This window comes from Pinus tabuliformis, chromosome 4_1 (assembly GCF_031772625.1).
Source record: "Pinus tabuliformis cultivar Carrire ecotype Pingquan chromosome 4_1, CPIR1, whole genome shotgun sequence".
NCBI lineage: Eukaryota > Viridiplantae > Streptophyta > Pinopsida > Pinales > Pinaceae > Pinus > Pinus tabuliformis.
This window is the reverse complement of record NC_142303.1, coordinates 149,937,203-150,225,560: the sequence shown is the minus strand read 5'-3', so window position 1 is coordinate 150,225,560 and position 288,358 is coordinate 149,937,203. Positions and strand designations below refer to the sequence as shown.

Here is a 288,358-nt window from a genome sequence, read left to right as displayed (position 1 = left end):
ATTTCGATACGATACAGAATTTTTGGTTCATGAAATGAGTTAAGTTAATTTCTCCATTGCAGGTTGCGATTCTGAACAACTGAGCAGAGGGTACAATGCTTCGCTGCAATATTTTTATTTCCTATTGTTAATAAGCAAGCAGCCATCATAATAGTTAATAAGCAAGCAGCCGTCGTTATATAATTTATGCATTGTTTTCCACTACCGCTGGCGATTCTGAATAGCTCAGCAGAGGGTACCTTCTGCTCTGGAGAAATATTTGAGCAAGTAGCCATTACAATATATAGAAACATTCGTTTTACAGGAGCATTTATATATATAGAAACATACAACTAACTATCGTAATATATATAGAAACATCCATCCCATAAGAACATCTATACATATATAGAAACATCCATCCCACATGAGCATTTATACATTCATAGAAACATATTTTATTGAGCATTCACAAGTTTTACCAATAATTTATATATTAAAAAATGTTATGGAAATTTTATATCTAAAATTTTCAATTATAAAATAGTAAATTCTTTATTAAAAATGTTGCTTTTGTATTAAAAAATTATAAAAAAAATAAGTTTTATATTTTAAAAATTGTAAAAATTTTAAAATATAGTTTTAAATAAGAGTAATTATCTAAATTGGTTATTAGGGTTTTACTAATAGTTGATTTGAAATTCAATTAAAGTATTTATTTTTTGTGATTCATCACAAAAATTAATCTACCAAGTTATTATTGAATAAATTTGGATTCTAATGAGAATTAGTAATCTTTTTAGTTTGTGGAGATTATTTAAATATCCAATATTTCATTCTTTACATTCAAAATCAATTTTGAGTTTTTGTTATTTATATTAATATATTTTATTTAGATGTTTTCTCAATTGGCAATACAAATAATAGATTATCTTAAATAGATTAAAAAGAATAGACAGAAAAAATTAATGCTGGAAATAAGGAAATAAAAGTATTATTGTATGGAAAATTCATTTTAATTTTATAAAATTTTGAAAATAATAATAATAATATGTTAATCTATATAAGATGTATATTCTCGAATTTTTTTAGTATTGAATTTTTTCAGTATGATATAGTTCGTATTCGAATTCGAATTCGAATTTGATAACTATGGTGTTTACTGCTATTTCAAACTATTTTAGCCATAATGACCAAATTCCATCCCATTGAACCAAAAATTTTGAAAATATACATTAATACGCCAATTCGAAATTTGGTATGTCAATGTATAGCGACAACACAACAATTAAGCAATCAGAATTATCGATTTCATGTGCCCATCTGCTCTTCATAAACCTTTTCGCATCCATGAAATTGGATATGTATAGTATATTATCAAATTTAAACAGAAATCAATAGTGTAGTTATGTACAGGTTAAATACAAAAATTTTCAGCATCTTTAATGTAAGATTGTGTATTTTGTTTCTTAAACGAATTTTTAAATGTTTTTGGAAATATTTTTTAAATTTTTAAATTTTCTATATTATATTATATATTTCAATTTTTTAAATATTAAAAAATAATACATTAAATACTTATAAGAAGCTAACTCTCTAATTTTTCTTCTAAATATTAAGCAATTTAAAATTTAAATTCGAATTCAAACTCAAATTTGATAACTATTATTATCTAAAATTAACTTAATAACTATTATTATCTAAAATTTAAATTCGAATTGGAACTCAAACTTGATAACTATTATTTTAACTAAGAAAGTTTGACTGGCAATTCAAACTGCATCCGTAGTTGCAGCACCTACCGGGTTGTTTCATATGATATTAGCGTTTCAAGTCAACAAAGCTTTCTTCGTCAAAACGTAAAGCCACATGCTGAAACGTTGCTAGATGACTTTCTGCGATAGTCTTCCTTATCAAACGGCATTGGTTAATTTTTATATCGATAGTAATAGGTTCAAAATATTGGATTGCAAACAAATAAAAAATAATTTTTTTTTAATAAATTCATTAAAAAAAATATTAAATAGTAATAATATAAATTCATAAAAGTATTAAATAGTAATAATATAAATTTTATTTTAAAATAATTTATGAAAATATATTTTTATTTTTATTTGGTTAAATGTAGTCAAAGTATTACACATTCAAATAATCTCAGTATTAACATATATTTAACACCTTATAATGGAAAATTCTATTTTTTTTAGAGGTTTCATTATACTTTATAATGGAAAAATTTAAGTTTTTTTTAGAGATTTCATTACATTTTATAATGGAAAAATTTTAAGTCTTTTTAGAGGTTTCATTACATATAATTTAGTAGCTGAAATACAATGGGTCGCTAATACCATGCACCCAAAAACCATGACAATAGTCTCAACTCATTTAATTTAGTCAAATGTATTTAACAATTCCCCTCTAAACTTGACTTGGGGAAGGTGATTTGACTCTATGAACTAGTCAATTTTACCTAACAGTCTCCTTCTAAACTTTGACTTGGGAAAATTGTTCAAAGTCAATCAAAAAAATTTGCATGCCCAATCTCACTCAAAATTATTAAAGGTATGCATGCCTAACCAAGTCTTTGTTAGGTCCCAATAATACTAGTGTACTTCCCTTATTGTTATTGTTGTGCCCTTACATTATTATTTTTATGCCGACTTTGATTATATGGTGACCCCTTAGACCCCTGTATATATTAAGGAGGTCTTATCATTTGTATCATCAAATAATTGTTTATTTATGTAATGTAAAGGAGATTTCCCCTTCGAAGAGGCTAATTTTTAAGTCGTTAATATATCTTTTCCTCTATTTTGTGAGTTGGTTGCATAACATTTCGTATTAGAGCTTTGGATTCTAGAGTTTCACTTCTTCAAACAGGTCATCTTGGAATTTCTGTTATAATGTTTTTTCTACGATGTTTCAGAAGCTAAAATTGAAAACATGTGGAGCAGAAATATTGGTTAACATTATGTAAGAATTTCAGATCTTGGTTCACTGTATTTTCAGAGGTATGATCTGAAGAAGTTAAGGTTTTTGAAGTCTCCAAAATTCAATTTCAAACAGGTGACCTAGGGAAAATCGTTATAACTCTCTCTCCGAGCATCGGATTTTAATTTCGTAAAAAGTTGTTACAATTGCACGGACTTTAATTTTTTGTATATAATTTTTAGGGTCAAAGGATGAAACAATGACATGTGACACTCCATACAAGTTCTCCCTACTGAACTAATTGATAATCAAGTCATCACGGGAGATTGGGCATAACTCTTTCTTGAAGAATCCAATCTCAATCTGACTTGTGGGGTTGGAAAGAAAACTCGGAGGGCTACCACAAGCCGAAATTTCAAACCTTGGAGATCTGAAATTATAGAGATACAAAAGTTTCAATATCGAGCTCCTAAAAAACAAGAAAAAGGTGTGTAATTTTTTTAAATTTTGCATAACTTTTGTTTGAAAAATCAGTTTGAAGTGATTCAAATGAAATAGAGAAGCGTATATATTATTGTTTGATTCCAAAATGCCTCGAAACAAAAAAATGGATACACCCAGTAAGCAACCAAAAAGTTCTTCTTTGACACATGAAGAAGAGGAAGAAATGCAACATGATATATCAAAATATGAGACCAAGTGCAACAAATTTCACTCTCACAAGAGTAACAAAAAATGAATTGGAAGAAATTATGAATGTTAAGATGGATGGTTTAAAAGGGAACATGCATGATTTAGAATATAAATTGGAAGGTTTGAAGGATGGTTTAAAAGTAAAAATGTAAGGTTTGAAGGAAGATTTGACAAAGTTGCTACAAGAAATGCTTCTTGATGGCAACAAGGTATTCCATGAAACTCCTAATGAGAACAAAATGAACATTAATCATGATTTTAAAGACTCTAACTTTGGGTTTAAGACTTACCATATTCCAAAGATCAATATGAGGAAGTTTGATGGCAAGGATCCAGTAACATGGATACCACAGATGAAGCAATATTTTGATCTACATGATGTGCAACCCTCACAAAAGGTACATATTGCATCTTTATATTTAGAACCCAATCAATTTGTATGGTATGGATGGATTTTTTCTCTTAAACCACTTGTCACCAAGTCATTTTTTATGGAAGAAACAATAGCACATTATGAAGATACAAAGAGCAACACCTTCTTTAAACAATTGATAAATATCAAACAAAAGGGCTCAATGACGAAGCACATTGAAGACTTCCAAAAACTGAATATTAAGGTAACTAATACTCCAAAGGAGTATAGTATTGATGTCTTCATAGGGAATTTGAAGGATAACATCTAACATGAGGTTCTCCCTTTGGGAACCTGATTCATTGGAGAAGGCAGTCAGGGTGGCAAGAAAATTTGAAAGAAAAATAATGGCAACAAGGAAGTATACCACTCACAACTATAAAGTCGGAAGTGTTGTTGCTCCTAGGCTTCCAAAACCTACAAGGTTGACACCACAAAAAGTGGAGGAAAAAAGAGAAAAATGGTTTTGTTACAGCTGTGATAGAAAATACACTAAAAGTCATAAGTGTGCTGAGAAGAAATTATTCTACATAGATTATGAAGATGAAGAAGAAAAGGGACAAGAATCATAAAAAGAGGATGATATACACCATAAAAAAACTTGAGAGAAAGAAGAAATGAATCTGACCATATCTTGTAATGCATTGGAAGGAATTACCACTCCTTAAACTCTCAAGATAGAAGGATATATCAAGAAAAAAAAAGTAATAGTTCTCATTGATTCGGGTAGTACACATACTTTTATTCATTGTAAGATAGCCAAGGAATTGAATTTCTTCCTATATCCAACACTAGAGTATCAAGTGATGGTTGCAAATGGAGGAACTATAAATTACTCTAGGAAGTGCCATAATATCAAGCTAACCATGGGGGAATATGTATTGAATATTTCAATGCTTTCCATTCCAATGGGTAGTGTTGATGTTGTACTAGGAGTCCAATGGTTACAATATTTGGGATGATAACTTTTAATTTTCAAGAAATGTTCTTGATTTTTTTGGGAAGTAAAGGAATTTGAATTAAGAAGTATCACATGGAAACCAGGAAAGATAATCATCTTTATTGGCATGACAAAGCTTCTAAAGAAACAAAAATGGGGTGTAATTGTAAAATTATGCTCACTAGAGGCTCAAACATCGAAAAAATCTATTTCTTGAGATCTCCAAAAAGTATTGGACAATCATTCCAAGGTATTTGAGATGCCCAAAGGCCTCCCACCTATTTGTGATCAAGATCATGCTATTCATTTGATTCCAGGAAGTGTTCCTCCAAACATCAGACCTTATAGATACCCCTATGCCCAAAAGAGTGAAATTGAATGTATGGATGCAAAAATGTTAGAGGCTAGTATAATTCAACCTAGTCAAAGTTCTTTCTCTACTCTAGTAGTATTGGTGTACAAGAAGGATGGATCGTGGTGTATGTGTCCAAATTACAGGGAGATGAACAAGCTCACTATTAAAGATAAATTTTTCATTCTTGTCATTAATGAATTGTTGGATTAATTACATGGAGAAATTTACTTCACCAAGTTGGATCTTCATTCAAGATATCATCAAATTAGAATGAAGACTAAAGACATTCTGAAAAAAAAAAAAAAAAAAAAAAACATTCAGAACTCATGAGGGTCATTAGGAATTTTTGGTCATGCCTCTTGGCCTTACTAATGCACCTTCCACATTTCAAGGTTTGATGAATTCCATTTTTAAACCCTTCCTTAGAAAATTTGTTTTAGTATTTTTTGATGATATACTAATCTACAAGAAGTCTTGGAAGGATCATATTTGACATGTTGACAGGGTGCTAAAACTATTGGAGGAAAAACAATTATATAAAAAAACTCCAAATATTTCTTTACAGTACATGAGGTGGAATATTTGGGTCATATTGTATCTCATGAGGGTGTTAAGGTAAACCCTAAAAAAATTAAAGCCATTAAGGAATGGAAAATCCCCACAACCATAAAACACCTTCGAGGATTTCTCGGGTTGACAGGGTATTATCACAAGTTTGTTAATAAGTATGGGAGAATAGCAGCACTTCTAATAACATTACTGAAGAAATACACATTTTCTTAGACTCTAGAAGAAACTAAGGCCTTTGAACATATTAAAGAGGTAATGTGCGAAGCACTGGCCTTAGCTACGCCAGACTTCACAAAATCCTTTATTGTGGAATGTGATGTCTCGAGAAATGGAATTGGTGTTGTTTTAATGCAAGGAAGACCCATTTCTTTTGAAAGTAGTTCAATCAAAGGAAAGTATTTACTCAAACCTATTTATGAGAAGGAAATGTTGGCAATACTACATGTACTAAAACAATGGCAACCTTACCTAATGGGAATACACTTCAAGGTAAAAATAAATCATGATAGTCTTAAATACTTTTTGGAACAAATATTATCTTTAAAGGAACGACAAAAATGGGTCACAAAGATGTTGGGTTTTGACTTTGAAATCATATACAAAAAAGGGAAGAAAAATGTTTTTGTGGATGCACACTCAAGAAAGGATGAGGATGTGGAAGCATTGCTTTGTGTCATTTCTATTATCCAACCTAATTGGATAAGTAAAGCAAAGGATGAATGGAAGAGTTATGAAGAGGTGTGGACACTCATTCAAAAGTTGCAACAAGGTCCCAGTACATTTGATACATTTAATTGGAAAATTGATTCATTATGGTACAAAGATAGCTTATATCTTTGTAAGAATTCCCAACTCAAGAAAAAGATTCGTTTGGAATTGCACACCTCCCCCTTAGGAGGGCACTTGTGAATTTTAAAATCTTACCATAACATCAAGAAGGATTTTTTTTGGGATGTCTTTAAATCTAATATTCAAAATTTGTGGCAAAATGTTTGGTTTTCCAACAAAATAAAGTTGAGACAATTATGACCCAGGGTTTGTTACAATCTTTAGCCATTCCAAGTCAGCATTGGGAGGAGGTCTCAATGGATTTTATCACAAGTTTACCCAAGTGTGAAGGAAAAGAGTGTCATCATGGTGGTAATTGATAGACTTACCAGGTATACACACTTTTGCACATTATCTCATCCTTTTAAACCTAGTACAATTGTTACTTCATTTATGGAAACAATTCAAAAGCTACATGGGAACCCAAATATTATTGTAAGTGACAGAGATCCCATTTTCACTGAAAATTTTTGGACATAATTATTTTCTTGTCTTGGTACTCAATTAGCTCATAGCTCATCTTATCATCCTCAATCAAACGAGAAAAATGAGATAGTGAACAAATGTTTGGAAGTATATCTTCGTTGCTTTAAGTGTCCAAGGGTGCTTTAATGGTCATGAAGGCTACGAAGATAGAGAATCGTTACAAGCTCATGGGAAGTACTCATATAAGGGAAGAAAAAGTGGCATCTGAGGAGGAATTTGGGTCCACTCATTTATGGCATCAGCGACTGTGTCATATGACGGAGAAGTGAATTCAGGTATTGGTTGACTACAAGTTACTTCCAAATTTGAAATCTCTAAATTTAAGTTTCTATAAACATTTTACTTATGGGAAACGACACATAAACAAATTTAAAATAGGAAGTCATAGCGGTAATGGTATTCTTGACTACATTTATTATGACATTTGGGGACCATCCCCTACTGTTTATTTTAGAGGATCATTGTATTTTTTGTCATTTATAGATGATTTTTCTAGAAAGGTATGGGTCTATGTATTAAAAAGAAAAGCTGATGTGTTTAAAAATTTTAAACAATTTAGAACTATGGTAGAGAAGAGAACTAGCAGGATAATCAAATGTCTAAGAACATATAATGGAGGTGATTTTACTTCTTTGGAATTTGAATAATATTGCAAGGATTTTAGGATCGTTGTTAGGATATTCCGACACATAGGAAATAGTTAAGTATAACTTGGTCTAGTATAGAGTTAGGTAAATTGTGTTAATTTACTATGTACATTTTGTAACTTACAATCCGACGGTCACGATATGTAGTGATCCGACGGTTCATTCACTCCTTGGTATTATCGACACTTGATCTGTGGCTTAACACCCGATTGGTCCATGTTAAATTCGAAACTAGGGCCAAACTCCATGTGGGTCGGCTTATTTATGGCAGCTGATATTTTTATTGGATCCCTCTCATCGAGAGGTGTAGGATTGATCCAAAGATCATCCGATTCCGATAAGTATTTATGGAGATATGAATTTATTTTGTTTATGTAATTATTATCAAGCCGACCAGCTCTTATGTAGGCTCTAGAAGCCCAACCAACGTGTCTATTCATCATCCTCATTGTGGTATAAATAGATGAGGATTTGGAGTCATTAGCACAACATATTCTTGAGGTAATCTCCTCCTCTCCACGTCTTGGGTTTTTGGAGAAGGAGTGAGACATCAAGAATAAGATGCTAGCCTATGATGCCCTAGCTCTAAATCACAGCTATGGAGCAGCCCTAGAAATTGTCATACAATTAAGGAGAAATATCTCATTACAGTCATTGCCAAGAAGAAGCCTACGCTGGTATGGTAGAACATGACAAAGGTTTCTAGCCGCAGTCAAAACGTAAGGCATAGTCCAAGTATAACTCGAGTATCCGCATTGAGTTGAGTAGCTACAGTACTATGAAGGGTAGCCGCAACAATATGATGAAACCTTATACGCTGGTCATGAAGACTCATACGCAGTCTTGGGGGCCACAGTGATCACGCTGCAATGATGAAGAGGTCATTACGTATGATACAGTTACAGAGGAAGCACAACATTCACGATATATACGACACCTTAATTATGCACAGCATACAGTCACGCAGGAAGTATATACGAACTTCATGATACATCACGCAGGAAATTATGTATATGCCATGCTGTCATAACACAATATATATATATATATATATATATATATTGGAATGCAGTTATATATAATATACCACGCAAAGTCAGCCGCAGTGAAGGAAGGAAAACAACGTGGATGTATACACGTTGTCATACCACGCAGCCCTAATCTGTTTTGGTCATAACTACATTGATACGTTGGTTATGAAGAATGTTGGACAGTGATACGTTGGTTATGAGAAACGCATACATGACAACGTTGGATAGTCATACGCTTATATAAACGCTGGACGTTGATGTAAACACTGGACAGTATTACATATATGCTGGAATCATGGTCTTACATATACGCTGGAATCTTGGTCTTATATATATGTTGGGCAGTCAAATGCTGGTCAGCAAGACAAGGGTGCCACTATCATCCAAACAGCAGCATTTAAATATGCATTAGGACGCAGTCGTTAAAGACCTCAATCCACAGTTGAGAAGCTCTGTTCAAGGTAGGCTGTATATAACATGGTTGTTGTCCTGTAAGAAGCCTTGCACAGTCATCTAGTTGTAAGTAACAACATGGTTATGTTTTGATATAATATGTTGTCATAATATCATATTTTTGTAGGTGACAGCATGAAATTAGAAGGATAGATTCAGATGGGTCTGCTGGAAGGAATCTGAAGTTACAACCTAGCTGCTTTGCTAGGCTGCAAGCCATAGCAAGCAGCTAAAGGCTGATATACTCATTGCTGCATACATAAGACTACATGGTGATGTAAAGGGCAGCATGATCAGTAATGGGCATGGGCAGCACAATGATACATGGACATATAGGACAGCATAATGATGATGCATAGGAAGCATTATAAGATCATAATCATGAAGGGAAGCAACATGATAAGATCATGTGCATGGGCAGTACAATAATACATCAGCAGGGGCAGCAGCATGATGATGATGCACATTAGTTTGAGCAGCATTATGATGGATAAGATCATGGACATGGACAGCCGCATGGTGCAGTATGCAGTGGTGCAACTAGAGAACCAGATGCAGCATGATGATAGGTATCAGTTGAAGCAGAATGTCTTCAACTGATCTCATCGTTATAGGAGATGATCTATGCTTAGATCTAGATAAGTCAAAGTGTTGACTTTTGTTGTAAATGTACTCTCTCTCTCTCTCTACTGAACTTTGAAGATAAAAGAAGATTTGATCAAAGGGTTTCCCCACACATTGTGGGGTTTGTCCCTGGCTCGCGCCACATCTTGTGTCCTCTTGTCTTGGCTTGTCTTCTGCGTTTTATATTTATGTTCTATCTGCAGTTTATCGTAATGCTGATGTGATTGCTAACTGTGGAAATTTTAAATAAATTGCTCTAGCATAGAACATACCTAATCTTAACATGGTATCAGAGCTGAGGTGAAGACAATGCCCAAGCAAGAGTGAAAGAGCAATCACCGAAGACAGTTGGGACAAGACAGAAGGATCAATGGGTTCCTCATAATTCACCTAGGGTGAAGTCAAAGCAGAGAATGTTATCAGAATGGTGCAGCGGAAGATTATGATGGTCCATCTTAAGATCACTTCATTGGGAAGTTCGGATCTAAGGGTGGAAGGAAAGGTGGATGCCTTGTTGAAATAAGTTCGGCCATTATGCGAAGGAGTGTTCGAATGGCAGAGACACATCTCTTGATGAAGATAACAATCATTCTTGGGACATCTTCAATGATCAAAAGAATGACTGGTAATGCAGGTCATCAAGGAAATGGTCAACTCTTCCAGGAAAGCAAGGAACCCCAAAATCTCTTTTATGTACCTGATCGAACCTGGTGTCCATCTCGGAAATGGAAGTCAAAGGTTACAGGGTGGCACTTATCGATGGAAAGGTACGTGTTTGAAAATAGATCTTTTAAAGATGTTTTTGAGTTCAGGGTTGTATCAAGTTGCAGGAAATCCACTAGGGACCATGTCCATTGACTCAGCTCCAGAGGTCTGTGAGTCAGATGGTGACTAGGATGCCTAAATTCAAAAAGAAGCATGAAGGTACATGTCTGAAATGTACCGAAGGAAAATATTATAAGGGGACCATTCCCCTCATGCAGCAGGTTCACAGGTTTGGAACAACCCAAGGAGTTTGAGAATCATGATCAAGGAATCTCATGTATATAGGTGGAAGAAAGCCCTCTATGGCTTGAATAAAAACACCTCGGGCATTGTATGAGAGGATTGATAGCTGTCTAATGCAGTTGAGATTCACTAGGAGTGAAACCAATCCAATCCATTACTCAAAGGTTGTGGATGATAAACCTCTCGTACCGGCACCTATGTCTGACAGGTGCAGACCCTCTCATTTATAAGAGACAGAGGGAGTTGGATTCTGAATGTGGGAAGATAAGCTACAAGCTTGTGACTGCCTCGAGGATCTTAACTTTCAGAAGTTGTATGGTAATGATGTCGGACCAGATTTGGGAAATGCCTCTGAGTTTCATAAACTCATTCGTGTTGATGTTTTTGGAGAACCTCTATCCAGACATCTGCGTTGCAGTTAGCATGGTGATCTCATATTTGGTTGAGCCTCGGTAGATTGGTGCCAAGAACCTTCTAAGATATCTTCAGGGCACAATCTCTCATGAATTGAGATACACTGCCGGAAATATGAAACCACATGATTATTCGAATGATGAGTGGGCATGCAGTATGGAGGATCACTAGAGCACTTCTCAGTGCTATTTCTCTTTGCAATTTGCCTCGATATCCTGGATGAGTAGGAAGCAGAAGTCAGTGACTCTGAGCACCACCAAGGCAGAATACATTGCTGATAGCATGGCCTTCTGTGAGGCAGTCTGGTTGTTGAAACTCTTCAGTGAGTTGTTTGTACACATGATGAATACCACTGTGATTCTCTGTGACAACTAGAGGTGGGATTCGATTATTGAGGAATCTCATATTCAACAATTGCTCCAGCAGATAGACATCAAATACTGCCTTATCTGGGATATGGTAAGTCGATGATCAAGGAGGCTCCATCGCACTAAGATGATGTACAGGACAAAGCCCTAGGAAAGATCAAATTTGTGATTTTCCCGAACGGCTTGGAGTCATCGAGAGACCTTTGTAAAAGGGTCCTGCATGTTGCATACATTGAGCTCTGGGAGCTCTGGGGGGCTTGCAGTTCTATTGGAGCAACATACGACCACAAGGTGACTCACCCTCCCCTGGTGGTGCGTACTAGAACAAGATGATTCGCTCTCTTGTGGGACAAGATGATACGCTCTCTTGTGTAGCAGGATGATTAGTTCTCCTGTGAGGCCTGGATTGATGTGTTCTCCATGGCGATTGTAGCAGGATTGATCTGTTCTCCTGTGAGGCCTGGATTGATGTGTTCTCCATGGCGATTGTAGCAGGATTGATGTGTTCTCCTGTGAGGACAGGATTGATTAAGTTCTCCTGTCGAGGCATCCTACCCATGCAGTTTGGGACTAATTGGAAGTACCTCTCATCTGATCAATGAGTAGGGAAATGAAGTTAGGGACCATAGTAGTACCGATGGATGCATCGTTGTATCTACCGTACTCCCTACGCTAGGATGACCTCCATTGATCTAGGATCAATGATACTGGTCTGGGACCAGTGGTAGGAGTTGTACATACTATGACACTGACTTCGGGTCGGCTGAGGCTGGTCTGGGACCAGTGGTACATACTCAGAGACTGACTTCGTGCCAGTGCAGTACTGGTCTGGGACCAATGAGAGTCGTACATACTATGATACTGACTTTGGGTCGGTTGAGACTGGTCTGGGACCAGTGGTACGCACTCTGAGACTAACTTCGAGTTAGTGGAGAATGATATGACTCATTCTCAATCAATTCTTCTTCTTCATAGTTCAGCAGAGCAGAGCTAGCAGAGCTGAGCAGAGCAGAGCTACCAGAGCCAGCAGAGCTGAGCAGAGCAGAGCTACCAGAGCCAGCAGAGCTGAGCAGATCAGAGCTACCAGAGCCAGCAGATTTGAGCAGAGCAGAGCTACCAGAGCCAGTAGAGATGAGCAGAGCAGAGCTACCAGAGCCAGCAGAGTAGAGCAGAGCCAGCAGAGCTGAGCAAAGTTGGGCAGAACAATGCAGGGCACTGATGGCAGAGATAGTACAGTCGAACTTATGGATCAATGAACGGAGTTCTCTCTAGTTGAGAGGGAGTGTTAAATTGGAAACTAGGGCCAAACTCCATATGGGTCGGCTTATTTATGGCAGCTGATATTTTTATTGGATCCCTCTCGTCGAGAGGTGTAGGATTGATCCAAAGATCATCCGATTCCGATAAGTATTTATGGAGATATGAATTTATTTTGTTTATGTAATTAGTATCAAGTCGGCTAGCTCTTATGTAGGCTCTAGAAGCCCAACCGATGTGTCTATTCATCATCCTCATTGTGGTATAAATAGATGAGGATTTGGATTCATTAGCACAACACATTCTTGAGGTAATCTCCTCCTCTCCACGTCTTGGGTTTTTGGAGAAGGAGTGAGACATCAAGAATAAGATGCTGGCCTATGATGCCCTAGCTCTAAATCACAGCTATGGAGCAGCCCTAGAAACTGTCATACAATTAAGGAGAAATATCTCATTACAGTCATTGCCAAGAAGAAGCCTACGCTGGTATGGTAGAACATGACAAAGGTTTCTAGCCGCAGTCAAAACGTAAGGCACAGTCCAAGTATAACTCGAGTATCCGCATTGAGTTGAGTAGCTACAGTACTATGAAGGGTAGCCGCAACAATATGATGAAACCCTATACACTGGTCATGAAGACTCATACGCAGTCTTGGGTGCCACAGTGATCACGCTGCAATGATGAAGAGGTCATTACGTATGATACAGTTACAGAGGAAGCACAACATTCACGATATATACGACACCTTAATTATGCACAGCATACAGTCACGCAGGAAGTATATACGCACTTCATGATACATCACGCAGGAAATTATGTATATGCCATGCTGTCATAACACAATATATATATATATATATATATATTGGAACGCAGTTATATATAATATACCACGCAAAGTCAACCGCAGTGAAGGAAGGAAAACAGCGTGGATGTATACACGATGTCATACCACGCAGCCCTAATCTGTTTTGGTCATAACTACAGTGATACGTTGGTTATGAAGAATGTTGGACAGTGATACATTGGTTATGAGAAACGCATACATGACAACGCTGGATAGTCATACGCTTATATAAAAGTTGGACGTTGATGTAAACACTGGATAGTATTACATATATGCTGGAATCATGGTCTTACATATACGCTGGAATCTTGGTCTTATATATATGCTCGGCAGTCAAATGCTGGTCAGCAAGACAAGGGTGCCACTATCATCCAAACAGCAGCATTTAAATATGCATTAGGACGCAGTCGTTAAAGACCTCAATCCACAGTTAAGAAGCTCTGTTCAAAGTAGGCTGTATATAACATGGTTGTTGTCCTGTAAGAAGCCTTGCACAGTCATCTAGTTGTAAGTAACAACATGGTTATGTTTTGATATAATATGTTGTCATAATATCATATTGCTGTAGGTGACAGCATGAAATTAGAAGGATAGATTCAGATGGGTCTGCTGGAAGGAATCTGAAGTTACAGCCTAGCTGCTTTGCTAGGCTGCAAGCCATAGCAAGCAGCTAAAGGCTGATATACTCATTGCTGCATACATAAGACTACATGGTGATGTAAAGGGCAGCATGATCAGTAATGGGCATGGGCAGCACAATGATACATGGACATATAGGACAGCATAATGATGATGCATAGGCAGCATTATAAGATCATAAACATGAAGGGAAGCAACATGATAAGATCATGTGCATGGGCAGTACAATAATACATCAGCAGGGGCAGCAGCATGATGATGATGCACATTAGTTTGAGCAGCATTATGATGGATAAGATCATGGACATGGATAGCCGCATGGTGCAGTATGCAGTGGTGCAACTAGAGAACCAGATGCAGCACGATGATAGGTATCAGTTGAAGCAGAATGTCTTCAACTGATCTCATCGTTATAGGAGATGATCTATGCTTAGATCTAGATAAGTCAAAGTGTTGACTTTTGTTGTAAATGTACTCTCTCTCTCTCTACTGAACTTTGAAGATAAAAGAAGATTTGATCAAAGGGTCTCCCAACACATTGTGGGGTTTTTCCCTGGCTCGTGCCACATCTTGTGTCCTCTTGTCTTGGCTTGTCTTCTGCGTTTTATATTTATGTTCTATCTGCAGTTTATCGTAATGCTAATGTGATTGCTAACTGTGGAAATTTTAAATAAATTGCTCTAGCATAGAACATACCTAATCTTAACAGTCCATGATCTCTATTTAAAGAGCATGGAGGGTCATTTGTAGGCTAACCGTCCATGAGAGAAGCATATGTAAATTTTCATTCTTTTAGTAATAAATTTCCTGAAGTGGCCGCGTTGGCTCAGGCCGTGGACTGTTTCCCACTTTGAGGGTTTTAACCACGTCAAAGTACTGGTGTATTGATCTGCGATCTGTTTGTGAGCGGTGTCCTTTGGTGTTCTGTCTGAGGAACTTACCCTGTAAATTCCTACATGGTATCAGAGCTATTTGAGGGCTGCATCTGTTGGTGATCCAAATCTGAAGCCGGTAGAAATGCATCCGACTTTCGTTTCGTAGATCTACTATTTCTAACTACTTTCGAGCCGAGAGGACTGCTCTATTGTGTTGGTAGCATCTGTTCGAGTGAGGAACCCCTTTCGTTTCACGCGAAAAGGTTTCCGATAGCCATAACTTCTTCATCCGGAAGCCGTTTTCAGAACCGTTTTTTTTTTTTAAACAGCCTAATTTTTCGAGATCTTTCCATTGGAACACTTAGTTTCAACATCTATAGCTTCAGTTTCTGTTAAAATGGAAAGTCCATGCCAAGTTATTCTTGACAGCACCAACTACTTCCAATGGTGGTCCTACATTGTGGATTTACTTAGAAGTAAAGGTCTCTACCGAATAGCCTCAGGCCAAGAAACCAAACCGAAAGATGAAGATAAGGCAGCTAAATGGGAAAATAGGCAAGATCAAGCACGTGGGTTGATAGGGATGTCTATTTCTCCAGATCTTAGATTCCATATTGCGGAACTTGATACTCCTGATGAATCATTGAAACATATTACTAAAGTCTTTGGAATAAAAAATGAACTTAGAGCCCATCAACTTGAAAATGAGTTGCTTACATTGGACCCAAATAATTTTTCTTGCATTGAAGATTTTTAGTCCAAGTTCAAGACCCTTAGACTTCTCTTGGAAGGTGTTAAGGTTAAGAAAGAAGATAGTAACCTTATCTATTCCATTCTTACTAAGTTGGGACCAGCCTACTCTGTGTTTGTTTCCACCTTCCACTCTACAAGAGAAGCCTTCATTTCTCAAGGACAAGACTACAAGTCCCCTTCCTTTGATTCTTTTTGTGATTCTTTAATAAGAGAACAAGAAAAACTCTTAAACCTTGGTCTTCTTAATCTTGGAAACTCTTCTAAGAAAGCGTTAGCCGCCCAACAGCAACCAAATCCAAAGAATCCTAAGAAGTTGTATCCTAAAAGGAATGGTCCTAAACCAAACCAGGGTCCTAAGCAATCTTAGCCTCAAAATGAAAAATCATTTCAACAAAATGATAAGACAAATAAAAACAAAGGGAAGAAGACGGATAGACATTGCAACTTTTGTAATCGAGATGGCCACTTAGAATCCAAAGGCTTTAAGAAGATGGAAGCCTTGGAAGCAGCAATGAAGAAGCATAACATCCATTTGGAGCACTCTTCAACTTCAACTTCATCTTCAGGAATGGCACTTTCCGCATGTGGTTGTCAAGCATCTCGGTCTGGCTATGCACTAAATGTATCTTCGTCTTCTCATTCTCATGAGTGGCTCATTGATTCTGGAGCTTCTTATCACATGGCCAAAAACAAAGCCATGTTTTCTTCTTTGAATGATTGTAACACCAAAAATATATATGTTGGTGATGATAGATCTCTTAGTGTTGTAGGGACTGGAACTGTTCATATAGACAATGGTCAGTTTAATGATGTATTATGTGTTCCAAACTTATCCTGCAACCTTCTATCTGTATATCAGATAACTCATTCAGGTGAAGGTAAAATCGTTGAATTTTCACCTCACGATGTTGTAATTAAGGACCTAAGAGATCCTAGACAGATTTTAGCTACTGGCATTGCTGATGATTCTACAAGGTTTTATAAGTTTCACAACTTTGGGTCATCAAATCTTCCCTCAGTATTTGTTGCTCATAACGATGAAGTGAGCAAACTTTGGCATGAGCGAATTGGTCACTTAAAATATCGCTCTCTTCAGAATCTATGTAAAGAAAATATGGTGACAGGTCTTCCAATGGTATCTTGCAGAGATGGTGTTTGTTCTGGATGTGTACTCGGAAAACATCATCGAGACAGTTTTGAAAAACGTGCCTCTTGGCACGCCTCAGCCCCTTTACAGCTCGTGCATAGTGATTTATGTGGTCCACTTCCAGTTGTTTCATTCTCTGGCTACAAGTATTTCTTAACTTTCAGTGATGATTTCTCTAGACGCACTTGGGTATACTTCTTAAAACTCAAGAGTGAAGTATTTAACATCTTCTTGGCCTTTAAGGCCTTTGTTGAAAAACAATCTGGACATTAAATTCTTAAGCTAAGATCTGATAATGGCGGAGAATATGTTAACAACAAATTCATCAACTTTTGCACTGAGAATGGAATTCAAATGCAACATATTGTTCCATATACTCCACAACAAAATGGTGTTGCTGAAAGGAAGACTCGCACCTTAAAGGAAATGGCTAATTGTATGCTTCAATCGAAAGGACTTAGTCTTAATTATTGGGCAGAAGCAATTAACTATGCAAATTACATAATAAATCGCACTCCTTCTAAGGTTTTAAAGAATATCACTCTAGAAGAAGCATGGAGCTCAATCAAACCAGATGTAAGTCACTTTCGTGTTTTTGGAAGTGAAGCATGGGCCCATATTCCAGATGAGAAACATAAAGCTTTAGAACCTAAGAGTGAAAAATGTATTTTTGTTGGATATTCTGAAGATGTCAAAGGATATAGACTTATTCCACTTAAGTCCAAGAATGTTATCATTAGAAGAGATGTAAAGTTTGTTGAAAATATATCGGCCTACGAGCCTAGTTCGGCGGATGTGCCACCTCTTCCTATCTCTTCTACTTTTGAAAATATTTCTTCTTCAGATGATCCTCCTTCAGCTCCTCAACTTCCAAAATGGGTCCGTGCTACTCGGGATGCAGCAGGTGATCTTACCGGTGATCCTACAGGACGTACATGTTCTCAGTTTGATAGAGCCTCTTCTTTACTGGCTCAAGCTTCAACGAATTATGATCCTGACACCTTTGCAGAAGCTTCAGACCATCCAGATTGGGAAGCAGCTATGAATGAAGAATATCATTCATTATTGGCAAATGATACATGGGATCTTGTTCCTCTACCAAAGGGATGAAAACTTGTTAGATGCAAATGGGTTTACAGAACCAAGTATGGACTAGATGGGAAAGTTGATAAACATAAAGCTCGTCTTGTTGCTAAGGGTTTTTCACAAGTTGAAGGCATTGACTACACTGAAACCTTCTCCCTTGTTGTCAAAATGAACTCTATCCGCCTTGTTCTTTCCCTCGCTGCCTCTTTCAAATGGGAAGTCCATCAGATGGATGTTAAATCTGCCTTCTTGCATGGGGACTTGCATGAAGAAATATATATGGAACAACCTATTGGCTTTATACAAACAGACTCCAACCTTATATGTTGGCTTAAGAAATCCCTTTATGGTCTCAAGCAAGCTCCTCGAGCTTGGTATGCCAAAATGGATAACTTTCTTTTAGAAAATGGCTTTTCTAGGTGTCATTCTGACAATACTCTCTACACCAAGACAGTGGGAAAGTCTCTTATCATTCTTGTTCTTTATGTTGATGATTTTATCCTGACTGGTAGTGATCCCAACCTTATAAACCATGTGAAGTCTAGCCTTAAAAGGAAGTTTGAAATGACAGACTTAGGACACTTACATTATTTTCTTGGTCTTCAAGTCTTGCAATCCAAGGAAGGTATTTCCCTTTCCCAGTCCAAATATGCTTGTGATATTCTATGCCATTTTCACATGGAAGACTGTAAGCCAGTGCCTTCTCCCTTTCAGTCTGGAGTCAAACTTTCAGTCACTTGTACTTCTCCTGAAGTTGATGCTACCTTATACCGTCAACTTGTAGGAAAACTTTTGTATCTAACCCATACTCATCCTGACCTTTCCTTTGTTGTTGGCCTTGTTGCTCGGTTTATGAAAAACCCACGTGAAAGTCATTGGAAAGCAGCTAAAAGAATACTTCGTTATGTTCGAGTTACAGTTCAGTTTGGGATTCATTACAGTGCCAAAGCATCTCCTCTATTGGTTGGTTTCATTGATTTTGATTGGGCTGGTGACCCTGATGATCGGAAGTCTACTGCAGGTTATGTGTTCACTCTTGGTTCAGGACCTATTACATGGGCTTGCAAGAAACAAGGTGCCATTTCTCTTTCTTCAGCAGAAGTAGAGTATCGTGGTGCCATAGAAGCTAGTAAGGAAGCCTTGTGGCTTCGTTAGATCCTTTCAGAGTTTGGCTTTCAGCAGCAGCATCCGACTACACTTTGGTGTGATAATCAAAGTGCCATTCAACTATGCAAAGATCCAGTCCAACATCAGCGCAGCAAACACATTGAACTGCACATGCACTTCATCAGAAAGCTCATCCACGACCATGTTCTTGAAGTGCAATATTGTTCAACAGATGATCAAGTTGCAGACATCTTTACAAAGGCTCTCACAAAGGCGAAGTTCACTAAACTTCAATTTATGGTTGGAGTTCAGGAAGTTGTCACTAAGGGGGGATAGGCTCTAGTGCCTCCTTCCTTCTCTGATTGTGTCATATTTGTAAATCCTTCAATCCTATCCCAAGTTGTTCTTAAGGGGGGATGTTAGGATATTCCGACACATAGGAAATAGTTAAGTATAACTTGGTCTAGTATAGAGTTAGGTAAAGTGTGTTTCTTTACTATGTACATTTTGTAACTTACAATCCGACGGTCACGATATGTAGTGATCCGACAGTTCATTCTCTCCTCGGTATTATCGACACTTGATCCGTGGCTTAACACCCGATTGGTCCATGATCTCTATTTAAAGAGCATGGAGGGTCATTTGTAGGTTAACCGTCCATGAGAGAAGCTTATGTAAATTTTCATTCTTTTATTAATAAATTTCCTAAAGTGGTCGCGTTAGCCATGGACTGTTTCCCTCTTTGAGGGTTTTAACCACGTCAAAAGTACTGGTGTATTGATCTGTGATCTGTTTGTGAGCGGTGTCCTTTGGTGTTCTGTCTGAGGAACTTACCCTGTAAATTCCTACAATCGTAAGATGAAAAACCACAGTTAATATTACTTAGAAAAATGGTGTGGAAAATGCATGAACGAGACTCTTTTGGAAAGAACAAGGAGCATGCTAAGCAATACCGATTTTCAAAAAGAGTTGTGGGTAGAAGAACTTAGTACTACTTGTTATATATTGAATCAATCACCATCTATTGCAATAAACTACAAAATTCTTGAAGAGGTATGGACATGTCATCCATGTGATTATTCAAATTTAAATATTTTTGGTTGTGATGTGTATTCTCTTATTCCTAAGAATCAATGTTCTAAATTAAACCCTAAATCGAAGAAATACATTTTTTTTGGTTATGATGATGTTGTTAAGGTATATAGGTTATGGGATCATACTTCCCACAAAATTGTATTTAGTAGAGATGTGATATTTGATTAATCTTCTCTTACTAAATCAGATCATGTAGAAGATGTTGTGAAATAGGAACATAAATCAAATCAACAAATTCTGTTTTAGACAGAACCGACCACAAACACATGGAAGAAAGAATAAGCTTATGGAGATAAAGAAGTTTTAGATGTTGAAGGCACTCAGGAAAGTGTTAAAGTTCCAAAACCTACACCAAGAATATCTACACGAGAGAGAAAGTATTGTAAAAGGTATAGTAAATTTGTTTCATCTACTACTTTGGTTAGTGATGTGGAAGAAACTTTTTGTTATCAGGAAGCAGTAAATTTTACCAACAGTGAAAAATGCAAACTTATCAGGAAGTAGTAAATTTTACCAACAGTGAAAAATGCAAACAAGTGATGAAAGAGGAAAGGGATTCCTTGGACAAAATCGATACATGGGACCTAATAGTGCTCCCGAAATATAGGAAGGTTATTGGATGAAAATGGGTCCTCAAATTTAGAAGACGCAGTTGATGGTAATATTGAAAGGTATAAGGCTAGAGACGTTACAAAAGGTTACTCATCGATGGAAGTTATAATTTTCCATGAAATTTTTTTCCAGTTGTTAAACTTGTTTTCATTCACATTGTGTTAACACTAATTTTTTGCTTGACTTGGAGTTAGAACAATTAGGTGTTAAAATAGGTTTCTTGCATGGAGATTTGGATCAGGAGATTTGTATGGAATGTCTAGAAGTTTTTGTGAAACATTGCAACTGAAGATTAGTTTTAAAGCTCAAGAAATCATTGTATGGCCTAAAGCAGTCACCTAGGAAATGGTACAAGAAGTTTGATGCCTTCATGATGAGCCAAAATTATACTAGAAGTGAGTATGATCATTGTGTGTACTTTAAAAGTTTGAATGGAATATTCATTATCTTAGTGTTGTATGTTGATGATATGCTCATTGCAAGTAAGAACATGGAAGAGATCAACATGTTGAAGGCTCATATGGCTAGGACATTTTATATGAAGGATATAGGAGCTGCAAAACAAACATTAAGTATTGAAATACACAAAGATAGGAAAAATAGTAAGCTCAAGTTTTCATAATAGAAGTATGTAGAGAAAATAGTTGAGAATTTTGAGGTGAACAATGTGATACTCGTTAATATCCCTTTCACTTCTCATTTTAAGCTTTCTTCCAACTTATTTCCTAATAATGAACAAGAAAAGGAGTATGTTTCTCGTGTACCATATGTTAGTGTAACAGGAAGTATGATGTATGTGATGCTCTGTACTAGACATAATATTTCACATGTAGTGGGTGTTTTCAGTAGGTTCATGGAAAATCTAGGAAAAGAGCATTGAGTTGCATTGAAATGGGTTCTTCAAAATCTTAGAGGAAGAAATTATTATTGTATCACTTTTAATGGTTGTAAATAGTATGTCTGCAAATATGCTGACTCGTATTTTGCAAGTGATTTGGACAAGAGGAGGTCCACTTTAGGATATTTCTCTACTATTGCAAAGGGATCATTAATTGGATGTTGAAGTTTCAAGAAATGGTTGCTTTATTCACCGTAAAGGTAGAATAAATTGTTATCTAAAATGCTTGTAAAGAAGTGATCTGGTTGCAGGAGATTCTAGTTGAAGTTGGGAGAAAGAAGAGTAACGTAACTGTATTTTGCGATAGTCAAAGTGCACTACATTTGGATACGAATCCATTTTACCATAGCAAGGCCAAACATATTGATCTAAACTACCATTTTGTAAGATAAGCTATTGATGGAGTTGGAGTGAATCTCAGAAAGGTCCACACTAGAGAAATATGTGTAGACATATTTACAAAACCAGTGGTGATAAAGAAGTTGTGATGGTGTCTCGCTTCACTTGGTTTACAAAAAATGCAATGAGACTTTGGACATGCATTAGGAAAATTGTTGTCAAGATGGACATTATTAAAATGGAAACAATTAGTAAATGTAAATTTTTTGTTTACTCAAGTAAATTTTGTTGTGATTATTCAGTTTTATGAATGAAAACATAGTTACCAAGATATTGTAACGAAGCCTACTTCATATATGTTTTGAAAAGGTTGTATGGTGAGTTTGAATGTAATAAATCTCCTAAATAATAAAACCTAATTTCCTTTCCTGTGGATGTTTCCTTGACAAGTTGTCAAGGTTTTACCACGTAAATCATGTGTATTTTTGTGTATAATTTTGTGTGCCATTTTATTATGAATGATATAATTTATAGACTATGAATAACAGTAATAGTTGGCTCCAATTATTAAAACACACAATCTGAAATCAAAATTTATGAAAGGGAGTATTCACGAACTTATAGGCTACCACATGGAACAAAATCATCTTTCGACAAAAAATAATTACTTTTGAAGGTCATTATAGCCTCGCCTATCATTGTCACATAAAATTTATGCTTCACCTTAGGAATCATCAGATATATAACCTATCATTTTTCCTATATGAGAGCATTTACAGAATGGCCATACTAGCGTAAAAGAAGAAGGAATGTAGGGAAATGTTATATCACCATGGAATTATGAGGATTATCTTAGTGAATGAGCTATGTGAATGAGAGTAGGATTAGATAAATTCATTGCTTGATGAATCTTAGATAGGGAAATAGGGCCAGAGTATTATCCCCTCTTGATCACCAAGGTCGACATAAACAAAATCAAGGCAACGCATCTACTGGGATAAGTTCCTCTTTCTTTGGGATGCATGAACCATCTGGAGGCGCTCAATACACGTCAAACCATCTTCTAGAATGCTCTAGAATCGACCACAAGTAACTTTTTTGAAGTAAAACTCGCGCCTTTTGACCTTTACAGGAGTACGCACCCACCCCTTTACAGACAGAGCGTACAAGTACGTAGGTATTATGTACTTGAGGTGCGTACACGCAGGTAAGAGTAAGAGAAACTGCATAACCAGAGTTATATTGACTTTTAAAGGCTTTCTCTCTTTTTTGGAGTTTGACATGAGGAGCAGAGGTATAAGACTTGCCAAGGAGGATAGTATGGTTATTGATGGAGCCATACTAACTGCAAATAGTCATGGTGACAAATTTTAGTGTAACAAATTGCCCCCTAAAGTGCGAGGTCTGTAGTAGATTAGGGTTTTATATCATCTAGGAAGGGTGAAGCACTTTATCATTTCGATGATTATCTTGTGGAGAGCCCAGTCGGAACCTGCAAATATTCAACACAAAATACATATATGAGATCATATCATCGCTGAGGTAGGCATTCCCATACTCAGATCAAAAACTTTAACTAACAAACTAACTACTGCTCTGATATAGGAATGATTTCGCAATACATCATAATCATAGACACATGTAGACACAGTATGGACGCAGCCATCTGTTTATGAATAGTCCACAACATAATGAATACAAAATTCCTCGCAGCCTGGATGGTAGAAACTAGATCCAGGGTCTTCATTTCTACTTCCCGAAATAGTACGATTCTATCCATGCGAATAAATGAGTTGATGTCGAACATGGTAGAAACCACTTGATTACCAGTCAATGATGTAAACTGTTAACAAGTGTGAGAGAAACCACCAGTGATGTCAATGGCTCTCAAAGTACACAGTACAATCCGTGAGATGTGAATGAATGTGTTGATGTCGAACATGTCACGGAATCCTTCGATCGAAAGTCAATGATGTAAATTGTCGTCAAAGGCGAGAAACCTGCCATTGAGGCATGCAGATCTCAAGGTACTGACGATTTCTAGATCATCTTTCTAGATAATGTGCTGATGTCGATACAAAGCGACCCGTTGTAGGCAAGCCCACAACACGAAATCATAAATCAAGTTGGACAAATGTAGCTGTAAGGACTGACTCAGGGATGGTCAAGATGGATGACAGGTATTTTGCAGATGAATGGTTTATTTGCAGTGACCTCTTGAACACATAACGACACAACAGATGGCTTGGTGACAATTGACCCAAAGTTAATACCCAAAAACCGGCTGAAGATTTTCAATGTGGTTTGATCAACTGTTAGGCAAAGGATTTCCCAACCCAGGTGAATGAAAAGTGTCGTGTTCAAGAGTGGTGATAAGGTTTTTCTGAGAAAAAGGATAACAAATAGGCTCATTTCTCTCTCTTTTCCCCCACCATTTCTGGCAAGTACCTCTTTATTTTTTACAAGCTTGAGGAGGATAACATTTGCTTGATTATAAGCTCATCCTTCAGATGAGTCCAACTTAGTTTAGATTCGAACCCTAAGAAGGAGTGGTCCGTTCCTGTTTGTAATCGAACAGGTCCTTTACTGTGAAATTTTAACGAGTCCAGTATAGGAGAAACTCGGCGTTTTTCAATTTTAGAGAGTCTGAAAAAACTTAAGAAGACTCCAGGGTTGAACTTTTTCGTAAATTTGTGTCTCCCAAGCCCGAAAAAGTATAAAATAATACTTGAGAGAACCGCTTGATCTTTACGACCAAGGAGTACTTTCATAATTAGTGTCTTTGACCTGAAAAGTAAAAAGCGATCAAGGACACGTCATTTTATTTCCAATATCGAATTTGAAAAGACAAAAATCCGGCAATCTTTTCATGTTTTTACGGTCAAAAAAGGGCTATAAGAGGACCATCTTTTAATTTCGTTTTAACGAGTGTAAAAGAAACGCTCGGCAATCTTTTCATATTTTGAGAGTCTGAAAAGGGCTTAAAGATGACTCTGATGTTTCACTTTTTCGTAAGTTTTAACGAGTTTGAAAAAATGATAAAAAAAAGTACTCATATGGTCGACTTTCAATTTAATTTACGAGCAGGAAAAGACGGAAAGAACTCGACATTTTCATTTGTTTTACGAGAATGAAAGATAGCAAAATAATCTCGAGATTTTCATGAGTTTAACGAGTCTTGAAAATAACTGAAATTGACTCGAGATAGGTTTCATTTTTACAAAAGCTTGAAACAATGAAAAACTGTGCTTCATAATAGTTTCATTTTTGCACAAGCTTGAAACAGAGAGAAAACTGTGCTTGATACCCCCTAAGCATAACTGCTAGAGCGCATGCCCCCCCAGCTTCATTTCATTCAGCTAAGTACAAGCTGGATGGAATGAAGGTTCATGTACGAGATCATTTGAAAGACTCAACCTAAAACTGTAAGAAAATTATGTAAAAAACTGAAATAACTAACCTAAATATACAACTTAACATTTGAGATCTAGTCAAACTCTCGACTCAAGTAGAGGAGGATTTGTTTCATTTTTTAACGAGCTTGACACAGGAAAAGAAATATGCTCGGATTCGGTTTCATGTTTACGCAAGCTTGAAACGAAAAACCATGCTTGTTATAAGTTCGCATGCCCCCAGCATAATGACGCAAATCAAGGTACATGCCCCCCAAGCTTCATTGAATTCAACCAGGTGGATGGAATGAAGCTTTACTTTCAAGATCTTGTAAATATTCAACTTGAAAAGGGAGTTGTTTCATTTTTTTATGAGCTTGACACAAGACAAGGAACTATGCTCATAACTACTCTCTACAATCTACCTAACAAAGATCTATAATCTAAAAATCCTTGATTCATTTTTTAACAAGCTTGACACAAGACAAGGAACTATGCTCTAAAATCCTTGATTCATTTTTTAACGAGCTTGACACAAGACAAGAACTATGCTCATGACTACTCTCTACAATCTACCTATATAACCTACTATCTAAGTTAAGGGTAGACACCAATCTACTCCTTACTTTCATACAGCAAGGCCACAGATTGAACAATACAAAAATCAAATAGAGTGGCTACCAAATACTCTACAGGAACCAGAAGAGCAACAAGTGTCTACTTCTGCAGTGCATACACCTTCCCTGCAAGAAAAGAAGACAACAAAGAGAAACAAAGAGGAAGTGTCTCCCATGGAAACTGACATCATCAGCTCAGGTTTTAAACTTATGTATAGGAAAAAGGAAAAACTCAGTTCAAGGCTGAACCTCAACAAAGATTCAGAACAGCAACAACCTAATACTTCAAAGGAAATTCCTGAAACTACATTAGGAGAAGAGCAATCAACAGATCCTCCTGTTACTTCAGCACCTTCTCAAAACCAGCAGTTTTATATCACACAAAAAGAAGCATCTTCATCAAGCGAGCCTGAGAAAAGCACAATGGACATCTACAAAGAAATCAAGCTAAAGAATGAAGCTTTAAAAATCAATATCTATAATCAATTCTGGAAGCAGACATCTAGCACACAGAGAAGATTGTTAACTGCCTTTGATTCAGAGAAAGGAAGAATGCACATGGAATTTCTCCAAGCTCAAGTACCTCAGCCTAAAGGAGAGGCAAATTACAAGAAAGCCACTCTTGAGTTTGATATTAAGGATGTGCATTTAATTGATCAGATGGAAATGCACAAATAGTCAGGAGAGATGATATTTTCCTCTGCTACTAATACTACCATGACATTGTCTAGATTGCAGGCCACATTTGCCACCATTCGATCACAACTCAACATGGAGAAGATTTCTTCTCATGCCAAAGACTCTAGGATTAAAACACTAGAAGACCTGGTAATCAGATTGGGTTATGACCCTGCAAATGTTAAAGCTGCAGAGGAATTAATCAAAAAGAAGAATGCAGACATTGTTGCATTAAGGAAACAACTCAAACTCCCAGCAACTGAAGATCCTTTGGCTAAGGAAATGAATGAGACAGAGAACCAAAAGGCAGATATGATGAAGCTCATTATTGAGCAAAATTCACAAATAAGACAGATGGAAATCCAAGTAGAAAGACTCATTGAAGAAGCCAAGAAATCAGTTGTTCCTCTACAAGCACTTCCAGTCACTGCTATTCCTTCAGCTATACCTACCACAGTCACTAAAGGAGATGTTAAAAAACTAGCCCAAGCAGTTCAGAAGATGACACTTCAATCCGAAGAAATCCAAAAGTTGGAGAAAAAGGTGAAGTAGGTCTGACACCAATCATTTAGTAGAACTCCAACCAAACTCGGATTGAGAATTGGAAGAAGTCAGCAAATGAAAATGCCATCGGCACTCCCTTTTCTCAGGTTAAACAAATCATTTGGGATAACATCATCAATGAAATGAAATAAATTTCGCCCTGCATCCAGATTATGTTTGAACAGATTGAATTGGTAGAAAAAGCCAAAAAAACTATTTCTGAAATAAAAGATCAATTAGGAACAATGCTTGCAACAGCAAACAGAATCATTAGATTCTGAATTCCAAGGATAAATATGAGTTGGAAGAATTGGGAGTAGAAGACAGAATTGAAACAATCCTTGAAGTAAAAAAGGTTCTTACTAAGAAGAACTTAGTAACACAGCTAGAAGAAAAATGCCATACTCTGGAATTTGGTATTAACAGGTTTCTGTCAAGAATTGATGCATTAATTAAGAAAGGATTGCCTTTTATTTTGTGTTGAATGACAAGCTGATGGACAGAAGAGATTATATTCAAAGACTGCAAGAAAAGATGAAAACCTCCATTGCGGAATCATCTTCAATCAAAGGATCAATCACAGGCGGAGCTTTGTATCAAGCAATTGAAAATATTTGCTTTATTCAAAATGAGATTCAACATGTTTTTCCAGTAAAACCTACCTTTACTAAACACACTGAGGTCGATGAAATCTACCGAAAGGTTATAAAGGTAACAATTCCAAATTCGGAACATTGGGAGAAATTGAAAGAATATCAAAATGAATAAATTGTGCCAGTATATTGTTCCAACACCTCCAGCACATCACTCCATCACAACAGTCAATTGCCAGCGTATCCAGAAAAAGAGGTGACTCAGCAACAAATTCCAGCAGAACAAGGCCAGAACGCAGATGCATTCTTCCTAGATCGAATCCTTCAATTCTATTTTAGTTTTAGATATTTTAGCATGCCTAGTCAATGAGGCATTAATTGTAAAACTCTTTTTGTATAAATACCTCATTCTGATAAAGAATTAGAGGTTGCACCTTCGAATTAGTTTTTGAACAGAATTGTACTAAGCTGGAGATTTTTGAATGTCAATAAAGGATTCTGACTTATCTGCACATGGCTTGTCTTCTAGTGAGTTCTTCTTTGTGTTTATCATAATTGTTTTCTTCATATAATTTATCTTATAAACAGTTATCCAATTAAAAACCTTAATTGAGTATCAATTTCGTTTTTAATTCGTTGTGACTTGTAATTTAATTAAGAGACTAAGTTACAACATTGTTTGCCTCTATTATTTCCTCTTGAAAGTTAAATTGCATTAGGCTTCTGTTATAATTTAGTTATATTACGTTAATCATTAAAACACACTTTTAATGATTTCCTCTTGCAAATGATTAAGTATTCTATTTGAGTATATGATCATTTACATTTCCTTTTTCTTTAAAATCCATCACACATAAAATTTTAACTACTTTAACAGCCCTTCATTTATATTTAAGATCTTTCTAAGTTTTAGAAGCACCTGTTTTAACTAACTGTTCTTTGGTCATCCACAAAATCAAAAACTCCAAAATATTTTAGATGCTTTGGCATAACCAACTAACCTAGGGTTATCTCAAAGGATAACATCAGATTGGCGTCGTTGCCAGGGAGACACAATTTTCCCTGGGACAACAAAATTCCTATTCCTTTAAGGTGACCAAAGGTCTAGATAGGTCAAAATCTTTCACCTATCGACTCCATTGTACCAAACTGGCACCTTTTAAGCACACTAGATCACATTCTGAATCTGAAACAGTTAGTCCTCTGTCAGATCCAGAAAGACTTGTGAGAAAGGCCAATTCTAGAAGAAGACATCAACCATCTTCTTCTACTTCAACCTTGCAGTCTAAAGATATATTACAATTTGATCCCTATAGTAACATTCCATCCAATCCAGAGTACACTCACTTATCACCAAGGGTTGCTGAACTTTTAGATAGGGGAGTTGATTTCAAATCAGCTTTCCTTATTCATTCACTTGAATCTCATCCAGAACCCCCACTTCCATCGGGATCAGCTAAATTTGTGTCTGACCTCAGTGTTTATTTACCTGAATACAAACCTACAGACTTTATATCCCCCACCACTTATTCATTTCATTCCACTTCTGAACAACCTGAATCTTCTACTTCTAAACAACCTGAAGGGACCTTTGCTATATATTCAAATCAATTCTTTGAAACTGAAGAGGATATAATTTCTAAGGTCCACAAGTTGGTTATTAAGACTCCTTTAAAATCATTCAGGACATCTCCACCCTCTTTATCTCCTCCTTCACCCCCACATAGTAATCCATCCCTACCATCACCATCTTTCTCTTCTCTATCATCATCCACTCATACACCCAATACTCTTGCTATCATGGCTTTTCAGCCTATTGTGTTGGCAACATATGCTGCACTAGTCCTTCCTCAGAATTTGGGCAATTTTCCTAATGGTCCCTATCTCATTTTCGACTAAGGCCTAGAATTCCAAAAACTTGGAATAGACCTCATCTTTATTCTTCATGAAATAAATCCAACACTTAAGGGAAAAACCGTCAATGAAGATCACATAGTACTTGTGCTTACCAAGTGAAACTGTGGAGAAGGGGCCACAACCATCAATACGAACTCTCTCCATAACGGCTCCATCTCTGCTATCTCGACCTTGAAAGGAAGATTTGGCATATTTTCTTAGGAGGCCCATTTTAGACCTCGAAATCCCCCAAATGCTTGTGCAACATATTTGAGGGTTTTATTATTATGTAGTAGTCAAATATGAATACATCTTTGGAAGCTTTCTCAACAATCCAGTTACAGAGAATAATCCTGACATAGACATTTTTGAGAATACCTCACATTATCACTAGGAATCTTGGTTGATCGAGCCCCAGAAAGATTTCCCCGGCTTATCTGTTTGCCTTTGCGCAGTGTCTGCATCATCCCAGCATCAATCTCACTGGGGACAGCATCAATCCTCTAACTATTTGATTTTCTACCTAGGTGATTCGATTTCTGCCTCCCAGTCTCACACCTTGGATCCGGCTTCTGAAACTCGAATTCCCTCTGCAAATTTCGGACTTCCTCTTGGCTTATGCGCTGCCTCTACGTGGCTCTGCATTAGCCCTTCTAGCACAGCATTGCCACTGTTGGACCTCTCTCTGCCTTATCTGTTGAGTATTCTCTGACCAGGAAATATTTCCCTTTGGATATTATCCCTACCCCTCACTGCAAAAGCTCACTTCGAATTCCTCTTCCAGTAGCTACCCTGCTTCAAAATTCGATCTTCTGAACTCTATGTGTATCTTCCAAATGGCCCTCAAGCCTCCTTAAATAATCTTGTCATTGACATTCAATGACCTAGATTAGAAGCTAATCAAATGCTAAGATCATTTTTTTTTGATCCTCGTCTTCTTCTAGAAGTTACACCCACGATTAAATTAATACTCATTAATTATTTCATTTTCCTAAGTTTAGACTTAGGGTCCCATTAAAAATAATTAATTATTTTAATAAAACTGTCTCCGGGTGGAATTTCCCAAAACGCTTTGTGTTTTTTCAAATACATGTGCCCAAGCCTTCCTGCAAAATTTGAGGCTTACAAAACATTCGATGCTACCAAAAATCAACATGGCCAAGGACCTGCTGCGGACCCCAAAATAATGTCGTTAAGGGCTCAAAACTGCTACAGAAGTTCACGACCCGAAAAACTACTAAAACCAGTAAATGATGTCATAAATAAGGAAAGTGATGAAACTGAATGGAGGCCTAGGTGGAATAGGTGGCTGACCACCAATATCCACCTAGATCAATGTCATCCTCAACACCCAAAGACCACAACATGACAAATCATGGCTTGGCTACATAGGTGAATCATCCAAATCAAAGGAGAACAATAGCGCTCATCATGAAGAAATACCAAAAGGTTGTGTCGATGCTCTTCGCAATTATCAAAAAGGAGAGAACCAATTCCATCTGAGTTCCTTACAACAATCCAATGAATGGGAAGAAGCATTTTCCAGAGAATGAACTCATATCAAGACAAGGCTATGCTAACAGGTATCAAACTATTTTCCTTGGTCATTGTTTCCTTTGCAAAAAAATTGCTCTCCAAGCTAAGCATTGCAAGGCTTATGGAATCAACAAGAATGTTAACTCGAGCTGGTATAGGACCAACTTACCAAAGAAGTTTGTTGATTAAGGAGACAAGATCAGATCAAGACTTATAACTCGTTTGATCATTTGTCAAAGTATAAAATTCTCCACTTGAGCCGAAAGCAAAGTTTTGGAGAAGGAATCCACTACAGATACATATGGTCTAGCTTTGTATGCACAAAGTGAGGAAAAGAAGTGTTTTTAGATAGTGGATCTTTTAAGCACATGACTATTGACCAAAAGAAATTTATCTCGCTACACAAGAAGGAAAGAAATGTGACTTTTGGAAGTGGATCTGCTAAAATCGCTACTAAAGGCATAGTAAGTCTCATCAATGTCAAGGGCAAAGAAAAAACATGCACTATTTTTTGAAGGACTCAAGCACAATCTTCTAAGCGTCAGCCAAATTTGTGACCAAGGACATGTTATCATTTTTGGTGCCAACGATTGTGAGATAAGAAGGTCTTCTTCAAGAAAACTTGTGGGAAAAGGAGTAAGAACTACAAACAATGTATATGTTCTCAGTAAAATACAAGAAGAAATATGGTATATCAGTCAACTAGATGAAATTTGGTTATGGCACAAGTGATTGGGACATCTAAACTTTGATAATTTGTTAAAGATCAGTAAAACTCAAGCAGTGAGAGACATTCCCATAATTTTGAAACCTGAAAAGGTTATTTGTGCACCATGTCAACATGGAAAGCAGACAAGGACCAATTTCAAGACCAAGGAATGCTCAACATCAAATCCTTTGGAGATCATCCATGAAGATCTATGTGGACCAACTAGAACTCCAACTCTACAAGGACAAAGAATTTCAAGGCTCTTGTCAAAAATGAAAGCAAATCAGAAATCAAGTGCCTTAGTACAGATAGAGGTGGAGAATTTACTTCAAAAGAATTTAATGAATTTTGTGAATCACATGGAATCAAAAGGGAACTCTCTATTGCTAGAACTCCAAAAAAAATGGGATGGTTGAAAGAATAAACAAATTTGTACAAGAGACTGCAAGAACAATGTTGCTTGCAGTGAATTTGCAGCCAATATTTTGGAGAGAAGCAGTTGGGGCAACAATATATAATATGAATAGGGCACAACTCTGGATGAATAGTGACAAAACTCCATATGAATTATTGAAAGGAAGACCTGCTTCAATAAAATATTTTATAATATTTTGAATTAAGTGTTTCATGAAGATCAATGATGATTCACCAAGCAATTTCAATACTCGAGTTGATGAAAGATTATTTCTTGGATACTCTACAAGAAGCAAGGCTTACAAATGCTACAACAATCAATTGCAAAAGATAGTCGAAAGTATTGATGTAAAGATTGATGAATCTTTTCTTGAAAGAGAATTTGAAATCAATGAAGAATATATTATCCTTGGAGATCTAGAAGAAGATGCTAAAAAGGAAGAAAAGGAGACAAAAAGTCAAAAGGAACCATCTCAAACTCCATCAAGGGTAAAATTTGTTCAAAAACATCATCCAGAAAATAAAATTATTGGTGATATAGATGATGGGACACATACTCGAAGAAATCATCCTTGGAGATCCAGAAGAAGATGCTAAAAAGGAAGAAAAGGAGAAAAATTCAAAAGGAACCATCTCAAAATCCATCAAGGGTAAAATTTGTTCAAAAACATCATCCAGAAAATAAAATTATTGGTGATATAGATGATGGGATACATACTCGAAGAAAAATGACAATTCCACCAAATAGGAATAATATTGCTTCACTATCCATGATAGAACCAGAAAACGTCATGTTGGAAATAATACTGAGAGGGGGGGTGAATCAGTATTATCAAGTCAATAAAACTTTTTCATTTCCATCCTTTGAGTCATATATGTTGCTTCAGTTAAGAATACCCACGTATATTCAGTAAACTTATGATTCAGTTAATTGATCTTCAATGAGTTCATTAGAACATTATTAACCATATTAACAGTAAACAGGTGCAGTAAAATAGAACAGATCATCACACATAAGCCACACACATAAACACCATGATATAAGGTGGAAACCCAATGTGGGAGAAAACCACCTGCTGCAAGTCATCTCAATCTTCTTCTTAATAAGAAAATCCTTTTACAAAAGTTCTATACTAGTGCAGTCCTTTACCAGTACGCAGGCTACTACCTGCAGAGAGCTACAACCCTCTCTCGTTCTTCAGTCTCTCCTGGAAGGGAGCTACAACCCCCATAGTTCTTGTACTAGCCGATCCATTTACTAGTACGCAGGCTGCTACCTGCTACGATGCTCCAAAGTTTTCAACTGCTACTGGAAGGGAGCTACCAACCCCTTAGCTCTTCTACTAGCTAAGATACTAGTACGTAGGCGCCGGCCTACAATCTTCTCTCCTCCAGGTACCACATTTCATACATTTTCAGACTAGATACTCCTGAAGCACAACACTATAATCTGAAGGCCACGTTTCATCCAATTTTCATACTGGACCCATCAATATCATTGAAGCACAAAACAATCAATACTAGCATCATCACTTTCTGAATCACTGAAACACTGAAACCCTGTCAACAACACAGTCACCAGAACACATAGCAGACTACAGAACTCTGCAATAACAATCAAACCCAACTGCAACTTCAAACATCATACTTCATTATGTATACACTACTACGATGAATCAAACCCGCGTATAGATCTATACATATTCAATCATGACTTTGCGGTTGTTTCAGACATCAGTCATACCCAAATCATAACATCCATACAATAAAACATGCATCAATAATTCATATCTAGTCTATCCATAATCAAACCATATAAAGATGATTCATTCCAAACCATTTGATCCCGATCTATCCTTAGATCTTGTTCTCCATCAACCGGTGAGATCTCTCTTTAGCTCATATCCAGATCTGCACCATAACCCAATCACAGTATTCCAGATCTAGCACTTTATCAGATATTCAATAATTCAGATGATGCTTTTCCAAATGATCTCCTTCCTCTTTTATAGTCTTAGGCCTTTCACAATACCACGGTCCAAAACCATAATAACACAATACCACGGACCCAATACTTGGGATCAAAACTTTTGGATGCAATACCACAGACCAAAACCATAGGATCAAAAATTGTCTGACTAATACCATGAACCAAACATGAAAGTGCGTGAGATCAACACTTTTGGATGCAATACCACGGACCAAAACCATAGGGTCAAAAACTGTCGGACTAATACCATGAACTAATCATGAAAGTGCGTGAACTTTTATCTTGCATGAAGGGAACTTTTCTCTGCATGAAAGTGCGTGAACTTTTCTCTACATGAAAAAAACTTTTCTCTGCATGGAAGTGCGTAAACTTTTCTCTACATGAAAGAAACTTTTCTCTACATGAAAGTGCGTGAAATTTTCTCTACATGAAAGAAACTTTTTTCTGCATGAAAGTGCATGAACTTTTCTCTACATGAAAGAAACTTTTATCTTCATGAAAGTGCGTGAACTTTTCTCTACACGAAAGAAATTTTTATCTTCATGAAAGTGCGTGAACTTTTTTCTACATGAAAGAAACTTTTATCTTCATGAAAGTGCGTGAACTTTTCTCTACATGAAAGAAACTTTTATCTTCATGAAAGTGCGTGAACTTTGTTGCACTATAATTTATCATTTGAGATGATTTGCCATCAAGGAAAACACTTGTCTCATAATGCCAACAAGCTCCCCCTTTGGACTTGATGGCAGCGCTAACCTAAGAACTATCATCTGATTCCTTTGAGTTGTCCGGCATCCCATGCACTCTGTCACATCTGATATCTCTTCTGTAGATTCATCTAGATATATATAAGTGAGTTGATCTTCTACCAGTTGGTTGCCATCAAGTACAACACATGCATCATAATGCCAACAATCTCCCCCTTTGGACTTGATGGCAACAATACCAAATCACTCTTCCCCTTTGACATCAAGGGCACAAGGCGGACCAAGATATTCTCCTCCTTTGCTGTCCATACTCCCCCTGAGTACCTGCTGAAATCTCTGAATGAGCTCCCCCTTTGTATATGCCATGGTGCACCAATCTGTCCGTGCTCTTTTTTAGAACATGTTGAAATCTCTTGTCTACTGAAATATGCTTGATCATGCTCCCTCTCACTGTAAGCAAGGTCTACAAAAAGATGTTCTACAAGAAGAACATGACTCTATACATCATAAATGACCTTCCTATCACCAAAGAGTCATACATACATCTATCTCCCATCACAATGGTGATATACCAAAAGTTTACATATGATGACCAAAGACTCATACATACATCTATCTCCCATCACAATGGTGATATACCAAAAGTTTACATATGACAACATAAGAGAATAACATCATTCATCCCAGGCATAGTGGGGAAACCAACGTAGGTCGTTACATGACCTGAAGAGATCTCATCAAATGACTGCAATAGATAGAGACACACTATTACATCATGAGTCTTGATATGACCTTTACATCGAATGATATTCATGACATTTATAACAGAGACAAAACACCTAAATAAGATCATGATAAACATCAGCAACAACACTGTATGATCTGCTCCATAGCATCTGTCAACAGCAACTAGACCAGCAGCTTGTATTAGTGTATAAATCATTAAGGTATGTCCGTATCAACTCATCCTTTTGAACAGAAACATTCACATTCTATCATATGTGAGAAACACCATAGCCATCCAGATCTGCATGAACCAAGTATCATCAATTGGGAATATCTGCATCAATCAACATATGTACGGAACAACTTATCATCATATAGGTAAGAACTCATCATCATCATGTCTCCAACAATGCAACTTTGAATAATCATCCATGTATCCAGCCAACAATCCTCATCCATATATGTGCCAAGAACAATAGGAATCCTGCATCATAACTGTAATATATGATCTTTATGCATATGACAGCAACAGCATATGAGTGACTCATCATCAAGTAAAGAAGATGTGAATTCAAGTTATGTACTTCTCCTTATCCTTATGAAGATCACCATGTAAGAACCATTAAAGAATCAACCACAAATCTAATCTAAATATCAACTATGTAACCCCAAGAATCATCTGAACAACTCATAACCATATCATAGCAAGATGAATCATTTATCCATATAAGCATCATCACCAAGGACTATTAACCATAATGCCAACAATGCATTAAAAGCATATGCTCCCCCTAAACATGTGCCATCTTGGTTATTGTCAGACCTGATCATGCATATCAACAAGAAGTATCAAGACATCATCATTATCAAGTTAGAAACAAAACACTTCTAACCATCAAGTCATTTCCACAAATCATCAGCAAATTGTAACCATTATCAAACAGCGCAAATAATAAACCGAATCATAATTGATCATTTTCCTCAAACAATCATATACGGGACTATGCCATAACCAACTCGCGTATATACGTGACTTCTCTTTAAGAAACTTGCGTATGAGATTTAGGACACTGAAGTTTTACACTTCCAGCTACCTCTGATTCTGTTATGTCTGTATGTTGTGATGTGCCACCTCTTTCTGACTGTACTTCTTTCTTCTTCCACATCTTCAAATGTGATGATGATGTTTTCTCCTTTTGGTATGGTGCCCATACTTTGTTCCTACATTCCTTAGCTATATGTCCAAGCTTGTTACATGTGTAACATCTTACATGTCTCATATTTCTTCTATAGCAATCAACAGCTCTGTGACCAAACATATTGCAAGAAAAGAAATATCCATTAAAGTACCTTGAATGTGATGATTTTTCTGCATAATGGTCTTGAACCCTTCTTCTTCTACATCTCGCTGCAACATGTCCAAGATTATGACATACATAACATTCAACATTATTCAAAGGAGGAGTAAAAGAATTTCTTTGAAGAATTTCTTTCCTCGGTTGATGATGAGATTGACCTTTCATCTCCTTATTGAGCATTTCAGATTTTGCAGTAGAGTCCCTTGTCTTATTTCCTGAGCTAAATTCACCTTCAATATATTCATGAAAACCAAGACCAGTTTTGATAGCAGGAGACCTTTGACTACTAAGAATATCATCCAAAATCTTAGTACTATCTTGAAATCGTAAGATCTTATCTTTTTCTTCTAATTTATCCTTTAGAATGGTTACCTCAACCTGAAGATGCTCTTCCATTTCTCGATGCTGCTTCTTCATGTCTTCTTCAGCTTTTCTTTCTTCTTCCAACTGATGTCTTAGATTGAGGACTTCATTTTTTTGTTTTTCATACGCTTGGAGAAGTTCGTTATTCTGCTTCTTTGATTCTTCAAGATCTTCCTTCAGCAAGAGGATCATAGCTTCAAGACTTTCATAGTAACTGGATCTATCTCTGAGTTTCTTGATTGTTGTGCTCTTCTCACTGACTTCATCTCTTAGAGATGTTACTTCATCCTGCAACTTTTGATATTTGTCCTTGAATAACTTCCTTACCTTGTTTCCTTCCTCTAATTGAGCTTTTAGTTTGGTAGCTTCTTCTTTGAAGGCACATTCCCTTCTGTTCAATAGATCTTGTTGATCTCTAATTTTGTCTGTAAGCCTTTTGAATTCTACCTCTATTTGATATCTTTCTTGCTCACCCATAAGAGCAAATTCAGTTGTTTCGTTATCACTTTCATCTTTTCCAAATGGATAGATAGCTGGAACATCAGATGATAACACATTCATACCTGATAGTTCATCTTCATTCTGAAATGATTCTGAATCTGAAATGCTTCTTCCACATAATCCCCAATCGATTCTCCCACTGTCATAGTTCTTCTAAGATGTCTTCTTCTGCTTAGGCATTTTCTTCTTAAGCTTCTTTCCCATTGTTCCACGGATCTCCTTCAAGCGATCAAGCTTCTACAAAAGGACCTGCTCTGATACCAATTGTTGGAAATAATACTGAGAGGGGGGGTGAATCAGTATTATCAAGTCAATAAAACTCTTTCATTTCCATACTTTGAGTCATATATGCTGCTTCAATTAAGAATACCCACGTATATTCAGTAAACTTATGATTCAGTTAATTGATCTTCAATGAGTGCATTAGAACATTATTAACCATATTAACAATAAACAGGTGCAGTAAAATAGAACAGATCATCACACATAAGCCACACACATAAACACCATGATATAAGGTGGAAACCCAATGTGGGAGAAAACCACCTGCTGCAAGTCATCTCAATCTTCTTCTTAATAAGAAAATCCTTTTACAAAAGTTCCATACTAGTGCAGTCCTTTACCAGTATGCAGGCTACTACCTGCAGAGAGCTACAACCCTCTCTCATTCTTCAGTCTCTCCTGGAAGGGAGCTACAACCCCCATAGTTCTTGTACTAGCCGATCCATTTACTAGTACGCAGGCTGCTACCTGCTACAATGCTCCAAAGTTTTCAACTGCTACTGGAAGGGAGCTACCAACCCCTTAGCTCTTCTACTAGCTAAGATACTAGTACGTAGGCGCCGGCCTACAATCTTCTCTCCTCCAGGTACCACATTTCATACATTTTCAGACTAGATACTCCTGAAGCACAACACTATAATCTGAAGGCCACGTTTCATCCAATTTTCATACTGGACCCATCAATATCATTGAAGCACAAAACAATCAATACTAGCATCATCACTTTCTGAATCACTGAAACACTGAAACCCTGTCAACAACACAGTCACCAGAACACATAGCAGACTACAGAACTCTGCAATAACAATCAAACCCAACTGCAACTTCAAACATCATACTTCATTATGTATACACTACTACGATGAATCAAACCCGCGTATAGATCTATACATATTCAATCATGACTTTGCGGTTGTTTCAGACATCAGTCATACCCAAATCATAACATCCATACAATAAAACATGCATCAATAATTCATATCTAGTCTATCCATAATCAAACCATATAAAGATGATTCATTCCAAACCATTTGATCCCGATCTATCCTTAGATCTTGTTCTCCATCAACCGGTGAGATCTCTCTTTAGCTCATATCCAGATCTGCACCATAACCCAATCACAGTATTCCAGATCTAGCACTTTATCAGATATTCAATAATTCAGATGATGCTTTTCCAAATGATCTCCTTCCTCTTTTATAGTCTTAGGCCTTTCACAATACCACGGTCCAAAACCATAATAACACAATACCACGGACCCAATACTTGGGATCAAAACTTTTGGATGCAATACCACGGACCAAAACCATAGGATCAAAAATTGTCTGACTAATACCATGAACCAACCATGAAAGTGCGTGAGATCAACACTTTTGGATGCAATACCACGGACCAAAACCATAGGGTCAAAAATTGTCGGACTAATACCATGAACTAATCATGAAAGTGCGTGAACTTTTATGCATGAAGGGAACTTTTCTCTGCATGAAAGTGCGTGAACTTTTCTCTACATGAAAAAAACTTTTCTCTGCATGGAAGTGCGTAAACTTTTCTCTACATGAAAGAAACTTTTCTCTACATGAAAGTGCGTGAACTTTTCTCTACACAAAATAAACTTTTATCTTCATGAAAGTGCGTGAACTTTTCTCTACATGAAAGAAACTTTTATCTTCATGAAAGTGCGTGAACTTTTTTCTACATGAAAGAAACTTTTATCTTCATGAAAGTGCGTGAACTTTGTTGCACTATAATTTATCATTTGAGATGATTTGCCATCAAGGACAACACTTGTCTCATAATGCCAACAATCTCCCCCTTTGGACTTGATGGCAAAGCTAACCTGAGAACTGTCATTTGATTCCTTGAGTTTTCTGGCATCCCATGCACTCTGTCACATCTGATATCTCTTCCGTAGATTCATCTAAATATATATAAGTGAGTTGATCTTCTACGAGTTGGTTGCCATCAAGTACAACACATGCATCATAATGCCAACACGTCACTCAAGCAAGGTCAGGATTCTCATTAAAGAAAACCAATGGAAAAAGAGATGCATCAAATTGAAAAGAATGAAACATGGGAGATAGTACCTCGTCCAAAAGACAAGAATGTTATAGGAACCAAGTGGGTGTTCAAGAACAAGATGAATGAAGAAGGATAGATCATCAGAAACAAGGCAAGGTAGGTGTCCAAGTGGTACTCTCAAATTGAAGGAATTGACTTTGAAGAAACCTTTGCTCATGTGGCCCGATTAAAAGCTATAAAAATGTTCTTGGCATTTGCTTGTTTAGAAGGCTTCAAATTTTATCGGATGGACATAAAATCAATATTTCTAAATGGAGACCTAAAAGAAGAAGCTTACATTGAACAACCAAGGGGGTTCGATTTGGTAGAAGAAAAAGACTTTGTTACAGTAGATTAAAGAAGGCATGTATGGATTGAAACAAGCTCCAAGAGCTTGGTATGCTAGACTTGATCATTATCTTCAATGACAAGGTTTCAAAAGAGGAGTTGTTGAGAGCAATCTTTACATGAAGATAGACAAAGACAACTTTTTAAACACACTTGTGTATGTTGATGACTTGATTTTTGCCAGCAATAATGATGAGATGAGTCATGAATTTGCCCAAAATATGTCAAAAGAATTTGAAATGTCAATGATTGGTGAGTTATCTTACTTTCTTGGACTTCAAGTAACTTAAACCAAAGCAGGTATGTTCATATCGTAAGCAAAATATCTTAGAGATATTCTCAATCGATTTGGAATGGAAGAATGTGCCATTGTGAGCACACCTATGACCACAGGTTGCAAACTAAGTAAAGATAATGAATCCCCCATGGTAGATGCCACTCTTTATAGATCAACGATTGGAGTCGTCTTATTAGACCATCTCTTTGTTATCGATTTCAAAGGGGGAGAGCATGAACACAGGGGGAGCAACATGAGAAGCATGATAATAGGGGGGAGCAACAATATGATGACAAGAGAAGTAGTTTATGAAAAGTTGTTGCCATCAATAACAAAGGGGGAGCTTGTTGGAAGTAAAATTGTTATTGATGTCAAAGGAGACATCATCTCAAGGAAATGAGGTCATAGGCTCATAGAGGACATTATGCTCTTTCCAACAAGCATTTATTTGCCTCCTAACTCCTCATAGTTTGAGAGAAAATAATTTTACAAGTTGGAAGATTATATTTTTTTAACCTAGCTAACATAAGCCTACATGTGCAAGTTGGCTCTTCCTCCAAGAGATGGATCTCTTCGCAATAGGTCAAAACGTGTATAAATAGAAGGATTGAACTCGTCATTCTATACATCCACTTGGTCTAGATTAGAAGACAAGCCAAAGAGGAGTAAAAGAGTTCACAACTCATGAACGAGAGGAGGAAAAGAAGACAAGGATTATTTAGACATTTTTCTGTGGGAGAAATATGTATTGTTTCTTGCAATTTTCTGTGGTTGGATCTTGGCAATTGCAGACCTCAAGTGCAGACCTTCTACACCAAATTTGTGACCAACTAGAAGCTCGATTTGTGAATCTGTTACAAAGTAACTAAAGCTCGTATATGTGGACCTATTACAGAAGTATTCGAACATGTTGCAATAATTTTAGACGTGTGGCACTAGTTGAAGCTTGGACCTACCTGTGGCACAGTTGTATTTCGGACTTGTCGCAGTAATCTTAATATTTGGACCTGGACTTATGGACAGATCTACATTATTTACCTTGTGGAGACCTCTATCTGGACAAAACAAGAGTCTTGGACTTGTGAAGACCTTTGTAACCTCAGACCTGTGGATAGCAGTAACCCCGTATTTGTGGACAGTAGAAATCTCAAACTTGTGACACAGTGAAGCTTGGATTTGTGCCTAATTCAGGAAGCTCAAACCTATCATTATGTTGCAATAGCGGACTTGTGCCTAGAGAGTGTGGCTCGAACCTGTGGGCTTGTGATGACCTGTAGCATTTAAAAAGGATCTCAGACCTATCATTTTTGTTGAAGTTCAAACCTAAGTTTATATTGGATAAGTCCTATACTTGGAGCATACTTTTAACAACTTGAACTTGTAACCCTTGGTTTGAAGTCTGAACATCTCGTGAAAGCAAGCTTTTGGACATTGTTTGGAACAAGATTAAAGGAACCTGTGGCAGTTTTTTGCGCTTTTGAGCGCAGTTTATTGGGCATTGTTTGATACGATTTGAAGTCTTGTAGTCAAAAGTTTTGGGGTATTTGGAGCAGACTACAAAGAATATTTGGGAGGATAATGAGGAGATTTTGAAGACTAATTGAGTGAATCTATTGTGCATTCTTGAAACAGTTGTAACATTATTGAAGAAGTCCTAAAGCATTTGAAAGTAAGTCTTTTGTAAAAGAAAATTTGACCATGTTGGAGCTTGGACGTTGTTGAGAGGATTAGAGACCTTGTTTTGACCTAGCAGGAACATGAGTTTGTTGAAGGTTGGAGCCTGATTTACAAGAGGGTTGAAGTTCTCATTATTCTAATTAATAAATTTATTTTGTTTTACCTCTTCTGTTTTTTTTTCATTTTGTGATAAAAATCTTCACTGACATAAATAACAATTGAAAGAAATATTGATTAAACCCCCTACCCCACTCTTAGTGTTGCGAACATGTTGAGCTCTGGTCTTAACTACACTCGACTTCATAAACTTCTATTGTGGAATATTATGCCTCAGGAAATGGTATTGCTGTTGTTTTAATGCGAGAAGGTAGACCCATTGTTTCTGAAAGTCGTTTAATCAAGGGAAAGTAGTTACACAAACCTATTTCTAAGAAGGAAATGTTGGCAATACTACATGATGCCCTGAAGCAATGGTGCCCTTACCTAATGGGAAGACACTTCAAGGTAAAAACAGATCATGTTAGCCTTGAATACTTCTTGGAACAAAGATTATCTTTAGAAAAACAACAAAAAGGGGTCACAAGGTTGTTTGGTTATGGTTTTGGAATCATCTACAAAAAAAAGGAAGCAAAATGTTGTTGCAAATGCACTCTCAAGAAGGGACAAGGATGTGGAAGCATTTCTATATGTTATATCTATTATCCAACCTGATTGGATAATTGAAACAAGGGAGGAATGGAAGAATGTGTGGACACTCATTCCAAAGTTGCAACAAGGTCCAAATGCATTTCATACATTTATCTGGAAAAATTATTCATTATGGTAGAAAGATTGCTTATATCTATGTAAGAACTCTCAACTCAAACAAAAAGTTAGTTTGGAATTGCACACATTTCCTATTGGAGGGCACTTAAGATCTTTAAAAACTTACCAAAAGGTTAAGAAGGAACTTTTTTTGGATGGCCTTAAATCTGATATTCAAACTTTCGTGACAAAATGATTGGTTTGCCAACAAAATAAAGTTGAGACAATTAAGATCCTAGGTCTTTTACAACCATTAGTCATTCAAAATCAGCGTTGGGAGGTTTCAATGGATTTTATCATAAGTTTACCCAAGTCTGAAGTAAAGAGTGTCATCATGGAGGTAATTGATAGAATTGCCAAGTACATACACTTTTATGCATTATCCCATCCTTTCAAAGCCAATACAATCACTACTGCATTTATGGAAATAGTGCAAAAGCTACATGGAAACCCAAAGATTATTGTAAGTGACGGATCACATTTTCACTAGAAATTTTTGAACAAAATTATTTTCTTGTCTAAGTATTCAATTAGCTCATAGTTCATCTTATCGTCATCAATTTGATGGGAAAACTGAAATAGTTAAGAAATACTTGGAAGGATATCTTTGTTGTTGTGTATCTGATAAGCAAACATAATGGACTCTAGCAAAATGGTGGTATAACACTTCCTTCCATACCACAGCGAAAATGACCCCATTTATGGCAATTTATGAAAATCATCCACCATCCATCACATCGTCTTTGAGAGACAACTTTAAAGTTCAAGCAGTGGAATATCACATCAAGCATCAACAACAAGTTCTCCAACTCTTAAAAGACAACCTAACCTAACGCAAAATTAAATGAAACAAGCAAATAAACTTTGCAGTGAAATAAGTTTTGATGTGGGGAATTGGGTATTTTTATGACTACAACCATATAAACAAATGTCCCTCAAGCAAGCTAAGGATAATAAATTATCACCCAAGTACTATGGTCCTTACAAGGTATTGCAAAAGATTGGCATTGTGGCATACAAATTAGAGATCCATGCATCTTCGCGAGTACACCCAGTTTTCAATGTTTTATGTTTGAAAAAGGTTATAGGTGGCAAGCTCCCAGTTCAAACTATATTGTTATAACTTGACAAGGAAAGAAAAATCATATTGGAGCTTGAAGCAATCACGAAGACAAGAATCCAGCAGATATAGAATCAATCAATTTCATAGTATCTCAATAAGTGGAAGAACTTACCTATTAAAGGTTCCACATAGAAGGATGAGTATTTCATACATAAGCATCCATAACTAAAGCATTGATGACAACACTTTTTTAAAGGAGTGGGCATGTTAAGTCCATATAATACTTGTGTAGCCCCATATTGTTATTGTTGTGCTCCATAGAAGCCCACTATTGTTATTGTTGAGCCCTTACATTATTATTGATATGTAGGCCCTAATTATATTTTGACCCATTAAACTCCTATATATACCAAGGACGTCTTGTCATTTTAATCATTTAAGAATTGTTTATTTATGTGATGTAAAGAGAGGTTGCCCCCTCAAAGTGGCTTATTAACTAGTGGTTGATTTGTCTTCTCTTATGTTTTTGTGCTATTTTGATCTGAATACATAACACAAACATAAGGGGGCATTGTAAGACATGTTTTAGTAGCTTGCAAGAGGAATACGGATGAATCGAGTAGGTAGCCCACGAGGGGCAACTCAATTGGTGATTGTCATGTTATTAAGTATTATGTGAATTGTGAGATTCAAGGTTCAATCCCCCTCATGGATGTTTACCCCACAAAAGCAAAAAAGGAAGAATTGTGTAAGCCCAAAGGGCAGCAGAATGATGCTTTCATTAATAATAATAAAAAAGACATGTTATGAGGCACCTTACAACCACAAACAAGTCACCATAATAGTCAAATCATTGGTCCTGAGGTTGTAAATAACTAGATAGAAGCCCCCAATGTCATCTCGATGAAGCAAGGGAGTAACAACCATCTTTCTAAGTGCATCACAAAAGCACTTTGTTTGTAGTGGCTTTGTTAAAAAAAAATTACTGACAAAATAGTTTGTAGTCATCTAAATAGATCTAGTGAAGACACACTTTGTATTCTTTTGGTTTGTTGGCGAAAACCAACATATTTTTGTTTTCTTAGTCTAAAATAGAATATATACACCTCTATAATTTAAACAGTGTAATTACTACATAAAAGGAGTCCGTTGTTCCATAAACAAGGGGGTCTCCTACATCAATTTGAAGCCTAGTTAAATTGTGGCTTAAAATTAGAATATTATTACTATTTTCCTTAGTGATTTTTTGCATCTTGTAATCTAGCCATATGAGTATTGAACTTTTGTTAATATAAACTATCATTATTGTAAAATATTGGAAATTATCCTATTTTACAATACAACTCAATAGTATCAAATTCCAAAGATACAACCACATGCTTCAAAACCCCAAGGGCAAATTCAACCCAACCCAACCCAAACTAATTAACTATGACACCTCCAAGGGCATATCCAACACAACCCAAACCAAATTAATACACTATGAAAATGTGGGTGATATGTTGTTATATAAACTGTATATTTGTTTCTGCAAACTCTAAAATATTATTAACTAGGTGTATTTCCCTTCATTTGAGTTTCCTTTTATTTCACTTCCTTCTCAAATTAAAATTGCTTGAGATATCTAAATAGTTTTTATCTATCTATCATGAGCTAAATTATTTCATAGACATTGAAATGAGTATTGTGTCAAATAGATACTTTTAATTTGATCAATTCAATTTAGAAAATAAGTTTATTGGAACCATCTATTAGTAATGCCTCTCTAAGTAGTGCAATCACTATCACTACATTAAGAGCCCCTTTTCCTTAAAATCATATTATTATTATTAGTCTAACATTTTCTTAATATCAAATATCAACATCATTATTAAAAATAAAATAAAAAATTATCCCGTTTTATGATACAACTCATCGATATCAAATTCCAAAGATACAACCTCAAGGCTAGATCACAACCAACCAAATCCCATTTAATTAACTAATGTGTAAAAAGGTGATTATGTGAAGCAGTGTCATATAAATAATACTCATTTCTATAAACTATATAGATAATTGACAAGAAGATGTATTTCCCATGGTCACCATTTTCTTCATTTAAAGTATCTTTATTTTAGTTCCTACGCTAATTAAAATTGTTTCAGAGGTTGGGGCATTTTTTACTTGTTTCACCTAAAGTTTTGATTGTTCGATAGACATTGAATGACTACCGTGCATTAAAACACTGGTTTTAATTTTCTCACTTCAATTTACAAAATTGGTCTCTTGAGATTACATTACCTTCATAATGGTCAACCAATGCCATATGTGATAGATCACTGGAGATATTTTCCAAAAACCACAAAAACGTGTGAAACTTTGACACAAACACCTCAGAAATTTGCTAGGAAATAATATAACATGTGGATGATCATTTGACATTGTACCCAGCAGAAGGAATACATAAACTGATCTTACAACAAATATGGATATATCTAAATTAGATAAATTAGAAATTTCAAAATGCGCCTCTTCCTTCAACTGATTTCGACTATATCAAAATAAAGTATATTTCAGCAAACTTCCGGGCAGTGAAAGATCGCATCCAATTGTTACTTTCATGCTTTCTTATATTTCCATCGGGTTAATACTTCCGAGCACTGAAATATCGCATCCAATAGTTACTCTTCATTCTTCGCTTATATTTCCATCAGGTTAATTGCAAGCGCTAAGGGTTGATACAAAACCATGTTTTATTATGATTTCTAGAAGTTTAACATAATTATGAACTAAATCAAGCCCTGAATCACAGATGCATTCTAAGTAGTCCTATCTTGATTATAGTTGTGAAAACGGATCAAAAATCATACTAACTACATGGACATAAGCCACGATTTGTACAAACAACTCTGCGGCATCCCTGATATCCAAGAGCCTGGTCCTTTTTCCATGTAATCAATAGCAGCTAAAGCTCTTTAACGACCATTTACGGCCTTTTTCTTTCAGCATATTCTATATAACTGTAGAAAAATATAATACAAAATCCCTTGGATGGGTCCCTCGTATAAATAACAGTTCCTCAATCTTTCCCGGTATAAGGAGCTATATGAGGAAAGATATAGCTCACCAACAAAGACAGTCAACAATCTGACATGGAAGAAAATGACAGTAATCTGAGAATTATATAATATAGTAAAATAGATAAATGCAACGTATGGTATCAGTTGCAGCCAGAAGAGTTCATGGAGACAGCATCTAAAAGGATATTCCATAAACTGCTGCGCATGGCAAGAGACATAAAAGCAGGTGATTCACCACACATCCATGATAAGGAATTATCCAGTTTTAGAGTACACCTCAATCATGTCATCATCTGTCAAGCCAAGATCTTCAGGTGTTTGACTGGGAGATATTTTTTCCCCATCAAAGAAGAAAACAAAGTGTTCTCTTTGCCCATTGGCACGCTCATCATAAATCTTGAAAAGCTTTTCAAACTTGTCATCCTGGCACCAAATAAGATTTTAGTAAAATATTTCAACCACGTAACTGGTAAAATAAAGTATCTCTGACAAACTAATTTGCAATTCTTATTCTGCTATGTTAGCCATGTAAACAGCTAGATTGAAGGAAAAAAGCATAGCTATTGGGCATACTGTACTCATACAAAGATGAAAACAAGATTAGATTTCATTAATTACTTCAGTCTATCCAGCATAAACTGTACCCCAAATTCTCAACCAAACAAAAAATGAGGCCAGCGAAGTTTATCCTCCTAGTTTGAGCTCCCTAATATTTTTGATAGTTTTGGAAGAAGGCCGGGTAAATTCTTATCCCAGTAAGATAAATCCGAATGATAAAAGGATTTGATCCTGAGGTAATTAAGGTCCGAAAGAACGTTCTTATGCTCGACCAGTGGCATCATTTATGTGAATTCTGTGACCCAAGCTTGTGTCAAGGATTGTAGTTTGTCTTTCTAAATCCATGGTGTCAAGTCCGAGCTCCTTCATAAGTTTGTCATTTCTACAACTGTGTATCCGTGGATCAAAGGCCTGAGATCGTTGTAATTTTGATGTTTATGACAAAGTGTTTTAAAAACCAAGAGATCCGAACTTGACAGGACCCAAGATCATCTCTGCACAATCAATAGTTCAAGCTCATTACTGTGTCACAAGCTCGTGGAAAATTCATATTATGATGTGACAATGACTACTTAAGGGGGCTCCATTCTATGCATAAAGAAAATACGATATAAGAAGCCAATGTCCAAATATACTAGTTTTGGAAGAAGGCCAGGTAAATTCTTATCCCAGTAAGATAAATACGAATGATAAAAGGATTTGATCCTGAGGTAATTAAGGTCCGAAAGAACGTTCTTATGCTCGACCAGTGGCATCATTTATGTGAATTCTGTTACCCAAGCTTGTGTCAAGGATTGTAGTTTGTCTTTCTAAATCCATGGTGTCAAGTCCGAGCTCCTTCATAAGTTTGTCATTTCTACAACTGTGTATCTGTGGATCAAAGGCCTGAGATCGTTGTAATTTTGATGTTTATGGCAAAGTGTTTTAAAAACCAAGAGATCCGAACTTGACAGGACCCAAGATCATCTCTGCACAATCAATAGTTCAAGCTCATTACTGTGTCACAAGCTCGTGGAAAATTCATATTATGATGTGACAATGACTACTTAAGGGGGCTCCATTCTATGCATAAAGAAAATACGATATAAGAAGCCAATGTCCAAATATACTATCTTGTGAAGTGAAGGGAAAGTCTAATATTACTATAATCTATATCCCTGAAGCATGATCCGACCAAGAGGAAATCTGAATTTGCATATCTGAGACTTTGTTGAATTGAAGGATTGATCCTTCGCTGATGGCTGATGAACTTCTCTCTATACATTTAATTCCTAGTCGAAATTCACTACAAAGAGGCCGACCTAAAGCCGACCCTTATAAGTTCCAGACTAGAGAATCTATTATGTAGCCATGCTCCTCTATAAGTCTTCAATATTGTGATCAGGATTATTATAATTTTACTAATGATCTTCCTTTGAGTTTTGTTCAGACCTTTGAGCAATCAAAAATGCTGCATGACTCAGTGTCTTAAGTTGAAAGCTTGCAAAAATAGTGACGGGACACTACTATGGATGTTACTTGCCAATGTCTCTCTTGATGATCTTCTAAAATTCTGGCACGAATATTTATTACAAAAGCAATGTGATCTTAAGCATGTAGCTTTCAACATTGGAATAAATATAAGGATGTCGAGTTTACTTCATTTGCTAAGTCTGAAGTCTATTATTGCTAAGGATTTGAGGATTATTGAAATTGCAATTCCTAGGGTTTGAAAGCCTGAATGATTGACCAGACTCTTGAAACGTTTTAGGTTTGTTGAACTCTAGTAAGCATTTGTTCAAGTAAGCCCTAGGGTGTGTGAAACCCTAGGATTACCAATGTTGAAAATGATGAAGATAAAGAAGAGTGCAATAATGAACGTTACTCAAATCCTTTAGGTCTGATTGATGAGGATAAGCGTTAGGGTTTGTAAACCCTATTCTAAACCTGAAAGATCATTAGGGTTTGGAGTTAAAACACTATCAAGCCTAAAAGGGTTGGAAATGAAAACCCAACGTCTGTGGACTGATTATTTATGCTTAAATAAAGGAACCCTAGAAGATTTGACATCTTGATGATGAGGTTGATTTGTAGGTTGGATTCAAGAAGACTAAAGATCAAGGAGTTGTCATGATCCCAAAGATAAGTATCTTGTATTTCATTTATTATTTTAATCACTACTAACATTGGATTGTTTATGAACCCTAGGTAGGATTTGGGGAAAAAATCTAAATTATGACCGCTTGAAAGAAGAAACCCTAACTCTTTGATGATGTGGATATTTTTATTCTTGACGATGATATGGAATTCTTGACGTGGATTTCTTAATGATGATATGAACGATACATACTCCTTGCTGATATGATGATGTGAACTCTTTGGTGATGATGATATGGACTAATTAATGATGATGATGATGTGGACAAGAGTAACTTCTTCATGAATTGAGCAAGCTTCATTGGATCTAAGAAAGCTAAGATCAAGAGGAAGTTGACACACTCTCAAGAGATTAGTACTTTCTTAATTGTTTTTATTATTGTTTCATTATGAGTCTCTTGTCTTTGTATATCTTGCTTGGTTGCATTTGTTCTTCCATGGCCTCCTAGTGAGGATTGTAGGTACACGATGAAGACTACTAGGCTATGGCAATTGTTGGAAATGGATGGAAGAACAATGTAACAAGAAGACTCGTGATTGGATGAGCTTTGGACTAAGAGGGAGCAAACAAAAATTGAAGCATGTTTTGATCGATGATGAAAAGAAGTTAGCTGTGACTTGGGTAAATGTCTTGAAGAATGATGTGGTCCATATCTGTTGAAGACGAGTTTGTGACTTTTCTGCCATGATGTGTTTCTGAGAAGGATTGAGCTCATCTTTGTCGAGTGTAAGATGGAGCTGATTGAAGAATTGTAAGATTGAAAGTATGGGACGAGCCTAGTGAAATCCTTGTTGCGGTTGTATGGATTGTGAGTCCATGAACACTTGCTTGAAGAAAAACTTGAAGAAGATGCAAGATTATGCTATTGATTTGATGAATACCTCTAATAGGCTCATTAAACCACCTAATGTGTGAAATTGTTCTCTATCTAGACTGGATGTATTTTGGGAGTTGTGGATGGTCCTATTGCACAACTGAAGCTGGAAATGTATGGTTGTTGATCTATTTGATCTTTTGTTCATGAGTAGGTTGTTGATTTTGCTTTTGTGAGAAGCCACTTGTTGTCTACTAGATTCAACCATGATTGCTTCTGTGAGAAGCCCAAGAGAAAGCTGAATGGATAGTTGGATGTTTGATAAAACACTAAAATCCACCATGGCTACTTTTTTGTTGTTGAGTTGGTTGCTGATGTTTATGTGAAAACACTGGAATGGCTAAGAATCCCTTCGGGAAGGAACATTGATTGATAGCATCATGAATATTCCTTACGCTGTGTGTTGGGAGACCTATGGATTGGTCGAGAAGATTGTCACTCCCTTTGGCTGTGAGTCGCGAGGCCAGTGAGTCTGGTCGGGGAGCTTCGTTTTGAGGCATTGAATTTTGTGATCTCTCCCTTAGGTTGTGGGTCGGGAGACCAGTGAGCATGGTCAAGGAGCTTGGTTTTGAGGCACTGAATCTGTGATCTCTCCCAGAGGTTGTGGGTCGGGAGACCTTGTGGTCAGGGAGTTGTACCCTGTGTATATGACTGAAGTAGGGATTCCTCCCTTAGGTTGTGGGTTAGGGCACCTTATGGTTGGGGAGATATACCATGTGTATATGATTGAGATAGGGATTTCTTGATTAGGTTTTAGGTCGGGAGACCTTGTTTATGGTCGAGGAGATGTACCTTTGTGCATGTGATTGGTTTGGCCTCATTGATTGATCCCACTAGTCAATAGGGCACTAACCTGGATGCCATGGAGTTGTGGCTTGTGGGATGTGTTGGATGTTATGTATCTTTGTTAAGTTATGGTATGTTCTATGCTTAGAGCAGTTTACTTCTTTTTATTATTATTATCCACAGATTAGCAATCACATGTACATAAAGTAAAGTGCAGATAGAACATTAAATGATCGACAAAAAACAAGCTAAGACAAGAGACACAAGATGTGGCGGCTAGCCAGGGACAAACCCCAATATGGGGAAACCCTTTGATCAAATCTTCTTTTATCTTCAATAATTCAGCAGAGAGAAATAGTACAAAAATCTGATTTTCATTAGCAGCATCAAACCCTAGATCAGCCCTAAACTAGGGTAGAAAATATCTTGCAAACCGACCGTCGAATTGCCTTGATTCCTTCACCAAAATGTACGACCTTCTGAGGAGAGTCGGTTCCACCTACAACGCAGTTCTGAGAGAGAGTCTAATGGTCAACACTGGTCAAACTTCCAATTTGCAGTTGCAGCCCTAAATTCTGCGTCCTTCCTTCCACATGTGTGATAGAAGAGTCCCTTTCTGCACAGTAGGAGAAGAGCCTCTTTTCTGCGCAGGAGAGAGAGAGATGTGATGAGAGTGAGTGTCCAAATGAGGAAAAGACCTCCTGTATTTATATACAAATGTTGATGATGAATAGATGCATCTGTTGGGCTTCTGAGCCTACATGAGTTGTTGGTCGGCTTGATAATTATTCCATAATCAAAATAAATTCATATCTCCATAAATACTTATCGAAATCAGATGATCTTTAGATCAATCCTACACCTCTCGACGAGAGGAATCTAGGAAAAATATTATCAGCCATGAATAAGGTGACCCACATGGAGTTTGGCCCTAGTTGCCAATTTTAACACTCCCTCTCAACTAGGGAGAACTTCATCAGCAATTCGTCTATCTGTCGCTACTATTCATCCATCAAATGCACTGCCCTGTACAACTTGACCCCTGCTCTGCTCTATTCTATTATGCCTTGTGTTGATATGCTATGCTCTGCTCTGTTCTGCTCTGCTCGAATTATGAAGAAGAAGTGATCGAGGATGTATCATACCATCCTCCACTGACTCAAAGTCAATCTCAGAGTGTGTACCACTGGTCCCAGACCAGTCCTCAACCGACCCGAAGTCAGTGTCATAGTGGGTACAACTCCTACCACTGGTCCCAGACTAGTATCATTGATCCCAGATCAATGAAGGTCATCCTAGCATAGGGAGTACAGTAGATACAGTGATGCGTCCATCGGTACTAATATGATCCCTATCCTCATTTCCCTGCTCATTGATCAAATGAGAGGTACTTCCCATGAGTCCCAGACTACATGGGTAGGATGCCTCGACAAGAGAACTAATCAATCCTATCCACAGGAGAGCGAATCATCCTGTCCCACAAGAGAGCGAATCATCTTGTCCCACAAGAGAGCGAATCATCTTGTCCACAGGAGATCAAATCATCCTGTCCACAGGAGAGCGAATCATCCTGTCCACAATCGCCATGGAGAACACATCATCCAAGCCCACAGGAGAACTAGTCATCCTATTCCACAGTCGCCACGAGGTGTCACAGGGAAAGTTTGATCCTTTTACCTTGTACAAGGTGCACCACCAAGGGATGGTGAGTCACCCTGTGCTCATATGTCGCTCCAAGAACTACCCCGCGCCCCCCGGAGCTCCTAGAGCTCAATACTTATACAGGACCCTCATCAGAGGGTCTTTGAATGACAACAAGTCGTTCTCGCAAAGTCAGGAATTTGACCTTCCCTAGGGGCTTTGTCAGAATGTCGGTGACCTATTCATCTATACTGATATGTTGGAGCCTTATTGCTCCTCGCTGCACCATATCTCGAATATAGTGGTACCTGATATCGATATGCGTGGAGCTATCATGAAATATGGGATTCTCTAAAAAACAAATCCCACTCTGGTTGTCACATAGGATCACGGTGGTATCCAATGTAAATCCAAACAACTCACTAAAGAGCTTTCGCAACCAGACTGCCTCACAGGAGGCCATGCTAGCAGCAATATACTCTGCCTCAGCGGTGCTCAAAGCCACCGACTTCTGCTTCTTGCTCATCCAGGATATCGAAGCAGATCCCAAGGAGAAACAACACCCGAAAGTGCTCTTACGATCCACCACACTGCCTGCCCAATCAGCATCAGTGTATCCAAGTAGTCTCACATCTCCGGCAGTGTATCTTAACCCATAAGTAATTGTGCCACGAAGATATCTCAACAGATTCTTGGCACCAATCCAATGTATGTGGTGAGGTTCAACCATATGTTGACTCAACGTGTTGACTGCAAAGCATATATCTGGACGAGAGTTCACTAAGAACATTAATGCTCTGACGAGTTGACGATACTCGGTGGAATTTCGTAAAACAGGTCCAACAGCGCTACCGCTTAACTTCTTAAAGTCAAGCTCCATCGGGGTAGTAACAAGCTTGCAGTCCACCATACCGAATCTTTCTGATATCTTCACCACATATTTTCCTTGAGATAGGAAAATTTCCCTTGGCCTCTTCCAAACTTCAAGTCCTAGGAAATAATGCATCAGTCCTAGGTCCTTCATTTCAAATTCAGAAGCCAACTCCCTCTTACATTTGTGAATGAGAGGGTCTGCACCTGTTAGAAAGAGGTCATCCACATACAGCACCAGTATGAGAGGTTTGTCATCTTCAACCTGAAGTAAAGGTTAGGATCGGCTTCACTCCTAGTGAATCCCAGCTTCATCAAGTAGCTATCGATCCTCTCATACCATGCTCGGGGTGCTTGCTTCAACCCATAGAGAGCCTTCTTCAACCTCCATACATGAAATTTTCGATCATAAATCTCAAATCCTTCGGCTTGCTCCACGTAGACCTCTTCTTTGATTGAACCATGCAAGAACGCGGTCTTGACATCCATCTGATGTAGGTTCCATCCTTGTGAAGCCGTAAGGGCTATGATCGAGCAGATGGTTGTATATCTGGCAACAGGTGAAAATATATCATCATAGTCTATACCTTCCTTCTGGGAGAAGCCACGAGCGACAAAACGAGCCTTATACTTTTCCGTACTTCCATTTGCTGCATGCTTTATCTTGTAAAGCCATTTAGAAGTGACAACTGTCTTGTCCTGGGGTCTAGGAACTACTTCCCAAACATCATTCTTCATAATAGACTCATATTCTTCGGTCATAGCATCCTTCCATACTTGATGCTTGACGGCATCTGAGAATGATGAAGGCTCATTTTGTATGATCGTGCTCATGATGGTCAGGTATCCCTGATACCTGTTAGGTTTCTTACTTTCACGGAAGGTTCCTCGGGGTGCAGTGTGTCCTTCAGCATCATCGAGTAGCCCCCTAAGCCAAGAGGGCCTCTTCCTAGAAGAGGAAGGCTCAAGTGGATCAATAGGATCCATGGGTTCATCCACATCGAGCATTATTACATCATCTTTTTCTTTTGGTTCCCTGGTGTTAGCTTCTTGATAGCTCCTTAAAGTAGGAAGATTGTTCACCTTGCTGAGAGCCATATCTTCATCAAAGGTGACATCATGACTAATCACGACTTCCCTTTGACATGCTACATAGATTCTATAGCCCTTAGTATTTTCACATTAGCCCATGAAGATTCCTTTCTTTCCAAATGCACCCAATTTATTCATTTTCTCTTTCGGCACATGAAAATACACAGGGCTTCCAAAAATTCTAAAATGAGATACATCAGGTTTCTTACCAGTGAACATTTCTTTAGGAGTCTTGGAACCCAATGCTTGATGAGGGCATCGGTTTTGTACATATACGACGGTTCTTGTAGCTTCGGCCCATAGAAACTTCGAAAGTCTTTGATCATGGAGCATGGCACAGACAGCTTCCACAATCGTATGGTTCTTCCTTTCCACCACACCATTCTGTTCAGATGTATATGGTGTAGTAGTCTCCCTCTTAATGCCAGCCTCTTTGCAGAAGTCATGAAACTCGTTAGATTAATATTCAGTCCCATTATCAATCCTTAAGATCTTGATCTTCTTTTCGGTTTGATTCTCGATCAAGGCTTTGAAGTGTCGAGACCAAGAGAACACTTCATCCTTCTTTTTCAAAAAGTATAGTCATTTGTAAAAGTAAGATAATATGAATATCCTCCCAAGGAGTTCACAGGCATCATACCAGATATGTCTGAGTGAACCAACTGTAATATATCGGAGGTCTAGCTTTGGCTTGAGGGGAATGATCCCCTTTTGAGCTTTCCTTCGGTATATCCCGGGACCCGAACATACACCTTCTTTCTCTACTCGGAATTTGAGCATCCCTGTCACCATTTGTCGTACATCGGGTAGAGCTTTATAATGAAGGTGGGCAAACCTCCAATGCCAAAGTTCGGACTGAAGAGATGTGTCACAAGACATGACACCTAGCGGACTTCCACCAACCTGATATAATGAATCAACTCGAAACCGAAGAGTGAAGGCATCTTTAACATTGTTTTTCCATACACGTACCTTGCCATCGCTGAAGGTCACCTTGTAGCTTTTGTCTTCCATTGCCGAGATGGACACCAGGTTCTTTTTGAGGTCAGGTACATATAACACATCCTGCAAGTGGATCGTATTACCTTGATTCAATTTAAGAGAGACATTGCCTACACATTTCACGGGATATTTCATATTATCTCCAAGGACAATTTCCAGGTTAGTTTCTTTCTCTATTAGATTATGGAGAACTTCTTTGTAACCCGTGAAGTGCCTTGAGGCACCACTATCAATAAGCCAATTTCCCAGAGAGTCCGAAGGAGCAGAGGTAGATAGAGCAGCTGGTAGATAATATTCATCCTGTTTATTGTCAACGGTGTTAGATTCATACCTGGAATTTCTAGCCTTCTTGAATGGTTGTCCTCTTCCTTGATTTCCAGCACTCCTTTTACCTCTGTTATTAGATTTGCCATTCCTTTGATTGCATTTGAGAGGGATTTTGATCATCATCCTGGTGAGAGTTCCTTCTATCAGGGCATTTCCTTGCATACTGACCTGCTTTATTGCAAATGTAACATCGTCCTTTTCTTCCACCCTTAGGTCCAGCCTTTCTTTTTGATTTAGTCCTGGAATTATTTCTTTTCTTAGCATGAGAAGAAAAGGCAGCAAGAGGACCTTTAGGCATGGGCATTTCTTGCTCTTCTATCCTTGTTTCTTCTTGAATGCATCTTGCCATTAATTCCTCGAAACCAGGAATTACGTTATTGTTGAGAAGAGTAATCCTGAACACGTACCATTCGGATGGTAACCCTCCAAGGGTTGAGAGTGTCATTTCCCTACCAGTAATAATTTCTCCAATAGATAGGAGATCGTTCTTGATCTCGGTGATTCTTAAGAAATATGCTTGCGTGCTCTCATCTTTGCCCTTCTTAATTTCCTTCAGCTTATTTCTAAGGAACAAAACTTGATTTGCATCATTAACTTTAAATAAACTCACCAGTCTATCCTAGATTTCCTTGGAGGTGTTCAGATCGGACATGTAGGCCACCAAACGTTTGTTGATAGAGTCCCGGATGATCTTCTTAGCTTTTACTTCCCCTTGGTCCATTTGTTCCTAGCAACAGCGAATGCATTTGATGGAGGCTCAGCAATTCTGCCTCTCACATGGTCCAACACTTCCTGCTCTTCTAATGTTAGATCGGGAGACATCTTCCATCCGTGGTAGTCAGACTTCTCACGGAGCTTGTCTTCAGCAAGGAAGTGTGTTTAGGACCCCATGAATTCTTTTAAGATAGCCTGCCAATCTTCTCTTTGTGATTGCTCTTGCTCTTGCTTGGGCTTTGTCTTCACCTCAGCTCTGATACCATGTTAAGTTATGGTATGTTCTATGCTTAGAGCAATTTGCTTCTTTTTATTATTATTATCCACAAATTAGCAATCAAACGTACATAAAGTAAAGTGCAAATAGATCGTTAAACGATCGACAGAAAACAAGCCAAGACAAGAAACACAAGATGTGGCAGCTAGCTAGGGACAAACACCAATATGGGGAAACCCTTTGATCAAATCTTATTTTATCTTCAATAATTCAACAGAGAGAAATAATACAAAAATCTGATTTTCATTAGCGACAACAAACCCTAGATCAGCCCTAAACTACGGCAGACAATATCTTGCAAACTGACCGTCAGATTGCCTTGATTCCTTCACCAAAATGTACGGCCTTCTGAGGAGAGTCAGTTCCACCTACAGCGCCGTTTTGAGAGAGTCTGATGGTCAACGCTGGTCAAACTTCCAATCTAAAGTTGCAGCCCTAAATTCTGTGTCCTTCCTTCTACACGTGTGAGAGAAGAGTCCCTTTCTGCACAATAGGAGAAGAGCTTCTTTTTTGCACAGGAAAGAGAGAGATGTGATGAGAGTGAGTGTCCAAATGAGGAAAAGACCTCCTATATTTATATACAAATGTTGATGATAAATAGATGCATATGTTGGGCTTCTGAGCCTACATGAGTTGTTGGTCGGCTTGATAATTATTCCATAATCAAAATAAATTCATATCTCCATAAATACTTATCGGAATCGGATGATCTTTAGATCAATCCTACACCTCTAGACGAGAGGAATCTATCAAAAATATTATCAGCCATGAATAAGGTGACCCACATCGAGTTTGGCCCTAGTGTAGGAATTTACAGGGTAAGTTCCTCAGACAGAACACCAAAAGGACACCGCTCACAACCAGATCGCAGATCAATACACCAGTATTTTGACGTGGTTAAAACCCTCAAAGAGGGAAACAGTCCACGGCCTGAGCCAACGCGGCCACTTCAGGCAATTTATTAATAAAAGAATGAAAATTTACATATGTTTCTCTCATGCACGGATTACCCTACAAATGACCCTCCATGCGCTTTAAATAGAATTCATGGACCAATCGGGTGTCAAGCCACAGATCAAGTGTCGGTAATACCTAGGAGAGAATGAACCGTCGGATCACTACATATCGTGATCGTCGGATTGTAAGTTACAAAATGTACATAGTAAAGAAACACACTTTACCTAACTCTATACTAGACCAAGTTGTACTTAACTATTTCCTATGTGTCGGAATATCCTAACATCCCCCCTTAAGAACAACTTGGGATAGGATTGAAGGATTTACAAATATGACACAATAGGAGAAGGAAGGAGGCACTAGAGCCTATCCCCCCTTAGGGACAACTTCCTAAACTCCAACCATAAATCGAAGTTTAGTGAACTTCGCCTCTGTGAGAGCCTTTGTGAAGATGTCTGCAACTTGATCATCTGTTGAACAATATTGCACTTCAAGAACATGGTCGTGAATGAGCTTTCTGATGAAGTGCATGTGCAGTTCAATGTGTTTGCTGCGCTGATGTTGGACTGGATCTTTGCATAGCTGAATGGCACTTTGATTATCACACCAAAGTGTAGTCGGATGATGCTGCTCAAAGCCAAACTCTGATAGGATCTGACGAAGCCACAAGGCTTCCTTACTAGCTTCTACGACACCACGATACTCTGCTTTTGCTGATGAAAGAGAAATGGCACCTTGTTTCTTGCAAGCCCATGTAATAGGTCCTGAACCAAGAGTGAACACATAACCGGCAGTAGACTTCCGATCATCAGGCTCACCAGCCCAATCGGAATCAGTGAAACCAACCAATAGAGGAGATGCTTCGGCACTGTAATGAATCCCAAACTGAATTGTACCTCGAACATAACGAAGTATTCTTTTAGCTGCTTTCCAATGACTTTCACAGGGGTTTTGCATGAACCGAGCAACAAGGCCAACAGCAAAGGAAAGGTCAGGACGAGTATGGGTTAGATACAAAAGTTTTCCTACAAGTTGACGGTATAAGGTAGCATCAACTTCAGGAGAAGTACAAGTGACTGAAAGTTTGACTCCAGACTGAAAGGGAGAAGGAGCTGGCTTACAGTCTTCCATGTGAAAATGACGTAGAATATCACAAGCATACTTGGACTGGGAAAGGGAAATACCCTCCTTGGATTGCAAGACTTGAAGACCGAGAAAATAGTGTAAGTGTCCTAAGTTTGTCATTTCAAATTTCCTTTTAAGGCTAGACTTCACATGGTTTATAAGGTTGGGATCACTACCAGTAAGGATAAGATCATCAACATAAAGAACAAGGATAATAAGAGAGTTGCCCACTTTCTTGGTGTAGACAGTATTGTCAGAATGACACCTAGAAAAGCCAGATTCTAAAAGAAAGCTATCCATTTTGGCATACCAAGCCCGAGGAGCTTGCTTGAGACCATAAAGGGATTTCTTAAGTCGACATACAAGGCTGGAGTCTGTTTGTATGAAACCAATGGGTTGTTCCATATAGATTTCTTCATGCAAGTCCCCATGCAAGAAGGCAGATTTAACATCCATCTGATGGACTTCCCATTTGAAAGAGGCAGCAAGGAAAAGAACAAGGCGGATAGAGTTCATTTTGGCAACAGGGGAGAAGGCTTCAGTGTAGTCAATGCCTTCAACCTGTGAAAAACCCTTAGCAACAAGACGAGCTTTATGTTTATCAACTTTCCCATCTGGTCCATACTTGGTTCTGTAAACCCATTTGCATCTAACAAGTTTTCGTCCCTTTGGTAGAGGAACAAGATCCCATGTATCATTTGCCAACAATGAATGATATTCTTCATTCATAGCTGCTTCCCAATCTGGATGGCCTGAAGCTTCTGCAAAGGTGTCAGGATCATAATTTACTGGAGCTTGAGCCAGTAAAGAAGAGGCTCTCTCTAACTGAGAACGTGTACGTCGTTGATCTGTAGGATCACCGGCAAGATCACCTGCTGCATCTCGAGTAGCACGAACCCATTTTAGAAGCTAAGGAGCTGAAGGAAGATCCTAAGATGGTGGGGGAGGATTGTCATCCTCACTTTCATCATCTGAAGAAGAAATGTTTTCAAAAGTAGAAGAGATAGGGAGAGGTGGCACAACCGCCGGACTAGGCTCGCAGGCCGATATAGTGGAATAAGTCTATAGCCTTTGACATCTTCAGAATATCCAACAAAAGTACATTTTTACTCTTAGGTTCTAAAGCTTTATGCTTTTCATCTGGAATATGGGCCCACGCTTCACTTCCAAAAACACGAAAGTGACTTACATCTGGTTTGATTGAGCTCCATGCTTCTTCTGGAGTGATATTCTTTAAAGCCTTAGTAGGAGTGCGATTTATTATGTAATTTGCACAGTTAATTGCTTCTGCCCAAAAACTAAGACCAAGTCCTTTAGATTGTAGCATACAATTAGCCATTTCCTTTAAGGTGCGATTCTTCCTTTCAGCTACACCATTTTGTTGTGGAGTATATGGAACAGTATGTTGCATTTGAATTCCATTCTCAGTGCAATAGTTGATGAATGTGTTTTTAACATATTCTCCGCCATTATCAGATCTTAACTTAAGAATTTGATGTCCAGATTGTTTTTCAACAAAGGCCTTGAAGGCCAAAAAAGTGTTAAATACTTCACTCTTGAGTTTTAAGTATACCCAAGTGCGTCTGGAGAAATCATCAATGAAAGTTAAGAAATACTTGCAGCCAGAGAATGACACAACTGGAAGTGGACCACATAAATCACTATGCACAAGCTGTAAAGGGGCTGAGGCGTGCCAAGAGGCACGTTTATCAAAACTGTCCCGATGATGTTTTCCGAGTACACATCCGGAACAAACACCATCTCTGCAAGATACCATAGGAAGACCTGTCACCATATTTTCTTTACATAGATGCTGAAGGGAGCGATAGTTTAAGTGACCAAATCGCTCATGCCAAAGTTTGTTCACTTCATCGTTATGAGCAACAAATACTGAGGGAAGATTTGATGACCGAAAGTTGTGAAACTTATACAACCTTGTAGAATCATCAGCAATGCCAGTAGCCAAAATCTGTTTAGGATCTCTTAAGTCCTTGATTACAACATCATGAGGTGAAAATTCAACGATTTTACCTTCACCTGAATGAGTTATCTGATATACAGATATAAGGTTGTAGGATAAGGTTGGAACACATAATACATCATTAAACTGACCATTGTCTAGATGAACAGTGCCAGTCCCTACAACACTAAGAGATCTATCATCACCAACATATATATTTTTGGTGTTACAATCATTTAAAGAAGAAAACATGACTTTGTTTTTGGCCATGTGATAAGAAGCTCCAGAATCAATGAGCCACTCATGAGAATGAGAAGAAGAAGATACATTTAACGCATAGCCAGACCGAGATGCTTGACAACCACATGCAGAAAGTGCCATTCCTGAAGATGAAGTTGAAGTTGAAGATTGCCCCAAATGGATGTTATGCTTCTTCATTGCTGCTTCCAAGGCTTCCATCTTCTTAAAGCATTTTTATTCTAAGTGGCCATCTCGATTACAAAAATTGCAATGTCTATCAGTCTTCTTCCCTTTGTTTTTATTTGTCTTATCATTTTGTTGAAATGATTTTTCATTTTGGGGCTGAAATTGCTTAGGACCCTTGTTTGGTTTAGGACCATTCTTTTTAGGATATGACTTCTTAGGATTCTTTGAATTTGGTTGCTGCTGGGCGGCTAACGCTTTCTTGGAAGAGTTTCCAAGATTAAGAAGACCAAGGTGTAAGAGTTTTTCTTGTTCTCTTATTAAAGAATCACAAAAAGAGTCAAAGGAAGGGGGCTTGTAGTCTGTTCCTTGAGAAATGAAGGCTTCTCTTGTAGAATGGAAGGTGGAAACAAACACAGAGTAGGCTGGTCCCAACTTTGTAAGAATGGAATAGATAAGGTTACTATCTTCTTTCTTAACTTTAACACCTTCCAAAAGATATCTAAGGGTCTTGAACTTGGACAAGAAATCTTCAATGCAAGAAAAATTATTAGGGTCCAATGTAAGCAACTCATTTTCAAGTTGATGGGCTCTAATTTCATTTTTAATCCCAAAAACTTTATTGATTTGTTTCATTGCTTCATCAGGAGTATCAATTTCTGCAATATGGAATCTAAGATCTGGATAAATAGACATCCCTATCAATCCACGTGCTTGATCTTGCCTATTTTCCCATTTAGCAACCTTATCTTCATCCTTCGGTTTCTTTTCTTGGCCTGAGGCTATTCTGTAGAGACCTTTACTTCTAAGTAAATCCTCAATGTAAGCCAACCATTGGAAGTAGTTGGTGCTGTCAAGGGTAACTTGGTATTGACTTTCCATTTCAATGGAAATTAAAGCTAAAGATGCTGAAAATAAGTGTTCCAATGGATAGATCTCGAAAAATTAGGCTGGTTTAAAAAAAACGGCTCTGAAAACGGCTTCCGGATGAAGAAGTTATGGCTTTTTGAAAAAAAGTTGTTGAAGTTGCCGACGAAGTGCGGGAATGTGCGGAAATGAAAAAGTCCGCCCCCACAAAATGGAGACTTGAACCCAAGACCTCTACTCTCTTAAAATAGCTTTGAACCAATTGATCTATACAAAAAATTTGAGAGAGAGAGAGAGGGGGGGGTGCTTTGGGTTGCGTGTTTGCTTTGAGAAAGCTCTTTTTCCCTACAAAACAAAAAACACAAAACCCAACACGGACATGCAAAGAAAACGAACCTTATGGCTCGAAGTTAGCTTTAGCCAAAAACTAAATATTTTCAAAAATGAACCTTGCGGCTCAAAATTAGCTTTGGCCGGAAACTAAATATTTTCCTCAATGTTTCTGATTTTCCGAGATCACCCTAAGGCAAAGGGAAAAGAGCATACGCATGAGAAAAATCCTTCCTTTCTGTTTCTGATTTGCCCAGATCGCACAAAGTCGTAGGGCAAAGAGCATACGCAGAAATGAAAGGTATAGATCCAGTAATAAAAAAAGCTAAATAAACCGAAACCGAAATAAACAGAGAGAAAATAACAGTAAACTGCAAATAAACACTGTATACCTCCAGATCTTAAAAATGACGCAGCTAGGGCTACCGGAAACCTTTTCGCGTGAAACGAAAGGGGTTCCTCACTGGAACAGATGCTCCCAACACAACAGAGCAGTCCTCTCGGCCCGAAAGCAGTCAGAAACAGCAGATCTAGGAAACGGCAGTCGGATGCAGTTCTACCGGCTTCAGATTTGGATCACCAACGGACGCGGCCCTCAAATAGCTCTGATACCATGTGGAGGTTTGCCGTTACACCAAAACCCGCAGGTGTTGGTAAACATTACAAGCCAGTAACTAGGATCCCCAGGGTGGAAATTACAGATTCTATAGAGGTGAGGTGATTCTTCCAACAGGTTATGGGCCCATGTTTAGGTTTGTTGTTACACCAAAACCCGCAGGTGTTGGTAAACATTACAAGCCAGTAACTAGGATCCCCAGGGTGGAAATTACGGATTCTATAGAGGTGCGGTGATTCTTCCAACACCCCCCCTCAAATGCAACTTGGGGGAATCAAACCTGGGTCCAAGCTCTGATACCATGTAGGAATTTACAGGGTAAGTTCCTCAGACAGAACACCAAAAGGACACCGCTCACAACCAAATCGCAGATCAATACACCAGTATTTTGACGTGGTTAAAACTCTCAAAGAGGGAAACAATCCACGACCTGAGCCAACGCGGCCACTTCAGGCAATTTATTAATCAAAGAATGAAAATTTACATATGTTTCTCTCATGCACGGATTACCCTACAAATGACACTCCATGCGCTTTAAATAGAATTCATGGACCAATCGGGTGTCAAACCACGGATCAAGTGTCGGTAATACCGAGGAGAGAATGAACCGTCGGATCACTACATATCGTGACCGTCGGATTGTAAGTTACAAAATGTACAACGGTAAAGAAACACACTTTACCTAACTCTATACTAGACCAAGTTGTACTTAACTATTTCCTATGTGTCGGAATATCCTAACACCTAGTTGCCAATTTTAACAATCTTTCCTTATGATGTGACTCGTAATCTCTCCCTTAGGTTGTGGGACGAGGGTTCCTATGGATTGGTCCGAGAGATTGATATTGAGAGAGAAAATGAAAAGCAACTCCCTTGTTGAAGAAAGTGTAACTAGGTTCGGTCTTCATAAATGTAATTTTGACATTTGTATTTATTCAAGAAAAGAGAATATTTTTATATTATTTGTCAATGAGTTTCTTGCTCATTGAAGTAGGTCAAGGACATGTTTAAGTGCTTCTAGGAAGTCAAAGTGTCAATGTATTTACGTAAGACCCTTAGAGGGCATGTTACACTATGTATAATATTGTATAAGGTCAAAGGAATACCTCCAAGACAAGTGCAAGTCCTCTCCATGCAGCAACATCCTCCAAAAGGAAGCTAAACGATGAAAATGCTGAAGAAACAGTCAAGTTGGCCTAAAGACATCATGTCGACCTAATGTCGGCATAAAAGAGGGCCAGTCCTCTATATATAGAGGTTGTCCACTCCCCCTCAACGTCCTCCATTAATCTTTGAAATTAGAAAGTAAATTAGGCAAGAAAATGAGGGAAAATCCTAGTCTAAAGGGTCTCCAAGACAAGCAAAGGAAGGAGGAAGAAGGCTGAAGTGAAGAGGATTGTTTCTAGGGCTAGAAACAGTCACACGTGCAAAGAAGAGGGTAAGTCTACGGCATAATAACAGTTGGAGAACAATCCATGAAATATCATTGTTAGGGTGAGAAATCAAATCTACAACGACTCCCAAGCCTAGCGAAGGATCATATCTCTCTAGCGAAGGAAAAGGACCCTAATTCTCTAGGGTTCCTACCATACGTGGCAAAACTAGGGTTGTTTTTCGGTCACATCAAGTTTGCAAACCTATCTTAAGAAGAATCTCGTTGGATCAAAAGAAGGATGTCTCCTTAAGTGAAAGAACATCTCAAAGAAAGGAAGAAGAATATCTCATCAAGAAGCTAACATAACCAAGGTCTATCTCTAGACAAAGAAACAAAGGAAAAGCACGAAGTGCTAGGGAGAAAAGTGCCAGAAGAAGGAAGTCTATGTGCAAGGGAACATAGTGAAAAAAAGAGGAAGGACTTGACTTTTGCTTGGAGGACATCCTAGTCAAGGGTCTAGGGTTTGGCATTAATCAATAAGAGAAACTTATCGAAGGGTTTTCCTCTCAAAGAAAGAGGTTTTGGCCCTGGCAGAGAGCCAACATTTGTGTTCTTGTCTTTTTTCTTTTGATAGCAGTTTGATGAAACACACACTATAATAATAAGAAGAAGATCATGCTAAGATAATTGTAAAAGTGCATCACAAATTGTTATCAAGCAGTGAAGAATCTTAAGACTTGACTTGTGCTCGGAGGACATCCTAGTCAAGGGTCTAGGGTTTCGCATTAGTCAATAAGAAGCTTCAATAAGAGAAACTTACTAAAGTGTTTTCCTCTCTAAGAAAGAGAGGTTTTGGCCCTGGCAGAGAGACAACATTTGATGAAACACACACTATAATAATAAGAAGAAGATCATACTAAGATAATTGTAAGAGTGCATCACAAATTGTTATCAAGTAGTGAAGAATCCTAACAAACACCAGTGCCCTTGATTCTTCAACATGGTATTCGACATTGGAGAATCTTTTGTGGCTTCCATCCATTTTATTAGAGTTATTCACATCAACTTTTTCTTTCGATCATCTCCACCATGTTGAAGATTGTGTACTTGCACAACTTAGATAGCAAGTACAACCAAAACTATAGAAGCATGAAGTTAAGAATCTCAGAATCACTAAAGTATTTCAACTTTGTATATATCAAATACCCAAACAAGAGATACATACACATCAACATTTTGCTAGGGACTTTGCATGAACCCTAGACCTATTTCATCAAAGCTTGTAAAGCAACTCCTAGATTACATTTGTTAGAATTCCCACTAAGGTTTCATACAACCTCTAGATTATACAAGCTTTTAACAACCAACAACCAATCACACCTCAATCAATAATATGACTAGCATTCACAAGAATTAGCTACAAAACCTAGATTTCTTAATTACACAATCTCAACAATAACTATATATAAATAAATTCCAGATTGTCATATCACACATACTAGAGAATTTAACTACTACTAGGGTTTAGCTGCAAAACCCTAGATTTAGAACATCAACCTTTGATTAGGGCTTGTTTCCAAATCCTAAGATCCATGACCATCAATAATTAGATCAACACTCATATCTTAGGAATTCATCATCAATCATAAGCATAACACATGTCAGGCAATATTAACATATTGGACATATACTGACCTAGACTAAGCTAGGGTTTCAACCACATGGACACATATGAACCTAGGGCTTCATTCCTAGGATCTTACTTTAAATACATAACAAATTTTTTGCTTATAGGGCCAACCAAACCCTAAAGATCTAGGGTTTCTTAACATAGCAAACCAAACCCTACAATATCAAAATCTTCAAAGGTTTGGGATTTCAGACGACAACATTTCAACCCTAGCAAGTTAGGATTTTCATGATCATATCCAAAGCCCCAAAAATGACATCATCAACAAAAACTTCAAATAGCATTTCTCAATAACCCTACACAATTTTTGGGTTTCAAACATTAACATTAGTATACCCTTAGGTTAGGGTTTTCCGGAGAACCTGTCTAGGGTTCTATAAGATTTATTAAGAATATGAGAGTAGATTTATCAAGTGATGAATCACCCGAAACAAGAATCATTGTGATTCAATATACCTAGACATAATGATGTTAATAATAGTTTATCAAATGAATAATTATTTATTATAAAGAAATCAATGTTTTGTAGTTTGAGGCACACATTTGTTCCTTAACAAACCTTGTTTTGTGAGGTCCTCTTCCATACTCCTTGAGGATATATCAAATGTTTTCCTAATTCCGACAATAGACAAAGAATGGTGATTAGTATTTAATATAATCAAATCTTAAATAAGTACATGAAACTAGAATTTGAAAAGAAGTGAAATACTTATCTTTGGGAGATGTTGGGGGCTACCTCCAAAGCTTGAGGGATACCTATAAACTTATAAAACAAGGGAAAAATGTCCTTTCCAAAAACATGTTAAAAACCTATAAATTCTATACATCAAAAATACAAAATAGACTATCTACAACTAGAAGCAAAGGACTTAATAGTGTAAGTTCCTTATATCAGATTCTTCGGGCTTGGATTTCTTTAGGTCGTCTTCTTCAGCAACATTGGCTTGATCTCTTTCTCTCTTCTTGATTCTTGTATTGTCAGGACAGTGACTCTTGTAGTGACCCTTCTTATGACATTGATAGCATTCTACTTTGGACATGTCAACCTTCCTCTTTGGTCCTTTCTCGAAGTTTCCTCTGTGTTGAGCAGTATAGGCATTTAACACTCCTTCAGGGTTGGCAACTAATGAGATCCTTAATTCTTCTTGACTAGTCCATAGATCTTCAAAAGTGGGAGCTTCCTTCCAACTATTGAGTCCTGCAGCAAATGCACCCCAAGTAGGTGGTAATCCTAGTATAGCAGTGATCACAAGTTCTTTGTCTGGAACAATTTCATCAATGGCCAAAAGATCATCTCTGATTCTTACTATCTTCACAAAGAAGGAGGCCACTGTATCTTCTTTAGTCATCTTCGTGGTCCTTAGTTCATTCTTCAGGCTTACTACTTGACCAATGTTCTTAATAGTGAATAACTTTGACAAAGACTCATACATTTCTTGAGCATGGTTAATGTTGGCGATGAATGGAATAAGGTTGTCCTTTATTCCTTCTACCATTAGGTTCATGGCCACTAATTCCGAAATCTCTGATCTTTGCTTTATCAGCATCATTGGAGTCTTCTGGAGGCGGGTTTACCTTTCATTCACGAAGTCTAGTACCTTGTTCTTTTCAAGGATGAGATCAATCATTTTCTTCCAAGATCTGTAGTTTGAGGCTCCTTCAAGTTTGTTCTCTCCCTTGATTGTGTTAGACATCTTTTTTGAATATCGTAGACTTATTCCGTGAAATAATCATTTTGAATGATTCCTTAATAAAGTGCTTAAGACTGCCTTTAGCTTCTCTCTTTACCAAAGCTCTAATACCATGTTAGAAAATCTGAAAGGCAGAAAGATTTTCTTATACATGATAATTACTTGTGATGTTCTTGATTTCTTATTAAGTTCCTTTATATCTTCTTCCTTTTAGTTCATCAAGCAATTACCAAAGCAATAGCACATAAATCAATGGACACCAAATATAGGCTCACAACCAGAGCAAAACCCCTCTCTAGGGTAAAACCCAGTCAGTAATTCTTCCTTCAATAGTTTTCCTGAGATATTCCAAGACTCTAGACCTTGACACAAACTTTCCTCTACACCAAGTCAGCGTTCTTCTTCCTTTGCAGATGATCCTACTTGACCAAACAGCAGCAGTAGGGGCACTTTCTTTGACCCAGCAACTTCGACCTTGCCTTAGAGACTTCGATCATCACTGAAAGATTTCGATCCTCACTTAAAAATTTCGATCTTAACCCAATACAACTTCTTGAGGTAGCAGCGTCCAGCACCCAGCAACTTTGACCTATGGCAACAACAACATGCAATGACTGGCCACGGCATCAACTAGAGAACTTCCATCTTCCAAACCAGGGCACCAGAGAGAGAGATAGATGGACCAAAACTTTGATTGTCCTTCTTTCCTTCACCTAGACCAAACCTTTTGCTTTCCTTCCTCTATTTCGCACTTTTTCCCAACTTCAAGAGATATCAAACTTGCTTGATGTGAGTGTGCTTCAAATGGAATTCAAATTGCTTCATTTATAGTCCTTTGGTGACGTCGAATAGCCCTCTTTGAGGCCGACTTGATCATCTTAAGGTCGACTTGGTGTGGAGGCAACATAATTCATATTTGACTCAATACTTGACATTTTTACATGATTCAAATGCCCAAGAAGGGTCTCTTTAAAAGTACAATGACTCTATTAACTCAGAATAAATCCTAGAAGTCCTCAATGAAGACTTTGACCTAAAACAAGGTGACCCGAGCATGAAATCCATGTTTTAATAAGTCATAATAATAATAATAATTCTTTTCTTTATTCTTTTGACATGTACATTACATGATGACTCAAATACATTTAATGAAGACCAAACCTAGTTACGTTTTCCAACACTTTTGAGCAAAGAGAATTCGTATTGTTCTTGACGAACTTGTGCTAATATAACAGATTGACAAAGTCAACAATTTGTTATTTTGATAATTGATATTAAGCACAAGTGGATCCAATCTGAAAATTGTGAAACGTGGTCTAAAGGTTGATTAGGGTGGCAAGGTAGTGCAAGGCATGAGAGTGAAGTCTCCTTTAGGTTGGAGCCTAAGAATAGTTCAGGGCGGCAAGGTGGTGTGAGGGCAAGTTGGAGCCTGCACAAGGCGTTTGAGCATCCTTCTAATTGCAACTGGTAAGCAAGGTGTTGGAGCAACATTTGGATCAGTGATCCAAGTAGAGGTTGGTGTCCACCCACCTATCCCACTTGGACCCCCGCAACTGTCTCTTTCAGCTTTTCAGTTTCCTTATTTGAAGCACAATTTACTATTTTTAGCAGTTTTTCAGGTCTTGAACCTCCGGCGCTGTTTTGAGGCCCTAAACGACACTTTTTGGGAAATCTAGGAGCAACACAGTCGCTCTTCCCAAAGTTGTAGTGCTCGGATAGATCCTTTTAACGAGCTATTGTACGCATCAAACGAAGATCAAGTGCCAAAGTTATGACCTCGGCAAGTCGATGTACCAACTTACCCAAAACAGGGCCCACAATTTGGTGTTTCATCTTCTGGGGTTAGGTTTTGGGATGTTAAGGGTTTTCCATTGTTTCCCAACAATAAATAGGCGTTCAAGCCTCATTATAACACAGTTTAGAGGCATATAGCCGCCACATCTCTTCTCAGAGATAAGCTACCATCGCCCTAGCTGATTTATTTCCATTTCTGTTTGTAAGCATATTTCAGTATTTTACATTAACGAAATGAAGTATTATTTCTGCTGCATTTTTGTGTTTATGGTTATCCCTGTAATTTGTAGCGTTCCTATTTAAATCTGGATCAATGGTATTAGAGTGGTCTGCTTTTTCTCTGTTTTTCTTTGAATGTCCCCAACGAGGTCGGGATATAAGGAGTTAAGGCTTGAACTGGTCGAACCTTTGAAGACCAGCGTCGCAAATCCTGACGACCTCCCATGGCGAATGAGAAGAAAGACGAGGGGGCAGGAAATTCTGTCAAAATCTTGCTCGAAGAAGCCCTCGAGCGACAAAGGAACGCGATGATGGACAGTTTTGCACAAATCCTTCAGCGGCTACCCAGAGGTGACGCATCGGCTTCCAACAACTACTCTGGAAATCCCACTCTTTGAGGTACAAGTTAATTTTGAAATACCCATATTCGAGGGATAGATTGACGCACATGTCGTAGATAAATGGTTAAATATGCTAGAAGGTTATTTTTCTGTTCATGATTTTTCCAGTTGGGAAAAGATTATTTTCGCTCTTCTCAAAGCAGCTCCCCACGTCAAGGACTGGTGGGAAACCTACTGCGAGCAGAAGAATGAAATTACGAGCTCGCTATTTTCAGCCGCACCCACTTGGGATTCATTCCGGGATGTCGTCAAGGAGCAGTACTACCCTGTCAAAAGCTATGAGGACAAATACATCAAATGGACCACACTGCAGCAGGGAAGGGACCAAGATGTGCCGAAGTTCACAAACATTTTTCATACCCTTCGCACAGAGTTGGGTATCAAGGACTCTGAGTTGCATTTGATACTCAAATATCGCGGCTGCCTACATAGATACATCCAGGAAGAGATGGAATTCTTGAACATCTCCTTGCTCGGCACGGCGTACCGATACGCTGTTAAAATCGAGCAAAATTTCAAACAGAAGAAGCGAGACTTTGGATCTGCAAATCCGAAGACCAAAGGACAAAGCCAAGGCGGGGTGACCCAAGACAACCCGTTGAAGCCGCAAGAAAAGAACAACACCATGAAGTCGAAGAAGGACACAGGAAAGTGGTGTGAGTTCCACAAGAGTCCCACTCATAACACAAGTGAGTGTCGAACCAAGCAATCACTGGTGGCCGAGTTGAAGGCTTCAGAATCAGATGCATGTTCCGACCCTGAGTCAGAACCCAACAAGGGGAATGGAAAAGGGAAGCAGATCATTGATGCGGAGCCTAGCGTCACTGTTGCCACCGCCAAGATCCAGAAGAATGAGCCCGAAGACCCAGAGGAGGGGGAGCGTCTTTTACACTCACAAATGTTGGTGAAGGGTTCGTCGTTGTAATTCATTGTCGACAGTGGCAGCCAAAAGAACCTCATTTCAGCAGAGGTCGTGAAGCGATTGGGCCTATCGACTACACCACACCCGCAGCCGTGCAATATTGGGTGGCTTCATGAAAGACAAGATCTCAAAGTTCGCCAGCAGTGCCACCTTCCCTACAGCATCAAGCCCTTCACAAACAAGGTATTGTGTGATGTTACACCTCTGGATGTTTGTGATGTACTATTAGGCCAGCCATACTTGTGGAGGCGACATGTTGTGTATGAGTCAAGGCCTCGCGTTGTTATTATTTCTTTGGATAATTCATTATACCAGATACCGGAGGTAACCCCACCTACCCCCACCTCTTTGATCGCTACTAAGAAAGGCAACAAGCTCGTACCCCAGACTAGGAAATTCATTTTCTGTCTAGTTCCCTCCCAAAGTAAGGGGAAGATTGTCGCCACATCCATGACCCCCACGAAGGGTTCCTCCACGCAGCAGCAGCAACAATAGAGGGATACGGTCATGAAAGAACACAGGAACAACTTCTCCTCACCCACAAGGCTACCACACAAGTTTCAAGTGGGCAAGTTTCAGGTGAGAAACAACGACTGGTTGCATCGACAGAAAGAACACCTTACCAGAACCCATTAGAAGCTCAGACCACTCCGACATGGTCCTTACAACAGTACCAAGGTTGTGGGGAACATTGCTTTGGAGCACAACATTCCTCCATTCCTTCGCCCGCACCAAGTGTTCAATGTGGATCGTCTTCGACCATGCTTCCCACCATTACTAGACACATCAAAGATTGCAGAACAAGTTCAGCAAATGGAGGAACTCAACACAATGGGGACCATTTCTTCCTAAGGGGGGAGGAATGATCCAGGTGGATGTTGGTGTCCACCCACCTATCCCACTTGGACCCCCACAACTGTCTCTTTTAGCTTTTCATTTTCCTTATTTGTAGCACAATTTACTATTTTTAGCAATTTTTCGGGTCCTGAACTTCTGGAGCCATTTTGAGGCCCTAAACGATGTTTTTTGGGAAATCTGAGAGCAACATGGGTCTGTTGCTCTTCCCAAAGTTGTAGTGCTCGGATAGATCTTTCTAACGAGCTATTGTGCACGCCAAACGAAGATTGGGTGCCAAAGTTATGACCTCGGGAAGTTGATGTACCAACTTACCCAAAACGGGGCCCACAATTTGGCATTTCATCTTCTAGGGTTAGGTTTTGGGATGTTAAGGGTTTTCCATTGTTTCTCAACAATAAATAGGTCTTCAAAGCCTCATTGTAACACAGTTCAGAGGCATGTAGCTGCCACATCTCTTCTCGGAGATAAGCTACCATCGCCCTAGCTGATTTATTTCCATTTTTGTTTGTAAGCATATTTCAGTATTTTACATTAATGAAATAAGTATTATTTCTGCTGCATTTCTGTGTTTATGGTTATCTCTGTAATTTGTTGCGTTCATGTTTAAATCCGGATCAATCAGAGCCTATAAACTAGGGCTTTGGAGCATCCTTCCAATTGCAGTTGGTAAACAAGGCATTAGAGCGTCCTTCAAGTTGGAGTATATAAATCAAGGGGTTGGACCCTCCTTCAGTTGAAGTTGAAAATATTGATGTGAACTTTATTGAAGACAAATATTAAGAAGTGTTCGGCGATTTTTCTCCTGGAAGGGTTTCCACCTAAAATCTATTGTCTATTGTCTTGATGTTTGTGCATTGTTGAATGGTGTTGTTTACTGTTCATATGATGTGATGTTGAACTAATGTTAATGATAATTAATGCCTTGTGAAGTTAAAAAACAATAATTAAAGAGAAATATTGATTCACCCCTCCCAGTGTTTCCAAAAATTGGGTCCATCCATGTCGACCTTGATTTGGGCCCAAAATTTAAATTTTAAATCAAATGTTTTCCCTCCTAGTTTCTAAGTCGGTCTATTCTAAACCCACCTCCACAAATCCATATAAATCAAGGGCATTTGGATCCTTAGGTGCATCGAATCTATTGAAGATCTTCTCTATGCATCCTTGTGATCTACCTGCGGCCTTGAGGAGTTGTTGAAGCTCAAATAGGGTTTTTGGGCTTGAATTTTATCTTTGAGTAAATGATTTGTATGGGTCTTTGTTGGGTTCACATGTTTACTTGCAGGTGGATTTGAAGCAACCAACATTGTCTACAATCTTCGTTGGGCATTTCATGAGCTTTAGTCCCTTTTAAAATTGGGGCTAAGACCACGACATATTTTTGAAGCTTTCGTTGGACTACATTCATCTCTGTGACTCCGGTTCAATTTTGACGAAGGGCCTCATTCCACGTGAAATCCTATAGTTCGTCTTTCTCGTAGCATGGTGCCACCTTGGGATACAACGATGGTCAAAGGACATTGAAATATATGGATCGTGAGATGGTCAAGGCTCGTTGTTTTGGCCCATCTTTGCGTTGACACATCAGTGAAGATCACTGTGGCTTCTAAGGCTCACTTCAAGGCAAAACTAGATCAAATTTCAAAACGAACTATTGAAGTTGATATGTTGAGCTCAGCATTGTTGTGTGGTCTTGCGTACACATGTTGCTATGTGTCTAGATCTATGGAAATTTATTAGGTAATGTGAAGGTATTCGAAACTAAGAAATCCAGTGTAGATTGGAAGTGTTGTAATTGTTGTGCAATGGGTCAGATAGTTGTACGTATCATGAGATACTTACACAATAGTATAGTTACAGAATAACGGTGATCTTACTTAGTCAAAGGATGCAAGCACCATCTACAAAGCTCACGGTCCGCCAAAAGGACTAGCACGTTTCAAGTACAATTTTCACTGCATTGATTATATTATAAACTGGATTAATGTATTCATGTGACAGGACAGATCTCGAGGTTCTATTCTACAGCTTGTGTAATCCTGGAGATCTCAAGCCTTATTCTTCGCTAGCATTATTCTTTTATTGTGGTATTCGGCCTCTGAAATAGGGCAATCTTCTGAACAATTTTCTAAAGATCAAACTGAGTCTTTCTCTAAGGTAATATGGGAGAGCAGGAGGCCCTGTCACCAGTTCACAAGTTCTTGTTGCAATGAAGTCTGCAAATGGTCTAATCTGAAAGGAATTTTTTTTTGTTTTTCTCTTTCAAGCAAGCAATCCAAGCAAGAAGGGCTTGTTGAACCTCTTTTGTCACAAGTCCAGGAAGCAGTTGTACAAAAAATTTCGAATTTCAAAATCATCAGCCAGCCAGTTCTTATGACATTCTAAACCCAATTTCTGCAAATTGTAATGTAAATGACGCTAATACAATCATTTAATTATGTGACAACCTAGGTAAACGTATGATTTTGGCAACAAATTTCATCCTAGGAGGTTTTTCGTCTCACCGATCTATGTGTGTTTCTAAACACGAATAATCGGCAAAGTTTTTCCCTCCAGCTTGTTAATTTTAAGTATGTTTATGCTAGAGCAATTTATTTAAATTTTCACAGTTAGCAATCACATTAGCATTAAGATAAACTGCAGATAGAACATAAATATAAATCGCAAAAGACAAGCCAAGACAAGAGGACACAAGATGTGGCGCTAGCCAGGGACAAACCCCACAATGTGGGGAAACCCTTGATCAATTCTTCTTTTATGTTCTTCAAAGTTCAACAGAGAAAGAGAGAGAGAGAGATAGTGCATTTACAACAGAAGTCAAAACTTTGACTTATCTAAATCTAGCATAGATCATTTCGTATAACGATGAGATCAGTTGAAGACATTCTGCTTCAACTAATTCTCCAAAGTGACTCTTTCACCTATCATCGTGTTGCATCTGGTTCTCATGTTGTACCACTGCATACTGCACCATGCTGCACTAATCATGATCATCATCATGCTACCCATGTCCATGATCTTTTTCATCATCATGCTGCCCTTCATGTCCATGATCTCATTCATCATCACGCTACCCTTCATGTCCATGATCATCATTCATCATCATGCTGCCCTTCATGTCCATGATTTCATTCATCATCATGTTGCTCTTCATGTCCATGATCATCATTTAACTTCATGTTGCCCATACTAACGTTCATCATCATCATGTTGCTGCCTTAACAAATGGCATTCTATCACTGTTGTTCATTGTGATAGGGCTGCTACAGGTATGCCATTCTATCACTGTAGATTATGCTTAGAGTGTAGTAGACACAATCATCACTTAAATACTCTCCAATATGATCACATCAATGCCGAGACTGAGATAGCAACTACAGGATTACTATGATCTCCATTAGACCTAGACGGTGAGGATAGTAAGGGCACAAAAACACTTTTGTATATGCCGAGATTAATAGCACAGACTTCATGCTAATGTTGTAACCTTATCTGAGATTCATCTAGACTGCACCTACAGGTATGCTGAGAATGGAACCTACTTCAGACCTTAGTTAATGTTGCGTCCTCATCGAATTAGATCATGTACCTGAGATCTGGCCATGACTGCACCTAATGCCCAACCCAGGTATAGTCAAGCCCTAATGTGAATCTTCTTCTGTTTGTGGATATGAGAAGTTTGTCTCTCCTTGACTGCGTATACCTATAACCAATGCTCACCCGAAATTTCAGAGAGAAGTGCGAGGATCTGTTCTGTAGCTTCTTGCTCCTTGACTCCGACTCCTTTCTCCTTGACTATGGCTTCACCTTTTTGCGAGTTCAGTCCTCTTCTTGACTGCGGCTATTACTTCTGGACAACATAGTGTATAAGGCTTTTGTACAGTGTGTTAGGGCCTATTCATAAGGCTTCTTGACAGCATGTTAGGGCCTGTTCATAAGGCTTCTTGACAATGTGTTAGGTGTCTTTGTTTGCTGCGTAGATCGACCTGCGGCTAGGGCATCACCATTAGGCCAGCATACTATTCTTCGTGTCTCACTCCTTCTCCAAAACCCCAAGACGTGGAGAGGAGGAGATCACCTCAAGAATGTGTTGTAAATGACATCAAAACTCTTCTATTTGTACCAAAAACATATAGGTTGAATGGACATGACGTTTGGGCTTCTTGAGCCTACATAAGTTGCTGGTCGGCTTGATAATAATTCCATAATCAAAATAAATTCATATCTCCATAAATACTTATGGGAATTGGATGATCTTTAGATCAATCCTACACCTCTCGACGAGAGGGATCCAATAAAAATATCAACTGCCATAAATAAGTTGACCCACATGGAGTTTGGCCCTAGTTGCCAATTTTAACGCAGCTTAACCCCAAAGATAGGGTGGAGTTTATTGTATAAGTCTTAGGTGAGTCCTAGTGTTCTTAGTCGAGTCTATTGTAAAAGTGATTTGGGAATAATTTAAGCTATTTGGCTAAATTATTTTATTACGGATCACTTGGTCTACTAGATCATATTGTGTCGCAGAATTGGGTAATGTTGAGGGTCTATAACGAACAGGTATTTTCCCTTTGAGGATTGAATGTGTAATTATCTGATGTAAAAATATTTTAGCGCATGGTCCCTCGCAATCAGACACCATGGCTAAGGTATTTGAGGGTGGAAAAATAATTAATCCCCTCTTGTGTCAATTAATTAATTTTCCTAGCAAAAATAAAATTAAATCCTAAGCCAGAAAATTAATTAATTTAGAGTCAAAAAATAAAAATTTGAGAAATTAATTTCTCCAAGTGGAAAATGAACAAAAAAATCATGAGTCATGAAGAAGTCAATTTTTTGAGATCCCCACCAAGGCAAAAATGGATTGTTTATGAAAAATTAAGCCCTTGGACCTTGGTGGTTAAGTCAAAGTCAATTTTGTGAGGAAATTAATCCAAAATAATTATTTTTGGATTAATAAAAAATGATTTTAATGAAAAAATCGAAAATTCCTCAAAAATAAGTATTTTCGACGGCAGAGATTAAAATTTGATCAAGTATTTATTGATGGTTGAGATTATTTTGGCAGAGATCAAGCCAACTAGTTGTTATTTTCCACTTGGAGGATTTATCTATAAATTAAAAGTCATTTGCTTCTCAAGACAATGATGGTGACTCTGGTCTAAATGTAATTATGTAACGATGGTGTGAAGCCACTATTCAACTAGAAACATTTAAAATTCATAATAAAAGACTTTGGGGTTCAGTTCATGGTGTCTTTGTCTCATTGATTTGTGGTGCATGCTAGGTATGTGCTTTCCTATATTGTGTTTCAATATTATATGAACTGCTACATTTGTAGATGACAAGAACATTCTATTAGTAAGTTTTGGGCTTATCTTAAGTGATATGATTCATTGTATGATCTGACAAATTTTTCTTAAAAAATATATAGAGTTTGCAAGTTCCCTGACCCTTGGGCTCCAAGTTCACGTGGGCACAGGATGACCTTGTTTGGGCACTAGGAAATTTATGTGATTTTCTTACTTCGCTAAGATTGTGGTTAACATCTATCTTTCGAAATACATCAAGCTATTATCATTATCATTAAAATTATTCTCCAAAAAATCTTTTCAAGCATTGCATATTTGTATATTAATTTTTTTTGTAGAATAATTTTTGTATATAAATTTTTCTAACCCTTGTCTTACAACTGGGGTTTGGGGTTATTGTGAAATTTTGTATATATTGGGGTTTTGGGTATTTGTGTTTTCATTTGTGCAGGTGAGATTCAAGAAGATTTGTTGGGTTGGTGCTAGATCTAGGTCCTTGAGGGTAAAATCTAGTCTCCAAAATTTTGCAGGGCCAGCGTAAAGATTCTTTTTGCAGTGATTTGGGCAATTATTGAAAGATCTGAAGCAAATTTAAATTTGGCAAGGGTTTGTAAAATTTTTAGGGCCTCTAGAGTCTAGGCCCAGCATCCACCCTTGAAGCCCTAACATTGCCCTTTCTTCCTAGTCGTCAGCCTCTTTCTCCTTGTCGTGGGATCCTTTAGGCCTTTAGACCTAGCCGCAAGCCTCTAAAGGATCTTGGCCTGCCTCCTCATCCCCTGTCGTGGGCTTAAGCGCCCTTTGAGCCCTCTCGACCCTCACTTTTCTCCTCTGTCCTACCTCCTTCCTCATTTTCTTTGCCTTTTCAGCCTTCCCTTCTCCTTTGGCTGCCCTTGTAACCTAGCCATGGGCCCTTAAAGGCCTCAGCCTGCCTTTGTAGCCCCTATGGCAAGCCTTGGCAACCCCTAAACCCCTAGTTGCAACCCTAATTTGGACTTTCCTTGCATTAACACAAGCCTATAAGGCCTCTTTGCCTCTGTTGCAAGCCTCATTAGGCGTGGCGTTGCCTTGCCTTGGCCTTTGTCCCTCTTCTTTGGCCTTAACCATGCCTAATTTGCCCTCCTTCCCTCTCTATGGTAAGCATTTGATTTCGGGACTGATTTTTGGTGTATTTTGTAGAGGTTTTGCAGTAAAGTTTTGTGTTTTCAGGTGCCATAGCCATTGAAAAAAAATATTGGCAAGTGGGCTAGTTTCTTCAAGGCCTAAGGCCTAAGGGTTTGTCCTCTAAAGCCTAAGATTCCTCATTGTTTTGCTACAACAAGATAAACTCTTCATAACAGTGACATAAGACACATTAAATTCGCTTAAAACTAATCTATAAGTTGCCTAAGTCATTAAGTAACATATTGCATTGGTGGGGCACTCATATTTTGGCTTAATTCATGAAAATTAAGTGATTGTCATCTCTGAATAATAAGTCGGATCTATAACAGTGAATTTTAGCATCATAAGAAGGCTAAGTACATTAAAGACATTTTGCATTTTAACTAGTCCTACGAAATTGAGTAATTTGGGCTTGTTTGATATATTTGCCATTGAATAATTCATCAAGTAATCGAATGTTAAAAGTTGGATTATTGCTCATTTGGATAAAGTTGGAACATAAGTAGCATAAGTACTTTCATTCGTACATAGTAATTGAAGGCATTGTTTACATTGTCTTTCCTAAATTTGTTTAACATTTGGAGAAGTTTTTCACATGCTAGGAGCACTAACTGTGAAAATTCTATCATTGCAACATCTGATTTACTTTTTCTACTTATTCTTCAATAAGTTATTTATGAAATTCCTTCAATAAACATTAAAATAAATTCTGCTACAGATATCACACCGTAATATAGAAACAAACATATGTACAAGAATCAAAACATTGACACAAATATTTTGGACAATAGTTCCCGGAAAAACCCAATGTGGGAAACCAGTGCAGCAAGGGAAGATTTATTATACAGCAATTCTTCAATACAACAGGTGCCAACACTGCATCCTCACTACAACTCCCTCTGCATCTGTGTTGTTATCCCTCCCATTTTTTCTACTGAAACGGGTTCTTTACCATCCCCATCTTTTCCCTGAAGTAGTCAAACTTTGTCCTTCCAAGGGCCTTGGTGAGGATGTCTTCCACCTGTTCTCCTGTAAGAGTGTAGCTCAACTGTACAGCTCCTCGTTGGACACAGTCCCTGACAAAGTGACAACGGATATCAATATGCTTCGACCTATCATGGCACACTGTATTCTCAAAGAGCTTAATGCAACTCTGATTATCGCACATGATCCTGGCCGCCTCCATATTCCTTCTGAATAGGTTCACAAGCAATTTTCTAAGCCATATGGCCTCACACAAAACTGTGCTTGCCACCATGTATTCTGCCTCAAATGAGCTCAGAGCCACAAACTTTTGTTTCCTACTGCACCAGGAGGTCATTCTTGATCCAATGTTGAAACAATACCCAAAGGTACGTTTTCGATCCACTGAACTTCCTACACAATTTGCATCAGTAAATCCACTCAAACTGATATCCTTACCTTTGGTGTACAAGAGTCCATAATCGATTGTTCCCTGTAAATACCTAAGAATGTGTTTGGTTGTTGCCCAGTGTGCCCTCTTCGGTTCCACCATGAACTGACTGAGGGTGTTGATAGTGTAGCAAATGTCTAGCCTTCTATTGACCAAATACATTAGGGACCCTATGAGCTACCTGTACAGGGTGGGATCAACATCCTTGTCTTTTGATGCATCAATCATTTTCCAGTTGGTGATCATTGGAGTAGCCATAAGTCTACTCTCCTCCATCCTGGATTTTTTTAATGTTTCTGTAGCATACCTCCCTTGCCCAAGGAAGATTTCTCCCTTCTATTGCCAAACTTCCAACCCTAGGAAGTAATGCATTTGTCCCAAATCCTTCATATCGAATTCTATGGCTAGATTCTTCTTGCGGTCCCCAATGAGCCTGGATGATCGTGTCAAAAAAAGATCATCCACATACAATACTAAGATTAGTGGCTCGTTCTCGACAACTAGATAGTAGAGATTCAGATCCGCATCACTCTTGACAAATCCCATCTTTTGCAAGTAGCCATCTATTCGACCATACCATGCTCTAGGTGCTTGTTTCAACCCATAGAAGGCTTTCTTCAATCTACATACATGAGACTTCTTCTCACGTGTCTCAAAGCCCTTTGGTTGTTTAATGTATACCTCTTCTTCTATTACCCCGTTCAGAAAAGCCGTTTTGACATCCATCTAATGAATCTCCCATCCCATCTGAGCTGCAAGAGATATCACTGTCCTAATAGACGTATACTTGGCTACCGAGGCGAAAGTCTCCTCGTAATCAATTCCTTCCTTTTGAGCATACCCCTTAGCCACAAACCTGGCCTTGTATTTCTCAACATTTTCGTCTGCAACGTATTTGATCTTGTAGATCCATCTCGAACCTACTACTGATCTGTCTTGAGGCCTTGGCACTACCTCCCAGACATCATTCACCACTATGGAGTTGTACTCCTCTACCATCGCGTCTAGCCAAACCTGATGTTGAGTTGCCTCCTTGAAACCGGCAAGCTCCCCATCCTAAGCTACTAATGCCTGATATCTATCTCGTTGTTTTCGCTCCCTCCTAAATGTTTCTTGGCACACTGATGAAGTCCTCTGCATCTCGCAGAATCTAACGAAGTTCCCTACTAGTTCTTCCTCTGCCCGCAGGTGCTTCTGTTAGTTCCTCCTCCTCATCCTGAGAATCTTCCTAACCGGAGGAAGAATGTTTTACTTCCATTGGTTGAAGAGGCTTAACCAGCAGCTCCTCTTTTGACTGCTCCTCGGAAGGCATCTCACGAGATTTTTTGAAAGCCCTGTCCTCCGTGAACTTTACATCTTGTCGAACTACTACCTTCCTGCTCCCTGGAAGGTTGATTCTGTACGCCTTAGCATTCTCGCTATATCCCACTAGATATCCCTTTTCCGCAGTTTGATCCAGCTTTTTCCTCTTCTCCTCTGGTATGTGGCAATATGCTAAACTCCCAAAATATCTTGAAATGACTGACTTCATGTGTCTTCCCTGTGAAAACTTTCTCTGGAGTAATCTTGCCCAATGCCCAATGAGGAGTCATGTTCTGAACATAGACTAATGTGTTGCATGCTTCTGCCCACAGGAATTTCAGCATATCCTGATCATACATCATGTCCCTAGTTGCTTCTACAATAGTCTTGTTCTTTCTTTCTGCTACTCCATTCTGCTCTGAATTGTAGGGAGTTGTCCACTCTCTTCTGATGCCCTCCTTAGCACAAAAATCAGTGAAGTCCTTATCGACATACTCTCCACCATTATCTGAGCGCAAAACTTTTATTTTATTCCCAGTCAAATTCTCCACCAGAGCCTTGAACTCTTTGAATCGACAGAAAACCTCATCCTTGGTTTTCAGAAAATAAATCCAAGTTTTCTTTGAGTGGTCATCAATGAAGGTAAGGAAATACTCGACACCACAAAGAGCTTTGACAGACATAGGTCCGCAGATATCTGAGTGTATCAATCCTAGAACACTCTTGGCCCTGTGTTTGCTCCTAAGAAATGTTGCCTTAGCATACTTTCCTAGAGCGCATCCTCTGCATACATCATCTCATTCCATACTCAGATCCGGAACTCCTATTAAAGTGCTCCTGAGAATTCTCAAAGCTCCATGGTGCAAATGACCCATTCTTTTGTGCCATAGTTCATTCAAGTCCTTGTCTCCATGACTACCTATTAGTGCCATTGGTGATTCTAGTTGTAATCTATACAACCTGTTACTTTTGATCCCAATTTGCACTTTCTTTTTCCAGCTCGGGTGTTTGACGTATACCTTCTCCTTGATGAATTAGACGTCATAGCCCTTGCCTTGAAGTTGTGACACAGAAAGTAAGTTCATCCCCAATCTTGGTACATGCAGCACATTTGTAGCACAGAACCGTTCTCCCGATTCTATTTGAAAATTTATGGTACCCTTCCCTACTGGAGTACACTTTGCCTTGTTCCCCATGGTGATCTAAAAGTTCATCTTTTCTTCTCGATATTCTGAGAAACATTCCCTGATTCCCGTCATATGCCACGAGGCTCCACTGTCTATATACCACACTTGTGATGATGCAGAACTAGTCATACAAGCCACTTCTTCCAGCCAGGAAGCCAACATAGAGAAATCGAAGTCTCTTTCTCTTGTGCAATCTTCTGAAAATCTGTGTGAGTCCCCTGACGTGGATGCCTCTGCATTGTTCTCGACCCATAACTAATTTTCCCTTCCTGTCTCTGATTACTCCCTCTAATACCACGTGAAAATTCTATCACTGCAACATTTGATTTACTTTTCCTACTTATTCTTCAATAAGTTATTTATGAAATTCTTTCAATAAACATTAAATTATGCTACAGATATCACACCGTAATACAGAAACAAACATATGTACAAGAATCAACACATTGACACAGATATTTTGGACAACAGTCCCCGAAAAAACCCAATGTGGGAAAACCAGTACAGCAAGGGAGGATTTTATTATTCATCAATTCTTCAATACAACAGGGTGCCACACGATCTTACACACAGAGAAAAATTCTCCAGCACTTCTCCCAGTCCCAATGTCAGCTTGGTTGACCTCTGTGTGGCTCCCAGAGGCTCTGCGTCAGCCCTAGGCCTCTCTACGTCACCCACGCAGGGCCTCTAATGACTGCGCAGTCTCCTGTTGCCTCTGCATCTGCCTGAAATGCCCTGTGTCTGCCTCTCCTGCCTCAGCATTCGTCTCCAGTGGACGATCTCGTCTCTCTGTTCCGTACTTGCTACCTCCTAACTGCTCATCAGACCACTAGTTCGAATTTCTCTACTAACCCCGCTCCAGAAATTGAACTGAATGGTCTCCCTCAATGTGTTCTCCAAGTGACCCTCAAGCCTCCTCTTATACTTTTCTCATCGACAAATCAACAACCAAGATTAAGTCCCTAGTGAACAGCTAAGATTAACTCTGGCTTGATCCATGACGTTTGGACCCTTCTAACACAGTTTTATATTAATTAACATTAATATTTTATTTTCCCTAAGTTTAGACTTAGGGACTCCATTAAAAATATTAATTATTTTAATATCTCCCAAACTGTTTAGAATATGCCCAAACCATTTCTGGGTATTGGAGACCTCATGTGCTTTAGCCTCTCCACCAATTTTCTTGGCTAGAGCACATCCGATGCTACCCCAAATCAACACTAACACTTGTGGTTTATTGTAAGTTTCAAAGTTTCCAAGTTTGCACTTGAATAAATTCACTCCCACAAGCACTTGATCAAGAATTGAATATCATTGAAAGTCTCTCGAGCAATTTGTGATATTGGGTAATTGAAACTCTAATAATCATTGTGTGTTCTTAAGATTGGTGAATCTAGTTACACATCTATTAATAGTTGTCTTGTTAACATTATTGAGGAATATTGGCTAGGAACATTTACAATCTCACATTGTCTCATTGGCTAATTATCTATGTGGATAAGTACTATATTGTAGTTTTTGTTCCACGGTTAAAATCATTCATGGATGATATCTCTATCTTGAGAATATTGGTGATCTTTGATTCAAGTAATTGTTAAGCAATCGTATTGTGGATGATCTCTTGTTGACACTTGTTAATTTGGCACATATTCTTGTAGTTAAGATTGATTTTCCATTCATCAATTAAGTACTCTTCTCATAAGATAATCAAAACCAAGTACTTAACATAAACAATCTTAACTCAAGAAAACACTCAATAATACTGCATTAATCATCCTACGGTTAAAACTGCATTTAATAACTCACCTCCAAGCATAAGCTTGGTTGATAGAAAATAGGACAACCTTTCTCACCTAGCTTGAGAAGCCTATCACCTCTTTAGTGGTTAACACGGTGACCTTGCAGTCATCAGAACCACAGTCTCTGCAGTGCCGGAGGCACCGAGTGGTTAGTACTTGAGGAAGCCTTTACTTGCTTCCTAGTGGCCTCTTTCTTACAACCTACTCTAGAGACTAGCTTTAAAATAGTTAAGAGAAAGGATACACCTAGAATAGGCATCTAATTAAAAGCAACCAAGATTCTTGCATTGCACCTAAGTCTTAGGATTTGCATAGCATACAAGGTAGTTAAGCATTCAAGTTGTGGTTGCTCATCTGATTACTAGGTCTTTAATCAATATAAAGCAAGTAAGTTGACTCCGTTAGGCATTGGTCTGAATAAAAATTTAATCTAATCTCTAAAAGCTTGTTAAATCAACGAAGTGGCTAGGTCATTCAACTGTGTCTCCCAGACTTGGTTGCCAACAAGTCTTGCATTTCTATCTTCCATAGGGACTACCCCCCATAGTCTGTTATTGGGAGACAGCTAGAATGGAGTGTGCGGGGATCAGAGTGACAGCCCCCGCCCTGAAACGTTGTTGCACCGTGCCTATACAATCTGAGTGACAATAGGGCCTAAAGACCACAAGCATGCAAACAAATTGGGCAAGGAGGACCTGGCATGTTATCAGCGAGCAAGTTAAACGAGGACTTGAAGACAGAGCATGCAAACAATTTAAAAGTGAAAGGACTTTCTAGCCTGTAAGCTAAGACTTATAGCCCAGTAACTCGATTGCCATAGATATTTTCTCCGCATATTGTTTGATATATTGTGTTATAATAAGGGAAGTTTTTGCCGGGAGAGAGATAAGTGAGCAATTTCATGTTGCATGCTAACTTGATTTATAAAGAGACTTATACATACATGTTTGTCTAACAGTGTCCTAAGATAGATAAGAACCTAAAGCTAAGGAGCGGATAGGAAGAGAATATCCATAATGAATTTGTGAACTGGACAAGTGGAGAATAACAGCCGAAATCTGGCACTGCGGAGTTAACAATAATATATCTCCTTTACCTAGATTATAGTTTGGAATGTTCCTTTTCATCTCAAAAGGGAAGTTTTGATAATTTAATTCGGGAGCAGCATTTGTGGAGTACACTTCTGAAACATAATTGTACCTATCTACAAACAGTGTTGATGCATCTTCATAGTTGTTGTACACCCTACGGCCATATTCTTGGAAGCCATCAGCTTCTAGGTATCTTTAACAGGGACAATCCCTGATTCAACACATCTGAGTAATGGAACCAGAGCAGAGAAGAGAGAGGGCATTTTGCTGATTTGAGAGAATAGAGTCAATTGGAAGTATTAATCAGTGTTGTTGTTGGTTTACATTGTGCTTGATGAGCAGGAATTGTTGCTAGGGTTTTACAGTGTGAAGTATTATATTGCAGAGACGTTGTAATGAACTTGATATGGTTGATAAGATGATGAGAAGAAATAGATTTGATGATTAGATACATATTATGTTGTAGTGTGTTTGAGGTTGTTGAGGTACAGTAGTTTCTGTGGCATCACATCAGCTTCGGATTGCAAGCATACAATAACAGTGATTTTACATCAACAGAAGAAACAGAGGTAAGTTGTATAGTAGTTTGGTTGGTCAAAATGTGTCCATCTCCCAACAGTCCAGATTGGTTGGCTTGAAGTTGGGGCATTAGTGTGCAGTTTGGGTTTTCGTTGAGTTATTGTGAAATAGTTAATGGCATATCTTTATATGTGGGCCATTTTCCCTGGAACGGGAGCCCAAATCTAGTTTTGATTTTTGTATGGGGCAGTAGGGTGTTGAGGGACTAGCAGAAGTTGAAGTGTGGAGCAAGGAAGTTGAACTGTACGAAGGGACTGAAGACCCCTTCAAATTGGGTCTGTAAAATTCTTCAGACCTTAGAGAGCATTAGCTTCCTTCCAGCCCTTGCTAATAAAATCCTTGGGGAGTTTTGTACTTCCTTCAGCTGGTAAACTTGTATGTGACCATATATAACGAAGCATTATTGAGAGAAATTGTTGTGTATTGATCATATGATGTTTCATGTTTGTTTTGATGCACTAAATGATTAAAAGAAACTCTAACCAATTGTAAAATTAAAGGAAATATTGATTCACCCCCCTCTCAATATTTCAGACAGTCAGTCTGCCAAAGAACTTAAAGTGTCTATTCATATACAGATAAATAATGCACAGAAAATCACTATGACAATCTGTTATTGATATACAGATAAATAACGCACAGAAAATCACTATGACAACAGATCTGAGATGGCTGGAAATTACAATATTGTAGGTTTTCTTGAGGTACTACGAAACACATAAAGATGCACAGAAAAACACTATGAAACCCTTCCTTTGAACAACAAATCACAATGCTTTATGTCTGAAAATGAAAACAGCAAGGAAATGAAATGATAAAACCTTATTCAAGGCTCAACCATTATATTACCCTCATGAAATAGCAAGGAAAATTCACACCATTTTCCATATTTATGTGTGATTAAAATATGTTTTTGTGGGTTGTTGAACAAGCTAGAAAATCATGAAATACATCGATTTTAATGCTATATAAGAACAACCTCTTTTTTGTGGCATTTATAGCCTGTGTATTTATTTATTTATTGATGCAGAAAAAATTGTTATGGCACCTCCAAAATCAACAGCCGATGGAAATATGTGCAAAAATTGGATGCGCCTGGGAGGTGTTGAGAAATCAAGAGCAGCTAGATTAGGTGATTTCTCTTACTTTGACAAGAGCTTATGATGTCCTTTTACTTAACTTGATGTAGTTGTAATTAATTTCATCTTTCTCTTGATTATTATTGTTCTTACCATCAAATAGCTACCAAATTATGAAGATGAATGAGACAAGAGGACACAAAATGCAGGTTGCTAGTCAGGGCCAAAACCTCACCTCTTGAGAGGAAAACCCACAAGAATTCTACTCTTCTTATAGAATCTTCAAATGATGAATTCCAAGACCTAACAACCAAGACGAAGGCCCCTCCAAGACCAAGTCAACCTTTCCTCAAATCCACTTTCTTTTTCTCAAAGTAAATCCAAGTTAACCTACTTCAGAACTGCTCCAACTTCACAAATTTAGACCTGCAATTTCTTGACTGCAACTTCAGCCTAACTGCAGAAACCCTAATTTCACACGTGTGGGAAAGATGGTGAGTTTGGTCTCCTTCTTCCTTCGCTCGGTGTGCTTCTCTTTCCTTGATGATTTGGCCTTCAATCTTGATGCTTGACACTAAATTTGGCTCCTTGATGTAGCTGCAAGTTCTGTCTTGCTGCAACTCAAAGATGCCATAATTCTTTTTGTACGTGTAGGAGATTCAGCCCTAAAGCAGTTCTCCAAAAACTTTGATTTATCTTCCCTTTTGTTCTCCTCTTCTTCATTGGTTATTCTTGTCCTTCTCGGGCTTCAACGAACTTGGATGGGTGCTCTCTTGATGAAGTCGAGTTCTTCCTTATATATAGGTTTCTTATGGAGGTGGAATAGCCCTTATGAGGCTGACATGTCTTTTGTTAGGCTAACTTCTTCTCTTGTAAGCCGACTTGGTAATGGAGGAGGATATTTGACTCTTTTGACTCTAAATAAATTCCTTTGACTTGATAAAACATGCCCAATAGGGTCTTTACATATGACAATGACTTCTTTGACTCCTAGACTTTATGACAAAACCCTAGAAGCACTCAATGGGTGCTTGACCTATAAATAAAATGACCTTGAGCATGAAACCCATGCTACAAAAAAATAATAATAATAATAAATTTTCTTTTTCTCTTTACATCAAATACATAAAATCATGATTACATAAGACATTATGAAGACCAAACCTAGTTACATTTTCCAACACTCCCTCTTTACTAGGGAGGTATTCATAATACATGCACGGTGCATGGATATTCTCATATTGAAGACTTCTCATAAGAAGAGTCAGATTGGTAAGCCATCTCAAAAGCTATCTTCTTAGCTTATATCAGTGCATCTCATCATATCAACCAACATTCTCATATAGCAAGGCCTTGACTAACAACTCTATCTCACTACAAGATTAGAGCACAATGTTGGGGAGACAAATGATTTATAGACACCTCCATCATTGTCTCTCAAGGCGCATACCCCATCCGAATGTTCATAAGTTATTGTCCTTCTAGGACCATTCCCATCTTGGACTTACACATCCTCCTAGAATTTCCTCTTCAACTACTCTTACCTATTGAATGCCCTACCTCATTCTCAAAGAGTATCGGAATTCAAATGCTTACCCAATCCTCCATTTTTTCTTCATGACATGAAGACAAGAATCATGTGTATATCTCTCCCTCTCAACTATGGAGGATCTACTCATTCCAATAAAAGGAATATACCCAAGTTCCCTCTTAACTAGGGACTTATTTACAACAGTAAGTATTTGCTCTTCGGTAGAGATCATGGTATTATCAGCTGCTTGAGAGCTCCTCTTTTTGGCATTATGTCATGGATGAATTTCAACTTCTTCATCATGGGGCCATCTTCTTCTAGAACTTCTTCGTAGGGCATCGACCATCTTTTCCATCACTTCCCTTCAACAAAACATAGTGTTGAACCAATAGTCATGTCATATTTTCTTCATTGGAAAATGATCTTCTTGTCATCATCTAGCTATTCTTTATACCGTTACCTTTTCCAAGTCATGTTTCTTTCAGGATCTTCCATCCAATCTTTAGCTCTAGATGAACTTCTACAACCCTCTTTCGATAGCCCTGACCCAACCAGATGCTTTCTTTCAAAAATCAAAAATGAACATCAAATCAACATTACCTTTTTATGATGGCCCTTTGTCATGACATCTGCTTTCTTGCAACATCAACATCCTTTTGCATATTGTATGAATCCATCTCCAAGACGTACATTACCAAGGTTATTTTCCAAAATGCATATCAAGGTCTTCATACCTTCTCCATGGAGATGTCAAAGCTAATCCTTCAAAATGTTATTAGATGTTGATTACTCATCTTACGTCACAGTAAATACATTTTTTACAAACTCTTCTTTCATCTTCTTCACATATTTCTTTCTCAAGATCTTCTATACATAGTTCCTTCATTATAGGAACCATAGTTGTCGACCACCTCATATTCTTCATGAGGTCATATCATATCGTCATGTAGAAGTGTTCAAGGCACAATGCCTCTTCCTTCATTTGGTCATCTATAATTTCTTCTAGCAGCGTCCTTTCCTTGCTTGAAGATGAAAAAACTTCAACAAACTTGTCATGTCACACTTCTTTGTCAACATACCATCATTCTTCTAGACTGTGGATCCACACAAGGTGGAATGTGACTACCTGCGAGACACTTGCTTCTTCTAAGTAGAGGCGAATCTTCTAACAAAGATTTTATGGAGGAGCTTGATGATCCTCATTCTGCAAATACTTCTTTCTAATGATGATGAGGTGTGACAAAAAGTTACTGCGAGACGCTTCTTCTAAGTAGAGGTGAATCTTCTAACAAAGATTTTATGGAGAATCTTGATGATCCTCATTCTGCAAATACTTCTTTCTAATGATGATGAGGTGTGACAAAAAGTTATCTTCCTATTTTACTAGATGACTTACTCCAACCATATAAATTGCTTACTTTGGTTGTCCTTCTATGCTTCTGATGAAAATGTCAAGAGCCACTTTCTTTCTATTATGTACTATAACTGCTTCAACCATATAGACTTCTACTTTGGATATCCATGCATGCCTTTATGATGATTTCATCTTAATCTGCTTATAATCCATCTTATCATGACTGTGATGTTTCCTACTTTTACTTGCTAACTTCTATGAACTTGAAAATAGATTGAATCTGTAAGAGACCTTCTAATGTGGAGGTCTATCACTTTCTCCTCCTTTGTCTTCTTTTTTTTCTGGTTCTTCTACTTCTTTACTGACATGGGCTTCATTTCTTTCCTTTCTCCTTTTGTTGTCTTTTTTGAGTTTAGGACAATTTCTTTTCAAATGCCAATACTTATTACATTCATAGCATTGAATCTTAGACATGTCAATTTTCTTTTGAAATCTTTTTCGAGTCTTCTCTTTCTTCCTTGCCATAGCTACATATGTTTGAGTTTGTTCACTTGATCCAACGTCGTTCTTTGCCTTCAACCTAGTTTCTTAAATTTTGCATAATGACCATAGATCAACGAATGGGGTAGTTTCCTTCTTTCCATAGATACTAGATACAAAGTTGCCACATTCATCAAATAGTGCATTGAGCACAATGGTGGTCGTCTCTCGATCAAACATCACATGTCCTATTTCTTGTAGCTGATATCTTATTTGAGATACCCTCATAAGGTATGAGGCTACCCCTTCTTCTTTTGATACCTTCATCTTGTATAGCTCGATTCTTAATGATATAATTTCACCTGCAATACTTACAAAGAATAACAAAGAGTGACAAGTAGAATGATGAAAATCAAACAGCCTTGGTAAGAAACAAGGTGCACAATCTTATTAGATGGTTGGTCAAATATGAGTCACAAGCCACTAATCAATGTTTTGGTATATTGCACTAATGGATATTATTTTTTAAGGTAATTGATACATCAAGACATAAGAAGATTGTTGAACACATCTTCAAGATTTTAAAGGAATCCATTCTTGAAGTTGGGGAAGAAAATGTGGTCCAAATTGTAAATGACAGTGCCTCAAATTGTGTGAGAGCGGGAAAGATGATAATGGAAAAATACCAAAAAATCTATTGGACCCATTGTGCTACTCATTGCCTTGACTACTTGTTGCAAAAGGGAAACAGATTTCCCACTCCATATTTAACTATCAACTCACATTGGGTCTATATAGAATCAAGCATCTAAAGAGCTACTAAGGCTTTGTGAAACCAAATTTGCCACATATTATATTGCCCTCAAAAGATTGGTTGAGGAAAAGGCAAGTGTAAGAAGTGTTGTTTGTAGCACTAAATGGGAAGCTTCTCACCTTTCAAAGGAAGCTAAAGGGAAAGAGTTGGAACAAATTATTTTTGGAAATGTTTTTTGGGAAAGCATTGTGAAGGTTCTAAAGATATGCTAACCAAACATTAATATGCTTCGCATGGTTGATAGCATGAAGGCATGGATCGTTGTAAGGAAGTTATTGCAAAACCCTTCAACAACGTGGAAAGTGAGTACATGGAAATATGGGAGGTAATAGATGAAAGATGGAAGGTGTTGGATAGCCCTTTGCATGCAGTGGCTTGTTAATTGGACCCTAGATTATGGATTTCAGAGATCTGTGGCTTGAATCTTTTGAATCATTGACCGGAGAATCCACAGTTTTAACATTTTTGTACCAACGTTTCAAATCCCAAATGGGATCCATCATCAAGATATGAGAATGATGATGACAGAAGAGCAACAAAGAATTAATAAATAGTGATGAGGATAAAACTTTTAGAATAACAAACTGTCGGCTGAAATAATTTTTAATTAATTTTAATTAATTTTATATAATTTAATATTAATTTGTTTTTTTTTAATTTATATATATATTAATTTGTTTTATTAATTTTATATATATAATATTAATTTGTTTTAATATATAGTATTAATTTGTTTTAATATTAATTTGTTTTGTTAATTTGTTTTAATATTAATTTGCTTTATTAATTTTATACCTAGATCTAAATGAAATTAATATTAATTCTAATATGAAATTAATTTTATACCTAGGGAAATATTAATTCTAAAATGAAATTGATTTTATACCTAGGGAATATTAATACTAATATGAAACTAATTTTATAACTAGGGACACATTAATAAAGATGGGCAATGGAAAGCAGAATGATAAATGAAAAATCAAAAAGAAAAGTGGTTAACCTGTCCTCTCTGGAATTGGATCCTGTAGTCATTAATATTCTCAGCAAAGGTCTGGGGTTTGCAGTGACACCTAAAAACCTTCCCTTTGAAAAGATGATTTGTAGCATAGAGGAGGGGATCAGTAACCTTACTGTGGAGGATAAAGAAACATTGAGGCAAGAATGCTCTCTCATCATGAGGAAAACCAAAATTCCCAAAAGCAACCTGAGTAAAGAGGAACAAAAAGCCTTCAATTCCTTGCGAAGCAATGACAAGGTCGTGGTTCTTAAAGCAGACAAAGGAGGAGCTACGGTCATACTGGACAAAGAAGATTATGTTTGTAAGATGAATGATCACCTAAATTGTGGCAGTTATAAGAAGCTAAGCAGCAATCCCATCCCCAAAATCGTGAAGGATGTAAAGAAGATTATCTCTAATTCAAACCTCGACGAAAAGTTAAAAAAGAAGTTGATCCCCTCCTGTGAAACTGTTCCCAGAATCTATGGATTACCCAAAATCCATAAGGAAGGGGTCCCCCTTAGACCAATAGTTAATACTATTGGTTCCCCAACCTATGAGCTTGCAAAATATGTTGCAAAAATTCTTAAGCCCCTTGTCGGAAACACTGATTCCTTCATCAAGGACTCCCAGGACTTTGTGAATCTTATTAAGAATGAGAAGTTAGATCATGATGATATCCTTGTAAGCTTCGACGTGGTATCCTTATTCACTAAGATCCCTCTTGATGAAGCCATTCAGGTTATAAAAGAAGTTGCTGATCCAGGGACTGCAAAGCTGGTTGAGATCTGCCTAAGGTCGACTATGTTCACCTTCCAAGGAGTATTTTATGAACAGACATCCGGTGTGGCAATGGGGTCCCCCCTTTCGCCAATAGTGGCCAACCTATACATGGAATACTTTGAAAAGAAGGCCCTGAATTCATATCCTTTGAAATCAGCCTGGTGGAAGCGATTCGTCGATGACACCAATATAAAATGGACTCATGGTAAAGCAGAACTCGAAAGGTTTTTCACTCACTTAAATTCGATCTCTCCAGATATAAAGTTTACAATGGAACTTGAAGAAAACAAGAGCATTCCGTTTTTAGACGTCCTAATCATCAAAAAAGAGGATGGCTCTTTGGGCCATAAGGTTTTCAGGAAATCAACCCACACAGAGAGTTACCTCCATGCTGATTCCCACCATCACCCTGCACAGAAGTTTGGTGTTCTAAACACGCTGGCCATCAGAGCCCTTCGAATTTCCGACTCAGAGCACCTGGAGGAAGAGAAGAAGCATCTAATCTTAACTTTTAAAAGTATAGGCTACAAGGAGCAGGAAATTAAAAAGGCCATAGATAAAGCTGAAAGAAAGTTGTTGTCTCATGAGCCTAAGGCTCAAGACCAGCCTAATTGTGGTATTGTTTTTCTACCGTATATCCATGGGATTACGGACAAAATCGCTAAAATCCTAAAAAAGAAAAACATTATCACTCATTTCTCAGCTCCAGGTACTATCAGACAAAGTTTGAAGTCTGTTAAAGATGATATCGACAATCATCAGCTTAAAGGAGTTTATAAAATAGAGTGTTCCTGTGGAAAAAGCTACATTGGTGAAACAGGTCGATCCCTCCAGACAAGACTCAAGGAACATGGCGCTGATATTAAGAACGGAAGATCTCGTACTTCAGCCCTGGCAGAGCACTCCTTAAAAACTAAACACCATATCTGTCTGGAAAGCGCATCAATTATCGCTAGGGAAGAGCAACATCAGAGACGAAAGATCAGAGAAGCGCTTGAAATTATCAAACATCCTCATAATCTGAACAGAGATAATGGCGTGGAGATTAGCGGGAGCTGGCTTCCCTTGATCAAAGAAATAAAAATCGCAAGTGCATCCCCTGGTAAAGGCCTCAACAGGTAAGTTATCCCTCTCCTTTCTTGTGTCTTCGGTCTTTGTTTTCATTTAGATCTAGGTATAGAATTTCCATTAAATTCTAGAATATATTAATTTCTTTATTGCTATTGAGTAATATATTAACCATTATATTAATTTATTATAAATATTAATTATTTATAATGGTTAATATAATATGATTAATATTAATAATTTAATTAAATTATTTAGGAATTAATATTTCCCTAGTTATAAAATTAGTTTCATATTAGTATTAATATTCCCTAGGTATAAAATCAATTTCATTTTAGAATTAATATTTCCCTAGGTATAAAATTAATTTCATATTAGAATTAATATTAATTTCATTTAGATCTAGGTATAAAATTAATAAAGCAAATTAATATTAAAACAAATTAATACTAAAACAAATTAATACTATATATTAAAATTATATATATAAAATTAATAAAACAAATTAATATATATATATATAAAAAATTTAAAAAAACAAATCAATATTAAATTAATTAAAATTAATTAAAAATTATTTCAGCCGACAGTTTGTTATTCTAAAAGTTTTATCCTCATCACTATTTATTAATTCTTTGTTGCTCTTCTGTCATCATCATTCTCATATCCTGATGATGGATCCCATTTGGGATTTGAAACGTTGGTACAAAAATGTTAAAACTGTGGATTCTCCGGTCAATGATTCAATGGACCCTAGATTGTTTGGGATATAAAAAAATAATGATTTAGAGGTCATGAGCAGCGTTTATACAGCTATTGAGAAGATGACTCCAGATCTTGAAGAAGCCAGGAAGCTTATAGAGCAACTTCAGGCCTACAGGTCAAAAGAGGGGATATTTGGAAGCATTTTTGCCACATAGGATAGGCCCACTACTCCTCCAGGGAATGGTGGGAGTTTTATGGATCATAAACACCTAAATTGCAACGTTTTGCAATTCGTGTTTTGAGCCAAGGATCAAGCGCCTCTGCTTGTGAAAGGAATTGGAGTAGCTTCAACCATATCGCAGCAAATTACAAATTGTTTTGAGCAACGTGGCCAAGGATGCATCTAGTTCCCATCAACCATGGTTTGAGGCTATTCGAAGTGCAAAAGAAGATGATCTTGGTGGTGATGGTGACTCACTAGATGATACTATTGATGATAGAGCTCTATTTATTGATGAGCTTAATGAGCACACTTCTAGTGACTTTCCTAGTCAAAGCCAATGTGCTCTTGATAATTTAGATCTTGTTTGATCTAAGACTTCTGTGATCCATAATGTATATATCAGTCTTTCGGATTAATCACATCGTTGGGATTGGGTCGACGTTTCGAACCAACTAATGTGGTTCATTCACAGGACAAGGTGAGAAATCAGTAGATCTGAGGGAATAAATAGCAATGATGCATCACTACTCAGAGTTAGCCGTTGGAAATTAGTCGTAAGGTAATTTGTTAATTTTTTTAATAATTTAGTTGTTATGTAATAAATAAATATTATGTTTCGATATTATAAATTGATAATATAAATTTAGCTAGAAAATATCTATTGTGTGATAAATAAATATTATATCTCGATATTATAAATGGAATAATAATTTTAATATTATATTAAATATTATAATAATATTGTTAGTTAGGGTTTGACCCATAAGATTAGAAACTCGCTGTTATGAAGAAATCATAAGTTAAATCATCTATAACTAATTGATTAAATAATGTAATTTATTAATAATTTAATATTATTCGTTCTTGTAATAATATTAAATCTTATCAATAACGTGTTGATGGTATTCTTATTATTATTATTATTATAATTATAGAGATTCATCATATTAAAATTATTAGTTTAGAACTACTATTGTAATATTTTAAATCAATATATTAATTTCTATAATAATAAAATATAATTATTTTAATCTATTATTTTAATATATATAAGGATAAAAAGACTATAATTGGAATCTGGTAATTTGTTAAATAATGTATTGATGGTATTCATATTAAAATTATTAATTTAGAATTATTATTATAATATTTTGTATTCGATTATAATTCAATATATTATTAAAAAATATAATTGGAGTATGGTATTCTTATTATTTTAAATTCAATATATTAATTATTTTGATATTTATAAAAATAAAAACTATATGTCAAAGGAGGAAAACTAATCGCCACAAACAAAACAAAACAAACAAACAAACAAAAAAACTCCACCACCAAACAAAGAAAAATAATATTGGATACCTAAAGGTGAGAAGGGAGACCCAGCAAGAACAAAAGGGGGAGAGGAGAGAGAAGGGAAGAAGGGTTAAGAGGAGAGAGCTGGAATCTAGCGTTTACTTAATTTCCAGCCATCATCCCTATTGAGGTTTTTGGCATGCCTCTCTATTTGTTATGAATATAATTCGTAACAAATAATTAAATAAAATAAATATAAAGATTAAATAATTAAATATTAATTAGGTTAAATAGTATTTAACTTAAGTGAAAAGGCATGTCTAAAAAACATGCCTACTCACAAAAGGTCACCTACTGAGGTATAAAAGCAGGGCCTCATTGTAACATTCAAATCAACATATACATTTTATATATATTAATAAATTATTATTATTAAATACCTCTGTGTATTTTTACATTCAAGTTTCCAAGCTATCAGTTTTCTTGCTTCAGCCATAGTTTTTATGCTTCAGTGGTATCAGAGCCATGGCACACGATATAATCATACGGGCCTTTGAATGTAGTTCGTCGCACAATGTGCCATTACGTTCACATCTTGATTACGGTGAACAGTTTAGTATTCAAGAAGCATTTCAGCAATTAGAAAAATCAATTGCAGAAGTTAAAGAATGTCGAAAGGAAATCGATAGTAAGAAAGATGATAGTGATGGTGAAACAAAACTAGATGAAGCATTAGATGATTATAATGTTGAAAATGAAGATGCTACAGAAAATGATCAAAATGATGATTCTAATGTAGCTGATATAGATCAAGAAGAAGATAACCAAGTTACTTTGTTGGAAGAAGAGGAGCTTGCTAGATCAGAGGGTAATGATACAACCAGAGAGATTGATTTTGAATTTGGGATGGACCTGGAATTTCAAGCACTATCTATATCTTCTAACCAAGGCAATACAAATGATAATGGAACAATTGATGATCCCCAGAAATGGATAACTATATGGGCTCATTCTGCCTATTATTTTCATTTAATCCACCATTCTCAATAGTTTTGTGCATCTTTTTTAATATATTTATGTCAATAGAGTGAATGGGGATAGTCACTTTGCCACGTAGTCTAATGAGTGTTTATTGCAGAGTTTTTGGACAATTTTGGACAAAGACCAGGAATTTATGAGCAAGATGGCAGCCAAACTCGAGGAAACAAGCATGAAGACTTGTAGGAGGGGTGTCTCCTTCATTAATGACCCCTTCCTCGAATTCTCCTTCAACAGCTCGAAGTACAAAGGCCCACATTGATGATTCCAAGGGGCAGCCGAGCAAGTCAAGTAGAGCTGTTGTTATCTTCAATTCTAGACAGTCGAGTTCCTTAAGATTAGGAGGATTGTTGGGAGTCCTCACTTGTATAAATAAGAAGGCTTCAAGCTTCAGTAGGTTAGCCATTTCATAGTATATTTTCGCATTTTTGTGCAGCTTTGTACTCAGCTCATTTTCGAGCTCTTTTTCAAGACAGTTTTGTGATGTAACTGCTATTGTTTTGATAAATGAAGATGAACCAAGTTTTGAACCAACACTGATCTTCTCTAAAGCACTGAAGCTCTTGGGTTAGGGCCCAACCCAAGTTGCCCAACACCTCCTTTATGTATTTATATGCTTTTGCTTTCATTCATGAGCTAATTTCTGTTGTTTAGGTTAATCTTGCTTTGTTAAATTAGGTTGTTTTTAATGATTAGAATAGTTGTTTTTGCTTCAAGTTGCTTAAGTAGTTTGCTGCAATGACAAAAAAAGATCCAAAAAAATCAAAAAGTCTTGATCTCCTTTCTCCCTCCTTGGGACCATGATTTGAAATCAAGGCACTACTGTTGCCACCAAAAACACTGTTTTTTCTTTTCCAATGCAATTGCTAGTGTGATATTTTGAGTTGGAGAAGTTGATATTAGTTTGGATTCACATGCTTAGATCATTTTATGTTCAATTACCATGGTTTTCTCGCATGATTTCTATTCATAAAGTATTGTTCAGCATTTTTTTGGTTTTAGGTCAGAAATTAAGTTAAAATAGACAAAACTCTATTTTTCAGTTCTTGCTTTGGTCAGTTTTGAGAAGTAAGCGTGCAGCTCTCTTGTAGGACGTTTCAACCCACTATCCCTCCATCAAACAGCCAGCACCAACTCACTTTTCCAAGATTCCCCCATTCATTCGCCGCATTTCGCCAATCTGCCCTAATTTCTACGTTTTTTCACAAAGTTGCTTCCTTGCCCTTTGAACAAATCCAACCATCTCTTTCATTCCTGATCTTCTTTGACAAGTTATAGACCCCCCAACATCGTTCATTTCCCCTCTCCCATCATTTTTCCACCTTCAAACTTTCAAAAACCACTTTCGGCCTCCTCTTGTAGATCCTCCTGTAGAACCTCCTGTAGATCCCCTGCAGCCTCCTGTAGAATTTCCTGTGAGTGATTTTTCTAAGTCTGATCGCAATGGAAGTCTTCAGAAGGGTACTAGGGGCTTCTTAGGACCCCTCCACACCTTCCTCACCTTCTGCAAAAGCCAACTCCATCTTCCTTTGCCACCAAACCTTTGCACAGCCACAACCAGTCAAAACACAAGCATAATAATTCTACATAAAAATGTTCGAAAGTACCAAAAAATGATTTCTTCTCATTTCTTTTCAAAAATAGCTTGAATAAATGCAATTTACCTTTTTAGTAGTTAATGGCACCCATTTGAATAAGTTCCATCTCTTTTCTTGCAACAGTGGGGTTAGTGGGTAAACTAAGATTTGCTAGGGTTTGCTAAGGGTTGCGTTTCATTCCAGTTTTCATTCTCTTTTTGCAAGTAGAATAGCCTCTTTCGAGTTAGCTTTCTTTCATCACAGTTAAAAGCTTCTTCTGAGAATTCATAGAAGTTGGCTTAAGCTCTTAGCAAACTTGCGCCAGCTCATCAAGTGACAACAAACAGTAAAAGCTAGTACTTGTGCATACAGCACCGTCGCTTCCAAGTTTGTTACAAACTACCGGGTTGATAAAAGTAAAGAAGGAAGCCCCAAAAGTTGCAGCATTATTGCTGCGATACTGGAGCTCACCACTCTTTTTGGCATCGTTGTTGGGGAAGCGTCAGGAGAATTTTGTGATTACTGCTTTTCTTTTATTTTCTACTACAAGCATTCTGCTAAATAGTTTATTTCAGCAAAAGTAGAGTAGTTGTTTCATTTCAATTCTGCAAAAGTAGATTAGGCATTTCCTGCTTTCATTTCAATTTTGCAATTTCAATTCTGCAAAAGTAGAATAGGCATTTCCTGCTTTCATCTCAATTCTGCAATTTCATTTCAACAGAAACGTTAGATGAAATGGGGAAAGTATAAAAGGTTCCTTTCCTATCCGAGAGACCAATGGGGACACAAAAATGAAAAACATAAGCCCTTCAGCCTTGCGTCACTTCTATGGATTGACTACTGAAAATCTTGATACCTTCTTGTTTGAATTTGTTGTTCTCTGTCGAACCTATGACTATGCAAAAGACGAGCAGAAGTTGAAACTGTTCCCCTCTACCCTCAAGGATGCAGCCTTGCGTTGGTTCATGGGATTACCCGGAAACAGTATCACAACTTGGGCTCAAATGCAGCAAGCCTTTAACAACAAATACTGGGATTACTGTAGGTCAAAGGATACCAAGGAAGAAATCTTCCGAATGACCATGGGAAGTGATAAATCTTTAGAAGACTATGAAAAGAGGTTTCAACTCAGTTATAAAAGGGCCAAGTGCACACTTGACCCCAAATATCTGAAGTTGGTCTTGCTCAGAGGAGTCCTTGAAGACCTTCTAGATACCCTCCATTTGCTGGCTGGGGGAGACATCTACCAATTGCCATATGATGACATAAAGACTGTTTAGAAACCATTCTAGGTCAGCTAGAAAGAGAGGCAGGAGAATTCAACCTTTAGCCAGTACATCATCATCCAATTCATCCCTTAGAAACAAACTTGAGAATCGGCTGGAAGATTTCAAGAGCGAGGTGAGGCAGACTCTTGCCATGTAAATGGATATCTTGCATATCAAAAGGAAACAAGAGGAAGCCGAAAGGGCTTTGGCCATCTTTTGTCCCAGGTGCACTAGGAAGCATCCTAGGAACGAATGTCCATTACACTCTATAGAAGTGTGTTTAGTCTGTGAAGAAGACCATTCTACGAATCAGTGCCCTTCTTTGCCCGGAATTAAAACTGCATATCAGGGGGCTGAAGGAGCCACTGAACCACTCTATTTCATGAACCAAAAGAGGCTTCATGGACCCAGACCTTACCAGCAGGGAATGCAAGGGACATCCCAGACTTATTACAACCCCAATCAAGCCACTTCCGTGCCTTCTTGGGGCCCACCTACTCATCCTTCCTAATCCACACCCCCTTCTTGGTCGTATCCTCCTCACTATCAGGCTCCATCGGTTGCTGATTCGTTTCACTCTTATGCTCAGCCACAGCCTTAGTGGAATGCACCTCATCAGCGGTGGAGGCCTCAGTACAACTCTCCACCTGCACTTTTGCCTCCACCACCTGCTCAACCACAACCATTACCTCCTGCTCCTCCAAGACAACCCCAAATACTTGCTCAACCGAAGCAGAACCCCAATAACAGACAAGCCCAGCAAGTATATACTGGAGAAACATCATGCTCGACCTATGCTGTGGAGATTCAAGAGATTAACCTACGATCTGGGAAGGTTCTCCCAGATAACCAACCTCCTCCTAAAGAGGATGAGGAAGAAAAACAGAAAAGTGAACCAAAAGTCATTCCACCCTTTCCTGAGAGACTAACTGGAACCACACAGCCGACCCTAGAAGAAGTTGAACTTCTGGGAGAACTAAAACAGTGATGTGTAAAGATACCACTTCTCCAAGCCATAAAAGATGTACCTATCTACAACAAGATGATCAAGGAGAAGTGCTTCAAGCACCCAGGTAGGCGCAGGAGAGATGCCCCAACTATCAATGTCATAGGACAACTGTCCGACCTGATGTTGGGGCAGGTGATCTGTCCAAAATATATAGACCCTGGGAGTCCTGCAGTCGATGTCCACATCAACGGCACCATAATCCCTCATACCTTGATTGATCTAGGGGTTGCCATTAATGTGACGACCAGGGACGCTATGCTCAAACTCAACCTTCAAGGTTCTTTGAGAAAGACCTCAACAGTACTGCAATTAGCAGACCGCTCCACCATGACCCCTGAGGGGATTGTGGAAGATGTAATGGTCTCTATTGATTCCTGGGAGTACCCTGTTGATTTCCTGGTTCTCCAACGAAAGGCAAAGCTCACTGGGTATCCTCTCATCCTAGGAAGACCTTGGTTGGCTACTGCAGATGCCTACATCAGTTGTCGAGCTGGGCACATGACAATCAAGAAGGGGCATATGTCCAAACAGCTAGTCCTATATCCTCCTGCCCGACCTCTGCTAGAACATGATTTACCTCTCTGGTTGGAGGAGGAAGACGAGGATGAAGTCTATTCCGCACCAATGTGCACAATGGAAGCTACCATGGAGGAATCACAAACCATGGATGACCTTATTGAAAACTTGATCCAAAATCCACCCCCCAATGTGTTGCCATTAGAAGAGCTGGTGGAAGAAGCCTAAGCCAATCCTTTAGTTGATCTCTGTGTGGTTGATCCAACCCCTCTCTGAGTTAAGAATGTGGAATTCGGCCCAGAAATAACCTTGAAGATCAACTCATCCCTATCCACCTCTCAAGAGAAAGAACTGTGTATCTTATTGAAAAACCGCTTGGATTTTTTGCTTGGAGCTATAAAAAGATGAAGGGAGTCCACCCTTCAATTTGTACTCATCACATTTACATTAAAGAAGATTGTAAACCAGTCAGGCAGCCTCAAAGGAGGATGAATCCAGCCCTTAAGGACATTGTCAAAGAAGAATTGCAAAAGTTGTTGGATGTAGGATTCATCTACCCCATTTCTGACAGCGAATGGGTTTCTCCTTTGGTGCTAGTGCCAAAGAAAAACGGGAAGTGGAGAATCTGTGTAGATTATCGGGAACTAAACAAGGCCACCAAGAAAGACCATTTCCCTTTGCCTTTCATAGATCAAGTGTTAGATGGCTTGGCAGGGAAGAAGTTCTTCTCCTTCCTAGATGGGTTTAACAAGTACAACCAGATCCAAATCAGCTCGGAAGACCAAGATAAGACCACTTTCACTTGTCCTTCGGGTACTTTTGCATACCAGGTCCTTCCTTTTGGGTTGTGCAATGCTCCCGCCACTTTCGAGAGAGTAGTACTGAGCATATTTGCTGAACTGGTTCATGACTCAGTGGAAATCTATTTGGATGACTTTACCCCTTATGGTTCTAACTTCCAGGAAGCTTTGACTAGCCTGGGAAAAGTTTTAGCCAAGTGTATTGAAATGAACCTGTCCCTCAGTTCTGAAAAGTGTGAATTCCTGATGACTGAAGGAACCGTGCTAAGTCATACAATTTCTCGGCAAGGATTACAAGTGGATCCCAACAAGATTGCTATCATCCAAAGGGTCCCACCTCTTCAAAAGGTAAGATATGTTCGGAGTTTTCTAGGCTTAGCAAGGTATTATTAAAGATTCATTAAGGATTTTAGTAAGCTAGCCTCTCCATTGTTTGGTCTTTTGGGAAAAGACGCTGAGTTCATATGGACTGACAACTGTCAAGAGGCTCTGGATGCCTTGAAAGGTAAACTGTTAACTGCCCCAATTTTGAGAGGTCCAAACTGAGCCCTACCTTTCCATATTCACACAGATGCCTCGAACAAAGCGATAGGAGCAGCCTTAGGGCAAGTTGATGAAAAGTTGCCTTATGTTATATACTTTGTAAGTAAAAATTTGTCCAAGGCAGAACTAAACTACACTGTAACTGAAAAAAAGCTCCTAGTTATAGTCCATTCCCTAAATAAGTTCAGACACTACATCATCGGCTATCAAACATTCGTACACACTGATCATGTTGCAATTAGGTAGTTGATGAATAAACCGGATGTAAATGTTCGTATCATTAGATGGTTACTTTTATTGCAAAAATTTGATTTGACCATTGTTGATAAGCCAAGTAAGGAAAATGTTGTTGATTTTCTATCTAGACTAGATCTGACTACAGGTGAAGAAGGAATGGTGGATGATTAAATGCCAGATGAACACCTATTTGCTATTTCAGTACTCTCTCCATGGTTTGCTGATATAGCAAACTATTTGGTTTCAGCACAATTTCCACCACACCTGTCTTCAAAAGAGGAGCAAGATCGTGAGGAAAAGCGCCCCATTCACCTGGATTGGAGGCAATCTTTTTAAACTTGGCCGAGATCAAATTTTGAGGCGATGTGTCAGGGAGGAGGAAGTTTTTGACATCCTCCTAACCTGTCATGATGGGCCCTGTGGAGGCTATTTTGCAGCAAAGAGGACTGCCTTCAAAATTTTGCAAGCAGGTTACTATTGGCCCACTTTTCATCAAGATGTCAGGTGATATATCAGCCAATGTGATCGATGTCAAAGGATGGGGAAACCTACTCCAAGGGATGAAATGCTCCTGCAACCTCAAGTGACTTTCGAGCCATTTGAGAAGTGGGTCATGGACTTTGTAGGTCCTATCAACCCTCCTTTAAAACAGAAATATTACATCATTGTGTGTACTAATTATCTGACAAAATGGGCAAAAAACAAAGGCGATCAAAGCAGCAACAAAATAAAAAGTAGCTGAGTTTTTGAGGGAAAATATCTTCTACAAGTTTGGTTATCCAAGAGAGTTAGTTACAGATCAAGAGAGTCAGATTACCTCCAATCTGGTTGAAAACCTGCTCACACATCACAAGATTAAGCACAGAACTTCCACCCCTTATCATCCGCAAGCAAATGGACAGGTGGAAGTCACTAACAAAGCTTTGGAAGGGATTTTGACTAAAGTAGTGAGCAGCAACAGAAAAGATTGGGCAGATCAATTGGTTGAGGCCACCTGAGCCTATAACACCACCAGGAAAACTACCACAGGGTTCGCACCCTATGAGCTGGTCTATGGGAAGAAGGCTTTGCTATCAATAGAATTTGAATATAACACCTTAAAGATGGCAGCTCAGCTGGACCAGGGTCTCAGCCATGCACAAAAGGAAAGACTGCTTCAACTAAATGGATTGGATGAACAGAGATTACAAGCCCTTTTCCACTCAGAGGTAGTCCAACTTCAAAGAAAAATATGGCATGACAGACACCTCAAAGAAAAACAATTCTAGCAAGGAGATTGGTCGTTGTTGTATGATTCAAGATATAAGGATTTCAAGGGCAAACTGAGGACAAGATGTTTGGGACCATACACAGTAGAAAAATGCAATGACAATGGTTCAATCCTGATTCGGACCATTGATGAAGAAGCCATCCCCATGCTCGTCAATGGGCATAGGTTGAAAATCTACAGGAAGCCCCTTTCCAAGCAGGAATTCATTGAGAATCTGAGGAAAACAGTTGTGGTAGTGGAGCAAGTCTCTGCCTCCACTCCACCCACACCCTGAGTTAAACAAAAAAAGAAAAAAAAAACAGAAAAAGAATAAAAGATCCCTGGGTGAAAACCTCTTGGAGGCGCCCAGGACAGGCAGTGAGGGTGAAAACCTCCTAGAGGCGCCCCAGCTGTCTAAACAAAAAAGAAAAACAAGAAAAGAGAAAAGAGAAAAAAAAAAAAACAACTTAACTTCTTTTGAATGCATTGCAGATTGCAAGAGGGTCACACAAGAAAAAAAGATATGGCCAGACTGCATACACCTTGATAGTTCATTCCTCCATCACCATTATCTTTTCCCGGGCCTTGGTCTCACTGGTTCTGAAAATTCTGCATCCTACAGGAAACTCTGTGCATTCTACAGAAGGCTCCTGTAGAAATCACAGAGAGCTCAAAATCAAGTTTTGGAAAGAATCCACGGGCTGGAAATGTGTTCAGAAGGCCTGTGGATCTCCCTGCCACCATTCACCCTCCTGATTCTCCATTCCATCCTTGCACATCCACATTTCCACTCGCTTTTTCTTCCCTGCACACAAAAAAAACACACAGAATTATGTTTCTTTTGATTTTTTTGAAAAAATAATGAATAAAACAGCAACATTTTTCACTTGTTTTTACCTGACGCCTTCCAGCTGTTATTCCTTTCATTCAGAACCTTCCTTAGCTGTCTCTTCAGCCCCTGCTCAGGCATCAGCCTAAAATTTCAAAGGGAGAAGCAACTATAGGAAATCCTGTAGGATTCCTGTAGCAGCTGATCCCTTTAAAAAACAATCTCTAGAGACAGGGTCGGCGCAGCCAAGATGTATGCAACATGTAAGGAGCAGAGCCTGATCGAACAATCACCAACGTAAGCCACCAGTCCGAGCATGCAAAGCACCAGCAACAACAGCAATGAGAAAATGAAGTGCCAGAGTTCGAGCATGCATTGCACAGCAGCGACTAACAGGTAAGTGGCTAAACCTGTTCCTCTGTTGAATGAATATTATATAGGAACTGCATGCACTATTGGGATGTTGAAATTTGGTACCGGAGGACAGTTGGTTCCCTTAGGCTTTGATCTTTGGCCTAGGGAAAAGTGTCCAAAAGAATTTAATTTTTCTCCTAAAGTAACTTTATAATTTTTATAAAGTTAAATCTAATTTAAAAGTGACTTTAAGTGATAAAGTTACTAAGTCTAATTTTAAAGTGACTTTTATAAAGTCAATGAAAAATTAGAAAGGAAAAGTGACTTTGGAAATAAATGACTAAGTGGGTCTTTATTAAAATGGGGTGAATTAAAAAATAAAAAGTGAGATTTAAATGAGCATTTAATCTCAGCCTTAGATCTCAATCTATTTCAGCCATTGGATTTAAAGATCACCCAAAAGTCACTTGGATCACCTAAAAATCACTTGGGATTAAATTAAAGGAGAAAAAGGTCATTCATTCTTTCATGAGCAGATTGGGAGAAGGAGAGCAAAAGAGCAAGGGAGATTTCTGAGCAGGGAGAAGAAGGAGACAGCAGCTTGGCACACATTCCAAGGCAGCAGTTGAGTAAATTTGTACAGCTGGTTCAGCACACAGTGAAAGGCAGATTTTGGCATGATTTTCGAGTGGTTTGCACAAAATCGAGCAGTTTGCTGATTTTTCTGCACGCAAAACAAGGGCCATACAGCGCATTTATTGCAGTCCGTACAGCACATTTAATGCCGGTCGTACAGCAGCATTTAATGCTAAAAGTGGGCACAAAAATCAAGGAGGTCGTACAGCATTTATTGCTGTCCTGTTTGCTGTAATTTCCAGTTGTTGTGAAGCATGGGAAAAGAGATAAGTTGTAAATTTGCTTGCTGATTTTTTTGCTGAATATTTCTCACTGTGAAAAAGGCATTTTCAGAAATAAAAAAGAGCTCTCGAACTGATTTTCCCCAAGAGTTGTAGGGAGTTTTTCCAGGATCACATTGACCAAAAATCTCAGTGTTTAAATGTGTTTTAATGGCTGTTTATTACTGCTGATTTTTGTTTCTGCAATTTCCAGCATTCTGTAAAATTTTCAGAATTTGTGTTTTCAACAAATTTATTTTTTCCAGCTTGTTAAATGTATGGTTATGGGAAAGGGCATTTAACTATATGGGAGAAATAAGGAGAAACTGAAAACCGAGGTGGGAAAACAGAAATTTCTACATAGTATCAGAGCTTGAGTGCTGAAGGGCAGTTTGGGACAGCAAAAGGAAAAATTACAGCTGCTGATTTTTCACTCAAAAAATTCCAACAAGCTGATTTTTTCATAAACAGTAGTTTTATCTTTACTACAGCAGTGCTATTTTTCAGTTTTAGGACAGTAGGATGTCATTGGGATTGAGGGTGGAGGATAGTTTGGATGGGCATACAAATTACAGCGTTTGGAAAGAGAGAATGCAGAGTATCTTTGAGGAGGCAGAAGTCTGGGATATCATGGTGCATACCACACAGAACCCTGTTGTTGTGCCTACTGATGCTACTCAGTTGACAGCTTATAATAAAAAGAACAACAAGGGTAAGAGGCTGATTCTAGACGGAATCAAAGACCATTGCATTCCTCATGTGACAGGAAAGAGCAATGCCCATGAGGTGTGGACAGCATTGTCCAATCTCTACCAGAGTACCAATGAGAACCGCAAGATGGTCCTAAAGGAGAAGCTGAAGAACATTAAGATGTGTAATGATAGTGCAGCTAGATATCTCACAAAGATTACTAATGTGAGAGATGAGTTGGCAGTGATTGGAGAGGCCATTCCACCCACTGAGTTGGTGCGGATTGCAGTGAATGGCCTCCCCCGTTCATGGTTGAACTTTGTTGATGGGGTTTGTGCACGTGAGACCCTTCCCACATGGGAGAGGTTTTGGGATGATTGCATTCAGACAGAGATCAGAAAAGGTCAGCTTGGGGCAGCCAAGCCAGTTGAGCAGGATGAGGATGTAGCGTTGGTGGCAGGAGGCAAGAAAGGCAAAGGGAAGAAGCAGGCTTCCACAAGCAGTGGTGGGGGCAAAACCAAAGGTAAAGGTAAACAGGGGAACACACAGAAGGACTATTCCAAAGTGAAGTGTTGGAATTGTCAAAAGATGGGACACTATGCAGTTGTGTGTCCGGAGAAGAAGAAGAAGGGGAAGAACCAGGACGTGGCAGCTTCAGCAGAGATTGAGGACTTTGCAGGTCGTTTTGACTGGGAGTTTGCATTCACTACGTGTGAGTCCTCTAGTTCAGGATAACATGCCACACAGGTTCAGAGGGAGCATGCTTTCCCTCGATTAGCGGAGCATCTTCAGGTATTTGGTATGTGGACAGTGGGGCTTCACGTCACATGACAGGAGTCCGTGAGTACTTCTCAGAGCTTTCAGAGAGTGGCACTAATATAAAGGTAGTACTCGGTGATGACAGAGTTGTTAGAACGGTCGGGGTGGGGACACTGACATTTCAGAGGGAGTCCAAACCTCCCTTGAAAGTGTCAGATGTTCTTTATGTGCCAGAGATGAGGAAGAACTTCATATCCGTCTTAGCTTTGGAGTACAGAGGATATGAGGTACTGTTCAAGGGAGGACAGGTGTTGATGTATCCCAGGGGCACTCCAGCTGATTCAGCTAGAGTGATAGGTGTACGCCATGCAAAGGTGTACAAGTTTGCATTCCAGCCCCTTTTGGCATTGAGCAGTAGTACCAACAGCAGAGCTAGCAGTTCTGAGCTGTGTGAGATTTGGCACCGCAGGATGGGACATACGTATCATGGAGCCTTGAGGACATTGCGGGAGATCACTACAGGTGTGCCAGATTTCAGTACTGATCACTTTGATACTTGCAGAGGTTGTGCGACGGGCAAGTTTGCCAAATCCCCTTTTCCCAGCAGTGACAGCAAAGCGACTAGGATACTTGATTTGATTCATTCTGATGTGAGCGGTCGAACGTCTCATGTTTCCTTGAGTGGATGTTTTATTCATTGATGATCACTCCAGGAGGACCTGGATTTATTTTTTGAAGACGAAGAGTGAGGTCTTCAAGCGGTTTCAGGAGTTCAGAGCTCTTGTGGAGACACAGACAGGTTGAAAGATCAAGTCCCTGAGGTCGGACAATGGAGGAGAGTACACCCTTGGAGAGTTTGTTGACTATTGTGTGGAGGCAGGCATTAAGAGGGAGTTCATTGTTCCTTACAACCCCCAGCAGAACGGGGTTGCAGAGAGGAAAACCAGATCCATCATAGGGGCTGCCAAAGCCATGTTACATGATCAGGGGTTGCCATTGTTCTTGTGGGCAGAGGCCTGCAACACAGCTGTTTACTTGCAGAACAGGAGTTTGCATCGTGCCTTGGGGCACATGACTCCAGAGGAGGCTTTCTCTGGGAAGAAGCCTGATATTGGTCATCTTCATATCTTTGGATGCATCATGCATTACATACTCCTATATACCCAAGGAGAAGAAGACCAAACTAGAGCCCACCGCAGAGAAGGGTATCTTTGTGGGCTACAGTGAGACCTCAAAGGCCTTTCGGATTTACATTCTTGCACAGAGGACAGTTGTTGTCAGACGGGATGTGAAGTTCGAGGAGGATAGGGCCTTCAGGAGGTCACGGGAGTTAGAGTATTTGGATCAGCCAGACCCTCAGCAGCAGTTGAGTCAGTCGCAGGGATCCAGTGGGCAGGGATCAAGAGGACCAGGAGGATCAGGAGGTACATCTATGAGGATGTCAAGTCCGTCAGTGAGCAGTGGCTCACCGAGCCAGAGGGGTGGTGCTCCAGGCAGCATGCAGAGCAGTTCATAGAGCAATTCACTAGGGAGTCCACTGATGGACAGTTCACAGAGTACCTCAGCTTCTACAGGTTCAGGTGCAGGCAGGAGGACAGCAGACAGACAGTCAGGAGTTCAGGCTCCTGATGATGATGAGGAGGAGGAGTTTCATTCTCCGGTGGGAGAAGTACGCTCAGGGAAGAGGAAGCCCAAGTGGCTTCAGAACACCTTGAGAGATGCCACATCTGTTGCTGAGTCGAAGAGGCCAGTCAGAGAGTGTAGACCACCTGAGAGGTTTTGTAGCTATATGGCGATGGTTACCAGCATCCTTGACTCTGAGCCTTCTAGCTATGAGGAGGCAGCTAGCCAGCAGGTCTGGAGAGAGGCCATGCAGGAGGAGTATTCTTCTATCATGAAGAATGATGTTTGGGAGGTGGTGCCGAGGCTTGAGGGCAAATCCGTGGTTACTTCCAGATGGCTTTACAAGGTAAAGCATGCTGCAGATGGCAGCATTGAGAAATTCAAAGCAAGGTTTGTGGCTAGAGGGTTCTCCCAGGTAGAGGGAGTTGATTATGAGGAGACCTTCGCTCCCGTGGCTCGATATACTTCGATCCGCTCCATTATATCGATAGCAGCAGAGATGGGTTGGAAGATCCACCAGATGGATGTGAAAACCGCATTTCTCAATGGCTTCATACAAGAGGAGGTGTACATTGAGCATCCACAGGGCTTTGAGGTGCATGGGAAGGAGTCCCATGTGTGCAGACTGAAGAAGGCCCTTTATGGCCTGAAGCAAGCTCCCAGAGCTTGGTACTCCAAGATAGATACATATTTGCATGGGATGGATTTCACAAAGAGTGAGGCAGATCTGAACCTTTACTTTATTGTGATTGGTGAGGAGCCTCTCATTCTGGTGTTGTATGTGGATGACTTGGTCATTACAGGTGCAGAGAGACTCATAGAGCACTGCAAGAGAGATCTTGCGACGGAGTTTGAGATGAAGGACATCGGCTTGATGCATTATTTTTTGGGTTTGGAGGTGTGGCAAGAGGAGGCGCATTTCTTCCTGGGGCAGGGGAAGTATATTCTGGACATCCTTAGTAGATTCCACATGGAGGATTGTAGACCCATGTCGACACCAATGATCACCAACTGGAAGAAGCTTCATGCTTCGGATACCGAGTTGGTGGATCCCACATTGTACAGGCAGCTGATTGGTTCCTTGATGTATTTGGTCAACACTAGACCAGATATCTGTTTTGCAATCAACACGATGAATCAGTTTATGTGTGAGCCTAGGAAGGTTCACTGCGTGGCTGCAAAACACATTTTGCAGTACTTGCAAGGGACAGTGGATTATGGTCTGGACTACAGGCAGGGAGATGGAGTGAGATTGGCAGGATACACTGATTCTGATTGGGCAGGTTGTGCTTCTGATAGGAAGAGCACTTCAGAGTGTTGTTTTGGGTTGGGTTCAGCAGTAGTGTCATGGTTCAGCCGAAAGCAGCAGTCAGTAGCACTGAGTTCAGTGGAAGCATAGTATATGGCAGCCAGTCTAGCTAGTTGTGAGGCTATCTGGCTTCGCAAGATGTTGTTTGGCTTATTTGGTCAGCCGTTGAGACCTTCAGTGATTTACTGTGATAATCAGAGTTGTATTAAACTCACGGAGAATCCAGTATTTCATGACAGGTCAAAGAATATCGGGATCAGATATCATTTCATCATAAACTATGTTCAGAAGGGAGCTGTGAAGCTTGAGTATATTTCCACTGATGAGCAAGTTGCAAATATTCTTACCAAAGCCTTACCACAGGGCAAGCATGTCTACTTCAGAAACAAGATGGGTGTGGTGAGGAACACCTTCCTCAGTAAGAGGGAGTGTTGAAATTTGATACCGGAGGACAGGTGGTTCCTTTAGGCTTTGATCTTTGGCCTAGGGAAAAGTGTCCAAAAGAATTTAATTTTTCTCCTAAAGTAACTTTATAATTTTTATAAAGTTAAATCTAATTTAAAAGTGACTTTAAGTGATAAAGTTACTAAGTGGTCCACATGGGGTAGCTCAAGCGGCAAGGGCCGTGGAAATGAAGTCTCACCGAACCGGAAGTCTTGGCTTCAAATCTTGGGCTACCCTGCCCCCGTAGAGGGGTACATAATGGACATGTAAATCGGAGAGTCCCACCCCAGCCTTACAAAAAAAAGTGATAAAGTTACTAAATCTAATTTTAAAGTGACTTTTATAAAGTCAATGAAAAATTAGAAAGGAAAAGTGACTTTGGAAATAAATGACTAAGTGGGTCTTTATTAAAGTGGGGTGAATTAAAAAATAAAAAGTGAGATCTAAATGAGCATTTAATCTCAGCCTTAGATCTCAATCTATTTCAGCCATTGGATTTAGGGATCACCCAAAAGTCACTTGGGGTTGGATTAAAAGAGGAAAAAGAGGAAAAGGTCATTCATTCATTCATGAGCAGATTGGGAGAAGGAGAGCAAGAGAGCAAGGGAGATTTCTGAGCTAGGAGGAGAAGGAGACAGCAGCTTGGCACACATTCCAAGGCAGCAGTTGAGCAGATTTGTACAGTTGGTTCAGCACACAGTGAAAGGCAGATTTTGGCACAATTTTCGAAGAGTGGTTTGCACAAAAATCGAGGAGCAGTTTGCTGATTTTTTGCACACAAAACAAGGGTCGTACAAAGCATTTATTGCAGTCTGTACAATGCATTTAATGCTGGTCGTACAAGAGCATTTAATCTTGAAAGTGGGCACGAAAATCGAGGAGGCCGTACAGCATTTATTGCTATCCTGTTTGTTGTAATTTCCAGTTTGTTGTGAGGCATGGGAAAAGAGATAAGTTGTAAATTTGCTTGCTGATTTTTTTGCTCAATATTTCTCACTGTGAAAAAGGCATTTTCAGAAATAAAGAAGAGCTCTCGAACTAGTTTTCCCCAAGAGTTGTAGGGGGTTTTTCCAGGGTCACATTGACCAAAAATCTCAGTGTTTAAATGTGTTTTAATGGCTGTTTATTACTGCTGATTTTTGTTTCTGCAATTTCCAGCATTCTGTAAAATTTCCAGAATTTGTGTTTTTAGCAAATTTATTTTTTCCAACTTGTTAAATGCATGGTTATGGGAAAGGGCATTTAACTATATGGGAGAAATAAGGAAAAACTGAAAACCGGGGTGGGAAAGCAAAAATTTCTACATGGGATGGTCACGATTAAATGAAATCGGTGGCCAACTAACTGGCCACCCTCGTTCAGTTCAAATCACCCTCGTTGAGTTCAAACAGGCTTCGTCCCATTCAAACCGCAGTTCAGATACGCAATCAGCACCTGTGGCCCGTCAACTCAAGAAGAAAAAAACTCAGAATCGGTAGTGGCGGCGGCATATAACGGGAATAATGGAGGTGATGGCGGTCTGGCGACATGAAAAACCATAATGACACTGGCGTATGACCAACGGTCCGAATGGGGATAACGTACCCATCCGTCCACCTCACCTCGTCACCGCATATCACGCCATCAGCTTAAATACAGTGTTGTCTAAGCCTTCACCACCTTTTGTTTCATTTGCGTAAACGAGTTCTCGACTGCAGCACTCACCTACCACCTTCAGAACAGCAAACCAGTCATTTTCTGCCAGTTTTTCAAAACCCTCCTGCTTATCGGGTTCTACAGGAACAACAAACACCGTCTACAGGAGGTTTTCTACATGAAGGCCAGAGAGTAGCTCTACAGAGGAAAAATTCGAAATTTTTGCCAAATTCGAGCTCGAAAAGAGGTAGGCTCAGAAACCCACTCTGCATGTGATATATCTATACAAGGTGGTGGATGAGAAGCAAAGTATTGGGTTGAAAAAAGAAAGGAAAGAGAGCTCAAAAGTCTGCCTGTGTTTCCTGAATTCCATACAGTTTTTCAATTTTCTTCTTTGCACTCAAGAATCTATTTTTTTCCCCTTTCCCGTATTCTCCTGTAAAGAAAAGGAATGCAACCATAGAAACCAAGCCTGTGAAAAAAAAACGAATTTGCAAGTTTGTCTACTCTTTGAAAAAACATTGTTTTATATAGTCTCTGTTCTGTCAAAATATTGAAGTTCCTCCCAAAAGCCGAGAAGTAAATTCAGGGTGAAAACAGTTTGAATGGAGCGAAAAATTGCAAATTGTTGTTGTGAAAAGAAGAAGAACACGAGGAATCCTCTCTCTAGTCACAGAAAGACAAACATCAGCCATTCCTCTGTTTCCAGTTTTCAAAGTTGTTGCCCTCTTCCTCACCTTGGCATCTTCAGAGGTCACTAAACACCATGCCAGGAGGTTTTACGAGAAAGGAGCCTTTGAACTCCAACAAATTACATGAGCACCCAGAAGTGGTGGCCCTTTTCACCAGAGCAAACTAGATGTCTTTCTTTGAGAAGATTCATGGATATGATGAAGAGGTGACCAAGGAATTTTTAATGTCCTTAAGACCACATTTGAAAACCCATGCTACAGTCAATTTCAGGGGATTGACCATAGAGCTTACACCAGAATTCATCAGCAGAGTCCCAGATCTTCCACTTGGGCTCCCTTGGAGCAAAAAGGAAAAACCATTAGGACAGGTTGCTAAAAAGACAATTTTTCAGCCCGATGAACACCTGTAGAAGATAAGAATGGGATCAGAAGAACAAGTTTACCTCATCCATGGGGTGAGGTCAGCTACCAAATCATGAAATATATCTCTTGTGAAGGTAGATTCAGTATAATTTATGGTTATCACTTCAGATTATTGCATGAGTTAAGATATGGAATGGACCTACCTGCAGCTAGAAAACTCAGTCTGCCATATTTTCTCCTCCAGTCTTTGATAAAGTGTGGCACCAAGTTGAATGCAGGGGTTCCAGACCCACTGGCCCATCATGGGCTCATCAAATTGTTGGTAGAGGATGCCCTACACACATACACCATCCTTATAGCTTGGGAAATTTTCAGGAACATGTCCAGATAAGATGACATCAAAACTCTTACTAATGATCTTAGGCCATCTAGCAGTGAAGAGGAAGAGCAGACAGAGGAACTTGGAAAGGAATTTCACGAGGAAGCACAAAATATTCAAATAGAAGAGAAACCAGACCAAACCACAGTTGAACCTAAGGCAGAAAAGCAAACAACATCGAAAATAGAGGAGGAAGAGGACAAAAGCTGAAAAGAACAAGCCCAAGAAAGCTCAGAAAAAGACTGCCACAGGAAACGCAGAAACTCAGCAAGAAAAGGAGAAGACACCACCAGAGACAACAGAAACAGCAGATACAGGAAAAACTACAGAGGATGAAGAGAAAGAACAAGAAGAAGAAGTGTCTCCTGAGACAGTAGCAAGGGAAGCAGCAGTTGTCGTTGCTGCATTGAGCACTCCAACTAAGCAAAAGAGGAAAAGAAAAAGACAGACATCTATGTATTTCAAAGCCCAGAGGAGCACCAAAATTAAGGTAGGCAAGCCACAGCCACCATCAAAAGAACCCATTACCATTGAAGATGCACCTACTGTGACAAGAGAGGAATCTCCCTCCAAAATCTCTATCACCTACGAGACAGGGAGTCCTAAGACCTCCACCAGGAAGGAAAAGATCAAATTGATGGACTCTAAAGCAGTCCTACAGGAGACACAAACCTCTCTATAGGAGACACTGGCCAAGCTCAAGGAAACTGAAAAATTGGAAAAGAAGGCAGAAGAACAGTCCCAAGAGGAAGGTAAGGCCAAAGAAATACCTTAGGCAAGCCCTCAGCCTAATTTAGGCTCCTCAAGGAAACTGAAAAATTGGAAAAGAAGGCAGAAGAACAGTCTCGAGATGAAGGTAAGGCCAAAGAAATACCTTAGGCAAGCCCTAAGCCTAATTTAGGCTCCTATTACAATATTCTAGGTGGGAAAATCATCCCACAAAAATTCACAGTGCCTCTCTTCTTTGAACTAGAAAAGGAACGAATTCACAGTGCCTCTCTTCAGAAGGGTACTAGGGGCTTCTGAGGACCCCTCCACACCTTCCTCACCTTCTGCAAAAGCCAACTCCATCTTCCTCTGCCACCAAACCTCTGCACAGCCACAACTAGTCAAAACACAAGCATAATAATTCTACACAAAAATGCTCGAAAGTACAAAAAAATGATTTCTTCTCATTTCTCTTTAGAAATAGCTTGAATAAATGAAATTTACCTTTTTAGTAGTTAATGGCACCCATTTCAGTAGTTTCCTTCTCTTTTCTTGCAACAGTAGGGTTAGTGGGTAAACTAGGGTTTGCTAGGGTTTGCGTTTCATTTCAGTTTTCATTCTCTTTTTGCAAGTAGAATAGTCTCTTTCGAGTTAGCTTTCTTTCACCCCAGTTAAAAGCTTCTTCTGAGAATTCATAGAAGTTGGCTTAAGCTCCTAGCAAACTTGCGCCCGTTGATCAAGTGACAACCTGCGGTAAGAGCTAGTACTTGTGCATACAGCGTCGTCGCTTCCAAGTTTGTTACGAACTACCGGGTTGATAAAAGTAAAGAAGGAAGCCCCAAGAGTTACAGCATTATTGTTGCAGTACTGGAGCTCACCAACAATTCAGAATCTCAGCAACTTAAGTTTGTCATCAACCCCTGCGTCTATGGCCACACGCACTAAAACCATCGAAATCATCCATCCTCTGCCGAACATTCAAACTATCGTGGATAAGACTGCACAGTTCGTTGCTCGCAATGTCCCAAAGTTCGAGGAGAGGATAATATTATTTTTGCCACATAATGTAATTACAGATGGCAATATATATTTAGGGGAGGGATTCAACAAAATCGCAAAAGATGGAGATAATAATTTGGAATGGTTGAGGGGCCATGCGTTATTGTTAGATAATGTCTTCAATATCATAGCAGCTGAAGATTTCGAAGAAGTAGTTGCAGTCGAGTACGCAGAAGGTTACAGAATGTCCATCGTGGAATTTGTGGTGGTGGAACTTTCCAGCGCCCTCTTCGTCGACCTGCCATTGCCTCCCGGGACCTTGAACTTCGATAAAATGTTGGACATGCTGCCATTGTATATTGAGATTGAATGATGGGTTCCACTCAGGAGTCCTAAGCAAACCATTATTTTTAGATAACTTTATCGGAGATGTCCCATCGACAATTATGTTCTTTCTAAGTTCGGTCTTCTAAATTATGTTGTAATAGTTTCAGATGGCATCAGCAACGGTATTAATGAATGCAGTTTCTGCTACATGAAAGTTGAAGGTAATGGAATCTACATAGAAAAGGTGGAGTTGAATGAGGAGAGGACAAGAGTCGTGGAAAAGCGGGAATGGGGTGAACTTGTGGTGTATTGGATTAATGAGATGTGTACGCAATGGGCCTACGAAATGCCCAACAAATGGTATGCCCATTCTCGAGAAAGAAGCGTGATCAAAGTCTTTAAGTGGCCACAACCATGTCTTATAAAACACAAAGTAAAACTTCCAGGTAAAGCAATGGGTGAGGTTGTGGATGAGCACTCCCTCAAGGCGGTGGCTACACACAAGGTGGTGGTGTCGGAAACCCATCACGCCGACTCGATTGTATTCGACGTGCTACTGGATTACATCGCAAGGGAAGAAGAACAAGACTGTTCACATGTTCAATATGTATATATGTTAATACAAGTTGTCGTCGACGTCGACGCTGCCTTCAACCAAGCTGTCAGGCACAAAATTCTCAACCGACACCCTTTCCTGTGTTTCTATCCGTTTTCCTCTATTCTTGGCGTTTCCACCACTTCTCGCTGCCTTATTATCTGCCAAACATCATAACCTTCCACAGCCTTATGGTTTCAATTACAAGTTATATATATATATATATATATATATATATTCAAGTATATATATATATATATATATATATATATATATATATATATATATATATATTAAAGTTATACATATAATTTTAATATATTAAATTTAATAAGACTATATATATTTAAAAAAAGAAAAAGAAAAAAAAATCAATATTCGCATTAACGAGGAGAGGAGATCCATCCAACATTTACAGTTAAAAGTTGGTGTCTGCTTTGAAGTAGGTATTCTGGCAACAATGAGTCGAAATTTGCATAATCGAGATAGAGACTCGGTCCTTAGCGTTATGAGATTTGTGGAGCAGTGCGTATCACTGCCAACGAATATATACACATCTACGTTAATATATATATAACCATAGAGATTTGTGTTAATATTCAGGGCATAGGTATATCACTATAGTAGTAGCCATCGCAGAAACATATTATAAAATAAAATTAACTTAAAAAAAAGCAGTATTAAAAAAAACAGTATTTAAAAAAAAAAAAAAATATATATATATATATATATATATAAAGTGTTAAAAGAAAGTATTTAAAAAAAATTAGAGTAAAAAATATATATATTAGAGTTAAAAAATAATAATAAATTAGAGTTATAATGATTAAAAAAAATAAAAATTGGAGTTAAAATATATATATATATATATTAATAAATAAATAAATAAAAATTAAAACCAAAAAAAAATCCAAGGGAATATTAGTGATGAGCTACTTGATGAGAGGACGGCCAGATTATATACATCAAGACGACATACACTAAGTGATGAAAACTCCCAACATTAAAAGCTTTGAGGACAAAGCTTCTGAAAGAAGGGGCTATGTTATGAATATAATTCATAACAAATAATTAAATAAGATAAATATAAAGATTAAATAATTAAATATTAATTAGGTTAAATAGTATTTAAGTTAAGTGAAAATGCATGTCTAAAAGACAAGCCTACTCACGAAAGGTCCCTGCTAAGGTATAAAAGTAGGGCATCATTGTAACATTCAAATCAACATATACATTTTATATATATTAATAAATTATTATTATTAAATACCTCTGTATTTTTACATTCAAGTTTCCAAGCTATCAGTTTTCTTGCTTCAGCCATAGTTTTTATGTTACACTATTTCAATTGCTTCTATGAGTTTCCTATGGTGGAAATGGTCAACCCTAGCGATGACTTTGGATTCTTCAATGCAAACATAGTGTTTCGATTTCACAAAATGCTCGGCAAGCGCTGATGTGCGAGAGTGATTGTGTCTAATGTCAACTGCATGCTCACCGATTCTTTGTTTAATAGACCTACCTGTCTCTCCAATGTAGGGGATACCACAGGAGCAAGGAATAAGGTAGACCCCTTTCGTGTCTTTAGGGTCAATAGGGTCTTTAACGGATCTAAGAAAATTTTTAATGGTCTGGAGAGGTTTGAAAGAAGAGACATTCATCTTTTTAAGGATATGAGCAATCCTATCCGTGGTCCCTTAGATAAATGGGAGATGAACCTTGGCAATAGAATCAGCATGGGCGGGTTTTACTCTAGGCACTTTGCTGGCTTTCTAAAAGGCCTTGAGGCGCTCGGTCCTCTTGTACCCGTTATTTTGAAAAACTTCAAGAAGATGATATTTCCCCTGATCTTTTTTATGTTGCAACTAATAAGCCATAAGAATAGACGTTTTGATTGTGTTTTAAATTTTGTGAAATAATTTCAAGGATTGTAAGTATTGGATATTATTATAATTTTTTGACATTATGGACTTCCTCTAGATTTTAAAACTTGATGATTATCTTCTACTTCATTTTGCAATTTGTAGACTTGTCATAACAACTAAGCAAGAGTCCATTTTGTTGACAAAGATGCATTTGCCAACAAAAAGAAAAATAGCAAGTGAAGAGCCACGCAAGTTATCAATTCTCATGTTAATTTTTATAGATTGATTATTGGGCTGATATAGTGAGTGTTTCATACACATTAGAAATAGTTTACTAGGATTGTTCTAGTTGATCTACCTGTAAAAGACATAGTTATTGAGGTGTCACAGAATAATCACTGAAACTACTATTGTTTTGTATTCTTGTTTTATATGAATAAAAGTGTGTTAGCGAAAGGCATTTTTTAAATCTAAAATACAAGCTGGTCGTGGATCAAATGTTGATAATGTTATATGTTTAAAAAAAACTGTAGATAAAGTTATAATTATGAAAATGCATCAGTATGTGTGTGTGTGTGTGATTCTGAAAATGTATATAGACGAACCTAAAGTCGAACCCCATCCGAACCTTATAAAAAATTTGAACCAGAATCAAACTTAATAGTGGTTGAAGCCAAACCATGTGACTTAGGTCTAAGTTGCCGCCAATTGTGCAAATCAGAGGCAGAAAAAATATCTCATATGATCATTGATTGTTCCTTTACATGGTGTTGACCATTGAAGATGCACCTAAAAATTTTAAAGACGAGGATATGTCAAAGGCTTCATGTACCATCAAAGTTCAGATATCATCAAAGTTTTTTAACTTTAACTTTTGCTTCTCATCTTTTTTTATGTTGTACTCAGATTCTGCAAACCTTGTGGGGATGATGTAAAGTGATGCTTGTGTGATGAATTGAGTCATGTAACAGGCCTAGGTAACTTGAGACGTTATCATCAAGTGAGTTTACTCTAGGAGGTTTTTTTACTTGGTTAATTATTAGGCTATGTTTTAAAACTAAGCTGTTTTGACTTGGAATTGGCATGGTTGACCGAGTCGTACCCCTGCCCAGACCGACTAGGTCAATTATTCGGTTCAGCGATCAGTCTGTTACCAAATCAACCAAGTTGGATACTGATTTGGCCAATTTGATAACGAACTGACCGAACAAGTCGAGCCCAACTTAAACCAATCAGTCTTGGTGACGAGAAAAAAAAACGAGTTGGCGAACTTGAAATCACATTTTTTTTTCTGTTTAAACTATTTCCTAGCCCCTCTACCCCTCTCCCATGCCTATAAAGGTGACCCAACCCCCTCATATTTCCTCATAGTTATCTCATTGCATTTGTGTGAGCATTTGTGAGGAGTTTGTGAGCAATTGGAGTTGGTATTTGGCGCAGCGTTGAGGAGTTGTTTTTAAGAGCGCCTTTTGCCACTGAGAAGTTGGTTTTTCGAGCAATGTTGATTATGTGTTTTTGTTCTGATCTCTATATATTACATGTATTGGATAGTGCACTGGGTGCCATTTTGATATAATAAATATATTCATGAACATACTTTGATCTTATGTTGTCTTCTCTATATTATTCTAAAGCTTTGAGTTTCGAAACATAAATGAAAATCTTTAAAAATATGCTTTTTCATAATAAAAAAATATTTAATGTATTTTCTACAAAGACCGACTCATTGAATCAACTAGGCCGAGCCGATACCAACTTGGAGTTCGAGTCAAAGTCGACCCTCGACCTATTCCAACTCTGAGTTTTAAAACTATCTTATTAGGAGCAGACTCGTGCATGGATGTGCCTATGTTACTTTATGCAATGGATCGATAAGGTTTCAAAATACACAGACACTGAGGCAGTTAGAGAGAAACATAACAAGAAAACATGTAAGACAAAAATTTTAATACAAAGTTCGCCCAATGCTCCTGGGCTATGTCTCCTTGTCCAGCTCTCAGTGGTGGCCTCTCTGTTATGTTTTTAAGCAGGGTTTTTACAACAGTGTGCTCAATCCGAGTCTCACTAAACAGATAAAATTCAGTAGGAATGGAGTGCACAGACTCTCCTTACTGAAATTCGACCTCTGATGGTTACAGTGGTATGACAGGCCTATGCCGAGGAGTTTTCTTGAACCTCTCAAGCCTTCTATGGAGTACACGGACTCTCTAACTCTCTCTGGCTCTGTCTAGCTCAATGTTGCCTTCGGGTCAGCTCGGCTTCTACTCTCTGTCTTCTGCTCTTAGCTATCTGCCTTGTGTTGTTGTTTTATGCTTCTGTCAGGTCATGGCTTTAAAGCCAGTATGTTCTTTTGACTGTTCGTTTCCACTTCCCAACCTTCTAGTTTCCTTACCTTGGTCCAATCGAATTCCTCTGCTCTGGGTCATCATCACTGGGTAACGTCTCGCAGGGAGGTGGCCACCTATTTCCTAACGAACTGGGTGTCAGATTCCTTGAATCATTTTTGAATGGTCGTTAATTCCATTTGCTTCAAGATCGCCTGCGAATCATGAATCGTTTGCCAACTCATCATCCACGTCGGACTTCAAATCCCCTGTCATCTTGCTTTTTGACTTGTCAAATCCGGTCAATCATCGGGATGCATCTCCGCCGTTGATCTGGGCCCCCCAAATCCTACAGTCATCCTTCATATCGGGCAGACAAGTTGCACGATGTTTACCCATCTGATGCGGACAGTTTTCTCTCTCATCCGCCGAACGTGTGTCACTCAATGTGTGGCATCGGGCGGGACTAAGTCAAAACTGCTTACCACCTCGAGGCCTTCTGATATCCTGCCGCTTTGTGGAATCCCGCACTACAGAACCGAATGCGCTATTTTTCTGAATTTTATAGTGATTTCGGGTCCAGGCGCTTTGGGGCTTTCCTTCACTAAGGGGGACGCCCTGTGATACACGATTGGCGCGCGCTAATCGCGTATCAAAAACCACCCCCGTTTCTTGATTTAGCCTCCTGTTTTGCTAGTTTGCGCCACCACGCGTTACCATGGGCCAACAATCTGCGCGCTTGACAGATGGTCCTCGTTGCTCTGCTCTGGCCACAACTACCACTATTACCAAGATTCCTTCTGATAGCTTTGATTTTTCTAAGACTTGAATCTTTTGGCATAATTTGAAACAATCATGAAAACTTAGAGAGTGTTTTAGGATCCAATTCAGTTCAGCAACTTTCTACTAAGACACACTTTGACGGATAAAAAATAAATTCTAGACCCTCAAAACCCAATTTTTCCAAAGTTTGGTGGGAAAATGAGAAATAAATAACCCAAAAATAAAATATTTGGAGAAAAATAAAAAAGCCCACATGCCAAATTAATGTGGAAATGACTTGGAAATTAATCTCAACTCAACAATGAGTCAAAGGGCTAAGTGTGAGGATGAGTTGGCACAAGAATTAATGCACACCGGGAAAACAAATTTGTGGACCAAATTTGGGGCTCAATTTTCCTATGTTGCAAGTCCAATATTTCAGAAAAAATTCAACACATGGTTAAAAGATTGAAGTTAAGGAGATTTGGGAAATATTTGGTGGAGAAACTTTAGTGAATATGTCTCCAAAATTTACACTTGTACGTGCACCTCTACTCCATCTCCAGGCACAGCTAGTTCAACATTAATGCACATCACTTCTTGGCAGCTAATGCAGGGCAGATTTAGGTTCGATTTGTGGGAGGTGTCATCACAGGAGTTTATGGCAATTGTTGGCTTGAGAAATTCATGGGATTTCTTCCCCTTTCTACCTACATTGACCCACACATGGCACAACAAGAAAGAAACTCGAATTTTGGCACACAAAGAAAGAGAAAACATTGTCTACAATCTAGATTTCAACCTCTACACTTGGCAATCAATCTGCACACCAGCAAATTCGAATTTTCCTTGTGATCTCATCCCTCTCACCACTTGACATTTGGCTCCCACATTGGGATTTTCTCCATTCTTCTATAAATTGAGCAATTGGGCTCTCATTTGGTATTCATGTTATGAGCTATTGGGCTTGAAGAAACTCTACCAATTTGTATACTTGTTTTTGCTAATAATATAGACTTTGGGGTATCATTGGTGGTGTTATTTGTCTATCTTGAGGTGATCTCTTTCCAATTATTTTTTGTGTTTCAATTTCTTATGCATGTGGATTGTATTAGCTTTTATTGCCATTCATTGTGGATTTATATGTGCAAGCTATCTTGCATGTATCTTTGATTTAGAGTAATATTCTAGGAGTGAACTTACTAATTGATTTTTGAAAAAATCTTTAGTTTCTTTCACCCATTGTATTGATGATGATGATGATAGTGGTTAACGTCCACTGAGACCAAATTGATCTATCGAACCTATAATTTTCTTAGTTTTTAATTGTCTGGCTCCTCGTCTTTCTTGGCAAGGTTGATGTTGAAGCTTTCTTTTTTTTCTCCATGGTCTTCCAACTTCCTATATCTTGTATCTCCTTCATCTCTTCTCGTTCTTGGGACATTGGTGTCTTAGCTTCGTGATCTATTGTGTTCGTCCTCTTGAAGATAAACGGAGAAGAAGTTTGGTCTAGAAGATCTGCTTTGCTGTTAAATGAAGATTTATTTTGTACGGTATTCAAATCCTCATAACTGTTGATGCTTGAGGGATTGTCGAGTTCACTTTTTTGTTGCTTGGCGGGGCTTTCTCCCTGCTTGTCTTGAGAGTTGTTTCTTTCTTGTGATTCAGAGTTTTCTCTAGAGTATTCTTCTTTGATGAAAGTGTAGTGTTCTTTTTGTGCTCCTTCCCACTATGTAGATATGTGGCGGTTTTTTCTAACAGAATTTTTCTGGGAGGCTTTTGGGCAATTTTTGGCTAGATGGCCCGTCTCAAAGCAAGATCGACATCTGAAGAGGACACTTTCATAATCGAGTTTCTGGTTCCACACATATTCTTTACTTGTTAGGTTTATTTAAGCTGGGAATCTGGCATTGAAGTCCATTTCCACACAGATGCGTGCATATAGGTGGTTCTGGCATATTCCTCTGTTTCCGGGGACCTGCAGTAAAATTTCCCAATTGCATTTCCAATGGCTTTTAGCGATGAGAGATTCCAGACATGCAAGGGTAGGCTTGGCAATCTCACCCAAACTGGTGCTGAGGTTATGACTGCTGTTGAGGGATCGAATGATGGGTTCCATGGCTTCATGAATAGGCCTGAGTTTTCCCAAAACCAAGGGCCGAAATCTAAAATACATTGTCTGCTTTCAAGATTTTCAAAATCTACTATAAAGAAACCCTAGCACAGGGGTAGATATTAATTTCATCAGAAATGACAAGCTTCCATACCTCCCAGATCCAATTGTGGAGAGTTGTCAACCGCAGCCAAAAACCATTGAACCGACAGATTAGGGCACTTTCAGAGAACTTCAAAGCCTCATCGAGTGAGGCCTGAACCACCTGGACAGTGGGAGCTGGGGCTTCACTGACGATATGGGCAGGAGCTTGCCCTCTAAAAGCAGACGGAACTGAGCCAGCAACTATTTTCGCGAAGCTAGAAGCCATATTTGCCTGTAGAAAGCCAAGACCCAACCGCAGAGAAATAAGGCAGAAGATAGCAAAGAAATAAGGCAGAAGATTAGATCTAGATCTAGATCTAGCCGCAGAAGATTAGATCTAGAACCCAACAGCAAAGTCTCAGTAAGTCTTTTAATCTGCAAGAAACCCTAGTAGGAAAAATCCTGCTTTTAGTACCGAGAATCAAATCCTGCTCCAGATAAAAATAAATCACCGACTTTCGCTTCATGAACCACTCTATCCAGAGATGCCCACGTAAAGGAGGACTTGCTCACAGATCTATTTTCGCAGATCTGAGATCGGTGATCGTTATGGAGAATGTCGAAAGAATAACGCTTACGAAGAGCACCACATAGAAGTAGATCTGGAGTCGCAGATCTGCTCATGCAGAGACAGAAGAACCCAGCCGCAACAAAGACGGAAGAACCCAGTCGCAAACGAAAGAACTAAGAACCGCAGCCGCAGCCACAGTCAGAAGAATTAATTGTTCTATTTCCTTTCTGTACACTAGTATTTGTTTCCAAGTGTGTAGAAAATATTTTCGAATTGTGTGAAGGATTCTTTTGGGCGTGGGAGAAGTCTCAAATAGATCAACTCACTCCCGGATTCAAGATACGAAAGACCCATTGATCTCAACCTCAAGGGCTTCATCCAAAGAGAAGCAAAGAAAGGAGTTCCCTTTTTCCTATACTCTACTTGAATCTCATATAATTTAAATTCCATATTTCATTTGATCTAAATCTAGAGCTTTCAATGATTATATGAGCTAATTAGAGCATTTTCCTAGACTAGACAAGTATGGAGTTTCACTCCCATGACTTGGTTTAGTTTTTGTATACTAGTTGTGTATTATTATTTATCTTTCTTTCATGCTCTCTCCATTAATTTCCTAATTTGTTTTGCAGTCTTTTGAGCGGCAACTCAAGTTCGCTTTGGTTTCAAGTTTGGAGGAGGGACTCTTCCGAAAACTACTAATTCATCCTTTGCAAGACCCCTAGCATTTGTTGGGTAGCTTTGTAGCAAGGTTGTCAGCCCTTTTGAGGCCCATCCTTGGGACATGTTCTTTATGTTGAGAAATCTAGGGCATCAATAGTTAGGTGATTTCACTACTTTGATAATTTCTTGTGAGAGCTTTTTCACTTCTTGATTAAAATCTTTTCATGCTTATGTTATTATAGTGTTCTTTTCATTAAGACAACTACCAATGCATGAATAATAAAGGAGACAAGAGACAGTGTGTAAACTGTCAGCCAGGGCCAAAACCTCTCACTCTTTGAGAGGAAAACCCAAACTGTTAAAATTGGCAACTAGGACCAAACTCCATGTGGGTCTTCTTATTTATGACAACTGATATTTTTCTTGGATTCCTCTCATTGAGAGGTGTAGGATTGATCTAAAGATCATCCGATTCTGACATGTATTCATGGAGATATGAATTTATTTGTGTTACTTGATAATTTGTCAAGGTTGACTAACAACCAAATTACCCCAACTCAACCTCAACGTTGCACTATACATAGAGGTGGCCTTCAAGTCATTTCACACACACTTCACTCAAGATCTATCTCCACTCGTTTGGGTTTAGTTTCAAGAGAGGTCAAGATGATGAAGCCCTAGACACAGGAGGAAAGGAGAATAAGGGAGATGCCCTAGCCACAGATTAAAGGAGGCCCTAATTCTTTGTCCTAAAGGGGATCAAGCCACAGTGAAGAGAGGCTCCTAGGTTGTCTAAAGGAGCCCTAATTTGTAGCTTAAGAAGGCCTAAATCTGCAGTCTATTGAGCCCTAATTCACAACTAAAGAGTGATCGTAACTCCGCAACAATTAGACCCTAATACGCAGCTACATGAGGAGACATAATCCGCTAGTCAAAAATTGTCCTAACCGCAATCAAAAGAAGGCTTAGCCACAACAAGAGGGAGGCCTAAGTTGCAGCTTAGAAGGAGACCTCATACGCAGCTCAGAACAGACCTAGCTGCAATCACCTAAGCCAATGTCATAATGAATGATAAAACTGCATTGGTGTAGGTAACAGTGTGGCCTATTTCAAAATTGTTTGGGCATGATCAAGTTGTTCTTGAACTCAGTATACTGGGAAAAAGAATCCGCAAAAAGGAAGAGCTAGGGATTGTTGTTTAAGGGTTGTTTGGATCACTGTTTGAAGGGACCAAAGCTTCATTCCATAGCTGGGCCACGCCGCAGGCCATAGCCAGCGGTTGGAGGTCTTTTAGGAGTTGCGTTCAGAAGGTAAGCAACCCTATAAGGCAGCGTATGGTTGGAGGGACTGCATGGAGGCTGGCTGCAATCAATAGGTGGACTATGGAGTGTGTTTAAGGTGTTGTGGCACTCAGAGATTGTGCCCTAACCAGTGACCAAGTATGCCATGAACTGCACCAGTCCTTGCAGCATATGAAAGGAGCTAGATTAGTTGCCTTGTCATGATTAGTTAAGCAACGAAGGAAGGAAAGTCTTATTGAAGGAAAGCCTCAGTAATCTAGATAATTGGTTGAGTTTCTCATCTATTGCATATCTTTAGTCCTTGGTATCAGAATGGAAACCTCATTGTGCCATCGTCTCAGAGAAGATATTTGATATCCTATTTGGCAAGTCAAGTATTGACTTCTAATCATTGTACTCTATCTCTTTCTCTCTATTGAACTATTGAAGAATATAAGAAGAATTGATCAAGGGTTTCCCCACATTGGGGTTTGTCCCTAGATGGTGCCACATCTTGTGTCCTCTTGTATTGGCTTGTCTTCTGTTGTTTATGTTTATGTTCTATCTGCACTTTACTATCATGCTGATGTGATTGCTAATCTGAATATTGACATTGGGCTAATATGAAAAATTGAAGTAAATTGCTCTAAGCATAGAACATACCAAAATTTAACATGGTAAATTTAACATGGTATCAGAGCTGAGGTGAAGACAAAGCCCAAGCAAGAGTGAAAGAGCAATCATCGAAGAGAATTGGACAAGGAAAAAAGGCTTAATGGGTTCCTCATCCCACTTCTCGACTAAAGACAAGCTCCATGAAAAGTATGCCTATCACGAATGGAAGATGTCTCTTGATCTAACATTGGAAGAACAAGAAGTGTTGGATTATGTGAAGAGTAAAATACCTGAGCCTCCATCAAATGCACCGGCTGCTACAGAGAACAAGTACACCAAGGGTGAAGTCAAAGCGAAGAAGATAATCTAAGATTCCATTGACAAGCATCTGGTGACCTACATCTCCGATCTAAACACCTCCAAGGAGATCTACGACAGATTGGTAAGGATGTTCAAGGTTAGTGATGCAAATCAAATTTTGTTCTTCAAAAATAAGTTGAAGGATATTAAGAAGGGCAAGGATGAGGATATTCAATCCTACTTCTTAAGGATAACTGAGATCAAGAATGATCTTCTATCAATCATATCTGAAAGGGAACTTACTATCACTACCCTTGGAGGACTCCCACTCGAGTGGTATATATTTAGAACCACTATTCTCAATAATGATCGAATTCCAGGGTTTGAAGAATTGATGTTGAGATGCATTCAAGAAGAAACCAAGATGGTGGAACAAGAAATGCCTTCTAATAGAGGCAACCCTACTGCTTTCTCCGCTCATGCCAAAAGGAGAAATAATGCAGGGTCTAAAGGTCATTTCAATGGAAAGCCCGGATCTAAGGGTGGAAGGAAAGGCAAATGCTTTGCTTGCAATAAGTTTGGCCACTATGCGAGGGAGTGTCCAAATAGAAGGGACACATCACATGATGATGATCACAATCATTCCAGGGGCAACTTCAATAACAATGATCGAAGGAATGACAAGTACAATGGCAAAGGAAAAAGGAATGCAGGACATCAAGGAAATGGTCGACCCTCCAAGAATGTAAGGAACACCAGGTATGAAGAATCAAATGTTGTTTCTAATAAGCAAAAGGAGTATTATCTTATATCGGCCCTCTCCACTACCTCTGCTCTCTATACTTTGGTAAATTGGCTTATTGATAGTGGTGCTTCAAGGCACTTCACTGGATACAAGGAAGCTCTATCTAATTTGATAGGGAAGGAGACAAACTTGGCAATTATTCTTGGAGACGATGCCACCTATCTCGTAAAGGGTGTATGTAATGTTACCCTTCAATTGGATCAAGGTAACTCGATTCATTTACAAGATGTTCTTTATGTACCTGATCTCAAGAAGGACCTAGTGTCTATTTCGGCAATGGAAGACAAAGGTTACAAGGTGGCATTCATCCATGGAAAGGTACGTGATTGGAAAAGGAATTTTAAAGATGCTTTTACTCTTGGGTTCAAGGTTGGCACTTTGTATCAAGTTGTAGGGAGTCCATTGGGGACCATGTCGTGTGACACATCTCTTCAATGGCACCAGAGGTCTACCCATATTCATTGTAAGGCCCTACCCGATGTGAGACAGATGGTGACAAGGATGCCTAAATTCAAAGAAGAGCATGAAGGTACATGTCCGAGATGTACCGAAGGAAAACTTACAAAGGGACCATTCCCCTCATGTAATAGCAAGACCACAAATGTGGAACAACCCGAGGGGTTTGAGATTCATGATCGGGAATCTCATGTATGCAGGTTGAAGAAAGCTCTCTATAGTTTGAAGCAAGCACCCCGGGCTTGGTATGAGAGGATTGATAGCTATCTGATGAAGTTGAGATTCACTAGGAGTGAAGTTGATCCAAACCATTACTTTAAGGTTGTGGATAATAGACATCTCATACTGGTACTTTATGTGCACAACCTCTTTCTAATAGGTACAAACCCTCTCATTTACAAAAGTAAGAGGGAGTTGGATTCCGAATTTGGAATGGTGGACTACAAGTCTGTGACTACCCCGATAGAGCCTAACTTTAAGAAGTTATGCGGTAGTGTTGCCGCACCTGATTTGGGAAATGCCTCTGAGTTTCATCAACTATAGTAGCATTGATGTTCTGGGTGAACTCCTGTCTGGATATATGTTTTGCAGTTAACATGTTGAGCCAACATATGGCTGAGCCTCATCTCTCACATTGGATTGGTGCCAAGAATATTTTGAGATATCTTCACGACACAATCACTCATGGACTGAGATACACAGCCGAAGATGCGAGGCTGCATGATTATTCTGATGTTGATTGGGCAAGCAGTATGGAAGGTCGCAAGAGCACTTCTGGGTGTTGGTTCTCTTTGGATTTTGCTTCAATATCCTGGACGAGCAGGAAGCAGAAGTTGGTTGCTTTGAGCACCACTGTGGCCGGATACATAGCTGCGAGTATGGCCTCATGTGAAGCTGTCTGGTTGAGAAGTATCTTCAGTGAGTTGTTTGGACAAGTGTTGGATACCACCGTGATCCTCTATGACAACCATAGTGGGATTTGATTGTTGAGTATTCTCGTGTGCTATGATCGCACCAAGCATATAGACATCAGGTACCACTTTATCTGGAATATGGTACAGTGAGGAGCAATAAGGCTCCATCACATTGGGACTAATGTGAAGGTCACCGATATTCTGACGAAACCCCTGGGAAAGGTCAAACTTTTGACTTTCCGATAACGACTAAGAGTCGTGGAGAGACCCTCTCTTGAGGGTCCTATATGATATGGATATTGAGCTCTGGGCGCTCCGGCGGGGGCATGGGGTACTTCTTGGAGCGATGAGCAACCATAGGGTGAGTGGTTCAACCTTCCCATAGTGATTTGTTGTGTACATGGTGAGTGGTTCAGCCTTCCCCTGGCATACCCCATGGCGACATGTAGGCAGGATGAGTGGTTCATCCTTCTCATGCTGAGACATCCTACCCATGCACTTTGGGATTCATGGGAAGTACCTCTCATCTAGCCAATGAACAGGGAAATGAGGATAGGGACCATAGTACTACTGATGGACGCATGGTGTACTACCGTACTCACCATGCTAGGATGATATTGATTTGGGATCAATTGGAAATGGCTTCGAGTCAGTAAGAGTGGTATGAGACACTCTCTTTATTTGGAACTGATTTCGGATCAGCAAGAGCGGTATGAGACACTCTCTTTATTTGCAACTGATTTCAGATCAGTGATAGTGGTATGAAACACTCTCTTTATATGGCACTGACTTCGGGTCAATAGAGAATGGTATGATACATTCTCGATCACTTCTTCTTCTTCATAGTTCAGTAGAGCAGAGCAGTGAGAGATAGTACTGACTGATAGATGGATTAGCAAATGGAGTTCTCCCTAGTTGAGGAGTGTTAAAATTGGCAACTAGGGTCAAACTCCATGTGAATCTTTTTATTTATAGCAAATGATATTTTTCTTGGATTCCTCTCATCAAGAGGTGTAGGATTGATCTAAATATCATCCAATTCTGACATGTATTCATGGAGATATGTATTTATTTGTGTTACTTGACAATTTGTCAAGGTCAACTAGCAACCAAATTACCCCAACTCAACCTCAACGTTGCAATATAAATAGAAGTGGCCTTCAAGTCATTTCGCACACACTTCACTCAAGATCTCTCTCCAGTTATTTGGGTTCAGTGGCAAGAGAGGTCAAGATGATGAAGCCCTAGATGCAGGAGGAAAGCAGACTAACGAAGATGCCCTAGTCGTAGATTAAAGGAGGCCATAATTCTTTGTCCTAAAGGGGATCAAGCCACAATGAAGAGAGGCTCCTACGTTGCCTAAAGGAGCCCTAATCCGCAACTTAAGAAGGCCTAGATCCGCAGTCTATTGATCCCTAATTCACCGCTAAAGAGTGACCCTAAGTCTGCATCAATGAGACCCTAATACGCAACTACAAGAGGAGACATAATTCGTTGGTCAAAAATTGTCCTACCCGCAGTCAAAAGAAGGCTTAGTCACAGCAAGAGGGAGGCCTAAGTTGCAGCCGAGAACGAGACCTCATATGCAGTTCAAAAGAGACTTTGCTGCAGTCACCTAAACCGTTGTCATAATGAATGATAAAACCACATTGTTGTAGGTAACAGCATTGTTAAATTGGCAACTAGGGCAAAACTCCATGTGGGTCAGCTTATTTATGGCAGCTGATAATTTTATTGGATCCCTCTCGTCGAGAGGTGTAGGATTGATCCAAAGATCATCCGATTCCAATAAGTATTTATGGAGATATGAATTTATCTTGTTTATGTAATTATTATCAAGCCGACCAGCTCTTACGTAGGCTCTAGAAGCCAAAACGTCATGTCTATTCAACCTTACGCTTTTAGTATAAATAAGAGAGGATGTGAAGTCTTTTAGACACACTCTTCATATGATCTCTCTTCTCCACTTGTTTGGGTTGTCCTCTCTCAAGGAGGACGTAGTGGAAAGGGTCTTCTAAGAGAGCCCTAGACGCAGTCAACTAAGGTCACTTAGCCGCAATTGAAGGGAGAGACACCTGTACGCAGTTGAAGAAGATCTGACTGCAGTAAAGGAGGCCTCATACACAGCTAAAGGGAAGGCCCTATCCGCAACAAAGGAAGGCTTGGGTAAGGCTAGATCCACAGCCATTGAGGAGACCCTAATACGCAGCAAAAGAAGCCCTAGCCGCAATTCTAGAAGAGCCCTAAAGACACAGCTAAGGAAACAGCAAAAGAAGACCTAGCCACAGATCTAAGGGGCTCTAATCCATAGCCAGAGGGAGGCTCTAATTCCGCAGCAAATAGACCCTAATACGCACAGCAAGCAAAGGATAGGACAGCGAGGAATGGAACGTTGTTTCAGGCAGGCCGAGGTGTTGTCTTGCGGGTTGTAGTCTTGATCTTGAAGGCCGAGAATGAAAGGACTGTCTCAGAGCATTGTTGAAGGGTGAACAGTTCTGTTAAGAGAATGTCGCAGTCATTTTTGGGGCGAAAGGTTTGTGCGTTGGGCTTAAAACTGCCCTTAAAGAGTAGCGTGGAGGGCAGCACCCTATTGGAGGACAGCCACAGTAAGAAGAAGCAATTCTGGGTTAGTTTAAGGGTTGTTAGGGACTATGGTTGGGTGCCCTAACCAGTCCAGAATTGCAGCAGCCTAATTACCCTCAAACAGTGAGCTAATGCGCATATTCTGAAGTGTATCTTGTATGTGTTGAGACAGCTTGATGGGCAACTTATAGGAGTCCTTAGGACAGCTAGTTTGCTGTGATAAAAGAAGGTACTTATCATATGCCTTAAGGACTGTTTGATAAGCCTCAGTTATACAGTAAAAGAAAGCATTGAAGTCTGCTCCTAAATGTTGTTGCATTAATGATGTTTATGTAACTAGTAAAGCATAGACAGCAGCAAGTACAGTGCAACAAGGACATTGGGACAGCAGTAAGCATGGTGCAGCAGTGGCACCATGTACATCAATGATGAACACTAGGACAGCAGCTGCATGAGGACCAGCATTATGATGATGTGTGCATTACAGTGTAACACGGTGAGCTACAGCACATGGACAAGATACAACACAACGATAGGTAAAGCAGTCACCTTGGAGAATTAGTTGAAGCAATATGTCTTCAACTAATCTCATTGTTATAGAAGATGATCTATGCTTAGATCTAGACAAGTCAAAGTGTTGACTTCTGTTGTAATTGTACTCTCTCTCTCTCTCTCTTTCTCTGCTGAACTTTGAAGATAAAAGAAGATTTGATCAAAGGGTTTCCCCACACATTGTGGGGTTTGTCCCTAGCTTGCGCCATATCTTCTGTCCTCTTGTCTTGGCTTGTCTTCTGCATATTATATTTATGTTCTATCTACAGTTTATCGTAATGCTGATGTGATTGCTAACTGTGAAAATTTAAATAAATTGCTCTAGCATAGAACATACCAAAAATTAACAAGCATGGCCTATTTCAGGATTGTTTGGGCATGATCAAGTTGTTCTTGAACTCAGTATACTAAGCAGAAGAGTCTGCAAAAAGGAAGAGCTAGGGACTGTTCTTTAAGGGTTGTTTGGATCATTGTTTGAAGGGACCAAATCTTCAGTGCACTTCTCAGCTAGGCCGCAGGCCATAGCCAGTGGTTGGAGATCTTTTAGGAGCTACGTTCAGAAGGTAAGCAGCCCTATAAGGCAGCGTATGGTTGGAGGGAAGGCATGGAGGCTAGCCGCAGTCAATATGTGGACTGTGGAGTGTGTTTAAGGTGTTGTGGCATTCAGAGCTTGTGCCCTAACCAGTGACCAGGTCTGCCATGAAATGCAACAGTCCTTGCAGCATATGAAAGGATCCAGATTAGCTGCATTGTCATGATTAGTGAAGCAACGAAGAAAGGAAAGACTTATTGAAGGAAAGCCTCAGTATTCTAGATAATTGGTTGAGTTGTTCATCTACTGCATATCTTCAGTCCTTGGTATCATAATGGCAACCTCATTGTGCCATCGTCTCGAAAAAGATCTTTGATCTCCTATTTAGCAAGTCAAGTATTAATTGCTAATCATTGTACTCTATCTCTTTCTCTCTGTTGAACTATTGAAGAATATAAGAATAATTGATCAAGGGTTTCCCCACATTGGGGTTTGTCCCTAGCTGGTGCTACATCTTGTGTCCCCTTGTCTTGGCTTGTCTTATGTTGTTTATGTCTATGTTTTATCCATTGTTTTAAAAAACGGCCGAGTCGACTCCGACTCGGTCAAGTCAGACCGAGCCAATGCCTAGCCGGGTAGGCTCGATGGCCGAACCGAAACGACTAGTCGAGTGGTTACCGAGCCAGTCATTCACTCGATCGACTCGATAACAACTCGGTCGACTCGATAATGACTCAGTCGGCTCGATAACAGCTCGGTCGGCTCGACTCTTTGACAAAAATCCTAAAGCACATTTGTCAAAAGTTGTTCAGCCTCCTACATATCAATGGTTGGGTTGTTGTTTATTGCATATTTATAACCCTAAAGTAATCTATCACTGTGAGAAAGTTTTGAAAATTACAATGCCGAAGTATGGTTATCCTAGTGGCATCAATTAGAAAACTGAAACAATGCATTGAGCCATACAATGTTTTTAAAAAGGCAAACGTTCTGGCAATGGATTAATAAATACATATTTACCTCTGATTGTTCTGGAGCTTGACTAGAATTAAATAAAGGGTTTTGAGACTTCATTTGGGGCAGAGAATTGGTATTATTGTTGTTGTAGTCTAGTGATTGTCCTTAGGTTAAGGTAGAAAAGAATCCTGGCATTGGTTGCTAAGTATGAACTCTGTATTGGACAATGCACTGGGTGCCATTTTGATATAATGGATATATTCATGGGCCTACTTTGATCATATGTTGTCTTCTCTCTATATTCTAGAGCTTTGTGTTTCGAAACATGAATGAAAATCTTTAAAATTATGTTTTTTATAAAAAAAAAATATTTAATGTATTTTTACAACAACCGAGTCATTGAAATCAAACCGGCCGAGTCAATACTGAGTCGAAGTCGGAGCCGACTCTTGACCGTTTCCGAACCAGAGTTGAAGTTTTAAAACATTGGTTCTATCTGCACTTTACTATCATGCTATTGTGATTGCTAATCTGAATATTGACATTGGGCTAATATGAAAAATTGAAGTAAATTGCTCTAAGCATAGAACATACCAAAATTTAACACAAACGAATTCTTCTTATAGAAACTTCAATTGATGAATACCAAGGCCAAGACCCTTGACTTATTTGCCACTCCAAGACCAACACACTAGTTCTTCTCCCGCTTCCTTGTTTACTCTTTCTCGGTTCCGTCTACTGCACTTAAGCTTCAAATTTCTTATTGTAGGAGATCACTTGAGGTCATTGTACTGAATCCTGTGTTCACTTGTAATGACACTTAACTTGTCCTTCTGCAATGAGACCGAAACTGAGGTCACAATCCTTTGTGGCAACATCGAGACTTCTTCCTGAGCAAGTACCTAGACCTTTTTCCTGAGATCAGTGTTTTTAAACCCGGCCGGCTCGGAACCGACTCGACCAAGTTGGTCCGAGTCGGTCAAAAAAAATTTGACCTGGCCATTGAATTAGTTCAGTCGGCCGAGTTAATACCGAGTCGACCGAGTTGTTACACAACTCGGTCGGCTCGGTATTAACCCGACCGACTCAGCCGAGTCCATATCAACTCAGTCGGGTTACGTACAACGGCCAATGAACCCAAAAAAATGGCTTTTTTATTTATTTTATTTTTTGGGGACTCCCTGGGCTTCCCTATCTGACTCATGGGTTTCCCTGTCTGACTCAGATCCCTAGTATTGATATGTTATTCATGGTAATGTTAAATTCTTAAAGTAAAAGTGACATTCTCTTTAATCTTCATTTTGTTCCTTTTACTTAAATTTTTAATATTACCATGAAATGACTTAGGATGTTTGAGAGTGGTTCCAGCCTCATTGGATTTCAAATGGAGGAAGTAGAATTTTAGATTTCATTCAAAATCCAACAAACTTATCAATTTTTCAGGATTTCAAGATTGGGGGATTGCAATGTTTCCATTGAATTTTGTCATGTATTAGGCTATGGAACTCGTATTTAATCAAGAACACCAATCCCTCTATGTACCTTGATGTTAGTGACACTGGTTGTCGAACTCCTCCGAGATTCACTCCCAAACCGAGAGCTTCTAAAAATGTCGCTCCTGCTCCCGTTTTTGCTCCCGCACCCTGCTTTCACTCCCGCTCCCAAGTAACACTGAGCCAGATGATGTTGGCGACTCTAGCAGTAGCCAGTAGTACTGGTCACAGAGTTTTGTTGTAGAGGCCATTTCTAGCCTCCTTGGTTATGTGTTTTTGTTTTGATCTCTATATCTTCATCGTGTATGTATTGGACAGTGCATTGGGTGCCATTTTGATATAATGGATATATTCATGAGCCTACTTTGATCATATGTTGTCTTCTATCTATATTCTAATGCTGTGTGTTTGGAAACATGAATGACAATCTTTAAAATTATGTGTTTTTATAAAAAAATAAATATTTAATGTATTTTTTTACAATGACCGAGTCATTGAAATTGAGTCGGCCGAGTCGATACCGAGTCGGAGTCAGAGTAGGAATTGACCCTCAGTCGAGTCGGAGTCGGAGTCGGAGTTCTAAAACATTGCCTGAGATAGCACTAACATCTTTTCTTTGAGATAGCACCGAGACCTTTACTGAGATTTCATCGAGATTATGGCACTGTGGTGAGACTTCATCACTGTGTATATACTACAAACACTTGGTGTAGTAGCACCAAAGATAAGATCACCTATCTGAGTTCCTTTACCGAAATATTTGTCATTGCAATTGATATCCGAACTTGTCACTACAATTGTTATCCGAATTTCAAAGGTAGACCGAACTCCTTGACTGTGAGATAGCACCGAATTTATCTCTGCAATCTTGCACCCTTATCTGAGCTCCTTTCACCAAACTTGCCTCTTCAATCTATCTGAACTTGTCTCTGTAATTTTGTCATCTAAATTTCAGAGAGATCTGAAACTTGCTTCTATGGAATAGGTTGAGCTGCCTATTTATAGTAGTCTGCCCATGAATAATAGTCGACATGATCTTATGAAGGGTTGTGTCTCCAAATTAGGTGAGCCGACATGAGTTTCCTACTTCATCTTGAAGCCGACTAAGAGGAGTAACTTGTGCTTGTCTTGGAGGGCTATTTGTCAATCCTGTAGAATTATATATATTTGTAACATGCCCAAGAAGGGTTCTTCATACATGACATTAACTCTTTTTTACTTTTTATGACAAATCTTAAAGGCTCTCAGTGGAAGTCATCTCAAAATAAAAACTCTTGCTCATGAAACCCATGAAGCAAGTATTACAATAATAGTTTTATTTTTCTTCTTTACAAAAATCACAATTACATGTCATTACGAAGACCAAACCTAGTTACACTTTTCAACACTCCCTCTTAACCCATCTGCATAGCATCATAACAACCAGCATTGTCATATAGCAAGGCCTTGACTAACAGGCACGTCTCTATCTCTCCACAAGATCTAAGCCCAATGTTGGCGAGACCAATGATTTATAGACACCTTTATCATTGTCTCTCCTGGAACATACCCCACCCGAGTTCTCAAGGTGTGTTCCACCAAGACTATTCTTATCTTGGATTCCCAGTCCTCAAAGAATATCACTCCTCTACAACTACTCTTATCTTGGATGCCCTATCTCATCCTCAAAGAGCATCGGATGCCAAATATTTACCCAATCCTCCATTCTGTCTTCCCAAGTGAAGACCAAAATGATGTGTCTATCTCTCCCTCTCAATTAGGGAGGACATATTGCTTCCAAGTTTTTATCAAGCAAGAAAACTTGTTTTTCAAGCTCCCTCTAGGGACCCTACAACAGCTCCTCGGGTGGAGACGAAGGGACAACTAGCTGGTTGAAGAGCTCCTTCCTTTGATGTCATGAATTTCTTCTTTGTCACGAAGTCTTCATCTTTTGGAACTTCTTCATAGGGCACAGACCATCCATCACTTTCATCCACAAGTGAGTCATGTCATCATTCCTTCAATTAGAAAGTGATCCATCAGCCTATATCTGGCCTTGCTTCATGTCATGTTGCCTTCTTCATGCTATCTTCTTCGAAAGGATCTTATATCCTTCTACATGGTCCTTTTGGAAGACATCCATAGTTCTTCCCTTGGCAATCTTGGATAAGCCCCTCCAAATATTTGTTCAAAAATAAGAAATGAACACTTAAATCAAAATTAACTTTGTGATGGTCTTTCATCATGACATCTTCCTGTTGGCATCAGCATCCTGCATACATGTTGACACATTTCCCAAAGATGTATATTGTCATGGGTCTCCATCTTTTTCAAACTTCCATCAAAGTCTTTCTATCTTTCTGGGAGATATCATAGTCAAATCTTTCAATTCTTAGATGTTGATTGCCTCCTTCCATGGTTGCATGATCTCTTCCTTCCTTTCTTCACACGTTTCATTCCTAAGACCTTCTGGTCAGAGTTCCTCCAATTACTCTCAATCACCTCATATTCCATATGAGGACATATTATGTTGATTTCATCTAGTGTGACCCATGCTTTCCAGCATCCTTTCATAGGAGGAGATTCCTTTCCTTTGATCATGCTTCTCAAGGTAGAGCAGTGATTCATGTTACCTACAACCATACGACATGACTTTATAGTATTGAATACAAGCATACATACCTTACTTACCTTTAGGTCATCAAGGCTTCTTTCAGCAACTTCCTTGATTCAAAAGAGCTTCAACCCCTTGATATGCTTCATCTCTTATGTCATCATCTAACGAATTCCACAAGTTGGAGTTCCTAATTAAACACTTGCTTCCTTTCTAGATCGGTGAACCTTCCAATGAGGATTCCATCAGAGAATCTTAAGGATCTTGCATATCCCTATCCAGCAGATGTTTCCTTTTGACTGATGTATGATGAGACTTGTCTTGGATGACTTCTTCCTTTTTCCCATAAGTGTCACTTGAGCTTTTAATGAGGTCACCAAGAGTTATATCCTTCATAGTTGATTGTCATAGATTTTGTTCCAAACATCCTTCATGTTTCCTATGGTGATGTCATGAGCTCTTACTTCTAATGTTTTTCCTCTTCCTTGGATTTCTTCTTTTCAGCTTCCTCCACTTCTTCGATGAAATGGGCTTCTTCTCTATCTTTCTTGTTATTTCCCTTCTTGAGCTTAGGACAATCTTTCTTGTAATGCTCATAGCATTGAATCTTAGCTATGTTATTCTTTCCTTTCGACAAATGTTTGAGCACTTTTTGCCCTCAACCTATCTTCTTTTATCTTGCATAGAAACCACAAGTTGTTGAATGGAATAGCTTTCTTATCCTCATAGGCATTTGTTACCTTGTTCATCAGATAGTGCATTTAGAACAATGGAGATCATTTCCTTGTTCGAAATCATCTCTTTCAAAACTTGCAATTGAGATCTTATAAAGATGACCCTTTATCCTTTGATACCATCAATTTGTGTAGATCAGATCTAACTGATATGACCTTCTTTATCACACATCTTCAAAGAATAGTTTTACCAGCTTATCATATATCTCTTTTGATGTCTCCAATCTTGCTATATGGGGAACGAGGGAATCTTTGACAGACTCCATAAGAATCTCTTCATCCCTTAGATTCCTTTCCATGTATTCAAATAGTACTTGACCTTCGGATAGTTTAAGACTTTTCCATTAATAAGATCAACAACATCATTTTCTTCAAGGACTATTTTTATCCTCCTTTTTCCATGCAAGGAAGTTTGATGACCCAACCAACTTATACATCTCCTTGCAAAACGAAGTCATTTTACCAGATTTAGATTATAGAATAAACGATACTTACTTGTTAAGTGAAGATGAAATCTTCAACTTGATTCCTTTGTTGATGATGATCGATGAAGATGACTTGATGCTCCTCGGATGATCCTCTTTTAAGGATAAGGAGGTCCTTGCTTCAATGAGGGGGAGATTGCCTTGGAACCTTTTGAAGATAATGATCATGCCCTTGATCTTGCTTCTCTTGATTGAATAGTCTACAAACTCTTAGAGGTTTCTTTTGGTGATGATAGAGTGTGGATCTCAAAAATACTTTCTAGGTTTTTTACTTTCTCCAAGATAATATGATCTTTGACCTAGAAATGCTTCTCTTGGATGAATAGACTTCTAGTTGCCTTGATTTGTTGATCTATTCACCTTAAGTAGAAATAAGGTTTTGGCCTTGATTATTTGATTGATGATCCCAAGACTTCTTTTGAAGTAGAATTTCTTCTTTGATCTAAGGTTTGATTCTTCAATGCAGATCTTGAACTTTCGCTTTGATATCCTTCAACTTGCTTTGATGTCTTTCTTGAAACTCAATCCTTGAGTGTCTCTTTGATTAGATGCCCTTTTCTTGACTTTATAACCTTAGCTCTGATACCATGTTGAGAAATCTAGGGCATCAATTTAGGTGATTTCTTCTCTTCTTTGATAATTGCTTGTGAGAGCATTTTCACTTCTTGATTATAATCTTCTCTTTATAATGTTATTATAGTGTTCTATTCATCAAGACAATTACCAATGCATGAACAATAAAGGAGACAACAGACACAGTATGTAGGTTGTCAGCCAGGACCAAAACCTCTCACTCTTTGAGAGGAAAACCCAAACGAATTCTTCTTATAGAAACTTCAATTGACGAATACCAAGACCAAGACCCTTGACTTATTTGCCACTCCAAGACCAAGACACTAGTTCTTCTTCTGCTTCCTTGTTTACTCTTTCTCGGTTCCTTCTACTGCACTTAAGCTTCAAATTTCTTATTGTATGAGATCACTTGAGGTCATTGTACCAAATCCTGTGTTCACTTGTAATGACACTTAACTTCTCCTTTTGCAATGAGACCGAAACTGAAGTCACAATCCTTTGTGGTAGCATCGAGACTTCTTCCTGAGCTAGTACCGAGACCTTTTTCCTGAGATAGCACTGATATCTTTTCTTTGAGATAGCACCAAGACCTTTACTGAGATTTCATCGAGATTATGGCACTGTGGTGAGACTTCATCATTGTGTATATACTGCAAACACTTGTTGTAGTAGCACTGAAGATAAGATCACATATCTGAGTTCCTTTACCGAAATACTTGTCACTACAATTGATATCCGAACTTGTCTCTATACTTGTCACTGCAATTGTTATCTGAATTTCAGAGGTAGACCAAACTCCTTGACTGTGAGATAGCACCAAACTTATCTCTGCAATCATGTACCCTTATCCGCGCTCCTTTCACCGAACATGCCTCTTCAATCTATTTGAACTTGTCTCTGTAATTTTGTCATCTGAATTTCAGAGATATCCGAAACTTGATTTTGTGGAATAGGTCGAGCTACCTATCTATAGTAGTTTTCCCATGAATAATAGCCTACGTGATCTTATGAAGGGTTGTGTCTCCAAATTAGGTGAGCCGACATGAGTTTCATACTTCATCTTGAAGCCGACTCGAAGAGGAGTAACTTGTGCTTGTCTTGGAGAGCTATTTGTCAATCCTATAGACTTATATACATTTGCAACATGCCCAAGAAGGGTTCTTCATACATGACATTGACTCTTTTTTACTTTTTATGACAAATCCTAAAGGTTCTCAATGGGATCCATCTAAAAATAAAATATCTTGCTCATGAAACCAATGAAACAAGTATTACAATAATAATTTTATTTTTCTTCTTTACAAAAATCACAATTACATGACATTGTGAAGACTGAACCTAGTTACACTTTTCAACACTTTAGAGGGTGCATATTTTTATCCCTAGGTCGTCGGCCTTATGAGAGGCTTAATCTCTCTTTTTTCATGTTATTTCCTCCTCATTTCAAGTCTGAAATTTGTATGTAATTTTCAGATTTCAAAAGGCTTTCTTAGGCCTCATTTGTGTTGAGTTCTCATCAAGGAAAGTCTATAGTTAAAGTATCTTATTGTAAAGACTTCCTTGAGGTTCTTTGAGGCCTAGAGAGAGACTCTCATTCTCTTGTAACACACCTAATAAAAAATTCATTTTTTGTGGGAGCTTGGGAATTTTCCCATGGCATCCCACCTCCTTATTTAGAAAGAGGACTTCTCTTTTGGGTGGATTGATTCTCTTAGTAGCTTCTAACTTACTTGCATGCTTTGCTCTTGTTAATCTAATTTAACTTATGCATGGTTTAACTCATAATTTCAACACATAGCACTCACAATCTCTCAACTTTGCAGTCAAGTTTGCTATTTCATTTGCTAGATCTCTTATGTTGGGCAAATTTACTTTCATGGTTGTTTAAGCTACAACATTTTCAAATCTTTTGGGCAACTCATTTTATTTGCTACAACATATCTCAAGCAAGCATTTCACTTTTGGCTATATTTGATTGGTCTAGTTTCATTCACTTAGCATTTGCTTCACATGATTTGTTGATACATGCTTCACTATCTTTATGTCAACTTGTGCTCAATGTTATCTTAATTATATTGCTCATTGATATACCTTTGGAAGCATTTTTCATTTACTTGGAGCAAACTTATAAATTTTGGGCCACTTGTGAAATTTTTGTGCAATTTACCTTTACAAAGTTTGTGAGTTGATGATAATTTCCATTTATTGCTCCCATTAAGATACATTGGATACTTAAAGAATTTTATCTCATTACACTCTCTTGGGAAACAATAGCATCCACATGCATCTCATTTAGGCATTCTTAGCACTAATTTGCATTTCTAATTAATTCACCTCCAAGCATAAGCTTGGTTGAAAGACTCTTTTAGGGACCCCTTTCTTTCATCAACTTGAGGAACATAGATCCTCTTTTGTGGTTAACACAGTGACCTTGCAGTCGTCAAAGCCACAGTCTCTACAGCACTGGAGGCATCGGGTGTGTTGGATATTCCAAGGGAGGGATTGTTAATACAGCCTCAGTTGTCTTTCCCTGGGTGTCCCTCCACAACTCACATTAGAGACTTGTTTCAAAATAGTCGAAAGAAATGCTACATCTAGATAGGCATCTAGTTTTAAAATTTACCAAGATAATTGCATCTCACATTAGATAGATTTGCATATCATTCTAATTTACTCACTTTAGAGCATTTCAAATTTACTTGCAAATTTTGTTTATCTCATGTACTTGTCACAATGAATGATCTCATTATCTCTTGTTGTTGATTGTTCCCTTTAGCAAGTGCATATCTACTTATATTTTGCAAGTAATACTTGGCATCAATTGAATTTCATTTGCAAGTTCAAGTTGTTCTTTAAAAGTAGCATCTAGCAAGTGGTGTGGATTTTCATCTTACCATCTTTACTTTACTTGCCAAATTGCTATTACATATGCTTGATGTTTATGTTTATGATCATTGAATGATATCATCTTTTACTTGAGCATTTATTTACAAGTACAATTTGTATCTTGCAAGTGATATTTTATATTTTATCTAACATTTGCCATTTTGCAAGATTACTTGTCATCATCTTTTGAGTTTCCATCTTGATCAAGTATTTGTCATTTATCTTGAGCAACTATTTGTTTAAAGCACTGGTCTATGTTCTTTATCTTTAAGTGAATCTTTGAATATTGCTCATGTATGTTTATTTACTTGCTCATATCTTTGGAATCAAGTTATCTTTAACAAGCCTTCCTTCACCTTAGTCTCCTAGAAAATTCACATTTCATTAATTAACCTTCATTTAGGGACCACCCCCCTTAGCTTTAACTAGGAGAAATCTTTAACAAAGAGAGTTGGGAATAGGTGACAACCCCATCTCTTAGTTTGCCATCAAGTCACACCTTGTGGGATTGGGGATTTTCCCCATGCTAAACTAGGTGTGCAAGCAATGCAACAACACACAGCAAGTTTGGTCGATGACTAAAAACATGTTTAATCCCTCTTCACTAGTTGGAATAAGCCTTCATTATAGGACTATGTTTTGAATGGGAGAATGATAAATCAGTTAAGGAATATCCTATCTTCCTTGCAAGTTTTGCACACTCTATGTGGTAAGCATGGAACTGTGTTATTTTCCGAGATAAAGTCATTCTTGTTGAAATAGTAGTGGGGGTCATTGATTCATCGGTTAAACTTTTCAAAGGTAATCCAAAAAAAAAAGAAACAAAGGATCCCCATTATGCCACAATTGATCAATGAAATTCCACGAGGTTTCTTCGACAAGCCAACAAAGGCCAACCTCCTACATGCATTGCAAATGTTGCACTTTATATCAACAAATATCACTACTATCATATCTCCTTTGCTCCTGGTAAAAGCACAAACTCTAGAGCTGAGTTTGCAGCCTTATGGGTGTTGAAAGAAGTTAGTCATTCATGTCAAAGGCTATCCAAATGAAAGGGAAAGTTACATATTCAAATAGCACATTCGGAATATTGTTTTTGCAATTTGGATGCCCCATTTGGATACCCTATATTTGAATGCATTTTTATTCAATTTACCTAGCTCGAATGGAAACATAACATATATCGTTGAAAAGCTTGTTCTGAGACCTTTTCAACAATATATGGCACTCCCTCTAAGTCCTCAAGGTTGAGGAGAAATGATTTTTTGAATATTCACTATACATTCTACCAATTGCACAAGCCAATCCGGCCAGTGGACAGGTCGGCCCAACCATGGGCAAGTTGGCCTAGTCTAGACCCCAGAGGCACTATAATTAAGCGCAAGGAGCATTTCAAGGCATTCACTTAAGCAAATTCGGATCTGTTCAAACAAGTGAATAAAAGAAGGAATTCTAGGGTTCATACCTCGTGAACTAGAAGTCAAGACGACCTAAATTGGAGATACTTTGTGGGGAAGGATTTTTGGCACACTTTTTGAAGGTTTTAGTCCTAGTTTGGTGTTTGTTGAGGCCAAGTTATGGTGACAAGGAGGTCGAGTTCAAGGATCATTTGTTGAGGGAAGTTATGATGCTCAGAAGGTCGTGTTTGGGAAACAAAGTGCTTGTGTGAAGGACAGAGGAGCAGTTGCCAAGAGGGTAGAAATTCTTTGACTAATATTGACTCTTATACAAGCTTTGGTCTTGATAAATCAAGGAGTTGCTCCTTATTTTCAGTTGGTGCTAATAAACTAGGGAGGTGGTGCTTTCTTTTAGTTGGTGTTGATAAATCAATGAGTTGGTGTTGATAAACCAAGGAGTTGGTGCTTCCTTTCAATTGGCACTGATAAACCAAGGAGTTGGTACTTCCTTTCAGTTGGTGATGATAAACCAGGTAGTTGGTGCTTCCTTTCAATTGTTGTTGATAAAGTTGAATGTACTCTTTATATATATATTAAGAAAAGAATTGTGGTTTTCTTTCTCTTTGGGTTTCCACGTAAAAATCTTTGCGCTCTTTATATTTATGTGTTTTTCTATATATCTATCTATGGATGCATTTACAAGTTTTTGAAGTTAAAAATTATCAACACTGATTGACTCTTCAACCTAGTTACTAATTAACTAAACATTATTTATGATTATTATCATTTACGTTATTTTACATTATTTCCTATATATTTATTCATAACATTGCCTTCCTCCTCAAAAAGCTTTGTCGTCAAAACTTGTCAATGAAAAAGGCTTGATCTCCTCTTTGGTTTCGAATGTCTTTTCGTCTCATAACAGTCATCTTTGTCGATACAAGTTGATATGATCTTCTAAGTGACAAACAAAATTGTCGCACTAAGAAGGGATCAAACCATCCAAGTTTAATCTTCTATGGAATATTCTGATCAATGGAATTTTGTAACAACTTGTCATCATAGGACTGGATTGAGGTTACATCATTATTCTCTGGAACATCAAATTGTTGTTTCTGTTCTAAATGGTCCCGATACGTAGCATGGTTGAGTTGTCTACTCTCACGATTCGGATGTCGATATGGAAATTTTTTAATTTATTTCAAGTGAAGATGTTGTTGAGTTGGTTACAAAATCTTCACTTGGGATATTTATCATCTGAACTGCAATATCTAAGTGTTGTTTCTTCAACTGACTTGTCTTCTCGAGTTGTCATATTCACTGGATCGGTATTCATTCCCTTATCATCAACTTCCACTGTTACAACTAGAGATTTCGATACTTCTTGAGCAAATTGTTCTAACTTGTTTTTTAATGCTTTCTTATCATCCTTAAGTGTCTTAATTTGAGTGAGTAAACTTTGATTATGGTTTCTCAAACGTAAATTTCTTTGGTTTCTAATTCATCAACCTTATTTTCAATGTTTTTACTTTTAAGTTTTTCATCTTTCAGATCTCTGATTTGTTCTAATAAAATTTTATCAAGGTTCTTTAGACGTAAAGTTTCCTCTTCTTGTTTTGATAAGTGCTTCTTGAGTTCTTTCTTTGTGATCTTAGTCTTCTTCAGTTGTGCAAGTAATTTTCGACGTGGTCCTTGAGGCGAGATATTTCTTCATCCTTTTCCATTACTTCCTTGTAATGCATATCCACACGATTTTTTATGTTCCTGCTATAATGCTTCCTTGATTTGCTGAAATTTGGCTATTTTGCCATTCTCTTGATCTTCTAGCTGCAATGTCTTGGTACACAAGATTACATCGTTTGTTAGGAGTAATGATGGGCTTTCAACTTGCAATGTGGATTTTGTTTTCTTCATTTCCTTGTATCTTGCCATTAATTGTCTCATATTTCTTGCTAGTAATTGTTCATTTGCATCACTTAGAAGTTCGACTAAAGTAAAAGTTTTGTAACATTTTGTGCAAACAGATTTCTGAATGATTCTTGACAATTAGGGTATCCTTCTGAACAAAAAGGACATATTGCAAAGAAACCGTTATTCTTTGTGGAAATCATCTTCGAATTAGAATTCATTCTTCTTTTTTCTTGAATGATTGACTTCATTTGTGTTCGTCAATAATACTTTGACCAAGACTTTTATATACTCTTTGTGCGAGTGACCCACTTCTTAAAAATATAATAAAGTCCCTTTTAATGCACTTTGAACACTTTTAAGTATGACTTTCTTGAAAAATTCGACTTAAATATTTTTTTAATTTTCCTCTTTATCCTTATATCCAGAGATATGCCTTCAATTTTTTATAAAAGTGAACAATAAAAATATTCTCTTCTTCCTTTTTTTCCTTTATAACTTTTATTAAATATAAGGGATACCCTTCTCATACCTTTTTTTACTATAATTTTTTTCTTTTTCTTTTTTAAATTCTCCCTTGTATCTATATATATATATATATATGTTGGATTGGATTTAATTAAGTATATATATAACTATATAATTAATCATAAATATAATTAAATTATCTATACAATTAATCAAAAATTGTACACATATAATTATTTGTACGTAACTAAAGCGTGACTTAATATGTGAACGATGGCAATGAAGTCAACGGAAAGGTGTGATGTCAGTAAGAGGTACGACGGTTGGGAAGGTCGATCAAGCAAGAAACAAGACGGCAAAATGCCAGAACACAGTGGTCAAGAAGACGATAGGGAACACAGATGCGGCACGAGTCACGGTAACAGAGGTGGGTGAGGGAACGAAACAACAATGGATAGGACAACAGCCTCGGGCGTGACAATCGGATGCAAGTTTAGACGCAGTCAGGCTGTTGTATGGCAATCAGCAACTTGTGTGGTGGTATGTCAGCGTTGCAGAAGGGTTGTAGACAACAGGTGTGTATAATTTACAGGCGGCAGTGGGGGCTAAAGACCAAGGCGACAGGAGAATCCAGCGGTGTCTTTTGCGGTCCGTCGCCCAGTGGCTGGTGTGGTGCTTTGGCAAGTGTCGAGCAGTAATAAGGGGTTCCGACGACAGGCGACAGGAAGATGATGGTGATCGTAATGGTCTCTCTTTGGTCGACATCTTTTTGCAAGCCCAACATGGTGGCTATGCCGACTATTGGGTGGACACTAGTTGTTGTAGATCAGGGCCCGAGGTGGCAGTTGTGGCGGCTGGCGTTAAGAACCTACGTAAGATAGTGACACAAACGTAGTTGGAAAAGGACGCAAACCAATTTTGAAGTAGGCGGCGATTCTTGGGCAGGCGGCAAACATTTGTATGCCTTGTAAACTTGATTTTTATTTTTTTTATTTTTATTTATTTAATATAACCCTTTGTAAATTAATTTCTTAAATAATCCCTTTTCTTTTCTTTTTTCTGGATCTTTTTTATAATAATTTTTTTTGTTTTCGTTCATATATATATATATATATATATATATATAGACACACACACACACACACATATATATATATATTGATTTCTTTTTAACTATTTTTTTAATCAAATGGCCAAAGGCCTAAATGGCTATATGGAGAAACCCCAAATTGTAGCGGAACGCTCGAATAACTGCAACAAGGTTGACGATGAGTTGTAGGCCAAAGGCCGAATTAGACATGGCTCTCATGCCAAATGAAGCAAACAAGGTTCCATCTACAAATTAATTACTCTGCAAGACTTGGAATATAAAGATATCCATCAGGAAACAAATATTATATAAAATGTGTGAATAAAAATGATGATGATACAATGAAATCGAGAGGTCTGCTTATATACTATGCAGGTGCCTCTTCATAGAGAGTCATGTCTCATTTAGACATGATTCTTCAACCTAATTACTAATTAACTAATCATTATTTATGATTATTATCATTCACATTATTTTACATTATTTCCTATATATTCATTCATAACAGGCTATGGAACACTTGCAACAAGAGAAATAACCCTAAACAAATGATGAAACCCTCCTCCAAGGGTTTTCGCTTCCTCTTCAAGGCTAGACGTTGAGAAAATGTGACTTGAAGGGCTAGATCTTACCCTCTAAAGCCTAGATCAGCATCATTCTCTTGAACGAATGGCCCAAAAAGTGATCCCTGCTTCAAACCCTTAAGCTATTACCTACACAAATGAGAAAAAGAGAGCCCAAAAACCAATATGTACAAAAAAAAAAACCAATAGCTATACAAAAATAATAAAAAAATGGGTTAGTTTAAAATACAAGGGCTAGTGGAAAAATAATTTACCAATATTTACAAAATAAAATTCGCTCTCATTAGCATGTTAAAATTTATGGCACAAGTAAATAAATTTGAAAATAATGAGAAAATGATTTTTTTTATTTTTTGCAAAGCCCTCCTACATAAGATTTTCGTTAGATCAAGACTTGGAGCCAAACAAGGGTGTGATCCCCTCACAGTCTGTGAACTTGGAGGCCAAGGGTTGGAGCAACCTGTAACTCAATGCACTTCAAATGATATATTATTAAACAAAAAGGGTTTGATTCACACAATAGATCTATAAGCCTAGAGATACCTACCAGACTTCGCTAGATCTAGAATGCTTACTCTAGCCTAACACCTAAGGCAAGATACCTATACCAATAGATGTTCCTACTACTAGCAATTGAAATAATAATCAACGTTAAAATAGTTCATAGCATATCAATAAAACATCCAACACATGCCATAAATCAACAAGCAAGAGACACCTTGAAATTGAACCCCACAGACTTTTTATTAGGTGCCAAGAAATTCGAGCAAAGCCTTGCTCAGTAAATCAAATAATTGTTACATCATTCAATGATGAAATGAGGAGCTTGATAGCTCCCTTATATAGAAAATGAGAGAATAAAACTCCTCCAAGTTGAAATAATGGCTAGTTGGGTTGATCCTTGTCAAAATAATCTCATCCATTGACTTCTCCTTTCAAATAACTTGATCTCCACCGTGGATTTAATTTTAATCTTTTCATTTGAGGAAAAAATCGAATCTCTTAAAACCCCTTTTTATTAATCCAAAAAATAATATTTTGGACTAATATCCTTAAAAAATTCACTTTGACTTAACCATCAAGGTCCAAGGGATCAATTTTTCTTAAAAAGATCCATTTTCCCCTTGGTGGAGGACCTCCAAAATTTAATTCCTTTTTGACCCATGAATTTTTTGATGATTTTCCACACGAAGAGAATTTAATTTCTCTAAAATTAATTTTTTGACTCAAATTTAATTAATTTTCTAGCTAATTATTTTCTTTTTTATTTTTGCCAAAAAAAAATTAATTAAAAGACCCAAGAGTGGATTAATTATTTTTCCACCCTCAAATACTTTAGCCATGGTGTCTAACTATGAGTAACCATGCGCTAAAATATTTTTACTAGATATTACAATTTAATTCAACCCTCGAAAGGGAAAATAAACATTTGACATAGACCCTCAAGACATTACCCAATTATGCTACAAAACAAATGATCTAGTATGAAAAATACATAGACTCGATAAACACTAGGACTCACCTAAGACTTTGTCAACAAAATCCACACTAGCTTTGGGGCACATATGGGAGAAAAACTCTTACGATTACCTATGTTTACAAACACACATAATTCGGGGAGGTTAAAAAACCCCCTAGGATTAAATCCTTTGACAAAAATCATAGGCTTACCTAAGTGTTGTTACCTTGCTTAATAGTCATACTAAAATCATTTACAATATTTTGCAGAATTTGGGTTTACAATGATAAAAATGATGTTGAATGATGACCATGATCTTCGAAAAAAAATTGTCCACTACTTTGAACCCTGCTTCTTGGACCGTCGACACAAGTTGTTAGGATATTCCGACACATAGGAAATAGTTAAGTACAGCTTGGTCTAGTATAGAGTTAGGTAAAGTGTGTTTCTTTACCGTTGTACATTTCGTAACTTACAATCCGACGGTCACGATATGTAGTGATCCGACGGTTCATTCTCTCCTCGGTATTACCGACACTTGATCCGTGGCTTGACACCCGATTGGTCCATGATTTCTATTTAAAGCGCATGGAAGGTCATTTGTAGGGTAATCCGTGCATGAGAAAAACATATGTAAATTTTCATTCTTTTATTAATAAATTGCCTGAAGTGGTTGCGTTGGCTCAGACTGTGGACTGTTTCCCTCTTTGAGGGTTTTAATCACGTCAAAAATACTGGTGTATTGATCTGCGATATGGTTGTGAGCGGTGTCCTTTGGTGTTCTGTCTGAGAAACTTACCCAGTAAATTCCTACACAAGTGTGGTCAAGAAGTCCTCGCAATGTATATTTTTTATTAAGGAAATTTAAGTTTATAGTAGCCATAGCTAAACCCTAAAATGAATGTGCTAGAAATACAAACAAGTTAAACAACTCTATTACGTGTGTTTTCAGCAATAAGAAATCACTGTGTCATTATGGTTCACTTGTCATTTTCGTAAGACGTGAATGTATAACGAGTTCATGGTCAGCCCCAAGGGTTAGCTCAATTGGTCGAGTTCTTGTTGCTAAGTACCTTGCCAATTGGGAGGTCACAAGGTCAATTCTCCTTGGCGCCCTTGGGGTTAGGCTTTGCTAGTTTAGCCAACAGGATGTGATCCCTTCAGGTTGATCTACCCAAATTTTCCCTCATCAGAAAAAATGAGCTCATTCTCACTTATTTCAAAGTTTGAATAGCAAACAAATCTACGAACATCGTTAAACTGCTCAATCAATAGATAGCACACCATATTAGCCAGGCCAATCCATCCTGACAATGATACAAAGAGTTCATTCTCAAATGATCTACATAAGGTCTAGATGATGACCGAGACCTCTCAGAATAATGTCAACCCATCCTCCTTACTCCCTCACATCCCCTGCACCTCCTTCACTAAAAAAAAACTATATAAGTGCTCAATTTGCAGATTTAGCCCAAAATTGAAAGTCATCTTTAAATTTTCCTTGAAATTCCTCGAATTAAAACAAATTTGTTTGCCCTGTTTTGAAATACAACAAATTTTGATTTTCAACATTTAAATTTGCCAAACTCAATGACTTAGATTAATACAACCCATTCATATGTGTCATTATATACTTATAATTAGGGCTAAGGCCACATTTTATACCATTTATTATATATTGGGATTATAGTTAAGGCTAACTTGGTCAAACTTGATATGTAGGCTCAATCACATTCTTGGAGTGTGTCCCTTCTTGAGAGAATAAAACCTTACTTTAATTGTATATAAATACACAACTAAAGCTCTTGTTTGTATCATCTCGTCTAGTGATCTTCTTGAGTGGAAATACAAAGTGTCATAAGCCTAAAAGCACTTAATTTTGCCATTTCTCTCTTGGGTGTACTAGTGTATATTTGTTCTCAGCAGTTTGTCCTCAACTCTCACTCTATCTCTAGCACACTAGACCTATCTCTCTCTAGCACACTTGTGAGGAGGCCATTTCAAAATTTTGGGCAAATTTGGTCCCATCAATTCCTCTATTACCCTTATTAATATTAGTAATACAACCCATTTTTATGTAACATTATGTACGTGTAATTAGGGCTTGTTGAAATTGGGTAGCATCGAGAGGCACTCTCACATGCCCTTGGTGCTAGGCTTGTGAGAGAGAAACACCCACAAAGTATGTGTGTGGGGCTTGGCACCTAAAGTCGAGGTTTTGGACCCAAAATGATGGGATCCTACGCTCAAGGAAATTCTGAATTATTGGTAAGTTTGAGTTGGAGGGCTCTTGAAGGAAAGGAGGGTTTCCTAAAAATCCCTACGGACAAGTATATAAAGGCTATTGGAGAAGAAGGTGAAGGACAATTTGTTATTGTCTGATGAGCTAAAAGGACCTAGTCACAGCCCAAAGGAAGAAATAAGGACACAAGAACAAAGGACAGCTCAAGAAGGGCAATTTATGTTGTTTTGTGGGTTGGGGTAAGTCGCAACTAAAGAAGGACAACCAAGGACTTAAGCAAGGTGTCAAGAGGCTTGTTTTGTGAGTTGGGGCCGCAAGAAGGGGCCATCGGCCTAATAGGGCAAAGGGAGGCCTATTGTGGAGGCTTCCGCTGTTAGAAAAGTTGTTGAGTGTCCTAAATGATTGGTTGAAGGCCACAGTGAAGTGATATAAACCTGCCACGTAAGCAGATCAATTTTTGAGTGAATCTAATGAGGATTAGTTACACTCTAGTTGTTACAACGATGTGATTTGGATGTTGTATGTGTATTTATTTGGGCAGTGAGGGCTTAGAGGACAAAGCCTCAGCCCTACATATTTAGTCAAAGGACAAACTTGTATTTTGGCATTTGTACAAGGATATAAAGGGCCATTATCCCTGGTATTGGAGCCCTGTGATTTTCTTATTAATGGACTGATAAGAAACAAGTTTGGGCATTAAACTCTTGTGTACTACCATTAATCTAAATGTTGTTATATCTCCATTGTGCAATATTTTTGAAGTTAGGCATTGCTAGTGCGTTTATGTTTCTAAATAAGACATAGACCAAACCTAGGATGCGTTGATTTCTAACATGGTATCAGAGCTACTATGAGGAGAAGTTAGGTTAGAAGTGTGAACAGGGATCAGCTCTAAGAGGGAGTTGAATTGTCTTGTTGTTGAATAAGGGACAGTTGGTTTCTTAGATTGTTGGGTAAGAATCCAATAGACAAGACGGTTTATGTCTTAGCGTTTGAGGACCAATTGGAAGGTCTATCCAACTACAGTTCATGGAAGGAAAGGATCAAGCTAGTGTTGTTGGTAAATGATCTGTGGGATTATGCCAACACCTAGATCAACGCACCAATTAATGCAACAGCTTTGGCTTTGTATAACCTAGCTGATGTCAAGGCCAAGTTCATCATTCTTGATAGAGTCAAGGATCACTTGATACCTCACCTTATCGAGAAAGGCATTGCATGGCACATTTGGGAAGCTCTAAAGCAATGTTTCAAAACAAGAAAGAGAACCAAAAGATGGTATTCAGAGAGAAGCTCAGGGACATCAAGATGGGAAGTTCGAGAACGTGACTTCGTATCTCACAAGGATTTCACAAGTTTGTGATGAGCTTATAGCTATAGGGGACAGTGTGGAAGAATTGGAGTTGGTGAGAATTGCAATAAAGGGCTTCTCGGACTAATGTTAGTCATTCATCAAAGTATTCTCACAAGAGAAACTTCCAAATTGAAATAAGTTAGGGATGATTTCATCCAGGAGGAACTTCAAGACGAAGAACCTCAACAGAAGAGTATTGATGTAGAGAATGTTGCCCTCGCTAGTAAGCTAAAGAAGGGGCAAAGAGGTTCATCATCAAGAAGAAGGACCTAAGCAAAGTGAAATGCTTTGCATGTGAAAAGTATGGTCATTATGCAAGCAAGTGTCCGCACAAGGAGGGAAAGAGAAGAAGTCTGAGATTGCGATCACTGCTCCAACTACAATCGACGAGGAGTTTTCTCTTTATCTCTCATTTCTCTGGGAGCACCATTCGTGAGGGTGCTTGGTTCATAGATAGCAGAGCATTGAAGCATATGACGAGATCAAAAGAAGCGTTTGCAAGTTTGACCGAGTGCGACTCTGACCTACATGTGAAGATTAGTGATAAGAGTCAACATGCAATCAAAGGAATAGTAACAAAACCATTCAAGATGGAGTCGAGTGGATTGCTACGAGTCAAGGATGTATGTTGGGTACCAAAACTCAGATGCAGTTTGCTTTTAGTCTCAAAAATTAAGGCAAAGGGGTTTGATGTTATTTTCTAGGATGGAAAAGTGATGCTCAAGCACAATGGATCCAACTCTAGCCCATGAGTGGTTCCTGGAGTCAGAGAGAATGGACTGTACAGGCTAAAGGGTAAGCCTATTAACCAAGGGAAAGAGGTTACTGAAACTCAAAGGGAGTCAAGTTCCAGAGGGAGTTCGCAAATTTAGAGGGATACTCGACAGCCCCAAAAGAATGCATCAAATGAGACTTCCATATTTAAGAAGGAACCATGGAATGGCTTATTGGCATATTTGGAAAAAGAAGCAAGAGGCATCTAGTAGCAAGGAAACTTCCAAGAAGGATTATGTTCTTACAGCAAGTTTTGCGTTCGTGACGAAAGATGAACCTTATGATGAATGTTGGAGACCAACAGTGGAGGATGATTGTGTTCCAGTGTGGGAAACAGAGAGACTTCCAAAGAATTGAAGTACCTCCCTCCCTAAGAGGGAGTGTTGTAATTGGGTAGCATCAAGAGGTACTCTCACATGCCCTTGGTGCTAGGCTTGTGAGAGAGAGACACCCACAAAGTATGAGTGTGTAGGCTTTGCCCCCAAAGTCAAGATTTTGGACCCAAAGTGATGGGGTTTTGTGCCTAAGGAAATTCTAATTTATGTTTAAGGTTGGTTTGGGGGTCTCTTGAAGGAAAGGAGGGATTCCTAAGAAGACCCAAGGACAAGTATATATAGTAGCCAATGGAGAGGCTATTGGGGGAAAAGGTGAAGGACAATTTCTTCTTATGTGAGGAGCTAAAAGAACCTAGCCACAACCCTAAGGAAGAAAGGAGGACACAAGAGCAAAGGACAACTCAAGGAATATAGTTTTTGTGGTTTTAAGGGTTGGAGTAAGCCGCATTTGAAGGACAGTTGAGGCCTAAAGAAAGGTATCAAGAGGGTTGTTTTGTGAGTTGGAGAAGGCTACAGGGTTGCAAGTCCAACCACAAGCTTGGTTAGGTACACTGAGGCCTGTTGTGGAGGATACTGTTGAAAAGTGTAACTAGGTTCGGTCTTCATAATGACATGTGTAATTGTGATTATATGTAATTGATGTAAAGAAGAAAAATAAAATTATTATTGTAATGCTTGTCTCATTCATGGGTTTCATAAGCAAGGAATTTTATTTTTAATGATGGCTCCCATTGTAAGCCTTTAGGTTTTTAGTCTATTGAGTCAATGTCAAAGTTAGAAGACCCATTTGGGCATGTTACACATTGTAAAAGGATATTTATTTGTGTCATAAGCCCTCCAAGACCTTGTCAGAAAGTCACCTTGAATTCGGCCTAAGGATGTTTCCAAAAAGGCATGTCGGCCTAGGCACTTGTTCAAGTCGCCTCATTTTTGGATGCACTGACTACTATATATAAGCAGCTCGGCCTTCATTTGGGGACACATAATTTTGGTCAATCAAGAAGAAAGAAGAAGTGTGAGAAAGGTGAAGGAGGATAGCCATATAACCAGCAATAAGAAGGAAGAAAAGATTGAATCATTTGGCACTATCTTTGGGCTAGTAACCTTCCACATGTTGCTGAAAAGCTAAGGTTTTGCAATGGTGTCATAATAGTCCAAGAGAAGGTTATCTAAAGGTCTCCAAATCAGTTCTATTGCTAGCCGAGTTCATCTAAAGAAGTCTCCAAATATAGCGAAGAGAGAAAACACCTCTAAATTTGTTCCTACTCCTCACACGTGTGGAATTGCAGTAGTACGGACTGCAGATCTGTGTAAAGAGGCTAAAGTTTCAAGGTAGCCAAGAAGTGCAGTGAAGGAAGTTCAACTTGCGTTGACTTGTGCAAGAAGGAGAAGCAGCGAAGAAGGATCTTATGACTTGGTCTTAGAGAGGTCATTTTTTCAAGGGTCTAGGTCATGGTCTTGGTGTTCATCAATTGAAGTTTCTATAAGAAGAAGAATTTGTTTGGGTTTTCCTCAAGTGGGAGAGGTTTTGGCCCCTGTTGATAGCCTACATTTTGTGTCTATTGTCTCTTTATTGTTCATGCATTGGCAGTTGTTTGATGAAGAACACTATAATAATCTAAGAAAGAGAAGATCCTAATATAAAGAAGTAAAAAGCATTCACAAGCAGTTATCATTAATAGAGAAATCACCTAATCTCAATGCCCTAGATTTCTCAATAGCTACCAATATCAAAAAAATTGTTGAGTGTACTAAAGGACTAGTTGAAGGCTACAGCTACGTGATATCCCCCTGTCAGCTCAGCAGATCAGTGTTTGAGTGAATTTAATGAGGATTGGTTATGCCCTAGTTGTTACATCTATGAGATTTGGATGTTGTAGGTGTATTTATTTGAGCAGTGACAACGTAGAGGCCAAAGCCTCAGCCCTAGGTATTTAGTCAAAGGACAGACTTGTATTTTGGCATTTTTGCAAGGAGCTAAAGGGCCATATCATCCCCGGTATGGGAGCCCTGCGATTTTCTTATTAATGGACTGATAAGAAACAAGTTTGGGCATTAAACTCTTGTATACTATCACTGATCTTATTGTTGTTATATTTTCGTCGCGCAAAATTTTTGAAGTTAGGCACTGCTAGTGTGTTTATGTTACTAGTTATTTCATAGACCAGATGTAGGGTGTGTGGATTTCTAACAGGTCTAAGGCCACATTTTATATTATTTATTATATATTGGATTTATTGTTAAGGCTGACTTGGTCAAACATGATATGTTGGCTCAATAACCCTCTTGGGGTGACTCCCTTCTTGTGAAAACACCCTACTTGAGTTGAGTATAAATACACAATCTCTCATTTGAATCATCTCTCTTGAGATCTTCTTAAGGGAAAATACAAAGTGTCATAAGGCTAAGGGCACTTAATTTTGTTATTTTTCTCTTTGGTGCACAAGTGTATTTATGTTTTCAGCACTTTTCCTCAATTTTCTCACTCTATCTCTAGTGCACTAGACATATCTCTCTCTAGCACACTTGCGAGGAGGTTATTTCTGAATTTGGGTGAGATTTGGTTCCATAAATTCCTTTGTTGACCCTTATTAATCTTAGCAATACCATCTTCAATAACAACCTCATGAAAAATTGGCATAAAAGGAATTTCGTAGATGTCAGAATTGAGGACTAGAAGAAATATTGTGATCGTTATTTAACAACATGTTGAACTTCCTGGAGCTAACTCTCAAGCCTATGTAATGTTCCAAAAAGGAAATCGCAGTGCTAAACAAGCAAAATACACATACGACACAGAAAAATTCAGAAAACAAATTAACACACATAAAATTGCACCAGAACTGTGCCAAACTGAGCTATTTTATTATCAAAGGTGTACAATAGTACAATAAACATGGCTTTCCAAAGCAAGCTATACAATAGCAGGTGAGAAAATTGTTGCTCAGATGCAAAGGAAAGACTTCTCCTCAATGTTTTGCGCTAGCCCTAGAAATTTTGCAACTGTTGGCTAGAAGAAACCCCTGTTTGAGCCTCCAAAAGTGCTCAGAAAATTCTACCAAATTAATCTTGAGCTCTCCACCAAAAACCCATAAAGGGTTTGGCCTATCTCCAGGCCAAAGTCGAACCCACAAAATGGTGCAAATTCCCCAGCTAACTAGGAATTCACCTTATTATAAGAATTAGGATTTCAGGCCTGAATATCACTTGAAATATTCTGTAAAATTAGTCAAACTCCTCTCAATAAACCCACAAAAACCTAGAAACGGTTTGGCCAGATTTTGATCTTCAAAAATCGACCCCCAAAAAGCCCTACGCCCTCCAAAACCACTAAAATACATTGACTATTAATACTCCAGCAAAATCCTCCCCAAACACTCCAGAAAGGTAGCAATCACCTCCACCAATACTTCCCTTATTTCTCCCAGCAAGGAACGACTCCAATGGTTGAGTCTCCACCCACGTGTGCCCAATCTCTGCCTTTTACACTGGCCCCACGAACTGTGAAATCCTCATTGAAGAAAGTTATCACATTCAACCCAAAAACTCAACCAAGTGAGCAGAAAATCACCAAAGCTTCTCTCCCAGAATTTCTCCCGACAATAACACCTCTAAAGAATGCAAAGGACCTCAACTCGATTTCCCCACTGCGTCCTCTAGAAATACGCACCACTAGAAAAACTCTGAATGCAAATGCTTGAAATCACAGTGAAATTCACCTTCGTAAATTATAGAAGAGCCTCTCTAGGGTGGCACTCGAAGTCCCCCGAAGAAAGGGTGACTTCTCCGCTCAAAAAACGTGTACTAGACAGCAAGTGACCCAGCTAAGCAGCTTGAGCAACTAAGAAGAAATTCGATATGCCAAAGATATGAAATGAACAACATTGTCTCCTTTTTATAGATTTCGTGGAGCTTTTTTCCCTCCTTAGTGGGTCCCTCACTAGGCCTTTGATTTTACCTCTCATGCATTTCGAACCATTGGCTTAAGGAGTGCATATTTCCTTGTGTGGGTGGTCCCACATGCTACTAACAAAATCCCAAAGTAACTTACTTCTAACTCCTAAGTCTTCTAATAAAAATGAAATGGGCCCCATCACCTCCAAAATTGGACCCAAAATGTAGAAATTAATCATGTTCCAAAATAATTTAGTAAGGGACATTACAGTCCTCCCCTCCCAAATGTTGCTTGTCCCCAATCAACTTCAGTGTTAGATGCTCAAGTATGTGCTCGCCCTCCCAAGTAGCATCCTCATCGAGCAAGCTCCTCCAATGCACCAAAAATTGCTTGTCCTCAAGCAGTGTATGAACAAGTGCCCTCTTTAAGTGTGGATTCCCACAATCTCTGCAAACTTCGCTAGGGTCCCAAATATGCCATTGGATCGTCCCTGATCGTTGTACAATCCTATAGTGGAGTCCCTCGATACCAAGATCCCAAGCCAACCTAATCAACGTGAAGCACCCCTTGCTCCACTCATTATCTTGCCAAATAGGGGCTTTAGAACCCCTCTGTCTACTGCCAATAAGTAGAGCATCTTGACGATGTAAAACTCTGTCCAAATCCTCATGATGTTGCCCTACCGAATAATCCACCCCATGTACTCTGAAGATACATACCCATGTGAATGAAGCCTCTCTTGCATGAGCTCCTCCTGAAATCCTCTTGTTAGCCATCCTGCCATGTGATGAAGTCTCCCACGCCATCAGCGAAGCATGGAAACCTGGTGGAAAATCTAGATGACCCTCTCCTGTAGAGACCAACTCACCCCTACTGGTAGTTGAACCGTTAAGTACTATGATGCTAGGGCCCATGCCCAACATAACAAGAAACTATCATGTTGACACGCTGGTCATCACTAATCATCAAGCACGCTCGTACCATAACCTATTCTCGCATAACTCTTGGCCACAGTCTATGTGATGATCGAGGTTATGCCCAACCTGCCAAAGCGCCTCAATAGTGCCAACGCTTATTGCCCCATGTTTGGCCCCAATCCTAAGCAACAATCTACCTCGCCCTATGGTGAGGGCTTTGGTGACTCCCCATGTGTTTGCCTGTGAATGAATCAGTTTGCATGTTATTTTGACTAGGCTCACTGAGGAGTGGAGTATCCCACCAATCCACTGGATCCCATAACCATATTAGAGGTCCACAACCCCAAATCTTCTCTTCATGTTGTTGTGTTAAGTTGCTAGTTGTTGGGACCCCTCTATGCCCCGTCTCTGTCTCTTGTAGGTATCCAATAGGTAGACACCGAGCATCAAGAACCTGTGTCACAAATAACCAACTGCTCTACACCTGCCAAATCACACAGCAATATTTGTTATTCCAGCTCCTGATGATGTGCTCGAGTACTGTCAAAAGCCTTGACATCATCCTATTGACAAGGACTACCATCCCCTGCACCTCATGCTCCCCTAACACCTCGAGATGTCCAATTGAAAAAGCAACACGCAACTCCCTCTCGGTCGCCTCCCCAAGTGTGAGCCCAGGGGTGGAACATATGCTACCTTGACAATCAACCACGCCATCCCTAAGCCTGTATCCATCAACTCGTGCACCTACCAAGTGTCTCAATTGGAGAGTCTCCTTTCGACCCATGACACAAGGTGTCTCATCCAACTGCCTACAGTGAGCCTCCCAAGCCCTGTTGCCTGAATGGAGAGTGTGAAGGCGCAACAAACAAACACTCTGCAACTGTAAACAACACTAGAGGAGGATGGGTATGATCAAGTGTCTGCTAGAATGCTCAAGTGTAATCCTACAGACGAGCCCCTCTCTATCTCGGATCTGCTGATGACCCCCTCGAAGCTCTATCTCCCCTAAACATGGTGTCCCCAGATGCTCAACAGTGTCCTCATCAATCCTGATGGGTTGCATCCAATGGTACATGTAGTGCCCCTATCCATAAGTCCCCTGTGAGGCAACGCTCCAAGCGCCCGCTGCGCAACATTATCTCCCACTGCATACCACCCAGTATCACTGCACTCCTTGACATGCCATTGTATGCCGCAACCTGTCTCGGTACACCACTAGATACTCCTAACTATGGTTATACCATCTTGTATCGTCCTATGCCACTGCATCTGTCAGTCCCCACATGTTCTCAATGTGATCTTAGGCACTCCCACTCCACAGCGCATTCCAACATACTTCGGCACACCCCCATGCATCTCCATGCCCATTTGCAGACCATTGCTCCAAGCTAGATGCTCCTACCCATCCTTGGATGTGATGGCCTAAAGCTATGTCCATATGCATCGGCCCACATCCAACCTATATCATCACCTCCAACGTTGCATCACCATGCTCTTCGATGAGGGGATATCCCCTCCAAATCCTCTCTGAGGGGCCCAAGAAGTGAATCTCTCTAGGCTCTAGTAGTGATGCTACTATTGCTCTACTCATCGGTGTCCTTCGTGCCTTACACAAGTGTGAGGAATCCCCAACTCCATACAAGCCACTATCTGGTGGCTTGCCAATGCCACCTTCTCTGACAAACTCCTGCCAAGGTACACTAATCATCCTATGCCCCCACATATGGCCAACATGCCAAGACAACTCATGGAGTTTGCTTGCTCCCCTGTCTGCTTGACCTGTCACGATTGATGTCCAAAACTCTGGTGGGAATATGAGAATGGGGGTGAGTCCAAACATTGGATCCGCCATCTTGCTAATACCATGACCGACCCAATCCATGGAATGGTGGGGAGTCCCACCTGGGTCCCAACGATGATCTATCCCTCGAGCTTCTCTGGAAAACCACAGCCCCTGCTAAACTAAGCTCATGATCATGGATGTATCCAAAAACCTAGTCATCCCTATCATGTACCAACTCAATATCTATTGCCACCCAACCCCATGAGAGGGATCAAATGCAAGAGTCCCCGAGTACATAGCAAGTCCATCATGCGAGTGTTGCGCCCTACGCAACTCTTGTCGCCTCGTGTGGCTGACTCGGTCACCATATACAACCTATCTAGGTAACCGAGCCAATCTCCCTCCAACGTGCAAAGGTAACCTAACAACACTGCAAGCCCCATCTACATAAGCTTGAAGAGAGTTACTCTCTGGAAGAGACTGCAACTATGTTGGTTGCCTACGCATTTATCTGCTCCCTGTTGATGGCAAGTCCAGCAGATGATTGCTCATCCCCTTCTACCATGGGCACAACAGGAGTCCCAAGTTGTCCCTTCACAAGTAGCTCATCGAGCATAACAATATCATCTAGCTCACGCTCCTCAAGGTGCTCTCCATACTGTTGTAGGTAGCTATCATCTGAGAACTCCGTCACGGATTTGGGTGCCTCTAAGGCTCTATGCCCATCAGCACCTCATTAATGGAGGTCTCCGAGCTCCTCCCTAATCTTTTGTGGGTTGCCATCACCTGAAAATCCAGACATGGTCCTGACACCTCATCAATGACAGACACCACATCATCAGATGACTCTATAGGTGTATGCTCCAGTTTCTCCATCACGGTGTCAACCGGTGCTATCAAAGAGGTCTCCAACAATGGTGACTCATGTGCTACACTAAGTATATCAATGTGCTCTTCATGACCCTGCGTACCCTTGGCCTCCTTTGTAGGCCCCTGATGTCTAAAACCAAGTCTTCAACAACAAAATCATCTCCTTGACTCACCCTCTAATTGTCCCTAGCCTGCTTACTCCTTTTCAAGAGATCCAGTGCCCTGATTCTGTCAGCTTTCCCCACATGGTGTAGATGGTTGTACTCCCATAGCTTGTGCACCTCTAGTGTCTATGTTGTAAGGACAAGTATGGATCTGGTCTGACACCTTCCTCAACTGAGCCAACCTCTCATCGTTCCAACAGATTTCGCCCCAAAATTCCTGCATATTGAATCTCCCATGACCCATGGGTGGTGTACAATGTAACCTGTAGTTGTGCATGCATGCCCAAATCTCCCATGATCTTACTGGCTACCCACAGCTAAGCCAAGATCATGCTCTGATACCAATGTAATGCTCTAAAAAGGAAATAACTGACAATGCTAAACAGGCAAAATACACATACTACACAGAAAAATTCATTCAACAATTAAACACCCATAAAATTGCACCAAAATTGCGCCAAACTTAGTTATTTTATTATGAAAGGAGAGTACAATGCATGGAATGTGTGCACTTGGCTTGCCAAAGCTAGCTAGACAATCCCAAGTGAGAAAAATGTTGCCCAGATGCAAAGAAAAGACTTCTACTCAATGTTCTACGTTGGCCCTAAAATTTGCAACTGCTGGTTGGAAGAAACCCTTGTTTGAGCCTCCAAAAGTGCTCAGAAAATTCTGCCAAAGCAATCCTGAGCTCCCCACCAAAAAACCAGAAAGGGTTTGGCATATCTCCAAGCCAAAGTCGAACCCACAAAATGGTGCAAATTCCACAACTAACTAGCAATTCGCCCTGTTATAAGAATTAGGATTTAAGGCCCGAATATCACCTGAAAAAATTTGTAAAATTAGCAAGAGATTCCTTTCAATAAACCCACAAAAACCCATAAGTGGTTTGGCTGGATTTTAACCTTCCAAAATCGACCACCAAAAAACCCTACACCCTCCAAAACTGTTGAAACACACTCACTGTCAATACTCCAGCAAAATCCTCCCCAAACACTCTGAAAATGTATCAATCACCTCCACCAAACTTCCCTTATTTCTCCCGGCGAGGAACAGCTCCAATGGTTGAGTCTCCACCACCCACGTGTGCCCAAACTTTGCCATCTACGCTGGCCCCAAGAATTATAAAATCCTCACTGAAGAAAGTTATCACCTTCAACCCAAAAACTCACCCAAGTGAGCAACAAATCAACAAAGCTTCTCTCTCAAAGTTTCTCCCGACAATAGCAGCTTTGAAGAATGCAAAGGACCTCAACTCGATTTCCCCACTACATCCACCAAAATACACACCACCGGAAAAACTATGAATGCAAATTCTGCATATCACACTAAAAAACACCTCCAGAAATAATGGAAGAACCTCTCTAGGGTGGCACTCGAAGTCCCCCGAAAAAAGGGTGAATTCTCCGCTCGGAAAACTTTGTGCTGAACAACAAGTGACCTGGCTAAGCAGCTCAAGCAACTAAGAAGAAATTCGATATGCCAAAGATGTCAAATGAAGAGTGTTGTCTCCTTTTTATAGATTTTCGGGAGCCTTTTTATAGATTTTGTTGCGTGGGCCATCAATGCTTTGTACGGGCATCTAGAAGATGGTTGACCTGAAAGTAAGGAATTGTCATGCAGTTAAAAAGACAAAGACTAAGGAGGTCATCATCCAAGCCAGTGGTTCCGCTCATACTAGTTAGTCCTGTTTCCTTATGGTTTTCATTTGCTGTGTGGGAAAGCTTTAGTGCTAGGCTTTGTGCCCATCTTATGTTGTGTCTCATTATATACTTCCCATTACCTACAATCTATTGTTAGTAAGCTTTTACTATTAGGCTGTCCCACATGTTTTGTTCTTAGGCTCTTCTATGCTCATTGCTATGTTGTTATTCAACTCACTAGTCTCTGTCTGGAACTATCAAAGAATTCTCTAGTGAACAGCATGATCTACAAGGGCCCATTATGATTGCTAAGGTAATGGCTTGGGCCATCGATGCTCTGTGAATCTAAGCAAATTTGTAAGCTATGAGTGGGCCTAACAGTTAAGAACACGAGTTTCCTCCTTGAAAGTCACAAGTTCAAATCCAAGGGGGATAGGGTATGTACCAATGTTGCAAACATCGGCATCGGGATCAAATTGGCGAGGGTCCAGAAAACCAAAATATCGTAAAAATCGGAAAAATATAGGAAAATTTTGGCAAACATCAGCAAAATTAAGATACCACCAAAATATCGGTAAAATCGGCAAACAATGGCTAGGCCAAAAAGTCATAATTTCGAGATTTTATCACGATAAAATCAAGATGTTTGCCACACTGATATGTACATCTCCATAGACAAAGCAATAAAATCACTAAACACAAAGTGTTACATGCATCAATTTGGTGTTTGGCTCTGTGACCTTAAGATTAGATTATTATTATTATTATATTATAAATATTCTCAATATAATATAGATTTACTTTCACTTATCAAAAACTAAATTCAAGACTGTATATTTCATCACCCTGATAATACTAGCTAGGTAATTCAATGCAAAGAGAGAATATTTGGAGGCAGAGTCATTACCATATAAAGACGAAATTGCTTTCTTTCTTTTTTATCTTGAACGGTAATGATAACTTTCTGCCTTGTAGTAGACAACTTTGATGCATCACAAACTGCAATGTCAGCATCTGACTTTTCAGATTTCTGAAGCTCCCTTTTAGCAGACTCCTCCAATTTCCTTAGCATGTCAGCTGAATCACTCGTCAAGGAAACCAATTCCTCTCTCTTTAATCTGCAATACATGGTACTGACAAGATTCAATAAAAACTATAATCACAACAGTGAAGGACTTGTAACTATCCTTGTTTAATGCAAGTGGAAACAACAAATCATCCACAAGAAATCAAAATTAGCTTCACGAGACTGCTTCTTAACATATGTTAATAAAAAACAAATCAAAATTATTTTCACGACACTGCTTCTCAACATATGTTAGCAAAAAACAAATCATAGGTAAAAACTTAAATGAATCCGATTTGTCTCAAGCTGGCAATTTTAGTTTTGCTTTTATTCATCTGCTAAGGGGCTCTCTTTCTCATATTCTACTTTCTTTCTTCCATAATGATTAATGCATCTGGTACTCACCTTACCTTAAGGATTTCCAGTTGATTTCCCCATTATTGACAAGACGGACAAAACTTTACAAGAATACTAACATAACATGTACGACAGTGGAGGTAATATCAAGATGGGATACAGGCCTGCTACACATTGTGTGGTCCCATGAATGGCTTTGAGAATAAGGTACCAGCTTCCAGGCCCAGTAATAATAATTAACTGAAAGCAGAAGATAGATGTTTAACACTGAAACGCAAATGTTGCAACCTGTCCAAATACAGCCCCAGATATTTTGGAAACCATGAGTGTAATCTCTTTAAATGGGTTATGATTTTCAGTATATATTCCCTCAAACTTGATGCCAAATTTTAACACGTCATTTTGCACTGAAGAATTTTTCCTAACTTCATGTTTGATGAACAGGAAGCAAAAGCTGGAGGTGGATGGAAATGATCCAAAACGAAAAGCAAAAGATGAGAAAGAAATTACTAATATAGATGACAAAGCCAAAAAGTAGACTTCAATATTTCCCTTGTTACCATGCTGCCATGCTGGAATATTACACAGCAATAATATATGTATACAATAAATTGATTGTTGAATGATGTTTTTTACAATGAAAGCCCTGGCTTAAATATAGCCTTGGGTGCCTTTTATTTAACAAGGGGTCGTGATCTTTGACCGTGGCCCTTTACATAATTATATTTATTTTATTATTTTTATACATAACATTGTCTTCCCCTCAAAAGAAATGCTTTGTCCTCAAAGCATAGGTAACGAGGGATGTTGTTAACGAAAATCTTCCATCTCCCAAGAGGCTTCCTCCGGTGGGTTCTTCCACTTAATAAGATATTCTTTAATTACTCGTGATTGTCAATTCTTTTCTCTAGTGGTAACAATTCCTTCTAATGTGGGGAGTGTCATTTGTGCTGCTTGGTGCTTACCTAGTGCCTTCTTGAAGCAAGATATATGGAAAACATTGTGAATGCAGCTTTTATCAGTAACGCTCAGGTTGTATACTACTTGGCTGATCTTTTTGTTAATCTGATATGGTCCATAGAACATAAAAACATGGATTAAACCATATAACATCATTCATCTAGTAGTTATAATCTTCATCAACCACAAGTCCACAAATTACAAGTTCTCATTTATATAGCACGTAAGGGTGCACATAACCAAAATAGTATCGAGTGCAATCCATCTCTGAACTGAAAATACATCAACAAATAGACTCTAGATAGCCTCTAACATCCAAAAAAATCATTCTACAACAAATACCTACATATCATCAAAATCATTGCCTATCTTGGGATCTTTGTCATTAATATCACCTTCTAAGCATTAACATAAAAAATAGCATGTCAAGTCAAGATTTTGTTTGAGTGATGAGTACAATTTTAGTAGGGTCACGATAGAGGAGTTCGATAACCTATGTCACTAACATCAACGTACATAGAGAGCTTGGTGCTCTTGATTAAATATGAGTTTCATACCCTAGTACATGACAAAATCCAATGGAAACATTACAATCTCCCCAATCTTGAAATCCTGAAAAGCTGATAAGTCTGCTGTATTTTGAGTGAGATCTAAAATTTTACTTTCTCCATATGAAATCCAGTGAGGTTGGAACCACTCTCAAACATCCTAAGTCATTTCATTGTAATGTTTAAAATTTTAGTAAAAGGATGAAAATGAAAAATAAAGGAGAATGTCACATTTACTTAAAGAATTTAACATTACCATTAATTGCATATCAATACTAGGGCCATAGGCTTGAATATTAGGTTGCCCCACTCAAAAATTCTAATTTCCAATCTTCAATAGCTCTCTCTATCACTTTTGAATTGGCAGGGAGCGCAATTTTTTTTAGGGAGGGCACTCCCGCTCGAAGCGTGCTTCGAGAGCAGATTCAAGGGGGGGTGCTCCCCCATAGCCTTGATAAGAAAAGCACCTCAAAGTGTTGCTTCAGTTTCAGATCAGCAATTATTTCATGGTTTAGCAAGAAACAGATTTCAATGGTGCTAAATTCAACAGAGGTCGAGTGTATGGTTGCAAGTATAGCAAACTGTTTGTTGGTTGCTTGATAGCGAATAGGCTTATCATGTGTTTGATTCGCAAAAGCAATGGATATATGGGCAAGTTGTCTACTCTTTTAATTGATATTTGTTGATAGTATATGCATTACAATTGAAGCTATCAAGTAGAAATGTAAATTGACCCCTCAACCAAATTCCAGCAACCTTAACTCCAATAGGTGCTATCAAAGTACATTGAGGATATATAAATATACACTGATTTTATGTGAAACTTATTGCCTTGCAGATCGTGGCTACAATTCTTCAATGGCAACGAAGAAACTGTAGACCAATTAAACTTTGCAATTCAACTACCCATGATATCTCATGGCAGTGATTTCTTAGCTTTAAATTGTTTGGTGGCTGCTTGATAGTGAATAGGCATATCATGTGTTTGATTCACAGAAGCAACGGGTAGATGGGCAAGATGGCTACTCTTTTAATTGATATTTTTTTCAGTGTGCATTTCAGATAATGTCATTGAATACTAATGTATGTCGCCCCCTCAACCAAATTCCAGCAACCTTAACTCCAATAGGTGTTATCAAAGTAAATTGAGGTTATATATATATATATATATATAGAGAGAGAGAGAGAGAGAGAGAGAGAGTTAGTTTTCTCTCTTTAAATTGCACAATGATGAGCATTCTTGAGCAGAAATTTTGAGTGCTAAATGACCAAAAGCTCTGATATTGGTCAAAGACATTGAAAATTAGAGAGATTTTGAAAAATGGCGACTAGCCGAAAGCCAAATTAAACAAATGCTGAATAAGATGTGGCCAATGGCCGAGATCAAAAAACAAGGCTCTGATACCAAATGTGGCAACCAATATAGCTCACCAATTAAATATCCAAAATACTTAAAAAATATTAAAAAAAAATAGGATAAGAATAACAATATATTGAATAAAATGTATGAGAAATGATATGACAATAATATAAAGAGAATCTCATTATAAGCCCTAGGCGAGGTGCCCTTTCATTAAAAATCATGCCTCATAGTTGACACATGTCCTTTCATTAGGATGTGCCTCTTCACTAATTATTGATTATTGATTATTTAATATTATTATTTCTATATATATATATATATATATATATGACTTCTCTCCCAAGTCTTGGATCTACTTCCTAAAGACCAAAGATGAGGTCTTTAGCAAATTTCATGAGTTCAGAGTATTAGTTGAGAATCAAGCAAGGAAGAAGATCAAAGTCTTGAGATTGAGCAATGAGGGTGAGTACACCTCCAAGTAGTTCAAGGATTTCTATAAATACGCAGGAATCAAGAGGAAGTTGAATGTTATGTACAAGGCACAACATAATGGGGTAAAAAGAATCAATCCATCAAAGGGATTGTTAAGGCCATGATTCAAGACAAGGACCTGCCAATGTTTCTTTGGGCAAATGCATGCAACACAACAATCTACATCCAAAACCAATGTCCTCACAAGATCTTGGAGAACAAGGCACCAAAGGAGGCATTCAGTGATGTGAATCCAAAAGATGTAATTTTTGCATCTTTGGTTGTCCAATTTATATTAATGCACTAATAGATAAGAGGACTAAGATGGAGCCTTCCAACAATGAGGGTTGTGTGGAATATGTTGATTTTTGGTAGCATTGGATTTGCTCTAAGTCTCAAATTTTGCAGAGAGGCTTAGACACATGTATTCTCCAATACCCAGAAATCGTATTGGGAAATTCCACCCGGCGACAGTTTTATTAAAATAATTAATTATTTTTAATGGGACCCCAAGTCTAAATTTAGGAAATTAAAATAATTAAAGGGCACTAATCTAAATTGTGGGTGAAACTTCTAAAAGAAGGCGGAGATCAAGTCAATATGATCATAGCCATTGATTAGAATCTAATCTAGGTCGTTGATTGATCAACGAAAAGATTATAAGAAAAGGCTTGATGGGCACTTGGAGAACATGCAAAGGGGAAATCAGAAATTTGATCTTTTGAAGCAGAGCAACTGCCGGAGAATTTTTCGATAGTGATCTTTTCCAGTGAGGGACAAGAATAGTATCTGAAGGGAAATATTTCTTGAAAAATAGTCAGCAAAAGAGGCAAAGAGAAATCTAGGAGAGGGAGCGTAAAGCCGAAAGAGGCTGACGTAGGGCCACGCAGAGGCAGCGTAGGTTGACGCAAAGGCAGCGCAAAGCCTTGAGGAAGTCCGAAAATTTGTTGGGGAGATTGATTTCCGTAGCTGGAAGCCAAGGTGTGAGACCGGGAGAGCAAAAGTCAAAATCTCAGAGGCAAATCAATCAGCTGAAGGGGTGACGTTGTCCCCAAAGGGTGTAACACTGGGCTGACGCAGCGACTGCACAAAGGCAGCGCAGAGTCAGCCAGGGGCAGCTCATTCAGTGGTTGGGTCAGCCAAGATTTACAGTGACAGTGTGAGGTAACCTCACTTATCTTTCTGTTGGTGATATTCTCAATAACTGGATAGTCAGGAAGGCATCCAAAGATTGTATTCAGAAATTACTACTGCTTAATAATAAAACCCTCAGTTGTTGCACCGGTTTTCCCACATTGGTTTTTCCGGGGACATTTGTCCAAAAATAACTGTGTAGATGTGTGTTGAATCTCTTTAATTTAATTAAGTGAAGGCTACAGTTGTATTTACTTCTATATTTATATTAGAACACCGTAAATAACTTGCATGGATTAAACAAGTAGGAGAATTAACATCAATTTATTGCAGTAGGGATTTCGGGTTTAGGAATTTTCACATGGTATCAAAGTTGCAAGTGAAGCAAGAAGAGCAGAGCCGAAAGACCCAACACTGAAGGAGGAAGGGAATTCAATATTCCTGCAAAGGCAACAATTCGAATCCCCAAAGGGTTTGCGCAGTTCAAGCCAGGAGGTCAAGATTTTCGTGGTAAATATCTCTCTGAGTGAGTCGACAGAGAAGTAGAATTTCTAGATTGAAATCTTTCAGCGGCAAAGGGAGCAGCACAGCAAAAGCCTCAGCAAAGAGGGGTTTTTTGGTGGGACACAGTTTTCTACAAGCAGTTGTTGGGCAAAAAGACGTCAGGGGAAGAGAGAGACACGGTTGAAGGAATTCTTCCTCAGAGGACTTCCAACCAAGGAGTCTGAATTCTCACTAGCTGAGCAACAGCGGAGAGGGGCAGATCTACAAGCTCCAGAAGAGATTGCATAGGCCAGTCCAGTGCTGCGCAGAGGAGACAAGAGGTTATTCGACTTTTTTGATTGGCAAAGATGGCAGCCAACGGACTGAGAGATCAAGATAGGTTGGATGGGGCATCCAACTATGTGATATGGAAGGCAAGGATGTCATGCCTTTTGGATGAGCATCTTCTCAAAGTCTACGTCGACAGCGTGGTAGTTAAGCCCACAAATCCAGATCATCTCTATAAGTACAAGGGAAAAATGGCGAAGACAAAAAGAATGATCCTCGACAGAGTGAAGGATCATATAGTCTGTCACATAGCTGGTAAAAACACTGCCAAGGAGATGTGGGATGCATTGTCGACGTTGTATCAAGGATCTTTCGAGCAGCGGAAGATGCACTTGGAACAGAAGATGAGATCTATGCATATGCAGAAGGGGGATTGCATTGATCTGTTTCTCACGAAGCTTCAAGACACCTAAGATTAATTGGCAGTTGTGGGGTCAACACCTCAAGGTTCCGAGATGGTAAGACTGTCCCTAAATTCAGTGTCTGAGGAGTGGCAAGTCTTTGTCTAGAGCATCCTTGGTAGGGCAACTTTTCCAAACTGGGATGAGATGTGGGCAACTCTTAAACAAGAGGAGCTGAGGAGGGACTTGGCCAAGTGTAAACTTGATAGAAGCACCAACAGTGGGTCGAAGCCCAAGGTGGAGGAAGAGAAAGCAACCCTCGCATCCAAGGGGCAACAAGAGCAATGGAAGAAGAAGAAAGATGTTTAGAAGATCAAATGCTTCAAGTGTGGTGAATTTGGTCACTACGCAACACAGTGTTCTCTCAGGAATAAGGACAAATACGAGAAGCATGACCCAAAGGTTGCAGCGACAAAGATCAAGGAGGATGAGTTTGCCATGACATTCAAGATACCTCCAGGAAAGAGGTGGGCTAATTTAGAATTGTAGTTCGAAAGAGCTACAGATGGACAAGATCCTTGAGGAGCCCACCTCTCAGATCAATTCCTTGCTACGGGAGCCAAAAACAGAAGTAGCAAGATGGACCGAGTCAATTGATGCAGAGGAGTGTTGGAGTGACAGTTGCAATGGCTAGTAGCGCCAGAGATTGGGTAGCGCAGGGCAGAGTTGGTGGCAGTGCAGATGGCACAGAGCTGAGGTCAGTAGCAACATAGAGGCTTCATAGGGTCAGCACAGACACTAGCAGCGAGATGCATCATACTGAACACCAGTTCAATAATTTGGGATGCTTTTTCATTGTTGATGCAGTAGCAGCCACAGTTGTAGAAGGTTGCAGTGCAGATGCAGTTGGCAGTGGCAGTGCTAGAGCAGCATGGATGCAAAATTGAGAGGGAGTTGCAATAAGGATGCAATGTTGACAGTGGTAGGGTCAGCAACAGTACAGATACAACATTTGCGCAATAGTTGGTGGACAGGATGTCAGACATCAGCGACGCAAAAGGAGATGTTATAGAACAGAGTGACGCTTCAACAGGTTCCATTGCTAGAGCACATTCCTCGCTAAGAGGGATTGTCGATTTCTGGTAGCATCAGATGAGCTCTAAGTCTCAAATTTTGCAGGAAGGCTTATACACATGTATTCCCCAATTGCCAAAAATCATTTTCGGAAATTCCACCCGGAGACAAATTTATTCAAATAATTAATTATTTATGGTACCCTAAGTCTAAACTTAGTAAATTAAAATAATTAAAGGGTATTAATCTAAACTGTGGGTGAAACTTCTAGAAGAAAGGCAGAGATCAAGTCAATATGATCCTAGCCATTGATTAGAATCTAAATTGGGTCATTGATTGATCAACAAGAGGATTATAAGAAAAGCCTTGATGGGCACTTGGAGAACACACAGAGGGGAGAACAGAAGTTCAATTTTCTGATGTAGAGCATCTGTCGGAGAGATTTTCGATAGTGATCTTTTGCAGTGAGGGGCATGGATAGTATTCAAAGGGAAATCTTTCTCAGTCAGAGAATACTCAACAAAGGAGGCAGAGAGAGATCTGGGAGAGGCAACGCAAAACCAAAAGAGGCTAACGCAAGGCCACGCAGAGGCAACGTAGGTTGACCCAAAGGCAGCGCAGAGCCTTGAGGAAGTCCGAAAATTTGTTCGGGAAATCGATTTCTGTAGCTGGAAACTAGGGTGTGAGACCAAGAGAGCAAAAGTCAAAATCTCAGAGGCAAGTCGATCAATTGAAGGGGTGACGTTGTCTCCAGAGGGAGTGACCTGACGCAGAGGCAACCAGGGGCAGCTCATTCAATGGCTGGATCAGCTAGGATTTCTACTGATAGTGTGGGTAACCTCATTTATCTTTCTGTCAGTGATATTCTCTATAACTAGATAGTCGGGAAGGCATCCAGAGATTGTATTCAGAAATTACTACTACTTAATAATAAAACCCTCAGTTGTTGCACCTGTTTTCCCGCATTGGGTTTTTCCGGAGACATTTGTCCAAAAATAATTTTGTAGATGTGTGTTGTATCTCTTTCCTGTTCAGTTTCTTGTTTCCATATATAATTTAATTAAGTGAAGGTTGCAGTTGTATTTACTTCGATAATTACAAGAACACCATAAATAACTTGCACGAATTAAACAAGTAGAAGTAACATCAATTTACTGTAGCAAGGATTCTGGGTTTAGGAATTTTCACAGAATGCAATAAGACTTCAAAGGCATACAAGGTTTAAATTCGAGAGTGGAAGAAGATAGCAGTGAGCAGGGAGGTAAATATTGAGAGAGACTTTGCATCCAAGAAGTCCCATGAGTTTACTCTAGTGACAAAGGATAAAGAGCAAAGAACTCTAAAGGTTGATCCAAGGTCACCGATGACTTCCAAAGCAGTACAACGATGTTCAAATGAAGAGGAGACAATAGTCCCTTCCACTTCTAAAAAGAGAAATCGATGGTTAACTCAAACATTGAGGGATGTTCAAGAGTATGTTGAAGCTCCTAGGAGCATGTTTCAGAAGAGAAATCCTGAAAGGAAGTTTCCAAATTACATGGCATTCATGAGAATGCATCATAGATTCCAAGCCTTCTAGTTATCAAAAGGTAGCAAACCAATAGTTATCGCAAGATTCCATGGTGGAGTACACCTCCATTATAAAGAATAGTGCCAAGCCCAAAGGGGAAGTCAATAATGAGTTCCAAGTGTTGATTTTCTAGAGCTAATTAGACAAGCACAATTTTTTGCAACTAATAATTACTTCTACGAATATATGATTTTATTTTAGCACACCCCAAAACATCATTAATCAATTACACTTAGAAAATTCAACTGTAAATGAAACGGAAGCAGTAAAGATTAGAGTATAATAGCCATGCACAGTAGATGCCAAAATTTTTCCCTAGAAACCCAAACTCAAGAGAAAACCCAACAATCTTTTCTAGTAGAAATTGTTCAATTCTGCAAAAGTACAATCTAATATTTTCACATCAAACTTGGTCAACCCAAACCAAAATCACAGCAATGGTCAAACAAGCCAAAATTCAACAACAACAAAATAGTTCGTTCAAACTGCCCAGAAATGATTGATCAAATAGTCAAACAATGCATCCCACACATGCAAGATCAAACTCAGTCAAACATATCACAACGCAGCTTAGTCAACACAGGTCAAACAAACCTCAAAAAACTCAGTCAAAGCTAGTCAAAATAGATCTCATAAAGTCTTGTTCAGCGTTGCTTAATGTTGGTAAAACTTCAGAAATTTGACTCCTTAGAACTTCGGCCTCTTCCTCATAATGCTTCCCACGTGTGAGAGAAAAAATATCAGTGATGAGCTAAGTAACCGGATTCGTTCATATAGCCCGGCGAACCCGAATCCCGCGTGTCCGATACGATTCTCTTGAAAATCGTATCCTAAAATCGGATTCTACGTGTCCTATTAGGATTCGTACGAATCCTGTACGAATCCCGTGCATGGCCAGCGAATCCCGATTTTAGGATTCGTATCCCAGAAAATAACTAGAAACAATTGTCTCAGTGACCAATTTTTCAGTATTTCTGGAGAAGAATGTATGTTTTAAGTTCGGTGGACAAAAGTTTGCCTATGTAGTTTCTAGAACAGAATTTCTAGGGTTAGATTTCTTTTGTTGGAGGCTTATTCTCATCCTCAGCAGCCAATCTCCAAGCAAATTTTGTACTGTAGATGTGTGTTCCTCTAATACTGGAGAATCATCAATATCATGTTTTCTCTGAAAAAACAACGAACTTGACAAGATTCAAGAAGTGATCTGAGATTTGAAAAGACTTAAACTTCACTGCTCATACATTTGATTTGTTTGACTGTTATTTATCCATGATATGTTTGTCCTTTAGTTGGCAAAATACTTTTAAGACTTTTAGAGAAGCGGATGTTTAATAAGTCACTGGCATTGTTGGAAGAGACATGACCCCAGATTTCAGATAATTTATCAGCAAAAATTAGCCCTGAGATGCAGATATTTGAATTTTGAAATAAAAGTCCATATTGTCCAAAATTTTGTTCATCCTCTAGTAATAGGCATTTATGTTGCTAATATGCCTTAGATTATATTTCCCTGTAACCATTTGCCATTTCATATAAGTATCTTTGTCTTTTGTATGTACTATGCATGCTATAGATGAAGATCTATGTTTGAAATCAATAAATTTGTATCATTAATTAAAATTTGTGTAAGAAATATCTAATTTTTAATATATATATATATATATCTATCTATCTATCTATATATATATATATATATATATATATATATATATATATATATTTAATAAAATAATATATAATGAATCCTACGTGTCCTGTTCCTGGGTGTCAACGTGTCTGAATCCGACACTACAAATCCTGAATCCTACGAATCCCAAATCCCTGTGTCAGGTGACTTAGGTGATGAGTGAACGTCCAAGTGAGGAGGTTGAATGCCTCTATATAGTGTTCATGAGTTTCCCACGGGGCATGTCCCTTTGTTGGGTTGACCTGTACTTTTGTGGCGATTTGAGCAATTCAAATTTAATTTTTCTTTCTTTTAATTATCTTTCATGAGTCGACTTTGTGTAGCTAGGGAATACCTCTCGCAACTACCCAAAAATCAATACTCCCTCTTAACTAGGGAGGTATTCACCTTGACTTCCTAAGATCTCAACTTCTGCTGAAAATTTCTCCATCCCAAGAAAATATTAAATGAGCCTGCTATGTTAATGTATCCATCCACTTCATGTTCTATCCTAGAACCATGTGGAAAGCATCTTGCATCAGCATCATGAAAAGGATCTAGTTACCCACTAACCAAATGCCCTTTGACGATATGGTCAAGTACCCCCTAGTCGGGATAAAAACAAAACTTTACCTAGGTCACCAACTAACCAAGTCATCACATGGAACCAAGTCAATTCTCCCTGACCAATGGTTAAACCTTGGGCCCCTTTACCATTCCCCCATGTAAAAATACTTGCTCGATGCTTTGATGCATTCATTGTACCCACTAACCAAGTAACTCTGGCAATATGGTTAGAACCTTCTGAACAAGGGAACACTCTGGGCCCTAATGTTATCGGGGCCATTCTTCCTAGCCACATTACATGGCACCCGATCAAGACCCTTGACCTAAGGAGAATGTCTACCGTGATGCTACAACATCAACCCTCCCTCTCAACGAGGGAGGCATTCTCAACCACTCCAAGCTTGTCCCTAAAGTATACAAACTTCATCCGAGACAGAGGCTTTGTGAGAATGTTAACAATTTGCTCGTTTGTAGAAACGTATTGGAGCCTTACTGCTCCCTTTTGTACCATGTCTCGGATGTAGTGGTACTTGATCTCAATGTGCTTCAACCTGTCACGGAAAACTAGAATTTCCGAAAGATTCACACAGCATTGATTGTCACAATGTATCACGGTCATCTCCAACACCTAATCAAACAATCCTAGGAGTAGTAGCTTCTGAAGCCACACTGCTTCACAACTTGCTAGACTAGCTGCAATATACTCAACCTTTGCATTGTTGAGTGTGGCAGATGTTTCCTTCCTACTCATCCAGGATATCATAGCAAAACCTAAACTAAAGCAAAATCCTTATGTGCTCTTTCTGTCTTCTGCACTTCTTGCCCAATTGAAATATATGTATCCTTACAGTTGTATTTCACCATTTGACAATATCTCAATCCATAATTGATTGTACCATGCAGATATCTCAACCCATGTTTTGTCGCAATCCAATGTACATGCCTAAGTTCCACCATGAACTACCTCAAAATGTTCACTACAAAGCAAATAGCAAGTCTCGTATTAACCAGATACATCAAGGATTCGATCAATCATTGATACATAGAGGGATCCACCAAATCTGAGTCAAAGTCTCTCAGCTTTTTTAGATTGGTCACCATGGGAGTGGCCATGGACTTGCAATCCATCATCCCAAATCTCTAAAGAATCATAATAATATACTTCCCTTGACCAAGCAAGATCTCACCCGACTTCTGCCACACTTCTAATCCCAAGAAGCAACACATCAAACATAGATCCTGCATCTCGAACTCAAAGGTCAACTCGATCAATGAGATTTTCTGCTTCTTTCAAAAACAAGTCAACAACATATAACAAAAAGATCATATGATCACCTTTAACAACCTTATAGTAAAGATTTGGATCGACATCACTCTTGGTGAAACCAAGACTCATCAAGTATCCATCAATCTAAGAATACTAAACCTGAGGTGCTTGCTTGCGCCTGTACAAATCCTTCTTAAGTTGCAAACATGACAGCCCCTCTCATGTACCTCAAAGCCCTGAGGTTGTTCTATGTACACTTCTTCCTCAATTACTCCAATGAGGAAAGTGGTATTTACATCCATCTAATGTAACCTCCAACCCATAACAGAAGCAATAGAAATAATAGTTCTAATATAGTTATTTATTTTGTGATCTACCGCAAGTTGAATCTTCTAGATCCACTTGGAAGTCACCACTGACTTCCCCTCAAGTCTCGTAGTGCCCTTCATGAGTTCGAAAATAAGTCTTGTCCATATCTTCCAAACTTAATCTAATTTGGTAATATCTCGATCTCAAATCCAATTTAAAAAAATATTTGGCTACATGTAGTTCATCCAACATGTCGTCAAGAAAGGGAAAATGAAATTTGTTTTTTATTGTTATCTTATACATAGCCTAAAAGATCCATCCTTCTTTCGAACGAGGACTGCGAGAGCTACATAAGGACTTCCACTTTTTGTAATAATACCGCACTTTAGTAGGTCTTGGACTATCCTTTCAATTACAGTATTTTTATGATGGGATTATCAATACGGTTTGAAGTTTACAAGATTTGATTATGCTTTGACTTCGATGATGTGCTCAATTTCTCTTTCAGGGGGCAATTGCAGAGGCAAATCTTGGAATACTTTCTTGAATTTATGAATTAATTCCTAATTCTCATGTGGTTCTTCACTGACTAATTTTGAGGCCAATATTTCCATCTAATGACATTGGACTATATATGTTGGTGCTCCTTTTTAGACCAACTTCACCATCTAATGAGATGATCTAGTTGGATTTTGAGGTGGTTGAAAACCATATAACTTATAGTTTTTTCATTCTAATCTAAACTTTATAAAGTGTTTTTTGTTGTTGGTAGAGTAAGTGCCAAATGTTTGTAGACATTGGACACCTAGGACCACACCACTCCTCCAAGAGGTACAGTGTAAAAAGAGAATTCTAGATTGTAGTCTTGAATCTGCAATTTAATCTTATGGCATTTTCCTATTCTGGTTTTTTTCCATCTCCTACCATCACTTTCATATTAAGCATTGGATATGTGAAAAGATTCAACCTTGTTCCCAGATTTGTGCCAACAAAATTGTGAATGCTTCCTATATCTATTAGAACCATTACATTGTTTTTTATGTGCCCTTTTAATTTTAACATCTGGGGTTGGGCTATTCTTGTCATGGCTGATAATGACACTTGTGAAACATTATCATTGTCTGAGTTTGGGAAAGATCGTTGAGAATCATCAACTTCTTTATGTTTGATTCTTCACTATTTGAATCATCTTTTGCTAAACATTTATATATATTTTTGGTATTGTTTCCCTTAAAACATTTGTGTTTAGGGTCCCATTTATTGCCACAATTTCTACATTTACATTCTTTTATTATTGGGACCTCTAGATTAGGTTTTCCTCCTCTTAGATGTGGAAGTTCTTTTGTATTTCCTATGTCAGTAGTTTGGGAAATACATCGCCTTGAATATTTATTCCTGTCACTACATTGTTAGGGATTTCAAGAGTTCCCCACCGCGAGTCAACGTGGCCCCTAACTTGGCACAAACAACTCTCATGTCCTCTAGTTCACCATCTTGTTGTAATGTAGTTTCTTGAATTGTCTTGTTCTTCTTCATCGTTAGCAAGCTGGCCTTAAGTTGTTGAATTTGTTGTTGGTGGCAACCGTCAGAAAACTTTGTCACTGCTCTGGATACCTTTATGTCTACTAGCACCTCGTCAATGGATGGCCCTAACAATTCATGCCCAACTCTCTCTACCCATGTCTCAATATATATGAAATTTGAATTTGTATATTTTTTCAACTTTAAACAAGAAAACTTTAATGATAATCATTTAAACATGCACATCATTGAACATTCAACATTGACATTGAAATTTCAAAATTTATCACCAAAAAACTGTTCATTGTTTACATATTAACATGAATCATGATATGGGACAGATTTTGTCACACATAGCTGACTGAGATACACTAGCCAAGTTTCCTACAAACTCAGGAGTACGCTCAAAAATCCTAAAGTATTCTGAGTTCTCAAAGACTCAACATTTTAAACTTTATTTTATTGGGCTGCCTTGTGTGTTTGGTGGGACAGCAGTGAAATATCTGCTGCCAGCAACCATAATTTATACGTTAATATAGCCACAAGCCTTAAAAAAACCACAGAATTTATATGTTAATGTAATGATTCAATTTTTCAAAAATTAAAATATATATACTATGAACTGTTTTACTTTTTCCTGAACAAATTCTAAACCATTTAATTGGATTTTGTTGATCCATGGTGAAATTACATTACAAGGGCAAGCAACACCATTGTTAGAGGGTAGATAATGGACTGGCTTGAATGTTGTGTAGATGATTGAGTTGAAATACATTCTCACTGAACGGTTTATATTGTAAAGAATAGCACAGAGCTATATTCAGTGTATGAATGCATTTATGTAATGCCATTCATTAATGCAAAAAATGATGAAGATTTTCTGCGCTTTATTAATCTAATTGCAACTATTTCAGGTTAAAAGAACTGAAACGTATACTTCTCATATTATAGTATATAGTATAAAAAATTAAAAATTTAACAAGTCTGGGCTGAGTAGAGGTAAGTTTGTGGCATTGTCATCTCTGTTTAGGGCTTCGGTTGGGTACAGGAGTCTGCATAGGGAGGCCAAGGTCTGTTCCTTAGTGAACAGTGAGCTGTTTTGTGTAAACAGTGGCATGAATCAAGCCCTACAGCTCAGCGTTTGACAACAACAAGGAGGAGGGACTATGCCGCAGCTGTAGGAGGCAAATTGAGTGTATAAAAGTGGACTGACAGTTGTGGCTCATGTTGCAGACAGCCCGAAACAGCAAGAAATTGTGACATTCATTCCGGCAAGCCTTTAAAAGAACCTAAGGAACCCAACTCGAAGAACCCGAAGAACCCAAGAATCCAAGAACCCATTAAATGAAAAGAACCCAATTTTTTTTTTTTGAAAAACCTGGTTCTTCATGGAAGAACCCGGTTCTTCTAGGTTCTTCTGGGAAGAACCCATACCCGAATCCGGTACTTGGGTGCGGGAACCCGGGACGGGTTCAAGAACCCCACCCCCGGGTGCGGGAACCCGTGCAACATAGACAAAATCTATTCAATCAAAGGAAGGCAAGAACAAAGGAAAGGAGAAACTAAAAAGAACAGCCACTGTAAAGAAGGAAGATGAGAAGCCTTCATGTTCCTATTACAAGAAGGAAGAAGATGATGAGGATAAATGTTGGAAGTTGCATCCACAATTAAAACCTAAATGGTTCCAAGATCAGAAGGGTAACAAAAGATTGTTGCTATAGTCCAACAGAATCTTGGATCAGACTCGGGTGATGAAACTAAGATCACCACCATGGGAATAAAAGGTATATCTTTGGTTGCTAGTTCTATTTCATGTGCTCATTCTTCAAAATCTGAGATAGTGCCTGATGAAAGGAAACGAATTGAGTTGTTTCATATTAGGGTCATCTCAAAACACACTAATATTGATACACTTGTTGATAGTGGATCACAAGTTAATCTTATTTCCGAGGAAATTGTTAAGAAATTGGTATAGAAACTGAGCCTCGTCCAAAACCAGATCCTTTGGGTTGGGTATGTGAAAGTACTCAATTACAGGTGACTAAATATTGTATACTAATATTTGCAATCACAACTAATTTCATAGATGAGGTAGAGTTAGATGTGGTGCCACTTAACATTTGTGGGATTGTTTTGGGAAGTCCATATTTATATGACAAGAAGGCCATCTTTTACAAAGAGGAGAATAAGTATCATCTTATCAAAGATGGGATTGAGTTCATTGTGAGGGCTCATTGGATGAAGACTAATTTGTCTCTTGTGAATACAGGACAGATGAAAAGACTAGTAAATGCAAGCAAGAATTTGACACTCGTGTTTGTAAAAGTTGAGGATAATGATAAATCCAAAGCAATTAAAGAGTGTGATCCTAGAGATGAAATATTTAAGATTGTTTCTAACTATGATAAAATGTTTCAAGGTTCACAAGAATTACAACATGAGGATTCATTGCATGCAAGCATCAAGGATCCAAGCTTACAACCTATGGTTGAGAGTGAAATAGATCCATTGGTTAATGTTGTTCCTGTTAAGAAGAGAAAGCATATTGTCAAGTCATTCTCATTAGCAACTATGTGTTCATTTTTAAAGCTAGTCTGTTATGCATGGTTAGTAGTTGCAACGGTGAATACAAATGGTTGTGAAAGTAAGAGAATGACTAATTATATCAACAATGTTACGATAGTTTTCATCCTTATTGGACAGCTTGTTGCGATGAATCAAATGTTCATTATTCGAGGACAATGGATGGATATTGGACAAGTGAGGAAGCGATAGCTACACTTACTTTTTGAATAAATTTAAACTTTTGGTGGTCCAAAAGCTCTCTAGTGGAGAGGATTTATCCAAGTGGATCTCTACAACTAACAAAAATTGATGGTCTCGAATGTTAATAAAATGGTTTCCATGTCAAAGAGTTTGTCAAAAGATTTCCAACAACGTTTGAACAAGATCAAACAAACATTGTATGAGAAAGTTATGGCCTTCTGAAGTTTTAGTCAAATAGGTAAAAGGGATGTGCAAGACTAGACACGTGGCATCACCAAACGCTGACATATGGTTGTGTGGATGCTAATGTGGCAATATAGATGGCGACAATGTCTATACAAATGCTGACATGGAAAGTTGACTAGACTATATGGCTGATGACATGGCATACTAGCTAGATTGTAAGGATGTTGACATGGCATATTGATGTGGCAAGGTTGCTACCATGGCAAGTTGACATGGCAAGCTAACTATGTAGAGGGCTTGATATGGACCAATAAAAGGGTGCCATGTGGCAACCCTAAATGGACCAGGAAGGTCAGCGAAAACTCTATTGGGGAGGTTTCAACCCCTGACTTCACCAAAACAAACGACCAGTCTTACCACTACGCCAACTGACAATTATTGCAATGTACTAGAATAAGTTATATTTAAAGTTTATAAACATCAACAGAATTTAACCCCAAAAATTAGCATCAGCGGGGTTTAACCCCACAACCTCCACCCAACATCACAACGCTCTAATCAACATGCCATCGTGTTAAAATTGGCAACTAGGGCCAAATTCCATGTGGGTCATCTTATTTATGGCAGCTAATATTTTTCTTGGATCCCTCTCATCAAGAGGTGTAGGATTGATCTATATACCATCCAATTCCGATAAGTATTCATGGAGTTATGAATTTATTTGTGTTATAAGACAATTCGTCAAGGTCAGCCAACAACTAAATAACACCCACATGTGCTCAACGTTTTAGTATAAAAGGAGATGACTTGAGAGTCATTTCACACACACTTCTCTCTTGATTTCTTTCCACTTGCTTTGGGTTTTAGCATCAGAGAAATCTAGGAGGTAGTAGCCCTTAGACGTTAGAGGAAAGGAGGTTGCCCTAGACACAGCAAAGAAGACAGGCTAGCGAAGCTATGGCAGGGATCTACGTTGACCTATAGGAGCTCATGAAAGAAGTTTAACACAACTATGGACGAGGCCTTAACAAGCCCTAGCCGTAGTCCTAAAACAACCCTAGCCACAATCCTAAAGCAACTTTAACGCAGCCCTAAGGAAGCCCTAGCCACAGTCCTAGCAAGCCCTACCCTATGACAGCTCTACACATCCATTGGTGCATCACAAGAGCTCATCAAAGGAGCCCAAGGAACTCGGCTAAGGGAGAGAGGTAACTCTATGGAAGCCACAGCAAGAAGGCTAGGACAACGAGGGAGTTAAGGTCTGTTTCAGGGCTAACCAAGCTGCTATTAGAGGACTGAGGAGCTGAGCTTGGAGGCCGAGTTGAAGAAGGGTGAACGCAAGATTATTTGGGGCAACGAAAAGGTAAGGGAAGTCTGTTTTGAGTGGATTGTAGGTGACAGCATGGGACCACTTCAAAACAAGGACAACATGGAGAGGTTTTGGGTCAGATTTGTGCCCAAAACAGCAACACGTATGTGGAGGACTCTTCCTTAGTAGGGTCGCAGAGATTAAGAGCCGTTTTGGTGGATGGTTAAGGGTTGTTGCAGCATGACCAAATGCCCTAACTAGTCACAATATAAATAGCATTGAAAACATACAATTGGGACAATGGTTATGGCATGGCACAATTGATGGGACAACAGTTGTGTCATGGCACAATTGGATAGCAGCTGCGATGGGACAGCAACAATAGCCAATTGGGACAACAATACGGTAAGCAAGATGCATGGGCAGCATGTTACAATGACAACATGATAACAGCAATGTTACAATGATGGCATGGGACAGCAATGTAGCAATGGGACAGCAGCAAAGGCATGCTTGATGCTTACAATGAAACAGCAATATGGTAAGCCAGGTGCAGTAAGCACATGGTGCAGCAAGCACATGGGACAGTATGGCAAACATAGTGCAGCAATGGCACATGATCGTACATGATGCAGCACTGCGACGGGTACAATAATGATTGATGAAGCATGAAGAGATGAAGCATAGTCATAATGGGTGCAGCACGATGAGGTGCACGCTGCAGCATGATGACGAGGTGCAGCACAATGATAGGTGGAGTCACCTTGGAGAATCAATTGAAGCAGCATGTATTCAACTGAGTTCAGCTATCTCATGTATCATCTTCTTAGAGATGATCGATGCTCTTATTTAGAGTTGACTTTTGTTGTAAATGTACTATCTCTCTCTCTGTTGAACTACTGAAGAACATATAAGAAGAAATGATCAAGGGTTTACCCATATTGGAGTTTATCCCTGGCTAGCGCCACATCTTTTGTCTTCTTGTCTTGGCTTGTCTTCTGCGATCTATGTTTATGTTCTATCTGCAATTTACTTTAATGTTGATGTGATTGCTAATCTAAAAAAGATATTGAGCTAACTATGAAAATTGAAATAAATTGCTCTAAGCATAGAACATACCTAAAATTAACACATCGAGATTCATGGTTACCAAGGTTGGGTAAACTCTATATAAAGTTTATTTGTTATATGTTAAGTCACCTGACATGGGGATTTTGGATTCGACGGATATGAGGATTCAAGTGTCGGATATGGACACGTTGACCCCCCAAAATAGGACACATTCGGACCACATTGGGGTTTGTCCCTGGCTAGCGCCACATCTTATGTCTTCTTGTCTTGCTTGTCTTCTGCGATCTATGTTTATGTTCTATCTGCAATTTACTTTAACGCTGATGTGATTGCTAATCTAGAAAAGATATTGAGCTAACTGTGAAAATTGAAATAAATTGCTCTAAGCATAGAACATACCTAAAATTAACACATCGAGACTCATGGTTACCAAGGTTGGGTAAACTCGATACAGAGTTTATTTTTTATATGCTAAGTCACCTGACACGGGGATTTTGGATTCGACGGATACGGGGATTCGAGTGTTGGATATGGACACGTTGACCCCCCAAAACAGGACACATTCGGATACATTTGATATATCTATATATATATATATATATATATATATATTAAAAATTAGATATTTCTTACACCAATTCTCATTCATGATACAAATTCATTGATTCAAACATAGATCTTCATCTAGATGCAAGTTTTACAAAGTAACATTATGCATGCAAAATTACAAATATAATTGTGACATAAATGATAAATGATAAATTATAAATTTCTAATACATATTCAATGATTCAATAGGAGAAAGACAAGATAATAAGATAAAGATAATGTAATTTTCATCAAAATCAAAATGTGTTACTGTTTACATAGGTAGTGCAATGCCAATGGCAAATATAAATACCAAATACAAAACAACTACAAGTCTACAAGTATACAAGCCTCAAGGCAATAGGTAGCTCATGAGTCATCAATCCTCATAGTCATCATCAAAATCAGCATCATTGTCCTTATCATCATGGTCACCATTGCTCTCCTCTGTAGCATCCTCGTCCTCCGTATCCAAAGTCATCTCTGGATCTTGCTGGTGTGGACGATGACCCCTTTATAGTATCACCATCACCAAATCTGACAAGATCTAGCACTTACATGTTGCTCCGAAAATCAAGACACGTTTCGGATTCGAAGTGTCCTGATCAAGACACGTTCTGGATTCGAAGTGTCCTGATCGAGACACGTTCCGGATTCGAAGTGTCCCCATCAAACACGACATGTCCTAATTTTCAGACATGAATCCGCCTGAATCGTGTTCGATTCGCCGGATTTGGGACACATAGGGCCTGGGGACAAATCCGGTTTCATAGGTTCTATGTTGCCAAAAATGGAGCGGTCGCAAGTTTGACCCCACAACCTCCACACTAACAATCGAACAATTTAACCAATGCACCAACAAGTTGCTTTACATGGCAACGTTGGTATATCATATTTAAACTGTAAAACTTACAAATCCAAAGAATCACCAACGATCCGCTAGTTTGACCCTGCGCCCTATTCTATATATCTAGGGGCCTTTATTAGTACGCTATAGGGTCTAGTTAGTGAAATTTTTCAACATCATAATGTTTTATGGGGTTAATTTCACTGTGTAAATTGAAGAAACAAGGGTTTTTCGATCAGTTCGTGGCAACCTAAGAGTGGGAGGTAGTTTGCAAGATTGTCAGTGCCATAGCCTCTGTAGCAAATCTGAAGACAAATTTGTTAGCAAGTTCAAGACCAAGTGCATGTTGCAATCATGTTTGTATCGCATAATGGATCAGTTCCTCAAATACATAGCCCAATATGGATGAACTTCGTTATCAACCTCTTTGTCTTGTCTCTATTGTTTTATGTTGTTCATTTCGTCAATTCAGCGGTTCAATTACTCATTAAGCTTTAAAATTTAAGCTAAGGCAATTCACACTTAAAGCTATTTGAAAATTGGTCGATAATTTCACATTATTACAAGGAACCAAGAAAAAAGTGATATGAAACCCTAGTCCCACAACCATAAACAACAATGATGCCACAAGTGATAACCTAAGATCTATTGAGGGTGGAATTCAACATTGAGGGGAGCAAGGGCTCAAAGGTTAGAACCCTAATTCTTGCAAACTTCGCTTTTGTGTTGTCGTATTCTCGTTGGCCTAGTTCATGGTGTCGCCTACGATTGTATGCTGGTATAGCTCTCATTTGTGTGGTGTTGCTCGTGGCATGCGCACTACGACCATCGTTTGGTGTGGGTTTGTCCATTGTTGTTGTTGCACGTCTATTCGTTGCCTCCAATTATGGTCGTTGTTGTTTTTACTTTGTGGCAATTCCTCTGCAAAATCCAACATGTTGCTTAGCTTCCTTTCTCCATGGTTCATGGGCTTTGCTTGGCTTGTTCCCGAAGTTTGCAGGTTTGCCATAGCATTTAGAGATGAGTTTATGGTTCTATTTGCAAGCCTATTCATTTGCCCCCCTATCAGTTGTACCACTTAGGTTATGTATCTGGGCCTCTGCGCCCTGTTTCTCATTTTTGGATTGTTCTTGATCTGTTTGTATTTGGCGGTATCGGCCATGTAGTTTCTGCTTAGTAGGGTTTTCTTTTCTGAGCCCTGTTATCACATTTTTTAGTCTATAATTTTTTAAAGCACTGACACTCCCATTTGTAATAAACAAGTTTAAAACACTTACAACGAGAGTGTTCAGTGTTACTGAAGTTTTAAAAATTTTTAAAATGCGCTGACAACTAGAGTGTCAAAGTGATCGTGTCTGAAAATAAAAATAAAAAAGGAAAATGCCCTCACAACGAGAGTAGCAACACATTTCTAGAAAAATGGTAAGTTAAAGCTCTGTTTTTTTCCTGTACAACACAATTATTTTGGGCACGCTTTCCAAACAAATGAGAACAAATTTTCCAAAACCGAAAGAGGTTTTTGTCCACAACGGACCCATTTAAAAAACATCTCTTGGTTTTCTAACAACTATCACAGTTTTGGATTTTTGAAGGGATCATTGGACCCTATTCAAGATTTCGTGAGGAAAAAGCTCATGGACAGTTGTTGACTTGGATGCCACCTCACCAAATTCGACCTGTTGATCCTTATCTCCAGCCATGACTCCAACAACAGCATGATCTTTAGATGCAGATAGGTTTGGAAAGTTTCATATGCATGTACCTAAGAGATTTATACTTCTATTATTGGATTATTGTAATTATTTTTGAGCTACAAACCTGTTTCAGTTATTGTATTGTTTATATAAGCAAAGACTACAGAAGAAGAAAGGGTTGGTGTTTATTTGAGATATAGCATCCTTGTGTATTTTTTAGCAGATCATTAATGAAAACAATCTTCATGAGAATTTATAGAAATTCTTGTGTTGTATTTCCCTATCTGTCTTTTGCTTTGTTTTATATTTTCCTCATGTTTGAAAAACTGAGTGTATGTGATTAGAGTTCATATTTTATGCTCTTATTTCGTTATACCTCAGGCATTAATAATTGTTGTTCACTTAACCCAACCAAGTTTTCGATCATTTTCAACAAATTTGGCCATAGGACTCAATTGCAAGCCTTCTACTACAGTGACCTTGAGTAGTTGAGTTTTTAGGGAGAGATCCCTCTCCAAGTTGAAGGGCCAGCATTCAACCTCAAAGAGGTTCGAGGTTATCTCAGAGGTTTTCCCACAATCGGGTTTCCTCTAAGAGATAACAAGCCCTAGGGTGTGTTTTTCTTGCGCTGACCCTAGGGTTTGAATGTTTGTTTGAAATGTGTAGCAAAATTCCATCTAGAATGGTCTTCATGCTAGCAATTTGGGTTTTTATTCGAATGGTGATAGTTATTTTCTTAGTCTATATCTTTGGAATGTGTTTTCACATATGCAAAATGTAGTTTCATTCTTCTTTGATGAATAAAATTACCCATATTTTTCTATGGATTAATAAAAAACAAAAACAAAAACAAAAAAGATAGCCTAAGATTTGTTGCGAAAAACCCCTAAAATAAAAAATCAACAAAGAAACCCTATGATGGGCACATCTATTTATGGATGAGACCTCCAAAACATGTGCACAAAGCAATCCAAATATTTTCAAGTAGAGCACCCTTTTCCAACCAACAATAACACCCATGAAAAACAACCCCAAAGCTCATTGATTTAGAGATCTTTTTTGTGCCAAACTCTCATTACAAAGTATACCAGCGTGACCAACAAAGAAGAAAGCCTTAACCAACAATGAAATAGATAAAGAATAGATCACACCTACTCTAATCCCATGTTGAGACCACAATAGCATGAGGAGATTAGAAGGAACCAAAAAACAAACCCAAAAACCTACAAAAGTAAAATAGAAAAAAACACTAAACAAGTGCGCTAGAGTTGTCCAAAGCATGCAGTAGAGATAAAAACACAACCATAGAACAAGAAAACGCCAAATATATAGTGCATGTAGATTTAATCACTTGCATAAAAAATGGTGCCCATGGGCTTTAGAATCATCACACGATCTTACAAGATAATATTACAAATGAGGTTTGAGTTGTCGAATTAAAATTTATAGACAATTCAAGTAGGGCGTCCTCCCAAGAGGACTGATAAACCCACATAAGTAGCACCCACTTCAAAAGAGAATTCTTCAATCTACCTATCAAAGTTGACTAGAACAACCTGAACCATAAACTAGTATTACAATGAATGATTGCCTTAGTCATAATTAATGCCTAACAAAATCCATTAATGTTAATTTTAGTTAACAATGGTATGTTATATGCTTAGCACAATTACTTCAATGTCCTTTTAGGAGCCCAATGACAATTTCCAATTTAGTTTTCCAATAGCAATCAGATTTTTTTTTATGATTGAAAGTGAAATATTTTCACTACATCTTCTTCGGGTTGGTTTGTAATATCAACACAGAGTGAGAATAATGAGGATTATTGAGATAAGTATATATATATATATATATATATATATAAAGGCTCTGAAATGGCGCGGAGCTACCGTCGAGGGTTTGGCTAGCAAAGCCGCAGGCGCGATCTAAACCGCAGGAGGAGCAGGCTATCGGACACATTGTCGACCAGGTTCGGGGCTACGGTTATAGGTTTAGATACACGCCGCAGGGGACACAGGCTCACGAAAGTCTCGCCGACCGGACAGCACAAGAACCGGATAGGAGGAATCGGCGATCTGGAAGCCCGGGCATCCGACAGCTGACAGGGACGGCGGTTATCCAACAGTTGACCGGCATGGAGAATACCGAGGAAATGGAGCTGGTTGATTACTCAGCGGACCCACTTGAAGATTTCACCATTTTTGGAAACCCTAAACAGCTTCCTGCATCTGCAGTTCCAAGCCCCGCCGTTCAGCAAACTACTCCTGTGGTTTCCCTGCAAGACTCGCCCACACAGCACGCATTGGAGGCACCACCCCTCTCTCCAGGTACCGCTCTCCTCTTATCATCCTACCTGCCCGATGATTTCGCTATCAACTTCCCCTCTCCGCCCCATAGCATTGAACCCGCCGTTCCATTGATAACTCGGGCTGAGGATAATCCCCCTATCACTTCAGTAGATAACATTCCTGACGCCGATCCCGCGGGGGTTAGGGCCGATCAACACAAACCCTCTGCTCATGCATCGAACCCCTCCGAAGCCGATCTATTAAGTCATCCTCGGGATAGCTGGCAGTCGGGGCAAATCCCTTTGAGTACTGCGGATATCAGGCCCTCGGGCAGCTTCAGCACTCCAGCCATCCACCCCCATCCTGTTAAACCCTCAGTGGAGACCGGGTCATCAAATCCGCTCGTGGATCACCCCACAGCTCCGCATTCAAAAAAGACTAAGTGTATCAGAGAAATTGCAAAGGACATTTCGGTTTCATTCGGTGATCCTTCCAACTTTGAAGAGTCCATGGCACTGGCCCAAACGACCCTGGTAGGCCACGTGAGAGGACGAATTTTCACGGCAGAACGGTTGAAATCTTGGGTAAAAGAAATTTGGGGCGATTTGTTCTCGGAGTTGCCAGAGGTACAAAGGCATCCCAGAGGCTGGTTCTCTCTCCACTTCGCGAAAGAGGAGCATACGAACACCGTCCTGGCTCAGTACTGGCACATAGAATTGGCACCAGTACTTTTGAAAAGATGGAGCCCTCTTTTCGACCCGGAACGGGAGCAGATCGGTGCAGGACCTATCTGGGTACGATTGCCAGGGCTTCCTCTTCAATACTGGAAGGAGGAGGCATTCATCAAGATTGGGAATGCTCTGGGAACATATCTTGACCATGACCGATCATACAAGGAGTCAAATGACCAGCTCATGGCCAGAATTTTGGTACATCTGGACACCAGGGAAGGACTCGTGGGTAAAATGACCCTGAGATGGGGGAAATTCAGCCAAACGCAGATATTGGATTATGAAGGCGTTCCCTTCAGATGCAACTACTCTCACCAAGTTGGACATGTTTATAAGGATTGCCCATCAATCATCAGTCAGAACGGAGCAACTCATCAAGCACAACCGGACTCGGTCAGGGCAATCCCAACTTCGCCGCTCCCTCCAAGGAATACTGCTCCACCAACAACTCTTCGCTCGCCAAAGTCCAGTATGGAGCCCCGAGGAACATCTGCAAAAGTGACTGAGCATACTATTAGCCCGATTGCACCTCCTCTGACTCGGGCGCGGGCAGCAGCAGCAGCAGCAAAGGATCCGGGTAATATTACTATCTCTCATCCTATAACATCTACCTCTCCTGTGTTCATTGATTCTTTCGCATGCTCTATGGCACATTGTGATATCCCTCCTCCTCCCCCGACGATCTCACCTGCTCCACCTTCCCTGCCACTCTCTTCTCCTCCCCTCTCGCCCATATCACCTCGGTCAAATTCATCTCACCCCTACTCCCTTCGCCCGCGGGCCCCCCGCCCGGGGGCATCAGAATCCATTGCTGGATTGGGTATTGTCCCACTTGATGTTGGGTACCACTCCGCCCGGGGTCGTAAATCAAACCTCAATAAAGCCATTAGACATGCGGGAGCAGAAGTTGTTGCTGGGCGTCAAGCCACCATTTTAGGGGTCCTTAGAGCGACAAACCCCCCCAAGGTTGGGCCTCCATGAAGTTCATCTCCTTCAATTGTAGGGGGATGGCAAGCGCCCCAAAAAAGCTTGCCCTTAAACGACTTTTTGAGGTCGAGAATCCGGATATCATTATGTTACAAGAAACCCTTGGACCAGCAGAGCATTGCTCTCGCACACTAGCCTCTGTAGGGGCTAAATGGCATTTCATAGCTATGGATGCCATGGGAAGATCGGGAGGTCTGGCGCTCGGTTTAAATCCTAGCTCGATTAAACTGGTATCATCCTGGGGCGGACAGGGATTCCTAGGAGCAGACATCATCTCCATCGAACTCGGGCTTCCTCTCCGAATAATCAATATATACGGCCCTTGTCATCAGAGGGAAGAATACTGGAGAAAAATGCTCAGCTGCAACCTTCTATCACTCGAGCACACCATCATCGGGGGAGACCTGAACTTCTCCCTGGGCTTTAATGAATCTTGGGGAGAGGCGGCCCAGATCGATCCCATTACAAACTACATGAGACAATTATTGGAACAGCATGACTTCATTGATACCCCTGTTCAGAAGCTGCAGCCTACTTGGAGAAATAGAAGAACAAGGGAGGCAACTTTGGCCAGAAGACTGGATAGATTCCTCATGAAAGAACCCCTGATTAACCGGCTGCACTCATACAAACAGTGGGTAAGTAACGGAGGCATCTCAGATCACACTCCTATAGCACTGGAAATTCGAGGACCGGAACAGAAGCCTAAAGCGCCATATAAATTCAACCATCTGTGGCTACAAGATCCTAGCTTCAACACCCTGATCACATCTTTTTGGAGGGATCATCCCATTGATAGAGAATCTACATTGGCAAGGGGATTCGTAAAAAACCTAACAGAATTAAAACATTTAGTGATCAACTGGGCAAAAGAGAAAAAGAAGACTGAAGACGAGCAGCTTATCAAGGTGGAAGATGAATTGAAGGGCCTTCTGGACGAGAGAAATCTAGGGTTCCTTACACAGAATGACAAGGCCCGACTGGTGGATCTGGAAAATCAGAAGAATACAATACTTAAGGGAAGGGAGGAATCTATCAGACTCCGCAGTAGAGCTATATGGCTGAAGGCTGGAGATGAGAACTCCAGATTCTTCCATAATTTTGCCAAAGGAAGGAAAGTGGCAAATACCATATGGAACCTCCCCCTCCCCGAGGGAGGACAAGTTGATACATTCAATAAGCTTTCCAACTTGGGCACCACTCATTTCAGAAACCTATACAAGAGCCCTGGGGGTGCAAATCTGGCGGAAATCATCAATGTGGCCACCAAATTCCCAAGATTTGTAGAAGACGAAGATTTAGAGGATCTGGAAGCTCCTGTCCCCATGGCAGAATTGGAAAGCACCATTAAATGGTTCAAAAAGGAGAAGAGCCCTGGCCTGGATGGTTGGACCATAGAGTTTTATTCTGCATTTTTTGAACTTCTGGGAGGAGACATTCTCAAAGTTGTTGAGGAGAGCAGGTCTTCGGGAAGTATATATCATGCCATAAACTCTACATTTATTGCCCTCATCCCTAAATCTGACAACCCATCATCCTTCGATGACTTCCGTCCCATATCTCTATGTAATGTGCTCTACAAGATTATATCGAAGATCATAGCTAACCGGATCAAGCCCATCCTCTCCAGGCATATCTCTCCTCAACAATTTGCCTTTCTCGAGAATCGACAAATTCATGAAGCCATTGGATCCGCACAGGAAGCAATCCACTCCATCTGGACAAAACACCTCAAATGCATTCTGCTGAAAATTGATCTCTCCAAGGCCTTTGATCGTGCTAGTTGGCTGTACATCAAAATGATCCTCATTCAAATCGGATTTCCTCACTCTCTAATAAATTGGATAATGGCATGCATCACCTCCCCCACCTTCAGTATATTGATCAATGGATCGGCCTCCCACTTCTTTCACTCTGAAAGAGGTCTCCGTCAGGGCTGCCCACTCTCGCCATTGCTCTTTCTCTTGGTAATTGAAGCACTTAGTAGGCTCCTGATTACTGCTAGCAGGGAGGGTTCTATCCGGGGCCTTAAAATATCAGACATCTGCTACCTTACTCATCTTCTATTTGTAGATGATGTCTTGATATTATTGGATGGAAGTATACAGGACACGACGGCATTCTCTCGCCTACTCGACCTGTTCTCAAAAGCAACAGGGATGGAAGTAAACCGATCAAAATCCACCATCACCATGGTTGACACCTCTGTAAATGAATCACACGCTGCTAGAATGGCTTTTCCTTATGCCCTTCAGCCTCTAGAAAGAGGGCTCAAATACCTAGGGTACTGGCTCAAACCAACAAGTCAGAGGATTGTTGATTGGGTATGGCTCGTGGCGAAGATCGAAAAAAGATTATCATGCTGGAGTCACAGGTATCTCTCAAGGGCAGGGAGATTAATCCTGATAAAAGCTGTTCTGGAAGCTACCCCTGTATTCTGGATGGCTATGGCTTGGATTCCCCGGAACATATTGGCAAAACTTCAACAGTTATGCAATCGATATCTATGGGCAGGGAATCAAGATAAACGAATCTTCGCTTGGATCGGATGGAACAAGATAGCCCTGCCCAAGAAGTGGGGAGGTTGGGGGCTGAAGGATCTACCGATATTTGCAAAAGCTTTGGCTGGAAAAATGGGATGGGCTCTCCTTACTTCCCACAGCCTATGGACCAACATCACTTTCCATAAGTATATCTGGCCTCACAGCATCTTAGACTGGGTTAGATTGCCTTCTTGGAACAAAGTAGGCATATCATCGATCTGGAAAGCTCTTCTGCACTCCTTACCACTCATCAGGGATAACCTAGTTTGGCGCATCAGGGACGGTAACAGTGCAAGAATTGGGCTGGATCCTTGGACCGGCAGTGGTGGCAGACATACACTCCCACAAGATTTAATTGCTCACCTAGCAGCACAAAACATAAAGGTCATCTCGCAGATAGCAGACCCAGCACAATCTGATATATTTCATCAAGCATGGAAATCGGCAGATCAGTTAAATATCCCGAGAAGATGGCACACCATATGGGAAGAGTACAGAGATGCTTTAATGGAAGCACACATCCGCATCTCGGAGGGACTGGATGAACTGATATGGCATCGAGCAGAGCACGGGGTATACACTCCAAAGGAAGGTTATGTATATCTCATTGAACATCGAAAGCCTGGAGAAATCGTAAATTGGTGGCAAAATATATGGAAATGCGCAGCCTCCCCCCGATCAAAATTGTTTAGTTGGTGCATTCTAAGGCACAAAGTCCCCACAGGTGATCAGCTAGCGAAGAGAGCTATACACGGACCTACTTGGTGTGTGCTCTGCAAAGAGGCTTCGGAAACAACAGATCACATATTCATGAGATGCCGAGCAACATTAGACCTGTGGCGAAGCCTCCGTGCGCATATAAATTACACAGGAGAATGGGAGGGACAGGACATCATTAATGCTTGGAATGATTGGGAAAAGAAAAACAAAGGGTCCAAAGTGATAAACCTTCCCATCATAATCAACTGGGCTATTTGGAAATCTAGAAATCGAGCCATCTTTGATGATAAGCCCATCCACTGGCCCCTACTTGAAGCTAGCATTGTTGCTGCCCTGAAGGAGCTGCCTGATCCTACCCCTCCGCCTTCTCGACAGCCTGCCCCGCCTCCACCCATCGATCCAAGCATGCCTTGGGCTTATTTTGACGGAGCTGCAAACCAACAAAGCTATGGGGGTGGAATCATTCTCTATGTAACAGAGACCCATCATTATAACATCAAGGCTGGCCTGGGAGTTGGAACAAACAACTATGATGAATTGATTACACTTCGACACCTTCTACACTTTGCATTAAGACACCATTGCATTAACATCAATATTTATGGAGATTCTCAGATCATTGTTAATTGGATGAATGGCACATCTATATGTCACATGCACTCTCTCAGCACTATTCTACAAGAAGCTCTCGATCTCAAAGCAGCTTTTAACCATATTTCTATCTCTCATATATACAGGGAACACAATAAGGGTGCCGACAAACTTTCCAAGGAGGCAGCGCTGATGGAACGAGGACTATGGGAGATTACAGAGACTAATGATCATCTGGAGCAAAAATTCTATCATCGGCCTTACATAGATCCAGGATACCCAACCCTGGATCCGCAAATAGATCACTAAATATATTTATGTTTTGACAGCTCTCTACAGACAATACTGCAATTTTTGGTTTTTTGTTAAGATGTACAGCATATATAGAATGAACTGATAAGCATGCCCTGCGTGGTAATGCACAGACAGCATTTGAAGTAACTCTGTATTTAACAGACTCATATGTAAAACTGCTCATTAATGAAATATATATTGATTTTTCCAGGGGGAAAAAAAAATAGCAATCAGATTAACCATAAATCGCTTTGACAGTAATTGTAGACAAAACATGAACAGTAAAATGCAAAAGACATGTCAAGACAAGAAAACACCAGATTTAGCAAATGCCAAGAAAAACCCCAAGATGGGGAAAACCTTTGATCAATTCTTCTTATTATTATATCAAATGTTCAGCAGAGAGAGAGAGTACAATAAAGTCAATATTGACTTGCCAAATCACAGTCAAAACAGCAAAGTCGAGGAGATATACTCCAAAGGATGGATACATTGTCCTGGCTGAGGCGCGGAAACCCCAAATCCTACATAATTGGTGGAAACACCTCCGGAAGCTGAAGGCGCCTCCTAGATCCAAACTATTAATGTGGTGCATTCTGAGAAATAAAATCCCCACAGGGGATAACCTGATGAAACGATCCTTCTATGGACCTCACCGGTGTTACTTTTGCAACATGGATGGTGAATCTGCTTCCCACATATTCTTAAATTGCCATGCAGTTCGTAATTTATGGAACCTTGTGACAACAGTTGTTCCCACAAATTGTATCTGGCAATCAGGCTCTCTGATTGAGGCCTGGGACCTTTAGTTTTCCCTTGTCATGCCCCACAAATTGAGAAACCTCCCCTTGTTGTTCTACTGGGTTGTCTGGATAACTCGCAATCTGTTAATCTTCCAAAATACCCCCCCCCCCCAAGTGTACTATCATTGCTTCCTTGATCAAAGCAGATTATGATCTCATCCCTGATGACCTGCCCCCCCCAACACTCGACACATCTCTCAAGAGCAATTTGACCCCAACAAGCCCTGGGCATATTTTGATGGGGTTGCTCAAGATGAAGGATGTGGTGGGGGTGCTATCCTGCACATTTGAGAGAGGCACTCTTACAGCCTAACTATGGGTTTAAGGAGGGGAACTAATAACTTTGCAGAACTTTCAACAGCTTTACATATCATCCACTTTGCTTTGGAGAAGAATTGCCATGCAATACAACTGTTTGGAGACTCTAAAATAGTCTGCAACTGGTTAAATAGAAGTTCTTATTGCTGGTCTTTCTCATTGAGACACATTCTTGATGAAGCATTAAGATTGATATCCAATTTTGACTATTTTTCATGTAAACATATCTACAAGGAGCGGAACGCAGAGGCTGACCGTCTTTCCAAAGAAGACACGATCCGAGAGCAAGACATCTGGCTGATCCGTGAACAGATTGATGGAGAATACTTCCAGTACTATCATAGGCCTTTTATGGACATTATGGACTAATCACAGGACTCTGATTTCACGTTATTGTACATATTTCTTTTTGTTATTTCTGAACTGATATGCAGCCATATATATGAATGGCAATGTACATGTTTTTGGAAATTATCTCCCTGCACGGATTAAGATAATTTTGCTCTATTTTGAACTCTTGTTACATTCTGGATCACATTTTCAGACTCTGATTCGGCTACTACCTCCCTACATGGATACAAGTAGTGGATTTTGGTGCTTCTTCAGAAGCTGTTTTCTATCGATAGAAATATCGAAATATGCATATGCATCTACAAAATGTAATTTCCTTTTTATTAATGAAATTGCGAATTTTCCATGGGAAAAAAAGTCCTAGGTCCTAGGTGATTTTTCCAAAGGCCAAGTTTGAGGATCCAATAAAAATAATAAAATAATAATAATAATAAAATTAAAAATTAGAAAATATAAAATTAAATAAAAATTAAAAATTAAAAAAATATATAAAAATAATAAAAAATAACTAAAAAATAAATAAAATAAATAAAAAATAAAATAATAATAAGTCAAAGTTTTGAAGAAATAAATGCAAAATTTTAATTTTTTAATATATTAAAATGCATTTAAAATTTTGATAGATGAGATTAAAAGAGATTTTGATCCTCATCAACAGTCGAGATCATTTTGACATGGATCACTCGAACTAGCCGTCGGGAAATTTTCCTTTAAATAGGGTGTCAAGGGTCATTTGAGATCATTCGATCTGTGAGTCTTGTGCTGAAAAAAGCTCTCTTGTAATCTTCTTCTTGTGCAATAAAAAAAGACTTTGGGGTTGAAACCTTGCTGGTGTTACTCTTCTGAAATGTTGTAAGATGTTTCATTTTTCTGCATAAATTTAATTTCAGCCATTGGTAATAGTTTGATGAAGAGTGATGTTGAACACAGGTATCTTGTTTACTCACTAGGGTTTGAATGGTAATAGAATTTCTGAAAATAATGGCAAGTATCTCCATTGGATTTGGATTTTAGTATTGTTTTTTCTCTCTTTATTGATAGTTGAAGTGAGCTATGCAGGAAATCTAGATTGTGAATATCAACGGGCGTTTGGGGAAGTTCTCAGCTAAACCAGCCAGCTCCCGAAAAGCATTTTCTTGAAGAGCCCAGCCAGTTTTGATCTTGGGTTTATCATTTAAATTTAGCTTTTGAATGCATGAGAGGTTGTCTTAAGTAGCTCATAGTAAATCTAAAATTCTGAAAATATTTATGTGGATTATTGACAAATCTAGCTACTTAGAGTCGTTAGTTTGTGAATATTGTAATTATTTAGTTAAATTTTGGGTTATTTCCTTGCACATTTTGCCTCTGGGTTTTTTGTTTTTGCAAGTTGCAGGAAGAGTTTCTTGTTGGAAGCCAGATCTAGAACTTGGGGGGTAAGATCTGGCCTCCCAACCATTTTTACAAGGTCACTGTTTTGTTGTCCAAGGTTTCAACTTCAGTCACTTTCAGATCTGGAAATTTATTGCAGGGCTTTTATCAGAAGCAAAGGGAGTTAAAATTTTTTTAAGCTTTTAAAAGAGGTTCAAGGCTATCCAAGCCATACCTCCTGTGTTCATCTCCTCAGCTCCCTGCGTCCAATTTGCAAGCAGACCCCTCACTCTCCACGCAACATCATTCTGTGCAGTCTCTTCCCATCCTTCACGCAACTGTGTATCTCCCTCTTCTCCTCACCCCGCAACCTACCTCACGTGGTTTCTTTCCACACCTCCCCGCAGCCACACGCAGCTTCATCGCTGCCATCTCTTTTCCGCTTGCAATCCATAGCCTTCACACGTTGTCTTCCTCATCTGCACAGCAACCCTCAAACGCAGTTTTTGGTCCTCTCTCTGCCGCTTGCCTCTCCACGTCCCTTTCTCCATTTGCGTATCCTTTCCACCCGCATTTAGACCTGCAAATACTCCAAAACAAAAAGGAAAATTCGATTTTGGTAGTCGTTATATGGTGAAAAACCCTCTCCACTCCAAAGCAAATCATGGAAATTGCTAGAGATAAAGGTTTAACCTATCAGAGAAGGGATAAAGATCAGAGCGGGAATCAAATTCCCCCTCGAACTTTTAACCCTGATTTGAACTCTGGATTAGATGTCGATTTAAGAAGTTGGTTTAACAACGCGAAAATCTGGTTTCCTATCTCCAAGATTGCTAAAATCCCTTCCCAAAGAGATAAGTTACTAAAAGCTATTCAAGGTCCTCAAGTAAATATTTCTCAATAGAAAACCCAAGAAGTTGACTATCACGATGCTCCCATATATTTGCAAAGCTTAGATGCGGATAACAAAGATCACCAGCCTTTCTTTATCACCTTGTTGGTTAATGGATATAAATTGAATAATTGCATGTTGGATTCTAGTGCATCAGCTTGTGTCATGACTAAAAAGGTCATGGAACAGCTTAACTTAAGAGTTTCTAAACCCTACTATAATATATGTGCCATGGATTCTAAAAAGATTGAAGTGCATGGTTTGATCAAAGACTTACAAGTTCATCTATCAGTTTACCCAGACATCATGATTGTTATGGATATTGTTGTTGTTGATGTGCCTGATGCCTAGGATATGCTTTTATCCAAAAAGTGGGCCTCTGATCTAGGAGGAAATATTCAAATGAATTGGTCATATGCTATGATTCCTTCTCCTAGAGGTGATGGTTTTGTAAGACTTAATAGAGAGCCCGAAAGAAAATTCCATGTGGAAGATCCTAAGAGACCTCACAACGAGATAATTAAAGAACAATATGACATTGGGAATTACGCTATCATGTCTAATTTCATAATTCCTCTTGATGATAAGATTAAGGATTTCAATGATAAAGTTTGGTACATGTATTTTGATGGTGCATCATCTAGGCATGGTAAAGGTGCAAGAATAATGCTTAAATCTCCCCTTGGTCACATTTTCAAGTTTGCCTATCGATTGGAGTTTGAAGCAACCAACAATGTCGCTGAATATGAGGCTTTACTGTTGGGTCTTGAATTGGCAAAATCTTTGAGAATTAAGTTGCTTAGCATTAAGGAGGATTCTGATTTAATTATCATGCAGCTTAAAAATAAGTTTACATGTAAAAATCAAAGATTAAGGAATTATCGAAATGTTGTGTGGGATACTATGGAACACTTTGATGCCCTTGACCTTGAAGCTATCCCAAAAGAGCATAATAGTTTGGTGGATGAACTTGCTGTAGCTGCTACTACCTTCTAACCTATGTCACAGGGTTCGACGAACCTGAAGCTTCAGGTTCGAAATTCGACAAACCTGAAGCTTCAGGTTCGAAATTCGGCGAACCTAGAAAAAAAATTTGAAGTTCGTTCAGGTTCGCCGAACCTGAAAGTCGAACCCGAACCTCATCGAACTCCATTGAACCTAAACGAACCTAATGGAACCTAAACGAACCTAATCGCGAACTTAAACGAATTATTTGAGGTTCAACGGTTTTACTTCGCTGTTTAGAAGAAAAACCAGGGGCCGCATACCGCTTTTTAGCAACTCTTCCCACCAAATAATTCTTTATAAACGATAGCTGGCTACCATTTTGGCACACACTGTCGGAAAGGGAGTATTGAGTGAGGCTGAGCGTTTGTTTGTAGAGTTCTCAGTTGATAGCGTTGTGCAGTTTGCACTTTGCAGATGTGCAGGCAGTGGGCACGCAGTGTGAGCCTAAGGGCCGAGGCTTGCCGCTTGAGCAGTCGTAGACCACCGACACACCGTGGCACCAGTGTGCACGCAGCACCCGACGCCCATAGCTTTCAAGACTCGTCACTCAACTTCAGTCTTCAAGTATGTATGTTACAGACCGTGCAATACCTTGGATTCCCTTTGCAGGAGTCAGTTTAATATATATAGCATTTTAAGTCGATACTTATTTTGAAATTCCCTCACCTTACAACGCACTTTTCCATTTGCATACGTATTATGTTCTTTGATTCTATTATCAGATTCATTCACCATGGTTTCCTTGAAGTTTTTATACTATACAGTGTACACATGCATCCAGCTTTTCTTTTAAATTTGTTTTTAATCATCTCAGAAAACAACCTAAAGTTATTTTCATGACGATACAAAGGTCTAAGACTCTTTTAGCTCCTCCTATCATATTTTCATCGAAGTGCAATCCAAAAGATATGCCTTTTACCATCCGAGAGCTTCATTATAAATTTCCACGCTTTCTGCCTGAGCCTGTTTTGGGCTGCTTTGGACAAAGCAATCCCTTTCTAGAGACTCTGGTTTGGACTGCTCTGGACAAAGCACTCTTTTCTACTTGACATATGTTTGAAGCTTCAGAATCAAAGGGCCAGTGATTTAAGGACTTATGTGCCACCTAAAAAGCTTCAAATGAGTACACTTCCTCATCATGCTCTAGTACATTCACTTCCTTTCTGTTGGGTTGCTTTTTCTTGTGTTCCATCTGCTACAACCACTTCTTGCAATTTCTTTTCATATACCTCGACTTGCCATAGCACTAGCACGTCACATTTTTAGGATTGAAGTTACCTTTGTTAGTTTTACCGTTTGAACTGCTCTATCTTTGTGTTCGGCAACAAATGCACTCTTCGAAGTTTCATAAACACTTCTGAACTGCTACTTCTGCAACAACTAGGTTGACAACTAGTCCCTTCACTGTCGGGTTGTTACTCGCTTCACTGCTAGTCTGCTAGAAATGAAATGATAAAAATTGAAGGGTGAATTGGTCTTTTGGACATAGGTGAAAAATTCACCAAAAAAAGTGATTCAAAACCCAAAATGATATATCAGCCGCAAGGCTACAATATAGCAGAAACTAGAAGCACAACTAAATGTCATATATATTAAGTAACAAACACTGAATCGTATTTAACCTAACTTAGTTAGTATAAAGAACGCTCATCTAAGAAGAGGTGTTAATTTGAAAGCCATATTTCCATGCTTATCATTTCTTTTTTTTGTTTATTCACTGTTTGTAGTCATTGCTGAAACTAGGCACACATAAATGTCATATAAATAATTAAAAAGCATTGGATCAATTTTAACTTATTTTAATTTAGTATAAAGGATAAGCGTCTGAGAAGAGGCGGTAATTTGAAATCCAGAGGATTTCCATGTTTCTCATTTCCTTATTATGCTTATTGGCTGTTGGTAATCATTGCTGAAAGCAATGTCTTTAAATTTCCTATTTCCACATAACAGTAAAAAACAATAATACATTTTAAAGTTTATATAAAACTATTGATAATCAAGTGCATGCATTTGCAACCTGCTTAAATGTCTTCAATCCATCCACCATTGTACTCAAAACTAGTGTTTTGTTCTCTTTAGACAGTGACAGCCCAAAAAATTCCATGAGATAAAGAAATTGCATTCCTTCTTCCAAAAATAGTTGGGAAGTCCAACCACTTTGCCATGAGGTCTCTTTCAAGAACTGAATTGATACTTCTTTCAGAGAACTCAACAAATAGCTCCAATATACTTCTGGTCTGTCTAATGTTTTGTTAGTCAATTATTTATGTGCTTGTTAGAAGTGAAAGATAGTGTCCTTCATAAATATATCTTACTGTTAATTTTGGCAAAATGAGCCTCATATGGGCATCTTCAATTATTATGACAGCATTCTGCCAGACTCCAGTTAGTGAGTTATTAGACAAGTTACTCTACTTTTTCTGGGCAGCAATAAAGGGTCACCTTTCATCCTTTTGTGGGCAGCACTTTCACCTTATTTCTTGGAAACACTTTGTTAAGATGCGGAGGTACTACATTATACAATATGTAGTATAATATATACATTTAAGCATTTCTGTAGACATCATATAAAAGAGAAAAACAGAGGTTCCTCTCCTGAAAAACTGCCCAATACAGTTCAAAATGTTAGATCTTTAGTCCAATGATTTGGTTTTACACAATGATGTACATAAATCATTAAATGTATAATCTTTTTATTAAAATTTGAGTATTTTATGCATTGTTTATAATATATATGACTGTTTTTCCCCAGCTGCAATACAGTTTCAGTTTTGATAACTTCTATATGCTTGTAATAAGATTTAGAAGTGATCCATATTAAAAGATAAGTCAAACACCCTATCAGGGTTCTAGGACCTAGTATGATTCAATAGATTTTTTTACTTTTTACTTTTTAATCAAAATATCAAGTTTTATTTGTATTTGAAAATTGAATTTCACTATTTTATCATTTATTTAAATTCGAATTTTAATATGCCATTGCCAACAAAAATGCAGACATATTTGTCATGGCACCTCCAAAGTCAACGGCAAAAGGATGGAAATATGTGGAGAAATTGGACGGGCCTCATGGGAGGCATTTGAAATGCAAGTTATGTAATAATGAGTTTTTTGGATCTTTAACTAGAGTCATGGACCACTTACTTTCTGTCACTAATGGCAAAGGAGGTGGCGTTGAAGGTTGCAAGAATGTGTCTGCAGAGCTCAAGGAGACACTTCAGAAAGATTATGACAATATACAAAAGGCTAAGAAAGTGAATGAAAACAAAAGACAACGTGTTCAAACAGAAATTGCAATGAATTACAATTTATTATCTGCACTTTCTTCAAGCACGGTTGGTGTTGGGAGTTCATCTCAGTCAAAGATCAATAAATCAAGTGGGACAGCTACATTAAATACTCTTTGGAAACCCATGCAGAAACAAGAAGTTGATGATGTTGTAGCTGATATGTTTTTTGAATCTGCAATTCCATTTAATGTGGCAAGAAGCCCTTACTTCATCAACGCGTGTAAGATGATGGCAAGTTTTGGTAAAGGATATGTCCCTCCTAGTTCTGAGACTATAAGGACCACTCTTTTAAAGAGGTCAAAAGAAAGAGTTACAAACAATTTGCAGAAGATCAAAGACTCTTGGAAGGAAACAAGGTGCACAATTTTATCAGATGGTTGGTCAGATATGAATCATAGACCTCTTATTAATGTGTTGGTTTCTTGCCCTAAAGGGGTACTTTTTTTGAAAGTAGTTGATGCATCAGGGAATAAGAAGACCTCTGAATTTATTTTCAAGATTTTAGAGGAAGCTATTCTTGAGGTTGGAGAAGAAAATGTGGTCCAGGTTATAACTAATAGTGCTTCAAATTGTGTTGGAGCAGGAAAAATGGTCATGGATAAATACAGAAAAATATATTGGACACCTTGTGCTGCTCATTGTCTTGACTTATTGTTACATGACTTGGCAAAGTTTCCATGGATTAACGAGACAATTCGGAGGGGGAAACAAATTTCTCACTTCATATTTAACCATCAACTCACATTGAGCTTGTACAGGAATAATGCATCTAGAGAGTTGCTCAAGCCTTGTGACACCAGGTTTGCCACATATTATATTACTATCAAAAGGCTAGTTGAAGAAAAAGGGAGTATAAGAGGTGTTTTTTGCAACAATGAGTGGGAAAAGTCTCATCTTTCAAAGGAAGCTAAAGGAAAGGAGTTGGAACAGGTGATTTTAGGGAATGCTTTTTGGGACAATGCTCAAAAAGTCTTAAAAGTATGTGAACCAATTGTTGATATGCTTCGCATGGTTGATAGTGCTACCCCTTCCATGGGTTTTGTTTATGAGGTCATGGATCGTGCTAAAGAAGCCATTGCAAAATTTTTTAATAATGAGGAAAATGAGTACATTGCAATATGGGAGATGATTGATGAAAGATGGAAGATGTTGCATAGTCCTTTACATGCAACAACTTGTTATTTGGATCCTAGACTCTTTGGGATAGAAAGAACAAATGATGCAAAAGTCATGAATGGCCTTTATGATGCAGTTGAACGGTTGGTCCCTGATCTAGAAGAATGCAAGAGAATTAGAGAGCTGCTCCGAGCATACAGGTTGAAAGAGGGAATATTTGCAAGGTCTAGTGCAGTACAAGATAGGCCAAATATTCCTCCAGGGAGATGGTGGCAGTTTTATGGATCCGAGAATCCTGAATTGCAACGTTTTGCAGTTAGTATTTTGAGCCAGGGATCAAGTGCCTCTGCTTGTGAAAGGAACTAGAGTAGCTTTAACCATATCTAGTCCAAGAAAAGAAACAAATTATTGTCTACAAGGTTGGAAGACCTTGTTTATGTTCGTAGTAATTTGAAGTTGGCCTTTAGTAGTGTGGCCAAAGATGCATCTAGTTCCTCCGAGCCATGGTTTGATGCTGATCTAGAGCCAGAAGAAGATGATATTAGCACTGATGGTGACTCACTAGATGATCCAAATGTTGGAATTCCATCTATTGATGACTTTGATGATCACCATTCTAGTGCCTTTACTATGCCATATGCACATGATGATTGAGAGCTTTTTTATCATACTAGACTCTAGTAGGCCATAAGCATAGATTATCTATGTTTTTTGAATTTCCTAAAACAATTTTATGGATTATAACTATTTGGCAATGGTCTTTATGACTTCCTTATTATATTAGCATTGATGATGACTCACTAGATGAGCCAAATGATGGAATTCCATGTGTTGATGACTTTGATAATATTATGACTTTGATGATATTTAAAATTTTAAAATTTGAAGATGTCCTACAATGATGTGTATGTTTAAATTTTGATCATGTTTTGATTATGTGATTTTTTAAAAGATTACTAGTATTTGACATTCATTTAAATTTTGAAGACTGAAAATTATGTCATTTCTTTTTGCAAACTACTATTGTGTATGTTTACATTTAACTAGATGTTAGAATGATTACATTATTCATGTATGTTTACTAATAAGAATTTGTATTCATGTGTTTATGGATCGATTTTGAATTTTTTATTATTTTGTCATATATATCTATATATATATATATATATATATATATTGAAAAATATGTATAGTCGAACCTAATGCCGAACCTCATTCGAACCTGATCGGAAAATTCGAATTCAAATCGAACTTAATCGTTGTCGAACTCGAACCGTGTGACATAGCTTCTAGCTATCTGATGACCTAATTAAGGATAAGATCAAAATGGAAGTTATATTTAGGCTGTCTGTTCCAGATAACTCAAAGCATTGGCAAGTCTTTAATGATGAAAAGCAAATGATTCGTTTTCTTGATAGTCTGAATGAGTTTGAAAATTTTCGGATCGATTCTAAGGAGGATGGATTTGTTGATCATGAGCATATCATAAATCCTACTCCTAGGAATGTGGTTGCCTTAGAGCAACACTTTGATCGTCATGATACCACGAAGTTGAGAGAGGAAAATAAAATGGGCCCAAGTGAATACCTCGAGATAAACATTGGTACTCCTGTGAACCCAAAGATTGTTAAAATTGGTAAAGGTACTAGTGTGGAGGAAAGAAAAAAGTTAACTAATTTACTTCGCGAGTATCGAGATGTTTTAGCATTCTCTTATGATGAATTAAAAGGCTATAGAGAAGATGTCATGGAACATACTATTCCCTTAAAAGATGAAAATGCTAAACCCTTTCACCAAAAGCTTAGGTAGATTAATCCTAAGTTAGCCCCTTTGGTTCAGAAAGAGCCTTCAAAAATGCTTGCGGCAGGAATTATCGCTCAAACAAGGCATTCAACATGGTGTTCCAATCTGGTGATTGTTAGGAAAAAGAACGGTATGATAAGAATTTGTGTCGATTTTCAAAATCTTAATCTAGCATGTAAGAAAGATAATTACCCTTTGCTAAACATGGAGACTTTGTTGCAAAGAGTAGCCGGTTCTAGAATGATATCATTGCTAGATGGTTTTTCTGGGTATAATCAAGTATGGGTTAAAAAGGAAGATCGTCAAAAACCACACTCACCACACCATGGGGTACTTTTGAATACATTAGAATGTCGTTTGGATTAACCAATGCTGGGGCTACATTTCAAAAGGCTATGGATTATGCCTTCAAGGGGTTAATCTATTGAAATTTACCAAGATGATCTTACTGTATTTTCTAAAGATGGTATCAGTCATATAAATCATCTTAGGCAAGTTTTCGATAGATGTAGAGAATACGGGATTTCTTTGAATCCAACTAACTCTGTTTTTGGAGTAACCAAAGGGAAATTACTTGGCCATATCATTTCTAAATATGGAATCAAAATTGATCTTGAAAGAATTGAAGCAATCCAAAAGATTCCTCTTCCTCATAATCTTAAATCCCTTCAGTACTTCCTTGGAAAAAACAAATTTTCTTAGAAAGTTTATTCCAAATTACGCAAAAGTAGCTAAGCCTATTCAAAGTCTTCTAAAAAAAGATGTAAAATTTGTTTGGCAAGAAGACGGCAAAAAGGCTTTTCAAGAAATCAAATGTGCTATTGCAAGAGCCCCTCTCTTAGTTAGTCCTGATTATTCCAAGGATTTTATGATTTTTTCTTTCGCTTCCAAAGATACCATTGATGGTGTCCTATTACAAAAGAATAAAGATGGTCACGAGCAGTCTATTGCTTTCATGAGTAGAGCGCTTCAAAATTGCAAATTGAAGTACAATACCATGGAAAAGCAAGCTTATGCCCTGGTCAAGTCTCTTAAGCATTTCAAAACTTATGTGGGTTATTCTAAAATCATTACTTTCGCCCCACATTCTGCTGTTAAAGATATATTAACTCAAACTAATTGCTTAGGGACTCGCGCTAGGTGGATTACTAAAATACAAGAATATGATTTAGAGATCAGACCCACCAAGCTAGTCAAAGGGGCTCAAATGTTGATCAAAGGTAACGAAAAGACTCTTGGTTTGTTTTGTCTTCACGATCTATCTTCGCCTGAGTTGCAAAGATTTGGAGAGCATGAATGGTACAAGGACATTGTTTATTACTTGATGAAGCTTACATGTCCTAACCATTTAGTTGCTCATAAGAGAAAGGCTCTTAGATTAAAAGCCACTAAGTATTGCCTCATGAAGGATGGCCTTGGATGGAGAAATCCTGAGGGCATAGTGCTCAGGTATGTTGATGAAATTGAGTCCAAGAAATTGGTCTCTGAGTTTCATTCAGGATTTTGTGGTGGTAATTATGCTGCTAGAACTACCACCCACAAAATTCTAAGAGCTGGTTATTATTGGCCTTCAATTTTTTCTGATGTGCATAAGTTTTTTAGAACTTGTCAAGCTTGTCAACTGTTCGCTGGGAAACAGAAGCTTGCTGCCTTGCCCGTGGAGGCACCTTTTCAGCATTGGGGTCTGGACTTCATCGAGAAGTTCCATGAAAATTCTAGCAATTGCTACTCATGGATTTTGACTGCTACTAATTATTTCACTAAATGGGTTGAAGCCATTCCTGCTAAGAGTGCCACTGAAAAGGTAATTGTGGATTTCATTGAAAATAATATCATTACTAGATTTGGTGTCCCTGCTAAAATCACTACTAATAATGCCAAGGCTTTTAGTTCTTTAGAGTTTTCGTCTTTCTATTTCAAATATGGCATTATCTTATCTCATTCATCAAATTACTATCCTCAGGGTAATGGTCTTGTTGAGTCAAGTAATAAAAATCTTATAACCATTATCAAGAAGATAGTAGGAAATAATAAGCAATCTTGGGATAGCAAAATCAAGTATGCTTTATGGGCAGATAGGACCAATAAAAAAAAAGCTACTGGTAAATCTCCCTTTGAATTAGTTTATGGCTTGGATGTAACCTTACCTGTGCACCTGAAATTACCAGCTTATCAGCGCCTTTAGCATTTTTCCACTAATAAAAATGTTGTTCAAAATAGGATAGATCAGATTATCGAGTTAGATGAAGCTTGTAGGACAGCTTTTGATACCATATGTAAAAATCAATCTAACATTAAGAAAAGCTTTGATAAATCCTCTCGATCTAAATCTTTGCAAGTTGGAGATATGGTACTTCTTTGGGATCGTAAGAATGAAAAACCAAGAAAACATAAAAAGTTCGACAGTTTGTGGCTAGGACCGTACATCATTCAAGATATAGCTGGACCAAACTCATTCCACTTGAGCAGATTGAATGGCGAACCACTTGATTTACCTGCAAATGGCCAAATGCTCAAGCTGTTCATCAAAAATAATATCTGATGCCATGGGGCATCCTCTGTATTGTATTTCTATCCTTACTCCTTGTCATTTCAGCGTTTTATTTATGTTTTAGGATTAGATTTACTTTTCATGTTACTAAATAATTAATAAATGAAGAGCTTATATTTTTCATGTGCTTAATGTTATATGATGATTTTTTGGATGGACGCTACTTATATTTTGTTGTGTGTTGCATGGAGGCAGATTCTGGATTCTCACATTCCTACAGTGCAACGTGTCCCCAAGTAGAGCCAGATGTTGACCACTACGTGTCAACTACCCATAGCAGTACACCATATGTCTGTGCCATTCAACTGTTGTTATCAACCAGATCATATTGTTTTGTAAACCCAACCTGCATGTGTAAATTGTAAATAATCTTAGCAGATCTGAGTCATGTATGTAAACTGCCTAGACAAACCTAATTTTCTAGTGATAAATCTACATTACGGAAGGTTTCTTGTCCCACCGATCCATGATCGACAGAGTTTTCCTTCAGCCTAACCCCAAAACCAGAATTAATTTTGTCATTAGAATCTTAGGGGAATCCTAATGTGCTTTGAGTCTATAAAGTAATTTGGAAATAATTCTAACTATTTGGTTAGGTTATTACAAATTGCTTGATCTGCTAAATTATATTTGTGTCGCAGAACTGGGTGGTCTATGAGGGTCTATGTCAAATGGATTTTCCTCCTTGAAATATAAAATTGTAAAAATCATGATGTAAAGTGTCTTGAGGGTTAGAAAATGTTTTATCCCCTCATAAGTCCTAAGTCCTAGGTGATTTTTCCAAAGGCTAAATTCGAAGATCCAATAAAAATAATAATAAAATTAAAAATTAAAAAATATAATATAAAATATAAAATATAAAAATAATAAAAAATAAAATAATAATAAGTCAAAGTTTTGAAGAAATAAATGCAAGATTTTAATTTTTTAATATATTAAAATGCATTTAAAATTTCCACAGATGAAATTAAAAGAGATTTTGATCCTCATCAACAGTCGAAATCATTTTGACATGGATCACTCGAACTAGCCATTGAGAAATTTTCCTTTAAATAGGGTGTTAGGGGTCATTTGAGATCATTCAATTTGTGAGTCTTGTGCTGAAGAAAGCTCTCTTGTAATGTTTTTCTTGTGCAATAAAAAAAGACTTTGGGGTTGAAACCTTGCTGGTGTTACTCTTCTGAAATGATGTAAGATGTTTCATTTTTCTGCATAAATTTAATTTCAGCCATTGATAATAGCTTGACGAAGAGTGATGTTGAACACAAGTATCTTGTTTACTCACTAGGGTTTGAATGGCAATAGAATTTCTGAAAATAATGGCAAGTATCTCCATTGGATTTGGATTTTAGTATTGTTTTTCCCTCTTTATTGATAGTTGAAGTGAGTTGTGCAAGAAATCTAAATTGTGAAGATCAACAAGCGTTTGGGGAAGTTCTCGACTGAACCAGCCAACGCCCGAAAAGCATTTTCTTGAAGAGCTCAACCAGTTTTGATTTTGGGTTTATCATTCAAATTTATCTTTTGAATGCATGAGAGGTTTTCTGAAGTATCTCATAGTAAATCTAAAATTCTGAAAATATTTTTGTAGATTATTGACAAATTTGGCTGTTTAGAGTCGTTAGTTTGTGAATACTGTAATTATTTAGTTAAATTTTGGATTATTTCCTTGCACATTTTGCCTCTGGGTTTTCTATTTTTGCAGGTTGCAAGAAGAGTTTCTTGTTGGAAGCCAAATCTAGAACCTGGAGGGTAAGATTTGGCCCCACAACCATTTTTACAGGGTCACTATTTTGTTGTCCAAGGGTTTCAACTTTAGTCACTTTCAGATCTAGAAATTTATTGCAAGGGTTTTATCAGAAGCAAAGGGAGTTAATTTTTTTTTTAAGTTTTAAAAAAGGTTCAAGGTTGTCCAAGCCATACCTCCTGCGTTCATCTCCTCAGCTCCCTGCGTCCAATCTGCAAGCAGACCCCTCACTCTCCACGTAGCATCATTCTGCGCAGTCTCTTCCCATCCTTCATGCAACTGTGTATCTCTCTCTTCTCCTCACCCCGCAACCTGCCTCACGTGGTTTCTTTCCACGCCTCCACGCAACTTCATCGTTGTCGTCTCTTTTCCGCCTACAATCCATAGCCTTCACGCGTTGTCTTCCTCATCTGCACAGCAACCCTCAAACGAAATTTTCGGTCCTCTCTGCCACTTGCCTCTCCACGTCCCTTTCTCCATTTGTGTATCCTTCCCACCCGCATTTAGACCTGCTCTTCTTCCGCCATTCAAAACCTTGTTGTCATCCTGCCTGCAAATACTCCAAAACAAAAATGAAAATTCGATTTTGGTAGTCGTATGATTTGAGGTTAGCATATTTCGATTTTATAGATTGTTTAGGCTAGCGTATTTCTTTTTTTTAGTTTTGTTTCAGTTAGAATTAAAATTTTAGTTTTAGTTTTAGATATATTTTAATTTAGTTTAGTTTTATATCTTTTTGGTTAAAAAACAAAAAACAAAAAACAAAAAAGGCTTTATTTAATATTGTCGTTAGCTTTTGATTTATTAGTTTAATATTTGATTTTTTAACTTAGGTTTCAATTTAAATTAGATATATTCAATTTCATTCAAAAATCAATAATAAATATATAAAAAATCATAAAAGGTTTAAATTTTAGATTTTAGTGGCTTCATATTTTGCTTTGATTTTTTAGATTTATTTGATTTTAGGATTTAGTTTTAATGATTTTAAGTTTCATTCACTTTAGTTTTTGCTTACTTTTGTTTTGTTTTATTTAAAAATATAAAAATATATAAAAAAATTGAAAATCTTAACTAAAAATTGAAAATTCATTTTTTGGTGTCTCTTGTGGTATCTATGTTCCACTTCTCTACGGTTAAATGCACTTAAATATTTATTTAAAGTTAGTTATATGAAAGTGGTAATCGATAAGCATTTAAATTGTATGGTTGTTTAAAGCATTCAATCTTTAGAAATTTAATTGTTGGATCATTATTAAAGCATTGTGAATTTATTGAATAGCTTGTATTGCTTGGGATATTTGATGATAAATGATTGTTTTACAAGGTTCATATTTCTACAACATTTAATAAATAATCATTTAATTATTAACTCCACAAAGCACTAGTACATTAATTCCTAAAATCAATCAAGTGCTAAATTGCCTTGCTATGTCTCCCAACCCAACTGGTCAACAATTGGTCTTCCTTTATCCCATAGGGTCTACCCTCCTTAGCCTCAGGAGACAGCTTAAACGGAGAGATCAAGGATCATGGTGACAGCCCCCAGTCTGAGCGTTGTTGCGTTGCACAGACAATCTGTGCGACAACACTGCTCATCCAGGATATCAAGGCAAATCCCAAAGAGAAATAGCACCCGGAAGTGCTCATTTGATCCACCACACTGCTTGCCCAATCAACATCAGTATATCCATGTAGTCTCACATCTCCAACAGTGTATCTCAACCCATGAGTGATTGTGCCACGAAGATATCTCAACAGGTTCTTGGCACCAATCCAATATGAGTGGTGAGGCTCAACCATATGTTGATTCAATGTGTTGACTACAAAACATATATCTCGATGGGAGTTCACCAAGAACATCAATGCTCTTATGAGTTGACGATACTCGATAGCATTTTGTAAAATAAGTCCAGCAACACTACTGCTTAACTTCTTGAAGTCAAGCTCCATCGGGGTAGTCACAAGCTTGCAATCCACCATACTGAATCTCTCCAATATCTTCACCACATATTTTCCTTGAGATAGGAAAATCTCCCCTGGCTTTTGCCAGACTTCCAGTCCTAGGAAATAGTGCATCAATCCTAGGTCCTTCATCTCAAACTCGAAAGCCAACCCCCTCTTACATTTGTGAATGAGAGGATCCGCACCTGTCAGAAAGAAGTCGTCAATGTACAACACCAATATGAGAGGTTTATCATCTTCAACCTTAAAGTAAAGGTTAGGGTCAGCTTCACTCCTAGTGAATCCTAGCTTCATCAAGTAGCTATCAATCCTCTCATACCAAGCTCGAGGTGCTTGCTTCAGCCCATAGAGGGCTTTCTTCAACCTGCACACGTGAGATTCTCAATCATGAATCTCAAATCCTTCGGATTGTTCCACATAGACTTACTTCCTCTTTGATCGAACCATGCAAGAACACAGTCTTGACATCCATCTAATGTAGGTTCCATTCTTGCGAAGCAGCAAGGGTTATGATTGAGCAAATGGTGGTATATCGGGCAACAAGTGCAAATATCTTATCATATTCTATACCTTTCTTTTGAGAGAAGCCACGAGCGACAAAACAACCCTTATACTTTTCAGCACTTCCATCAGCTCCATGCTTTGCTTTATCTTGTAAAGCCATTTCAAAGTGACAACAATTTTGTCCTGGAATTTGGGGAGCACATCCCAGACATCGTTCTTCATGATGGACTCATATTCCTCAATCATAGCATCCTTCCATACTTAATGCTTCTCAGCTTCTGCAAACCATGAGGGCTCATTTTGAATGATCGTTCTCATAATGGTCAAGTATCCATGATACCTGGTCGGCTTCATACTTTCCTGGAAAGCCCCTCTGGGTGCAATGTGTCCTTCAGCATCATCAAGTGTCCCCCTAATCCATGAGGGCCTCTTCCTAGAAGAGGAAGGCTCTTGCGAAGGGGGATCAACAAGGCCCATAGGTTCTTCTACTTCGGGCATCATCTCGTCTTTCTTTTCCTCTGGTTTGTTAATATCAGCTTCTCCAAATTTCCTTAATATAGGAAGATTGTCAACTTTGCTAAGAGCCATATCTTCGTCAAAGGTGACATCATGGCTAATCTCGACTTCCCTTTGATCAACCACATAGATTCTATAGCCCTTAGTATTTTCGTTATAACCCACGAAAATTCCCTTCTTTCCAAATGCACCCAATTAATTCATTTTCTCTTTTGACACATGAAAATATACAGGACTTCCAAAAATTATAGAATGAGATACATCAAGTTTCTTGCCAATGAACATCTCTCCGAGAGTCTTGGAATCCAGTGCTTGATGAGGGCATCGGTTTTGAACATATATGACAATATTCGCAACTTCGGCCCATAGAAACTTTGGAAGCCTTTGATCATGGAGCATGGAACAAACAACTTCCAAAATTGTACATTACTTCCTTTCCGCCACACCATTTGCTCAGGAGTGTATGGTGTTGTGGTCTCCCTCTTAATGCCAACTTCTTTGCAAAACTCATGGAACTCATTGGATTCATACTCGGTCCCATTATCAGTCCTTAAGAATTTGATCTTCTTCTCAATTTGATTCTTGATCAAGGCTTTGAAGTGACAGAACCAAGAGAACACTTCATCCTTCTTTTTCAAGAAGTATATCCAAGTCTTGCTAGAATAATCATTTGCAAAAGTGAGGTAATATAAATATCCTCCCAAGGAGTTCACAGTGATCATACCAAATATGTCAAAGTGAACCAATTGCAATATACTGGAGGTCTTGCTATGGCTTGAGGGGAATTGTCCCCTTTTGAGTTTTCCTTCGACACACCTCAGACATACACCTTCTTGCTCTACTTTAAACTCAGGCATCCTTGTCACCATTTGTTTCACATCGGGTAAAGCTTTACAATGAAGGTGAGCAAACCTCCGAAGCCATAGTGCGAACTGAAGAGATGTGTCACAAGACATGACACCCAACAAACTTTCTCCGACTTGATATAAAGAGTCAACTCGAAACCCAAGAGTGAAAGCATATTTAAAATTATTTTTCCATACACATACCTTGCCATTGATGAAGGCCATCTTGTAACCTTTGTCTTCCATTGCCGAAATGGATACTAGGTTCTTTTTGAGATCAGACACATATATAACTTCTTGCAAATGAATTGTGTTACCCTAATTCAATTGGAGAAACATTCCTTACGCCTTTCACAAGATATTTGGAGTTGTCTCCAAGAATAATTTCCAAGTTGGTCTCCTTCTCTATTAGATTAGAGAGAGCTTCTTTGTAACCAGTGAAGTGCCTTGAGGCACCACTATCAATAAGCCAATTTCCCAACGAGTCCGAAGGAGAAGTAGTAGAGAGGGTCAATATCAGATAATATTCATATTGCTTATTGTTAACAACATTAGATTCATACCTGGAGTTTCTTGCCTTCTTGGAGGGTTGACCACTTCCTTGATTTCTGGCATTCCTCTTTCCTTTGTCATTGAACCTGCCCTTCCTTTGATTGTTGTTGGAATTGCTTCAGGAGTGATTTTGATCATCGTCATGAGATGTGTCCTTTCTATGATGACAGTCCCTTGCATAGTGGTCAATTTTGTTGCAAATGAAACATCTTCCTTTCCTTCCACCTTTCGGTCCAGCCTTTCCCTTAGATTTTGACCCGGAATTATTTCTCCTTTTAACATGAGAGGAGAAAGCAGTGGAATTGCCTCTAAATGCAAGCATTTCTTGCTCTTCCATCCTTGTCTCTTCTTGAATGCATCTTGCCATCAATTCCTCAAATCCTAGAATCACATTATTGTTGAAAAGAGTGGTTTTAAATACATACCATTCAGATGGGAGCCCTCCAAGAGTTGTGATGGTCAATTCCCTGTCAGGAATGACTTCCCCAATCAATAAGAGATCATTCTTGATCTCAGTGATCCTTACAAAGTAGGCTTGCATATTCTCATTTTTGCCCTTCTTAATTTCTTTCAGCTTATTCTTAAGGAACAAAACTTGATTTGCATCACTAACTTTAAACAATCTTACCAATCTATTGTAGATTTCCTTAGAGGTGTTCAGCTCGAAAACATAGGCCACCAAGCGCTTGTTGATAGAGTCTCGAATGATCTTCTTTGCTTTGACTTCTCCCTTGGTCCACTTGTTCCTTGCAGCAACTGATGCATTTGATGGAAGTTCAATGATTCTACCTCTCACATGGTCCAACACTTCCTGCTCTTCCAATGTCAGATCGAGAGACATCTTCCATCCATGATAGTCAGACTTATCACGAAACTTGTCTTCGACAAGGAAGTGCGATGAGGAACCCATGGAGTCTAGACTTTTCCAACATTCTTCGGTGATTGTTCTTGCTTGGGCTTTGCCTTCACCTCAGCTCTGATACCATGTTAATTTATGATATGTTCTATGCTTGGTGCAGTTTATTTCAATTTCTTCTTATTAGCCACTGTTTAGCAATCACATTAACATAAAGTAAAATGTTGATAAAACATTAATAGATCGACAAAAAACACCAAATGTGGTGACTAGCCAAGGACAAACCCCAAAGTGGGGAAACCCTTTAATCAATTCTTCTATAATCTTCAATAGTTGAGTAGAGAGAGAAATAATACAACTATACAAATCTGTAATTTTATGACAATAGCAACAAACCCTAACCAGCAAAGTCAAAGTTGGTCAAACAAGATAGAATTGACCTCCAATTAGCTTGGTCAATATCCCAATCAACTCGACCTCCAACAACAAGAAGAGGCAACCCAAAAACAACTTGAAAAACCCAATCAAATGAAGTCAACCTGCTGCCAACAATTAGGGCAGTCAACACTAGTCAAACCTAAGGTCAAATTGCCTTTATTTGCGTGCCAAAATCTGCGACCTGCCTAGGAGAGACGGCCACACCAAAACCACAACCCTAGAAAGTCCACGCTAGTCAACGCTAGTCAAAGATACATCTGCAACCCTGGTCAATGTAGTCAAATAGTTATGCATCCTCAAATTTGTGTCCTTTTACGTCCTCCAACTTCGTCCTTCTACGTCCTCCTTCTTCCCACGTGTGTGTTGCTCCTTGTGTGTAAAACCCAATCAACTAAGGAGAGAAAAATGTGAGAGAAGAGATGAGTGAATAATGCCTCAACCTATCTTATATTTATATGAAACGTTGAGAATGTCTGCCACACATTTAGCTGTTAGTTGACCTTCACATTTGTCAAGTAAATACAAATAAATTCATATCTCCATAAATACATGTCAGAATTGGATGATCGTTAGATCAATCCTACACCTCTCGACAAGAGGAATCCAAGAAAAATATCCCCCGCCATATATAAGATAACCCACATGGAGTTTGGCCCTAATTGCCAATTTTAACATAGAGGTGTTATATGTGATGACTTGAACAACATTAGCCACCCCCACCTCCTCAACGACCTCATCCAATAGCTGAAACAACAATTGTCCATCTTTCACCCTATGAGATGCATCAACTGATTTTAGAAACATGGTTGCCTGTGGGCAGAAGATAAGAAAATTTATGATGGTACATGATAGTACATCCTGTTCTTGCCCATGAGTCCTTGAAATATTTCAAATACTCATTAATGGAGGAAATTTCTTTTTGCAAATGATACCCCCTTATCTCATGCATAGTAAGGCCTTTGAAGCCTTTTCCAGTAGCATATATGGCATCAAACATAGGCTCATAATATGGTGAACAAGAAGCATTGAAGGGGATATCAGCATCATACCACCATCTACATATGTAATCACAAGCAGTCTCCCTCAATTCTTTCTTTCAATGGTCATCTAAAGTGGGCTGCAAAGTTCTACTAGCTTCAGGACCATGTGCATTTGATGGAGAAGAGGGTGTGACAGTGAAATAACTTTTGATATTCATATCACCCTTCTTCTTCATTTTACCCTTACCCTTTTCTTGAATAGACTCCAAAAAGGGAAGAACATATCGGAAGGGGTTGGATGCATCAGTACAAGGGATAGTAAAAGAACCCTCAAAATCAAAATAGGGGTTGGTAGCCATCATTTTTTGTATACTCCTCTTCCTCCCAATTTCAGCCTCTATTTCTTTTTGCCTAGCCTTTTCTTCCTTAAACTTCTCAAAACTATTTAATAAATTCTTCCTAATCTCCCCAATTTCTGGTGATTCACATGGAGTAATTTGGCCTCTAATCCCTACCAAGTGTTGTTTCAACCTATTAATGCCCCTAAGACCATCCTTATTTTTTCTATGGCAAAATTTGCAATGCATTTAACTATCAACCATTTCAACATATGCCCAAGCAGCGTCTTTCACTCTAGGTGCCATTTTTTCACTTGGAAATCAAAGGAAAAAATATGAAAATGAAAACAAAAAAAATAGCATTGCTTCAATGTTCATTTCTTTCACAAAAAACACTATTTTCAATTTCTAGATTTGCACAAAAAAATAAATAAGCAAAAATAGATTTTTAGAAGTCAAAAAAAAAATACCTCTAAGCACAAACTGCCTCCTCAAAATTGCTTCAACAAACCAACTACTAAATGCTGCTCCAATGGCTGCCCAAAAAGCTCCTCACTCCTGCTACAATGCTTGCCCAAAACTCCTCACTGTTGCTCCAAAAACAAACTCCACAACTCCTCACAAATTCTAACTCAAATGCAATGTGATGGCTGTGAGGAAATGAGAAGGGTTGGGTGGATTTTATAGGCGTTTACAAAAGGGAGATGGACCCCACAGAACCCAAAGGCACATTAGAATGGGCTTTTGGATCCCAAAAAACCAAACTTAAAAAAAAAACCGCATTCTGGCCGCTCTTACCAAGCCGGCCGAGTCAATATCCAACTCAGCCAGCTCGGTAACAACCCGACTGGCCAATCCGAGTCACCCACTGTGTCAACCCGATCAGCCTCTAACCCAATTTGACTCGGCCAAGTCGGAGTCAACTCGGCCGTTTTTTAAAACAATGGTTGAAAGGACCCACTTGAAGACATTTGAAATATTGTAATTTCTAAATTTTTCATTGCAATTTGACTGGCCAATGATAGAATAGCTCCCTTGATGGTTGCGCTGTAACTTGCAAGGGTTGCCCACCGGGAGGATTTGCCTCTCTAGTGAAGGACACTTCAGGTTTTGCAGCAATCAATATGTTCTTATTCATCTCTTAGCAGCATAGTATGGTGAACTGGCAACTGCTGGTCAGTTTATAAAGAACCAAAATTATGGAACATGTATGGCAGTAAAATGATTCAAGAGTAGAGGACTAGAGCCATTTAGACTTGTTCATTCTGATGCAGATCTTAAAATTATATCAAAGTTGCAGCTTCTATTTGCTAAAGCAGTAGGCCAGTTACACCACGGGAAAAGGCAAAACCATATTTTGGTTGCAGCCAATAAAACTGGGCATTGACATAATAAGAAACTATTATGTTGGAATCATCAACAAATTTGTCCCTACTAAAGGTGGATCAATTCTTTATACATATGGGAATACATATCTAAGCCTGACAATTTGTCATAACTTGAAAAGCATGATAAAGCTGGCAATCATCATACGTCCAAAGTGGTAAAAAATCTATTATGATTTATAGGCCATATTCTGTGCCCAGAAGAATCATAAGTTGAGAATAATCTGGTCCACATTTGGTATAAGTCTATAAGCACACTGAAAACTTTACCTCAACTCTGACAAAATAGAACTGCCATCTGCAGAAATTTCCCCTACTTTAATGCTTTTTGGAGGTGGGGGCAGCCAATCTTCTTCTTCGACTTCTTTGGGATCTGCAACAGCCATGATGTCTTTAATGGTTCTTTCCTCGCCCTGCAGCAAAGGCCATTAACAACTATTTACCAGGAAGTATGTAATTCGTCTCTGTAAGAACATAACTGCGCCTAAAAACCAATTTTGCCATTGACCAGAATAGATAATGACATACCAACAATGAAAAGGCCATCCCGTTTGACTTAAATGTTGTTTTATAACAAAATACGGATGTCCTCAACCACCCAACAAAATCCTATTTGTGAGTATTAATGCAGCTAATGATGACAAATATGAGCAGTATTTAGTTCCTCATTGCCAGTTCTGGAGAATTTGAAACAAAGGTACCAGACTCAACTAGGAGAATGACTCAGCCAGGACAAAGAGCATGAATTGACTCAGACTTCAAAAATGCTCATGAGTTGAGCCAGGGAAAAATAAACACACTAAATTTCAAAAAGTATATATAATCTTTACTGATATGGAAGTTCGCATGTCAATATATAGCAAATTTTTAATAGCTCACTTCAAAGTGCATAGATCATACTAAATACTATAAAATGGCATGAATTCTGTAAAGCCAAGTGGTCTGCTCGCTGTCTGCTGTGAAATCATATCATAAAAACAAGCATAAATAGCGCTGTTTTGTTTATTTTTCTTGCATAGGACTTGTGGTTCAGACTCCTTAGACGGCTAAAATTGCAATTGACTTGTTGGTATGAGTGTGACTCAACGTCAAGTCAGACTCAGAGGAACTTAATCAACTCAGTTTTCTCAAGGAGCAGAGTCGATCTCGGAAGTTGACTTGGATTGTAAAGAATATGGTAACACTGATATTAAAAGTGTTGATTTTTTGTAGCATTGAGAGGTATTCCTGCATGCTAAAAGGCCTCCCAAATCAGCCAAAGGAAATTGCACAAAATGAAAAATTAAAATTATGATTTAGGGCTTCATGTAGGCCCCAAAAGTCAAATCAGCCCCACGAGTGAAGGGGTGTACAGTGTCACCTTTGGTCAAAAGTCACCCCATCTAACTGATATAAATATAAAATGATCTCCTCCACTTTGACCAATTCGGAAATCACATCAATCTCTTCTATTCTGATCCACATGTGAGGAAAGGAGGAGGAAATCTGAAGTTTGAAGCTGTCATTTGACCAACATTGACCTGCTCATTTGACAAAGTCTGATCTGCTTTATTTGACCGAGTTTCTGGTAGACTTTGACCAACATTACAGGCTGAATTTGACAAAGAAAAGAGACAACGTTTTACCAAAAATCTGGACTGTTTGAACTTTGAATTCAGAGAAAGGGAGAGTTCAACTGAGCTTTGACCACGGGATTGAATGCAGAAAGTCAACCACAGGTTTGATTTGACCACAGGTATCAACCACAGACCTGAAATTGACCACAGGAGACTGTTGACTGGGCCAAAAGTTGACCAGAAGTGATTATTTTTAAGGGATTGACCAGCTATTGACTGGCTGATATTTTGACCAGGTTTGACTGGTATCTTTGACCTGGATTTTGGCACATATTCCTAGCCGTTTTGAAATGTAATTATTGTTTAAGAACAATTTCTCCTAAGAAAAAAAGTTTGCTGGGTTTTTTCCCAAGGTAAATTTGTTGTCTCTTTGTTGCTTGGCTGTCTCTTTATGATCCTACTGTTATCATTGTATTATTGTTGAGATTTTCTATGTATAATTGCTTAATGATACATGTGACATAAGTTAACTTGATCAAACAATCATTGGAAAGTAATTATCAGATTAGAAGATCAGTTTCTCTTACAGAAAATCAACATGGTATCAGAGCCTTGGTGAAAGAGCAGCCATCAAAGTAACTTGAAGAAGCCAAGTTTGGGAAAGTTTGTCATTAGCCAAATGTTCTCAAGCCCTACAATTGCAGAAGAAAGGCTGAACTTTGATGAATGTCTAAGCCTGATTACAAAGATCAGTTTGTGATGCATTCTAAAGGACATTTGAAGGGCTGATTAAGGTTGGTTTCATGGCACCTCCAAGAGCAGAACTCAGGAGCCAAAAAGGTATTCTAAGATGGCAGAAAGCATAATAAGAATTTGAGGCAAGTTGTTAATTTGATTCAGGGAAGTTACTTCTGAGCCAGAGGGGGCTGAGGATAAAGGCTCCTTCAACTATTTTTTTAAAAGCAAGAGTTCGAGCTACTTGTTACCCCTTTCTTCTAACAGGGGTACCTTACCAAAATTTCTTTCAACAGAGCCTCTAGTTAACTGACATTGCAAAGTATGGACATTAGTGCAAAAGAGGAAGTGACAAGAATGGAGGATATGGCATAAGATCCATTTTCAAAGCTAAGATACAAACTATCAATGGATTAAGCTAGATCAGGCACTGAAAGAGTGTTGGAATTTGGACAATGAAAGAAAGAATAATGTTGTGACAACAAGGAACCTGAATAGGAAAATTATGGCCTACACCCAAACATTGCCCCAGCAAATTTGTATGAGCCTTAGAAGGACAACATGAAAGGTTTGTGCACTACTAGCAGCCTCACACAGCCTGTTCAAGACAAGGTAGCAAAGAATATTGGCATCAAGAAGATGATATTGTAGGTTCAAATTGTAGTTCTACCTTGGACATTTAATAGGCTTGGAAACATTCCTAGCCTTATATCAAGCCACTTTGATGATATGATGGACTGTAAACATAATACAAATGTTAGTGATCATATTGAATCATTCATTGGTCCAAAGGGAGATGAATCTTTTGCTGATATGTACAGAGATAAAAATGTCATCAGAGAGATTTTGACAAGAGAATATTCTTATGACAATTTTGGGTTCAGCCCCAAAGAGGAGCTAACAAGATAAAAGCACATCCATAAGAAGACTTGGAGGCTACATATTGTATTGAAGCCTTGAATAAGAAAGTACTAGGGTTTGTGAGATAAAACCCTAGAGAAAGACCTAGAATTTATGTGATGCATGACTTAATGAAGAAACCCTAGACCTTACAAATCATGTATTAGCAACTAATGTTGAAAACGAGGATGACTATCCACCTCAGAAGAAGACAAAAGAATCCAAGTTTGATGAGATTGCAAATGGACTTCATTGATTTCTACAAGTAAGGATCAAGAGGGAGTCGGCAATTCCCTTCATCTCTCAGCAGTTTAATCAAAAGATAAGTAATTCATATTTTTCTCCGTTGATTACTATTATTATTTTGTTCTTTGGTCAGCCTCTTGTCTTTGTATTCCTTTCTTGGTCATAATTGTTTTTCTTCTATGGCCTCCTCGATGAGGTTTGCAAGTACATCGTGAAGGCTGCTAAGGCAATGATTCTAACTACATCGAAAAGAACGAAGCAAAGTTCCCGACAAGAGGGTTCTCCCAATAAGAGGGAGCAGCTACAACAGAAGGACTTGCTTACAACTTCAACAAAAGGACTTGCTTGCGTGATAGAGAGAGCAGCAGCAATAGGAGGATTCACATCAATGTCAAAGGGAGTTTGGCCTCAAAGATCAAAATGAAGGATTTTGGCAGATACATTATTTCTTGAGATTGAAGATTCAGACCTGGTGAATCCCACGATGTATAAGCAATTGATTGGATTTGTGATGTACCCAGTTAACACCAAGCCAAATATTCGCTTTGCGGTAAACACCCTAAATCAATTTATGGTTGAGCCAAGGCATATTTAGTGGATGACAGCAAAGCATATGGCACCTATGTTCTACAGTTGGATGTGATTTGAGATATGTCTCATGAGGTGAAGTTAGTCATTGCAGAAATATCACAAGTCATGAAGTAATGAGGCTTCAAAAGCCAAAAGGACATGGCCAGGTCAATTCATGCAAGACATAATGCAAAGAGGAGTAAGAGAGCTCCAATACATATCCACATATGAGTAGATTGTACACAAAGACGAGCTTAGTATGATGTTGAATGTCTCCCTCATTAGAAGAGAATGATGAGGTCTTTACAAGATTGGGTTGACCATATCCTGAAGCCATAAAGGACTTTGGTTGGGTCATAAAGGACTTTGACCAAGAGGAGATAAATACATTCACCATTGAAGCCAAAAGTACTTGGTTAGGTCATAACGGACTTTGACAAGAAAGATGAATGGCCCAAAGCATTTACCAAGGCAATTATAAGATACATTCACCTTTAAAGCCAAAACGACTTGGCTTCCAAATGGACTTGGCTAGGTCATAAAGGACTTTGACTAGAAAGATGAATGCACTAAGGCAATTATACGATACATTCACCTCTAAAGCCAAAAGGACTTGGCTAGGTTGACCAGAGATGAATGTCCTGGGGAAATTATAGGATTGAACAGATCTTCTTCTTATAAGCCAAAAGGACTTGGCTATGTTGATCGAAGGAGATAGATGTAATTCACTTTTAAATCCATAAGGACTTGGCTAGGTCATAAAGGAATTTGACCAAAAAGGTGAATGTTCCAAAGGCAAATTCTCTACCAAGAAGTTAGAAAAAATTGGATGACTAGGCTAGGTCACAGTCAAAGGAGATTAATACATTTGCCTAAGGAGCCATAAAAAAATTTGCCAACCCTGGATATATGAAGAATTACATTGCCCACTCCAAGATGGAGATATTTTATAAACATGCATCAACATGACAAGCTCATGAACTTTTCTTAAGGAAGGGAAATCTGTTGCAGAGAATACCTCCCTCGCTAAGAGGGAGTGTTGATTTTTTGTGGCATTAGGAAGTATTCCCACATGCCAAAAGGCCTCCAAAGTCAGCTAAAGAAAATGATACAAATTGAAAAATAAAAATTATTGTTTTGGGCTTCATGTAGAGGTCCCAAAAGTCAAGTCAGACCTACAAGTGAAGCGGTGCAACTTTTGGTCAAAAGTCACCTCATCTAACTAATATAAATACAAGATGACCTCCTCCACTTTGACCAATTTGGACATCACATCAATCTCTTCTATTCTGATCCACACATAGGAGGAAATGAGGAAATCTGAAGTTTGAAGCTGCCATTTGACAAATGTTAACCTGCTCATTTGACAAAGTCTGATCTGCTTCATTTGACCGAGTTTCTGGCTGACTTTGACCGAGAAAAGACGTTCTGCTTGACCAAAAATCTGGACTGTTTGACTGCAGAGAAGACAGTTTGACTGAACTTTCACTGCAGGATTGACTACAGGAAGTCAACTGCATGTCTGCATTGACTGCAGGGGTCAACCACAAACCCAAAGTTGGCCACAGGAGACTGCTGACTAGGCCAAAAGTTTACTAGAGTCTAGAACTGATTCTTTTGAAAGGTTTGACCAGCATTGACTGGTACCTTTGACCTGGATTTTGGCACATATTCATAGAATAATTTTGAATTGTAATTATTGCTGAAAACAAATTTCTTCTAAGAAGAAAAGTTTGTTGGTTTTTCCCAAGGTTGGGTTTTACCCGCATAAATTTGTTGTCCCTTTGTTGCTTGGCTGTCTCTTAACTTCATCAAACATCATTGGAAAAGTAATTATCATATTAGAAGATCAATTTCTCTTACAGAAAATCAACAAAAAGTGGCCATGATGATACGAAATCGTGATGGTAGAACCAAGGGCAAGTTTAAGGAGCCACGATAATTTTGTAGTAGTGGAATCTTTTCAAATCATCATCATCTTGAACATACAAAACCTCGTAAATTTACGAAAACCTACAATTTTCTTTCCGCGGCTTCAGGAAATGACGTCGACTTTTAAAACTGAGTTTGCCTTCTAAAGTCGGATTAGCCAAATGGTAAAGATAAGCTGGTTAAATTTCATAAGCATCTTCAACATTGCAAATATGGAAATTTTGCATATGCAAAAACGAACAACTTTCTTTCAAGCCTTCAGAAATAAAGCTGGTTAAATTTCATAAGCATCTTCAACATTGCAAATATGGAAATTTTGCATGTTCAAAAACGAAGAATTTTCTTTCAAGCCTTCAGAAATAAAGTTTATTTCTAAAATAAACTGAATTTTATAGGCAAATTCGAATATTTTTGGATGTCAAAATGGAAAAGATGAAGTTAGTTTGTTTTCTGTGTGTTGCACTGCTAAACAAATGTTACTGAACTATTATTATTATTAAAGGAAAGAATGAAAACTATGAAACTCTTACATAGGAACTAGCACGTTTCTTCCCAGTGGCTCTGAAAAAAGGGTCTGGCTTAATGATCTGGAGATCTTCACCGTCACTGTCATCTGCGTCCAAAGAAACAAATAACTTCAGCCACGGTTACCCTAAACCTTATGAATCAAGTGGAAAAATAGTATCGAAGGGTTTTAGCTCCCGTAAAAAAAGGTCAAGGTAGCTAGATTGAGATTATACAGCATGAAGAAAATTTCCACAAAAGCTCAGCACTAACCATCCTGTACAACTATGGTGGGCTGAATGTGACTGTAATCAAAAAGGGGTTCATAGCCGTCGTCCTCGTCCTCCTGTAATGACAACAAAATTTGAAGTGAAAACATTTTTCATGCCTATAAACAAAATCCAACATCCGGTAATTTGAAACTGGACATGGGCATGTACATTTTGTGATGGAGAACCTGATGAAGGGCTCCCCATTTAGTCGGAATTCGCGGAATTATGTTAAAGAAGCCCGATATGTGTAAAATAAGATACTTGGTGATTCAAATTTGGTGGGATTGAAATTGGCCGTAAAGCAGGCGCCTCCCGACCTCCCCGCAATTTATCGCGCGCTCAAATTTGGTAGAATTGAATTGGCCGTAAAGTGGGCGCCTCCCGACCTCCCCGCAATTTCTCGCGCGCTATGCGTTCAGACTTTCCTCTCATTAAAACTTAACTATCTGTGTTTTTTGGTTTTTTTTTAATTATTGTTAAGTTTTATCGGTTTTTTTTTCCCTTTTCTTATTAAAGGGTCAGTTTTTATTTTTATTTTTTTTTAATTACATTTACTCTTTTCTTATTAAAGGGTCAGTTTTCATTTTTCTTTTTTTTAATTACACTTACTCTAGTCTAAGGTTAGTTGGTCTACATATGGAAGAATGATCTATCTACTAGTGGGATAATATCACTAAGATTGTGTGAAGTTAAGTTGAGTTTAGACACACCAAAGTTAATTTGAGAGCCATTTAACTTTACAACTCATGCACATGATGATGTAAGTAATTTTATGTTTTAGCCCATCGGGTTATGTCAAATGGTGGATGCCCCACATCAAAAAGTGTTTGCTCACCAATATTGTTAAGTTTTATCGGTTTTTTTTTCCCTTTTCTTATTAAAGGGTCAGTTTTCATTTTTCTTTTTTTTTTGTAATTACACTTACTCTAGTCTAAGGTTAGTTGGTCTACATATGGAAGAATGATCTATCTACTAGTGGGATAATATCACTAAGATTGTGTGAAGTTAAGTTGAGTTTAGACACACCAAAGTTAATTTGAGAGCCATTTAACTTTACAACTCATGCACACGATGATGTAAGTAGCTTTATGTTTTAGCCCATCAGGTTATGTCAAATGGTGGATGCCCCACATCAAAAAGTGTTTGCTCACCAATATTGTGGCCCCACCCAAGTTTGAAACTCGAGTAACATGTCTAGTGTGCTTATGGGCAATTGCGTTAAGTTGAGGGGTATAGGGGCATTCCCTTTGACTTGACTCTAGGCCTCCTTGGTATCAGACGGCAAGTCTACCAATTCTCTTAATACAAGTGTGTGTGTGTGTGTGTGAGAGAGAGAGAGAGAAGTAAAGGTGGATGGTAGAGAAACCAATCCAAGTGGATATGGTGAGGTCAACACATCCAATTAAAGTATTGGAACTCTTTGAGATGTTTAATAATAATGGTGATGTAAATGTATCCAATAGAGGTAGTAAAACTTTTCTAATATGCTTAGTAATAATTTAACCACATCCTCACTCAAGGGCTTTTGTCAATATTGATATCAACTCGCACTCAACACTAACCAATCAAACTATTGTCATATACTTAGACAAAGTATGGTGTTACATGTATAATGGAATAATAGATGAATTGTTGAGTTTGGGTTAACCAAGCTTAAAATCATCATGTTATTGGAACCACTCTAAGTTTGGGTTTCACTTTTGTTGATTCTCTCTTGTTTTTGTTTTGGAGAGGAGCTTGGTTACCCCACTCTATCTCACCATTTTTCTTGAGGAGTCACAACATTCAAATATTTTGGCAACATTGTTGCTAAAAATGCTAGACTTAATCATGGTGGTCGCTCCTCTCAATCTGTTAAAAGGTCAGATCACTTAATGAGATTGACAACAAAGTCGTGTGTGTCAATTACTGAGTCTATGAATTATGATTTGAAATGTATCTAAAACAAGATTGAATAGTGAAAGTGTAGAAAATCATGTAGATTCACAAGCTCATGCAAATGTACTAAAGCAAAAGACAAGAATCTACTTCTACTTTCAACCAACGGAAGGCAGTAGATCGATGAAAACAATAAGAACAAGAAGAGGATAAACCAATGGCACATAACATAAGATGTATCTGGGGAAACCCATTGCTCAAAACCCCGCTATCTGTATTGCATATATCAGAAAAATGAGTGAAGATACAAAGCTTGCCCTCACTAGAACAATTTCGCACAAGTATGTTCAACTCTCTCAACTCACAAGCTAGCTCTTAGCCAACACTTAGCCAATTCTACAGCTCTCCAAGCCCCTAATCTCTTATGTAATTCCTAGGATGAATAGTCTGTATTTAAAGGAATTCATGCTTCCAAAATTATGCAATCCAAACATAGGATCAATCTCTGATGCATGCATGATATCTACGCTCCAGTAAGTAATACCACTGATAGTACATTGTCCCTACACTCTAATCTCAAATGGGTCTTTCTCTGAACTGACATGCACGAGTTTCTCATGAGGGAATCTTCAATTAACTGGAGTAGCACTAGTGGATGCATTAGTGCACCAACTAACTTTTAGTCCCCTATTAGTTCCAAAAACAATTTGGAAATAATTTAACTTTACTTAACTCAGTAAACTGAGTGATCTAATTTCCAACTCAATTTAAACTTATACTAGACCCCTAAAACTTAGGGAGAACATATACATGACTACAAAAAGACTTCCAACTTGAAATTCCTAAGCTAATTAAGTTAATTAAACTTAATTAACTATTTACAAGTTGTTATGATAATAGGATTCGATTTTAATTCTCAGTTTAATTCAAGGACAAATTAAACTAGAATTTCTTGTTGCCCTTTCTCAACACTCCCTCTCAACAAGAAAGGGATTATCAGCTACCCAGATCCTATCTCTGTGAAACTCGAGTTTACATCTTGACAATGCCTTTGTCAAAATGTCAGCATCTTGCTCCTCCGTGGGAATGTACTCTAACAACATAATCCATCTTAATACACAATCTCTGAGATGATGATATCGGATATCAATATGCTTTGACCAATCATGAAAAACTGGATTTTCATAGATTTTGATACAACTATGGTTATCACAGTAAATCACAGTTGGATTCATTTATTGACCAAACAAACCAACTAGAATCTTTCTCATCTAGATGGCCTCACATGTTGCCTGACTCGCAGTCATGTACTCTACCTCTCTTGAACTGAGTGCAACCGATCTTTGTTTCCTGTTGTACCAAGAAACTAATGTTGACCAAATACTAAAGATCCCTCCTGATGTGCTCTTCCGGTCGAATGGACTCCCTGCACAATATGCATCGGTGAAGCCTTGAAGCTTCACTCCCTCTGTCAGTATGTACCATAATCTATACTGAGATGTGCCGCTAAGGCATCTCAACACATGTTTTGTCACCTTCCAATACAGCTTGGTAGGCCTAACCATCGCTTGACTAAGTTGGTTAACTGCATAGCACATATCCAGTCGTGTGTTCACCAAGTACATGAGTGAACCCACAAGCTGCCTGTAAACAGTAGCTTCCACTACTTCCCCTGAAGTAGCATCCTCCTTCCTCCAGTTACCTGCTAGAGGAGTCTCCATGGGTTTGCTGCTCTCCATGCAGAATCTCCTGAGTATCTCATTGGCATACTTGCCCTAAGACACAAACAACTCCCCATCTCCCTACCATACCTCCATGCCAAGAAAGTAATGCATGAGCCCCATGTCCTTCATCTCAAACTCTCTTGCAAGGTCCTCCTTGCAAGACTTGATCAACTGATCATCACCTATCAATATGAGATCATCAACATAAAGTACAATGATCAACAATTTACCTTCCACCACTATGTGGTATAGGTTCGCATCTTCTTCACTCTTCATGAAGACCAACTCAGTGAAGTAGCTATCTATCCTAGTGTACCAAGCATGGGATGCTTGCTTCAGCCCATACAACACTCTCTTGAGTCGGCACACATGCGACTCGCGGTCAAAGGTTTCAAAACCTTCAAGCTGCACTATGTGCACCTCTTCCCCAATCATGCCATTAAGGAAGGTTGTCTTCACATCCATCTGATGTATCTTCCAACCCATATGTGATGATAATTCCAATATAAATCTAATTGACGAGTACCTTGCAACAGGAGCAAAGGTCTCATCATAGTCAATCCCATCTACCTGTGAAAAGCCACGGGCCACAAAACTAGCCTTATGATTCTCCACACTATCATTTGCAGCTTGCTTTAGCTTGTAAAGCCAATAGGAGCTCACCACTGGCTTGTCCTTTGATCTTGGGACCACATCCCAAACACTGTTACGAACTATGGAGTCATACTCCTCCACCATGGCATCAACCCAAACCAGTTGCTGCACTACTTCCTTAAAGGAAGATGGCTTTGTCACAACACATTCGCCCATAAGAGCCATGTATCTAGTGTACCTCTTAGGTGACCTCCTCTGTCTGCGCTGAGAAGTGGGTGCTCCCACATTCTCCCGTGCATCATCCAACAATCTATCAGCCTCTCTAGTGCGCTTTCTTCCCTCTTTGGAAGACTCTGCCTAAGTGGATCTCTCCACTCCCGGATCCTTTGCATGTGGCTACTCCACATCATTCTAAGGCTCCTCATCCGCATGTAGCTCAAGCTCCCTCTCAAGGGAAACTCGCATGGCCTTCTCCTCATCGAATCTGACATCCTGACGAACCACTGTCATCCTGTTGGTCAGCAAGTACACCCGGCAGTTGTGAGGTGTATCAGTATACCCCACAAATATCCACAACTCTGTTGTAGGCTCAAGCTTCTTCCATGCATCTTTAGTCACATGGCAATATACCGATGACCCAAAAATCTTAAAGTGACCAACATCTGACCTCTTACTGGAATAAGCCTCCTCTAGTGTCTTCATCTCAAATATCTGATGTGGGCTACTGTTCTAAACATAAACTGATGTGTTGCACGCCTCAGCCCACAAGTGTAGTGGTAGGCCATGATCATGCAACATCGCCCTCATTGCCCCTACTATGCTTTTGTTCTTCCTCTCAACCACCCCATTCTGTTGAGGGTTATGAGGTGTCGTCAACTCCCGTTTAATCCCTTCCGCTGCACAAAAGTTTTTAAACTCGTTTGAGACATACTCACCACCATTATCACTATGTGGAGCTTTAACCTTCTTACCCAACTCTTTCTCCACCAATGCTTTAAACTCACAAAACTTTGTGAAAGTTTGGTCATTTTTCTGCATGAAAAATATCCAACATGTATGAGAATAGTCATCAATGAATATAACATAATACCTTTTTTTGGCCATGGATGCTGTCAAGAATGGTCCACACATCTGAATGAACTCGCTCTATAATAGCCTCTGCTCAACTGTCCATATCATCAAAGGAATACTTGGATTATTTTCCTAAAGTACACCCCTTGCATGTATCAACTTGCTCAAGTGTACCTTTGGGAAGACCGGTAGAGATCTGTTGCAATATCTTCAAAGCCCCATGATGCAAGTGGCCCAATCGCCTGTGCCACAACTCGCCAACGTCTCGGCTCTGCACCCTTTCTGCTTTTGTGCTCAAAGCAACACATTCCTCTACCTCCAGCTTATATAGATTCTTCACCTAAATCCCTATCTTCTTTACTTGACCCATGGTTATGTGTCGAAGGAACGCCTTTCCTTTCGAGAAGATCACATCATAGCCTCTATCCTCAAGCATGGCAACGGATACCAAGTTCTTCTTCAGCTCAGGCACATACATAACATTCTTCAAGGTGAGTGGAGCCCCATGCTTCCTCTGAAAAGTAATCGTGCCCAATCCAATAACACAAAACTTCCCATCATCACCCATCTCGATATGCATCTGGAGATATTTCTCCTCCAAATCATTGAATAACTCTTTGTCGCCGGTCATGTGGAATGAAGCTCCAATGTCTAAGTACCATACGCTTCCCATCATTGATGGTACCATGCATGCAATGAGGGAAAAGTCCAATTCGAATTGAGAAGCCAAAGTCTCACCCACCGCTCCTCCCAAGGACTTCTTCTTGGACTTCTTGAGTGGACAATTTGTAGCAAAATGGCCCAGCTCATGACAATGAAATCACTTAACTTTCGTCATGTCTTTCTTCTTACCTCCATGATAAGAATCTGGTTTGGAATGGGAAACTTTCCTTTTCCCCTTCTTCACCTTAATCACGAAGGCACAATTCTCTTGACGAAGAGTCACCCCGGGTGTTCCTCCTGATCTCCTCCTGCATCAAATCTGACCACAGTCGTTCCCAATCCGGCAGCTTCTCCCGACCATTGATAGATTCCTCATAACTATGCCAACTCTTTGGGAGTCCCAAAATGACTCTCCATATCATCATCGGAAACCATGATTCTAGCACTTCCAAGTTCATCACGAAGCTGAGTGAACTTGGTCAAGTATTTTGGAATTGTCTCGCCTTTCTCCATTTTGATTTTTCAAAGTTTGTCCTTCAGTGCCAATTTCCTTTGGTCATTGTTGTTCTAATACAAGTCTGTCAATGTTTTCCACATAGCATATAGAGCTTCCTTTCCATGGGGACTCGAGACAATGTCGTCTCGAACTCCCTCAAGGATTATCCGCCTCGTCTTCACCACACACTTCTTCCATTCGGCCAAGCTTTGTGCATTTGATGTTGTTGGCTTAGGAATTTCTTGATCAACGAATTCATTCAATCCATTGTCCTCTAGCACAACCTCAATTATGTCCCTCCAGGCTATAAAATTTGAGTTACCTTCCAAGGCATACTCGAGTCGCAAATCGTAAAACGCCATCAGCCAATCCTGAAGTATGTATTGCAATTTCGAATTTCACGTATAACCCAAAACTCTAAACTTCGAAATCTCCTTTAATATATTGTTCTCAGCATTGATACCATGTAGAAAATCCCGTAGATTCACAAGCTCGTGCAATGTACTAAAGCAAAATACAAGAATCTACTTCTACTTTCAGTCAGCAGAAGGCAATAGATCGATGAAAATAATAAGAACAAGAAGAAGATAAATCAATGGCACATAACACAAGATGTATCTGGGGAAAGCCACTGCTCAAAACCCCGCTATCTGTATTGCATATATCATAAATATGAGTGAAGATACAAAGCTTGTTCTCACTAGAACAATTCCACACAAGTATGCCCAACTCTCTCAGCTCGCAAGCTAGTTGTTGGCCAACACTTAGCAAATTCTGCAACTCTCCAAGCCCCTGATCTCTTACATAATTCCTAGGATGAATAGCTTGTATTAAAAGGGAATTCGTGCTTCCAAAATTGCACAATCCAAACATAGAATCAATCTTTGATGCATGCATGATTTACACTCCAGTAAATAATACTACTGATAGTACACTGTCCCTGCACTCTAGTCTCAACTAGGTCTTTCTTTGAACTGACATGCATGAGTTTATCATGAGGGAATATTTAGTTAACTGGAGTAGCACTAGTGGATGCATTAGTGCACCAACTGACTGTTAGCCCTCTATTAGTTCCAAAAACAATTTGGAAATAATTTAACTTAACTTAACTCAGTAAACTGAGTGATCTAATTTCCAACTCAATTTAAACTCATACTGGACTCATAAAATTTAGGGAGAACATATACATGACTATAGAAATACTTCCATCTCGAAATTCCTAAACTACTTGAGGGTATTGAAATGTCAAGGATGTCTAACCTTCTGGTTGCCACTGAGAAAAGAAAATGATCCCTCGCTAACTTATGAGATGCAGGTGGTAGAAGGAAGAAGGAGGGTCTTTGGGTAGAATTTGGTAGGGACTTTGCAATTTCCTTCTTAGTAAACTGCTACAACTTAGAGAGTGTCATCATACTTTTTAATTCTCTGTAAACTCCAATAATAATAAACTAAGCATCACCATTCCAAGTTGGTTTTTTGAAACTAGGTTTCCAAGGTTAAATTGTTGTTTATTATGGGATTCTTATTTGCATTGTTTAATTCTACATTCATTCTTTGTTGTATATTTTCTTTAACATTGTATAAAATCTTAACATAGTGATAATGTCAAAAGCTCCAATGATTGAATAGTACATGAGGTTCATAAATCCTTCCATACCTTATCGAGCAATACAATAATATAATACTTTACAATATTCAATGTGAAGAAAAATTGTATTGATTTCAAGAGCAATGATGTGAGTCTGTGATTATGTATTGGCATAAGAACCTTCCCTTATATCAGTTGCTAATGTTGAGTCCACACATAACATTCAATCTCATCTTACAGACATGACATTTATCTTGAATGGTTCCTTTAGATGGCAAAGTATATCTAGTGATTTTGTAATGCCTCATATTATCAAATTAATAATTAGTAATGATAGTTATAACAATGATAATAATAAATAATAGTGAGAATAGCCTTTTTTTTTGTAAGTTCAACAGTGGTGAGGCTACATCATGGTCATGTCCAAGAATAACACCCAAATAGGGCGGGGAATTGACCCAGTGGCTTAACATCTAGGAGTATCTTAACAACGCACCTGATCACTATCTATCCAAGTCCCCTAGACAAGTGAGAACAATCATTAATTAATAAATGAAATAATAATTAATAAGGTGAAGTTCAAAATAAATAAAGAAACTATTTTATAAAAAAGGGGAAAAGAGTAAAAATAGTAACAATAAATTTATGGAAAAAAACTCAAATCAATAAACAATAAACAAAATAAAAAAAATGAGAGTAAATTATGGAAAAAGTTAAGAAAAAATGAAGACAAAAAAATAGAAATTTGCACAATGACACATGGATTATGTGTATGAAGATTTTCCATTATTGGAACAAATCGCTCTATTTAATGGATGAGAAGGATGATGTGAGGCAATTTTTTTCCTATGATAATTCTCAGAGAGAAGGGATTTAATGGCAGAAGTAGTTGATTGAGGGCTCGGGGAGCCAGTTGTAGAAGTACATAGTGTAGCTAGGCCTATGGTTGGGTGGAGAGTCACCCCCAAAATGGTGGTTGTAGTTAGCTAGATTAAAATAGCACAATGGTTTTTAAATTACAAGTTAATTATTTGTTTTAAAGATAAGTTGTCACCGCTCATTGTTCTTGTATTAGTTGATCAAAATCTTCCATATGTTGATGATTAATGGCCTTGAATTTATGTAAGTTATTTTCATATTTAATTATATTTTATGTCTGGACCATTACACATTTGATACATTATGAATTGCTAGTTTCATTGTGATTGCATGAAACTATTTTTTTTCATATAACATTTATTAATTGCTTATGTAAATCAATGGAATAACATATACGACGTTACCACTCAAACTAGCACCCTTTGCAAAAGTCCTAACTGTATAAATTCTTTTTAGATTCAAACTAAAGATTATAATATGCTAAAACAATTGACTTGAATCTACTCTACTCATTAGTGGAAACAATTATTGATCGATGAAATCACGAAGCATAAAAAAGAAAGAATTCAATCACACATAACACAATAATTTTCACGAGAAAGCCACAGTGAAAAAATCCTTGCTATATGTATATTGCATGAATCAAAAAAATATGAGAAGATTATAATGCTTTGCTCAAGCTCGAGCAACCTCTACACTATCTTTATCTATCTCATTGCTTCCCATACAAGCTCAAGCTTATGTTGCTTGCCAAGCTCTTATTTCTTTGCGCAGTTTCCTTTGGAATTAGCCCATATTTAATTGGGAAATTCCAAAAATATGAATTGCGTAATCCTCATAGGCCTTCCTCTGATTGCATGCACCACTTGCAGAATTCGAATGATTATACAACTGATAGTACATTGTCTGTGGACTCCAATCTCAACTGGGTCTTTCTCTGATTTGACATGCATGAGTTAATTATGAGTGAATTTTCAATTTACTAGTTGATCACTACAGGTTACATCCCACTACTGCAAGTTACATGCCAATACTAGATCTCCCACTAATTCCTCCATCAGTTGGAACTAGTTTAAGTGAATTTAACTCAATTAAGCAGAATTAAATAATTACAATTCAAAATAAACTCAAGCAGGGTTCCTATAAAGTAGGAGACACTCTACATGACTCAAGTTAGACCCTCAACTCAAATTAACTGAGCCAATTAAGTCAAATCAACCTAGCTAACTATTACAAGTTGTCATGAGACGTGGAATTACAATTTAATTCAAGGACAAAATTAAATTAGTATTTTCTTGTTGCATTTTCAACACTCCCTCTCAACAAAAAAGGGATTATTTGCTACCCCGTTCCTACCTTTGTGAAACTCAATTTTGCATCTTGACAGTGCCTTTGTCTAAATATTTGCATCATGCTCCTCTTTAGGAATGTACTCCAACAACATGATTCTCCTCTGCACGCAATCTCGTAGATGGTGATATCGGATGTCAATATGCTTGGTTCGATCATGAAAACTGGATCCTTAAAGAGTTTGATACAACTCTGATTGTCATAGTAAATCACTGTAGGATCAGTCTGTTGACCAAATAACCCAACAAGGATCTTCCTCATACAGATAGCGTCATAAGTTGCTTGACTAGCAATCATGTACTATGCTTCTGCTGAACTGAGTGCAATTGATCTTTGCTTCATATTGTACCAAGAAACTATTGTTGAACCAATAATGAATATTCCCCCTAATCTGCTATTTCTATTAGATGGACTCCCTACCCAATCTGCATATGGGAAGCCTTGAAGCTTCACTCCCTCTGTCTGTCTATTCCAAAGACCAAATCAAGTGGTGCCTCTAAGGTATCTCAACACATGTTTAATTTCCTTCCAATAAAGTTTGGTTGGCTTAACCATGGCTTGACTAAGTGGGTTAACTACAAAACACATGTTTGGTCGCGTGTTCACCAAATGCACAAGTGAATCCACAAGCTGTCTATAAATAGTAGCCTCCACAACTTCACCTGAAGTAACATCTTCATTCCTCCAATTACCTGCTAGAGGAGGCTCCATGTGCAACTTCTTCAATATCGCATTGGCATACTTTCCGTGAGAGAAAAACAGTTCCTCATCTCCTTGCCATACTTCCATACCAAGAAAGTAATGCATGAGCCCCAGATCCTTCATCTTGAATTTCGTTGCAAGATCCTCTTTACAAGATTTTATCAACTTATCATCACTTATTAGAATCAAATCATCGACATATAATACTATAATCAACAATTTACCTTCAACCACAATATGGTAAAGGTTTGCATCTGCTTCACTTTTGGTGAAGCCCAACCTGGTGAAATAGTTTTCAATGTTGGTGTACCAAGCACAGGGTGATTGTTTTAGTCCACAGAGTGCTCGCTTGAGTCTGCACACATGTGACTCTTTGTTGAATGTCTCAAATCCTTTCGGATGCTCAATATACAACTCTTCCTCAATCATGTCGTTGAGGAATGATGTCTTCACTTCCATCTGATTTATCTTCCATCCCATCTACACTGACAATGATAGAATATATCTGATTGAAGAGTACCTTTCTACTTGAGCAAAGGTCTCATCATAATCAATTCCCTCCACCTGAGAGAACCCTCTGGCTACAAATCTGGCCTGGTGTTTCTCCACACTCCCATCTATTGCTTGCTTTACTTTGTAAAGCCATCTGGAACTCACCACTGACTTGTTTGTTGGTCTTGGGACAACTTCCCAAACACTGTTTCTAAATATAGAGTCATACTCCTCAACCATGGCATCAACCCATAATGGTTTCTACACTGCTTCCTCGAATGAGGATGGATCAATCTCTACACTCTTGCTCATAAGAGCCATGTAGCCAGTGTACCGATCTAGTGACCTCCTCTGCCTGCGTTGTGATGTGGGTGCTCCCACATTCTATCTAGCATCATGCATCAATCTGTCAGCCTCTTTGGTGTGCTTCCTTCCATCTCTGGAAGTCTCTACATGAGTGGGTGCTTCCTTCCATCTCTGGAAGTCTCTGCATGAGTGGGTGCTTCTACTCTTTGCTCCTCTGCATGTGGTTGCTCCACATCATCCTGAAGTTCCTCCTTGGGAGCTAAAAGCTCCTCATCTGCAAGTAACTGAAGCTCCCTCCCAAGGGAACATCTCATGGTCTTCTCTTCATTGAACTTCAAATCTCTAAGTGATCTTATTGGATGGCAGGTACACTCGATAATTGTTAGGTGTATCAGTGTACCCCACAAATATGCCCAACTCAGTTGTTGGCTCTAGCTTTTTTCGTGCATCCTTGGTAACATGACAATAGATTGATGAACCAAAGATCCTGAAGTATGCCACATTTAGTTTCTTACCAGAAAAAGCTTCTTTTGGTGTACTCATCCTGAGAATTAGATGAGGGCTTTTGTTCTACAAATAAACAGTTGTGTTGCATGCTTCATCCCACAAGTGCAACAGTAGGCCCTGATCATGTAACATCGCTCGTGCAACTCCCACAATACTTATGTTCTTCCTTTCAACCACCCCATTCTGTTGTGGGTTATGAGGTGCTATTAACTTTCGTTGAATGCCTTCTGAAGCACAAAAGTTCTTGAATTCATTGGACACATATTCTTCACTGTTATCGATTCTACGAGCTTTAACTTTCCTTCTAGTATCTTTCCCGAAAAGTGCTTTAAATTTAGAAAATTTAGCGAATGTCTGATATTTCTTTTGCGTGAAGAAAATCTAGCACTTACGAGAAAATTCATTGACAAATATTACATAATACCTGTTCTTGGTTGTGGATGCTGTCGAGAACGATCCACACACATCTGAGTGAACTCAATCAAGAATTGCTTGCACTCGATTGTCTTTATCATGAAAGGAAGCTTTAGTGTACTTCCCCAATATACACCCTTTGCATATGTCTCTATGCTCTAGTGTGCCCTTGGGAAGTCTTGTAGAAATTTGTTGCATGATATTCAAAGCTTTGTGGCACAAGTGACCCAATCTTCTATGCCACAACTCACTGATGTCTTGGCTCTGCACCTTCTCTGTTTTTGTGCTCAAAGCAGTGCAATATTCTACATCTAATTTGTAGAGGTTCTTCACCCAACCTCGATCTGCTTCAACTGTCCTAAGGCTATGTGACGAAGGAAAGTGTTTCCCTTGCTAAATATCACATTGTAGCTTCGATCCTCCAACATGGCAACTGAAACCAAAGTCTTCTTCAAATGCGAAACATACATTACATATTTTAATGTGAGAGGAGAAAGAGACTCCCTTTGAAAGGTAAAAATACCAATGTCGATCATGCTATATCTCCCATCATCTCCCATCTTGATGTGCATCTAGAGGTTCTTCTCCTCCAAGTCAATGAAGAACTCTTTGTTGTCGGTCATATGGAATGAGGCTCCACTATCTAGGTACCACATACCACCCATAATCGATTTCACCATGCAAGTGATGAGGGTGAAATCCAGCTCGAATTGTGAAGCAAGAGCTTCACCTGCCACTCCTCCTGAGGGCTTCTCGCCGACCTTCTTTTATGGAAACTTTGTGGCATAGTGCCCTAGCTTGTGACAGTGAAAACATTTAATCTTCGACATGTCCTTCTTCTTGTCGCCCTCGCTAGAATCTAGTTTGGAATGGGATGACTTACCCTTCCCTTTCTTCACCTTTCTAGCTAAGGCACAATTCTCCTCATCATCATGCTTGGATGAGGATCCATCTCTCGTGTTTCACTGAATCTCTTCTTGTACCAATTCAAACCACAATCACTCCCACTCTGGTAGCTTCTCCCTCCCATTAATTGAGTCATGGTAACTGAGCCAACTCTTGGGAAGTCCTAGAAATTTTAGGCTCACCAGATCATCTTCAACAACTATAACACTGACACTTCCAAGCTCATCTCGACATTGGGTGAACTTGGTCAAGTACGTAGGTATTGTGTTGCCCTTCTCCATTCCTATCTTTCTTATCTTGTCCTTCATCTTCCTGTGGTCACTGTTGTTTTGAAATAGGTCTGTCAAGGCCCTCCACATTGCAAATATAGTTTCCTTATCGTGGAGGTTCGAGACAATATGATCTCGAACTCCTTATGGGATAATCCTTTTCGCCTTTGCCATACACTTTCTCCACTCTGCCAAATCCTGAGCATCAGATGGATTGGGAATATCTTACTCTATGAATTCCTTAAGTCGGTTGTCTTCCAACAATACCTCCATCATGTCCTTCCAAGCAATATAGTTTGAACTAACCTCAAGGGCATATTCGAGTCATAATTCGTTGAATGACATCCTGTTGGCTCTGAAGTATGACACTGCAAATTCGATTTCTCCTGCAAAAGACAAACTCATATTCTCCTCTTCTATAGTGATTTCACCTCTAATACCATGTATAAATTCCTTGTAGATTCAAATTGTAGATTGTAATATGCTAAAACAATTTACTTGAATCTACTCTACTCATTAGCGGAAACAATAAACGATTGATGAAATCATGAAGCATAAAAGATAAAGAATTCAGTCACACATAACACAATAATTTTATGGGGAAAGGCAGAGCTAAAAAACTCTTTTTATACGTACATTTCATTGATAAGAAAATATGAGAATATTGCAATGCTTTTCTCAAGCCCGAGCAACCTCTGCACTATCTCTAACTATTTCATTGCTTCCTAGACAAGCTCAAGCCAATACTTAGACAATTTTGCTGCTTGCCAAGCTTATATTTCCTTGTGCAATTTCCTTGGGAATTAGCCCATATTTAATTGGGAAATTCCACAAATATGAGTTGCACAATCCTCATAGGACTTCCTCTGATTGCATGCACCACCTATACAATTCAGATGATTATACAACTAATAGTACATTGTCCCTCAACTCCAATATCAACTGGGTCTTCCTTTGATTTGACATGCATGGGTTAATTATGAATAAATCTTCAGTTTACTGGTTAATCACTACAACTTACACCCCACTACTGGATTTCCCACTAATTCCTCCATCAGTTGGAAATAGTTTAACTAAATTTAACTCAGTTAGACTAGATTAAATAATTACAACTCAAAATAAACTCAACTAGGGCCCCTATAAAATAGGAGACACTCTACATGACTCAAGATAGACCCTCAACTCAAATTAACTGAGCCAAATAAATCAAATTAACTTAGTTAACTATTACAAGTTGTCATGAGATGTGGAATACAATTCAATTCCTAATTTAATTCAAGGACAAGATTAAATTAGGATTTTATTGTTGCATTTTCAACACTAAAAACAACTCTATGAGGGTAAGCACACTTGCAAAACATACCACTTCCACCTTAGCATGGTTTTACATTCACTTTAGGCCAGCTCCTTGAAGCCACGAGAGGTATCCCCATATGTCCATTCACTTCACAAACAAGCACCTCGATACAAGATAGACTAGTGCCAATTAAGTGATAAAATACCTTACAATTATTCAATGAATAGTTATGGCATCAATCACCACCTACTAATGAGGGTTAGGAGCTAATTAGTAATTGTTGGAATCTATTATATGATATGTTGTAGCAAAATTATAAATCAACACAATGATTTCACTCTTTAAGCCATAGAAAATATACCTTTTTATCGTACAATGACGGGATATTAGTGCACAAATCAATGATAAATGATATTCTAAGATCACCTCTTGATTATGTGGTGTAAATTGGACAAGTTTCCCACCATCCACAATTTCCATAATTTGATTTATGACAAAAAAAACACATAAAATGCAAGTTTTGGAGGGGAAAGCCACCCAAGGGTGCCTAAAAGAATTTTTGATGTTAGCTCTTACACGCATTGGCTACAACAATGAAATATGTATGTAAAAATAGCCCATAAATGATAAAAGACAAGTTCAAATGATAAATAAATCTAAAATTAGCACAAACTTGTATGAAGAGGGTGTGAATTCCCCCCAAGGTTGTATCCAAAATTCTACAAATTAAAATATAAGCCATGTAAATCACTTAGGAGATATATTTCATCATAAGATATTATAGATAACCTTGAATAACAACCCAATAATGAAACAAGAGTGAGGGGAGGGTTAGAATGCACCTTTTATAGTAAACCCTAGCTTCAAGGTTTCATCCAATCTAATTTATTTTGTTGTAATTAATTTCCAAATCGAGTAAAAACCATAAATTGTGTTGAGATTGCAACAAGATGATGGAGCTTAGTGAAAAGAGTCGCCTTCACTAAGTGGGCCCACAGGCTATTTTTGGCGCAAGTCTATTTTTAGACTATGTCTATTTTTAGACATATGGATCATGTCTATGTTTATGGATGATTGATCAAGTTGGGAAAAATAGATGGACTTCTATTTTTGATAAAAGTGTGAGTGATCAAGTCTATTTTTAGACTGGCTGTCAAAAATAGAAAAGTCAAATATTATTATCTCACAATAATATTTGGACTATAAACTTAATCTTATTCTCTTGGAGCACTTCAGTTTGAGCTACGGAAGTGGCACATGCAGCTGTCAGAAGGAAATTCGTTTTTCTTATGAGTCAGTTGAGTTGTTGCATGCATGACTTCAGTTAGAACTCAAGTGAGTTGAGTTTAGTGGACTGGAGGTACAGTTGATGGAGTTGTGTTCAGTTTAACTTAGTTAAACTGGTTGTAGTTAGTCTAACTGCAGATAGACTAATGATGAGTTGTTCTAATTATTAACTCATAATACAACTAAAGAATACATCAGTTAACTCAGTTGCATGTCAGTGCATGTTCAGTTCAACAGGGACAGGTGGTAGAGAATCAGATTGCTATCAGTTGTGACTATAGTTGTGCACCAGATCTTGCACAATCAAAGGATTGAGTATGCCAATGAGTTTGCTCATGTATTTGGCCCGCATTTTAGCTTTTGTTCACGTCCACAAAGAGTGAGTGACTATTTTGCAGGTGAAAATCGAGTTTGGGAAGCAATTCTCATCAGTTCTTGAGCAGGTATTGAGCAGTGGAGGCAGGCAAGCAGTGGAAGAGATTTGGAGATCAGATCTGAGCTGTATTGTGTGTAACAGAGGTGGAGATACTTGTGAGAAGTATTATGCTGTGTAATGTTACATGACTCAATCATTAATATACAGATAGTGTGGGGTTTTTAGCGAGATGCTTTCCCCGTGATACAAACTGTGTTAATGTGTGAATGCTCTTGATGTTTTATTGTTATTGATGCTGCTATATTCTTGATCAACGTAGAGGAGCTTATGTATTGTGTATGTTTTCCGCATTAGTACATGATCAGGATAATCTCCATTGAATATGTGTTAAATTATTCAAAATTTCTACATGGTATCAGAGCTAGATGATTTGTAGAAAAAATTTCTACATGGTATCGGAGTAGCTTGATTTGTAGAAGAGATTTTTACAGGATATCAAGCGAGGGTTGATCGGAAGCAGTTGAGTTGGTTGCTGGTGGAATTCGAATTTGCAGCAGTGTTTTCTTGGTGATGAGTTGGTTGCTGGTGGAATTCGAATTTGCAGCAGTGTTTTCTTGGTGACAACGCAGCAATGTCTTTCAACGGATTGCGATTGGAGTATGCTCTTGAGGGCAACTCAAACTATATTGCATGGAAGGACAGGATGGAGGCAGTATTGGATGATAACGGGTTGAAGGAATTCATAGATACGGATATCCCAAAGCCTACTGATGCTACTCAAGCTGATGCTTGGCAAAAGAAGATCGCAAAATGTTGAAGAATTCTGTTGGAGGGCGTGAAGGATCACATTGTGTCCAGCCTCCATGGAAAGGCTACTCCATATTTGATGTGGAAATCATTAACAGAATTATTCCAAAGCAAGAGCGATCAGAGGAAGCTGGCGCTCAAAGATAAACTCAGAAACATCAAATGCGAGAAGGGAGACAGTATTCCCAAGTATCTCACGAAGTTCACTCAGTGTCGAGATGAGCTGGGAAGTGTGGGGGTTACTGTCGATGGTGAGGACTTGGTGAGCTTGGCTCTCCTTGGTCTTCCGAAGAGTTGGCATTCCTATCAGGACTCTGTCAATGGTCGGGAGAAGTTGCCAGGATGGGAAAGACTATGGTCAGATCTTGTGCAGGAGGAGATCAGGCGGAGTACCAGGGACGGATCTTCGTCAAAGGGAGCTGATGAAGAGAATTGTGCTTTGGCTGCCAAAGCAAAGAAAGGGAAGAGCAAGAAAGCTTCTCAGTCTGGTGCGAAAGGCAAGAAGCAGGATATGTCCAAGGTGAAGTGTTTTCACTGTCACCAGCATGGACACTATGCCACAAATTGTCCGCAGAAGAAGAAGAACAAGCAAGCTGCTGGATCTGCAGGGGGAGAGGCTTTAGCTTCTCAGTTTGAGCTTGATTTTTCATTGATCGCATGCTTGGTTTCAAGTGTGATGGGATCAGTGTGGTTCCTGGACAGTGGTGCGTCTTTTCACATGACGGGAGATAGAGATTTGTTCTCTGATCTGGAGGACAAAGATCTTGGAGTGCACATCGAGATGGGCGATGATGGTAGATACAGTGCGACCGGTATCGGTACCATTTCCTTTGAGAGGGAGTCTGGTAAACCCTTTGTATTGAAGGAAGTCATGCATGTTCCAGGATTGAAGAAGAATCTCATCTCAGTGGCGATGTTAGAAGACAAGGGGTATGATGTTGTTTTCAGCGAGGGAAAGGCCTTCCTGCGCAGCAAGACAACTGGTGAGACCCGGAAGATAGGGGTTCGAGTGAGGAACCTTTATCAGTTGCATGTAGATGGATGCGCAGCAATGGCAGGCAAGGCAGAAGGATTGGTGAGCCGGGATGATGGCGAGTTGTGGCACAGGAGATTGGGTCACCTTCACCATGGAGCCTTGAAGATACTGCAGCAGATCACTACAGGGCTTCCTAAAGGCACACTTGCGCAGTCAGATCAATGCAAGGGGTGTACTTTGGGGAAGTTTGTGAAAGCCACCTTTCACGAGAAGGATAGTCGCGCCACGACGATCCTTGAGAGAATTCACACAGACGTGTGTGGACCTTTCTCAGTTGCTTCGACAGCAAAACACAGGTATTATGTGATTTTTGTTGATGATTTCTCTCGTAAGTGCTGGATCTTCTTCATGCAGAAGAAGAGCGAGACATATTCAAAGTTCTGTGAATTCAAAGCACTGGTCGAGAAGGAGTCGGGGAAGAAGGTGAAGGCTCTTAGGAGCGATAATGGTGGTGAATACATCTTGGACGAGTTCATGGATTTCTGCAAGGCAGAAGGGATTCGTAGAGAGCTCATAGCTCCCCATAACCCACAGCAGAACGGGGTAGCTGAGCGGAAGAACAGAACGATTGTGGGTGCTGCACGGGCAATGTTGCATGATCAGGGCCTACCCCTTCACTTGTGGGCGGAAGCATGCAATACAGCAGTTTATGTGCAGAACCGTTGTCCTCATAGGATACTTGGCATGAGTACACCCGAGGAGGCTTATTCTGGTAAGAAGCCTGATCTTTCTCATTTGAGGATTTTTGGTGCTAACGTTTACATGCATGTGACGAAGGATGCCAGAAAGAAGTTGGAACCGACTGCAGAGGTTGGGATATTTGTGGGGTACACTGATACGCCCCACAACTATCGTGTGTATTTGCCAAATAGTGGTAAAACTGTTGTGTGACGGGATATAAAATTTCAGGAGGAGAAAGCCATGAAGTGTTTGCTTGAGAGGGAGCTACACTTGCATGCAGATGAGGAGCTATTAGTTCCTAAGGATGAGCTTCAGGACGTGGATCAGCCACAGGACGAGGTTCATGGAGTGGAAGAGACCACTCATGCAGCGCCAACCATCAGAGGGCGAAAGCGCTTGACAGAAGCTGAGCGACTGGCTCAAGATGCAGAGAAAGTTGTAGGACCACCTACAGCCCAACGCAAGCAGAGACAGTCACCTGATCGGTACACTGGATACATGGCTCTTATGAGCAAGTGTGTTGTGACTGAGCCATCCTCTTTCGAGGAAGCTGTGGAGGATCCCGCATGGGTAGACGCCATGGTGGAAGAGTATGATTCTATTGTCAGAAACAGTGCATGGGAGATTGTTCCTAGACCGGAAGGGAAATCAGTGGTAGGTTCGAGATGGATCTACAAAGTTAAGCAGGCAGCTGACGGGAGTGTGGAGAAGTACAAGGCAAGATTTGTTGCCCGAGGCTTTTCACAGATTGAGGGGATCGATTATGAGGAGACCTTTGCACCTGTCGCAAGGTATTCTTCCATACGGACGATTCTTGCTCTCTCAGCGCAGATGGGATGGCACATTCATCAGATGGATGTGAAGACTGCGTTCCTCAACGGAGTCATTGAGGAGGAGGTGTACATTGAGCAACCCGAAGGCTTTGAAGTCTTCAGCAGCGAGTCGCATGTGTGCAGGCTCAAGAGAGCGCTGTATGGGTTGAAGCAAGCACCACGTGCTTGGTACACACGGATAGACAACTATTTCACAGGACTTGGATTCTCCAAGAGCGAGGCGGATCCGAACCTATACCAGATTGTGGTGGAGGGTAAGTTGCTTATCATTGTACTGTATGTTGATGATTTGATTCTAACGGGTGATGAGCTGTTGATACTGTCATGCAAGAAGGATCTTGCTACAGAGTTTGAGATGAAGGATTTGGGCCTCCTTCACTATTTCCTAGGATTGGAAATATGGCAGCGCAGTGGTGGACTGTTTGTTTCTCAGGGCAAGTATGCTCGGGAGATACTGGAGAAGTTCAACATGCATGGCTGCAAGCCTGTTGATACTCCTCTTCCTGGAGGTTGGAGGAAGGAGGATGCCACTTCGGGAGAAGAAGTGGATGCCACTGTTTATCGACAGTTGGTGGGGTCGCTGATGTATTTGGTCAATACACGACCTGATATATGCTATGCAGTTAACCAGCTTTCACAAGCTATGGTTAAGCCTACCAAGCTCTTCTGGAAGGTGGGCAAGCATGTATTGCGCTACTTGAGAGGCACATCGGGATATGGTTTGTGGTACAGACAGGAGGATGAGGTGAAGCTATGTGGCTTCACGGATGCAGATTGGGCAGGGAGCCCAACAGACAGAAAGAGCACATGATCCAGGTGGATATTGGTGGCCACCTGCCAGGTCCACCTGGACCCCCACCATTGTCTTTCTCAGCATTTTCAGTTTCCTTAATTGTAGCACAGTTTACTATTTTTAGTAGTTTTTCGGGTCCTGAACTTCCGGAGCCGTTTTGAGGCCCTGAACGACGTTTTTTTGGAATTCTGGGGCAACCGAGCTCTATGTTGCCTCCCAAAGTGGTAGTACTCGAATAGATCTTTCTAACGAGCTATCGTACGCGTCAAACGGAGATCGTATGCCAAAGTTACGACCCCGGGAAATTGATGTACCAATTTACCCAAACGGGGCCCACAATTTGGCGTTTCATCTTCTAGGGTTAGGTTTCGGTATGTGAAGGGTTTTCCATTGTTTCTCAACAATAAATAGGCCTTCGAGCCTCATTGTAATACAGTTCAGAACAGTTCAGAGGCATGTAGCCATCACATCTCTTCTCAGAGATAAGCTACCATCGCCCTAGCTAGTTTATTGCCATTTCTGTTTGTAAGCATATGTCAGTATTTTCCATTAATGAAATGAAGTATTATTTCCGTTGCATCTTTGTGTATATGGTTATCTCTGTAATTTGTTGCGTTCCTGCTTAAATCTGGATCAGCACATCAGGAGGGGTCTTCAGTATCGGATCGACAGCAGTTTCTTGGTACAGCAGGAAGCAGAGATCTGTGGCACTCAGTTCAGCGGAGGCCGAGTATATGGCAGCAAGTTTGGCTGCATGCGAGGCTATATGGATGAGGAAGATCCTGGTTGGTTTGTTCGGTTCTCATTTGGATCCTACTGTGATTTACTGTGATAACCAGAGTCGCATTAAACTCTCGGCTAATCCTGTATTTCATGATAGATCTAAACATATTGACATCAGGTACCATCATATCAGAGATTGTGTGCAGCGGAGGATCATGTTACTTTCGTACATTCCAACGGAGGATCAGGATGCTGATATTCTAACGAAGGCTCTCACCAGGAGCAAATTCGAGTACCACCGAGGCAGGATAGGGGTTGCTGATAATCCATATCTTGTCGAGAGGGAGTGTTGAGATTGCAACAAGATGATGGAGCTTAGTGAAAAGAGTCGCCTTCACTAAGTGGGCCCACAGGCTATTTTTGGCGCAAGTCTATTTTTAGACTATGTCTATTTTTAGACATATGGATCATGTCTATGTTTATGGATGATTGATCAAGTTGGGAAAAATAGATGGACTTCTATTTTTGATGAAAGTGTGAGTGATCACAGTGTGAGTGATCAAGTCTATTTTTAGACTAGCTGTCAAAAATAGAAAAGTCAAATATTATTATCTCACAATAATATTTGGACTATAAACTTAATCTTATTCTCTTGGAGCACTTCAGTTTGAGCTACGGAAGTGGCACATGCAGCTGTCAGAAGAAAATTCGTTTTTCTTATGAGTCAGTTGAGTTGTTGCATGCATGACTTCAGTTAGAACTCAAGTGAGTTGAGTTTAGTGGACTGGAGGTACAGTTGATGGAGTTGTGTTCAGTTTAACTTAGTTAAACTGGTTGTAGTTAGTCTAACTGCAGATAGACTAATGATGAGTTGTTCTAATTATTAACTCATAATACAACTAAAGAATACATCAGTTAACTCAGTTGCATGTCAGTGCATGTTCAGTTCAACAGGGACAGGTGGTAGAGAATCAGATTGCTATCAGTTGTGACTATAGTTGTGCACCAGATCTTGCACAATCAAAGGATTGAGTATGCCAATGAGTTTGCTCATGTATTTGGCCCGCATTTTAGCTTTTGCTCACGTCCACAAAGAGTGAGTGACTATTTTGCAGGTGAAAATCGAGTTTGGGAAGCAATTCTCATCAGTTCTTGAGCAGGTATTGAGCAGTGGAGGCAGGCAAGCAGTGGAAGAGATTTGGAGATCAGATCTGAGCTGTATTGTGTGTAACAGAGGTGGAGATACTTGTGAGAAGTATTATGCTGTGTAATGTTACATGACTCAATCATTAATATACAGATAGTGTGGGGTTTTTAGCGAGATGCTTTCCCCGTGATACAAACTGTGTTAATGTGTGAATGCTCTTGATGTTTTATTGTTATTGATGCTGCTATATTCTTGATCAACGTAGAGGAGCTTATGTATTGTGTATGTTTTCCGCATTAGTACATGATCAGGATAATCTCCATTGAATATGTGTTAAATTATTCAAAATTTCTACAAATTGTTCCACAAATAGACAAGAGCTTGAAACAAAAATTTATTGGGCTACTTTGCACAATTAGGGTTAAAAATCAACAATTTATTATAAACCCTTTGACAAAGACGTGGCATAAACCCTATTAACCCCAACCTTAACTAAGGTTAGGAGGCAGTTACTATGTTAACCCATTGTTCGTGGTCCAATTATGGAAATGGGGTCCATTTTTTTTCGCTTTCTTTTACTCTAAAGAAACTCAAAACGAATAACACCATCATGTTTGTCCCATCGAGACTATTCTTATGATATACATTTTGCTCTAATCCTACTCCCAGATCCAAAGATATGGCCATCCAAGATTAACCATTCAAATAGTACTACCTCACCAACCTGCCACGTGGCACCTGCATAGTCCCCACATGGAAATCCTCGTTGACCCTTCTCTGCCACATGGAAATGTTACCATAGTTATCAGCTTGCTCATACTAGTCACATAGCACCCACTATACCATGGGTGTGACCCATATCATAACATATTCGTATTATATGAAAAGTATTATGGGTGTGAACCCCTCAAATACAACATCACACTAGAACCACTCTCCCTGGAGGTAGCTCTTGCCACTCCTCGTTGTTCCTTCCAGGGACGATCCTTTCGGGATTACTTGGAACCTCGCAAACCCCCCCGCCACCAATGTGGTCTAATGCCTATGGCGCACTTAGCTCCACCTCACCCCCATCAACTCTCTATGATGCATGCAATGTCATTAGTTGACTTGGTGTCCATTCGACCTCCAGGGTGGTGTGGACATATGGCACAAAACCTTTCCTTTGCTTTGTGACTGCGTAAGTACTGCCCATTGTGCCACGTATGCTCAGAGATAGAATCACATGACTTTGGTTTCATGGGATACAACCAAGGAGATAGTGTCATGTTGACGTGTACTACATCGGGTCCCACCTAGGTTTCGAGACACGGGTAAACACCTAAAATTCAGGATATTTACAATTCCATTACAATATTGGGCTTCATAAGCTTCATATGCATGTTGTCTAACCAGGCCCAGTTATCCAACAAAATTTCAAAAAAAGTGAACTCATGTTATTCTACTAGTATATACTCGACATAATTGCGATAAGAGCAAGATACATATGAAACTAGACATAACAACAATGACTAGTCTTCAGGGACGATAGGGCGTTTAAGGTCTAGGCCCATACTTTCCTCTATAGGCAGGTAATTCTTCTTAGCGAGCTGAATTTGGAGGTACTCGAGCATGCTTATGAGTGCCCCTACTTCATCTTCCAGATGCACAATTTTCTTGTTTTTTTCCACATTTCGTTCCTGCAACTCACTGCCCACAATCCTTTGTTAATGAAGGAGCATCTACAACTCAGCAATATTAACACGTAATTCTGCATCTTCATCAACACACGTTTCGCAGGCAAGGGGAGAGAAGGTGGCAAGGGGAGGGAATTTGACCCATTCATGAATGTCGTAGCTTGCCACCCTCCTCGAGCGAGGATGACAACAACCCCAGGAACCTGAAGCCATTGCCATTAGCATGATGTGATCCCCTTCAAATCGACTTATGGTTGTTTGCAAAGGAACCAAATTCTTTGACAAGGAAATCCCACCAAATCGAACCAATTTCACATGAGGCAGAGGCACCTGAGACTAGGGATAGGAGCATCCCCCAACCACTACTTCCATAGGGGGGCAACCCAAACCTTCCACAAAAACCAACCACTAACAATTCACAGTACAGAGCCGGACACCATCTCCATGCATAAGTTAATACTATAACCCCACAATTTATAGATTTAGCTGAAGAGAAGTCGCGTACGACGCAAAGAAGTGGAATGCATGCCCCTAGGATCCCATGGTGATTCCATAATTTCTCTGATAATCGAAATGACGTTCACCTTAGTCACCCTTACCTTCAAGTGGGTGAGTCATCCAATATGAACCAGGAGGAGTAAATGTGCCTCGCTCGCAAAGGGAAATTGCATGAGGAACACTTGAGCATACTGGTAATGAACCAATATATGAGGGACGAATATGAGAGCTCCCACACTTAACATATTTGTCACGCTGGGTAGACTCATATGTCCAAATATACTACTGCCTCGTGTTAGGGAAGGTGAGAGATGAGGCTTCAACGATGTCAGGTGGACTTGGCGGTCGAGAAATACCAGGGGAGGTGGGGAGAGAGGATGAATGGTAAAGGGGACCCAGGTGGGGAGGGTGATTTGGGAGGGTTATGATCCATGGGTACAATGTTTATGGACTTAGGATAATCAGACAGAGATATAGAGACAAACATCAAAGACTTAGGGGATGGGTAAGAAATCTTCGTTTCTATTGACCATAGTATGACCTTCATTCATTTGGCATGCCTTGTTGGCTTGAGTATCCACTTTCATATTTAGGCCTATGAAAATTTTATAACTTATCAAAGAGAGGAAACGTACCAAGGGCACGTTGAAGCAACTGATTGAGTTTGTTGTTCTCGGTTGAAGAGTTGGAGCACATGTGCTTTGTGACCAAGAAGGAGTCACCCATAATTTTCACCTCCTTAATTCCCATTTAGTGTGCTAAAATGAGCCCAAGGTATTCGCCATAAGTTTCTGCTTGGTTGTTGGACTTCATTCCCAAGCCCCAGGCATAATGGTCAATAATTATTCCTTCAAGATTAATGAGAATCCCTCCCCCTCTTTCCACCCCAATGCTTAATAATGTTAAAACAAGGCTTAATAGTCAATTCTTCTTAATTTCATAAAATGTACAACAAAGATCTATCCATTCATTTACTAAAAGGCCCACTAAACAAATTCTTAAGCTCACCACAAATTAGAAATCTATAAGACTATCAGACTGATATTAAACATGAAAACCAAACCATGAACACATGGAATGATTCATTCATTTACTCAGGAATTGCACAGTAATGCAACATTCCTCAAGCATGTAGAAAAGCACATTCCATGTCATATTGCAAGAATTTAACCGATACATTGAATCAATACCAACACAGGCTTTGAACCAACACATTAAATACATATCAGTACAAGCCCCAGGGCCAACATAGGAACTTACCACATTCCACATTCATGCCTTTAAACAACAATACTCATTCAAGTAGGAATACTACGTTACTCAACATTATAAGCCATCATAAAAATAATACATTAAACAAGCATAAGGCATTCAGAACATAAGATACATTAGCATGCACTTGTCTTTGATAAATTGATATAGGAAACTCAGATTGGGACTTCAACTCTCCACACAACCTTAGACACACTGCAGTTAAGTACTTCTTGCAATAGCCACCCCCAAGCCAGATTTCAGAGCTTGAGGATGAGTATTTAAAGGATCAAACCAAATCTGTCAGTTGAAATAGGGACTCTAGAGGACCATCTACCTCCACCCACCAACGCCTTCATATAGTCAATGTATCACACAAAATCCAAAGGTTGTGCCCTCACCCTGTTATCAACAATAAGGGAATCCAAAGGTTGTGCCCCCACCCTGTTATCAACAATAAGGGAATCCAAAGGTTGTGTGTCCACCCTTCAGATTAGGAACAAGGGAATCCAAGGTTGTGCCTCCACCCTTTAAATTAGCAGCAAGGTAATCTAGAGGTTTTGCCTCCACCCTCAATCAACATCAAGGGAATCCAAAGGTTGTGCCTCCAACCTCAATCAACAACAAGGGAATCCAAAGGTTGTGCCTCCACCGTCAATCAACATCAAGGGAATCCAAAGGTTGTGCCTCCAGCCTCGATCAACAATAGGAGAATCCAAAGGTTGTGCCTCCACCCTCAAACAACAATAAGAAGATCCATAGGTTGTGCCTTCTCACTCAATGAACAACAAGGGGATCCATAGGTTGTGCCTCCACCTTTCAGATTAGCAGCAAAGGAATCTAGAGGCTGAGCCTCCACCCTCTAATCAGTAACGAGGGAATCTATTGCTCATTATAAACCAAGAACACAAGAAAAGGGGGGCTAAAGATTTCTTCTACTAGGAATCCAAGGATCAAGCCTCTACCAAAGTTGTTAAGGGAATATAGAGAAAACCATCTCCACCCTCTATTCTTAAAGGGAATCCAGAGAACTCTGTCCTAACCTGTGAGTTATTATTCTACCTCCCAATGTTAAAGTAGTAATGGCTCTTCCTCCCTACGTTTTGATAGCATCACGAAGATTTTCTTGTCTCATTCTTAGTTAGTTTCTTTCTCCTTTGTCCTCATTGCTTTCATTTTCCATCATAATTCGATCCTTATACTCTGTGCATGAGATTGCTCTCTTGGTGCATTTTCTCTCTCTTTGTTTTGTCATGCATGTTGCTCCTCTTCCATGAGGATGCCTTCCCCCTTTTTTTCCCTTAGGTAATTACCACCATCTCCTCTTGTGTAGGTTGATAATGTTGTCGCCCTTCCTTCTCATCCACGATGGTTTTGTCCTGCGTAGTGATGGGAGATATTTTGTGTCAGCACTTCCTTCCACCCCACTTCCTGGTGGTTAAATTCTTTGTCGCCAATTATCCATGCAAACCATCTCTCATTGAATTTCATCCTTTCTACCCTATAGATTTTTCCAGGGTAAGCATGGCCCCTTGTCCTTCTTCTTCAACTCAATTAATTTGGAAAAACTAGTCCCATTTATGTCACACCAACCAACCTTCAATGGTTATCATAAAATAAGTCAAGCCTCTTTTAAATCACAAGCAACCTCCATCCTCAAAAATTTGAAATTTGTGACACAATTCTCAAGCCTTTTAATTATAATACATAATATGTGAGATAATTACAATGAAGGGACAATTGGCCTGTGCTCTCACAATCCCCTCCCCTTTGGAGGAACACCATCCTCAGTGTTCTATAACTAAACACAAAACAATAACATGCTTTAAAACTAATTATAATAGATTTAGATATTTATACACATAGCTCTACACGACATTTACATAATTTATTTACATTTACCTCAACCAACAAACAAAAAAAGGACATTTTGCCCGCAACTGGTCAGCCATTTCCCACATGGCTTCCTCTGGACCAAAGTGCCTCCACTTTAATTTGCCTTCCTTTATTTCTCGATTCTGGAGCATGAGTTGTCTCTAATCCAATTTGCATAGAGGTTCTCATTGGAACTCTTTGCTGGCTCTACCTGTAACACATACCAATCAATGACATGATTAACATCCTCCACATATCTTTTAAGCAATGAAACATGAAAAACATCACGAACTTATTGTGTGTGGAGCTTGATTATCTTCTTGATTATTCAGAGGTTTTTTGTTTCAACCATGTTGGATCTAATTTCTTAATGGGGCGGCAACGCCGCCCATATGATCGCTGTTAGGGGGTCTAGATGACCCCCTCTGCGAGGGTTCGGGGGTAGCACCCCCAAAGTTAAAAATAGATGAAAAATTGCCTTGTAAAATATTGTAATTTCATAGTCAATCTAGGTCGTTCATTAAGCAGATGATCTGATGGTAGAAGTTATGTTAATTTAGAGATTTTTCCCTAGAAGGCAACCCCTGGTTTATATGAGGGAATTGTATTGCGGCTGTGTATTATTATTTAGAGTGAAAACGAGAGAGGAGACTCTGTGAGAGTGAAGATAAAATTACAACAGATCTGTTGTACGTTGTATCTCTTCATTTTGTTGGATAAAATAAAAGGAAGGACCAGTTGTTTCTCTGTGGATGTAGCCCAAATTAGGTGAACCACATATATTTGTGTCTGTCTTATTTTATGCGTTTATGTGTTTGTGTTTCTGCAATATTTTTATGTGTTTCATTGCTCTGTTAATTAATTTCTAACAACTGGTATTAGAGTTGAAGGTGTATTTGATTGATAAACTCGCAGGAGAGAAGGGTTCCTCATTCAAGTGGGAGCAATGGCGGAAGATGGTAGGTTTAGGGTCGATAAATTTAATGGCCAAAACTACTAGTGGAAGATGAAAATGGAATTGTATTATAAATATTTGTACCTACCGTTGAGAAAAAAATCAAAGAATTCGATGAGTATGACGGACGAAGAATGGCATCATCTCGACAGAAAGGCACTAGGAACACTATGATTGTGTTTGGCAACGTCAATGGCATTCAACATTTCAAAGAAAACAATAACAAAAGTTTTAATGATGACATTAGGAAAACTGTATGAAAAACTCCTGGCCTCAAATAAGGTATTTCTTTTGAAGTGTCTATTTGATATGAAGATGTCAGAAGGTTGATATGTTGATGATCATTTAAATTAATATAACACGGTTACCAATCAGTTAAGTTCTACAGGGGTAAATTTCGATGATGAAGTTAGGGCTCCATTGTTTTTGTGCTCATTGCCAGAAAGTTGTAATGGCTTAGTCATGGCTATTAGTAACTCCGTCTCTGGATCTAGTACTTTAAAGTTTGATATTGTTGTTGGTGTTATCCTTAGCAAGGTAATACAAAGGTATAACTCAGGTGAGACACCAGGTAGTACTTTTACTGCAAAGACTAGAGGATGAAAACTAGAGAGAAGAAAGAGCCTGGGACATTGCAATAAGTCAAGGAAAGCCAGATCTAAGTGTAGATCGGGGATAATGCGTTGGAAATGCGGGAATAAATGACACCTAAAGAAAGACTTCAAATCTCAAAAGAGAAAAGAAGGAGATGGACAATAAGAGAACAATAATGAAGTTAATGTGGCAGGTGATGTGTTGCAAGATGCTTTGATTCTTTCATTAGAGAATATTGTTGATGTTTGGGTAGTAGATTCAGGGATCTCATTCCATGCCACACCTTATAGGAAACATTTTCATGACTATGTTCAAAGAGATTTTGGACAAGTTCGTTTGGGTGATGATAAACCCTATAAAATTGTTGGAATGGGTAAGGTTTTTATAAAGCAACAAAATGGAAAGCATGTTCCATATCTAAAGAAAATTCTAATTTCAACAGAGCAAATGGGAGGTGAAGGTCGTGTAACTACTTTTATAGACAAAACCTGGAAGGTCACTAAAGGAGCCTAGGTAATAACAAAAGGAGAAAAGGTTATTACATTGTATTTATGTAATGTTATTTCTAATTCTATTAATTCTTTAACCTCCACAGGATCGGATATGACACTCTAGCATCATAGGCTCGGGCACATGAGTGAGAAGGGGTATAAAATTCTTCACTTAAGAAATTTGTTGCCAAGTTTGAAGCATGTTGATTTGGATTTATGTGAAAATTGTGTTTATGGAAAATAGGAGACAATCAAATTTCTCAGAGTTGAGAAGGAAAAGAAGAGCGAAAAATTAGAGCTTGTACATACATATGTATGGGGACCTGCTCAAGTATCAAATCTAAGTGGCTCTCACTGTTATGTTACTTTTATTGATGATGCAACTAGGAAAACCTGGATTTATTATATTCAGAATAAATCTGATGTTGGTTGAGAATGAGACAGGAAAGAAGTTGAATTATCTCATATCAGACAATGGAGGCAAATACTGCAAAAAATAGTTTGATAACTATTGTTCATAACATGGAATTTGTAGAGAGAAGACAATTTCAGGAACACCACAGGAAAATGGTGTGTTAGAAAGGATGAACAGGACAATCATGGAGCTTGCAAGGTGCATGAGACTGCATGCAGGATCTCCCTTACAATTTTGGGTAGATGTTGTAGATATTGTTGTTTATCAAATAAACAGAGGGCCTTCAAGTTCCTTGGATGGCAGTATTCTTGAGGCATGGACAAATAAAAAAAATAAACCACTAATTTTTAAATACTTTTGATTATGAAGCATTTATCTACATTAATAAGGAAAATAGAATAAAGCTTGAGGAAAAATCAAAGTAATGTACCTTTATTGGATATGATTTTAATGATTTTGGTTATCGCTTATATGATTATGAAAATCACAAAATCATTAGGAGCAAAGATGTCATATTCAATGAAAAGGTCTTGTATAGGGATTAGATGCAGGGAAAGAAAAAGGAAAAGGAAAACAAAGAATACACAGTGCTTGATGAGATCACAAAAAAAGTAAACGTACCTGAAAATCATAATGATCTACAACCACAACAACCACTACAACAAAAAGCACCTCAAACACCTGAAAGTGGTGTTAAAAAAATCTACCAGGATAAGTAGACCCCCTGGATGATACTCTCCTTCATTATATTATGTATTGTTTACTGATTCTGGTGAACCAAAAAGATACGAAGAAGCAATGCAAGTAGAAACCAAGAAGAAGTAGGAGAAAGCCATGGATGAAGGGATGGACTCCTTGATGCATGACCAAACTTGGGACTTAATCAAGTTGCCTGCAGGTAAAACAACATTGTGGAATAAATGGTTTTATAGGTTGAAGGAAGAATATGGAGGTCAAGAGAGGTATAAGGCTAGACTTGTGGTGAAGGGGTTTGCACAAAAGAAAGGTATATTATTTTATGAAATTTTTTCTCTTGTTGTTAAGAAGACTTCAATCAAAACTATTTTAAGTCTAGTGGCAACAAAAGATTTTCACCTTGAGTAGTTATATGTAAAGACAACCTTTCTCCATGGGGATTTGGAGGGAGAAATATATATGCAACAAGCATAAGGGTATGAGGTGAAAGGGAAGGAAAAATTAGTGTGCAAATTGAAGAAGAGCTTATATGGTTTAAAACAATTTCTAAGGTAGTGGTATCTAAAATTTGACAGGTTTATGTTTGAACAAGGTTATACTAGATGTCAATCTGACCATTCTGTTTATGTTAAAAAGAAAAATGATGGTAGTTATATTATATTTCTATTGTATGTAGATGGCATGCTTCTTGCAGGGTCTAACATGCAAAAAAAAATGTGATCAAAGGGAAATTGGAAAATCCATTTGCAATGAAGGATTTGGGTGTTGCAAAACAAATCCTTAGTATGAGAATAACTAGAGATAGGAAAAATCACAAATTAATATTATATCAAAGTGCGTTCACAAAAAATATGTTGGAAAGATTTAATATGTAGAATGCAAAACCAGTTAGTACACCTTTGGCTAGCCATTTCAAACTAAGTAAGGATATGTGTCCCAAGGCTAAGGAAGAGATGGATTATATGTGTAAAGTTCCATATGCATCAACAATTGGAAGCTTAATGTATGCAATGGTCTACACAAGGCCCTATATTGCACATTCAGTGGGAGTTGTAAGCAAGTATATGAACAATCCAGGAAAAAAACATTGGATGGAAGTGAAGTGGATTCTCGGGTATTTGAGAGGCACCCAAAATCAAACATTATGCTTTGGTGGTTCAAACAATGCTCTATAGGGATATGTTGATGCAATTATGGCAGGTGATATAGATAATAGGAGGAGCACCACAAGGTATGTGTTTACTGTAGGTGGAACAACTAGCAGTTGGGTTTCAAAGCTACAAAACATTGTTGCACTTTCAATAACAGAAGTGGAGTATGTTGTTGCTACAAGGCTAGTAAAGAAATGATTTGGTTACAAAGGTTTATGGATGAATTGGGCAAGAAGTGGGACATGGATAGGTTATACAATGATAGCCAAATGTCATTCATCTTGCAAATAACTCAACATTTCATTCAAATACTAAACTGTTACACGCCATTTTATCACCATTAAGCAAATGACCGCCAATTTGGATATCTCGTTATCCAATGAAATGTTCCAAAGCAATCCCCCACCACGATGGAAGCAAAACAATCCCAAAGATAACAATAATCTTGGATTACATTGTTAAAAAACTTATTTTCAAGCACTTTCCCACTTTTCCTAGTCATTACCTGCACAAATGTAGTTTTGGTCATTATGGCATGCGCAATCCTGCACTCTGTTCTCCACTGAAAAGTGTGCAAGCCTCTTGATGTAGGTAAAAAATAAAAAACAATTTCTAGAAGATTTGTTGGAGGAATATTTCCCAACTTAAGGCCCTAAGCCACTGTTTACTTGAGCCTCATCCCTTGGTTCATGGATCAAACTCCCTCTCTTTGTGGAACCCTAATACCTTTCTATCCCTTGAGAAGAGGATCTCAAACCTCCTCCTCTTGGCCTATAAATTCAGCATAAACCATAGGGGAAAAGGGGGACTTTTTTAATGTAAATTTATGCTGTCAAATTGAGATCGGAAGCTTGTCACTTAAGGGAGGCTTGGAGACTATTGGAAGGATATTTTCAATATCAAGGCTATGGTTGTATTGCTCCTTTTTTGATCAAGAGTTCAAAATTAGGCTCAAAAATCAAAGTGTCAGAATCTTGTTAAAATTAGCTTTAGACCTAAGAAATCGCCACTCTGATTCCAACGGTGTGAACGACACTCAAATCCGAGCTCGTATGCAAAAGTTAGAGCAAGACAAAGTTCAAGTTTAACTTGCTCACATGCTATGATTAGATGATGTGGTAAGGTCCTTTAGTGAATGAGGAGGTGCCAAGTGGAAAGTTGCCATTGTCCCCGCATGTCGTAAATCATAATTGCAGGCAGGATGACGTTAAAAATCGGCCCCTGAGCAAGGAAGGGTTGCGATGCGATAAGGAAAGTGGGAAGGCATTCAAGAATTGGCCGGAAGGCGCAATGTGATGGATCGCAATCTCACATCAGTGAAAGGAGGTGTTACAGAATCAGCCCCGGTAGGTTCGGGTTGTGATGCGATATTGTGATTGTATATCACAATAGGACAGGTCCCACATATGTATAGGACAACTGGTTTTATGTCTATTGCTATATCTCGGATGCGATAAGGTTAGGCTGCAGTGTAATGTCTTGTCAGGTCCATCGAATCGAAATCGCATATCGCTCGCCTGGTTCACAATCCATAAGACTACAGGACTCCACCGATTGCTATTTGCAATGGACAGCCGGTGCCGACGGATTATGGCCTGCTGCATGGAAAAATTCTAGCTCGGTTAGTGGATTTTTGGAGCAAAAATGTGGGTTCCTATCGGATGTGGACCAATTTGTGGAACGAATAGTGGGGAAACTAGTAGAGGTCATAAATTCTTCAGTTTTTCACAAAATTGGATGCAAAAAGAGGCTAGCTAGCAAATTCTGGACATTCTGAATTGATTGGAGCAGGTTTTAGAAGCATTTGAACATTGTAAACACATTTTTTTACACTTTTGAACATAATAGAGAGGCCCAAGCCATTGGAAGTTGGACCAAGGAGACGTAGCGCGGGAGGGTTGAAATCCTTTATCATGTGCTTGTTGTAACGCATTTTTGATGATGTTCTGTACATGTTTATGCCACTGTTCAGTTTCTGGTTTATGTTAAATTTCTCATAAAAATAACATAAAAACTCTTCATTTTACTTGCAAAAATTGATGAATCCTTTAGCACAATGAAAGCAATATGTTTATAATCTAAGGAAGATCTTAACACTGCAAACTAATATTCCAAATCAGATCAATTTGGTATCATATCACTAGGTTTGCTTTATGAAAGAAGGATTTAATTGTTTGCAAGTTTATGTCATGCTTACAAGGTTAAAACTCAAAAGAGGTGAAGGAAAGCTGGTTGGAAGCCTTGCAGTTGGGTTAAGGGGAAGGAGAGCAAGGTTGCCACAATCTCCAACACGAGTTCAACCTCAAGTTGTAGTTGAGACTCTAGAGATCATGTCTCATGAAGGATAACCTACAAACATGATAGAAGATGAGAAGACCTTCAGAAAGGCTTTCTTTGATATGACAAAGATGGTGAAGGTCCTCTATGAAGAGAGGAATACTAGGTTACAAGGGGAAAGTTCCAAACCTCCCAAAGGAGAAGGCTCTTTCTTTGATATGACAAAGATGGTGAAGGTCCTCTATGAAGACAGGAATACCAGGTTACAAGGGGAAAGTTCCAAACCTCCCAAAGTAGAAGGCTCTTTAGGAGGAGGTAATTGAAAAGGAGGTAATGGGAATGGAGACAAACCTCCACCCTCTCCACCACCTTCTTCATCTTCTTCTTCTCAAGCATCTTCACCCTCTTCCACAATACAACCCTTACTCATACTCATTACCATTCTTCAAAAGGAACTGGTAAATCACATTTTTAAAAACTTGATGTTAAATTCGAGCTGCCAATGAATAATGGTGAACTAAAAGTAGAGAAGCTTTATAGTTGGATTTGTTAGTTGGAGGAATATTGCAGGATTCAAAACCTTCAAGAGGATGACATAAAGATTCAGTTAGTTTCTTTGATAATGAAGGGTGAAACACTAGTATGGTGAGAATCAAAGACCCAAGAGGAGATTAAAAAACATTGCAAGATCTCAATTTCTTTGAATGATTTCATTGCTACAATTAAAAGACAATTCTACCCTCTAGCTTATATGCAGAAAGCCATCAAGAATTGGAAGAACTTTAGACAACTTAAAGGTAAAAATGTGCAAGATTACACCCAAGAATTTAGAAAAAGGTCTTGATGTTAGGTGTAGATTTTCAGTCACGGGAGACTTAATGAAGTACATAGGGGTTTACAGAGTTACCTTAGGCATGCTATCTTAATGTTTAATCCCAGTAATCTAGATGATGTGTGTGTGCAAGCCACTCATCTTGAGGCAAGAGGGAAAAACACCCCAGAAGAAGGTAGTAAAAAACCATTTAAGAGTAAGGGAAAAGAAAGGGCTTTGAAAGGAAAGGCAAAGAAAAATGTGTCTATCAAAAACGAAGGAGAGAAAAATACATGCAAACACTGTTCCAGTGAGGGTCACAATGAAGCTCATTATTGGAAGCTTCATCCCCAAATGAGACAAAAAAGAAACAACAACAAGGGAAAACAGAAGACAATTGTAACCCCTCAACACGATTTGGGATCCGATTCGGGACCTGCTCAAGTATCAAATCTAAGTGGCTCTCACTGTTATGTTACTTTTATTGATGATGCAACTAGGAAAACCTGGATTTATTATATTAAGAATAAATCTGATGTTGGTTGAGAATGAGACAGGAAAGAAGTTGAATTATCTCATATCAGACAATGGAGGCAAATACTGCAAAAAAGAGTTTGATAACTATTGTTCATAACATGGAATTCGTAGAGAGAAGACAATTTCAGGAACACCACAGGAAAATGGTGTGTTAGAAAGGATGAACAGGACAATCATGGAGAAAGCCATGGATGAAGAGATGGACTCCTTAATATGTAGAATGCAAAACCAGTTAGTACACCTTTGTCTAGCCATTTCAAACTAAGTAAGGATATGTGTCCCAAGGCTAAGGAAGAGATGCATTATATGTGTAAAGTTCCATATGCATCAACAATTGGAAGCTTAATGTATTCCATGGTCTACACAAGGCCCTATATTGCACATGCAATGGGAGTTGTAAGCAAGTATATGAACAATCCAGGAAAAAAACATTGGATGGAAGTAAAGTGGATTCTCGGGTATTTGAGAGGTACCCAAAATCAAACATTATGCTTTGGTGGTTCAAACAATGCTCTATAGGGATATGTTGATGCAATTATGGCAGGTGATATAGATAATAGGAGGAGCACCACAAGGTATGTGTTTACTGTAGGTGGAACAACTAGCAGTTGAGTTTCAAAGCTACAAAACATTGTTGCACTTTCAATAACAGAAGTGGAGTATGTTGCTGCTATAAGGCTAGTAAAGAAATGATTTGGTTACAAAGGTTTATGGATGAATTGGGCAAGAAGTGGGACATGGATAGGTTATACAATGATAGCCAAATGTCATTCATCTTGCAAAGAACTCAACATTTCATTCAAATACTAAATTGTTACACGCCATTTTATCACCATTAGGCAAATGACCGCCAATCTGGATATCTCGTTATCCAATGAAATGTTCCAAAGAAATCCCCTACCATGATGGAAGCAAAACAATCCCAAAGATAACAATAATCTTGGATTACATTGTTAAAAAACTTATTTTCAAGCACTTTCCCACTTTTCCTAGTCATTACCTGCACAAATGTAGTTTTGGTCATTATGGCATGCGCAATCTTGCACTCTGTTCTCCACTGAAAAGTGTGCAAGCCTCTTGATGTAGGTAAAAAATAAAAAACAATTTCTAGAAGCTTTGTTGGAGGAATATTTCCCAACTTAAGGCCCTGAGCCACTGTTTACTTGAGCCTCATCCCTTGGTTCATGGATCAAACTCCCTCTCTTTGTGGAACCCTAATACCTTTCTTTATGGATCTCATCCCTTGAGAAGAGGATCTCAAACCTCCTCCTCTTGGCCTATAAATTCAGCATAAACCATAGGGGAAAAGGGGGACTTTTTTAATGTAAATTTATGCTGTCAAATTGAGGTTGGAAGCTTTTCACTTAAGGGAGGCTTGGAGACTATTGGAAGGAGATTTTCAATATCAAGGCTATGGTTGTATTGCTCCTTTTCTGATCAAGTGTTCAAAATTAGGCTCAAAAATCAAAGTGTCAGAATCTTGTTAAACTTAGCTTTAGCCCTAATAAATCGTCACTCTGATTCCAATGGTGCGAACGACACTCAAATCCGAGCTCGTATGCAAAAGTTAGAGCAAGTCAAAGTTCAAGTTTAACTTGCTCACATGCTAGGATTAGATGATGTGGTAAGGTCCTTTAGTGAATGAGGAGGTGCCAAGTGGAAAGTTGCCATTTTCCCTGCATGTCATAAATCATAATTGCAGGCAGGACGACGTTAAAAATCGGCCCCTGAGCAAGGAAGGGTTGCAATGCGATAAGGAAAGTGGGAAGGCATTCAAGAATTGGCCGGAAGGTGCAATGTGATGGATCGCAATCTCACATCGGTGAAAGGAGGTGTTACAGAATCAGCCCTGGTAGGTTCAAGTTGTGATGCGATATTGTATCACAATAGGACAGGTCCCACATATGTATAGGACCATTGGTTTTACGTCTATTGCGATATCTCGGATGCGATAAGGTTAGGCTGCAGTGTAATGTCTTGTCAGGTCCGTCGAATCGAAATCGTATATCGCTCGCCTGGTTCACAATCCATAAGACTACAGGACTCTACCGATTGCTATTTGCAATGGACAACCGGTGTCGACGGATTATGACCTGCCGCATGGCAAAATTCTTGCTCGGTTAGTGGATTTTTGGAGCAAAAATGTGGGTTCCAATCGGATGTGGACCAATTTGTGGAACGAATAGTGGGAAAACTAGGAGAGGTCATAAATTCTTCAGTTTTTCACAAAATTGGATGCAAAAAGAGGCTAGATAGCACATTTTGGACATTCTGAACTGATTGGAACAGGTTTTAGAAGCATTTGAACATTGTAAACACAATTTTTTACAATTTTGAGCATAATAGAGAGGCCCAAGCCATTGGAAGTTGGACTAAGGAGACGTAGCACAGGAGGGTTGAAATCCTTTATCATGAATTTGTTGTAACACATTTTTGATGATGTTCTGTACATGTTTATGCCACTGTTCATTTTCTGGTCTATGTTAAATTTCTCATAAAATTTACATAAAAATCTTCATTTTACTTGCAAAAATTGATGAATCATTTAGCACAATGAAAGCAATATGTTTATAATCTAAGGAAGATCTTAACATTGCAAACTAATATTCCAAATCAGATCAATTTGGTATCATATCACTAGGTTTGCTTTATGAAAGAAGGATTTAATTGTTTGCAAGTTTAGGTCATGCTTACAAGGTTAAAACTCAAAAGAGGTGAAGGAAAGCTGGTTGGAAGCCTTGCAGTTGGTTCAAGGGGAAGGAGAGCAAGGTTGCCACAATCTCCAACACGATTTCAACCTCAAGTTGTAGTTGAGACTCTAGAGATCATGTCTCGTGAAGGATAACCTACAAACATGATAGAAGATGAGAAGACCTTCAGAAAGGCTTTCTTTGATATGACAAAGATGGTGAAGGTCCTCTATGAAGAGAGGAATACCAAGTTACAAGGGGAAAGTTCCAAACCTCCCAAAGGAGAAGGCTCTTTCTTTGATATGACAAAGATGGTGAAGGTCCTCTATGAAGAGAGGAATACCAGGTTACAAGGGGAAAGTTCCAAACCTCCCAAAGGAGAAGGCTCTTTAGGAGTAGGTAATTGAAAAGGAGGTAATGGGAATGGAGACAAACCTCCACCCTCTCCACCACCTTCTTCATCTTCTTCTTCACAAGCATCTTCACCCTCTTCCACTAATACAACCCTTACTCATACTCATTACCATTCTTCAAAAGGAACTGGTAAATCACATTTTTTAAAACTTGATGTTAAATTTAAACTGCCAATGTATAATGGTGAACTAAATGTAGAGAAGCTTTATAGTTGGATTTGTCAGTTGGAGGAATATTGCAAGATTCAAAACCTTCAAGAGAATGACATAAAGATTCAGTTAGTTTCTTTGAGAATGGAGGGTGAAACACTAGTATGGTGAGAATCAAAGACCCAAGAGGAGATTAAAAAACATGGTAAGATCTCAATTTCTTTGAATGATTTCATTGCTACAATTAAAAGACAATTCTACCCTCTAGCTTATATGCAGAAAGCCATCAAGAATTGGAAGAACTTTAGACAACTTAAAGGTAAAAATGTGCAAGATTACACCGAAGAATTTAGAAAAGGTTCTTGATGTTAGGTATAGATTTGCAGTCACGGGAGACTTAATGAAGTACATAGGGGGTTTACAGAGTTACCTTAGGCATGCTATATTAATGTTTAATCCCAGTAATCTAGATGATGTGTGTGTGCAAGCCACTCATCTTGAGGCAAGAGGGAAAAACACCCCAGAAGTAGGTAGTAAAAAACCATTTAAGAGTAAGGGAAAAGAAAGGGCTTTGAAAGGAAAGGCAAAGAAAAATGTGTCTATCAAAAAAGAAGGAGAGAAAAATACATGCAAACACTGTGCCAGAGAGGGTCACGATGAAGCTCATTATTGGGAGCTCCATCCCGAAATGAGACAAAAAGAAACAACAACAAGGGAAAACAGAAGACAATTGTAACTCCTCAACATGATTTGGGATCCAATTCGGGTGATGAAACTAAAATCACAGCAATGGGGTTAAAAGGAAAAGAATTCATTGTGATCACTAGTTCTTTAGACTCTCAAAATGAAACTCCAAATGAAAAGAGGAGAATACAACTGTTTCACATAAGGGTGATCTCAAAACATAACAATATTGGTATGTTGTTCCATAACAGCTCTCAATCCAATCTTATCTTTGAAAAAATTGTCAAGAGTTTAAATCTGGAAACTGTCCTACATCATAAACCGTACCCACTTGGATGGATATGTGACAATGCGCAATTGCAGGTTACGAGAAAGTGTAAAGTGAAATTCGCTATCACTGCAAAATTCATAGATGAAGTGGAGCTTGACGTTGTGCCGTTAGATATCTATGGCATTGTTTTGGGGCAGCCCGTACCTTTATGACAGAAAAGCTATCTTCCATCGATATGAAAATAAGTATCATTTATTCAAAAATGGAGTAGAATATATTGTGAGAGCTCTCAACAAGAAAACAAATCTTTCGCTTGTTAATGCAGGGTAGATGAAAAGAATGGTGAGTTCGAGCAAGAATTTTGTGCTTCTCATGATTAAACCCAAAAATGTTGTTGATAATGAAGCTTTTAAAGGTTGTGATTCGAATTTGAAATCTAAATTGGTTGACGTAGTTAACTAATATGATGAAATGTTTCAGGAGAGGAATCCAACACGAGATACAGTTGCAACAAGATTGTCCTCTTCCTAACATTGGCATGTATAGGATGTCAGTGATGGAAATCACAGAAATTAAGACACAAATCCAAGAGTTGTTGAATAAAGGGATCATCATACCATCTTCCTTGCCTTATGTTTTGCTTATTGTCTTGGTGCCAAAGAAGGATGGAACATGGTGCATGTGTGTGGACTTTCTTGCGTTGAACAAAATTACGGTAAAGAACCGTTACCCATTGCATTGAATAGATGATTTACTGGATCAATTGAAAGATGAAATGTATTTTACTAAGCTGGACTTAAGAAGTGTCTACCATAAAATTAGAATAGCTAAAGGAGACATTTGGAAAGACAATGTTCAAAACAAAACAAGGTTTGTGTAAATGGCTAGTTATGTCATTTGGTGTATGTAATGCTCCTGCTACATTCATGCGTGTGATGAATGATGTGTTGAGGCCATTTCTTGATGAATTTGTCATAGTCTACTTAGATTACATATTAATTTTCAGTAAATCCTGTGATGAACATGTCAAGCATGTAAGAAAAGTACTTGATGTCTTGAAAAAAGAACAGTTGTATCTGAAGATGTCAAAGTGCAAGTTTGGAAAGACTTCTTTAGTTTACTTGGGTCATATTGTTGGAGGAGGTGAGTTGAAAATATATCCCCCCAAGGTTGAAATAATTGTGAATTGGCCAAGGCCCATGACAGTTATAGAGGTAAGAAGTTTTCTGGGAGCAACTCAACAAATTCATTGTTAATTTTTCTCTTATAGCCGCTCCTTTGCATGCGTGGACAAGCGTGATTTTTTATTTTTTATTTTTTTTCAATGGGGAGGCAAACCAAAAAAGGCCTTTGATGCGTTGAAGCAAAATATCAATATAGCTCTCGTAATTTCACTTCCATACTTGAGACAGTCATTTTAGATTCAAATAGATGCTAGTGACTACACTATGGGTGCAGTCCTCATGCAACATGGTATGCCTATCTGTTTTCATTCTAAAAATTTTAATGGTGCAGTGATTAACTATCCTACATATGACAAGGAATTATCTGCATTGGTGCAAAGTGTGAAAAAATGGAAACAATACCTGATGGGTAAGGAAACAGTCATTCACACTAATCATCAACCATTGCAATACTTGCAATCTCAATCAAAGGTGCAGAAGTCAAGGCACTTCCGATGGATGGGTTTCCTTCAACAATTCCACTTGGTAATAAGGTATAACAAAGGTATCTACAACAAAGTTGTTGACATGCTTACTAGGGCGATTGTTAGTGCAGCTACTTTACTCAAGCATAATTATGTTTTACATGAAAGTTATATTGAGCGATACACATTAGATAATGACTTTCAAGATGTTTGTGCAAGCTTGGGTCAAGGTAACCAAGCAGAGGAATTGGATTATCATTTGCATAATAACTTGTTGTACCATCTTGACAAGCTTTGTATTCCATAGGGAGAAAGAGTTAGCATCATAAGAGAGGCACATACTTCTCTTATTGTTGGTCATTTCGGTGTAAGTAAGGCAGTGGCACATCTACATAGGTATTGTTATTGGCCTCGTATGCTGGAAAGTGTGTCTCATTTTATTAAAGGATGTTCATTATGTGTAATCAATAAGCTTAGCAATAGGAGCTTCAGATTGTACACACCACTTTTGCTCCCTTCACGACCATGGGAGAGTGTTTCTATGGATTTTGTAGGAGGTCTTCCATTGTCAAAAAGAGGTCATGATTATTTGTATGTAGTTGTGGATAGGTTTAGCAAAATGTGTATTTTGATTCCATGTAAAAAGCAAGTTACAACTGAGAAAACTTCTCAGTTATTCTTTCAGAATGTTTGGGTGCATTTTGGATTGCCCACATCCATTATTAGTGATTGAGATTCTCGCTTTGTGGGAGATCTTTATTCAAACTTGTGGGGATTCATGGACACCAAATTGAAAAAGAGTACGGCCTTTCATCCACAAACATGTGGTCAAACAAAGGTAGTGAACATAATAGTGATACATCTTCTGCGTGGGTATTGTAGCAATCATCCTAAGTTGTGGGATGAATAATTGCACTATATTCAACATGCTTACAACTGAGCCAAGCACTCTTCCACTCAAACTTCGCCATTTGAGGCATGCACAGGACACTTGCCTAAATTGCCTTTGGATTTTATTTTTGGCAAAGATGTTGCTATTGAAGGTCATAGCGACATAAAAAAAAAAGCACGAAATTTCATTGAACAAATACAATTAGTACACTAAAAGGTTCAAGAACAACTTGAGAAAAGCCAAGGCAAGTAGAAAGCAAGGCACGACAAGTATTGTCAAGATCACAAGTTCCAAGTCGGTGATGAAGTTTTCTTCACATTAGCAAGGAGAGGCTCCAAGGAGAAGGTAAAAAGCTCAAACCAATCAGACATGGTCCATTCAAAATTTTGGAAAAAATTGGTAACAATGCCTTCAGGTTGGATTTGCCTTCATATATGCAAATTTATGTTGTTGTTAATGTTGAGAATTTAAGGTTGTATGAGCCTCCTTTGATTGAAGATCAATGAGAGAATATTCAAATTCCATCTATTGAAGACTTTTCTCCATAATTCCTTGTGTGCTTCAGCAAGACACTATACTTGATAAAAGAACAAGGACATCAAAAAGGGGAAGTATCGATTATCTTCGAGTAGGGATCAGGGGTACAATTCCTTCAAAAGCCAAATAGATAGAGGTTGGAAAGGTGAGGGAACTGTACCCTCACCTACTGAACAATTGAGGGTGATCATTTTAGGGTCCAAAAGGCTTCCAATGGGGAGGAGTGATCAGGTGCTCAAAATTAGGCTCAAAAATCAAAGTGTCAGAATCTTGTTATACTTGGATTCAGATTGAAGAGCTCATCATTCTGATTCCAATGGCGTGAACGACACTCAAATGCGAGCTTATATGGAGAAGTTAGGTTTGACTTGCTCCCATGGCAGGAATGGATGATGTGGCAAGGTGCTTCAGCAAATGGGGAGGCACTAAGTGGTAAGCCTCCATTAGCTCCTGCATGTCACAAATCGCAATCGCACGTAGGTTAACATTAAAAATCAACCCCTAAGCAGGGAAGGGTTGCGATGCAATAAGGCAGGCGGGAAGGCAATCAAGAATCGACCAGAGGTGCGATGTGATGGATCGCAATCGCACATCGGCGAAGGGAGGCGTTACAGAATCGGCCCCAGAAGGTTTGGGTTGTGATGTGATATCACAATCACATATCACAATAGGACATGTCCCACATATGTATAGGACCACTGGTTTTCTGCTGATTGCGATATCCCGGATGCAATAAGGTTAGGTTGCAGTTTAATGTCTCGTCAGGTCCGCCAAATCAAAATCACATATCGCCGGCCTGGTTCACAGTCCATAAGACTGTAGTGGTTCTAGCTAGGGTACTAGACTAGACTCTATATTTAATATCGACCGAGGTGCGTAAGCTTAGAGGCGTGGTCTAAAATATATAGACATAAAGAATTACCGCCTAGGTGATTATGAGGTAAATTGCAAGGCTTCTTTACGGAAGACCGTGATATGCAGCCTATCCTTCACACACCTAGATTGCCCTACTGATGTACTTGACTACAATGCTGGTTATGAAATGCATCTATCAAAGCAACCCATGAATCTAAGTCCTGTGTATGACTGTGGCAATGATTCTAACCTCCTTACAGAGGTATCACTCAGAAAACCTTTGCTTGGTAAACACACACAGCATGCAAGATATTTACACTATTAAACTATATAAAAAGAGCATAAATGATCTATAAACTGAAACAGAGTTTATGAGCATGCATCTATAAGTCGCACAAGGACCAAATCCCTTACAAGATTCTCGTTCCAGATCTTAATGCTGACCATTCAACATAACAATAAACCCTTCAGATGCGCACACCATATATATGTAATGAAACTCAAAACATAAAGGAATCGAAAGCTTATATGATTGCAACCCGTATGCTATGTGAATCAACAGTTATGTAAATCGAAACTATGATGCAACCTGTGTGATACATAAATCGAATTCAATACAACGCTGTGCAAACATACAAATCGAATCTAATACAACGCTATGCAAATATATCAGGACTGAAATGTAACAAAACGAAGAGCAGTATACCAAACGAAGAACGCAGGGCCCGTCCGCGCCTAAGGGTATACTGACTACCACCGTTTAGCAATCAACCAATGCAAAAGAGTATACACACGTTGTGACTGTAAATGGTTCTGTGTATTAAATAAAACTCTGTTCCGAGCAAATGTTTCAACAACTGATTAACCTTCAAAACATTGAACTAACTGTATTTACACATGCATACATACAGCCATGTCATCGATGCAGTGAATGTACATAGTGCTGTTGCCGCGTTTATTACATAGCTTTTTCAAAATGTTTCCATACCATAAGTTTCAAAAAGAACAAAAATCAAAATCAAAATAGAATGATGCTGTTGCTGCTTTTATGCGCCAGAGTACCCTGCTTTGACTGAAGTTGACCGCATGCATAGGAGGCTCGATTTGGATGGGAGATAGGTGTTTGTCCATCCTTGGACATTCCAATTTTCGCCCATGCTTTTCGTTCTCGCTCATCCGTTGCGCCACATGTCAAACGGTAAACTCATTACAGGTTGTGGGTACTTCCTGTAGTCATGTCATCAAAAACCTCTAATTCTGGAACATAAAACCCCTAAATTAATTTCTATGCAATTTAATAACTATAGAACAATTAATAATCAATATTCAAGGATTTTGAGGGAAATATGATGAAAATGTATGGATAAATGATGTGTTTCTGGGAAGGAAAAAGGGTCTTAGGATGATACCAACATCTCTCCCCGACTTAAGGACTTAGCATGTCCTCATGCTACCCCAGAAGTACTTCCTTTGAACTCTGTGCCTGCATGGATCTCTGCTGCCTTGAGCAGGGTATCTACATTCTTCTTCACCTGTTGATCCTTCTGTCCCTTGAGCTCCTGCTTTAACTTTTTATATTTCTCTTTAAGAGCCTTCTTTTGGTTGTACCACTTAGTGGCCCAGTTGGAAATCTCATATTGCTCAGTCTCTAACTCACTGATCCTTTCCTTTAGCTTTTCATTTTTCTTCTGTTTTTCTTTGCTTTGCGCTCTGAGCATTTCATTTTATCTTTTAATAACCTTTTCCAACATGTTAGCTTCCATGAGCTCTTCTTTCAATTCCTCAATTTGCTTTTCTAACTTCTTCTGTCTTTTGGTAGGAGGTGGTGAACATTTCTCCTGTTGGTTATGGCTTTCCACCTCTATGTCAACTTCTGGTGCTGGTGGTGAATGATCACCACTTTCAACATCCAAATGGGCAGGGGCATGAGATTCAAATTGGTCTTCTTGCAGCTGAGTTTTTGGTGTCCTTCTTGATCTTCGGGAGTAGGTGGTGAAGATTTTGTCTTTCTCAGCCCTCTTGACATCCTCTTTTTGCATGTTTCTGGTCCTTATGCTGCCCTCAGGTTGAGGTGCTCTGCTGGCCTTGGACACTGGAATTTCCTCATCTATGTCCTTCATGAACCCAGAATCTTCTTGCACTTCTTCTTTTTCCTCCTCATCTCTGATCTGGTTGACAGCTAGGAATTCTTTCCATGGCTTCCCTCGCTTCTGCAACTCATGTTCAATGAGGATTTTAATCAGGCCAAAATGGTACAGGCTTTTGTCCTCATTCCCTTTTTGTTTCTGGATAGTTTTGGCCATCTTTGTTAAACTTTGCAGCAGAAAATATGGCACACTGATTACACATTGTTTCTTTAAATGGAGGAGTAGCTTGATGTGATAGAGATAAACAATGCTGTATCTACCTTCACATGTTATAAAATTTTGGATAATGTAAACCATTTCATCCCAAGGATGAACTAACCAGCTTCTTGGAACTCCCTTTTTCCAGTTTACTGAGGAAACTCTAGACCTGGACATGAACTGTGTCCATGATTTCTCCTTGAATTGTTTAGTTTTAAAGTACTTTTCTCCCTCAGGGCTGAGTCCAATTGCCTGAGCTATGGTATCCTCTGAGATTCTGAAGGAGAAGGTGCCTATTAGGGCCTTTTCTCCATTGAAGGTAAAGGCAAATTGTTTTGTGACTTCTTCATTACTCCCATGGAATTTTTCCAGAAAAGGTAACCACTGTGCTTCTTGAAGAATCTCAATGCAATCGTTATGGTATTGTGAGCTATCAAATGTACTGGGTTCGACCCTATTGGTCATGGTGATGGCAGAGGGTTATGCCTCGAACCCTTCCTTGTCTATGCTCTTTAAAATTTAAACACAGAAGTGTCAAGTTGGTTACCTGGCATATATCGCTTCCTTCAGTCTTCAATTTATGGTGCTTAGCTGGTCGATATGACTGCTGTGGGTGTTAGAAGTAGAATGGTGATGCTTCCCTTTTCGGCGCTCACCGGTTTCACTGTGCAAACCGACCCCGAACAGTGATATTCTCCTCTGCGCTCCTTGATCAAATTTTCACTTTGTAACCCCACTCAAATGGTAACAATATCCTTGGCGTTCCTTGCTTCACTCTTTTACTTTGTAACTCTACCCGAATGATGACAATCTCCTCGCGTTCCTTGCTTCAAACTTTCACTTTGTAAGTTATGGGAACCGAGGATGTGAAATACCCTGTACTCGCCTTACAATGTAATCATACAATTTAAAAACAGAGGGTTGTACGCTTGTATGCATGTTAGCATAAGAACGCTGAGAGCGTACCCATAGTGCTGAGCTATAATGCTGGGTGGCAATGCTGGGTGGCGAGGTTATGATTCGGGTGTGCGTGTGATGTAAAACATATAGGCCGCTTGTTATGATTCGACTGTATGGAGTAAAGAATATATATAGGCCGCTTCTATCTCATCCTTTATATTTTTTAAAACAAACACACAGCTCACCACGTGCCTTTTTTTAATTATATTCAGTCATGTAGAGAATGTTGGTATGCCTGGAGGGTATATGACATGGTGAATGTGTTGGTGATGGGTGTTAGGGATAGGTGGATGTAGGGAAATGATGAAACTTGGTGGGATAAAGGGTGATAAGTGGATGTATGAAGGTGTCCTTGAAATTAATTACAACAGCTTATAGTCACCAAAATTACATTAAAAACTAATCTAGGAAATTAAATGTCCAAGAACAGAAATACATTACTCTCTTGTTGATCATTTGACATGCTGAGTTGCTAATCCTTTTGACTGTTCTTTTTGACAGGTCCTCTGAGGGAGGTTGAATACACAGGTCCTTTGAGAAAAGTTTTGAAGATGTAACAGGTCCCTTTGAAAAGTTTGAATGTACAGGTCCCTTCTTGAAGACTGAAAATGTAATAGGTCCCTTGGAAAACTGAAGATGCAATAGATCCCTTAAGAAGATTTGAAGATACAGGTCCCTTGAGAAGCTGTAACAGGTCCCTTTGAAAAACTGAAGATGTTCATGCAGCTCTTTGTATTGTTACAGGTTCACTGAGTTTGCAATTTTGCTGGAGTGTTGGTGCCAAATCCTTGTAAAGCTTGGTGGAAGTCTGTTGAAGTAGCCCTTGGTGTCAAGAATAATTTTTTTTTTTTAACAGGTCCCAACTGAAGGTTTTAAACAGGTCCCTACTGCTGGCTGGAATGTCTCAAACAGATGTCAATTTCTTTAAACAGGTCCCTTCTGAATATCTTAAACAGGTCCCATTGCACTGATGGTGTTGGTAGCATAGGTGTCTGAACAAAACAGGTCCCCCTGCAAACTATTTATAACCAGGTCCCTCTGAAAATCATGACAGAACAACTTATTTGTTAAAGTCTAAAATGCTGGTAACAAGCTGCTGTTGGAAATTTACAGTGAAATATAGAATAAGAAATCTGAAGAATTTACAAGGGAGAGATAAAAGTAACAGAACAGATGTCTCCCTCTCCCCGACTGAAAGTTTGACTTGTCCTCAAGTCATGATGCAACTGAGAAATGAAACAATGAGCCAATAAATTGGTTTTCAGGTAGGAATTCGAGGTTAGAGTGTGCCAGATACTGGTTTTCACATCTAACCCATTATTATTTTTTTTGTTTATTTTTGTTTTTTGTTTTTTTTTTTTTTTTTTTTTTTTTATATATATATATATATATATATATATTGTTTTTTATTTATTTTTTCTTCTTGATTTTGAAATTGAAAGAAAATGAAACTAAGGCAGTGATACTGCAGCTGAGGGCTGCAGTACCTCAACCTCTTCTTGCTGAGATAGTGTATGGAGAAAATCTTGCTTGCTGATGGGCTTGTTGTACAGCTTCAGGCGATGACCATTGACTGTGAAAGAATGACCTTTGCCATCAATAGTTTGGAGTTTTACTGAACCATTGTCATAAGCCTGAACAATTTCATAAGGGCCCATCCAATGGGTGGTGAACTTAGCTTTATGATCCTTGAATTTTGAATAAAAAAGCAGAGCCCAGTCACCTTCTTTGAAGTGCTTCTTCTTAATGTGTGAATCATGCCATTGCTTCCTGTGCTTTTGCATGAGGGTGGTGGTTTGTTCTGCTTGTTGTCTCATCTCATCCAGCTGGTTCAACTGCTGGATTCTCTCTTTCTGTGCTTGATCCAAATCAATTAGTAAATCTGCAGCTAATTTAAAAGTGTGAATTTGGAACTCAATAGGAAGCATGACATCCTTACCGTACACCAACTGGTATGGTGTAAATCCGGTGGTATCTTTCCAAGTAATCCGGTAAGCCCAGAGTGCCTCTTTGAGCTTTTCCTCCCAGTTTTTGCGGTTCATTGCAACAGTTTTGGTAATGATCCCCTCCAAAGTCTTGTTGGTTGATTCCACCTGCCCATTGGCCTGTGGATGGTAGGGGGTACTTTTCCTATGCTTTATCTGGTACTTGTCTGTGATGTCCTTCATGAGCTTTGAGGTGAATTGGGTACCTTGATCAGTGACAATTTCTCTTGGCACTCCATACCTCACAAAGATCTCCTCAAAAAGGAAATTGACTACTGTGTGTTCGGTTGCTCTTACCAGTGCTTTCGCTTCTGCCCACTTTGTGACATAATCAGTACACACTAAGATGTACTTCTTAGCATTAGAGGCTGGGTTGATCGGTCCTATGAAGTCCAGAGCCCACTTATCAAATGGTTCTAAGTGAACTTGGGGCTGAAGGGGCATCTGATCGGTAGCTGTGGGTCTGCCCATCCGTTGGCAGCTGTCACAACTCTTTACATACTTCTTGGTATCCTTGAAAATGGATGGCCAATAGTATCCAAGAGTTAGAACTTTGAAGGTTGTCCGCTTCGCTGCAAAATGCCCACCACACGGTTCATCATGGCAAGATTTTAAAATGTCAATTACCTCATCATTTCGGACACATCTCCTAATGATCATATCAAAACCAGTGTAAAAGAGATCGCCATTAAGCCAAGAATATCTAACACTTTGTTTGATCAGTCTTTTCCTTTCCTTTGCAGTGAAATGTGGAGGTGTCCTACCTGTAGACAAGTAATTAGCTAAATCAGAAAACCAAGGAGTTACTATGGAAATTGCGAATAAGTGCTCATCCGGAAAAGAGTCCTCAACAGGAACAATCTCACCTGGATTTTGCAGTCTAGAGAGGAAATCTGCCACCTGGTTTTCTTTGCCTGGTCTATCTAACACTGTGATGTTAAATTCCTGCAGCAATAGTAACCATCTGGTAACTCTGCCACTAGTTATTGGTTTATTAATGAGATGTCGAATGGCAGAGTGATCAGTATGTACAAAGACTTCATAACCAGTTATGTAATGGCGAAATTTATTCACAACATAAATGATGGCAAGTGTTTCCTTTTCTGTAACTGTATAGTTTAGCTCGGCAGGTGTGAGATTTTTACTAATGAAATAAATTGCATATGTACAAGATTCTTCTTTTTGGCCTAAGCATGCACCTATGGCAGTGTCAGATGCATCGGTAAAAATATGAAATGGTAAACTCCAATTAGGCCCTCTCAGGACTGGTGCAGTAGATAGTTTCTTCTTAAGTTGTTCAAATGCATGTTGGCAGTTCTCAGTCCAATTAAAAAGTACATCTTTGGCAAGAAGTTTAAACAAAGGTAAGGCTATCTTGCTAAAATGTTCAATGAATCTGCGGTAATAGCTAGCATACCCGAGAAAACTTCTTACCTCTCTCTGGTTCTGTGGAATAGGCAAATCGGCAATAATCTGTATCTTGGCTGGGTCAACCTGGATGCCTTGAAAAGAGATATAATGGCCCAACACTATCCCTTCATGTAGCATCATGAAGCACTTTTCGTTGCTGAGGGACAGGTTAGCTTCAATACACCTTTTCAAAACTCTTTCTAGATTTTCTAATGCATGTTCAAAAGAATTGCCATATACTGAAAAATCATCCATATACACTTCAACACAATCATGAATCAAATCAGCAAAGATAGCTAACACAGCTCGCTGAAATGTAGCTGGAGCGTTACAAAGTCCAAACGGCAAAACATTGTAGGCATAGGTGCCCCAAGGACAGGTGAAGGTGGTTTTGTCCTGGTCTTCAGAGGCAATCCGTATCTGGTTGTAGCCACTGAAACCGTCAAGAAAGGAAAATGATGATTTGCCGGCTAGGGTGTCTAACACTTGGTCAATGAATGGCAGTGGGAAGTAGTCTTTGAGCGTGGCTTTGTTTACCTGTCTGTAGTCAACACAGATACGCCACTTGCCATTCTTCTTAGGCACAATAACCAATGGGGATACCCACTGACTGTCAGAAATAGGATATATAAATTTGACTCTTAAAAGTTTTTGCAACTCCTCTCTGACAATGTCTTGGAGCATGGGGTTCATTCTTCTTTGTGGTTGCCTCACCGGTTTAATGGTGCTGTCAGTGTAAATGTGGTGAGTGCATGTGTCGGGGTGAATCCCATGCATGTCAGTGTAATCCCATGCAAAGGCTTTTTGGTACTTCGTCAAGAGTCTAATCAATTTTTCTTGTTGAGATGAGTCAAGGTGGTTGCCTATGTTCAAAGTTTTGCCCGGACTGATCTCTATGACTTGACTCTGAGTATTGGTGATGGATTGAACTGGAAAGATGTAATGAAATGTAGATTGCAAGGAGTGGATAGTGCATGTTTCTTGAAAGTTTTGAGCTAGAAGTACATCTACAGCATTATATTGTTCATTCCTCACATTTTCAGATATATCAGGCTGTGAGAGAAATAATTCTACCAAATCAGTATTGTCTTCATGGAAATCATAGATCTGGTCAATACTAAAAACAGATTGTACCTCCTCTTTGTCATTAAATTTGTCATCAAGCCACAAGTTATGTGTTACTGCAGGTGATTGTGCCGATGGATAGAGGGTGAGTTGTTTCCTTTCGGTCCCTCTAGAGATAATCATGTTACCTGATCGGCATCCAATAAATGCATCAGCAGTCGCTAACCATGGTCTGCCTAGAATGATAGGATGTCCTCCTAGATTGGATTTGGGTTGAAGGACTAGGAAATCCACCGGATACTCCCAAGAGTCCAGTGAAACAATGATATCTTCCAAAATCCCCTCAGGAATGACTTTGGACCTATCAGCTAGTTCAAGAACAATTGTGGTATGTTGCAAATTCACAAGCTGGAGTGTTCTCATAGTTTCAAGGGTCATGACATTGATTGCAGCTCCAAGATCTATCAAAGTGTTTGGGATCCGTATGTTGTTAATGATGGTGGTTACTTTTGGAATGCCTGGATCAACATACTTCTCCATGGAGATGGTATTGGTCATAAGGCCTGCTAAATTTCCTAAAACATGAATGGTCTGAGGATCAATCCTCTTTCTAGCAGGTTTCTTGAGACACATGTCTTTGATGTAAATAGGAATGTCCTTTATAGCTTGCAGCAAAGGGATTTTTATGTAGACATTTTTAAGTGCATCCAAGACATCAAATTGTGGTGGAGGCAATGGTGGTTTTACTTGAACCAAACGGTCCGGAAAAGGTGGTTGCAGTGACTGCATCTGTTTGTCCTTGGTCTCACTGCTTGTTTTTGTTTGAGTGGTCATTTCATTTTCTTTTTCTAAGTTTTCTTCTTGTTGATCTGTTATTAGAGAATCCTTCTGGAGCACCCTACCAGACCTCAGATTAATGTTTTGTAAGGGCAGTGTGGAGTAGGAAGTTCCTTCCTCTACATTATAAGCTGGCCTCTCTGCTCTATTGTTCGGATTTGGGACAGTTTGAGCAGGTATTTGTGTGGGTCTGGGAGGTTGTGGATTAGTTGGAAATTGAATTTGTGGTACATTTATTTGTGGAGGAGCAGGCAGAGTTTGTTGAGAAGGTTGGGGCTGATAAACAACTGGCTGAGGGTGCTGCTGATATGGCTGTTGGTACTGCTGATATGGCTGTGAGTAAGGTGGGTATGATTGAGGATACTGATGGTAGGATTGGGAATACTGTTGAGATGGTCTCCATTGATTTTGTGATTGGTTTCCATGCTGCCATGGCATAGGTATATTCCATGAGTTTTGTGCATACATCTGATCATTCATAGGAAATTGCATATTTTGATTAGGAAACATACCTTGGGGTGCTTGCCTTGGTTGCCATGGTCGCTTTGCACCCATGTAGTACACGTTCTCCATCTCTGTGCTGGCTGCCATGTTACAATTCTGCACAATTTTAACTTTAGGACAGTTAAACATATCATGATGCTCAGTACAGAAAGCACATACTTGTATATTGTCTAGAGGACAGTCTTTTAATGCATGCTTCTTGCGACACTTGGGGCAGAAAATAGCCATTATATTGTCTTCTTCCTCTTGTTTCTTTTTGGCTTTTAAGGTATCAATTTGGTTTCCTAGAGTACTCAACAAATCTGTTTTGAACTCTTCTAAAAGATTACCAATTTCAGCCCGGGTGACACTAGCAGAGGCAGTTTTTATGACCCTAGATGACAAGGTCCTCTTTCCCATTTTGGCTTTACTTCTTGAATATTTTTCACACAGTTCAGCTATTTCTTCAAAGGGTAGGGCAGAGATATCACCTTTGCCCATTAAGTTGAGATCATCCATGTATTCTTCCCTGATACCTTTCAAAAAGATTGTGCGGACTAGATCAGGAGGCATGGTTCGGTGTTTAGATTTTTGCAAGTTATAGACAAACAGTTCTAGATATTCTTCTAAGGTTTCATCCTCCTGCTGGCTCATTCTAAAGATGTCAACTTTAGAGTCTTTGGACTTGCAATAAGGCTGATATTTCCTCAGAAATATTCTCCTCATGCCATCCCAATCCACTATGGCATGCTCACCTAGCCCCATAAACCATTTCAAGGTTGCTGCCTTTAATGTGGCTGGAAACAATCTCAGTCTGTGAGCATCATCAGTATATCCATAAGTTCGACACACAATATCGAACTCGAATAAGAATGAGTCTGGATCCTCTGATGCCATTCCATAGAAATTGGGTAGCACGGATGGGGGTATATTTTTCATTTTGATCTCTTCATCCTCCTGTGGTTCTTGTATAGGGAATTTAAAAGTGGATTCCTCCTCCTCTTGATGGGGAACTGATCCAGATCCCTCCTCAGCCATTCTACTTGGTTTCTTAGTGTCTCTTGGTGGAAAATAGAGAAAGGAAAATTGTTTGGTAATGGTGCTACTTTTCCCTTGTGTAGAAGAGTTAGGAAAGGGTGGATGCTGTGATTTATGTGCAAACAGAGTTTCCCTCTCAGCAAGAGTAATGTGTTGTCCTGAATAAAATTTCTCAGCTATTGTTTGAATATCCTCCTCAGTTGGTGTTGTTTTCCCTGGAGAGTCTGCTCCTGATGATGATGGGTTAGTGTTGAGATGGTGGGGGGTTCTCACAAATCTCCCTTGAGTGTCTCTAAGTCTAGGCATATATGAACATGATTCTAACTGTGTTTTTGGTTGTTTTTGTGTATTGAAATTTTTTTCTTTTTGTTTGAATTCTTCACGTACGCCTCCCCGGCAACGGCGCCAAAATGTAGTGGTTCTAGCTAGGGTACTAGACTAGACTCTATATTTAATATCGACCGAGGTGCGTAAGCTTAGAGGCGTGGTCTAAAATATATAGACATAAAGAATTACCACCTAGGTGATTATGAGGTAAATTGCAAGGCTTCTTTACGGAAGACCGTGATATGCAGCCTATCCTTCACACACCTAGATTGCCCTACTGATGTACTTGACTACAATGTTGGTTATGAAATGCATCTATCAAAGCAACCCATGAATCTAAGTCCTGTGTATGACTGTGGCAATGATTCTAACCTCCTTATAGAGGTATCACTCAGAAAACCTTTGCTTGGTAAACACACACAGCATGCAAGATATTTACACTATTAAACTATATAAAAAGAGCATAAATGATCTATAAACTGAAACAGAGTTTATGAGCATGCATCTATAAGTCGCACAAGGACCAAATCCCTTACAAGATTCTCATTCCAGATCTTAATGCTGACCATTCAACATAACAATAAACCCTTCAGATGCGCACACCATATACATGTAATGAAACTCAAAACATAAAGGAATCGAAAGCTTATATGATTGCAACCCGTATTATGTGAATCAACAGTTATGTAAATCGAAACTATGATGCAACCTGTGTGATACATAAATCGAATTCAATACAACGTTGTGCAAACATACAAATCGAATCTAATACAACGCTATGCAAATATATCAGGACTGAAATGTAACAAAACGAAGAGCAGTATACCAAACGAAGAACGCAGGGCCCGTCCGCGCCTAAGGGTATACTGACTACCACCGTTCAGCAATCAACCAATGCAAAAGAGTATACACACGTTGTGACTGTAAATGGTTCTGTGTATTAACTAAAACTCTGTTCCGAGCAAATGTTTCAACAACTGATTAACCTTCAAAACATTGAACTAACTATATTTACACATGCGTACATACAGCCATGTCATCGATGCAGTGAATGTACATAGTGCTGTTGCCGCGTTTATTACATAGCTTTTTCAAAATGTTTCCATACCATAAGTTTCAAAAAGAACAAAAATCAAAATGAAAATAGAATGATGCTGTTGCTGCTTTTATGCGCCAGAGTACCCTGCTTTGACTGAAGTTGACCGCATGCATAGGAGGCTCGATTTGGATGGGAGATAGGTGTTTGTCCATCCTTGGACATTCCAATTTTCGCCCATGCTTTTCATTCTCGCTCATCCGCTGCGCCACATGTCAAACGGTAAACTCATTACAGGTTGTGGGTACTTCCTGTAGTCATGTCATCAAAAACCTCTAATTCTGGAACATAAAACCCCTAAATTAATTTCTATGCAATTTAATAACTATAGAACAATTAATAATCAATATTCAAGGATTTTGAGGGAAATATGATGAAAATGTATGGATAAATAATGTGTTTCTGGGAAGGAAAAAGGGTCTTAGGATGATACCAACAAAGACCGCGAGACTCTGTCGATTGCGATTTGTAATGGACAATCAGTGTCAACCAATTATGGCCCGCCGCGCGGCAAAATTCTAGCTCGGTTAGCGGATTTTTGGAGTGAAAATGTGGGTTCCTTTTGGATGTGGAGCAACTTGTGGAACGAATAGTGGGAAAACTAGGAGAGGTCATAACTTCTTCAGTTTTTCACCAAATTGGATGCAAAAAGAGCCTAGATAGCCATTTTCGGACATTCCAAACTGATTGGAGTAGGTTTCAGAAGCATTTGAGCATTGTAAACACAGATTTTTACACTTTTGAGCATAATAGAGAGGCCCAAACCATTGGAATAGACCAAGGAGATGTAGCCCAGGAGGGGTGAACTCCTTTATCATGTGCTTGTTGTAATGTGTTTTTTATGATGTTTTATACATGTTTATGCTGTTGTTCAGTTTTTTATTTATGTTAAATTTCTCATAAAATTAACATAAAAACTCTTCATTTTACTTGCAAAAATTGATGAATCCTTAAGCACAATGAAAGCATTTTGTTTATAATCCGAGGAAGATATTATCACTGCAAACTAATATTCTAAATTAGATCATTTTCGTTTAGTTATAATACAAAATAGTGTTTCTTTGTCACTATATTGTTCAATGGAGATGATGTATTGTGTGCTTACTTTTATTTTTCCATTGATAATGATATTAAGTAGTAGTCTCCTTGATCACTAGTATGGTTTTTATTGAGTCATTTATCTGTCGTATGCTTTTGATCTTTTGTTATTATTGCGTTTGCAAGTCTGGATTCTAAAAATTGGGAATATGAATCAAACCATAGCAAGGATCTTGATCAAACATTTCGTTTGAAAGGTATGGGTTTCATATTCCAGTACTTTTGCTTATGATTCAACAGGGAAGAACATAGAGAAAGATTTAGTCATTTTTTTGTTTGTTACTACATTCAACCCTTAAATCTAGGGAGATCTTGTCTTGTCCGCAAGGCGAGATTTTATTCGCCCGACGAATTAACAACCATATCAGGGAACAATTTTTTCTTCATTATGACTTTCTGTGATCTTTGATTGTCTTTTGTTACCTTGATTGACTATGTTGAGATCCTTGAAAGTTTAAATTTTTGGATGGGTGGCTTCATTTATTTATTTATTTATTCTGATATATATATCTATATATATATATATATATATATATATATATAAACAATGTGCAATTTCCTTTAACAAAAGTGCGTCACTGCACTAAATCTAATTGATTACTTGCGTCAGTCTTAGAAATTTTGAAAAAATTAGGGTTTTTCCCTTGTGGGTCTAGAAGTTTTTGATTGCTGTATTTTCTTGGGTCTGTTTACATTTTGAAAAAAATTCATTTTACTTTGATTGGGTGTTTTGAATTCCCTTCTTGAGAAATTACTCATATCTGCAAGTTAGGGTTGAAGGTTTGATCTAGTGAATAATTGATTTATCAAAAGAAAGGTTGATGATTGTTAAGATAGCTCGTGTCTGTCTTTCTTCTTTCAAATGATCATATCCAATACTTTATGTACCTAATTGCAAATAATAATTGAAATTAGTGAAAGTTAGTGTTTTTCAAGATAAGTAATTTTTTTCATGAGTTCGTTCCTTGTGTTGAAATTGAAGTGAATAAGTGATTATTCCTATTAGGAGAAAAACAACTAAAAATTATGCTTTTTGTGATTTTGTATTCATTACATTCATTTGAAAGGATTGATTTCAAAAACTTGTTGGTTTTCTCTTTTGCGTTTTAGAGTTAGAGTTTTGTGTTCAAAAAAGAGCTTTTGTGATTGCTGGGTTATTTGACGAATTGAAATTTAAAGAGTGAAATGTTTGCATTGGGTCAAATATGAAAGTGAAATTTTTATATTTGATGAAAGGAAATATGGTGAAAATAAAAGTTTTGCATTTTGTTTGAATATCTAAATGAACTTTCTCCTTACCAAAGATAGAATTTCATCAAAGCAAAAGATTCATTTTAGCATATTTGTTGCATTAGGATTGGAGTCGAAAATTGATATCATCTACACCACATCTATTAAATCAACTTTAATAAAAAGAGAAATTGTAAAAACAATCAAACATTAGATGGTTCTAGGTTAGCAAACATGTTCTGACCTCTATAAACATAGGAGTTGTCGTTAATTGTTTGTGTTACATTCAACGGGTAATAGGTATTCCACGTAGGTAAGTATATCAGATCATTCTCCATGTACCCTTGGGTATATCATATGGCGCTCCATGTATGAAAAGTATACCGTAATGCTTCCTAGCATACAATACGCATTAGATAACACTAACACGGACTAAGCTTCCACGTACCTCGAGTATATCAGAAGATCCCCTAGGTTGCATGCCATCCATAGGTAACCGAGTCGGTCACTTTGTCATTTGTGATACATGAAACACATCATTCAGAGAGACTACCTACACGTACTGGAAACAATATTCCACAATTCATAATGGCTTAGTAATCCTTTCTATCTAGTTACCCTTTTATTTGATTTTGGTTGATTAAAACTTGGGAATAAACCTTAATAAAATTAATTGTGGCAGAATTGCTAAGACATTCATGTAGAATGTGGGGATTACCCCCTGAATACACACTTGGTCAATTGGAAAAAATCAAAGCAGAGAAATTGAAATCGACAAAATCTAGAACATCAAATCAACTTGAAACATCTGGCGTTGCAGAAATTGAGATAGCAAAATGTTCAATTTGAACCTAAAGTTACTGAAACACTAGAACCTGAGATCATTCAGGGTGAATCAAAGATCAATAGAACTTTAGAAACATAATTTATTGAACCAGATATTGGAGAACTTGAATGTGACTTTTCTGAACTTGAATCACCTTCAACTGTTATAACTCTTACTCCTTTACCGACTTCATCCTGGAGAACTATTATTACAGTTGGTTTACGCCCTGGACTTCTAAGCATGAAGATATTATGGAAGAAGAGGAAAATAATGAAAATCCTCCTCTTACTATTGGTCCATTGATTGTTCAAAGTCTTCCTTTTGGACCTTTCTGACTAGATCCTTGGCATTTCACTCCATTAAACTTGTTAGGTCGAGGTATTCCTCATTTACCCACTGTTTTTGATTTTACACCTAGGTAAATCATATTGGGAGAATCTCCTGTAAGTTTAACCTTATCTTTTTAGATGAGTACACCACTTAGCCAACTCGCTATGACTTCTATGTTTATAGGATCTTTGAAGTCATTCCTATATGGTGGACCTTCGGTTTTCTGCTCGGTATCAGTCACTTACTGGAAAAAAAATCGAGAGCCACTCCTTATTCTCAAGTTTCTACTTGGCTTTTTGGAATCTCGTCTAATTTATCTACTATCAAAGTAGAAATCACTGCTCAGAGCATGACTCCTATGCCCAAAATAAGTTTGGCATCAAACCAATACATTAATATGTTACCCGACAATATAGGCACTCCTTAACTGACTCCAACTTGTCTTTACTATCTAGCTGGGGGAAAACCATCCTATGTTCCTCCTGGTGGAATGTATCCTCCATTTGTAGGACCACCTATTATTATAACTTACACAAACCTTGGTTAGATGCCTCATGTTGGTGCAAGTCAACTTGTTATATCTCAACCCTTGATTGGTGCTCCTTTTCCAAGAATGGGGAGTACTATTTGGAACCATCCTTATGTTGAATAGCTTGTTCAAGTCGCTCCACAAATGCGTGCCTATCAACTTGTCTAAGTTATTGGCCAAACTATACTGCAAATTCTTATTCAACAACCTGTACAGAGTACTCCTCGAGTAATTATTCAGTAACATGTCCAGGGTACTCCTTAAGTATCTATTCAACAACTTCCTAGAGTATTTGTCAAACATCTATTCAATCTAATGTACAAATAATTGTTCAACAACCAGTTCCAAGTACATCTCAGACACTTATCCAATCTATGTCACAAATGACTGTGCAAGGTACACCTTAGATATTGGTTCAACAACCTACACAGACCATGCCTCAAGCATCTAGTTATCAAACTAGTCAGATTATACCTCAATCTTTTACTGGTCCAAATTTCCAGTCTACAATGCAAATACCTATTGGTTAACCTAGTGTAGGAACAATTCAAACATTGTATCTAGGTCAACCTTTTCAAGGTCAACTTTAAATGGGTCAAATGGTACATGGTCAATTGTATTAGGGTCAACCTTTTCAAAGTCAACCATATCCTAGTCATACTTTCCAAGGATTTTCATTTCAACCTCAACTTGGTATGACTTACTTTGATTACTTTAGGGGAATGAAAATTCCAACTGCACAAGCTATTCCAAGATATCCTGGATATCCTCCTCCATGGGTTGGACTTAATCCTCAAGGGTATCACTATCCTCAAAGGCATTTTGTCTGGAAATTACCTTTCATTGTGACATGAGATTTACTAGATTTATCCCGGCTCGTGAATGATCCCAGTTATCATTATCCTTTTTAGTCAGTGATTCTTGCTAAAGAACCAAGTGATATAAAAAAAATTCATGGTAAGTCTGGAGAGGATTCATCAAATCATGTCATGACTTATCGTCTATGATGTTCTTCAAATTAATTAAATGATGATTCCATTAGGTTACGACTTTTCCAACATACTCTGACAGGTCCAACAACAAAATGGT

At 38.8% G+C, this 288,358-nt stretch overlaps 1 protein-coding gene across 1 annotated transcript; it reads right to left on the bottom strand.

Annotated features, from left to right (window-relative positions):
- Window positions 1–47,878: 47,878 nt before the first annotated feature.
- On the bottom strand, window positions 47,879–227,968 carry LOC149174639 (uncharacterized). The gene is made up of 6 exons (XM_089419367.1): window positions 227,693–227,968; window positions 227,526–227,598; window positions 227,279–227,361; window positions 221,080–221,222; window positions 166,449–166,659; window positions 47,879–48,415 (listed from the first exon to the last, which is right to left on the bottom strand). Exons 1-6 carry the CDS (start codon window positions 227,726–227,728, stop codon window positions 48,248–48,250), a joined length of 714 nt encoding a protein of 237 aa, XP_089275493.1. The 5' UTR covers window positions 227,729–227,968; the 3' UTR covers window positions 47,879–48,247.
- Window positions 227,969–288,358: the final 60,390 nt, after the last annotated feature.

Coding starts and splice junctions, on each gene's coding strand:
- LOC149174639 (XM_089419367.1), bottom strand. CDS start 227,728: ATGGGGAGCCCTTCATCAGGTTCTCCATCACAAAAT. Junction 227,599..227,692: donor CAGGTTCTCCATCACAAAAT/GTACATGCCCAT, acceptor TTGTCATTACAG/GAGGACGAGGACGACGGCTA. Junction 166,660..221,079: donor TCTATTTTGTCAGAGTTGAG/GTAAAGTTTTCA, acceptor CATGTATTGCAG/ATTAAAGAGAGAGGAATTGG.